Source organism: Capra hircus, chromosome 4, assembly GCF_001704415.2.
Source record: "Capra hircus breed San Clemente chromosome 4, ASM170441v1, whole genome shotgun sequence".
NCBI classification, from domain to species: Eukaryota; Metazoa; Chordata; class Mammalia; order Artiodactyla; family Bovidae; genus Capra; species Capra hircus.
This window is the reverse complement of record NC_030811.1, coordinates 79,182,113-79,470,470: the sequence shown is the minus strand read 5'-3', so window position 1 is coordinate 79,470,470 and position 288,358 is coordinate 79,182,113. Positions and strand designations below refer to the sequence as shown.

General features: G+C 39.1%; 1 protein-coding gene and 1 pseudogene across 1 annotated transcript; one reads left to right on the top strand and one right to left on the bottom strand.

Annotated features, from left to right (window-relative positions):
- On the top strand, positions 37,211 to 39,511 carry LOC102185528 (annotated as a pseudogene).
- Positions 133,025 to 237,711, bottom strand: GNAI1 (G protein subunit alpha i1). The gene is made up of 8 exons (XM_005679090.3): positions 237,254 to 237,711; positions 166,658 to 166,700; positions 166,421 to 166,562; positions 156,601 to 156,758; positions 153,099 to 153,227; positions 145,468 to 145,597; positions 144,257 to 144,410; positions 133,025 to 135,136 (listed from the first exon to the last, which is right to left on the bottom strand). Exons 1-8 carry the CDS (start codon positions 237,369 to 237,371, stop codon positions 134,946 to 134,948), a joined length of 1,065 nt encoding a protein of 354 aa, XP_005679147.2. The 5' UTR covers positions 237,372 to 237,711; the 3' UTR covers positions 133,025 to 134,945.

The following is a 288,358-nucleotide window of genomic DNA, read 5'->3' as shown; positions in this document are numbered from 1 at the left end:
TTCCTTTAAGGCTGAGAACAAGCAATGGGAAAACCTGAAATATGTGCCCTTAGACACCAAATTATCCAAAGTTTAATTATGTTTATTACAGCTGAACCAGCATGAAGAAAGAATAGTTAGGTGTCCTGTTTCTCTCTCTTCAAACTCACAGCAGCCTTAGATATAAATGAGAGTAGCTGAGTGTTAAAAGAGAAGGTCAGGTCATGGAAACTTTAAAATGCCCACTGGAATGTCCCATCTCTACAATCCAAATTTTACCATGCATTACACAGCAAAGATCCCAAAGCCAGAACATGTTGAACAAAATTGCTGAGAAATAAAAGTTTAGATAGCTAAAAAAAAAATGACCTTGAGTAGAAGGTGTGGTGAGTAGGAGTGTTATGAGGGCTCTTCAAAATGTTTAGGAAAACGATAAATTGATAAATAAGGGGTTAAAAGTTAAAACAAAAGACAAATTGATAAAAGGACCATCTTCTATCATATTTGTTTAAATTTTCAGAGATGAAAATGACAATTCCAACCCCCTAGATAATTTAAGCAAGCCAAATCCCAAAGCTGTGAAATAATTTATCCATGTTGATACTGCAGGCATAGCTCATTTCTTTGGACTCTTAGTCCAGTGCTCTTAAACTCATCTTAACCTCATCTCCTGAACTCTTAGTCTAGTGTTCTTTCCATCATCCTCTACTGACAGTAAAGAACAGCACTTTATCATGACTTTTGGAAAAAATCTTATGAAGTTTCCAGTATAGTACCCACAATTTCCATATTAGCCTGTCTTGAGACACAGATCTTATCACAACCAGTGTGTCCTTTCTGAGGGCTCCAAAAGTTCAGAGGGTGAATTTGAAGATGATATACTTCTGAAGATGATATTATCACCAGACAATAACAAAGACATAAGTAGACTTTCCTCACTAGAATTTTGTAAGCTATGACTAAGTGACTAATCTAAGCATGCATAAAACTCTCTGGCAAAAAAGGGTGATACATAATTTGCTAGTGAATGTTCCTTGAGATGAGAAAGGGAAATTAAAAAGAGAATTCAGATAGGTATTTAAGAGAGATGGTTTGATATAAGTGCTGTATTTACATCTTTTAGGAATCCTGTTTTCATATTTCTGTAAAACATGATTGATAATAGAAAAGGAACATTGCAGTGCCTAGTGAATACAGAGCCTGAAAAGAATCACTTGTTTTCTTCAAACTGGATTGGTATCTTTTGTATATCTAATTTGTTCTACTTCATGACTTGGAGCTGGAAGTTCTATTAGTAAGCAAAAACAATTTTTGAATAACTTAAGATGAACCTTTTTTATTTCTCATCAAAGAATTCAGCATGAGAATTAGGCTTAAAACATATTTTTAAAATGTTTTTTAGAATAGATTTGCATTCCATGCATACTACAAATTTCCCACATTTTTCCCTAGTCCCACTTTCATCAAATAGAGAAATGACCCACTTTCCTTCTATAGAAGGTCATTTGTCAGGCTAGGAGATGTGAGAGTGCAAGAATCCTGGGGTCAGCTTCAGTCAACTGTTTACTTGAATTCCCCTGGAGAATGTGAGCTATGATTTGTGGAAATGTAAGGGTCAAAATCAAAATTATATCATTTCAATAATAAATTTGGAGCTGGAAATGAATTTATTGCTTAGCAAGTGTTTGGGAAGAAGTAAAAGGGGAAAAGCAAGATGAGCAGATCAGGTATAATTGCCTCAGCTGGGAGATGATTTGTCTGACAACCATCTTTAATGACTAGTGACTCACCATATATGAATAGCTGAGATTGACTTAATGGTACACCACTCCCTTTTTCCATGTCTCACAACTAGGCACAGTTTTTCCAAGACTTCCATCAGCAACTTCTGAAAATTTACTATATCTTCTAGTGTTTTCTAGAGATAGGAAAGTAGCTCTCACACATTGTGTCTGAATATCTCTTGGCTTTATGAGTACTTTGGGTAGCAATTTTAGCACACTTAATCTGTAAAGTAGGGCTAATAATACCTATTCTACACAGCTGTTTTGAAGATTAATAAGATAATGTACACGCTACTGCTGTAGGGTTTGGCCTTGAGTAAGTCTAGTCAAGGCTATGGTTTTCCCTGTGGTCATGTATGGATGTGAGAGTTGGACTGTGAAGAAGGCTGAGTGCCGAAGAATTGATGCTTTTGAACTGTGGTGTTGGAGAAGACTCTTGAGAGTCCCTTGGACTGCAAGGAGACCCAACCAGTCCATTCTGAAGGAGATCAGCCCTGGGATTTCTTAGGAAGGAATGATGCTAAAGCTGAAACTCCAGTACTTTGGCCACCTCATGCGAAGAGTTGACTCATTGGAAAAGACTCTGATGCTGGGAGGGATTGGGGGCAGGAGGAGAAGGGGATGACAGAGGATGAGATGGCTGGATGGCATCACCGACTCGATGGACATGAGTCTGAGTGAACTCCGGGAGTTGGTGATGGACACGGAGGTCTGGCGTGCTGCGATTCATGGGGTCGCAGAGTCGGATACGACTGAGTGGCTGAACTGAACTGAAGTGGTCAATGAATGATGGATGCTGTTACAAACTACTGCCATTATACTTTTTATACCATTATGCTGAGACTTCAGAATAAAGTATAATGGTAGTAGTTGGTAGTAGCATCTATCATCGACTGAGCACTTATTCAAGGCTACGCCCTTGGTAGTGACCTGTATGTTATCTTAGCCACTGGACCACCAGGGAATTCCTTCATTCTGTATCTTAAAACCTCTCTGGGATTTCTGGTAGAGATGGCAAAGGCATAAAGCAGACGTTATGCTCCCGAGGAATAAGAGGAATTATCAGAAGTCTGAGTTGATGGATGTTCACAATCTCTATGATTTTGAAGGGGGAGATAAAGTGGCTTCCAAGTTATCCAGGGAAATTTTAAATAGTCTGTGGCTGGGAAAAGATCACCCAAACCTTCAAAATTTACAATGTTATATTGTCATCTTATTTCATGCTTACTAGATTCTCTACCAAGAAACTTAACTACTTGACATATGGTAGAGATTCAGGAAATATTTGCTAAAAGGTAGACATTTTCAAAGAAATTAAGTTATATTTATTTGCAGGGAAAGCAAAACCACTATAGTAAGCTGCTGTGTCTACTGTGCTTCCTCTGATGGTCCATTGCTCTCTGTGACCAAACTGACTCATAAAATTATGCTTATCATGTTTAGTTCTGTTTTGAATATTGATTGGTGTTCTAAACGTTTCTGGAGTTGGGTAGGTCTGGTCTCAAAACAGTGCTGTTACTTCTTAGTTGTCTCTAAATAATGTCATTATCAAGAACACGTACACTTCCCTGACCTAATAAATGCACCGAGTGTGTCTTTATTACTATGAAAAGCAAGCAGAGCTGCAGAGTATAGGCATGTATTTTATTAGCCTACTATAGCTTTCATTTGGGGAATTCTTTCATTTGTCTTATCCTTTCAAATGTGTCTCAACGTTTGCTTGAAATTTTGCACAACCACCCTGTCCTTTGACCACGATCACATTTATATTCTGTAGGAATTTTTCTAATAATGCCAAGCATGAAAGTATCTTGAAAAAGTTTGATGCTGTCATGGTCAGAACTTAACACAGTCACCTAAAAAACAGATATCACACTTCCTTTACTAAGTTATAAACTCTTATGAAGCCTGGCTTACTTCACTGTTTGGTTTCTATTGTTAAAAAGCAAAATAACTGAGTAAATTGTAAAGGTCTAATTGGCTTTCCTCAATGATTCATGAATAGAGCAGCATCCCACCTAGGAAATAAAAAGAACTCCAGAGAGCTCTACAAAATGATGGACTTTCATAGGCAGAGGCAGGTGCGACAAGGAAATTGCTAGCAAAGAGTAGATTGTTTCAGGCAAGGTCACTTTCTTTTGGGAGAACAGCAGGGTCTATCAGGCAGATTACTTCACTAGTGTTGATCAGGAAATGTCAGACTGACTGGTTAAGATTTCACTCCTGGGAGAGGCTGACACTGCTGTTACGTTAGATATTAAGCCTGGGTTTGGTGAGGTGAGCTTAGCACAAGTGACACAATTGAGGCCTGTTATCTATTTTTTAATGTTTAAGGAATATATTTATGAAATCATGGCATTTTATTTTGGTTGTTAATGTGTGCCAACCAAAGGTACTTATTTGCTATATTTTCCCTGTGGTACTTGAATATCACTATAGTGTACATGTCTCATTGTCAAATTAAGAAAATTGGCAAGACTATGGGATTTTCATGTTCTTTGTGGTCATGATTGCAAGTATGGAATGCCCTACCTGTTCATGGATAATAGCTGGGTTTCTCTCCAGTTTGGGTTGCATGATGCACTAGAAAAATCATGTCTCAAACACCAAGTATTTGTCTTTATAAAGATCAAATGATTCTGAACCAACATTAATTTTCTAAAGTCAAATTTATTTCAAAGATAAATTAATAGATACAGTAATCAGCATTATAATAAGAAGCAAGTAAGATATATTCTAGCCCTATACAGAAAGATAATATGGCATGATCCCACTTATATGTGGAATATAAAAAATTTGAATTCATATTAATAGAGAATAGAATGATTGTTACCAGGGGAAGGGGGAATAGTGAAGGATAGGGGAAATGAGATGTTGATTAAAGGGTACAGATTTTCAATCTCAGAATAAATTAGTTCTGAAGGCATAATTTATAGCATGGGGACTATGGTTAATAATAATGTACTGTATACTTGATATTTGGTAACAAAGAAGATCCCAGTGTTCTCACCACCCACACACAAAATGGTGACTATGTGCTGTGAGGAGTATGCTGATATCTTGATTGTGGTAATCATTTCACGTTACATACGTTTATCAAAACATCACATTATATACCTTCAGTAAATACAATTATTGTCAGTCATATCTTAATTAAGCTGGGAAAGTGATATACTTATTTCTGCTGAAATTATCCTACTTTGTCCTTCAAAATGCCCAAATAATGATGAATAAATAAAACATATCTACAGTATAAATTTTATATTAGCAAAGACCATATACATAAATTTCTACAAAACAATAACATTATCTACTGTTTCAATATTGGGCTTCCCTGATTTCCCAAATAGTAAAGAATCTGCCTGCAATGCAGGAGACCTGGTTTCAATCTCTGGGTCAGGAAGATCCCCTGGAGAAGGGCATGGCAACCCACTCCAGTATTCTTGCTTACAGAATCCCATGGACAGAGGAGCCTGGCAGGCTACAGTCCATAGGATCGGGACACGACTGAAGCAACTTAGAGTGCACTGAGGCACACACTCATTATGATAAGTATCCCAGAGATATCTCGACAGCTCAGTAGTAAACTCCTTGGCGGCAGCAGCACCTACAAGTTTGAGAGTGATGTATCTGTTGGGCACCTTAGGAGGATCCCAGCTTCCGTTTACTTCAGGTAATATCTAGTTTCCCTTTTTCTCCAAGGCAAGAACTTAATTGGTTTTATCTGGTAGAGATGATAGAGTAAAATGATAGGGGAACGACTGAGAAAAGGGGAGATACAATTATGAAAACTATTTCAGAAAGCTCCTTCGAGAGATCAGGGAAAGACGGAGGGACAGAAGGATGGAAAGAAAGAAGGAAGGAAGCTTCTCACTTGCCACAAGTGAAAAGACCATTGCTATTCCACTTCACATAGATATGAGTAAGGTAAAAAAAAAAAAATCTGTATTTGTCTTTGTTTTCTAGTTTTGTTTGTACAAACTGATGGCACAAACTCATGGGCCCTTTTGCCAATCTTTCAGGGAACCACTTTTTTTGTTTCACAAAAGCATAGTAGTTGATATGCATAAAAAAGAAAAAAAATATTCTCATTTTCTCCTGAGGGCAATCTGCTTGGTTCCTCATGTATGAGCCCTAGGAAAAACAACATTAAGCCCTAGAAAAAGCTTCTAAAACCCAAACTCATTCAAGACTGACTTGTGACTGAAAACTAATTTCACCATTTAAACTAAAATTACATCATTTTAAAGAAAAATTGAACACAGTTGCTCATATGATTTAGTTACACATAACTGTAAAACTTCCAAATTTCTGCTCAAAATTCAATATTACCTCAGGAATAAAGCTTCAGTTAGATGTTAATCTCGCTTGTGATACCTATAATCTAAGCACTTTCTATTGACCACATAAATCAGTTCAATATATCCTGCTACAAGTTGCCCTGCCCCTTCTTTTTAAATTAAATGCCTTATTAATAGTGGTTTGAACATTGTCTCAACTGAAATCTTTGATAGTTGTTGCCATAAGCAGAAAGTCATGGATCAGATATTAATTTTAGAACTGAATATCTTTATATAGGCTTATTAATTTAATAGCCAACATGTGTTTAGTGTGGAAAAGGAAATGGCAACCCACTCCAGTATCCTTGCCTGGAGAATCCTATGGATAGAGGAACCCTGTGGAGTGCAGTCCATGGGGTCGCAAGAGTTGGACACGACTGAGTGACGTTGACTATGTGTTTAATGAACATCTGTCACGTGTGAGAAATTATGTCTGTAAATTATTTTGTCTTACTACCAGTAAGAAAGGTAAAAATTCATATTATTCTAATATTAATTCATATATTGGGCTTACAAAATGGAGGCCACTCCAATGACCTCATGTTTAGCCCATTGTCGGAAATCTGAAACTAAATCAGTCTGCACTGACAGGAAACAGCTGTCAAAGAATCCTAATGGACATCGTTCACCATCCTCCAACTCAGCTAAGGTAGCTCACCTTACCAAGAAAATAGGATGTGCTAGTCTCAAAGGGTGGAGAAGGCAATGGCACCCCACTCCAGCACTCTTGCCTGGAAAATCCCATGGATGGAAGAGCCTGGAAGGCTGCAGTCCATGGGGTCGCTGAGTCAGACACGACTGAGCGACTTCACTTTGACTTCTCACTTTCATACATTGGAGAAGGAAATGGCAACCCACTCCAGCGTTCTTGCCTTGAGAATCCCAGGGATGGGGGAGCTTGGTGGGCTGCCGTCTATGGGGTCGCACAGAGTCAGACACGACTGAAGTGACGTAGTAGTAGTAGTAGTAGTAGTCTTAAAGGGAAATGCCTGAACTCTTGACCAATCATGCCCTTGTCTCCAGTCTGCCTCTTCTGAGGAATTCTTCTGTAGAATTTTCTCTTGCTCAAAATCCCCAGATAAAAGCACTCCACTGTTTGTGAGGCTCTGTAGTCCTCTATCCATGGGCTGTTTTCCACTGAATAAAAGACATCAAACTCATTACTAAATGTGTTAACTTTGTCATTTGACAATCCCAAGTATCATAACTAATAAGATAGTAAATGAAATGATTCATCTATTTCATTTAAGTACCCATTGTGCTTAATACCCAGAGACATCTCAACAGCTCAGTAATAACAGTAAAATTTCCAAATTTCTGCTCAGAATTTCTGAGGAATTCTGTATTACCTCAGGAATAAAGCTTCAGTTAGATGTTAATCTCTTGTGATACCTATCACCTAAGCATTTGACTCTATTTACCACGTAAATCAGTTCAACATATCCTGCTACAATGTGTCCCCTGTCCTAATAAAATAGATAAATTTAAAAATCTTCAAATATTTTTTAAACTGATTGCCAAAGTTTCTATAACTGTTTCTCTTGAGTTTTCCCTTGGCTGACTTGCTAGTATTTGAGCTCTTTGTCTGTTAAGCACCCCTTTCAAGAGAAAGCCTTCCTGCCTTCCTTCCTTCTCCTGATTTATTTTTATTTTTATTTTTTTGCATCGAATGGGTTAAATGTTTTTTTTTCCCTCTATAATTCTTTTTTTTTAATTTTAAAATCTTTAATTCTTACATGCATTCCCATACATGAACCCCCCCTCCCACCTCCCTCCCCATAACATCTCTCTGGGTCATCCCCATGCACCAGCCCCAAGCATGCTGTATCCTGCGTCAGACATAGACTGGCGATTCAATTCTTACATGATAGTATACGTGTTAGAATGCCATTCTCCCAAATCATCCCACCCTCTCCCTCTCCCTCTGAGTCCAAAAGTCTGTTATACACATCTGTGTCTTTTTTCCTGTCTTGCATACAGGGTCGTCATTGCCATCTTCCTAAATTCCATATATATGTGTTAGTATACTGTATTGGTGTTTTTCTTTCTGGCTTACTTCACTCTGTATAATCTCCTGATTTATTGAAGGAACTTTCTGAAACAGTTTTCATGATTGTTTATCCCCTTCCTCCATCATTCTCCTATCATTTCGCTCCACAATCTCTGTCAGATATAACCAACTAAGTTCTTGCTTTGGAGAAAGAGGGAAACTAGGTATTGCCTAAAGTGAGTGGAAGCTGATGTCCTCCTAAGGTGCCCAACAGAGACATCACTGCGAAGCTCGTAGGTTCTGTTGCCAATGAGGTTATTACTGAGCTGTTCAGATGTCTCTGGGAAACTTATCACCATGGATATTTAAATGTAATAGATGAATCATTTCATTTGCTTTCTTAAAAGCATATGAATATTAGGATACCCTAATATTGAAATAGACAATATTGTTATTGTTTTCTAGAAGTTTATATAAATGGTTATGGTCAATATTTTGCTTCTGTATATATTAAATGATAGCAATTTTACTTATGAAATTTTAAGCTAAGAAAACATAGAATCTTGAAACCTGAAATACACTTGCTTTTGAACATTTCCAAAGAATGAATTATCTTATGTCTTTTTAGCACTCTTTTGATGAATATTTATTGTGATTTTAAAAGTAATCATGCTCAGGGTAAACAAAAATAATTGATTAATAATATGAAAAGTAAAAGGCTTCATCTCCATAACTCCTTTGTCTCTAAGAATAGCCAGTGTTGACTGTTCCACGGGTACCCTTAAGAAAATATCAATGAGTTGACAAGCATATACATATGTGTATTGTAGAGGAAGATACACTGTTCAACAGTCATAGGATATCTGGCTGGGTCTGAAAATTAAACTGACACAAACAGATTGACAGCAGAAAAGTATACTAATTTATATATTTTATGTGACATGAGAGCCTGCGTGAGGAAATGAAGTCCCAAAGGAATAGTTATACCTGAGCATTTTCTGCCAGGTTTGGTGAAGTGCAAGGCAGTGGAGGAATCTGATAACTTACAAAATGTGAGGCTATTTCAGTAAATGGGGAAACAACAAGACCTGTTGGTTAGGATTCTTCTCAGCATCTTTGTCTTCAGAGATAAGGATGCTGCTTCCCTCTGGGTATAGGTAGAGTTCCTCACACATGACTGTTTCTTGGCCTGACTCAGGGAAGAACTATGATGGACTGGAGGTCACAATGACTTTCCTACTTCTGTCATTTTGTCAAAGTCCTTCAACTTAAGGTATTTAATATGTCAAAGGGTCATATTTTGGAGCCCCATCAATATATATGTATATGGGCTTATCCATCACAGCCACCTGTCCTTAGTAGCACACAGACAACTACCTCATGAATTGGTCTTCCCTGTAGCTCAAATGGTAAAGAATCTGCCTGCAATGCAGGAGGCCCGGGTTTGATCCCTGGGTCAGGAAGATCCTCTGGAGAAGGGAATGGCAGTCCACTCCAGTACTCTTGCCTGGAGAATCCCATGGACAGAGTAGCCTGGCGGGCTACAGTCTGTGGGATCGCAGGGCGTCGGACACGACTGAGCGACTAACACTACTAACCATTCCTCTACAAGTGAACATTTAGTTTGGTTTCATTGTTTGGCTAGCACCATCAATACTGCAGTAAACCACCTGGTACCATTGAATACTTGTGCAGATTGCTAGTAGTGGATTTTCTGGGCTAAGTTTTATACGCACTTAAAAATTTGATAAGATTATTAAATAAGATCTGAAAGGTTGAAACAATTTACATGTCTACCAGGACTGTCTGAGCATACCTCACCAACACTGGGTATGATCAAGCTAAGTTTTACCTCTGTCGTGAATTAAAAAAAATAAAAAGATTCTGCACTGTTGTGGTGGTCTCTTTTCCTTATATACCACTGTTGAGGAAAGGTTAAGTAGCTAAAATCAATGGTCAAATGTTGGATAAGGAAATTAGAATAGTCCTGATGGTTTTCTGTGTTGTTAATCTGGAAGAGTGAAGTGAACAGAGGAAGGAGAAACACTCAATTACATTTGACTGTGCTAGGTTGGAAAATATTCAAGGCACATAGAATGTGAAGACAAGCTCTAAAAACTAAGCTTGTCTTTTGTTCCACAAATGTACTGTAATATGCACTAGTCAAAATAAAATCTGTCTTGGAGAGCATTGAAATTTTCAGCAGCAATAATTATCTCTGTGTATTTCATTTTCCACTTTAGGAAAAGCTTATGATGCATGCAGAGTGTACATCTGAGTTTCACAGATGTGATCTAAATTACTCAGATGTCAAGCCCTTTTATCTGGCCACTGCTGGGTCAATTGCCAGACAGTAAAGAACAGAGTGACATGAGTTTTCAAAGAGTTTGAAACTGAATTGAGCTTACAGTCTAGCTTTGCCTTTGAAGACACTATGTAATGCAGTGAAACTCTACTCAAAGCGAAAGGGAGAATGTTTATTATTTCCTATTCTGTGTCTTAACCAAAGAAAATAAACAGCAAAAATGCTCTGACAAACATTAGGCTCAATTAACTAATAATCAAAGTAACTGACCTATTGTCATTACTTAAAAAAAAAATAGAAGAATTCTAACACAAAAATATTTGTACCTACATAACTAGAGAACAGCAACAATAAAAGAAACGTAAAAATTCTTCATTGATGTACAATTATTGCCATGTATAGGTACTCTACAAAAGAATACTTGAGTTAAAAGAAACCGTCAGGATTCAGATTTTGTTCAAGTTTTATCAAGTGTAAATGACATATAAAAAATTATATTACTTTGGCCATGTAACTATTACATTAAATTATTTATCAAATAACTATGGATTTCCACATTTTTGCATTCTAAATTTTTTCACTTACATATTATTCTGATTTTGAAAATCCAAAATTCTTGGGATAATTTTGGGGAAAATTATTATTTTTGATAAAATTGAGAAATTCAAGTTACTTTTACCACACTCTGGTAAAAGTAAAAACAGATACCTACTCAAGTACCTGTGTACAATTTAACAAAATTCATACTCAATTTGCTCAAATTATTGGTTAATTAAAGCAAAATTTGGTTGATTTGTTTGAAGGCCCTTTTAGTGAATATAACTGACTAGTTCATCCAAGACTGAAAAATCAACTTAAATTATACCATTCTATAGTCTCCTCCCTATGACTTCCATGACTCCAAACTGGGTCATGAAGTTAGTTGGTTCTTCAGTTTATTGAATATAATTGCAACTTTTGTTCCATTATTATCTCTTCTTTCTGAGTGTGATCTGTCTCGTGTTTAGACTTTCACTGCTTTCCACAATTATCTCCCTGATTCTTAGTCTTACAAATTGTGTACTGCATACTAATGCAAGATTAATATATTTTTTAAAAAGACTGTTTTTCAGAGCAGTTTTAGGTTTACAACAAAATTGAGAAGGTGATATAGAGATTTTACATATACTCCTTGCCCCACACATACACAACCTCCTCTGTTATCAACATCACATTAAAAAATGGTATATTTGCGATCAAGGCTGAACCTGCATTCACACATCACTATCATCCAAGTCCGTTCGGGCTCACTCTTGGTGCTGTACATTCTGAGTCTGAGCAACTGTCTTATGATATACATCCATCATTATGCATATTTTACAGAGTGTTTTCATTGTCCTAAAATCCTCTGTTCTTCCTATTTATCCCTCCCTTCCTTTGTGTCAACCACCAATCTTTATTATCTGCACAGTTTCACCTCTTACAGAATGTTATATGAAATTGTATGGAATTCCATATGGAATCCATACATTGCATATGGAATCCATTCCATATGGAATCACACAATATGTAGCCTTTTCAGATAGGCCTCCTTCACTTAGTCATGCTTAAATGTCTTTTAATTTAATAGCTTGATAGCTCATTTCTTTTTAGCACTGAATAATATTTCATTATCTGGGTATAACACAGCTTATTCATCCATTCACCTACTTAAAGACACTTTGGTATCTTTACTTACAAGTTTTCTGGGCTTCCCAGGTAGTGCACAGTGGTAAAGAATCTGCCTGTCAATGCAGGAGACACAAGAGATGTGGGTTCTATCCCCAAGTTGGGAAGATCCCCTGGAAAAAAAAGGCACCCCACTCCAGCATTTCTTGCCTGGGAAATCCCATGGACAGAGGAGCCTGGCAGGCTACAGTCCATGGGGTCACAAAAGAGTTGGACACAACTTAACGACTAAACGACAACATCTGAGCTCTTTACTCTGTTCTCTTAATCTCTGTTCTTTCATTAATCCATGCTTCTTGAATAGAAATAGCTTTATAGAAAGTTTTAAAGGTGGATAATATCAGTTTTCCAACTTGGTTTTTCTCCTTTAATATTGAATTGGCTATTCTGGGTCTTTGCCTCTCTACATAAATCCTAAAATCAGCTTTTCAATATCTATAAAATAAATCACTGAAATTTTTATTGGATTTGCAACTTGATCTATAGATCAGTTTGGGAAAAGCTGATATCTTGAAAATGAGTCTTATATCCATGAATATTCTCCAATTATTTTTTATTTACCTAATGATTATCCAATTATTTAGTTCTTTGCTGATCTCAAGTTTTTCAGTTTTTCTCATCTTCTTATATAGATTTCCTTATACATATCTTCTCATATAGATCTCATTTCTATTTTGTTAGATATATATCTAATTATTTCAATTTTGAGGTGCTAATGTAAATGACATTGTATTTTTAATTTCAAATTCTATTTGTTTATTATTAGAATATAGGAAAGCAACTGCTGTTTGTGTATTAACCTTGTATCCTACTACCTGGATATAATTGTTTATCTCTTATTGGAGAACTGAGCCCTTTGTCATAAGTAATGTACTTCTTTGTCCCTGATAACTTTTGAAGTTCTGTCTGAAATTAATGTAACTAATTCTGCTTTATGTTCTTTAGGGGTAGTGTGGTATATTTCTCTCCATCTATTTATCTTTAATCCATAATTTCTTTATATCTAAAGTGAGTTACTTGTAGACAACAGGTATTAGAGTTAGTCCACTCTGATTTGAAAAGACCCTGATGCTGGGAAAGATTGAGGGCAGGAGGAGAAGGGGATGACAGAGGATGAGATGGTTGGATGGCATCACCAACTCAGTGGACATGGGTTTGGAGAGACTCTGGCAGTTGGTGATGGACAGGGAGGCCTAGCGTGCTGTGGTTTATGGGATCGCAAAGAGTCAGACATGACTGAGCGACTGAACTAAATTGAACCACTTTGATAAACTGGCTTTTAAATGATACATTTAGAAACTGACATTCTAAGTAATCATTGCTCTAGTTGAATTATAGCTACCATATTTGTTCCCATTTTCCATCTGATGCTCCTGTTTTTTGTCCCTATATGTCTTCCACTCTTTTTCTGCCTTATCGTCTTGCATGCTGCTATGCTATTCATTAGAGTCTTTAGCATATTAATCATAGTTGTTTTAAATTCCCAATCTGATAATTCCAACATCTCTGTCATGTCTGGTCCTGATACTCATTTTGTCTCTTCCACCTTTGGTGTGCCTTTTAATTTTTAATTTTTATTTTTTGATGGGCAGGCCTGGTGTACTGGACAAAAGCCATTTAGGAGGTAGATAGGCCTTTTGTAATGTGATACTGAGATATGAGGAAAAGGGAAGCATTTTATAGTTTTCTGATTAAACTTCAGTCTTTTCAGTGAAAACATGCCTCTACAATGTGAACTTAACAAGTGTTTTTCAGTTTTTTCTCTTCCATCTGTCCTTTAGGAGTAGGACAAAAAGGCTAGAATTGGGTAATTTTCTTCTCCAGGTCCCTATTATCTGGCTGTGAATACCCTAGCAGGTTAGGCTATGGTTACATGGTTTCTCCTGAAGGCAGGCCTTGTTTAGAAGAACAGAGTGCTCTGATATATTTCAAAATGATTACTTTTCACTTCCCCCTTCAGGAAGCAGAAGGGGATTGTTCTCAGATACTTACTGTGGTAACCTAGTCAAGCTCCAGGAGATAAATCTCACAGTACTGTAGCAGCCTCGCATATGCCTCCCCCTGGAGTTAATAGATCTCAGATTTGTCGACACTGACCCTCCAGCAATTCTTCAGTGCCAGTGCAGGTTTTCCTTCTCTGGCTCTGGTTGATGTAGTAGTTTCTGCCCCTGAATCTCTGCTCTGCTAAGCTGGGACTTCTTGTATTCACTTGTCTGCCTTTCCAATCTTGGGGACAGAAATTTTCCACGTGTTTTCCTCTCTCTTATGGTTCCTAGAAGAACTGATTTTTCACTCTACTAAACTTTTTACTTATTGGTAGCATGGAGTGACAATTTCCAAGTTTCTTATATGAGAACAAGGCAAGATTAATATTCCTAAAAGATTATTTTCTTCACTTCATTACGTCCCAAAAACACATTGCGCTAGATTTTTAGTAGCTATGTTCCAGCTGCTTAGGTTAGCATTCAGGGCCCTTCAAAACCTGAAACAAACCTTTTTTTCACGTGTTATTTCTACCTACATGTTGATAGCTTCCTAATATCCATTTTCCCCTTTAACTTTTGTACATCTTGTCCGAGCCCTTTCTCACCTGATATAATTGTTACATCTCCCAGTCACTTCTGTAGCCTGATGTGGCCATGAGACTAAATTTTGTCCTGTCAGTTGTTAGCAGAAGAGTGCCACGGGGTGTCTATGGCAGCTCCTTAAAGAACAGATATATGCAGAAATTAGATCCAATGGATAAATATATCCCTTTTGCTCTCCTGCATTTTCTTCTTCCATCCTTCCTTTCTTCATTCTGTTCTAGGCATTGTTCTGTATGCTAGAGAACAAAATAGTAAAAACTTAGCTCTCACATTCAGCTTATATCCTAGTGCTTTTTAGAATTTAATGTGATGGCTGGAGCTCCAGCAGTCACATGATACCAGAAAGAAAATTTAAGGATAGAAATTATGTGTGCAGAGAAGAAAAAAGGACAGAAATCATGGGCTTTAATGACTTCATGAAACATTAACTGGAACCATAATCCCAACCACATGGGTCACAACTTCTAAACTTCTTTCACCCTAGGCCATAACTCTTCTGTGTTTAAGCCTCTTTGAGTCTTTAAAACTAGTAACCAAAACTCAACTTTCCTGATACTCAGTTTTCAAAGAATACCTCACATTTCCCTCTGCAGTCTTTGCATTATTAGTTACCTTATCATTTGTAAATTTTAGTCCTTTGACTTTATTCTAAATAACTTAAGAAAACGTAAAAGGTTTATTCAGTCTTGGGATTTCTCAAGGCAAAATGTAATAGTACCTTGTAATCAATATTTAATAAGAAAATGAAAGAACACATGGTTTTGCTATATGATTACCCCATAGTAGGTGAATATTGAAATAGGAAGATTTTTCTCTGGGTTTCTGTTTATATTTTACATTAGATGATGTCTAGATAAGAGGGTTCTAATCTAACAGGTGTTCTTTCAGTTCAGTCAAATAAAATGCTAGTGGCTATTTTACAGCAGGCAGGAAATAGAGTAACATAATTTATTCCCTCAATGATCTTACAGATCAAAAGGAGAAATGGATATTTAACAAATAATTATAATAAAGAATAAAAAGTATTACAGTAGATGGAGTAAAGGGTTTAGTGGAACAGAGAACTGGGAAACCATATGTGTTAGGTGAGAAAAGAGCTCTTTGAAGACGTGATAAATAAGCTGAAATCCAACAGTGAGTATTTTTAGTATTTTGATTCAGATCTGACATGCAATAACACCATATGCAACACAGTTCATGTGGCTACAGAAATCCAAGAAATACAAGCATGTCCCCAGGCAAAGCTGATGCTGAGAAAAAAAGTGAAAGAGAAAAAGAAGGAAAGAGGAGGGAAGGAAATGTCACTAAGGATATATAAGAGGTTAAGTTGGAAATGTTTTAGATTAAGAAAGAGAAGATGGGAAAGGAGAGAAGAAGAGGAAAAGAGAAAGATAGGAGAAATAGGAAGAGAAGAAGGGCAGAAGGAGGAGGAAGAAAAGGAGAAAAAGGGAGAAAGAGGAGGAGTAGGAGACCCCTCTGAGAAAGCCTTGATACAAATCAATCTGAGGACAAAGTCCAAACATGAGAGTCTTTAATCTCTTCCAGATCTATGATTGATTGTCTAGATATTTTTACTCACAAAAATATGCTTTTTGAATTAAGAAACATATATTCTTTAAAACTTCATAAGATATAGTTGATATAGTTCACATAAAATAACTTGGATACTTGTACAATTCGATGAGTTTTAACTTGTATATTGATCCATGAAACCATCAACACAACCAAGTGAATGAACGTATGTGACCCTCAAAAGTCTTACCTATGTTCCATTGACGAGTGTCCCACTGCAATCTTTTACCCTGCCGTTCCTTACATCCCTCACCCTTGTCTGCAGTTTCCTTTCTGTACATTCATTTGCGTTTTTCAGAATATTATATAAACAGAATCATACAACATATACTATCATGTTTTTCACTTGAAATAATCATTTGGATTGTTATTTAAGTTGTTGCAGGTATCAATAGAGCATCCCTTTTATTGCTGAGTAGTAATCAGTTGTGTAGATGTATTATACTATGATGTGTTTATGTACTTACCTTTGAAGGCTTCTTGGGTTTTTCCAGTTTACGACTATTAAAAATAAAGCTGCTATAAACATTCTTATACAAGTATTTGTATAGATAGAAGCTTTCATTTCTCTAAGGTTAAATGCCTAGGAATGCAATGACTATATTATATAATAGGTATATGTTAGTAATTTTAAGAAGCTGACAAACAGTTTTGCAAAGTGGTTGTACTGTTTCACATTCCCACTAGCAGTTCACAAGAGTTCCACTTCCTCCACACTCTCCCTAACACTTGATCTTTTAAATTTTAAACATGCTAGTAGATAGCCTAGTGATAATCTCTTTTGGTTTTAGTCGCATTTTCTCAATGGCTGATAATGTTGAGCATATTTTCATGTGCTTCTTTAATGAAGTATCTTTTCAAATATTATGACTATTTCTATTGAACTATTTTTTTCTTATTACTGAGTTTTGAGAGTTCTTTATATATTCCAAATACAAATTGTTGATTCTTAGTAGGGTATATTTCAACAAATATTTGCCTGCCTTAAGTGGAAAGAGAAATATTTAGGAGATTTTGTGTTTATTTAAAATAATGCAAAACAGGAAAGCAACAATAAATTTGAAAAGTGTTTATTAGAAATAATATATAAGTATATCTTTGTCTATGCATACATATATGTATTTGTGCATCTGTGTATACAAACAAACCAAAAGAAAAGTCATTGAGCCAGTAAATTAAGTCTATCATTAAAATAAAAAACACCAGGGGCAAGAAGTGAGAAGCTGCTGCATTAAGAGCTGTCTCATCCTCGTGCTTGCTGCAGCTCTTCTCTCCACTCATTTCTGACTGATCATGGATAGTGGCCCACAGTTTACATCATTAGCTATTAATGACTTGGTTAAAATTTCCGGTTACTCAATCCACACAGCCTTCTAAAGATCCATTTTAAGCTCCTATTAAAGACTGTGCAGGAAGAAGATTTACTATTTATGGAACAACCTTGAACATATTTTCTGGCAGGCATCTTCAGAGGCAAGAGTTGCATCAGCAGCAGTTCCACAATTTCAGTGCTTAATCTTACTAACTATCCTAAATGATAACTCTTCAACAAGCAATTGATAAGCATGCTTTGCTGATGGCTAATCTAATCATTTAATGGGAAAACAGGAAAAAAAAACCTGAGATAGTAGTTTGTTCCCTCCCTAGGGCATAAAACAATATCAATAACATAGTTACAAAGGAAAACATATTCATTCAGATAGTTTTATAAATCATTTCCTTCCTAAGATAAAAATTAAAAGGTCAATAAAAGTTTTTATTACAAAAGAAATTCAATTTGGCATCCTGCTGTACAACACCCTAATAAAATCAGTAAAAGTATGTTAGCATGAGGAAATTTAAAATTTTATAAATTTAACTGAGAAAAATATGTACACTGACAAACTAGTCTGGGGTTCCCATTGTTAAAATTAAAAGGTTCCAAATCTGAACTTCACGATATTATGATTCTAGTTCATATTCCACTTTGCAGGTATGAGCATATATATTCAGAAATCCTTACAGCAAAATTCAGACTTAAATTGAAGAAAGTAGGGAAAACCACTAAACCATTCAGGTATGACCGAAATCAAATCCCTTACTATTATACAGTGGAAGTGACAAATAGATTCAAAGCATTCGATCTGATAGGCAGAGTGCCTGAAGAACTATGAATGAGGTTCGCGACATTGTACAGGAGGCAAGGATCAAGACCATCCCCAAGAAAAAGAAATGTAAAAAGGCAAAATGGTTGTCTGAGGAGGCCTTACAAAGAGCTGAGAGAAGAGAAGCTAAAGGCAAGGAGAAAAGACAGTGCAAGTGAAAGTTGCTCAGTCGTGTTCGGCTCTTTGAGATCCGATAGACTATGCAGTTCAGGGCATTCTCCAGGCCAGAATACCAGAGCAAGCAGCTGTTCGACTCTCCAGGGGATTGTCCCAACCCAGGGATCAAACCCAGGTCTCCTGCATTGCGGGCGGATTCTTTATCAGCTGAGCACCAGGGAAGCCCTGGTGGGAAGCCACCAAAGAAGGCAAAGGAGAAAAGAAAAGATATACCCATTTGAATGCAGAGTTCCAAAGAATAGCAAGGAGAGATAAGAAAGGCTTCCTAGGTAATCAGTACAAAGACATAGAAGGAAAAAAAAAAAATAGAATGGAAAACTAGAGATCTCTTCAAGAAAGTTAGGGATACCAAGGGAATATTTCGTGCAAAGATGGGCACAATAAAGGACAGAAATTGTATGGACCTAACAGAAGCAGAAGATATTAAGAGGTGGCAAGAATACACACAGAAGAACTATACAAAGATCTTCATGACCCAGATAATCACGATGGTGTGATCACTCACCTAGAGCCAGAGATCCTGGAATGTGAAGTCAAGTGGGCCTTAGGAAACCTCATTATGGACAAAGCTAGTGAAAGTGATAGAATTCCAACTGAGCTATTTCAAATCCTGAAAGATGATGCTGTGAAAGTGCTGCACTCAATATGCCAGCAAATTTGGAAACCTCAGCAGTGGCCACAGGACTGGAAAAGGTCAGTTTTCATTTCAATCCCAAAGAAAGGCAATGCCAAAGAATGTTCAAACTACCACCCAACTGCCTTCATCTTACATGCTACCAAAGTAATGCTCAAAATTCTCCAAGCCAGGCTTCAGCAATATGTGAACTGTGAACTTCCAGATGTTCAAGTTGGTTTTAGAAAAGGCAGAGGAACCAGAGACCAAATTGCCAACATCTGCTGGATCATTGAAAAAGCACGAGAGTTCCAGGAAAACATCTACTTCTGCTTTATTGACTATGCCAAAGCATTTGACTGTGTGCATCATAATAAACTATGGAAAAGTCAAAGAGATGGGAATACCAGACCACCTGATCTGCCTCCTGAGAAATCTGTATGCAGGTCAGGAAGCAAGCGTTAGAACCGGACATGGAACAACAAACTGATTCCAAATTGGGAAAGGAGTATGTGAGGCTGTATATTGTCACCCTGCTTATTTAACTTATATGCAGAATACATTATGGAAATGCTGGGCTGGATGAAACACAAGCTGGAATCAAGATTGCTGGGAAAAATATCAATAACCTCAGATACACAGATGACACCACCCTTATGGCACAAAGTGAAGAACTAAAGAGCCTCTTGATGAAAGTGAAAGAGGAGAGTGGAAAACGTTGGCTTAAAACTCAACATTCAGAAAACGAAGATCATGGCATCTGGTTCCATCACTTCATGGCAGACAGCTGGGGAAACAATGAAAACAGTGAGAGACTTTATTTATTTATTTTTATTTTTATTTTTTTGAGCTCTAAAATCACTGTAGGTGGTGACCACTGTCATGACATTAAAAGATGTTTGCTCCTTTGAAGAAAAGCTATTGCCAACCTAGACAGAATATTAAAAAGCAGAGACATGACTTTGCCAACAAAGGTCTATGTAGTCAAAGCTATGATTTTTTTTTTCAGTAGTCATGTATGGATGTGAGAGTTGGACTATAGAGAAAGCTGAGCTCCAAAGAATTGATGTTTTTGAACTGTGGTGTTGGAGAGGACTCTTGAGAGTCCCTTGAACTGCAAGGAGATCAAGCCAATCAATCCTGAAGGAAATCAGTCCTGAATATTCATTGGAAGGACTGGTGTTGAAGCTGAAACTCTAATACTTTGGCCACCTGATGCAAAGAACTGACTCATTGGAAAAGACCCTGAGGCTAGGAAAGATTGAAGACAGGAGGAAAAGTGGATGACTGAGGATGAGATGGTGGGATGGCATCACCGACTTGATGAACATGAGTTTGAGTAAGCTTTGGGAGTTGGGAGTGACAGGAAGCCTGGCGTGCTGCAGTCCATGGGGACACAAAAAGTCGGACATGACTGAGCAATGAACTGATGAAACAAATGAAAGAGACATAGAACATGTCATGGTGCTGTTCACTCCCTCAGTGTAAGTTACTGCTAGTGCGTGATGTGTATGTTTCTGTCTAGCATTTCACTAGCCTAGATTCTGTTTTGTAGTCCTGTTTTTAGTTTTGACCATGTAAACCAAAGAAAAAATGAGCTACCTCCTGAAATATCTTTATTTACTTTTCATTAAAATCTTGATATCACAACTTTTCACAATGTCAGTAAAATATTATTATCATACCAAGTAGATAAGAAGCCAAATGCACTCTTCTAAAAAACATTGCCAAATGCAATAAAGATTAATATCCATAAAAACCTGAAATTGCATTCTTGGAACAACCTTAACAATAGTAATGTCATAATTATCATAACACATTCAGTCACTCCCCAATAACTTTTCAGAAAAGCATAGTATTTGATTTCAGAAAAACACATTTAACCTGTTTATTTTGTTGTTTGAATTTTTAAAAAATTTGTCTCTACTTTGACAACAGAAGCATCAAATGTAAAGGCTGGATGCAAACTAGAGTTCATTAACTAGCTGTTGAATCCAGAACACCAGCATACGGAGTTCATACAAGAAATTAAAACATATAAGATGCAAACTAGAGTTCATTAACTAGCTATTGAATCCAGAACACCAGCATACGGAGTTCAAACAAGAAATTAAAACCTATAGAAGCTAACGAACATTGTTCAATGTTGCAAAATCTTGTTTCTTTACCTTGGAAAAACTAAAGTTAATATGAATCAGTTTTGAAAATCAGAGCATCAGACTTCAGGCACAAATCTCGTCCTCATCTTTATAAATTAGAGTTCTATATAATAAATATCCTTGCTTACTTTTTAAATTAATCCTTTCTGTATTGTGGCCCAAGAATAATTGATCTCATACTAAAAGTTATTTTATGAGAATCATTATGTTCTAGAATGTGTTCAGTGTACTGCTTTTTTTCAATAAAAATCTCCTCTCATCTAGCAATTATCTTTGCAGTTAAAAATTGTTCTGCATACCTATTTATAGAATGTATATCCACAAATTTTAGTATTACCCTAATATAAAAGTTTTACAAGTGTGTTTTATTAAGGGAAGAAGAGCGAGTTTGTTGTTTATACTAACAAGCTGTAAATAGGCTGTAAACATTTGTTGAAAAAATGAGTCACTAAGAAAAAAATTCAAGTAACAAGATGAAATCTAGATGAAAACCTAAATTAAGTTATTTTTAACTTATTTATCTTTAAGTTTTTTATACCAGGATCAAACAAGCACATACTAGAATTAAGTTTGAATGCACTTTGAAGGCCTAGTCATTGGGTAATATACAGTGACTTGAAAAAGTGAATAAATATCACCAAAATAAGTAAGGTCAACTTGGAAATAGGACATGAGGACAGTGACAGGCACCTGGGACACTGGGTTTCTGGCAAAGCAGTTGGGGGAGTTTGCCCCCTGAGTGATCAAGACTTGGCGTATGACCACTACTCCAAATATCTACTGCTTCCTTATAGCACCCATCTTTTGCCCTATCTCCCCAAGAAAATGTATTCATACACTACCTGTGTTGTGTCCAATTTTGTTGTTATGTAAGCATAAAATTTGATAGCTTACTATGTTAAAAGTTAATAAAAATTCACCTTTAATTCAAGCTTTGACCATAAGTAAGAATTGTTTATTTCTTTGGGGTAAGAAAGAACTTTAATTTATGGCCAGACTACTTCCTTGGGCCCCAAACCTCTTCCTTCATTTCTTGAGGAAACCATTTCCTTTTGCCTAAGTAGCATGAACTTGGAATTCCCTGGGCTCTGCCTGCAGAATTACACTGTACTCTCTTTTCCTTTTTCTGACACTATTCCTCAGATTGCCAAGACAGCTTGGACATCTCTCAGACAGCTTCCTTATGTTATTAACTGCTTTATCTCATGTGTGCCCTCATAATTTCTATAAAATCAGTCAGTACTTTTCCCCCAAATCTTCCTTTCCAGGCTCACTAGTCTCCTTAATTGACTTGAATCTCACATGCGTCTGTCACTGTTATTACTAGGCCAACAGAATTACAAATGTGTATATACTCTGCCCATAAAATGTTTGTACTTTGATTTGACCTAGCTTAAGGCAGCTTACTCCCAAAGCTCACAAAATCAGAAAGGTGGCTTTAAAAGAATTTTATTTCTTTATTTGGCTCCACCAGGTCTTAGTTGCAACAAGCAGGATTTTCATTCAGTTTGTGGGTTCTTCAGTTGCAGCATGTGGTTTTTTAGTTACGGCATGAAGGTTCTTTAGTTGCAGAGTGCAAACCCTTAGTTGCGGCATATGGAATCTAGTGTCCTACCCAAGACTGAGCCCGAACCCTGACACTGAAAGTGTAGAGTGTTAGCCATCGGACCATCAGGGGAGTCTCTCGAGGAGCGGCTGTTCTGTTTTGTTTGCACCTCTCTGAAGTTCAGATTCTAACCTAACCCAGCAGTTCTCCAAATGTAGTCTGGGAACATGTCACTGTCTGAAAATTTTAGGGTATCTGCAAGACCAAAATCATACATAGGTAAAAGATCTATTCAGAGTTCTAGATAGAGTAATGGATTTTATGCTGCAGATTAAGAAATGTTTATTGAAATGGTTTCAGATTCCACATTACAACTAATCTTTAAGGAACTAACACTTGTGTTTTTCAAACAGATTTATTCACAGATACAATGCACATACTATAATTCCAATATTAAAAGTGTATATGCCAATGGCTTTTAGTATATTAACAGATATGTGAAACCACCTCTACAGTAAATTTTTAGAATACTTCCAATCATTGCAAGAAGAAACCTCATACCCTTTAGCTAGTACCATGTTTTGTTCCATTCACCCAGACCTAAACAACCACTAATGTGTTTCCTGTCTCAATAGATTTACCTATTGCAGACATTTCATATAAATTTCATATAAATGAAATCATACACGTGACCCTTCATATTTGGCTTTTTTGCACTTAGAACAATATTTTCAAGGTGAATACATGTCATAGCATATATTAATACCCCATTCCCTTTTATGGTCAAATAATATTCCATTGTATGGATATGCCACATTTTATTTATTCATTCATACATCAATGGATGTTTGAGTTATTTATACCTCTTAACGATTATGCTGTTATAAACATTGTTATAAACATTTACATAACTGGATAATGTTGTTATAAACATTTATATACAAGTTTTTGTGTGAACATATGTTTACTTTTGGGTATATCGCTAGGACTGAAATTGCTGGGTCATGTGGTAACTTTAGGCTTACTTATTTGAGGAATTGTCAGACAATTTTCCAAAGTGGCTGTGTCATTTTAGATTTCCATGAGCAGGTTGAGGGTTCCAATTTCTCCACATTTTGTCAGCACTCATTATGTGTCTTTTTGATTATCGCCAGTGGATGTGAAGTAGTATCTCATTGTGATTTTGATTTGCATCTCCCTGATGACAAATAATGTCAAGACTCTCTTCACGTGTTTATAGGCCACTTCTGTATCTTATTTGCAGATATGTCTGTCCAGATCCTTAGTCCATTTTAAAATTATTTCAAATTTCCTTTTATTTAGTTGTAAGAGTGCTTCATATATTCTGGATACCAGGTCTTATCAGATACATGATTTGTAAACATTTTTTCCATTCTGTGGGGTACTTGTCACTTTTTTGATAGTGTCTTTGTTAAAGCTGAAACTCTAGTACTTTGGCCACCTCATGCGAAGAGTTGACTCATTGGAAAAGACTCTAATCCTGGGAGGGATTGGGGGCAGAGGAGAAGGGGACGACCGAGGATGAGATGGCTGGATGGCATCACTGACTCGATGGACGTGAGTCTGAGTGAACTCCAGGAGTTGGTGATGGACAGGGAGGCCTGGCGTGCTGCGATTCATGGGGTCGCAAAGAGTCGGACATGACTGAGTGACTGAACTGAACTGACTGAACTTGAAGCACAAATTTTTATAGTTTTGATGAAATCTGATTTTTCCAGTTTTTCTTGTTACTCACGTTTTGATGTTGCATTATTCATGGCAAACCCAAAGTCATGAGGTTTACCCCTATTTTTTTTCCTAAGAGTTTTATATTTCAGTGCTTACTTTTAGATCTTTGTTCCATTTTGACTTGATTTTCCATATATGGTATGGCAAGAGTCCAATTTCTTTCCTTTTTTTTTTTTTTTTGCATGTGGTTTGTCTCAGTACCATTTGTTGAAAAGGCCATTCTTTCTCTCACTGAATGATCTTGGCACTCTTGTTGAGTGTCAGCTGACCATAACCATATGGATTGACTTCTGGACTGTTGGTTATATTCTGTTGATTTCTAGGTCTACCTTGTGCCAGTATCACTCTGTCTTTATTACTGTTGCTTTGTGGGAAGTATTGAACTCAGGAAGCATTAGTCTTCCAACTTTGTTTTTCAAGATCATTTTAGTTAGTTTGGGGTCCTTTGCAATTCCTTATGAATTTATAATCAGCTTGTCAAGTTTAACAAAGAAATGAGCTGTAGTTTTTATAGGAATTGAGTGGAATCTGTAGATCAATTTGGTAGATATTGCCATCTTGATAGTATTAAGTCCTCCCATCCAATTATTGAGTTTTTTATGTAGTCCCCAAAAAGAATATCTGCAATTATCTGAAGTAGTTATGAAAAGACTAATAAGAGACTCCTTCCTTTTCCAAATATTTATGTTGTGAGGCTGAATTTTCTCCATTAATTTGGCCATAATAAATCAGTGAATTTAGAAACATACATGAGAATCCAGCTGTATTCCCCTGGTTCAGTTCAGTTCAGTCGCTCAGTCATAGCCAACTCTTTGCGACCCCATGAATCGCAGCAAGCCAGGCCTCCCTGTCCATCACCAACTCCTGGAGTTCACTCAGACTCACATCCATCGAGTCGGGGATGACATCCAACCATCTCATTCTCTGTCATCCCCTTCTCCTCCTGCCCCCAATCCTTCCCAGCATCAGAGTCTTTTCCAATGAGTCAACTCTTAGCATGAGGTGGCCAAAGTACTGAAGTTTCAGCTTTAGCATCATTCCTTCCAAAGAAATCCCAGGGATGATCTCCTTCAGAATGGACTGGTTGGATCTCCTTGCAGTCCAAGGGACTCGTAAGAGTCTTCTCCAACACCACAGTTCAAAAGCATCAATTCTTCGGCACTCAGCCTTCTTCACAGTCCAACTCTCACATCCATACATGACCACAGGAAAAACCATAGCCTTGACTAGACGGACCCTAATCAGCAAAGTAATGTGTCTGCTTTTTAATTTGCTATCTAGGTTGGTCATAACTTTTCTTCCAAGGAGTAAGCGTCTTTTAATTTCATGGCTACAGTCACCATCTGCAGTGATTTTGGAGCTCGAAAAATTGAAGTCCAACAGTTTCCACTGTTTCCCCATCTATTTCCCATGAAGTGATGGGACCAGATGCCATGATCTTTGTTTTCTGAATGTTGAGCTTTAAGCCAACTTTTTCACTCTCCTCTTTCACTTTCATCAAGAGGCTTTTTAGTTCCTCTTTACTCTCTGCCATAAGGGTGGTGTCATCTGCATATCTGAGGTTATCGATATTTCTCCTGGCAATCTTGATCCAGCTTGTGTTTCTTCCAGTCCAGCATTTCTCATGATGTACTCTGCATATCAGTTAAATAAGCAGGGTGACAATATACAGCATTGATGTACTCCTTTTCCTATTTGGAACCAGTCTGTTGTTCCATGTCCAGTTTTAACTGTTGCTTCCTGACCTGCATACACATTTCTCAAGAGGCAGGTCAGGGGGTCTGGTATTCCCATCTCTTTCAGAATTTTCCACAAGCTAGACATTAAAGTGAAAGTGAAGTCACTCAGTCATGTCCTACCAGGCTCCTCCATCCATGGGATTTTCCAGGCAAGCCCACCTGATTTTCCAATGGAGTGGGCTGCCATTTTCTTCTCCAGGGTATCTTCCCAACCCAGGGATCAAACCCAGGTCTCCTGTATTTCAGATGCTTTACCGTCTGAGCCACCAGCGAAGCCAAGCTAGACATTAAGGAGATCTGCAAAAGAGTAAAACTTACCCCACAATTTTTTGGGGGGGTAAATATAGTTATTTTTCATTAAATTTGTTTATGTAATATGAAATGGGGTTCTTGTTATTTTCCAATAGATTAACAAACAGTTTTAAAATTCCCTCACTTGAATTCTGATATGAAACTAGCAAAGATATGTAACACATGTGACCAAATGTTCTTTGGAGGCCTCAGTAAAGGGATCCTGAGGCCAAAATGTGAACTGTTGGCTTAATACATGATGTCCTTCATTGACGGGTCTGGTCGATTTTTCTGTCCATATTCTCCTATGCTGACCAAAATGCTTGTCACAATACACTTGTCACATCAGTCATAAAAAATGACTTGCATTTCTTTTGATGTATCATGTTTTTCCAAACTTCTCTGCTTTTTCATTTGTTGATACTTCTGCCTGGAACAAATGGCCCATTGCTGCCCCCTCCTCCCAATTTGTAATATGTCAAAACTTCCAAACTTCACTCAAGCCCCAAATTCTCCAGATCTGAGTTCTTTCCATGTGACCACTCTGCTCTGTTCTTTGGACTTCTGAGTTTTTTGTTTTTTGTTTTTTCCTCTAAACACTGTATATGCTCCTGGAATAGGAGACTCCATCGTATTCACTCCAATACATGTCCTTAGCACACAATAAGTGATCAGTTTATGCTGCAGTGTGCTTAGTCGCTCAGTCGTGTCCAGCTCTTTATGACCCTATGGACTGTAGCACACCAGGTTCCTCTGTCCATGGAGATTGTCCAGGCAAGAATGCTAGAGTGGGTTGCCATGCCATCTACCAAAGGATTTTTCCAATCCAGGGATCAAACCCAGGTCCCCCACATTACAGGCAGATTCTTTACCATCGGAGCCACCAGGGAAGCCCAAGAATACTGGAGTGGGTAGCCTATCCCTTCTCCAGGGGAATTTCCTGACCCAGGAATCAAACTGGGGTTTCCTGCATTGCAGGTGGATTCTCTACTAGCTGAGCTGCCTGGGAAGCTCCAGTGATCAGTTAATATTTGCTGAAAAAGTATATAATCCTATGGTACCATTAGAAAATTGTCAAACCTATTAGAAACTAGCCTCATACTATGTATTGTTGAATGTTTTATTTCCTATAAAGAATAAACACGTAAAGTATAATTATTTAGAATTTATAAAAATTAATGCTTCCAGAATAAAAAGTACTACATGAAAAAATTGTTACAGGATTTTTCAATTCATGAAATATAATCCTTTGATATTCTGTTACCTTCATGATGTTCAGACCCATTATCATTCACATAGGGGCTTCCCAGGTAGTGCAGTGAAAGAATCCACCTGCCAATGCAGTAGACACGAGAGATGCAGGTTCAGTCCCTGGGTTGGGAAGGTCCACTGGAGCAGGAAATGGCAACCCACTTTAGTATTCTTGCCTGGAAAATTCCATGGACAGAAGAGTCTGGTTGGCTATAGTCCATGGATCACAAAGAGCTGGACACGACTGAGCATGCATGCACACATGCATAGATGCAAATAGCTTAGGTAAATAGATTCGCTTAACTAAAATCATTTTTCGGAAAAGTAATTATAAAAGTACTTCAATTTAATGGGCTCTAAATTATTTGCTTAGGATATGGGGATATAGTGAATTGACAGCCACTTCCCCTTTAATAAAACATATATGAATATTTTGTTACAATTTTCCTTAAAAATCATTATATTTCTTTATAGTCATAAATCTTCCTTTTCACATAAAACTTTTCAATTCCCAAATATTCAGTTACAATAAAACTGTAAATTAGCTATATGGCTACAATGTATTTTGTGAGTAAGTTCAATGAAATCAAATAAGCACCAAAGATACTATTTTAACATGACTTGAAATTATATAGATTCAAATATCCTAGATTTCAAATAATAGTTGCAAAACCACAATAGGTAGTGATGTATGTAACACTGCGTTTAGCCTATGATATGGGTGTTATGTCCCTTTTTAGCGTAATAATGAGATGATGTATTTCCTTTATAAATTCCTGAGAAGTCACTAGGTAGAGAACAGTTTGCATTTTGATGGTAAGGAGATAGCTTCAGAATACAAGCTTTGGAAAGTCAAAGTCTTCTGAAGCATCATGTTATGGGGAGACAACTGAGCACGCAGGGTGACAGATGTTAACTAGACTTGCAGTGATCATTTCAGAAGAGAAACAAGTATCGAATCACTGTGTTGTACACCTGAAAGTAAAACAATGTTATAGGTCAATTATACCTCAGTAAAATAATAATAACCATCTGTACTCAAAACTAACTGCAATATAACTTCTGATAAAAATATAATTGCAATGGCATTTAAATAAACCAGATCTTTTAATAAATGGAATGATTCCTAATTTAACTTTACTATAATATCTTAAGATAAAAGCAATACGAACAGGAAAATCTATGAACTAACTTGACTATTGATTAAAGATGCAAACATTGTAAATTTTAATAAATTTAGGGTAAAAGTATTCCATTCACAGTAACAACAAAACTATAATTCATTTTATCTGGTTTACCACTGACCCACCTGGGTTTGGAGACGGTAAAATGTGAAAGTGATGTGCATGGCATCCTAGAATCAGTGAAAGATATAAAAGGACTAGAAATATACCTGACTATGCCTAGTTTTAGAAAAACTTAAATCTTAAATTAAAAAACTATAAAATCTTACTGAGTACTCAAATACATCCTTAGATTTATTTACAACAGATTCTATATTGAAAGGTCCCTGATAGATTCCTGAATACAGCCAAATTGGAAAACTCTTGCATTTAAAGGTAGAAATGAAGGGGGTGAGAGGGGATATAGATTGCTGCTTCTTTATATAAGTTTATATTGAAATATGTCACTTACTAAAGCAAGCATTATTATATTGAATTTGAAAGTAGAATTTTCTTTTTACTTTCCACATTTTACGAAAAGAACGAAACTGGGAGGTATTATTGGATCAGTAATTAGACACTTAAAATACAGATGAAGGGAAAGAGCAAAAAGGCAAATGAAAAATGAAGCTTTAGAGAGGAAAATAGGCTTCTATATCTCAGTTCTCACTCACAGAAAGGGCTTCCTTCCTCTGTACGTTGCTTAATCTGCATGTTAATGAACAATTGTTACTCCAAGTTTTTATTTATAAAATTTGAAGGTATAAGGATGGAGTTGCCCAGAATTTAGGTCTTAACTCTCATTGATAGGGATAAAATATGAATTATAAGATCCTTCTTCAAAAGAGTAAATTGAGGAAATTATATTAAAAACTTGGAGGAAAGGGATTCTAGAAGAATAAACCAGAGATAAGAGAAGAAATTGAGAAAGATGCAAAAAAAGAAAATGTGCCAGTTTTCTCCTTTAGTAATTTGCAGCTTTTAGACTATGAGTTCAATAAAGAAAGAATTCTTAAAAGCAAGCTTGACGTTACACTTAAGCAGGGTAAAGACCAGAGGACAGTCTATACAAAATTAGTTTAGGGAGCTGGGAGATCTCCTCTAAATATTTCCTCTCTATATTTCATATTTGAAATGTTTTTAGTAGGGAAAAAAACACTTCATTTTGTAATTAATTAGAGGCAAATATTATAATGTGTACATCCCTTGGGAAAATTAAATATTGAATAAAATTCATGTTATAATAAAATAAAATAATATCAAATCTTCTGATAATTATAGGAAGATGAAAAGGATATGTTTGTGTGGTGGGGGGCAGGGGGTTCTGTGGTGAAGGATGATCGGAGAGATCACAGTGGAGTATAAGGTCAAAGGAGGAAATTGGTAAAATGGAAAGATCGTGATTTGTCCAGGGCAGGCCCTACCAAATATCTTCAAGTTCAATCTACAATGTTCCAAATGCAACCAAGAAATAAGTCCACAGTCTCTTTGTCTTTTCATTCTCTTGTGCTTGATTGGAGTGTTTGAAAGGAATAGAAAAAATGTTAGGGTTAGTTATGGTAAACAATGTATGGAGGCTCTCGCTATGCTTCATAGTACTCTGACGCACAGAACACACGCAACTACCTACCTTAGCAGAGTGCTGAAAAGGACATAGGGGAAGAAAGCCTGTCAGGTCCCTTATTGCCTGTAGTTTTGTATCCAGATCCGCTCTAGAGATAGCAGTGATACATTTTATCACTGGCTTCCAGGAGGGATACTCCTGGGAAAGGAGCATAAACTATATTCTTCACCTAGCGACTAATCACTTGGCAGAAACTTGCTGGCTGAGATACAGGAAGTATGCTTTAAAGTGGTGTTTATCAGTCCTTTTTATTTACCTTTTTAGCCATTTTTCCCTAACCACTTCCCATGAAATTTTAATGCCACAGATATACTGTGTTTTTATTCTATGTATCATGGTCTGTGCGTGGGTTGGGAAAGGAATTTCCAGACATGAGGCAAAATGAGAGAAGAATGGCGTTTATTAGAGTGGGAGATGCTGTTAGAACAGTGGGTCAGCTCAGAGGAGAACTGAATGCTTTTGCAGGCTTGCAACCAATTTTTGTAGCCTCAAGACAGAAAATTCTTACTGGAATGGTGGCATTAGGTGATTGGTTAGGATGCTATAGGGTGGATAGTAGGGTATATGGGGTCAGGAAACTTGTTGGTTTAGATCCAGAGGCTCATGGCAACTGTTGCTAAGGGGCTTGGTCAGTTCCGAAGATTTTTATCCTGTGACCTTGGTACAGGGCTCCATACCTTTGGTATAGGGCTCCATAGCATGCATGTCTATCATTTATACACAGATATTTTTCCTTCCCCAAGAACTAAGTTATGCTCCATTAAAGGAGATATTGCTTCCATTGAGAATATTTGTCTTAAAGTAGTATCTTTGAATGTTATTATTGCATGAGGCAGCTAGTATTTCCTTTTTCTTAATTTGTGAAACTACAATAGGCCATTAATATTTGTTTTTATCCTTTAGAAAAAGACTCAACACCATCTTCATGAAACTACTGTAGAGAAATCACTTAGATTAAGCAGTTAAGGAGGATGAGTCAATTGGAGTTTTTCTGGCATTAAGTCAATTGCTAAGATACTTTCACATCTTCCCACTACTAGAATTTGAAAGAAAACGTCTCATGCCTTTAGAACTAATCTGCATGTAATTAGTAAGTCATTTATGTTACAAACACTGCATAGTCTTATATACATTGTTTAGAACAAAGAATTGGGATTTTATAGAATCAAATTAAACCAAAGAGGCAATTCTGCCTCCAGGATGGGGTCACATGACATTTACATGTTTAACTGAATGTACTTAAATGTTCTCCATAGTAATATTTACTTCACTACACATTTTGAAAATAATATCAAGAAAAATATATATGCATCTTATTTCTGCACACACATAGACACACAGGTTCTCTCCTCTGTTGCTAAATTATTTTATTCTTCTCTGGCATAACAGCTCTGCCTTCAGTACTCCAGTAATGGACTATGCCCTTTACAAGGCAGAAAGACAAGTTTTATCCAATTTTACTTGGGAAGGGAAGAAGTAGGAACCCTATACCTTCTATCCAGGACTGCTCAGCCTGTTCATTTATGAAGTGTCTTCCACCTGCTGCAAGGTAGAAGCATACAAGATTTATGGAGGGCCTTGAAGGTACTGAAAATAAACTAGGTATCCAGCACCCATACCAATGGAATTGTTTTATTAATGTTTGCATATTAAACATGGCATGTATCTTACAAATTTTTTGAAAAATAAATGTAATTCAAATAATTACAGTGATTGATGGTATATAACTTTAAAAATAAGTTAGATAATGATAGGCAAAGAATATTTGCACAGATTAATAAATAAAAGTCACCAGAAATAGATTTAAAATTATATCACCTTACTGCAAGATAAGGGTAATTCATGTCATTAGGGAAATGACAAACAAGAGCTGATAACGAAAGAGGATCCCTCCCTCCTGCCTTTTTTAAAATGCCAAAGGGATCAAAGATATAAATGTAGGATATGTAATGATAGAAGTTGTAGAAGAAAATATGAAATAACTGGAGACTGGAAAAATGACTGATCAACTCAACTACACAAAAATAAGACATAACTACAGAGCACAAATATCCTGGATATAGTCAGGATAAATTCAAAATTGTAAAAAAATAATAATGATTGTAACAGATGATTATAGAAATAATTAGACTTAAAAGAGCTTCTAAAATTAACAGAAAAAAAATCAATAACCCAATTAAAATAAGGATATTGATAAATCATTCACCAGAAAAGGAAATATAAATGTCTTTTAAATGTGAAAAGATTTCCATCTTCAATAAATTATAGTACATCTATATAATGGTAGCTCTGTATAAACTATGAAACCGTTTCAAAGACGCATTGTTAAATTTTCAAAACAAGGTTAAAAACCAAGAATTTTTAATCTATAGATAAAAATGAATATGTGCTTTAGTGCTTATGTGTGTATATGCTTGTATATGCATAGATTACAGCTAGAGAAAGATATAGGTGTTTGTCTGTCACTCAGTCGTGTCCGGATTGCAACCCCAAAGACTGTAGCCTGCCAGGCTCCTCTGTCCACCAAGTTCTCCACGCAAAAATACTGGAGGGTTGATAGCCTATGCCCTTCTCCAGGAGAAAGAGATATAAGTTATCTATAATCATGGTGTCCCTTGATGGGGGAGGAAATGGGTATTGAGAATGGATGATTACTTTTCACCACAAACCCTTTCATATTTTCTGAATTTTGTGCCTTATGCATTTATTAATTATTTTTACAAGTTGGTTATATAAGTCAATTATTTTCGCCATTACTATGATTTTAGATGATCGTTTACATCATTTTAATAGTTCTTAGAATTCCAGTATAAATGCGCGTGCACACACACACACACACACACACACACAATAGTTTAATCATTTCTCTATTGGTGAACATTTTTTCTTAATTTTTTTTAAAGATTTCACGATTGTATATAGTATTTTTCTCTCTACATAGTCTTTTTCTTTCCATCAATTTCATGTGCCTTCACCAGCTTCTTCTCAAGACTTTTAAATCAAATTCATCTTTAAAACCCTATTTTCTTTTTTCACTCTGGCCCTGATTTTTTTCTTTAATTTTATTCCCTATATATTTATTATCACTCTATACCTATTTTGCTTCATCAATAAAATAGGAATACTAATATCAATCTCTTGGAGAAGGCAATGGCACCCCACTCCAGTACTCTTGCCTGAAAAATTCCATGGATGGAGGAGCCTGGTAGGCTGCAGTCCATGGGGTCGCTAAGAGTCGGACACAACTAAGCGACTTCATTTTCACTTTTCACTTTCATGCATTGGAGAAGGAAATGGCAACCCACTCCAGTGTTCTTGCCTGGAGAATCCCAGGGACGGGGGAGCCTGGTGGGCTGCCGTCTATGGGGTCGCACACAGTCAGGCACGACTGAAGTGACTTAGCAGCAGCAGCAGCAATATCAATCTCAGAGTTTTTGTGAACATTAAATTAATGCAGGAAACATGTATAAGTGATTAAATGCTACAAAAACATAAACGATACCATTCATATTTTGTACTTTATTATAGTTATTTCCTATATTATTTGCACTAGTGTCATTATTATATTATCATCATCTTGGGTACCTCCTGTGTATGTACACACTACTTCTTTTACTAGCTTTGAGTACTTTAAAGAAGGATTTACTGTGCATCTGTGTATCTTCTACCAGCCTATATCATTGGCATTTTTGACTGAGTGGTCCTCAATAATGTTGATAGTACAATAAATGCAATAGACAGAATCCGATTGATTCTTCTATCTGGATTTGGAGTTAACAGTTCCATGATTTTTTTAATTCCACAATTAGAGTATAAATGATAGTCCGTAACTTATAAATCATGCTGCTTTAAGAGAAATGTTCAACCAAAGGGGACACTTTTCTTGCCTTGGTATGTCCCGATCTGCCACCAGCTCGTGTAAGATCACATCTTGAAGGAGGCTATTGAATCTACTATAAAACACAATTCAGATCCCAAATTCTCTAAGGGACCTATGAACCTCTCAGACATAATCACATTCCCTCTGACTTATTACTATGCCACCTATTTTATCTATAGACTTTGCCTTACCTATTGTCCTACACATTATTATTCATTTTCATGAATTTTTCCTCTATCATATGATGACTCTTTGAGCATAGCAACCATGATTTTTCATCCTCATATTCCTAGTCCCTACCACAGTGCCTGGCACATGATATGTCTAGAAATAGTCATTAAATTAGAATTAGGCTAATTTGAGGGAATGAGTCACTTCTATTGCATTATAACTGCAAAAATGACTTTGGAACAGATTTGATCAGATGAAAAATATATGTTTTATGCAATTCTTATCATAATATCTGTGGTAAACTTAGTAGTAATGAGAAAACCCAAAGATGATATATTACAATCAAGCACAGAGTTGAAAAAGAATTGCACAGTGTCACTTAATATAACCCAGTTAACATCTATTTGTGGTGCCATTATTACTACCTACTGGCTAGTGTTCAACAATGATCAGTAAATTAGTAGGTTGTATTCCTGATGATACATCTATTTTCTGCCTAATGGTATATTAACTTAGCTGACCTTGGCTGTCCTGATTAGAAAAAATTCACCCATCAGAACATTGTTTATTGAGCATGTCAAATATTTGCCCTAACTCCTTTGCTTTCCCCTCTTTAAAAAATGATGAGTTAAGGAGGCCTAGTAAGAAATTTAAATGATCCTGTTCAGAGCAAGAGCATCTTCAGTCCCAATCAAATCTGTATATTTATATATAAATATATTCTAACTTATAGATGTTGAAAAATTAGTGAAAATTTTAACTAAGATAAAACATAAGTAGGGCATAGAGATTATACTATAACAGAAACATTTTTGGTTAACATAAGAAGTTGGCCCTCAGTTATAAATTCATAGTCAATTGAACACTGTGTTGTATGCACTAAAGCAGGATGTGGGAAAACTCATCCTTAAAAGTAGTTTGATGTATTGGTTTTTCTCCATTTAACTTTTCCTCTCACCTCTGCTTTAAACTTTTCAATGGGCTGTACTCCTGGCTGCACCTGCTGTCTGGCTTATGATTGAGTCTGGTCCCACAAGGCACTGTCAGGCAATGAGAGAAAGGAGGAGTCTAAAGCATTTATTCCCTTTGCCCCTTTCATCCTGAGATGGTGTTGATTACGCCTGTACTGCTTTTATGGTCGAGGTTCTTTCAGGGAGTCTTACTTCCATGGCTCTATCTTCCGTCGAGTTCTATCAGCACTATGGGACTTCTAGTTTCAAGAAAGTGGACTGAATATTTATGTCAAAATTTCTGGCTCCTCTTCAAAACTGACATTGTAGCGTAAGTTTAATACAGATACTACATAAAGTTTATAAAAGTAAATAAATATTAATATATAATTACCTTGAGAGGGAGATGGGATAAAATATTTTGTTGTCAGTGAAGTAATGGACAAAGGCTGCTGCTACTCCTAGACATAAACCAACGACATCACCAAGAAGGTGACTGCTAGGAAAAGCCATGGTGTCAGCTGGTGGTCATAACTGAGGACATAGAATCAAGACCCACCAAGAATCATCAGGCATCTGAGAAAGGCTACAAATTCTGAGGCAACAAATTCATAAATCAAAGGATTTATATCCAATAACATAGAGATAATATAAAAATATCAAAAGGAATTAGAATACATATAGTTCCTATTCATAAAGAAATAAATAAAAATACACTCATGACACAAAAGTAAATAGCTATAAAATAAAAAGTTACAGTTGTGGAAAAAGAACTTAGAGATCACAGAAATGCCAACTTGTTGGAAATTGGTAAAAAAAAAAAAAAAAAGGAAAGAAAGAAACTCATTATAGTCAGGTTAAATAACAAACTGAACCTAGCTAAACAACAAAGTAGTTCACACATGTAAAATCTGCATCTTTCCCTCTACGAACAGTTGCTCAGTATTGCTAATTCAAGATTCCCAAAGACTTTATACAGTATATTACCAGGAATAACAAGAGTTGGGTGGATGGGCAGGCATGGAGGAGGAGGAAGCGGGATCTTGGTGGCCGGCCAAGCCTGGAGGCTGAGGGACTCCACAGGACCTTGGCAGGATGGGGATTTTACTGGGGCTGGGTGCATTGACCAGGTGGAGATGTCTATCACAGGAGCCACTTAGGCATCTGGGAAATGCAGCTCACATGTATTGATATTTACAATGCAGTGGATTTGTTTATGAAGACAAAAGACAATAGAAACAGAGAGCCCACCTCCAAGCAAGGTGTTTGTGCTTATTCAGTTCAGTGCTGGAATCACTTTGGTGTTTGCTTTACTTGCAGGTTCCCTTCTAGGTTTGTGCTGCGGTGAGATTTCATTCTCTACAATTAAAGAACATCCTTTCTGAGCTGCTGTGAATAAATTTTCAGTGATACTGTGTATCTTCATCTAATGGAGAATTAGCTGTACCTTGAATAAAAACTGTGGACAACTTGATACAATTACTCACAATGTCATCGGACTGGAGCCAGAATCCCAGTGAACTGAATCATGTTGGCATTGACAAGCTCTGGGATAACATCAGAGCGGGAATCCAGCAAGTGTATTCCAGACAAAGTATGGTGAAATCCAGATACATAGAACTCTACACTCTTCTTTATAACCACTGTTTATATGCGTCCCCTCAAGACCAGACTAAATCAAAAAAGGAGCAGAAGCCGAGGGAAGATGAGAATGTTGGCTTTGAATTATACAAACGAATTAAAGAATTTTTGAAGAATCACTTGACAAATCTTCCTAAGGATGGAGAAGATTTGATGGATATAGGAATACTGAAGTTCTATACTCAACAATGGGAAGATTACCGGTTTTCGAGCAAAGTGTTGAATGGGATTTGTGCCCGCCTCAATAAACATTTACTTAATATGACAAATAAAGGACACAAAGTTTGTGAAATATATTCTCTTGCAATGGTGACTTGGAGAGATTGTCTTTTCAGGCCATTGAATAAACAAGTAACAAAGGCTGTTTTAAAACTGATTGAAAAGGAAAGAAATGGTGAATCCATCAATACAAGACTGATAAGTGGGGCTATACAGTCTTACATGGAACTGGGGGTGAATGAAGATGATCAGTTTGAGGAGGGCCCTTTGCTAACAGTGTACAAAGAAGACTTTGAATCTCAGTTTTTGGCTGAAACAGAGAGATACTATACCAGAAAGAGTACTGAATTGTTGCAGCAGAACCCAGTTACCGAATATATGAAAGAGGTGGAGGCTTTTCTGCTGGAGGAGCGGCGGAGGGCCCAGGCCTACCTTCACCAGAGCACCAAGGGCAAGCTAGTCAGGAAATGCAGGCAGGTGCTTGTGGAGAAACACTTAGAGATTTTCCTCACAGAATTTCAGAATTTACTGAACGCCAACAAGTGTGAAGATTTGGGTCGCATGTATAAGCTCACATATAGAATCAAGAATGGCCTGGGAGAATTTAAAAAACTCCTGGAGACACACATTCATAATCAGGGTCTTTTAGCAATTGAGAAGTGTGGAGAAGCTGCTTTAAATGACCCCAGAATGTATGTAGAGATAGTGTTGAATATCCATAAAAAATACAATACCCTGGTGATATCAGCATTCAGGAACCATGCTGACTTCATGGCTGCACTGGACAAGGCTTGCAGTGGCTTCATAAACAACAATGCAGTTACCAAAATGGCTCAGACATCCAGCAAATCCCCCGAGTTGCTGGCTCGATACTGTGACTCCTTGTTGAAGAAGAGTTCCAAGAACCCAGAAGAAGCAGAACTAGAAGACACACTTAACCACGTGATGACAGTCTTCAAGTATATGGACGACAAAGATGTGGTTCAGAAGTTCTACACGAAAATGCTGGCCAAAAGGCTTGTCCGTCAGAACAGTGCAAGTGACGATGCTGAAGCAAGCATGATCTCAAAGTTAAAGCAAGCTTGTGGTTTTGAGTATACCTCCAAACTTCAGCGGATGTTTCAAGACATTGGTGTAAGCAAAGCTTTGAATGCGCAGTTCAAAAAGCACCTGATGGATTCAGAGCCTTTGGACTTAGATTTCAGTATTCACGTTCTGAGTTACGGATGGTGGCCCTTTGAGGAATCTTGTACAGTCCTTTTGCCATCAGAGCTGGAACCATGTTATCAGCGCTTCACAGCATTTTATGCCAGCTATTACAGTGACAGAAAGTTGTCATGGGCATATCAACTGTCTGAAGGAGAATTAGTAACAAACTACTTCAAAAACAACTACACTTTGCATGCATCTACATTCCAGATGGCTGTCCTGCTCCAGTACAACATGGAAGATGCTTACACCGTTCAACAGTTGACAGACAGCACTCAGATCAAAATGGACATTTTGGTACAAGTCTTACAGATTTTATTGAAGTTTAAGTTACTGGTTTTGGAAGACAAAAGTGCAAATGTTGATGAGGTGGAATTGAAGCCAGACACCTTAATAAAATTACATTTTGGTTATAAAAGTAAGAAATTAAGGGTTAATATCAGCTTGCCAATGAAAATTGAACAGAAGCGGGAACAAGAAACCATGTACAAAAACATTGAGGAAGATCGCAAACTGCTGATCCAGGCGGCTATTGTGAGAATAATGAAAATGAGGAAGGTTGTGAAACACCAGCAGTTACTTGGAGAAGTAGTGACTCAGTTGTCCTCAATATTCAAGCCTCAGATCTCAGTGATTAAGAAATGCATTGACATTCTGATCGAGAAAGAATATTTGGAGCGAGTGGGTGATGAAAAGGACACATACAGTTACTTGGCTTAACCCTCCTGGAAGGGTCTGACTGCAGGCACAGCCCCTCGTCCCCTTAGGAAGGAGGGAGACAAGCTCACAGTGGTGGCAGAGTCACTCCGACCTCCTCCTTGGCCCCAGGTCCAGGTACCCATTGCTGACTCCGAGAACTGCTTAGAATAGCCACACCTCACATCTGTAAATATGGACGCTGATGCCATTTAACCTAATTGAATAGACCAGAGGAGGGGGAACTTGCCACCCTGAGGGCTGCATGCTTTTGCATCCAGATCAACCCATTGGCCACATGAATAATAGCTGCTAGCTGGGCAGCCCCTTGGAGGCTGACAGCACCTTGAGAGCAGGTCTGAATGGACCCACTTGTAATCTGTTATGAAAAACCATTTGTCTATGTGCTTCATTTTTTTAAACTGTGGAAATAAAGAAAATTAAAGGGAAAAAAATGAGTTGATTCTAGAAAGTGTCAAAGAATGTTCAGAAGCATGGAGAATAAATCCAGAAGTTCAAATTTTAATTTCAATAGAATTTCAGAGTAAAGTAATAGAGAAAAATCAAAGAAAGTCAATATTTGAAGAAATAATGGGAAATAATTTCTCAGAATTATAGAAATGTATGATTCCACACATTACAAAAGTCCATTTAATGCAAAGCAAATAAAAACAAATTTTAAAAGCAAGAAATAAATGAAACCACACCTGAACATGTGGTAGAGTAGCTTCCACATGTTAAGGATAAAGGGAAACTTTGAAAGTCATCAGAGGGGAAAAGCAATATAATAAAGTGTAAAAATCCATTTTCATGAGCTATTAGACACATGACATGAGGTTTGTTCGATACATGACATCAATAGAGCAATACTTCCAAGTTACTGAGGCAGAGTTATATTTCTGCAATTGCTCACTAATGGTTTCGGACCAACCTTCCCACCAAGGAAAACTTAAAAGTATAGACAGCATTCAAAATGGAAAGAGAAAGCTGAAAATGGCAGTTAAGCGTTAACCAACAGGCTTGGAGTGTTCAAAACTGTCACATTCCAAGGAAAGGATTGGTTCCTGAGTGAAAAGTCTTTAAAATACCCTTTCTGTTAAGAGTGTATGTACATACATGAGGTCTTGGGGGCATGCCAAATAGTTCTGCTAATAATGTGACATGGTGGGGTGCTTGGACCATACTTTCAGTTTGACCTCTGGAGTTGCTGGAAAATAAGTAACCAAAGTCAGCCACTTAGACAATAAACCATGTCTACTTGACCGACTCTTAATAGAAACCTTGACACCAAGACTCCTATGAAATAGGCTGTTTGACAAAAGTTCATACACCTTAACACATAAGTTGCTGGGAAATTAAATGCTATTCAATGACTCTAGGAAAGAGAACAGTTGGAAGCTTGTTCCTAATCTCTTCTTGACCCTGGCCTTTGCACCTTTTGCCTTGACTGAGTTTAATTTGTATCCTTTGGTGTAGGAAACTGTGGCTGAGTAAAACAGCTTTTCCAAGTTCTCTTGAGTCTTTCTAGCAAATCATCAAACCTGTGGATGGTCTTGGGGATATTCAACATAGAAGGATTTTCAAGGCAGTAGAGACAAACAAAATAGAAAATTCTGAAGATCAAGCATAAGTGGGAATTTGACGTGTTTGGAAGTTGTATGACAAATTAGCAGTTGGAATGATTAATTATTATTGGTTCTAGTTCTCCACACGGACAAATATATTTAAATAGAATGCATTTATTTTATTAATTACCTCAAACACAAATTCCAGATGAATAAATCTAAAAAGAGAAACATGACTTTTAATAAAGAAAACAGTCTCTATGATATTGAGCCCTTTAATTAAAATTTTTCCAAGGTAAAATTAGTTTAAGAAAGCTTGAAAAAATGATGTGGCTATCTCAAAAGTGCTAATAATCATTGACAAAAGACAGCACCAACAAAATTAACAGATGGAGAAAAGCTGGAAGAAAAAATTATAAGATATTATAAATATACAAAATATATATTACAAAATAAAGGACTAGTACATAGCATAAAGAACATCTATAAGTCAGTAAGAAAGGTGCAAACAACTAGGATACTGGGAAAGGACAGTTTTTCAAAAAATTAAAACAGTTGACTTTTAAATATATTAAAAAGTATCCAAAGACAGTAATAATTAAATAAATGTGATTTGAAAGAATAGGAGTATATCATTTTTCACTCATGAAATTTACTTTTTCCTAAGTCAACAATGGTTTAAATGTTTGAGTCTTGGAAAACTTTCTCAGAGTACTGATTTTACACTGGGGCAGACAGTTTTCAGGGCAACTTGAGTTTCTTAAAATATGAAAGGTGCACACTGTATAACTTAGTCTTTCTGTTTCTAGGTACCTGCTTTAGGGATGATCTATGCATGCATGTCAAAGTAAACACTTAAAGATTGCTCTTTCTTAATATAACTTGTTTACTGGCTTTCAAGGACATCACACTCTATTTTGTTCTCTTTTGCCACTGTTCGCTCCTAATTCTGCACTGTGGTTTTCTCTTTCCTGGTGGTGTAAGGTTGAAGTAGCCCCAGGCTCAGCCCCTGCTGCTATTTTCTTCTCCAGCTGCACTCACCTTCTTAGTTATCTCAGACGGCTCAAAGCTTTAATCAGCATCTATAGGCGGATAACTCCAACCTATCTATCTCCAGATCAGATCACTCTCCCAAACTAGACTCATATATCCAGTGTCCTACTCATTCACTACTGTATAGTTAGACAAAAATCTTCTGTGTCTCCTCAAAGTCCCTTGGCCACCTTTTCATTTACAAAGATGCCTTCTTCCCTGTGGGTCACACTGCTGCTGCCTTTGCCATTCCCCTTGCCAAGATTTCTCTGCTGGCTGGTGGTCAAGCTGAGGTCCCAGACCGTTACGTCTCTCGTGTCCAACAAACCAATCCCCATCCACTTGCATACTGCAATAAAAAATGGGAGTGTGGGATTTGTCGTCCTTATTATTGACCACCAAGGTGCTGACCAGTAACATCCAGTAAAGCAGGGCATTGCTCTTGACTAATGGGAATCGAGAGATGGGAGGAAACTGAGTAGAAAAATTCTGTCTCTTCTCTCTTCTAAACTATTCTGAGGCGTAGTTTCTTGGGGTTACTAAATTCCAACTGGGAGGAGATGAGAGAAATCCCTGCCCTTAAAAAGTGAAACGCGCCTGTGAGCAAGTCAAAGCAGACCTGTAGTCAGTCACACATTTGTGGCTCCTCCTCCAGCATCAGCCCACACTCATCACTTCCTCCTCCAAAGTCTTAAACTGAGTCTAGCTGTCTTCTTCTCACACATCCCCATGATATCTAGCATCTTGCTGAACACACATTAAAAGCTCTCTAAAATGTCTTCTTAAAAGAAAGACAATGAGAATGGGAGATAGGATATGTGAAAGAGAAAAAAGGAAAGAAAAGAAAAAAAATCAGTTCAGACCAACATATCAGCTATTCTCTCTCTACACAGTTGTGAAGAACTACTACTGTTTTATTCTTTCTCTAAGTAACAAAATCCCAATAATTTATGCAGTTAAGAGAAGTCAGTGTTCTTCTGGCAAAGGACCTCAAACCAATATTAAAGTTTAGATTTATCTGAGTAAAAGCAATTAGCTTCTTGGCAAGTATTGAAACAGTAATTGTGCAACTTAAGTATCCTAACCTCTCTTTCCCCCCATTTGGAATTTGCCCAATTTATAACTGACAGGTTGCACTTCATAAATGTTGCTGTCTTTGGGCCACTTCCCTGTACAAAGACTACATTTGTCCCCAAGAGTTTTTTGTATCAGGTCTATACTCTTATTCCAGGATTTATGATCTACTCTTTAACCTTATCCTAACAATACTCTAACCTTCCTGCAAAGAATTTTATGTTTTATAATTGCCCTAAACAATACCCACTTTGGTCAGAAAGTCTTAACATTCTTCTTTTTATGTCTTTACACTCAAGGTAACGCTGCTTTCTCTCCATAGATTTCTTTTTCCTTCCCACATCTAGTATGTTACCATTATAAGAACTTCCTCTTCTTAGTGACTATAGACCTCGTAGTCATGGAATTAAAAAAAGAAAAGGAAGAGATAGGTCTGGATTCCAGAATTCAATAATTTAATTGATCTCATGTTAACTGTCACCATCAAGAGATGCTGCAATGCAGGTGGTACTATGACCCAACTATACCTCAAACAAGCCTTGATAAGACATATAAGATTACTTTTTTATCATCATCATAGGTGAGCCCTCTGTAACTGCCTCTATAATGTCTCTTCTACTACAAATGTGTCAGCACTAGTCACTCAAAACATTTCTCCATTGGCAGTTTTTATGTCAAATGATATTAAGACACTGAGGATTCATTCATGATCAAGATAAACCTCATCCCTGCCCTCTCAGAACTTCTATTTCAATGAAGAGAATTAATACATAAATGAGATATTTTTAGTGCCATCAAAAAAACTAAGATGATGTGACAGTAAATTGGACAAAGGAGAGACAATTATAGATTGAGTCACCTATCAGAGAAGATTTGCTGATGTTGTGAAATGTTAAATTGAAGCCTCATTAAAAGACGGTATTTCAAGAGACTGGGAAAGAGGATGCCAAGTAGTGGGACTGACAAGAACAAATTTCTTAAGTTTGAAATGATGTTGGTGTACCTGGGCGGTGAGTGTGTTCAGTGTGGTTGCAGTATAGTAAGGAAGAGAGAAAATGGCACATTAAGAAAAGAGGAAACGAGTACAAAGCATTCAGACCTTGTGGACCAAGATATGGAATTTACATTTTATTGAAAATAAAATGAGACGCTGCTAGAGAATTTTGGCAAAGGATTAACATCCAATTTTCATGTCAAAATTGTTCTGCTTCCTCCATGGAGAAGGGAGAAGAGAACACATCAGTTCCACCTTTGTTCCAACTTCAGAGATAGGTTCTCGAAAACATTATCAGTTTTGGAATAAAGTGACTTTTTATATCTGCTGATGATCACCTAAAAGTTTCTAGGTAGACCTTTGTTCTCTTGACGTATTAGCACTAAAGGTATTGTCTGCACATTTAACATCAGTAATCAAATAACAACCAAACATTCGAAAGTGATAAATACAAGCAGATAGAGCTGAAGAAAAATAAGAGAAAGTTCTGATTATTACTGCATAGGCCAGCTTATCAGACAAGGACGTAATAAGGCTGAAACAATGCCTAGTTACAAATGAACTAACCAGGGCAATTTTGTCTTTATGTGGAAAACATGGCTTAACTCTCCAGTTCTTATTGACTGCACTCGATTTCAACTTTCAACAACTAGGCATAACTCATTTTATTCTGCTCTGTTTTATTGGGCTTTGCAGATAATGTGTTTTTTTACAACACAAATTGAGATTGTGACAACCCTGTGTCAAGCAGGTGTATGGGCACCATTTTTTCAAAAGCATTTGCTTACTTGTCCTCACATTTTGTTAGTTCTTGCAACATTTCAAACATTTCCACTATTATTATATTTGTTATGGGCTTCCCTGGTGGCTCAGTGGATAAGGAATCTGCCTGCAATGCAGGAGACACAGGTTTGATCCCTGGGTCAGGAAGATCTTCTGGAGAAGGAAATGGCAACTCACTCCAGTATTCTTGCCTAGGAAATCCCATAAGCAGAGGAGCCTGGCAAGCTACTGTCCATGGGGTTGCAAGAGTTGGACACATCTTAGCAACTAGCGACTAAACCACAATGTTTGTTATAGTGATCAGTGATTGGCAATCTTTGATGTTACTATTGCAAAAGAAAATTCACAGCTGGCTGAAGGCTTAGATAGTGATTAGCATATTGTAGCAATGAAGTATTTTTAAATTTGATACGTATGCTGTTTTATAGACATAATGCCATTGCACACTTATACTAGAGTACAGTATAAACATAACTTGTATGCACTGGGAAGCCAAAAACTTCATGTGACTCACTGTATGCGATAGTTGCTTTATTGTGGTGGTCTGGAACCAAATCCATGATATCTCTGAGGTGTGCTTCCTAGGTGGTTCTAGTGGTAAACAACTTGCCTGCCAATGCAGGAGACATAAGAGACAGAGGTTCAGTCCCTAGGTCTGGAAGATCCCCTGGAGGAGGGCTTGGCAACCCACTCCAGTATTCTTGCCTAGAGAATCCCATGGATAGAGGAGCCTGGTGGGCTACAGTCCATGGGGTTGCAAAGAGTTGGACATGACTGAAGCAACTTAGCATGCACACATGCACACACACACATGTTTTATGTCATGTATGTGCTGAATGTATACTCCTGCTAGAACGACAGCCTTTGCAATGAAGCAAAATAGGGAATTTTGACAATTTACTTTTGGCCAATATCTGTCCTCAGAATGTATTGCTAACAAAACCAGATAGTATTCAATAAAGGAAATGAGCCAGGTTGTATTCAACCTGTTCAAACATGTTCAGAAAATTATATAACCCTAGTAGGTAATAAGTGGGAAATACTGAGTGGTTGTACTGACAAGATACTGAGCACAAGGAAGGAGAAAGTTCTGATTAGAAAAATATGTCAGAGATATATAAGTCCAAAAGTGAATGGGAGCAGGGGTAAACTAGAAAGAGCTGGGGAATGTATGCTCTCTACCATCAGTAGTTATTAAACCTGGCTGAATGGGGTATGCTGCTGCTGCTGCTGCTGCTAAGTCACTTCAGTTGTGTTCAACTCTGTGAGACCCCATAGACAGCAGCCCACCAGGCTCCCCTGTCCCTGGGATTCTCCAGGCAAGAACACTAGAGTGGGTTGCTATTTGCCTCTCCAATGCATGAAAGTGAAAAGTGAAACTGAAGTCGCTCAGTCACATCCGACTTAGCGACCTCATGGACCAGGCTCCTCTGCCCATGGGATTCTCCAGGCAAGAGTGCTGGAGTGGGGTGCCACTGCCTTCTCCTGATAGAGCTCTAGTAGATATTTAATGTTTTTCTTCATGTTGCCTAGCATTTAAGTTTCTACTTCCTGTTAGAATCTTATCTCCCTGTTTTCAATGTCCCCATTTGTGTAGCTTTGATGAAAGATCAGCTCCATAGATACCAAAGGGGGTGATATTTCTCATTCCAGTAGAGCTAAGAGACAGCACGTGATTCAGGAGTGCCCATTTTGACGTCAGTGGCAGTCTGAACCAGTCCCTTACTGCCATATAACCTTGTCATTCTTCCATTAACTAGCTTTTTAGAACCCCTCTGGCCTTTGTTCATTTCCCAAATCAAATCCCCAAGGCCATCAAGAATATTTTGAGCCTCCAATTCCCCTCTTATATATATTTGCTCAGAATAGACAAAATTTAGTTCTAATGCTTGATTAATACTGACTCAGGTAATGTTTAATCATTTTTTCCTGGTGTCCAAACTCCCTCCAAGCTAATGAGGCTCTATCCTACTAACCAGTTCAGTGGAAGTTTCTGCTGTCTTCCCAAGGTGCACAGCACCCCCAGTTTTCTTCCAACTCAGAATCCACCCTTAGGATACAAAAAATTATTAAGAAAAGTTTGAAGCCAAAGCTAGAACAGTTATTCTTAAATTTAGTACTCTTAGAATCTGATATGGTGTTCATTGAAAGTGTAGTTTCAGAGACTACACTAACTCAAAAGTAAAGCATGGGAGAAGCCCAGGGATTTACTGGAGCCAAGGAGCTAGAATTCTGTTTGGTGAGCACATTTGTGTCCATTTGGCCTTGAGGGAGAAGAACCGCATTTGGATGTTCTCCATCCCATCATGTATTTCATATTTCCTTCATATTTACCTCACTGGCTGATTTCCAGAGAAATTTGTGATTTCTTTGGCCTTCATTGTATGATTTGCTCTGATTTGTCTGTGCCTTCTTGGGAATTTCTTGTTACCATTTAAAGTTTATTTATTTATTTTGTTGAAGTGTCTAGTTTCTTATAATCAACTTTAGAGCATTTTGCAAAGGTCAATGTAATCACTGCTCTACTGAAACAACTTAAATTCTGCTCTTCTAAAGAATGTTTCCTCTCAGTTTGGGGATTGTAAACATTTTCATTAGCAACCAGTTGCCAAGGAGTCCTGTTATAAGTTGAGAAATAATATCTACCGCTTCATATCTTCCCTTGTGACTCAGCTGGTAAAGAATCTGCCTGCAATGCGGAAGACCTGGGTTTGATCCCTGGGTTGGGAAGATCCCCTGGAGAAGAGAAAGGGAACACACTCCAGTATTCTGGCCTAGAGAATTCAGTCCATGGAGTTGCAAAGAGTCGGACACGACTGAGTGACTTTTCACTTCATGCCTCAGAGAACACAGAAATGTGTTTCCTTTTACTCCATCAAAACTACTGACTATTGAGAATGAAACATCTTCAGAGTAAATTGCAATTAAATTTTATTCTTTTGAAGATAATTGTACATTTACTGTACTGAGTAGAACTTCCATGAGAAGGAAAAAACTCAAAACATTTTATTCTAAGATTCATATAGTTTTCATATGGCTATATGATAGCAATAATCCTGGCTGGAGGTTGACAATATAAGTTTTAATTATGAATCTAACTATTTTTATTCTTATAATTTAAATATTCATTTTTTTCATCTATTAAATGGGTATAATTCTACCTGGCCTAATTATATAGGACAAGATTAAACTTCATAAACTATAAAAACACTTCACAAATAGAAATTACTGGTAAATATGATGCAAATATGACATTCAATTTAAACAGTGTTAAGAGGTAACAAGAACAACAGCAGTGGTTTATATAGTTTCATATATTTGGCTTTATTTTAAGCTCTATGTGTGTGTGAGTCTAAGGAGAAAAAGCAAGAGAGTGATTGATTTAACACTCAGAAACACCCTATGAAATTGATCTTTCTCAGATGAGAAGCTGAGGCATAGAGAAGTTAAATAACCTTTCAAAGACCCCATAGATTTTTCACAGGTACTTTACAGAAATGCAGCAAGAACAAAAGATTTTTTTAATTTATTTATTTTAATTGGAGGCTAATTACTTTATAATATTGTAGTGGTTTTTGCCATACATTTACATGAATCAGCCATGGGTATACATGTGTCCCCTATCCTGAACCCCCCTACCACCTCCCTCCCCATCCCATCCCTCAGGGTCATCCCAGTGCACTGTCCCTGAGCACCCTGTTTCATGCATCAAACCTGGACTGGCGATCTATTTCACATAAGATAATATACATGTTTCAATGCTATTCTCTCAAATCAGCCCACCCTCACCTTCTCCCACATAGTCCAAAAGTGTGTTCTTTACATCTGTGTCTCTTTTGCTATCTCACATATAGGGTCATCATTACCATCTTTCTCAGTTCCATATATATGTGTTAGTATACTGTATTCGTGGGTTGTTTTTTTTTTCTGACTTACTTCACTCTGTATAATAGGCTCCAGTTTCATCCACCTCATTAGAACTGATTCAAATGCATTATTTTTAAAAGCTGAGTAATATTCTATTGTGTATATGTACTACAGCTTTCTTATCCATTCGTCTGCTGTGATGAACATCTAGGTTGCTTCCATGTCATGGCTATTATAAACAGTGCTGCAATGAACACTGGGGTACACGTTTCTCTTTCAATTCTGGTTTCCTTAGTGTGTATGCCCAGAAGTGGGATTGCTGGGTCATAAGGCAGTTCTATTTCCAGTTTTTTAAGGAATCTCCACACTGTTCTCCATAGTGGCTGTACTAGTTTGCATTCCCACCAACAGTGTAAGAGGGTTCCCTTTTCTCCAGACCCTCTCCAGCATTTATTGCTTATAAACTTTTTGACAGCAGCCATTCTGACCAACGTGAGATGGTACCTCATTGTGGTTTTGATTTGCATTTCTCTGATAATGAGTGATGTTGAGCATCTTTTTATGTGTTTGTTAGCCATCTGTATGTCTTCTTTGGAGAAATGTCTGTTTAGTTCTTTGGCCCAGTTTTTGATTGGGTCATTTATTTTTTCTGGAATTGAGCTGCATGAGCCTCTTATATATTTTTGAGATTAATTCTTTGTCAGTTGCTTCAATTGCTATTATTTTCTCCCATTCTGAAGGCTGTCTTTTCACCTTGCTTATAGTTTCCTTCGTTGTGCAAAAGCTTTTAAGTTTAATTAGGTCTCATTTGTTTATTTTTGCTTTTATTAATGAACATACCAATATTCACAAATGTTTTGGATTGACCCTGCATCTTGATAGTGCCATGACATAAATATACATTTTTCTTTTTATGAAGCTCAAAAAAAGTGCATTTGATTTAGCTAAGTGGAGTTTGTACTATTCTCACTTCCTTTCCAAATCCTATGACTCTAAGATGATTGCCTGCCTTTACGCAAATAGTAAAAATAGACAACTGGAATGCCATGTAATTGCTGGAATTTTAATTGGATGGGAAAGAGGAGCATAAAATAGTATTACAGTCAGAGCCAGCCTAGATTTAAAGACAGTGACTATTGAAGTTTGTGATTTCTGAGGCTTCTTCAGAATCCTCACCAGAGAACTACACCTACACCTTTCCTTACCTAATCTCAAATTCCCACCAACATCATTCTATGTTATATCACTTTTAAATCAAATTTGTTTTGATAAAAGGCATAGAAATTATGCTCATTGTGTAGCATCATAAATTATGATTAATAGTAACCATGAAATTACAGCAATGATTTTGTGCTCACTAGATTATGACATCCTTAACAGGGTTATGGGGATTCCCTTGTGGCTCAGCTGGTAAAGAATCCACCTGCAATGTGGGAGACCTGGGTTTGATCCCTGGGTTGGGAAGATCCCCTGGAGAAGGGAAAGGCTACACACTCCAGTATTCTGGCCTAGAAATATTCTGGCTCCTGTATAGTCCACGGGGTCGCAAAGAGTCAGACATGACTGAGCAACTTTCACTTCACTTTAGCAGGGTCATAAGAGGTTAAAAGTATAAAATTTGATTTATCAGTTTCATCTGCCTCTAGAGTTAGGAAAAAGACTGCCACTACTGGATTAAGTCTAAGAATAGTCAAGTTCAGTAAGAGATCTTTAGAGTTCCCAGGGTGAATGCAGGGAACCTGGAGAATCTGATGGCCCTGTGATCATGATATTCAACCCGTCCGTGCAAAAGGGCAGCAGAACAGGAGCTGAAGGGAGCTGGGCAGTCCCATGAGGGGTTACAAACAAGAGATACCAGCCTCAGCCAGGTATCAATATGAAGGCCCCTGGGCCCTGGTTCAGGGCAGGAAGTAGGGCCACATTCTGGAAAAAGAGCCATGTTGAATGGGATGTGTCAGGAAAGCAAAATCATTGCCGCTTTTTTGAAACAATATAGGAGGCATTTATTTCATGCCAGATTCTTTGTCAAGGATCTCATGCTCCTGAGCTGTCTTTTAGTGAGGAAGTATTTTTAGCTGGAATAGCCCTTCTAGTCTCCTTCTAGTCACTGGACAAGCATGACTTATATAATTAGTGATTTTGTGAGGAGGAGATAGTCATGCTCAGCCCAAAAGATATGCAGTCTCTGTGTCTTGTAGGTCTGCCAACTTTTGGACAGAGCAACTCTGTGACCTCAACTGTGTGATTAGTGTCTGCCCCTACAAAGGGGGTTGGGGGGTGGTGGCGCTCAGGTCATTTTACTGTGTGGATGACTAAAAATATGACTTTATTTCCTGAGTGAAGAATTAGGCCATGGTGAGCACACACTGAGGCCATATCAACCAAGTCAGCCTTTATCAGCAATAACACTAGCTTTTAGTTTTCCACTTGTCTTTTGTGTCTTATTTCTCAGATGCTTCTATATTTGGAGATGAAAGGGATGTGATTTATTGACTCCCTGGAGTCCTAATCCATATGTCAACTCCTTTAACTCTTGCAATATGATTGGTACTCTTGTTAGTTTCCATTGTGGTTATAACAAATAACCACAAACACAGCACTTTTAAACAACACAAATTGATTATCTCATCATTTCTGTAGGTCAGAAGCACAGCACAATGTGGCTGAATTCTCTGCTCAGTGTCTCCGTGATGAAATCAAAGTACTGACTGGAGCTGCAGCCCTCAACCTGGACTCCAGATCCTCTAGAAATAAAGCTGGCCATTGCAGAAACTCTCTCCTTCTCCTGTTTTCCATGGGCCCCTCCATCATCAAACATTTCCAGGCTCCAGATCCCTCTGAATTGCTCTTTCGCCTTTTTTCTTTTTAAGGTTTCATGTGGCCCAACCTAGATGATCCAGGATCATCTCCCAATCTTAAACTTGACATAATAGGCACATTAATTATAGCCACAAAGTCCCTTTTCATCACGTCAGAGGGTGTGACTCCCGGGAACAAAAAATCATGAGGGCTATATTTCTGCTAACCACAGTTAGATAATAACATTCCTATTTTGGAAATAAGAAAGTTGAGACTCAGAAAAGATAAAGAACTTGTCATAAATCACACAGATGGTAAATGGCAAAGCTAGAATCAAAGGGCGAGTGTCTCTGAGTTCAGGTTCAGTACTGCCCTTGATCTCAAATTTCCTACGTTCTTGCCCACTGTTCACCTTGGACAAATGATGCATAATCAAACACAGCATTTTTCTTTATAACAAGGAACAGAAAGACATGTTCATTGTGCTTCCAAACCCCTCTCTTTCCTTCATCTTATTTTTTCTGTTTTCACTCCCATCTGATAAATGTTCCCACTTCCTCACAAATGAGAAATGATTAGGAAGAGAAAAATAAAGGGTTGATAATAAAAAAGGAAATAAGAGAGAGAGGTACAACAGGGGAGAAAAAAAAGGATGGAAGCAAGAAAGAGAGAGAAAGTGAAAAGAAAAAAGTCAAGAAAAGGGAAGGCACAGGTAGAGATGACACTGAAGTGACTCAAATAAATTCACTATATTCCAGGATAATGATTTAGGCACTGAGAGATCAGTTAAAATTTTCCCCACTATTCCGTTTATATTCCCAAGTAAAGCCTGCATATTGCTGGCCCCAAACAAAACACACAATCTGGCATTAAAGAGCTCAAGATTCTTTGGCTGTTGTAATATTTTAATGACTTGAGGCCAGAATTTCAGCTTGAGGCCATGTCAGCCTGCTTTGCTTCTCACCCTTGTCCTAGCGAACTGTCCTCAAGGCCAATCCCTCAGGCCCTCTCTCCTACAGTACACCCATCCCAGTATCCACAACTTACTTTTTTGATTACATCTTTGCCATCTTGTCTCCTGAAACCCCTATTTTACTGGAAATGTACCCTCAACCTTTTTTTTTCCTTTTTAATAAAATGTTCCCTTTGCAGGCAGATCTCCCTAAAGGTCAGTTCCTTTCATCACTTACTATGTGGAAGACACTGTTCTAGTGCTGAGGACAGGAAAACATAAAAAGACATGCTCATTGTCTCTGTAGATTTTACAGCCTGGCAATTAAGTAGGACAGAAAATAAGTAGACAATGTTAATGTTGAAAGGTTAAAGGGAATAATAATTGACACCATGATTTTTCTCTTTTTTTTTTTGCCTTCCATTCCTGTTTCAAACCATCACTCTTCCACTCTCAAGAATCTCTTTCTTTAAGATATTTACTGTGTCAATATATTTTGCCTACCCTCAAGGCTACCCAGGGATACTTCTAAATATCTCCAATCCACTCATTTTTCTTTTCCCTTCAGGGAGCTTCCCAGGTTTTTCTCTTCTTCATGAGTGTCCTCCCTCTACTTCTGTTTATCTCCTCCTCTCAGGTACTTAAACTTCCTCAACCCCAGGTAAAAAAAATTAATAAATAATTCAATTTGTAGACTTCCTTTTTTGATTCCCTCTTAATGGATCAGATCAAGGCTAATTCTTCCTCATGTTCTTTAGATTTATTGCTTTGTGCTTAACAGAAACTATGATTCATCAGTGATCTCTGATTTCCTCTTTGAGCAACATTCAAACACTAACAAGCCCCAGCCTCCTTAAACAAAAAAAGCTTGCCCTATATCCCATCTTAATCCTTAATTAACTGCTTATCTCTCTTCTATATTTTGTTATACACCTTCTTGAAGAAGGAATACTGGCTACTATCATCACTAGCTCAGCTTAAATTTAATCTAGAACCCAAGAAAATGAAACTAATAATATTTCACTGAAATGCTCGGTAGGTGTGACTTCATAGCTAGATACACACACATGGAAAAAAGGTAACATTTCTTATTTTCTATCAGTAAGAGTAATACCTGTCAGAATGGCTCTCATCCAAAAGAACACAAATAAAAAGTGCTGGCAAGGATACAAAGAAAAGGGAATACTTATGTACTGTTGGTTGGAATGTAATGCAGCCACTGTGGAAACCAGTATGAAGATTTCTTACAGAACCAAAAATAGTTTTTAGCAATTCTACTCTTGGGTATATATCAAAAAACAAAAAACACAGATCCATAAAGATACACACATCCCAGTGTCCATAGCAACATTATTTACAGTAGCCAAGACATGGAAGCAACCTAAGTGTCCATCAACAGATAAAGAAGTTGTGGTATAGATACAAATCAAATATTACTCAGCCATTTAAAAGAATGAAATTTTACCATTTGCAGCAGCATAGATGGATTTGGAGGGCATTATGCAAAGTGAAATAAGAGAAAGACAAATACTATATGATATCACTTATATGTATAATCTAAAAAAATACAACAAGCTGGTACATATAACAAAAAAGAAACATATTCATAGATACAGAGAACACAGTAGAGGTTACCAATGGGGAGGGGGAGGAGATGGTACCAATTATTGGGTGTAAGATAGACTCAAGAATGAGTAAATACCCCCAGGATGTCGGGAAATCCAGTCTTTGCTTTCCTAAGGGCTCCCTGCTTCCTAGGGTCACACTGAACTGAAAAGTTTATGCATTATCTGGGAAACAAAGGCTCCATTTGTATAATCATTTCTTCACTACCAGCTGCCAGTCTCGCCTCCCACCCCTTCCTGTTCGCCCTTTTGCAATAGTCTTATCACCTCCTTGCTGTGATGCTCATTACTGAGTCTAATCCTTCACTAATTCTGTTTTCTATACAGGGGTTGTCCTTTTCTTCCTTCCTTGCTTGGATCTCTCCTGTTTATTCTGCAGAACTGAGTTCAAGTTGTCCTTCTTCCTTCTTTGAACACTCCCTGACCCACAGAATGATTTACACACCCTCATTGCCATTGCATTCTGCATAGACTTTGAGTAATTATTCCTAGATTCTTGATTAGGCCAGAGAATATATTAGGCTCCCAAAGAATTTATAATCTGGAGAAGTATCTAAATGGGGAGAAAAGGTGATTGCAATGCTCTCTGTGATGTTTGGCAGGAGTAATTAAAGAACCTAGGAAATTTTTTAAATAGTTAACATATTCAATGTTTTATGTGTCACATATAATCTAAATATTTTATATGTTACCTCATTTAATTCTTACCAAAAACTATGAACAAAAATCTTGTACCCATTTAGTAACTTGTCCAAGGACTCATGGCTAATGCACAGACTAATGGAAGTCTGGCTTCAGGACATACTCTGTTAATCTACATACTACATTATTTCACTATGTTTGATAGCACTGCCTCAACAGTGAGTATTGGCTAGGACATAAGAACTAAGATGAGATTATCTAGTCAAAGGGTAGGTGCAAAGAGAAACTGTGGAAATTGAAGAGTGGTGAGAAATGAGCCTGCAAGGATAAGGAGTGTCTGAATAATAAAGGGACCAGGGAATTCTATAAGAATTTTGCATTCATCATGGCAACAAAGGGAAGTCACTAGGATGTCCTCCCACAAGGATGGATCATAACCAGTAGTCGTTGGACTGGGCTGCCTTGTGCATGGTGGTACCCTGCAGCTGAGGACAGCTGCCTATGGGGATGGTGACTCTTGGCTATGGATGGAGTGACTGGCCTACAGTGGGGACCTGGGTGGAACCACAGTATCTGCCACATCTCAGCTCTGAGGGGCTTACAACCACTTGCTTTCTAGGTGATTTCTCCCCATCAGGGAAAAGCTTAGCTAGGGGTCTGGTTAACCTGATTTCTTGGAAGGAAATTTTGTGAGAGAAGGGTTGGTAGGATGAACTACAGCCCCTATTGCAGAGTTTGATCTCAGAACTAAAACTGATACTCACCATCTCTCTCCTTCACCACCCATTCCAGACTCCTGCTTCCCTTAGCCAACACTTCTTCTGGTCCAGGCAGTTTGCCTGTATGGATGTGAGCTACACCATCATTTCTGAAGTTCTGGAGCCCCTGGTCACTGCGCCATTTCCAGGCTGTGGCTGTTTCTCTACACGCCATTGACACCAGGCATGGCAGTGCCACAGGCATCCCAGTGGATCAGCTAAGGGCCAGACACATTCATCCCTCCTGCCCTGGGTAACAGCTGCCCTGCCTCGCCCTGAAGATGGGATCCGTCACCAGTGCCGGGAGCGTGGCTCCTTTCTTTCCCTGCTGGCCTCATGACAGGAGGATCCTGGACGACTAGGTGGCAGCAAGAGTATAAATGTCAGTGCTGCCGTTCCTGGGAACCAGAGCTTCTAAGTCTGTGGAATCTACACTGTGTGGGTGAAAACACAAATTTCCTCCAGGAAACTAGGCCGACCAGAATCCTGGCAAAGCTTTTCCCTGATGGGGAGAAATTACCTAGAAAGCAAGTGGTTGTGAGCCCCTCAGAAATGGAGTGGATACTGTGGTTCCACCCAGGTCCCTGCTGTAGGGCCAGTCACTCCATCCTCAGCCAAGGGTCACCATCCCTATAGGCAGCTGTCCTCAGTTGCAGGACACCACCCACATAAAGCAGCTCAGCCCAGCAACTGATGTGGGGTTTTAAAGGCCCGGCCTTCTCGTGTGAGTTTGGAAGGATTCAGTGCTCCCCACAGGATCAACTGGGGCCTCAGCAGGAACTATTAATACACTGTGGGTCACTTTCTGCATCTGCTCAATCCTGCCCCTTCACTTCTTTACTAGTGCATCTCCTGAGAGAACATCCTCAAACCCCTTTAGTCCAGAATTCTCTGGTCACAGATTCTGTTTCCAGAGGCCCAGTGTGAGTCCTGAGGTCTAAAGGCAGGCTGCTGCAGGAGGGGGAGCCGGAGGGGAAGAAGCACAGACGGTAACAGTGGCAGCTCTTTCCATCAAGGAAACCAATGCGGCGGTAGCTCCAAGAAGCAGGTGGGGTTGAGAGTTTTTTCTTCTGTTGTTACTGGCTGTTTAAGCCTTAAGTATGCCTCATTTTTGACAGAAAAGAGAGGGAGAAGAGGAACATACCCTAAAGATGATGAAAATGAGCATTGAATTTGTGGAGGTGAAAGGAAGGACGAAAATCAAAGGCTTAAGTAGCGCGAGTTAACCTTGTTTTAGTGCATTGTTGTTCAGTCACTCAGTTGTGTCCGACTCTGTGCAAACCCATGCACTACAGCACACCACTCTTCCCTGTCCTTCACAGTCTCCCTGTGTTTGCTAAATCCATGTCCATTGAGACGATTAGGCCATTCAACCATCTCATCCTCTGTGTCTCCTTCTCTCCCTACCCTCAAACTTTCCCAGGATCAGTCTTTTCCAGTGAGTTGGCTCTTCACATCAGGTGGAGCTTCAGCTTCAGCATCAGTCCTTCCAATGAATATTTAGGCTTGATTTCTTTTAGGACTGTCTGGTTTGATGTAGTGTACTGTATGACTTATGAATCTGACTTAAGTTTTTGCAAATGGTTAGTCACTCATTTCGGCACTAATTTTGACTAGTTCGTTCTTTTCATATTTATATAAATTGCTGCTTTTTTCACAAAATAATCCTCATATAGTCCTGAGCCTGTCTTTAGACTCTTCCATTTCATAACTTTTTCTATTTCTCATCTAATACTAAATTGATACAATTACTACAGTTTATATGACATTTCAATAAATGGGAGGACAAAACCATCTGCCTCAGTGCCCTGAAATATTTTTAAATATTTCAAAATTTGTCATATATATCATGAATTTTACTTTGCTTTTTAGGTTTACCTCCAGGATGTATTATTTTGTTGTTGCAAGACAGAATTTTTACATTGTATTTTCATATTTGTGTTGTTGAGATGAAGAGGGCTATAGATTTTATTGTATTGATCTTTTATTAATCCCTCTATGAAATTTTTACACGTTTTTGCACTTGTTCACTTAGATTTTTTTCAGAGAGCAATTTTCTTTTTTCAACAATTTATATCTAATTTATTTCTTATTAACCTTATTAGCTAAAACCTATTATATTATTCTCTGAGATGGGGCTTCCCCGAGGATCAGCAGTAAAGAATCCACCTGCCAATGCAGGAGGCGCAGTTTTGATCCCTGGATCAGGAAAAGCCCCTAGAGATGGACATGCAACCCACTCCAGTATTCTTGCCTGGAAAATTACATGGACAGAGAATCCTGGTGGACTGCGGTCTATGAGGTCGCAAAAGAGTTGGGGACGACAGAGTGACTAAACAACAATAACATCTTCTGAGATAAAGATTTGAGTGCAAGAGGATTTGGGAGTAGTGCTCTTGGAGTCAATACCTGTTGAAGGGAAGAGAAGGAAATAAGATTGAGCAGAAAGATAAGGTGGATTGCTATGTAGTAAGGATAAAGCAATCACATAAAGTCCTTAGCAACCTACATGGAGCGCTAAAGCTTATAAGATCCTTTCAGAGTTTTGGCAGGGACCTCAGATGTCCAGTCACTGGATTCTGGCTATTCCTGAAGCGGGGCAGAGCCTGAGGCCAGGTGACTCACATCAACTGATGCAATTCCTGGCAGCACTCTCAGCAACAACCCCAGGAGCGAGGAAGTAAGTGTGCCTGTTCTGAGGGCTATCTGGGTAGCATGTTACAGTATTCATAACTTCCACGAAAGATGAGGTAATTTTGTGTTTAAAAAAAAATTATTTATGTGGTTGTGCCAGGTCTTCAGAGAAGGTAATGGCACCCCACTCCAGTACTCTTGCCTGGAAAATCCTATGGATGGAGAAGCCTGGTAGGCTGCAGTCCATGGGGTCGCTGAGGGTCGGACACGACTGAGTGACTTCACTTTGACTTTTCACTTTCGTCCATTGGAAAAGGAAATGGCAACCCACTCCAGTGTTCTTGCCTGGAGAATCCCAGGGATGGGGGAGCCTGGTGGGCTGCCATCTATGGGGTCGCACAGAGTCGGACATTTCTGAAGTGACTTAGGAGTGACTTAGCAGCAACCAGGTCTTAGCTGCAGCTTGCGAGATCTTCTGTCTTCTTTGCTGCATTCCGGATCTTCATTATCACATGCGAACTCAGTTGTGGCATGCGGGTTCTACTTCCCAGACCAGAGACTGAATAGGGCCCCCTGCCCTGGGAGCTGCAGTTTTAGTTATAGGACCACCAAGGAAGTCCCTGTGTCTGTTCCCAACATGATCATGGATTAACTAGTTTATACAATTTGGGGGCAAACTACTACTAAAACGTATCTGCATATTTGCATTATCTTTTGTGTTTGCAATTAGCAGGATTTCCCCTCTCCTGCTTCCCATCCGCAGCTCTTCTCCACTCTGGCCATGCTGCCCCTTCTCCCCCCAGAGGCCTGGGAACTCCATGGGCCAGAATCTCACCCAGGAAGTTTGTGTCCAGGTTTCGGGAATTGGAAACACCTGCTCCAGGCTTGAAAACAGCAGCGGCCACCATTTTCTTGTTCTTCAGGCAGCAGGAGCAGAAGCCCGGGTTTCAGTAGAGAAATTGCAGGGGCTTCTGGGCATTTTCCTGTGAATCTTCTGCCTCGGTTTGCAGAGCACAGTCTAGCCCAGAGGTTCGCAGGGAATCATCATCACCTGGGAGCCTGAAACAGTACAAATTCTCAGACCTACTGAGACCGACCCATCCAGAAGCTCTGGAGGTAAGCGTTTTCCTGAGTTCCCTGGTTGAGAACCGTCGAAACTGGTATTCATACAACAGATCATGACAGAGTTTGCAAACTGGGTTTGGTTAACAGAATTACCAGGAGTTATTCTGAAAATTACACATTCCTGGGTCTCACTACATATCAACCTGGTAAGACTCTCCAGATAAAGGCCCCGTGAATATATACTTGTATATAATTTTGTCTGCACTGCCCGACATATGGGATCTTAGTTTCCCAACCTCCCCAACCAGGGACCCAGGGGGTGCCCCCTGTATAGGCAGCGGAGTCTCAACTACTGGACCGCCAAGAAAGTCCACCGTCAATGTGTATAGTCTTAACAAGCATCCGTGGTGATTCTGCATTTGTGGAAAATTGGTCAAGTATTGCTTTGTGGTCTCTAGAGTTCCTTGTTTAAACACCATTCCCTTTTCCTTATAGTGTCAATGGAAGGGAAAAACAGTTATATTTAATGAAAAAAAGCTGTAACTTGTTTGGAAAACCTGCTTACTCAGCATTAACATCCATTTTAAAAACTTGCAGTTGTAGGTTTTATATTTCTCACTCTTACTCAGACTAACCAAGGATGACTTTATCACAGTCACCGTTAGAATTTCAGACAGCTAGACTCCGTTTAGACTTTATTGAATTGGATCCCTGAGAATGGGGCATGCTCAACAAACACACCAGCACCCCAAAATTTTGAGAGCCACCAAACAATTTCCCCCTAGTTTATAGTAGACCACATTAGACCACATGTATCACCAGATGTGCTAGCTATACTGCAAGCAAACTCGGGCAATGGATACCTACAAAGAGTCCTACTATTAACTCTGGGTTTTAGTTTATTCATTGGTAGATGAGGGTGTGGAACAAGATTATTTCTAATTTCTCTTCCTGTTCTAAAGTGTTTTGATGAAATTGGGTATTTATCAACCTGTACACATAGCTACTTCCAAACTTTTATGGTTTTCCTTGGGCCTTCTGATGACCACATCATTTACTGCATTGGCTAGAGGCAGATATTTCTATTTTAAAATTTGATAAAATTTTATCTCAATTTTGCACCCTTTTGGTGCAAAACAAAGGGGTAAGAGAAAGAGGAGTGCTATAAATACTTCATTCATACTCTGATCCACTTCTTACAAATTTATTACTTTTTTCCTAAATATTTTTAAAATGATGACCACATTCTTGAACAGTCTTACAAGATGACTGATTTAGATTTTGCTTCCAGACGAAAACATTTAAATTTGTACAACATCACCAAGTTAATAATATACAAAAACATTCAGTTTTAATTCAATGTCTGCTTTTAGCTAAGTATTCTTTATTGTAAAAACACAGTCTATATATATCTTTAATGTTATTGAAGTATAGTTGATTTACAATGTGTTGATTTCTGCTGTACAGCAAAGTGATTATTATATATATACACACACACACATTGTTTTTCATATTCCTTTCTATTATGGTTTGTCACAGGACGTTGAATGAGGTTGCCTGTGCTGTACAGTAGGATGTTGCTATTAATCCATCCTATATATCGATGTATCAATAATAGTTTGCATCTGCTAACCCCTAACTCCCAGTCCTTCCCTCTCCCAACTTCCCTTCCCCTTGGCAACCACAAGTCTGTTCTGTATATCTGTCAGTCTGTTTCTTTCTGTTTCATAGATATATTCACTTGTGTCTTATTTTAGATTTCATATACAAGTGATATCATATAATATTTAGCTTTCTCTTTGACTGACTTTGGTTAGTATGATAATCTCTAGGTCCATTCATCTTATTGAAAATGACATTATTTTGTTCTTTTTTGTAGCTGAATAATGTTCCATTGTCTGTATATATCTTTTTTATCCATTCCTCTGCTGATGGTCATTTGGGTTGTTTCCATGTATTTGCTATTGTGAATAATGCTGCTGTGAACATTGGGGTGCACGTGTCTTTTCAGATCATGGTTTTGTCTGGGTATATGCCTGAGAGTGGGATTGCTGGATCATATGGCAACTCTGATTTTTTGAAGCCTTCATACTGTTTTCTGTAGTGGCTGCACTAACTTACATTCCCACCAACAGTGTAGAAAGGCTCCCTTTTCTCCACACCCTCTTTAGCACTTGTTATTTGTAGACATTTTAGTGCTATCCATTCTCACTGGTCTGAGGCGGTGCCTCACTGTAATTTCGATTTGCATTTCTCTAATAATTAGTGATGCTGAAAATCTTTTGGTGTGATTGCAGATCTCTTTTGGAAATGTCTGTTTAGGTCTTCTGCCCATTTCTTGATTGGGTTATTTGTTTCTGTTGTTGTTCAATTGAATGAGCTGTTAAAATACAATCTATATTAATGGTTAACATGAATACATGTTTAACCATTCAGGCTTTTTATTGTTGCTTTGAGTTAAAATGTGTCCTATATTGTACTATGAATAAGTGATGATAATGTATACTCTTGAAGAGAAACTAAACCTGCGTTGAGCAGCATTAATACCATGTCTTGCCTTAGTATTTACTAAATGTTTCTTGAATGGTGATTAGTTCCTTTGCCAATTATTTCTGGCACAAATGATGATTTTTAAAAACCTTTTTGCATGACTTGAATAGTAAATAGTAAATCCTTCTATGGGCTTACAGATGCTTTAGGTCTTTTGTCTATAATTTTAACGTATCTTAAAATAATTTCCCATTATCTGAAATGCTAAAATTGCTCTGGATAAATGAGAGTTTTAAGGACATGAAAGTGGCAACTGCGAGATTACAGCAGAAACCGCATTATTTCTTTTGTGATTTTGATACATGCAAGGACCATGTCATTGAATGCAGGTGATCAATAAAAATTGGGGTAAGGAAAAATCCATTAACCACATAAATTTGATTAAGAGTTCTTACATTGTTTGGTGACTTAATCTTGAATGATGAATAAAAAGTGTTGATTTGCTGACTTTTCCTGTCTGTTTTAAAGATGCTCCCCCAAGCTAACTTAAGAGTTACCTTACTTCTGGAGTATTCCAGTCTGGTAAAATGTTCTGAGTTACTGACAAAGAAAGGGCAGAGCCATGGCAGTGGTCATGGTCCAACAAAGCCAAATCTGTTCCACTTCAGGGTTCAGTTCAGGATCCAATTTGTTTAGCCAGATTTTTTTCCTAATTGAAGTCAGTCATCTCCTTAACTTCAAAATTGCATTATTTAATTTAGATGGTTTTACTCTTATATTCATAATTCTGGTGATGTTTGATTTTGGTACTTTTTTATATTGGTGCTGCTGCTAAGTCACTTCAGTCTTGTCCAATTCTGTGTGACCCCATAGATGGCAGCCCACCAGGCTTCCCCATCCCTGGGATTCTCCAGGCAAGAACAGTGGTGTGGGTTGCCATTTCCTCCTCCAATGCATGAAAGCAAAAAGTGAAAGTGAAGTCGCTCAGTTGTGTCCGACTCTTCCGCGACCCCGTGGACTGCAGCCCACCAGGCTCCTCCAGCCATGGGATTTTCCAGGCAAGAGTACTGGAGTGGGGTGCCATTGCCTTCTCCTTTTATATTGGTACATTTTTATTAATAAAATTCTATGATGATTATTATATTTTTGAACTTTGAGTAGATTTCATTTTGATACTGTTAAAGATAATACTGGTATAATAAAATATATGCTTGTATAAAACATGCCAAACATTTTAAAACATGTAGTTTTTGTAAATTACTCGATATAAAAATTCCTTGCTTTCCAAAAATTTATTCACCAGCTGGCATAAGAAGTAAGAAATGTTCATGTGCTAAGCAGAAAGAATAGTATTAAGACCTTTGACATTGTGGGACCTGAGTGTTTTTTAAAGAATAAAAGTTACTGTATGTAAAAAATTAAATTCCTATGGTAAGTTATGTTTGATATGATTAAACAATGCAAAGTTTGTTTTTTTTTAAGTAGATTTTACTTTTTAACAAGAACTTTGAAATGATTTGTGTGTATTTGAGAAGCACATCAGGCTTGACTATAAAATCAAATTTTCCTTGGTAATATTTTGCTGGAAGAAAAAAGGTATTTTGTAAAGTAACCAATGTTCCTAGAAAATTGAAAGAACAATCATGCCACATAAAGAATAATGAGTCAGGAGGATCAGAGCAAGATGTACTTGATTCTGACTCCGAGTTATGAGATAGCTGACCAGCTCCAGGTCCTGGGCTTGTCATAAGTTACAGATTCATTTCAGACAGAAGCATAGGTCAGTCATGATTACAGAGGATAAGTTTTTTCTAAATCATGAACAATAGCAGACCATCAGATTATTTTGCATTCTCTCATTGTATATGCCTTGTTCTGAAAATATGGTTTTTCTCCCTTATTTGAATCAGAATAAAAATTTTAAAAAGCAGAAAGATCACCACAAAAAGTACTTAGAGGAAATTCTTCAAAAGTTTGTATTTACTTCTCACATATACAATAAAATAAAAGTGTGCCATAGTTTCTTCACCTTTGTTTATTTTTTAGTGTTTTTACATACAAGGTGTGAAACTAAAAAGACCCCACATTCCTTAATTAACTAAAGAATAAGAAAAGTTAGTTTCTCCAGCAAAAATCATTCTTTAAAATTCTGATTTCCTAAATGATTGGTTTAGACTATTGTTTCTCAGAATCTGGTTTCTGGAACAGCAGCAGCACCTTAATACTTAGAAGTACAGATTCTAGAGTAAAGATTCAGTACTTAAAACAGATTCTCCAGTCCCACCCAGACCTACTGAATCAGCAACTCTGAAAGTGGAGCCCATCACGGTCTTGACAAGCTTCCCATGGAATTCTGATGCCTACTAAAGTTTGAGATCAACCACTTTTGACTCTGGAACCTAAATACACAAGCTGAAATAGATAGGCCTGAATTTCTGGGTAGACTCATTGGTCCTTGTTGGATCTCAGTCTTGCCTGCTGATCCCTCTTGGGGATGTTTTCAAGGCCTCAGCTCAGATCAATTAAATCTGAATCTGCCTTAGCATCTGCATTTTAAAAGTCCTCTGGTGGTGCTGATGAGCAGCAGGATGGAAAGATGCTGTTGCAGGTCAGCAACTTAGTGCAGGTTTACCATAGACTAAACTGTGGTTGTTCCTGTGCCTTTCCTGTTGACCCTGCTTTTCTGCTTTACTGCATTGGCTGAAATACATGGGCCAAAGAGGATGTGGATTAACTGCCAGTGTAGCTTAGATAAGACTTATTTCCATGTGGGAACCTTTGTATTCAATTTAAAAATCAACCCACTATCCCTTGGATTATTAAAGACTCCACTACTGATTCCCTTGCTCTTGGACTTAACCTTTTCAATCCACTCTCCACATTATATTCAGTGTTATCTTTCTAAAATGCAAATCTGATCATGTCCAGACTCTTAAGAATGGCTTGCAAGGCTGTGCATAAACTTCTGTTTTGTCTATCCACTATATCCTCCCCAAATTCCTTTTGTGTTTTTGTGTTGTAGCCATTCTAATGTTTAGTTTAGTACGTTAGTTTGACCAAGCTTGTCTTCTCTCTCCTCCTATCATAGAACATGTTATTCTCTTTTCTTGGAACACTGCTCCCTGACAGATGGTCATCTCACCATCACACATTCATCCAAGTCTTTGATATGATTTCTTCCAAGAAAGGAATTATTTGGTGGCTCAGACGGTTAAGCATCTGCCTACAGTGCAAGAGACCTGGGTTCGATCTCTGGGTCTGGAAGATCCTCTGGAAAAGGAAATGGCAACCCACCCCAGTACTCTTGCTTGGAATATCCCATGGACAGAAGAGCATAGTAGGGTACAGTCCATGGGGTCAAAAAGAGTCGGACATGACTGAGCAACTTCACTTTCACTTCCAAGAAAACTGAACTGATTATCCAAGCTTGAGAGAACACTCTTTGAGGAACCTTGAAATCTTTATTTCAATACTGTTATAACTTGCTTATGTCTCTGAAATTCCCAGTAGACTGGAAAACTAAAGAAGTTATTCTTCATATTTTATCACTGAATTTTTATTTCTACATCTAGCCCAGAGCCTATCCATAAAAGTTTTCCATAAATCTTTATAGAGTGAATGAAGGGATTATTTTAAAATAATCTCAACACAGATAACAAAACGAAATAGCTAATTAAAAGTAAACAAATCATGAACAAAAATTTTTCTTTAAAAGGTAATCTATAATCAGGAGTTTTCCAAATGGTTGGCATATTGAATGCAGCACATTCACAGCATCATCTTTTAGGATTTGAAGTAGCTCGACTGGAATTCCATTACTTACACTAGCTTTGTTCGTAGTGATGATTCCTAAGGCCCACTTGACTTTGCATTCCAGCATGTCTGGCTGTAGATGAGTGATCAGACCATCGTGGATATCTGGGTCATGAAGACCTTTTTCTGTATAGTTCTGTATATTCTTGCCACCTCCTCTTAATATCTTCTGCTTGTTAGATCCATACCATTTGTGTAATTTATTGTGGCTATCTTTGAATGAAATGTTCCCTTTGTATCTCTAATTTTCTTGAAGTCTCTAGTTTTTCCCATCCTATTGTTCTCTAGTCTTTCCCATCCTATTGTTTTCCTCTATTTCTTTGCATTGATCACTGAGGAAGGCTTTCTTATCTCTCCTTGCTCTTCTTTGGAACTCTGCATTCAAATGGGTATATATTTCCTTTTCTCCTTTAGCTGCTCTTCTTTGAGAGCTATTTGTAAGGCCTCCTCAGACAACCATTTTGCCTTTTTGCATTTCTTTTTCTTGGGGATGGTCTCGATCCCTGCCTCCTGTACAGTGTCATGAATCTCCATCCATAGTTCTTCAGGCACTCTATCAGATCTAATCTCTTGAATCTGTTTGTCATTTCCAGTGTATAATCACAAGGGATTTGATTTAGGTCATAACTGAATGGGCTAGTGGTTTCCCCTACTTTCTTTAATTTAAGTCTGAATTTGGCAATAAGGAGTTCATGATCTGAGCCACAGTCAGCTCCCAGTCTTATTTTTGCTGACTGTATAGAGCATCTCCATCTTTGGCTGCAAAGAATATAATCAATCTGATTTCTGAAATTGATCATCTGGTGATGTCCATGTGTAGAGTTGTCCCTTGTGTTGTTGGAAGAAGGTGTTTGCTATGACCATTGTGTTCTCTTGGCAAAACTCTGTTAGCGTTTACCTTGCTTCATTTTGTACTAAAAGGCCAAACGTGCATGTTACTCCAAGTATCTCTTGACTTCCTCCTTTTGCATTCCAGGCCCTATAATAAAAAGGACATCTTTTTTGGGTGTTAGTTCTAGAAGGTCTTGTAGGTCTTCATAGAACCATCTAACTTCAGCTTCTTCAGCATTCCTGATTGAGGCATAGACTGGGATTACTGTGATATTGAATTGTTTGCCTTGGAAACCAACAGAGATCATTCTGTCATTTTTGAGATTGTATCCAAGTACTGCATTTCAGACTCTTTTGTTGACAATGAGGGCTACTCCATTTCTTCTAAGGGATTCTTGCTCACAGTAGTAGATATAAAGGTCATCTGTTTCAAATCCTGAAAGATGATGCTGTTAAAGTGCTGCACTCAATATGCCAGCAAATTGGGAAAACTCAGCAGTGGCCACAGGACTGGAAAAGTCAGTTTTCATTCCAATTCCAAAGAAAGGCAATGCAAAAGAATGCTCAAACTACCGCACAATTGCACTCATCTCACATGCTAGTAAAGTAATGCTCAAAATTCTCCAAGCTAGGCTTCAGCAATACATGAACCATGAACTCCCTGTTCAAGCTGGTTTTAGACAAGGCAGAGGAACCAGAGATCAAATTGCCAACATCTGCTGGATCATGGAAAAAGCAAGAGAGTTCCAGAAAAACATTTATTTCTGCTTTATTGACTATGCCAAAGCCTTTGACTGTGTGGATCACAATAACTGTGCAACATTCTGAAAGAGATGGGAATACCAGACCACCTGACCTGCCTCTTGAGAAACCTATATGCAGGTCAGGAAGCAACAGTTAGACCTGGACATGGAACAACAGACTGCTTCCAAATAGGAAAAGGAGTACATCAAGGCTATATATTGTCACCCTGCTTGTTTAACGTATATGCAGAGTACATCATGAGAAACGCTGGACTGGAAGAAACACAAGCTGGAATCAAGATTGCCAGGAGAAATATCAATAACCTCAGATATGCAGATGACACCACCCATATGGCAGAAAGTGAAGAGGAGCTAAAAAGCCTTTTGATGAAAGTGAAAGAGGAGAGTGAAAAAGTTGGCTTAAAGCTCAACATTCAGAAAACGAAGATCATGGCATCCGGTCCCATCACTTCATGGCAGATAGATGGGGAAACAGTGGAAACAGTGTCAGACTTTATTTTTTGGGCTCCAAAATCACTGCAGATGGTGATTGCGGCCATGAAATTAAAAAGACGCTTACTCCTTGGAAGAAAAGTTATGACCAACCTAGATAGCATATTCAAAAGCAGAGACATTATTTTGCACACAAAGTTCTGTCTAGTCAAGGCTATGGTTTTTCCAGTGGTCATATATGGATGTGAGAGTTGGACTGTGAAGAAGGCTGAGTGCTGAAGAATTGATGCTTTTGAACTGTGATGTTGGAAAATACTCTTGAGAGTCCCTTGGACTGCAAGGAGATCCAACCAGTCCATTCTGAAGGAGATCAACCCTGGGATTTCTTTGGAAAGAATGATGCTAAAGCTGAAGCTCCAGTACTTTGGCCACCTCATGCGAAGAGTTGACTCATTGGAAAAGACTCTGATGCTGGGAGGGATTGGGGGCAGGAGGAGAATGGGACGACCAAGGATGAGATGGCTGGATGGCATCACAAACTTGATGGATGTGAGTCTGAGTGAACTCCGGGAGATGGTGATGGACAGGGAGGCCTGGCGTGCTGCGATTCATGGAATCGCAAAGAGTTGGACCTGACTGAGAGACTGAACTGAACTGAACGGAGTCAAATTCACCCATTCCAGTCCATTTTAGTTCACTGATACGTAAAATGTCGATGTTCACTCTTGCCATCTCCTGTTTGACCACTTCCAATGTGCCTTGATTCATAGACCTAACATTCTAGGTTCCTATGCAATATTGTTCTTTACAGCATCAGACTTTAGTTCCATCACAAGTCACAGCCACAGCTGGGTGTTGTTTTTGCTTTGGCTCTGTCTCTTCATTCTGGAGTTATTTCTCCCCTGATCTCCAGTAGTATATTGGGCACCTGCTGACCTGGGGAGTTATTCTTTCAGTGACCTATCTTTTTGCCTTTTCATACTGTTCATGGAGTCCTCAAGGCAAGAATACTGAAGTGGTTTGCCATTCCCTGCTTCAGTGGACCAAATTTTGTCAGAACTCTTCACCATGAGCTGTCCGTCTTTGGCGGCCCAACATGGCATAGCTCATAGTTTCATTGAGTTATGGCTGTGGTCCATGTGATCAGTTTAATTAATTTTCTGTGGTTGTGGTATTCATTCTGTCTATGCTCTGATGGATAAGGATAAGAGGTTTATGGAAGCTTCCTGATGGGAGAGACTGACTGAGGGGAAACTGAGTCTTGTTCTGATGGGTGGGACCATGCTCAGTAAATCTTTAATCCAATTATTTGTTGATGATGCTATTAAAGTGCTGCACTCAGTATGCCAACAAATTTGGAAAACTCAGCAGTGACCACAGGACTGGAAAAGGTCAGTTTTCACTCCAATCCCGAAGAAAGGCAAAGTCAAAGAATGGTTGAACTATCACCCAGTTGCACTCATCTCACATACTAGCAAAGTAATGCTCAAAATTCTCCAAGCCAGGCTTCAACAGTATGTGAACTGTGAAATTCCAGATGTTCAAGCTGGATTTAGAAAAGACAGAGGAACCAGAGATTAAATTGCCAACATTCTTTGGATCACTGAAAAAGCAAAAGAGTTCCAGAAAAACATCTACTTGTGTTTTATTGACTACGTCAAAGCCTTTGATTGTGTGAATGACAACAAACCGTGGAAGATTCTTAAAGAGATGAGAATACCAGACCACCTGACCTGCCTCCTGAGAAATCTGTATGCAAGTCAAGAAGCAACAGTTAGAACTGGACATGAAACAACAGACTGGTTCCAAATAGGAAAAGGAGTAGGTCAAGGCTGTATATTGTCACTCTGCTTATTTAACTTATATGCAGAGTACATCATGAGAAACACTGGGCTGGATGAAGCACAAGCTGGAATCAAGATTGCCTGGAGAAACATCAGTGACCTCAGATGTGCAGATGACACCACCCTTATGGCAGAAAGTGAAGAAGAACTAAAGATCCTCTTGATGAAAATGAAAGAGGAAAGTGAAAAAGTTGGCTAAAAGCTCAACATTCAGAAAACGAAGATCATGGCATCTGGTCCCATCACTTCATGGGAAATAGATGGGGAAACGGTGGAAACAGTGTCAGATTTTATTTTTTTGGCCTCCAAAATCACTGTAGATGGTGACTGCAGCCATGAAATGAAAAGATGTTTGCTCTTTGGAAGAAAAGCTTTTGCCAACCTAGACGGTGTTTTAAAAAGCAGAGACATTACTTTGCCAACAAAGGTCAGTCTAGCCAAAGCTATGGTTTGTCCAGTAGTCACATATGGATGTGAGAGTTGGACTATAAAGAAAGCTGAGCACTGAAGGATTGATTCTTTTCAACTGTGGTGGTGGAGAAGACTCTTGAGAGTCCCTTGGACTGCAAGGAGATCTAACCAGTCAATTGTAAAGGAAATCAGTCCTGAATATTCATTGGAAGGACTGATGCTGAAGCTGAAACTCCAATACTTTGGCCACCTGATGTGAAGAACTGACTCATTTGAAAAGACTCTGATGCTGGGAAAGGTTGAAGGAGGGAGAAGGGGATGACAGAGATTGAGACGGTTGGATGGCATCACCGACTCGATGGACATGAGTTTGAGCAAGCTCCTGGAGTTGGTGATGGACAGGGAAGCCTGGCATGTTGCCGTCCATGGGATCGCAAAGAGTCAGACATGACTAAGTGACTGAACTGAATAATCAGGAGTATTAAACCATGTGTGCGTATGTGTCCTCAGTCCCTTGAGTCATGTCTGACTCTTTTGTGACCCTATGGACTATAGCCTGCCAGGCTCCTCAGTCCATGGGATACTCCAGGGAGGAATACTGGAGTAGGTTGCTGTGTCCTACCTCCAGAGAATCTTGCTAACCCAGGATTGAACCTGCGTCTCTTGAGTCTCCTGCATTGCAGGTAGTTTCCTTACCACTGAGCCACCGGGGAAGCCCCTCTCTTAAACCATCCAGACACTTTAATCTTTTATTTTGCATCTTGTGGAAAGTAAGTGTTTTCTGACAGAACATTTCAGAGATGCTGTTGTGTTATTAAAGAGATGTCCACACCCCTTAGTTTTTTGTATAGAATTATTCTGTAGTCGAATGAGTTTGGGAGGTATAAAGTTAAGCAGCTTTCTTTAGTGCAACTCATTCAGGATCTTTATTATGCTAATATGCTTTGTAAATCTCTAAAAGAAAAAAATAATATTTCTTTGAAATATTTTGAGGGACATGTTCAGAATTAATTGTTAATTTATTGAAGTACTTTGAGAAACTACTTAGCTTAAAACTATCAGTAAATGTTTTACTTCAAGAAAGTTAAAGGAAAACAGGAATGGGGGTGTTAATAATTTTCTCCATTTCTTCAGGAAGCTAATCGATCAGAATTATTTTCTGAACTCTGTAAACTTAATGAACTCCAAAAAGGGGAAAAAAAATGTATACATGTGTGTGACCAATTTAAAAAGTGACCAATATATATATATATATATATATATTTAAGACTATTTGAAAGTATACATTATTGTGTACAGAACACAACATGGTAAGTATTAGATACTGATTTTTCTTGGTATGTTCAGCTGTGATATTCTTGTTGATCATACAATTCACTGTGGTACTTATGTTTTTTAATTGTGAATTTTATAAATAAACAGTAGCTTAGAGAAAAAGTGTGGCAATGTCAGCTGAAAGAGAAAAGGAAAACAAAGATAAAGGAGGAAACTAAGTGGGCCCTGAAAGAAGATAATGTGGGATGTTTCTGGAATCTTGGAGTCAGGGGGGTCAGATATGTTGAACAGTAGAATGAGGCATCCTTTGTTTCCAAAGTTAGTCTTTGAATTTACTGTATGCCGCTCCCTCTTGAATGCATTTAGACCTAGGAGCTTCTGGGAGAAATGGTACTGACACCTTGATGGCTGTGATTTAAAGGTGTAAAAGTGTATCTGATTGATTAAAGTGGAACTGGCTGAGTGAAGCTTGCCGTTTTCAAGCCTGAGTTCCTCAAAAAGAGATTCTGTGCAGCAGAAGCTGGGCCAGTGGACAATACTGAATGCCAAAGTCTAAGTAATGTGAGGGAAGTGAATTTCAGCCCCACTGTGCACTGAATTCCAGAACCTCTCTAGCTGCCACTCTGGCTGAGAGGACATCGGGAGACTGTCGAGTGCTGTAACAGAGAGCCACTGAAGAGCTCCCCTACATGGGGCCATGGGGCCTGTTGGTGTAGCGCCCCCACATGGGGCCGTGGGGCCTGTTGGTGTAGTGCCCCCACATGGGGCCGTGGGACTTGTTGGTGTAGTGCCCCTAACTGGGACTGGCTTAGAGGGGCCTAGTAGAAGTTTGGTGTGTGTGTGCATGAACCTACGTGGGCATGTGTGCACATGTATTCATGCTTCATCACTGCTGTTTCCACTGGGAACTGTTCCCCTTCCATTCCATGTGGTTCTGAGAGGGTCTATCAATCTCGTAGTCCGCCGTTGCCTAGCAACAAGGCTGGGCTCAGTTTTAGCCTAGCTCATCAGGATAGTCTACCTGCCTAGTCAACAGGGGTAATAGTTCAGGGGTGGATGTGCAACCCAAGCAGGATCTACCTGAGTGCTTCATGAGTTGAATACACTCATGAAACAGTGGAAAGAAACATTTGCTTACTTACAAATACCAGCATGAATTTGTGTTTGGTTTCCCTTTTATTGTTTAAATTGTTATGTTATATTGGAGTGTAGTTGATTAACAATGTTGTGTTAGTTTCAGGCATACAGCTGCTGCTGCTGCTAAGTCACTTCAGTCACGTCCAACTCTGTGCAACCCCATTAGATGGCAGCCCACCAGGTCCTCTGTCCACAGGATTCTCTAGGCAAGAATACTGGAGTGGGTTGCCATTTCCTTCTCCCAATTTTTTTTAGTGGCTGAGTAATACTCCATTGTGCATATGTACTTCACCTTCTCTATGCATCCCTTCATTCCTTCTATATGGACATTTAGGTTGCTGCCATGTCTTGGCTATTGTAAACATTACTACAATGAACATTGGGGTGCATATGTCCTTAAGAATCATGGTTGTCTGTGGATATATGTCCAGGAGTGGGATTGCTGGATTATATGGTAGCTCAACTGTTAGTTTAAGGAACCTCCATACTATTCTCCGTAGTGACTGTACCAGTTTTACTTTCCCACCAACAGTGAATAAGGATTCTTTTTTTCCCCACCCTCTCCAGCATTTATTATTTGTGTACTTTTTGATAATGACCATTCTGACTGGTGTGGAGTGATATCTCATTGTAGTTTTGATTTGCATTTCTCTAATGATTAGCAATGTTGAGCATATTTTCATGGGCCTCTTGGCCATCTGTTTGGAGAAATGTCTATGTAGGTCTTCTGCTCATTTTTTGATTGGGTTGTTTGTTTTCTAGATACTGAGTTATATGAGCTGCTTGTAAATTTTGGAGGTTAATCCCTTGTCAGTCACATTGTTTGCAAGTATTCTTGCAAAAAAAAAAAAAAAAAAACCCCACTCAGTGGGGATTTTTTGCTTTGTTTTGTTTTTTGTTTCCTTTGTTATGCAAAAGCTTTTGAGTTTAATTAGGTCTCGTTTGCTTTATTTTTGTTTTTATTTCCGTTACTCTGGGAGACAGATCAAAAAAGATATTGGTGCAGTTTATGTCAAAGGATGTTCTGCCTATATTTTCCTCAAAGAGTTTTATAGTGTCCAATCTTACATTTAGATCTTGAATCCATTTTGAGTTTATTTTTGTGGTGGCTCACATGGTAAAGAATCTGCTTGCAATGCAGGAGACCTGGGTTCAATCCCTGGGTCAGGAAGACCCCCTGGAGATGGGAATGACAACCCACTCCAGTATTCTTGCCTGGAGAATTCCATGGGCAGAGAAACCTGGCAGGATATAGTCCATGGGATCGCAAAGAGTTGGATATGACTGAGCAACTAACCCTTTCACTTTCATATGATGTTAAAGACTGTATTTGTTTCATTCTTTTACATGGAGCTGTCCAGTTTTCCTAGCATCACTTACTAAAGAAACTATCTTTCCTCCATTATGTAGTCTTACCTCCTTTGTCATAGATTAATTGACCATAGGTGCGTGGGTTTATTTCTGGGTTTCTATCCTGTCCCATTGATCTGTTTCCAATTTTGTGTTAGTACCATGCTGTTTTGATGACTGTCTTTGTAGTACAATCTATAGTCAGAGAGCCTGATTGCTCTAGCTCCATTTTTCTTAAGATTGCTTTGGCTATTTGGGGGTCTTTTGTGTCTCTATAAATTTAAACAGTTTTTGTTCTAGTTCTGTGAAAAACATCATTGGTAATTTAATAGGGATTGCATTGAATCTGTAGATTGCCTTGAGTAGTACAGTCATTTTGACAGTATTGATTCTTTTAATCAAAGCTCATGGTACATCTTTCTGTTTGTGTCAACTTTAGTTTCTTTCATCAGTGTCTTATAGCTTTCTGAGTACAGGTCTTTTGTCTCCTTAGGTATTTTATTCTTTTTGATAACAATGGTAAATGGGATTGTTTCCTTAATTTCTCATTCTAATTTTTCATTGTTAGTATATAGGAATACAAGAGATATCTGTGCATTAATTTTGTATACTACAGTTTTACCAAATTTACTGGTAACCTCTAGTAGTTTTCTGGTAAAGCAGCTTTAGAATTTTCTTTGTATGGTATCATGTCATCTGCAAACAGCGACCATTTTACTTCTTTTCTAATTTGTATTCCTTTAACTTCCTTTTCTTCTGTGATTGCTGTGGCCAGGACTCCCAAAGCTATGTTGAATTAAAGTGGTAGGTGAGAATTGACATCCTTGTCTGGTTCCTGATCTCAGAGGAAATACTTTCAGTTTTTCACCCCTGAGTATGTTAATTGTAGGTTTGCCATATATGGCCTTTATTATCTTGAGGTATGTTCCTTCTGTACCCACCTGCTGGAGAATTTTTATCATAAGTTGGTATTTAATTTTGTCAGAAGCTTTTTCTGCATCTATTGAGATTATATAGTTTTTATCCTTCAGTTTGTTGTAGTGTATGAAACTGGCTGATTTGCAGATATTGAAAAATCCTTGCATCCCTGGAATAAATCACACTTAATCATTGTATCTGCCTGCAATGCAGGAGACCTGGGTTCAATCCCTGGGTCAGAAAGATCCCCTGAAGAAGGAAATGGCAACCCACCGCAGTATTCTTGCCTGGAGAACCCCATGGTCAGAGAAGCCTAGTAGGCTAGAGTCCACGGGGTTGCAAAGAGACATGACTGAGTGATTTCACTTCTTCACTTCAATCATGGTATATGATCCTTTTGGGACTTCCTAGGTAGTGCTGCTAGTGGTAAAGATCCTACCTGCTAGTTCAGGAGACATAAGAAATGTGGGTTCGATCCCTGGGTCAGGAAGATCCCCTGGAGGGAGGGCCTGGCAACCCACTCCAGTTTCTTGCCTGAAGAATCCCATGGGCAGAGAAGCCTGGTGGACTGTGGCCATAAGGTTACAAAGAGTTAGAGTGAATTGCCTTAGCACACACAGCACAGCAAGATCCTTTTAATGTTAGATTTGGGTTGCTAGTCCTTTGTTGAGAATTTTTCCGTCTACGTTTATCAGTGATATTGACCTATAATTTTCTTTTTTGTGTCATCTTTGGTTTTGGTATCATAGAATGAATCATAGACTAGAATGATTCTATAGAATAGAATGATTCATTCACTCGTAGAATGAATTTGGGGTTTTTCCTTCCTCTGCAATTTTTTTAGAACAGTTTCAGAAGGATGGGTGATGACTTTTCTCTAAATGTTTGATAGAATTTACCTGTAAAGCCATCTCATCCAGGACTTTAGATGGTTGGGAGTTTTAAAATCACAGTTTCAATGTCAGTATTTGTGGTTGGTCTGTTAATATTTTCTCTTTCTGGTCCAGTCTTGGGAGATTGTACCTTTCTAGGAATTTGTCCATTTCTTCTAAGTTATCCATTTTATTGGCATATAGCTGCTTGTAGTAGTCTCTTAAGATCCTTTGTATTTTCATGGTGTTCACTGTAACTTCTTTTTGTGTAAACAGTTTTTTGATAACTGTATTTATTTTTGGCTGTCTTGGGTCTTTGTTGCTGTGCGGGCGTTTCTTTAGCTGTGGTGAGTGGTTGCTACTTTCTAGTTGTGGTGTGTAGGCTTCTCACTGTGGTGGCTTCCCTTGTTGCTCAGCAGTCTCTAAAGCATGCAGACTTCAGTTGTTGTGGCTCCTGGGCTCTAGAGCACAGGCTTGATGGTTGTGTTGCACAGGCTTGGTTGCTGTGCGGATTGTGGGATCTTCCCAGATCAGGAATTGAACCTGAGTCTCCCTCATTGGCAAGAGGATTCTTTACCACTGAGCCAGTTCTTGTTTGTATTCTTGTCATCTCTTCTTAATATCTTCATCTTCCGTTAGGTCCCTACTATTTCTGTCCTTTATTGAGCCCATCTTTGCATGAAATGTTCCCTTGGTATCTCTAATTTTCTGGAAGAGATCTCTAGTCTTTCCCATTCTACTGTTTTCCTCTACATCTTTGCATTGATCGCTGAAGAAGGCTTTCTTATCTCTCCTTGCTATTCTTTGGAACTCTGCATTTAAATGTGTATATCTTTGCAAGCAAATGTTGGAAATTTCTATAAAAGTGATTGTCTTACAAATACTGAAATTTCTATGAGCACGAGCAGTGGGTAGTACTGCTATTATGATTTAAGATACAGTTTTAAGTGTAATTTCAGACTACTTAAATTGAGAAATAAGTGTGAGGAAAGGCAATTCCAGGAAGAGGAAAATATTGCCAGTGAAACTTTGGTGTATTCATAAGGTTTGAGAATATCAAGCTGATTACACAAGGCGAAACTTTGGACAAGGTTGTGAGAAATAAGGCTGGCTAATTACAAGAAGACTAGGTTATGAAGTACAGCTTGTCAGAGAAGTTTACATTTGGTTTAGTATGAAATAAGAGGTAACTGGAGGGGTTTTTATACTTATTCAACTTATTTTCAATCTAGGTAAAATCATACTTCTTATTTTCCAGTTAGTCATTTGAGTTTTCACATTTCCTTATATAGCATAAGGTCCTCTATTTCTTTTTTTTTTAAGATATCCCCCTACATTCCTGCCCCAACCACTCACTAATTTGTCTGAGAAGCAAGGGACTTACCCAATACAAAGTAGATTAGTTCTGCTTCCAGACACCAGACAAGAAGAGAGGACTATACAGTCCTCTGAAAAATACTGAGTTTGAATTATGACCAAGAATGTTCTCACAGAAAAGGAGTTAAACATATGTTTTCTGCATCCACCATTGGTTTGGTCACAGACATTTCACCCAGACAAATGATGTTTCTCCCCTCCTGTAGGGGTGCCCTTGTTAGTCCTGATATCTGATCAGAATAGAGGTGGGATTATCTTTGAGAATCAAGGATACAAATCTTAGATAAATATTTTGTCAGACATTGTTTCCTAAAACAGGACACTCTACCACAGTGGCTGGGTCTGAATTCATGCTGACTCACAAGGGAGCAAGAGTGCAGAGATGTTCTTAGTGGGAGTACTCAAAATTCCACAAGCTCCACCTCCCAGCAGCTGATCATGAAATAAACTTTGCTGCCCTGCTGCAAATTAGTTTCAAGTTTAACAATACCCAGTGTTTCTGAGGATGTGAATAATCTGTTAGCTTTATAGAATTCTGGTAGGAGTACAAATTGCTACACCCACCTTGCAAAACAGTTTCATGTCTAGCAAAGTTCAGGAATTTGCTTGTACTCAAATTCCATTTTCTAAGTATATACTCAAGAAGAGCATGTTCATGACAGTGTTGGCAAAAGCAGGCAAAATGGTCGAGATGTACAGTAATGGAGCATGACTACATAAATTGTAATATGGTCACAGAGTGGATTAAAATTCAGCAGTGAAAATAAATGAACAAGAGCTGCACAAGTCAACACGGATAAATCTCACAGATGATGTTGAACAATTACAAAGGCAAGTCATAGAAGAACACATGCAGTTTGAGGCCATATACATCATTTCAAAAATATGAAAAACCAAGCAACATGCAGTTAAAGGATATGTACATTTGCAGTAACTTCATAAACACAAGGGAATAATAAACACAAACTTCAGAATCCTAGTTCACACTTGAGGGAATGGAGAATGCTGTGACCGAAGACAGGCATATGGGAAGCTCCAAATATATTTTGACTTTATACAGTATAGTAAGAGGCTTACCCATCAGCTCTGTATTTGTTGAACATTTGTACTCTTCCAGCTTTTATCTTTCTCTCTTCCTTTTTTCACCTATTTCCTTTTTTTTTTTTTTAACTTTTCATTCTCTATTTGCCACATCTCAAAGCTCAAAGTAATAGAGAAAGGTCAAGTACAAAGGAAGAGAAAAAGAGAAGGAAATAATTTTTTTTTTAAGTTCTAAATGTACTCATACTGTCTTTTCAGGCATTTGCTTAACTTCCCTTAATAAAGTATAACAGTTATTATGAAAAAGTGTTTTGTTTTCTAGCAGGATTTATCAGAGTTCTTGACACTCTTAAGAGGAAGATTATAGTATATTGTTTATTTCCAAATTTGCTTGATAGGAAATTTCCCTGTAAATGTCTGTCTTGGATAATGCTATATTCAGTGGAAAAATTATGGAAAATACTGAGTTTGAATTATGACCAAGAATTTCTCACAGAAAAGGAGTTAAACATATGTTTTCTGCATTACACATTAGTCTTAAATATTTGAATTGGATTGTCCTACTTTCTACAATGGATTCTTTGTCGATATGGATAACACAAATTCTTTATGGCAAATTCTGCAATTTAGTGAAGTACATAATCCCCTTTTTAAAATGTTATATCATGCTTTCTCCTCCAATACTGAATGAGTTCCTACTCTGAATCTAAGTGCTAGGGACACAGTAGTAAACTTTTACTTAGATATAATTAGCAATCTTATGGAAAATATTTGTAAGAAAAATTATTATAAATTAATCATCCCTCTATTAAATGTACTTAATATAATAATAAAATAAGAAGCAAAAGTTTCAAAGGCAACCTGAATGTGATTTTTAATCCCAGGTATATTTTTCAAAATTATTGCAACTTTATGCAGGTAAAGCCTGGGTGTTCATTATGTATTTGAGTTCCCCTTAGTAAAATATTGCTTAGGGAAGGAAAAGTTATCATATGATGAAAATTTCATTTAGAACTTTTGATGCAGTTAGTCTCTGCCCAAATATTCCTTCTTCTCTTAATAGGACTACATTGATCACCAATGACAGCAATATCCTTACCCATTCAAGCTTTTAATTTCACATTTGTATTTTATGATCTGATGTTCTATGCAATATGATTCAAACTGTGAAATAAAAATACCAATGTCATTTAGTCTGAGACTTAATGTAATTGATGAAAGTAATGTTGGAAAAATACTGTAAACAAATCCTTGTAAAAAAAATGAAAATCTGGCAGAAAAGAATTGTTCGCAAATAAAGGAAAATATGAGTAACAAAATAGATTATTCAGGCATGAATTATTAAGAGAGATGCTTGAAAATTTCAGTATACTGTCAAATATGTTTTTAAAAAGGATTCTTTAAGATTATCCACAAAAGCCATATAGAAAGGCAGTCATACTCTAACTCTCTAACGCATTTTTTGCAAAATATGCTATATCAGGAGTCAACTCTTTTGCTTTACTCTTTGTTCAACAAACTAGAACACAATTGAAGTATAATCTAAATTTTGTTAAACATGTATAGTTTTAGAATTTTCCATTTCATCTGTCAAGAAAACATCCAGCCAGCCTTATTTATCACTATTTATTATGAGGAAAATTCATAATCTTACAAAAACAATATCTTAAAGGCTTTTACTTTAATATAATGGTCAGTTATACTCAGATAATGAAGATTTCCTACACTGGTGTTCTCTTAGTCAAAGCATACATCTCAAAGTCACACTGAAGTCTGGAGCCCTGTTTTCTCAAATGAGTTCCTGATTCTGGTTTTGAAAATTAGAGTTAGTAGACTTAGCCATGTGCCTGAGATTGTTAAAACAGTTAATCTTTCATCTTTAATAGAATTATATTTATTTCCAAGTACTATGCTCTTGAGGGGCTTCCCCGGTGGCTCAGAAGGTAAAGAATCCACCTGCAATGCAGGAGATCCAGTTTCAATCCCCAGGTCGGGAAGATCCTTTGGAAAAGGAAATGGCTACCCACTCCAGTACTCTTGCCTGGGAAATCTCATGGACAGAGGGGCCTGACAGGCTATAGTCCATGGGGTAACAAGAGTTGAACATGACTTAGCAACTAAATCACAACCACTCACTATGCTCTTGGCACCAAAGCAGTGAAAACAGCAAATGATGATGGCTCCTGTGTTCTCATCCTTGGAGCCAACATTTTATTTTACATGATAAAAATAACTTGCAGATGTAATTACATTAGGGATCCTAAAATGTGGGAGAGGATCCAGTATTAACCAGATAGGGCCCCATGTAATCACAAAGGTCCTTAAAAGAGAGAAGCAGGAGGGTCAGAACATCTATATTTAGAAAATGTAAGGATGGAAACTGAATTCAGAGAGAAGAGATTAGGCTGCAGGTCTTGAAGTTAGAGGAAGGGGCCATGGGGCAAGAAATGCAGGCAACCTCTAGAAGCTGGAAAAGGCAAGGAAACAGTCTCCTCAGAGCCTTCTGATGATATGTAATCCTGTGGATCCAATTTAGACTTCTGATGTCCTGAATTTTAAGAGTATATATTTGTGTTGCTTGAAGGCACTAATTTGGTAATGATTTGCTACAGCAGCAAGATGAAACCAATACAGTTTCATCTGGAGTTTTTAAAAATTTTTATTGGCTACAATTGATTTACAATGTTGTATTAGTTTCAGGTATACAGCAAAGTGAATCAGCTATATATATATATCTATTCTTTATTTAGATTCTTTTCCCATATGGGCCATTATAGAGTATTGAATAGAGTTCCCTGGACTATAACAGAAGTTTCTTGTTAGTTATGTGTTTTATATATATGTATGTATATATGTGTGTGTGTGTGTGTGCGTGTGTGTGTGTGTGTGTGCAAAGAAATAGAGGAAAACAACAGAATGGGAAAGACTACAGATCACTTTAAGTAAATTAAAGATACCAAGGGAACATTTCATGCAAAGATGGGCTCAATAAAGGACAGAAATGGTATGGACTTAACAGAAGCAGAAGATATTAAGAAGAGGTGGCAAGAATACACGGAAGAACTGTACAAAAAAGATCTTCACCACCCAGATAATCATGATGATGTGATCACTAATCTAGAGCCAGACATCTGGAATGTGAAGTCAAGTGGGCCTTAGAAAGCATCACTACAAACAAAGCTAGTGGAGGTGATGGAATTCCAGTTGAGCTGTTTCAAATCCTGAAAGATGATGTTGTGAAAATGCTGCACTCAATATGCCAGCAAATTTGGAAAAGTAAGCAGTGGCCACAGGATTGGAAAAGGTCAATTTTCATTCCAATGCCAAAGAAAGGCAATGCAAAAGAATGCTCAAACTACTGCACAATTGCACTCATCCCACATGCTAGTAAAGTAATGCTCAAAATTCTTCAAGCCAGGCTTCAGCAGTACATGAACCATGAACTTCCAGATGTTCAAGCTGGTTCTCGAAAAGACAGAGGAACCAGAGATCAAATTGCCAACATCCACTGGATCATCGAAAAGGCAAGAGAGTTCCAGAAAAACATCTATTTCTGCTTTATTGACTATGCCAAAGCCTTTGACTGTGTGGATCACAATAAACTGTGGAACATTCTGAAAGAGATGGGAATACCAGACCACCTAACCTGCCTCTGGAGAAATCTGTATGCAGGTCAGGAAGCAACAGTTGGAACTGGGCATGGAACAATAGACTGGTTCCAAATAGGAAAAGGAGTACATCAATGCTGTATATTGTCACCCTGCTTATTTAACTTATATGCAGAGTACATCATGAGAAATGCTGGACTGGAAGAAGGACAAGCTGGAATAAAGATTGCCGGGAGAAATATCAATAACCTCATATATGCAGATGAGACCACCCTTATGGCAGAAAGTGAAGAGGAGCTAAAAAGCCTCTTGATGAAAGTGAAAGAAGAAAAAGTCGGCTTAAAGCTCAACATTCAGAAAACGAAGATCATGGCATCTGGTCCCATCACTTCTGGGAAATAGATGGGGAAACAGTGGAAACAGTGTCAGACTTTATTTTTTGGAGCTCCAAAATCACTGCAATTGGTGATTGCAGCCATGAAATTAAAAGACGCTTACTCCTTGGAAGAAAAGTGATGACCAATCTAGATAGTATATTCAAAAGCAGAGACATTACTTTGCCAACCAAGGTCCGTCCAGTCAAGGCTATGGTTTTTCCTGTGGTCATGTATGGATGTGAGAGTTGGACTGTGAAGAAGGCTGAGCGCCAAAGAATTGATGCTTTTGAACTGTGGTGTTGGAGAAGACTCTTGAGAGTCCCTTGGACTGCAAGGAGATCCAACCAGTCCATTCTGAAGGAGATCAACCCTGGGATTTCTTTGGAAGGAATGATGCTAAAGCTGAAGCTCCAGTACTTTGGCTACCTCATGCGAAGAGTTGACTCATTGGAAAAGACTCTGATGCTGGGAGGGATTGGGGGCAGGAGGAGAAGGGGACGACAGAGGATGGGATGGCTGGATGGCATCACAGACTCGATGGACAGGAGTCTGAGTGAACTCCGGGAGATGGTGATGGACAGGGAAGCCTGGCGTGCTGCGATTCATGGGGTCGCAAAGAGTCGGACATGACTGAGCAAGTGAACTGAACTGAACTGTGTGTGTGTGTGTGTGTGTACATATACATATAGTAGTGTATATATGGCAATCCCAGTCTCCCAATTTGCCCCCGCCTTGTATCCTTTATCTAGATTCCACATATAAGTGATATCATATGATATTTGTTTTTCTTTGTCTGAATTCACTCAGTATGGCAGTATGTAGGTCCATCCATGTTGCAGCAAATGGCATTATTTCATTCTCTTTATGTCTGTTAATATTCCATTTTATACACCCCCCCCCCCCCGCAACATCTTCTTTATCCGTTCCTCTGTGGATGGACAATTTGGTTGCTTCCATGTCCTAGATATTGTAAATAGTGCTGCAGTGAACATTTGGGTGCATGTATCTTTTTGAATTATGGTTTTCTCTGCGTATATGCCTGGGAGTGGTATTACTGGATCATATGGTAGCTTTGTTGTTTAGTCACCAAGTTGTGTCCGACTTTGCGACCCCATGCACTGTAGCCCGCCAGGCTCCTCTGTCCATGGGATTTCCCAGGCAAGAATATTGGAGTGGGTTGTCATTTCCTTCTCCAGGGGATCTTTCTGACCCAGTGACTAAACCCACATCCCCTGCACTGGCAGGCTAATTCTTTTCCACTGAGCCATGTGGGAAGCCCTATGGCAGCTCCACTCAGTGTTTTAAGGAACCTCCATACTGTTCTCCATAGTGTTTGTACCAAATTACTTTCCCACCAACAATATGGGAGGGTTCCCTTTTTCTCCACACCCTTTCCAGCATTTATTGTTTGTAGACTGATTAATGATGGCCATTCTGACAGGTGTGAAGTGATACCTTATTGTAGTTTTGATTTCTATTTCTCTAATAATTAGTGATGTTGAGCATCTTTTCATGTGTTTTGTTTGTTTGTTTGTTTTCAGGCAAGGCCCCTGCTACAGCAGAGGGAGGGCAAGAACTAACGCAGTCCCTGGTTGACTCACTCCCTGAGAGGTGGACGAACTTGTTCCTTATATGGGGTGAACGTAGGAGTCTTCCCAGGGGGCGGGCTGGAGGGTTGGCCTAGTTGTTTGCCCGCTCCTTGTGGAATTGTGTGTAGTGGGCATCCCCAGGACCCTGATTTTACTCCTGACTCCCTGCTTTTGCTCTGGGCTTTTCAAAAGTGGCAGTTGGATTTTTGGCTTCTTTGTATCTTTTGACCAGAATTTGCCTCAACTTCTCATGCATGCAGTTTCTTTGTATTTTGTTGCTTGAGGAGAGTTGTGTCCAGGTGCAAGCATTGCCACACTTGCAACAAAGGGTCCTACATCCCATCCTGTTTCATCCCCACCCCCACCCCCCCACCCCCCCGCCCCGAGAAACTCTGCACTTTTATTCTTAAGGGGTAAGGGGCCAAAGGCCTCTTCTTCTGAAACTTCTTCCTACTGGACAGGGGCCATAGACCCTAGCCCACTCTAGAGGTGTAAAAGTCCCTTGCTGATTGTTTGAGGACCTATAGAGACCTGGGCCACTTTCCACTATAATGGGCTGAATTCCTTGAGCCATTATGAGCCTTACTTCAAACTGTTGAAGCCTAAAAAACACAAACTTAACCAAAAGGTTAAACAAGAGCAAAAAAGGAGAGGAGCAACAATAGCCCTTAAAAGGCCTAGAAAGGGAAGGAACTAGGTTAACTTTGGCTCCTTTAACTGTTGACTGGACAAGGGAGGGAGGCAATATCAACCCTGCCAAAATTATCAAGCCACTCTTTCTGGGTCTGTATTTCCTTAATAATAATTTTAACATGTCCTGTCACATTGATCCAGGTGCAGCAGGAAGCGTTAGTTGTCCCACAAACTCTACCTTGTTCTGCCAGAAGGAACTCAAGGGTCAGATGGTTGTCAAGAGACACATCAGCCAAAGATACAAGAATGGTTCCAAGTCTCATTAAGATTTCAGATAATCCTTCCCCAACCCACCATATAATTTTACTTACCTGTTCATGGTGCCATCTTTTGAATAGGTATCTCATGTTTTGTTCTTTTGTTGTGACCTATGAGGTTTCTAGAGTAAAAGCTTTAGTCTGGGCAAATGTTACTGTTCAGTTGCTCAGTCATATCCAGCTCTTTGCAACCCCATGGACTGCAGCACACCAGGTTTCCTATCCATCATCTCCTGGAACTTGCTCAAACTCATGTCCTTTGAGATGATGATGCCAGCAACCATCTTGTCCTCTGTTGTCACCTTCTCCTCTGCCTTCAGTCTTTCCCAGCATCAGGGTATTTTCCAATGAGCCAGCTCTTCACATTAGGTGGCCAAAGTATTGGAGCTTCAGATCAGTCCTTCCAGTGAATATTCAGGATTGATAGACTTAAGGATTTACTGGTTTGATCTCCTTGCAGTCCAAGGGTCTCTCAAGAGTCTTCTCCAACACCACAGTTCTAAATCATCAACTCTTTAGCACTCAGCCTTCTTTATGATCCAACTCTCAGGAGTACATGTCTCCTGGAAAAATCATGTGTGTGCTCAGTCACTTCAGTTGTGACCACTGCTGTGTGACCCTATGGACTTTAGCCTGCCAGGCTCCTCTGTCTGTGGGATTCTCTAGGCAAGAATACTGGAGTGGATTGCCATGCCCTCTCCCAGGGGATCTTCCTGACCCAGGGATTGAACCTGTGTCTCTTAAATCTCCTGCATTGTAGGTGGATTCTTTACCACTGAGCCACCAGGGAAGCCTAGCTTTAACTATATGGACCATTGTCAGCAAAGTAATGCCTTTGCTTTTTAATCCTCTGTCTAGGTTTGTCATAACTTCTTCCAAGGAGCAAGCGTCTTTTAATTTCATGGCTGCAGTCATTGTCCACAGCAATTTTGGAGCCCAAGAAAGTAAAGTCTGTCACTGTTTCCATTGTTTCCCCACTATTTGCTTTGAAGTGATGGAGCTGGCTGCCATGATTTTCATTTTTTGAATGTTGAGTTTTAAGCCAGTTTTGTCACTCCTCTTTCACCTTCATCAAGAGGCTCTTTAGTTCCTTTTTTGCTTTCTGATATAAAGGTGGTGTCATCTGCATATCTGAGGTTATTGATGTTTCTCCCTGTACTCTTGATTCCAGCTTGTGTTTCATCCAGCCCAGCATTTCACATGATGTACTCTCAAGTTAAATAAGCAGGGTGACAATATATAGCCTTGACATACTCCTTTTCCAATTTTGAACCAGTCCATTGTTCCATATCCAGTTCTTTTTTGTTTGTTTGTTTCATTTTTAATTTTTTTAATTTTTTTATTTTAATTGGAGGTTAATTACTTCACAATATTGTATTGGTTTTGCCATACATCAACATTAATCTGCCACGGGTATACACGTGTTCCCCATCCTGAACCCCCCTCCCACTGCCCTCCTCGTACCATCCCTCTGGGTCATCCCAGTGCACCAGCCCCAAGCATCCTGTATCATGCATCACACCTGGACTGGTGATTCATTTCATATATGATATTATACATGTTTCAATGCCATTCTCCCAAATCAACCCACCCTCTCCCTCTCCCACAGAGTCCAAAAGACTGTTCTATACATCTGTGTCTCTTTTGCTGTCTCACATACAGGGTTATCATTACCATCTTTCTAAATTCCATATATATGCGTTAGTATACTGTATTAGTGTTTTTCTTTCTGGCTTACTTCACTCTGTATAATAGGCTCCAGTTTCATCCACCTCATTAGAACTGATTCAAATATGTTCTTTTTCATGGCTGAGTAATACTCCATTGTGTATATGTACCACAGCTTTCTTATCCATTCATCTGCTGATGGACATCTAGGTTGCTTCCATGTCCTGGCTATTATAAACAGTGCTGCAATGAACATTGGGGTACATGTGCCTCTTTCAATTCTGGTTTCATCAGTGTGAATGCCCAGCAGTGGGATTGCTGGGTCATATAGCAGTTCTATTTCCAGTTTTTTAAGGACTCTCCACACTGTTCTCCATAGTGGCTGTACTAGTTTGCATTCCCACCAACAGTGTAAGAGGGTTCCCTTTTCTCCACACCCTCTCCAGCATTTATTGCTTGTAGACTTGTGGATAGCAGCCATTCTGACTGGCGTGAAATGGTACCTCATAGTGGTTTTGATTTGCATTTCTCTGATAATGAGTGATGTTGAGCATCTTTTCATGTGTTTGTTAGCCATCTGCACGTCTTCTTTGGAGAAATGTCTGTTTAGTTCTTTGGCCCATTTTTTAATTGGGTCGTTTATTTTTCTGGAATTTGGCTTCAGGAGTTGCTTGTATATTTTTGAGATTAATTCTTTGTCAGTTGCTTCATTTGCTATTATTTTCTTCCATTCTGAAGGCTGTCTTTTCCCTTTGCTTATAGTTTCCTTTGTTGTGCAGAACCTTTTAATTTTAATTAAGTCCCATTTGAATTTTTTGCTTTTATTTCCAATATTCTGGGAGATGGGTCATAGAGGATCCTGCTGATTTATGTTGGAGAGTGTTTTGCCTATGTTCTCCTCTAGGAGTTTTATAGTTTCTGGTCTTATGTTTAGATCCTTAATCCATTTTTAGTTTATTTTTGTGCATGGTGTTAGAAAGTGTTCTAGTTTCATTCTTTTACAAGTGGTTGACCAGTTTTCCTAGCACCACTTGTTAAAGAGATTGTCTTTTCTCCATTGTATATTCTTGCCTCTTTTGTCAAAGATAAGGTATCTGTAGCTCCATGGATTTATCTCTGGACTTTCTATTTTGTTCCATTGGTCTATATTTCTGTCTTTGTGCCAGTACCATACTGTTTTGATGACTGTGGCTTTGTAGTAGAGCCTGAAGTCAGGCAGGTTTATTCCTCCAGTTCCATTCTTCTTTCTCAATATTGCTTTGGCTATCCGAGGTTTTTTGTATTTCCAATTGTGAAATTATTTGTTCTAGCTCTGTGAAAAATACCGTTGGTAGCTTGATAGAGATTGCATTGAATCTATAGATTGCTTTGGGTAGTATACTCATTTTCACTATATTGATTCTTCCAATCCATGAACATGGTATATTTCTCCACTGTTAGTGTCCTCTTTGATTTCTTTCACCAGTGTTTTATAGTTTTCTATATATAGGTCTTTAGTTTCTTTAGGTAGATATATTCCTAAGTATTTTATTCTTTTCGTTGCAATGGTGAATGGAATTATTTCCTTAATTTCTCTTTCTATTTTCTCATTATTAATGTATAGGAATGCCAGGGATTTCTGTGTGTTGGTTTTATATCCTGCAACTTTACTATATTCATTGATTAACTCTAGTAATTTCCTAGTGGAGTCTTTAGGGTTTTCTATGTAGAGGATCATGTATCTACAAACAGTGAGAGTTTTACTTCTTTTCCAAATTTGATTCCTTTTATTTCTCTTTCTGTTCTGATTGCTGTGGCCAAAACTTCCAGAATTACGTTGAATAATAGTAGTGAGAGTGGTCACCCTTGTCTTGTTCCTGACTTTATGGGAAATGCTTTCAATTTTTCACCATTGAGGATATGTTTGCTGTGGGTTTGTCATACATAGCTTTTATTGTGTTGAGGTATGTTTCTTCTATTCCTGCTTTCTGGAGAGTTTTTATAATAAATCGATGTTAAATTTTGTCAAAGGCCTTCTCTGCATCTATTGCGATAATCGTATGGCTTTTATTTTTCAATTTGTTAATGTGGTATATTACATTGATTTGTGGATATTGAAGAATCCTTGCATCCCTGGGATAAAGCCCACTTGGTCATGGTGTATGATCTTTTTAATGTGTTGTTGGATTCTGATTGCTAGAATTTTGTTGAGGATTTTTGCATCTATGTTCATCAGTGATATTGGCCTGTAGTTTTCTTTTTTGTGTGGCATCTTTGTCAGGTTTTGGTATTAGGGTGATGGTGGTCTCATAGAATGAGTTTGGAAGTTTACCTTCCTCTGAAATTTTCTGGAAGAGTTTGAGTAGGATAGGTGTTAGCTCTTCTCAAAATTTTTGGTAGAATTCAGCTGTGAAGCCATCTGGACCTGGGCTTTTGTTTGCTGGAAGATTTCTGACTACAGTTTCAATTTCCGTACTTCTGATGGGTCTGTTAAGATTCTCTATTTTTTCCTGGTTCAGTTTTGGAAAGTTTTACTTTTCTAAGAATTTGTCCATTTCTTCCAAGTTGTCCCTGTTATTGGCATATAATTGCTGATAGTAGTCTCTTATGATCCTTTGTATTTCTGTGTTGTCTGTTGTGGTCTCTCCATTTTCATTTCTTTTTTTTTTTTTATGCCACTGTCTATTAGAAGGGACACTTTGTATCACAAATCTCATAAAGTTACTGTCATTCCAAGGTTAATCATGCAATCAGAAAGGAAGTTACCTCACAATTTAACAAGGTAAAAAGGAACATTTTTACCATTATCACGTGTTCTATAATTGGCTCGAGAGAACAGTTCTCCCCTTTGATTATGGAAAGTGGGCCTCAGCTGTCTCACATTTGGAAATTTCCAAGGCAGGGTCAGCCTTTGAATCCTCTGTGCTGATGGCTGTCTCACGCCATAGGCCTTCACCTCCTGGTCTGGTTCTGGAGATTTGATGGTGATGGCTGTACCCCTTTTTTGTTCCATTTTCATTTCTAATTTTATTGATTTGATTTTTCTCCCTTTGTTTCTTGATGAGTCTGGCTAATGGTTTGTCAATTTTATTTATCCTTTCAAAGAACCAGCTTTTGGCTTTGTTTGTTTTTGCTATGGTCTCTTGTGGTTTTTTTTGCATTTATTTCTGCCCTAATTTTTAAGATTTCTTTCCTTCTAACCCTGGGGTTCTCCATTTCTTCCTTTTCTAGTTGCTTTACATGTAGAGTTAGGTTGTTTATTTGACTTTTTTCTTGTTTCTTGAGGTATGCCTGTATTGCTATGAACCTTCCCCTTAGCACTGCTTTTATAGTGTCCCATAGGTTTTGGGTTGTGTTTTCATTTTCAATCATTTCTATGCGTATTTTGATTTCTTTTTTTAATTTCTTCTGTGATTTGTTGGTTATTCAGAAACGTGTTGTTCAGCCTCCATATGTTGGAATTTTTAATAGTTTTTCTCCTGTAGTTGAGATCTAATCTTACTGCATTGTGGTCAGAAAAGATGCTTGGAATGATTTCAACTTTTTTGAATTTACCAAGACTAGATTTATGGCCCAGGATGTGATCTGTCCTGGAGAAGGTTCCATGTGCACTTAAGAAAAAGGTGAAATTCATTGTTTTGGGGTGAAATGTCCTATAGATATCAATTAGGTCTAACTGGTCTATTGTATCATTTAAAGTTTGTGTTTCTTTGTTAATTTTCTGTTTAGTTGATCTGTCCATAGATGTGAGTGGGGTATTAGAGTCTCCCACTATTATTGTGTTATTGTTAATTTCCCCTTTCATACTTGTTAGCATTTGTCTTACATATTGCAGTGCTCCTATGTTGGGTGCATATATATTTATAATTGTTATATCTTCTTCTTGTATTGATCCTTTGATCATTATGTAGTGATCTTCTTTGTCTCTTTTCACAGCCTTTGTCTTAAAGTCTATTTTATCTGATATGAGTATTGCTACTCCTGCTTTCTTTTGGTCTCTATTTACATGGAATAACTTTTTCCAGCCTTACACTTTCAGTCTGTATGTGTCCCCTGTTTTGAGATGGGTCTCTTGTAGACAACATATATAGGGGTCTTGTTTTTGTATCCAATCAGCCAGTCTTTGTCTTTTGGTTCGGGCATTCAACCCTTTTACATTTAAGGTAATTATTGATAAGTATGATCCTGTTGCCATTTACTTTATTGTTTTGGGTTCAAGTTTATACACCCTTTTTGTGTTTCCTGTCTAGAGAATATCCTTTAGCATTTGTTGGAGAGCTGGTTTGGTGGTGCTGAATTCTCTCAGCTTTTGCTTGTCTGTAAAGCTTTCGATTTCTCCTTCATATTTGAAAGAGATCCTTGCTGGGTACAGTAATCTGGGCTGTAGGTTATTTTCTTTCATCACTTTAAGTATGTCCTGCCATTCCCTCCTGGCCTGAAGAGTTTCTATTGAAAGATCTGCAGTTATCCTTATGGGAATCCCCTTGTGTGTTAATTTGTTTTTCCCTTGCTGCTTTTAATATTTGTTCTTTGTGTTTGATCTTTGCTAATTTGATTAATATTTGTCTTGGGGTGTTTCACCTTGGATATATCCTGTTTGGGACTCTCTGGGTTTCTTGGACTTGGGTGATTATTTCATTCCCCATTTTAGGGAAGTTTTCAACTATTATCTCCTCAAGTATTTTCTCATGGTCTTTCTTTTTGTCTTCTTCTGGGACTCCTATGATTTGAATGTTCAGGCATTTAACATGGTCCTGGAGGTCTCTGAGATTGTCCTCATTTCTTTTAATTCATTTTTCCTTATTCCTGATTCATTTATTTCTACTATTCTATCTTCTACTTCACTAATCCTATCTCCTGCCTCCGTTATTCTACTATTTGTTGCCTCCAGAGTGTTTTTGATCTCATTTATTGCATTATTCATTATATATTGACCCTTTTTTATTTCTTCTAGGTCCTTGTTAAAACTTTCTTGCATCTTCTCAATCCTTGTCTCCAGGCTGTTTATCTGTGATTCCATTTTTATTTCAAGATTTTGGATCATTTTCACTATCATTATTCAGAATTCTTATCAGGTAGATTCTCTATCTCTTCCTCTTTTGTTTGGTATGGTGGGCATTTCTCCTGTTCCTTTACCTGCTGGGTATTCCTCTGTCTCTCCATCCTGTTTATATTGCTGTGTTTGGGGTGGCCTTTCTGTATTCTGGCAGTTTGTGGAGTTCTCTTTATTGTGGAGTTTCCTCGCTGTGGGTGGGGTTGTACAGGTGGCTTGTCAAGGTTTTCTAATTAGGGAAGCTTGTGTCGATGTTCTGGTGGGTGGACCTGGATTTCTTCTCTCTGGAGTGCAATGAAGTGTCCAGTAATGAGTTATGAGATGTCAGTGGGTTTGGAGTGACTTTGGGCAGCCTGTATATTGAAGCTCAGGGCTGTGTTCCTGTGTTGCTGGAGAATTTGTGTGGTATGTCTTACTCTGGAACTTGTTGGCCCTTGGGTGGTGCTTGGTTTCAGTATAGGTATGGAGGTGTTTGATGAGCTCCTGTAGATTAATGTTCCCTTGAGTCGGGAGTTCTCTGGTGTTCTCAGGATTTGGACTTAAGCCTCCTGCTTCTAGTTTTCAGTCTTATTTTTACAGTAGCCTCAAGACTTCTCCATCAATACAGCAGCATTGATAAAACCTCTAGGTTAAAGATGAAAAGTTTCTCCACAGTGAGGGATACCCAAAGAGGTTCACAGAGTTACATGGAGAAGAGAAGAGGGAGGAGGGAGTTAGAGGTGACCCAAATGAGATGAGGTGGAGTCAAAAGAGGAGAGAGCAAGCTAGCCAGTAATCACTTCCTTATGTGCGCTCCACAGTCTGGACTACTCAGAGATGTTCATGGAATTATACAGAGAAGAGAAGACGGAGGAAGGAGACAGAGGTGGCCAGGAGGATAAAGAGGAGGGGGATCAAAAGGAGAGAGACAGATCCAGCCTGTAATCAATACCCTAAGTGTTTTCCACTGTCTGGAACATACAAAGAGATTCACAGAATTGGGTAGAGAAGAGAAGGGGGAAAGAGGAGATAGAGGTGACCTGGTGGAGAAAAAGGAAAGTCCAAAGGGGGAGAGAGCAGTCAAGCCAATAATCTTGCTCCCAAGTAAAAATGGACATTGAAGATTGGGTTCTTAGAGGTACAAAATTGATAACAAATACCAAAAAGGAAAGATTAAAAATCTAGAGAAGAGGTTGGATTTTCAAAAATACAATATTAAAGAACAGAAACAAGAAAAAAGTCACAAAAATTATAAAATATATATGAAATTTGCTTTAAAAAATAGGGTCTCTTTTTTTGCAGAGTAATAGTAGGTTATAAAAATGAAAATTAAAGGAGTAATAGAGGACTTAAAATTTTAAAAAATTTAAAAAATGATAGTAAAAATAGTGAAAATATATCTAGGACTATCTCTGGTGTTGTTGTGGGCAGTGTCGGGTCAGTTCATTTTCAGCTAGTCCCTTGGTCTGGCTTCTATTTCTCAAGATCTATAGACCCCATCCTATGTAGTTGGTACTAAATACTTGGTTTTAATCTATTGCACTTGTCACTTCCAAGATGGTTCCCTCTGTTTTAGCTTCTTCTGTTTGCTGGTCTCTTCAGTATCTGATTTCCACCCTGATGCAAGGGGGTGGTGGTGGGCACTTTTTTAGGCTCACTTGTTCAGTCGTGCTGTGGGTAGGGAGGGACACTGCAAACAAATAACACTGGTGCGTGCTCGCTGTGTCTCAGCCACACTGGGCCTGCCCCTGCTCACGGCACGTGTGCCCTCCCTGCCCACACTGCTCAGGCTCTAGGTTGCTCCGCCGGGAACCGTCCGAGGCCAGCCCTGGGCTGCATGCACCTCCCCAGGTCAAAGCCGCTCAGGTTCAGGCACTCGGGTAGTTCTCAGAGGCACAGACTCGGATGGGCCTGCATTTTGTGCCCTTCCCAGGTCCGAGCAGCTCAGGTGATGAGGTGTTTGGCGAGTGCGGTTGCTGCGACTTATCACCTCCCCCGTCCCTGCCACTTGGTTTTCTGGGTGTACAACTGGGGTGCCTTCTCTGGCAGATGTTGACCATCCAGAACCCCAAGAAGTCTTAGTTAGCAAAGAAGCCTGCTTGCAATTTGTAGATAATGCCTCTCTGGGGCTGTGATTGCCCCCTTCTGGCTCTGGCTGCCTGTCACCGGAGGGGAATGGTCTGCAGTGGCTATCTCTTTTCAGTCCTTTGTACTGTGAGCAGACCTGACTGCGTCTTAGGTTAGGGCTTTTCCTGTGGTAGCTATTCCACAGTCTGGTTTGCTAGCCCAAGTTAGTTTCCTCTGATTGCCCTCGGGGCATTCAGCCCTGGTTCTTACTCTAAGCAAAGCAGCCCGCGCCTCCCTGCCCAGCCCCCACTTGCTGGTGGCGGGTACAGGCATCTGTGCTGCTTCTCTGCTGAGGGGAGTTACCATTAGACACATAATCTGTGGGATTTAATTATTTATTTACTCTTCCTCCCAGTTATGTTGCCCTCTGAGGTTCCGAGGCTCGCCACAGACTTGGCAGTGAGAGTGTTTCCTGGTGTTTGGAAACTTCTCTCTTTTTAAGACTCCCTTCCTGGAACGGAGCTCTGTCCCTATCTCTCTTGTCTTTTGTATTTTTTCCTACCTCTTTTTGAAGACAATGGGCTGCTTTTCTGGGTGCCTGATGACCTCTGCCAGCATTAAGAAGTTGTTTTTTGGAATTTATTCAGCGTTTAAATGTTCTTTTGATGAATTTGTTGGGGAGAAAGTGCTTTCTCCGTCCTATTCCTCCACCATCTTAGGACCGCCTCCCCATGTCCAGTTCTAACTATCGCTTCTTGACCTGCATATAGGTTTCTCAGGAGGCAGAAAAGGTGGTCTGGTATTCCGATCTCTTTAAGAACTTTCCACAATTTGTTGTGATCCACATAGTCTAAGTGTTTCCTGTATGTAGTCAATGAAGCAGAAGTAGATGTTTTTCTGGAATTCTTTTGCTTTTTCTATGATCCAACGGATGTTGGCAATTTGATCTCTGGTTCCCCTGTTTTTTCTAAATCTAACTTGTACATCTGGAAGTTCTCAGTTTGCATACTGTTGAAGCCTATCTTGGAGGATTTTGAGCATTGCCTTGCTAGCATATGAAATGAGTGCAATTTTGCAGTAATTTGAACATTCTTTGGCATCACCCTTCTTTGAGATTGGGATGAAAACTGACCTTTTCCAGTTCTGTGGCCACTGCTGTTTTCCAAATTTGGCATATTGAGTGCAGCACTTTCACAGCACCATCTTTTAGCACTTAAAATAGCTCAGCTGGAATTCCATCACCTCCACTAGCTTTGTTCATAGTGATGCTTCCTAAGGCCCACTTGACTTCTCACTCCAGGATGTCTGGCTTGAGGTGAGTGATCACATCATCATGGTTATCTGGGTCATGAAGATCTTTTTTGTATAGTTCTGTGTGTTCTTGCCACCTCTTCTTAATATCTTCTGCTTCTGTTAGGTCCATACCGTTTCTGTCCTTCATTGTGCCATTTTTGCATGAAATATTCCCTTGGTTTTTCTAATTTTCTTGAAGAGATCTCTAGTCTTTCCCATTCATATTGTTCTCCTCTATTCTTTGCATTGCTCACTTAGGAAGGCTTTCTTATTTCTCCTGCTGTTTTGGGGGACTCTGCATACAGATGGGTGTATCTTTTGTTTTCTCCTTTGCCTTCCACTTCTCTTCTTTCCTCAGCTATTTGCAAGGCCTCCTCAGACAACCATTTTGCCTTTTTACATTTCTGTTTCTTGAGGATGATTTTTATCACTGCTTCCTGTATAGTATTATGAACCTCTGTCCATAGTTCTTCAGGCACTCTGTCTATCAGATCTAATCCCTTGAATCTATTTGTCACTTCCACTGTATAATCATCAGGGATTTGATTTAGGTCATACCTGAATGGTCTAGTGGTTCTCCCTACTTTCTTCAATTTAAGTCTAAATTTTGCAATAAGGAGTTCATGATCTGAGCCACAGTCAGCTTCAGGGCTTATTTTTACTGACTATATAGAGCTTCTCCATCTTCAGCTGCAGAGAATGTAATCAGTCTGGTTTCAGTATTGACCATCTGGTCATGTCCATGTGTAGAGTTGTCCCTTGAGTTGTTGGAAGAGGGCATTTGCTATGACCATTGTGTCCTCTTGACAAAACTCTATTAGCATTTTCCCTGCTTCATTTTGTACTCCAATGCCAAATTTTCCTGTTACTCCAGATGCTTCTTGACTTCCTACTTTTGCATTCCAGTCCCCTGTGATGAAAAGGACATCTTTTTGGTTGTTAGTTCCAGAAGGTTTTGTAGATCTTCATAGAAATGTTCAACTTTAAGCTTCTTTGTCTTTAGTGGAGGGACAAACAGACTTGGAGTACTATGATATTGAATGGTTTGCCTTGGAAATGAACAGAGCTCATTCTTTGGTTTTTGAGATTGCATCCAAATACTGCATTTTGAACTCTTTTGTTGACTATGAGGATTATTCCATTTCTTCTAAGGGATATTTGCCCACTGTAGTATATATAATGGTCATCTGAATTATTTGCCCACTCCCATCCATTTTAGTTCCCTGATTTCTAGAATGCTGGTGTTCAGTCTTGCCATCTCCTATTTGACCACTTCCAATTTGCCTTGATTCATGGACCTAACATTCCCGGTTCCTATTCAATATTGTTCTTTACAGCATTGGACTTTACATTCACCACCACAACTTAGCATTGTTTCCTCTTTGGCTCAGCCTCTTCATTCCTTCTGGAGCTATTTCTCCATTTCTCCACTCTTCTCCAGCATATTGAGCACCTTCCAACCTGAGGAGTTCATCTTTCAGTGTCATATCTTTTTGCCTTTTCATACTGCTCATGGGATTCTCAGAGCAAGAATGCTGAAGTGCTTTGGCATTCCCTTCTCCAGTGGACCACGTTTTGTCAGAACTCTCCACCATGACCCGTCTGTCTTGGGTGGCCCTTCATGACATGGCTCATAGTTTAATTGAATTTGACAAGTCTGTGATCCATGTGATCTGTTTGAGTAGTGTTCTGTGATTTTGGTTTTCATTCTGTCTGCCCTGTGATGGATAAGGATAAGAGACTGATGAAAGCTTCCTGATGGGAGGGACTGGCTGTGGAGAAAACTGGGTCTTGCTCTGATGGGCAAGACCATCCTCAGTAAATTTTTAATCCAATTTTCTGCTGATGTGTGGGGCTGTGTTCCTTCCCATTTGTGTGCCAGAGGTGAAACTATTGTAGGGGTAATGGTGACCTCCTCCAAAAGGCCTTATGCAGCATGCCATACCTCCTAGGACTGTTGCAGTCAGTGTCCCTGACTCCGAGGCAGGCCAGTGTCTACCCAGGTCTCACTGAAGACTCCTGAACACTCACAGGCAAGTCTGCTCCGTCTCTTCTGGGTCACTGTTCCTTTCTCTGGGTCCTGGTGCACACAAGATTTTGTTTGTGCCCTCCAAGAGTCTCTGTTTCCCGAGTCCTGTGGAAGTTCTGTAATCAAGTCCCACTGGTGTTCAAAGTCAAATTCCCTTGGGGTTCTCGGTCCCTTTGCCAGATCTCCAGGTTGGTAAATCTATTGTGGGACCTAGAACTTTTGCAACAGTGTAAGAACTTCTTTGTTATAATTGTTCTCCAGTTTGTGGGTTGCTTGCTCTGCAGCTCTATAATGGAGCTAATGGCAACCTCTTCCAAGAGGACGTATGCCACACCACATTTCCCAGGTCTGCTGCAGCGAGAGCCTCTGTCCCTGTGGCTGATCACTACTGACCTGTGCCTCCACAGGAGACACTGAGACACTCAAACGAGGTCTGGCTCAGTCTCTTGTGGAGGTCACTGCTCCTTTCCCTGGGTCCTGGTGTGCACAAGGTTTTGTTTGCACCCTCTAAATGTCTCTGGCGGCTGTGAGGTTTGATATTAAATGCTATTGCACCCCTCCTGCTGTCTTGTTGTGGCTCCCCTTTTCCCTTGGGCATCGGGTATCTTTGTTTGGTGGGATCCAGCAGTCTCCCGTCATTGGTTGTTCAGCAGCTAGTTGCAATTCTGGTGTTCTCAGAAGGTAAGAGGAACGCACGTCCTTCTACCCCGCCATCTTGCCTGTTAGGACAAATGTACCCAACTAGATATTCCTAACAGCTTGACAGCAGTGGAGTTGGTTAAAATCACTTTATAGGGACCCTTCTCTTTGGCAATAATTGATCTTTGGGGATCCCCTCTTTCCAGCTTTTAAGAAGAACTTTGTCCTCAGGGTTTATTTGTGAAGGAACTGTTCCTTCCTCTAGTTTTTAGTGGGAATTGGCAGTGCCTTGTGGGCTGAGACCTGGATTGCGTTCTGAACTTGTCCTAGGTTAATATGTCTCAGGGCCTGGCTCACTTCCTTATCCTGTAGAATGTCAATAGTAAGAGAAGGCCTCCCATAGGTCATTTCAAGTGGGCTAAGTCTCAGACCACTCCTGGGGGCTACACAGACCCTCTGGAGTACCAGAAGAAACAAGCTGGCCCAGGTTCATGAGTTTCTTGGCAGAGCTTTGCTGAAGTTTTCTTTAAAGTATGGCTCATTTTGTCTACCTTCCCTGAAGACAGGTGGTGCCAAGAGACTTGTCACTTGTAGTCTATCCCTAGGGCCGCTGTAAGCCCTTGCCTGATTTTGGCTATCAAAGAGGGCCCATTAGTGCTCTGGATGAACATTGGAAGTCCAAACCAAGGAATTACTTTTAAAAGGGACTTACAGACGTCCGTAGCTGTTTCAGAACAGGTAGGGAAGATTTCACCCCATCTTGTGAAAGTATTTACAAATACCAGAAGATATTTACATTCTGATTGTGGAGGCATTTGAGTGAAACCTGACCATCTTCCCCCGAATATGTCCCTTGGCATTGAATTGACCTGAGTAATGAAGGGGAAATTAGATGAGTCTGTGGTTTACTATAGGCACGGAAACCACAGGCGTGTGTTACTTGTTTTACTGTTCTTTTAAGCCCCTTCCCTGGGGGGGAGAAATGGCCTTTTGCATCGAGTACCACAGTGCATCCCTCCCATAGCAGGCAGCATCATGTAAGCTCTCAGTGAGTTTCCACTGTTGGGACTCAGGGGTTAGAACATTATCCTCCTTTTTATACCAGCCTGTGCTTCCCTTCTCATAGCCCCATTTTCAGCATTTTGTTGTTCCTGTGGGGAATACTGGGGAAGACTAGGGGGTTTAGGGAGGCCAATCACTAGAGCTATAACTTGTTTAGGCTCCTGCAGTCAAGCTGCTTGTTTTGCGGTTTAATCAGTTTTCCTGATCCCTTGGCTCACAAAAGATCCCTCCCTCTCTGGCCTCTACAGTGGATTACTGCTCCCTGGTGGGAGGCTGTACTACTTCTAAAAGAGCCAGAATCAAATCTTTATATTTCAGGAGGGAATTTCTAGCAGTTCACATTTGTCTATCTTTCCATATGGCAACGTGAGCATGTAACACTAGAACCCACATTTAGTCAGCAAAAATATTTAATTTCCTATCCTTCCCTAATTGCAAAACTCTCATTAATACCATTAGTTCAGGCTTCTGGGCCAATGTCTGGGGTGGCAGGGCCTTGGCTTCTAGACTTCGTCTAGACTAACTATGGCATACCCTGCCTTTCGGGTTCCCATTTCTACAAAACTGCTCCCATCAGTGAACCATTCCATCTCAGGACTGTCAGGAGGTTCATCTGGAAGAGTAAGTTTGTTCTGTGGTCTCTATATACTGATGCGGTAAGTCTCCACCCTTGACCACTGGAAAGAGGGTTGCTGGGTTTGGCACACCTTTAAGGTAATATCAGGAGTGTCCATTAGGAGCACCTGCTAGCTCATTATCCTTCCTCCAGTCAACCAATGATGCCCTTTGACTTCCAGCACAGACTGTACCTGATGAAGGTTTCATACACCTAAGTGTTGTCCCAGGGTCAGTTTGGAAGCCTCATTACCATCAGGGCTGTGGCTGTGACTGCCTATGGCAGCTTGGCCATCTGGGCCACTAAGTTCAGTTGTTTTGAAAAGTAAGCCAACTTTTGGGTCAGGACTCCTAGTGCTGTTCCTGATTGCTCGTGAATGTATAGGGAAAAGGTTTTGTCCAAATTTGGAAGCCCCAGTGCTGGTGTCTGCTCAATTCAGTCGTTAGAGTCTTGAAGTCCCATGGGTGTCCCTATTCCATTGACAGGATTCTTTTTCTCCTCTCTTTAGAGCCTCATAGAGGGTTTTGCTGTAAGGCTGTGATTTGGAATCTAGATGTGACAGAACCCAGCCATCCCAAGATACCCAAGAAAGTCTTGGAGCTGCCTCTTTGTGGTTGGAGTTGGTAATACACTAACTACTGTTTTTCTATCTATGGCCAAGGCTCATACCCCTAGGGGTCAAAACAAATCCTAAATATTGAATCCATTGCTGTGAGGGCTGAGCCTTGGTTGGAGAGACTTTATATCCCTTTTGTCCAGAAAATCTAGGACTGTAGCAGTATTTTGATCTGAATCTTAGTTGGTCTTACTACTTATCAATAAACTATCAACATATTGTAGCAGAGATCCATTCTCCAGGCTCGGTTCCCTCAGTTCCCTTGTTAATGCATTTCCAGAAAAGTGGGTGCTATCCTGAAAATCCTGTGAAAGCACTGTCCTGGTATATATTGGGGAGCCTCCAGGCTGTCAGGGTCTCTCCACTCAAAGGCCAAAAGCTATTGAGAGCCTGGGTGTAGGGGAATACAGAAAAATGCATCTCTGAGGTCCAAAACAGAAATACTGGACACTTCCTGGCACTTGGGTGAGGAGAGTATATGGGTTTGGCACAAGTGGGTGAATAGGGGTGACTGCCTCATTCATGGCTCCTAAGTCTTGCACAAACTGATTCTCCCCACTAGGCTTCGCACAGGAAGAATTGGGGTGTTGCAAGGGAATTGGCAGGGCCTAATGAGTCCGTGTTTCTGAAATTTGCTGAGCCATGGTTCGATACCCCTCAGGGCTTCAGACTTTAAAGGATATCATCTTTTCCAAGGGCATTTCCCCAGGCCTTGACTGTATTTTTATTAGGGAAGGATGTTTTGCCCTTCCTGCACCAAGGTGTCCAAAACTGTAGGAGCTACCTGTTCTCTAATTTCTTGGAGAGTATCTTAGGGATATCTTCCCTAAGGGCTCAGATGGTAAAGAATCTACCTGTAATTTGATCAGCCTGTAGGTTCAATCCCTGGGTTGGGAGATCCCCAAGAGGAGCGTGGTATGCTCTAGTCCATGGGGTCGCAAAGAGTTGAACATGACTGAGTGACTAACACTTTCACTTTCATCTTAGGGAATATTTTGATGGCCAACCAGTGGATCTTTTAGATTACAATAGACACAATAGGTACAATAGATACAATAGGTACAATAGATACATATACAGACAGATACATCTGTCTGTTCAGATTCTTTACTTCCTTGGATTGCACCCTGTCCTAAGAGTATACTGGTTTCTAACTTGTTTAGCAAATATCTTCCAAGGAGGGGAACAGAGCATTCTGGTATACACAAAAAGGAGTGAGTAATAATGATGGACCTAATTCTGCAAGCAAGGGGAGATCTAAATCACTTTACCTTTGACTGTTCATCAACTCTTGTCACAATACAGTCACAGTTGGAAAAGGGAGCTAGTTGGCTAAGCCAGAACAGAGCAGGTGGCTCCAAGGTATACAAGAAATTCAGTTTTTCTGCTTGCTCCATCTAGGGTGACCTGAGGCTCCACTGGAGTAATGATGATGGATCTGGAGCTGGGCAGGACCCTGTCAGTCAAAGGAATCCCTCATCCGAGAGATTTGCAAGGAACTAGGGCGTGTTGGAGTTCTCTCTTGGGCATCCCACAGGAGGGTGCTCAGGGGATTCCCCCTGCCAGTGCTCCTCCCTCTGACAGAAGGCTCACTGGTTAGGGCCCAGGTGGCTTCTTGGTAGACTGTCCTGCCTCGGCACTCCAAGGTTTCCTTAAGGTGGTGCATGAATCAGAGCAGCCAAAGGCTGCATTCTCTTCACTAGCCTCCTATCCTCATTGGTCTCTGCCACTAAATCTTGGTTGTTAGAGACCTTGAAGGCCTCCTCTACCAAGGTTGACTGTGGGATTTGGGGTCCAGCCTCAAGCTTTTGAAATTTTCTCCAGATATCAGGAGTAGTCTGGGTGATAAAATGCATGGCCAGTAGTGCCCTCCCTCCTGTGGACTCAGGATGTATATCAGTGTCCTTCCGGAATGTCTCTGTCACCCAGCTCAGGAAGACTGCTAGGTTTTCATGTTTTTCCTGTGTAACCTCACAAATCTAATCATAATTTATAGGCTTCATCATATGCCTTTTCATTCCTTCTGATGACAAGTAATATCATATCTCATCCTAACTGGCTTACTCGATCTTCATAGTTCCAGTGGAGGTCACGTTCTGGCATTGCACCTCCACCCAGCTGATAAATGTGGTGTGGACTGGTGGCCAGGAGGCCATCTGTTTGCTCCCTACCCTTTCTCAGTATACCTTCCTTTTCATCTGGGGTGCAACAGAGGGCCAGAGTAACCATGACATAAAGATCACTAAAAGACATAGGAACTCACACAATCTGCCACCAAAAGCAGCATTCCAGGAAAACTTGTTCTCTTACAAGAGAGAAATCAAATCCAGTCTTGCATCATCCTACTCTTAATAAAATCTGTTTACCTACTTAAATTTAATCTAACCATAGAAAATACTGGCACATACAAAATTCTTTCCTCAATGTTTGTCTTCTATAAAACTTCTGCAACTTCCTATAGCTGTATTTTGTCCCTTATTCTTTCCACATTCAGAAATAGCCAGCACTGAGACTAAATCACCCCTATTCCTTTCAACAAACTGTATTTCTACTCTTCATACCTTCTTTTCTGAAAACATGCATCCCACTTTCCATGAACTGCTTTCCACATTAACATTCTGTAAACTGGTAAGAGAACACCTCAAGGCAGCACCGAACAGCTTTATTTCTCTCTCCCACGAAGACAAAAGTAAGTAAATTGAGACCTGTTTAGCAATTAATATTCCAATATTCTATCAAGCCTTCCTACTTGAATTCAAAATGGCCTTCTTTCTTATTTTTCCTCAGTCTGGGGGACTGGAGATGAATCAGGCAGTCCTAAGAGCCCAGGCAGAATAGTCTCACTGCAAGAGCAGAGGAGGGAAATGTTCAAGCTCCTGCCTTTTCTTTAAAATCCCATTCCACTCAGTGACCCAAGGCTGGAGTCTCAGGCAGCGTGGGCTGTGTATTTCAAGGCTGAAGTGCTCTATCGTGCCCACAGTGTTGGCAGAGACTTGCAGGAGCAGTTGGACACACAAAACTGCAACACAAAGATGCCAACCACAAAACTTGAAGACCCAGACAAATTTTCAAGGTAAACGGGGCAGGAGTGCAGGAATGAGGACCAGGGGAGAGGTAAAAAGAGGAGGGACACAAAAGAGACAAAAAAGAGAAAGAAAGAGATCGCTGTTTCAGACCGCCCTGCTGTGGGTCTCTATTCAGGCACCACCCGTGTGCTTCCAGAAGACACTAGTGAATCACAGGAGTGATCAAGCCTGGAAACCAGGCAGTTGTATGTTTTCTGTGGGTCCCCTACCCACAGGTGGGACTCTCACCCACGTGAACACCAGTATATAGAATCTGCCACTTCAGCCCATTCTCAGTAGGATTTTTCTTACTGGCAGAGAAAATAACGGTGAGAATACTGAGATGATCTTACTTCCAGCCACGACACTATATGAGGTTTTGTTAGCAGAAGAGACTCTGCAAAGCCCTTCTTTCCTGGTCCTCAGTTCTTGGTGAGAACGCAGAGATGAATCTGAGGTCTTACCTATTGTGAGACAGTTTATTGACAATAAGGACAGACAGAGAGAGCACCTCAGAAGAGATGTGGGCCTGGCCAAGGAGTGCAATGGCACTAAAGGACAGGGGTGTAGAATTTTTAAGGTAAAGTTTTTCCATTATCCAGGAGGCTGTTGTTTGACAGTCTTAATTGACAGCTACAGGTTGTATAACGAGACTGGTGTGCATGTCTTACCCATAATTCAGTCTGTTATAATTGGATGTACTCACAGAATATTTATGAACATTTAATGAGCCCAGTGGCCACCAAAGGATATCTAAGGACACAATAGCATGAAGTGTGTGCATGTACCAGAGTGGGGAAAGTCCTTCCAATTGGCCAGTGGGGAATTTTCCTGGGCCCCTGACCATTTTAGAATACTGATGGGGGCATGTTTGGGACAGGGTTGGCGAATAGCTTGGCAAAATTGGGCAGCTATTGGACATTCAATCAATAGGGCCGCCTTTCGTTGCTCATGGCTAACGTTCTGCCTAATAGTTTGAACCTCTATCATTCTCACAGATGTTTGGCCAGGGAGAGCTTGCTGGACCAAGGTATGCCATGGTGTGAGGCAAGCCTCCCCCACCTGTCCTGTCACCTGTCAGCATGAGCCATTGCTGGCCAGAGGGAGCAGGTGTCACAGGCTGAGAGAAATGAGGCTGCAGCTGCCCCGTGGCCACTCCCTCAGGACAGGACAGAAGGGGAAGAGGACAGAGAGCGGAGAAGTAGAGATTTTAGGAGAGGGAAGGAGGCAAAGGGGCAAGAGAAAGTGGTGAGAGAAGATGGACAGAGGGAGAGTGAAAGAAAGCAGTGCCTGAAGCAGGGTTCTCAGTCCCCAGGGGCCAGGAAGGCAGACTTACCTTGTGACTCGGAAACAAGAGGCTCAGGTGGCTGTTTGTCACCCACGGGGAAGCTATGTTCAGTGGTTCTAGAGGTGTCCAGATCCTTTCTCTAAACTGACAAGGCCTGCATCAGGCACCACTAAGTTTGTTACCAACCAGGGCTCTTGTTCCTCCTTCATCAGTAAAAAGTGATCAGAGGCCAGAGAGGAAATTCAGGCAAGGTTTTATGGGGCCCCTGCTGCCGGGGCCCCATATCGGGGAAGCAAGAGCGAACAACAGGTTCCCTTGCTGGCTCACTCCTCCTGTGCTTCTGAGCCATCTGTATGTCTTTTTTGGTAAAACGTCTATCAGAACTTTGCCCATTTTTGGATTTGGTTGTTTCCTTTCTGATCCTCAGGTACATGAGCTGTTTGTATTTTGGAGATTAATCCCTTGTCGGTTGCTTCGTTTGCAAATAGTTTCTGCCATTCTGAGGGTTGTCTTTTTATTTTGTTTATGGTTTCCTTTGCTGAGCAAAATCTGTAAGTTTAATTATGTCCCAATTGTTTGTTTGTGTTTTTATTTTTACTACTCTAGGAGGTGGATTTAAAAAAAGATCTTACAGAATTTTTATCCTTTGTGCTTTGCTGAAAACTCAAGGAAAAGTTAGTCCTCCCCTGCCCATTTCCATTTCACAAAAATGGCTTTCCTTTCCTAACCATTCCTTTTATGGGTCAGGTCAGAAGTCTTTTCCTCTTTTGAGTCCTGAGGTCTATCTCCTAGCCTCTCATAGCAGCTTGTCTTTATTTACAGTGACCATAGATCAATTCTGAAGGTGAAGTGGAATGAAGTTAACAATTATGCCACAACAGAGACAAACTGGAATACCGCTGGGGTAGATGGTCCCCCTACTTACATATCTACTACAGTACCCATTTTGTTTTTGAATTATGAATAAATACTTGTCCTTTTCCCCATCTCCTTCCTTCTTCCGCTAGAGGTAAGGGAAGCTTTCCTCTTTAGCTCTTTTCTCTGTAATACATCTAATGTCATCATTGCCAGCAGCAGCAGCATCACCGCCAGCAGCAGCAGCAGCACCACCATCGCTATCCTCACATTACAATAGCTGAATCTTCCGTTACATTTACTACGTGTCAGGTACATAGTCACATTATGTATAATGACTCACTGAATCCTTGCAACAGTTATAGGAAGGTGACATTATGTTATCCTTGTTTTAGAGAGAAATTATTTGAAGCTTAGAGAGGCTCACATGCTCAGGGCCACATAGTAGGGAGCAGTGGGGTCAGGATTCAGTTTCAGACAGTTTGACTTCTTTATTACCATTGCCCTCAAATAGGACTTTACACAGAGAACATGTAAAATAGTCATTTGAAAAGTAAGGGATCCCTGGATTCACATGCTTCCACCCCTAATTCTAAATTTTAATAGAGGAAAGGGTTTAGGAAATAAACAATTTCACTTATAATAATAATCTGTCTTATGTCTATTACAGATATTAAAAAAACAAAACAGGTTTCCACACAGAATGTTGCCTCTGGTCTTCTGATAAATTAAACTTGTTAGAATTAATTCAGGGAAATAAGAGTTATTGGAGGGAACAAATGCATTTTTATTTATTTTACAGTTTTGTTGAGGTATATATAATTGATATACAGTTCTGAGTTTAAGGTATACAGAATAATGATTTGACTTACATATATTGTGAAATGATCACTACAATAAGTTTAGATAACATCCATCTTCTCATATTGAAACAACAACAAAAAAAGATGTTTTGCTTCTGATGAGAACTTTTAGAATCTACTCTCTTAGCAACTATCAAATATACTCCACAGCAGTGCTGATTGCAGTTACCAAGTTGTGCATAGTGATTTTTATTTATTCATCTTTTAACTGCAAGTTTATACCTGTTGATCACCTCTATCTACCCTGTTTCCCCCATTTCTGATAACTGTAAATCTGATCTCTTTTTCCATGAGTTTGGTTAGGGTTTGTGGGTTTTTAGTTTCTCCAAATAACTAAGATTATATAAAATTGGTCTTCCTCTGTTTAACTTACTTATCCTAATTAACCTCAAAGGCTTCAGATTTTAGGATTGCCTTCTTTTATGGCCGACTAATATCTATCTTGTGTTTATGTATCTCATTTTCTTTATCCATTTAGCCATCAATGGACAAGTTAGGTTACTTCCTTCCAACCCGTGGTAAATAATGCTTGCTATGAACTTGAGAGTGCAAGTGATATCTCTTCCACATAGTGTTTTCATTTCCTTAAAATATGTTCGTACAAGTGGAATTGGTCCTCTGGAGAAGGGAATGGCTACTCATTCCAGTATTCTTACCTGGAGAATCCTATAGACTGAGAAGCTTGGTGAGCTAGCATCCATGGGATCTCAAAGAATCGGACTTGACTGAAGTGACATGGCATGGCATGGCATGGCATGGTAGTTAAATTTTTAATTTTTTGAGGAACATCCATACTGTTTTCCATACTGGCTGCGCCAATTTATAATCCCACCATCAGTACATAGGACTCTTCTCCACATCTTCTCTAGCATTTATCTCTTGTCTTTTTGATGCTAGCCATTGTAACAATCTTTAGATGTTATCTCATTGAGATTTTTGATTTGCATTTCCCTGCTGATTAGTGATGTAAGCACCTTTTCGTATTCATACATCTTATTTGGGAAAATGTCTATTCAGCTTCTTTGTCCATTTTTGAATTGAATTGTTTGATTTTTTGCTATTGAATTGTATGAATTCTTTACATGTTTTTGTTACTAGCTTCTTTGTTATATGGCTTACAAATAGTTTTTTCCCATTCTGTAGGTTGTCTTCATTTTGTTGACTGCTTTGCGGTGCAGAAGCTTTTCAGTTTGTTGTAACCCTACTTGTTTATTTGTGATTTTGTTGCTGTGCTTTAGGTATCATTTATATGTGTGTGTATATATATATATGTGTGTGTGTATATATATGTATAAAATCAGTGCTAAGGCTGATTCCCCTTGCCTATATTTTCTTCTAGGAGTTTTGTTCTGTCCAGTCATACATTTAAGTCTGTAATGCATTTTGAGTTAGTTTTTGTGAGTGCTGTAAGATAGGCAATCTATCAGTAGTTTCATTGTTTTACATGTGAATATTCGGTTTTCTAAGCTCTGTTTACTGAAGAGACTGTCTTTGTGGAGTCTCTTTGGCACCCTTGTCAAATGTTGGTTTACTGTATAAAAGTGAAAGTATTAGGTGCTCAGTCATGTCCTACTCTCTGCAACCCCATGGTCTACTGTAGTCCACCAGGCTCCTCTGTCCATGGAATTCTTCAGGCAAGAATACTGGAGTGGGCAGCCATTTCCTTCTCAAAGGGAGCTTTCCAACCCAGGGATCAAACCTGGGTTTCCTGGATTGCAGGTGGGAATGCAATTCCCACAGGTGGTGGTAATTTCTTTACCAATTGGGAAACCCAGTTTACTGTATATGCATGGGTTTATCCTGCTCCACTGACCTGTATGTCTATTTTTATGCCAGTACCATATTTTTTACTTTATATTGAAGTATAGCTGATTAACAATGTTGTGTTAGTTTCAGGTGTACAGCAAAGTGATTCAGTTATACACACACTTGAATCTATTCATCTTCAAATTCCTTTCCCATCTAGGTTGTTACATAACATTGAACAGAGTTCTCTTTGCTGTACAGTAGCCAGTTCTGGTTAGCCAGTACCTTATTTTGATTACTATAGCTTTATAGTATAGCTTGAAACCAGGAAGTGTGATGTCTCCCACTCTGTTCTTTCTCAGGACTGATTTGGCTATTTGGGTTCTTTTGTGGTTCCATATAAATATTAGAATTGGTTTTTATACTTCTGTTTAAAAAATGCTATTGGAGTCTTGATAGGAATTGCATTGAATTTATGGATGACAAAGAGCTGATTCATTGGAAAAGACCCTGATGCTGGGAAAGATTGAAGGCAGAAGGAGATGGGGAGGCAGATGAGATGGTTGGATGGCACCACCAATTTAATGAACATGAATTTGAGCAAATTCCAAGAGATGGTGAAGGATAGCAGAACCTGACATGCTGCAGTCCATGGGGTCACAAAGAGTCAGACACGACTTAGGGACTCAATAACAACAACAAATAGATGGCTTTCAGTAGTATGAACATTTTAACAGTATTTTTCCCATCAGTGAAAACATTGAAAATATTTTTCTATTTATTTGTGTCTTTAATTTCTTTCACTAATGTCTTGCAGTTTTCAGTATAGAAATCTTTACCTTCCTTGGTTAAATTTATTCCTAAGTATTTTATTGATTAATGCTATTGTAATGTGATCATTTTATTTCTTTTTTGAGATAATTCATGTTACTGCATAGAAATGCTCCTAATTTATGTATGCTTATTTTTTATTCTGCAACATTAGTGAATTTGTTGGTTCTAAGTATTTTATTGACTTATGTTACTGTAAATGTGATCATTTTATTTCTTTTTCAAATAATTCATTGTTACTGCGTAGAAATGCTCCTAATTTTTGGATGCTTATTTTATGTATTTTGCAGCTTCACTGAATTAGTTGGTTAGCTCTAACAGGGTTTATTTTTTAGCACTGACTTTAGGATTTTCTATATATAAAACCATGTCATCTGTAAATAGAGACAATTTTACTTGTTCCTTTGCATTTCTTTTTTTTTTAATTGGAGTATAAATTGCTTTACAATGTTGTGTTAGTTTCTACTATACAACAATGTGAATCAGCTATGCATGTTTGCTAAGTTGCTTCCGTCGTGTCTGACTCTTTGCGACCCTAAGGATTGTAGCCCGCCAGGCTCCCCTGTCCATGAGATTCTCTAGGCAGGAATACTGGAGTGGGTTGCCATGCCCTCCTTCAGGGGATCTTTGTGACCCAGGGACTGAACCCACATCTCTTATGTCTCCAGCATTGGCAAGCAGGTTCTTTACCACTAGCGCCATCTGGGAAACACTGAAATCTCCTATCTATAGGTGTATACGCCCTCTCTCTTGTGTCTCCTTCCCACCCACCAGCCCACCCCTTGAGGTCACCACAGCACACCTGGCTGGGTTGCCTGTGCCATACAGCAGCTTCTCACCAGCTACTGATTTTATGCATGATAGTGTCTGTGTCAATGCTACTGTCTCAATTTGTCCTGTCCTCTTCTTCTTTGCCATGAAGTGACGGGATCAGATGCCATGATCCTAGTTTATTGAATGTTGAATTTTAAACCAGCTTTTTCACTCTCCTCTTTCACTTTCATCAAGAGGCTCTTTAGTTCTTCGCTTTCTGCCATAAGGATGGTATCATCTACATATCTGAGGTTGTTCATATCTTTCCCAGAAATCTTGATTCCAGCTTGTGATTCATCCAGCCCAGGATTTTACATGATGTACTCTGCATAGAAGTTAAATAAGCAGGGTGACAATATACAGCCTTGATATACTCCTTTCCCAATTTTGAACCAGTCAGTTTTTCCATTTCTGGTTCTAACTGTTGCTTCTTATCCTGCATATAGGTTTCTTAGGACAGGTAAGGTGGCCTGGTATACTCATCTCTTTAAGAATTTTCCAGTTTTTTGTGATGCATACAGTCAAAGACTTTAGCATCAATGAAGTCAATGAAGCAGAAGTAAGTAAATGGGTTTTTCTTTTTTTTTTTTAATTCTTTTGCTTTCTCTATGATCCAACAAATGTTGGCAATTCGATCTCTGGTTTCTCTGCCTTTTCTACACCCAGATTGTACATTTGGAAGTTCACATAGTGCTAAGTCTAGTTTGAAGGATTTTGAGTGTTACCTTGCTAGCATGTGAAATGAGCCTAATTATACATTAGTTTGAACATTCTTTGGCATTACCTTTCTTTGGGATTGGAATGAAAACTGACCTTTTCCAGTCCTATGGTCACTGCTGAGTTTTCCAAATTTGCTGAAATATTGACTGTAGCACTTTAACAGCATCATATATTAGGATTTGGAATAACACCGCTGGAATCCCATCACTTCCACTAGCTTTGTTTGTAGTGATGCTTTCTAAGGCCCACTTGACTTCACACTCCAGGATGTCTGGCTCTAGATGAGTGACCACACCATTGTAGTTATCTGGGTCATGAAGACCTTTTTTTGCACAGTTCTTCTGTGTATTCTTGCTACCTCTTCTTAATCTCTTCTGCTTCTGTTAGGTCCTTACCATTTCTGTCCTTTATCATGCCATCTTTGCATGTAATGTTCCTTTGATATCTCCAGTTTGCTTGACGAGATCTCTAGTCTTTCCCATTCTCTTGTTCTCCTAATTGTTTGCATTGTTCACTTAAGAAGGCTTTCTCATCTCTCTTTGCTATTCTTTGGAGTCCTCTGTACTGTTCACCATAGTGATAGTATCAATGTACCTTTCCACCAACATTGTAAGAGAGTTCCCTTTTCTCCATACCCTTTTCAGCACTTACTGTTTGTAGATTTTTTGATGATGGCCATTCTGACCTATGTGAGATAATATCTCATTGTAGCTTTTTTCTAATAATTGTAGTGGTTTTCTAATAATGAATGATATTGAGCATCTTTTCATGTGTTTGTTGGCTATTTGCGTGTCTTCTTTGGAGAAACGTCTGTTTAGATAGTCTGCCCATTTTTGGATTGAGTTGTTTGTTTTTTATGTTGAGCTGCATGAGCTGTTTGTATATTTTGGAAATTAATTCTTTATCAGTTGTCTCATTTGCAGATATTTTCTCCAATTCTGAGTTGTCTTTTCGTCTTATTTATGGTTTCCTTTGCTGTGCAAAAGCTCTTAAGTTTAATTAGGTACCATTTGTTTATTCCTGTTACTTTATTTCATTACTTTAGGAGGTGAGTCAAAAAGGATCTTGCTGTGGTTTATGTGAAAGAATGTTCTGCCTGTGTTTCCCTGTAAGAGTTTATAGTGTTTGGCCTTACATTTAGGCCTTGAATCCATTTTGAGTTTATTTTTGTATATGGTGTTAGGAATTATTCTAATATCATTCTTTTACATGTAGCTGTCCAGTTTTCCCAGCACCACTTATTGAAAAGACTGTCTTTTCTCCATTGTATATTCTTGCCTCCTTTGTCTTTGACTTTAGGTGTGTGGGTTTATCTGGGTTTTCTCTCTGTTCCATTAATCTGTGTTCTGTTTTGTGCTAGTATGCTGTCCCATACTCTCTTTGATTGCTGTAGCTCTGTGTTATAGTCTGAAATCAGGGAGGCTGATTCCTGACTGTTTTTCTTTCTCAAGATTGCTTTAGCAATTTAGAGTCTTTTGTATTTCCATAGAAATTGTGAAATTTTTTGTTTTAGTTCTGTGAAAAGTACTGTTGGTAGTTTGATAAGTATTGCATAGAATCCGTAGATTGCTTTGGATAGTATAGTCATTTTCACAGTGTTGATTCTTCCAGTCCAAGAACATGTTATATCTCTCTGTGTATGTCATCTTTGATTTCTTTCATCAATGTCTTATAGTTTTCTGCATATGGGTCTTTTTGTCACTTTAGGTAGGTTTATTCCTGGGTATTTTATTCTTTTTGTAGCTATGGTGAATGGAATTGTTTCTTTAATTTCTCCTTTGATTTTTCATTGTTAATGTATAAGAGATTTATGTATACTCATTTTGTATACTGTGACTTTACTAAATTCATTGATTAGCTCTAGTAGTTTTCTGGTGGCATCTTTAGGATTTTTTATGTACAGTATCATGTCATCTGCAAACAGTAGCAGTTTTACCCCTTTTTCAATCTGGATTCCTTTTATTTCTTCTCTGATTGCTGTGACTAAGACTTCTAAAACTATGTTGAATGATAGTGGCAGGAGTGAGCACCCTTCTCTTGTTCCTGATATTAAGGAAATGCTGTCAGTTTTTCACCATGTTTGAGAATGTTTGCTGTGGGATTGTCATATATGGCCTTTATTATGTTGTGGTAGGTTCCCTCTATGCCCACTTTCTGGAGAGTTTTTTTTTTTTTCCATAAATGGGTTTTGAATTTTGTCAAATGCTTTTCCTGCATCTATTGAGATTATCATGATTTTTATCTTTCAGTTTGTTAATATTGTATATCACATTGGTCAATTTGCATATATCAAAGAATACTTGCATCCCTGAGATAAACCCCACTTGATCATGGTGTATGACTCTTTTGATGTGTTGTTCGATTCTGTGCTAGTATTTTGTTGAGGATTTTTGCATCTGTGTTGATCAGTGATACTGGCCTGTGATTGTCTGTTTCTCCCTCAGCAATTTTTGGGAAGAGTTTTAAAAGAATAGATGTTACCTGTTCCCTAAACATCTGATAAAATTTGCCTGTGATGCCATCTGGCCCTGGGCTTTTGTTTATTGGACGATTTTTAAAAGATAGTTTTATTTGTTTTTGGCTATGCTGGGTTTTCATTGCTGTGTGCAAGCTTTCTCTAGCTGTGGCTAGTGGGGGCTACTCTCTAATTGTGTTGCACAGACTTCTCTTGTTGCAGAGCACAGGCTCTTACCTGCACGGGATCAATAGTTGTGTTTTGTAGGCTGTAGAGTGGGCCCAGTAGTTGTGATGGGCTTAATTGCTCTGTGGCCTGTGGAATGTTCCCAGAGCAGGGATTGAATCCGTGTCTCCTCCACTGGCAAGTGTATTCTTAACCACTGGACCACCAGAGAAGTCCAAAGAACCAACTCTTAGTTTTGATCTTTTTATGCTGTTTTCCTATTCTTGATTTCACTTATTTCTGTGCAGATTTTTAATTTTCTTCCTTCTGGTGACTTTGGGTCTTTTATTTTTTTCCTAGTTCTTTGAGACATACGGTTATGTTGTTTATTTTGGATCTTTCTTTTTTCTTAATGTAAGTGATTATTGCTACGAGCTTCCCTCTTAGAACTGCTTTTTCTGCATCCCATAAGTTTTGGTATGTTGTGTTTTCAATTTCATTTATCTCAAGATGCTTTGTAATTTCCTTTTTAATTTCTTCTTTAATTGGTTGCTCAGGAGAGTGTTATTTAATTTCCATGTATTTGTGAGTTGTGAAAGTTTTCCTCCTGTTACTGAATTCTAATTTCATCCCATGGTAGTCAAAGAAGATATTTGGTGTGACTTCAGTCTTCTTGAATTTACTAAGACTTGTTTTGTGACCTAACATTGTGATCTGTAATACATAATGCTCCATGTGCGCTTAAGTATAATGTATATTCCGCTGTTGTTGAGTAGAATATATATGTCTATTAGATCCATTTCATCTATAGTGTTGTTCAAATCTGTTATTTCTCTATTGATTCTGTCTGAATGATCTATTCATTGCTGAGAATTGGGTATCTAAGTCCCCAACTATTATTGTATTTGTGTTTATTTCTCCTTTAGCTCTGTTCATTTTTGCTTTATTTAGGTGCTCCAATGTTGGGTAAATAAATATTTAAAGTTGTTAAATTTTCTTGATTGTCCCCTTTATCATTATATAATTATCTTCTTTGTATCTTTTTACCATTTTCAGTTTAAAGTCTATCTTTTCTGACATAACCTTCATGCTGGTGGCTCGGATGGTAAAGTGTCTGCCTACAATGTGGGAGACCTGGGTTTAATCCCTGGGTTGGGAAGATCTCCTGGAGAAGGAAATGGCAATCCACTCCAGTATTCTTGCCTGGAAAATCTCATGGACGGAAGAGCCTGGTAGGCTACACTCTCCATGGGGTCGCAAAGAGTCAGACATGACTGAGTGACTTCACTTTCACTTTCACTTTTCTGACCTAAGTATAGCAACTACTGCTTTTGGAGGGGATGGTTTCTGTTTGCTTGAAATATCTTTTTTTATCCCTTCATTCTCAATCTGTCTGTGTCTTATCTTTAAGTCTAAAGTGAGTCTTTTGTAGGCAGCATATGGTTGAATCTTGTTTTTTTTTTTTTTAATCCATTCAAAAGTTCCATGTACCTTTAAAGTAATCATTAATAAGTGAGGACTTATTCAGCTTCCCAGGTGGCGCTAGTGGTAAAGAACCCACCAAGGACTTACTATTGTAGTTTTGTTACATTTTTTCAGAATGTTTTATAGATTCATTTTTCGTGTTTCTTATCCTGCTGTCTGTTTTTGTATTTCACGTCTTTCAGTATCAGTATGCTTTGACGACTTTAGCATGTTCTTTTATGTAATTACTACAGATATTTTTCCCTTGTGGTTACCATGGAGCTTACATAAATATTTTGGAGATACAGCACCCAATTTTAAGCAGTTAACAACTTAACTTTGATGACATTCCTAAGCTTTATACTTTTATTTCTCCCCCTCCCCTCACATTTTATGTTATTGATGTTACAATTTACATATTTTAATATTGTTTATCCAGATATAGATTATTATAATTATAGTTATTTTGCTACATTTGTTTTTTAACTTTGAGTTGTAAATGAATTATGCACCACCACTTACATATTTCTTCTTCATGGAAAGTCTGCTTTTGAAACTCTATTCAGTTCTTCAGATCAGTCATTGTATTTTTCAGCTCTCGGATCTCTGGTCAGATTTTGGATGGTTTCTATTTATTTTGAGGGCAAGAAGAGAAGGAGGCACAGAGGATAAGATGGTTGGATGGCATTATCAACTCAATAGACATGAATTTGAGCAAACTCTGGGAGATAGTGAAAGAGAGGGAAGCCTGGTATGCTCCACTCTATGGGGTTCCAAAGAGTCAGACATGACTGAGCAATTGAGCAACAACAATATTTATTCGTTGGACTTCTTTTGTTCATGCATTTTTTCCCCTTAATTTTGGTTAGTTGTGTGTGTGTTCTTGTAGGTCACTAAACTTCTTTAGGAGAAATATTCTGAATTTTTCATGTTACAGTTCATAGGCCTCTATTTTTTGGAGTTGGTTCTTGGAGCTTTGTTAGTTTCCTCTGGTGTCATGTTTACCTGATTTTTTGTGATCCTTGGTTACTTATGTTGGTGTGAGCACATTTGAGTAAGTATTCTCTTCTTCCAGATTCTTTACAGCTTCACTTTGGCAGAGATAGTTCTTCACCAGTCAGCTCAGCTTGAGCTTTTGATTGTGTCCACTTGTAACATCCTTGGGCAGATGCAGCTTGCTGTTAGGGTCTGTTTTGGGGTGAGGCCACTGCCTAAGCTATGAGGTTGGGAGTAGTGCTATTGGCTGAGAAGAGTCGGTTTTCTGATTAACGGCTGACTTGGTTCCCTGTCCAAGCAAGGCTGTACGATGGGTTCTGCAGTGGTGAGGGTTCTCTGGTCAGGCTTACTAGATGGTTGGGACTGGGTACTACACTCAGTAGAAGGTAGGAGTATGAATAAGCTTCCCTGCCCTGGTGGGATAGCAGAAGGGGCCATGAGCCTGTGTGGCTCATTGTTTGGGGAGCTGAGTCAAGCAAGACTATGCATTGAGTTCCCTGGCCTGATGAAATTGGCTGTTTCTCTCTGCAAAGGGAGAAAGCCCTGGGCTGAGCGCTCTGTTCAGGCACCGCTGTAAACAAGGATGTTGGATGGGCTGTGCAGTGTTTCATGTGCTCTAGTTAAGCCTGATGATCAGATGGGCTGAAAGCTATCTTCAGCAATGGGTGAGGCCATGATTTAGTTTCCCTTCCCAGCTTGAGTGGGAAAATAGGCTCCAAGGCTGGAGCTCTTTGTTTGTGGTCTTGACTCAAGCTGACCCATGTACCAGGTTTTCTGCCCAAACCAGGCCACTGGCTTTGCTTTGTGAACGGTTGGCTCTGCCTGCCAGACTCTCTCAAGTGTTGCTGCGCTGTACAAATTACCATATCTAGGCTTTCTGGGCAGGCAAGATTGGGAGTTATATTTAGTAGTTCATTGGGCTAGGACTCAAACCTCCATTCCCCATTGCCAACCTGGATAGATACAAACCAGGATCAAGAGCCAGCAAGGTCCTTATTTGAACACCCAAATCAGGCAGACCTGCAAGCCCACCAAGTTCCCTGGAGTGACTGCACCACCATCTTGGTTCTTTAGATGAGCAAAGCTCCTGGTTGGGTCTTCTCCTTGCGTGTTGGATATAGGGAGTCAGCCTATCAAGACCTGAGTGCTGCCTTGTTGCAAACCCCTCCTTCCTTCTCCATGACAGTCAGATTCCAACTGGTCAAGCCCCGAAGGTCCCCCAGGCTACTTCTGTGGGGTGAGACTAGAGTTGGAATTCCCAGGAAATAACCCACAATTTTGGAGGACATCCATCCTGGGCTCTTTTCCTCTGGGGAAGAACCATAGAGTCAGGGAGCTGGCCAGCCTAGGGGAGGGGTGGTGCAGTCAGCTTGTAGTGGCTCCTCTTACCCTTCGAATGCAAGCTGTCCTGGTCTCTGTGATGCAAGAAGGGTGTGCTTCAGTCTCACTCCTGCATTGTAGGATCTTCCTAGTCATGTCTTGTCCATGAACAGTTGTCAGTTTTCCTCCCGTTGGGGAGCAAAATCAGGATCAGGTATGTTGACATCTTGGTGACAGCACTCCTGCATTTCGAATTGCTTTCTGATTAGCAAATAACCATAGTGTCTATAAATTAATCTGGTTTAACAGGTCAAATGCTTCTCACCTGCCCTTCACAATCACTAAAAAGAAAGAATATTTTTGCCAAAGGCTCAAGGAAAAGAGGTAACATTTAGTTAGAAAATATGGAACTTGTATATGGCTTATATGAGCCAAATTTCAGGTGAGTCATATTGAGAAAGAGCTCTCAACTGTAACTGCCAGCCAAGTGTGTGAAGTCTTCTACTGGTTAATAAACAGAATAACCATTGATTTTGATTATCCACATACTAATGCCAAGAAAAATCACAGGCCTAAAAAATAAAGTTGTACTCTTTAAAATTCAGTAGAGGATTTATGCTGCTTTTTAGGGAAAATACTGCTTCCAGTGTGAATCATGACGTATTTAAGTAAAGATAAATGCAATCTACTGATTTAGTAATATGAAGAGTGGAAACAGAATTACCAGAATGAAGATAGGACTTATGTGTGAGCATGAATTGATTTTCTAAAGATGGATTCTTTGATTCAAACATTAGATTGTTTGATATAAAAAAGGAATATAAGTTTACTTGAATGTTAATGCCTTTAATAAATATATTATCATTTAACTCTATGATAATTAAGTGTATATGAAACCTATTCTTTTTATTCTTACAATTATTAGAGAAACTTAAATCAGCTTTAATCATTTTGTGTGCTCAGTCGCTCAGACTTGTCTGACTTTTTGAGGCCCCATAGACTGACTGTAGGCTGCCGGGCTCTTCTGCCCATGGAATTTTCCAATCAAGAATACTGGAGTGGGTTGCCATTTCCTACTCTAAGACCGGGGAATCTTCCTGACCTGGGGATCAAACCTGCATCTCCTGCATTGGCAAGTGAATTCTTTACCACTAAGCCACCAGGGAAGCTGTTTAATCATTTAGGCTATTCCAAACTTTTAAAAGCCCCAAATTAGACATATTTGTGAAATATGTCTTGATAATTTCAACTATTTACAAGTAAAATTCTTCACATATCCCAATATAGTTTTATTTGGTACGCATTATACTGAGAAAACATATTTCTCATGGAATGATTTTTGTAGTATATTCTAATTGAAAGCATAGCAAAAATATGCATATATGTAAAATAACCTTTCTCAGACTGCTACTGTTAAACTAATGAACTCAAATCCTGAGGGAACTTTAAGAATCTAGAAAGTTTCACTTATGCAGATAAACAGATGTGATTTTATTGCTGTCTTCTGTTTTTATGAAAAGAAAAGTGTGCATCTAAGGCCTTGGAATATGTGATATCCTATCCTGGTTTAAGCCCTTTAGAATATCAGATTCCTGTCCTCCTCCACACCTCCGGGGAGCTACTGTTTCTGAAAAAAAGTTCAGAAGCTTTTATAAAGCATGACTGTGCTCAGCCCAGGCCTGTGGGAGGTATGGAGGAAGAAAGGAATTTGGCCAGGGGAATTGAAACATATTAAAAAACAAAACACAACACAATAACAATGTTAAAAAAATAACCACTAATGTTGTGATTTGGCTTAAGAACGCTATTAAGACATGGGTTTGTAAACCAGGATTTAGTAATTTTCCAGTGCCCGGATGGGTCTATTCCTGTTCCATGTATTGGAACTAAAGATATAGCTATTTGAAAAAAATCCATTTCTAGAGTATGGATTTAAAATGTGTATTGCTCTCTTTTATTAGAGCTGACAACGTAGAAGTGACAATGAGAGAGCTACTCCTCCCCCAACAGTAAAGGCCATATTGTGTCAAACCAAACCTTTGTATTTTATAACTGGAATAGTCTTCAGGTCTTAGCTTTTTATCCATGGTATGTGGTTCTCCTAAGCTTGAAAACTGTTCCATGGAATGCAGATGGAGGTGTGTGGAAGGAAAATAAACAGTGTTTCACTTTCCAAGTAGAAAGACAATGCAAGATGCTTGAATTGTTTATATTTCCCACCAGGCAGGTAAACCATGTAAGAAGGAATAGGTGGAATTTTAAAGATATATCTCATTTAACCCAGCATATCCAAAATACTCATTTACCATGTACATTCTTAGAACCCACTGTGTCTTTTTCCCTCATGTCACACCTCAGTTTGGACCAGCTACATTTCTGGGCTCCTAGAAGGAAATGGCAACCCACTCCAGTGTTCTTGCCTGGAGAATCCCAGGGACGGGGGAGCCTGGTGGGCTGCCGTCTCTGGGATCGCACAGAGTCGGACACGACTGAAGTGACTTAGCAGCAGCAGCAGTAGCAGAGTAGTATATCAGTGGTGGCTGCTGTGTTAACACAGCTCTAGGCTTGTAAAACAGCAGGTTAGCACACACGGGAGCTTCTTTATTGCAGGACTTTTCAAGGCCATCGACAGGCTGTGTACACCAGACACACTTCACATCTGCTTTGTTGTTGATGTTCAGTCGCTCAGTGGTGTCAAACTCTTTGTGACCCCATGGGCTGAGCACAGCAGGCTTCCCTGTCCTTCACTGTCTCCTGGTGCTTGCTCATGCTCATGTCCATTGAACTGCTAATGCCATCCAGTGTTGTCCCCTTCTCCTGCCTTCAATCTTTCCCAGCATCAGGTCTTTTCCAATGAGTTGGCTCTTCACAACAGGTGCTGTGGTATTGGAACTTCAGCTTCAGCATCAGTCCTTCCAGTGAATATTCAGGATTGATCTTCTTTAGCATTGACTGGTTTGCTCTCCTTGCCGTCCAAGGGACTCTCAAGAGTCTTCTCCAACACCATGGTTCAAAAGCATCAATTCTTTGGTGCTCAGCCTTGGTTATGGTCCAACTCTCACATCCAAACATGATTCCTGGAAAAACCAAAGCTTTGTCTATACAGATCATTGTTGGCAAAGTGATCTCTCTGCTTTTTAATACACTGTCTAGGTTTGTCATAACTTTTCTTCCAAGCAGCAAGTGTCTTTTAATTTTATGGCTGCAGTCACCATCTGCAGTGATATTGGAGCCTAAGAAAATAAAGGCGGCCACTGTTTCCATTATTTCTCCATCTATTTGCCATGAAGTGATGGGATTGGATGCCATGATCTTAGTTTTCTTTATTCTAGAGTTTTAAGCCAGCTTTTCCACTCTCCTCTTTCACCTTCATCAAGAGGCTCTTTAGTTCCTCTTTGCTTTCTACAGTAAGGATGGTGCCATCTACATATCTGAAGTTGCTGATATTTCTCCTGGCAATCCTGATTCCAGATTGTGCTTCATTCAGCCCAGCATTTCACATGATACACTGTGCATGTAAGTTAAATAAGCAAGGTGACAATATACAGCCTTGACATACCTCTTTCCCAATTTGGAACCAGTCCATTGTTCCATGTCCAGTTTTAACTGTTGCTTTTTGACCTACACACAAGTTTCTCAGGAGGCAGGTAAGGTAGTCTGGTATTCCCATCTCTTTAAGAATTTTCCACAGTTTGTTGTGATCCACACAGTCAAAGGCTTTATCATAGTCAATAAGCAGAAGTAGATGTTTTTCTGGAATCCTCTTGCTTTTGATCTCTGGTCAAAAGAGCTTGGCAATTTGATCTCTGGTTCCTCTGTCTTTTCTAAATCCAGTTTGTACTTCTGGAAGTTCTCTGTTCACGTACTGTTGAAGCCTAGCTTGGATGATTTTGAGCATTACATTGCTAGCATGTGGAATGAGTGCAATTGTGCTGTAGTTTGAACCTTCTTTGGCTTTGCCCTTTTTGGGGATTGGAATGAAAACTGACCTTTTCCAGTTCTGTGGCCACTGCTGAGTTTTCCAAATTAGCTGGCATATTGAGTGCAGAACTTTCACAGCATCGTCTTTTAGGATTTGAAATAGTTCAGCTGGAATCCATCACCTCCACTAGCTTTGTTTGTAGTGATGCTTCTTAAGACCCACTTGACCTCAAAATCCAAGCTGTCTGGCTCTAGTTGAGTGATCACACCATTGTGGTTATTTGCGTCAGGAAGATCACATCTGTTTCAGTTCAGTTCAGCTCAGTCACTCAGTCGTGTGTGACTCTTTGCAACCCCATGAACCGCAGCACGCCAGGCCTCTCTGTCTATCACCAACTCCTGGAGTTCACTCACACCCACGTCCATCGAGTCAGTGATGCCATCCAGCCATCTCATCCTCTGTCGTCCCCTTTTCCTCCTGCCCCCAATCCCTCCCAGCATCAGGGTCTTTTCCAATGAATCAACTCTTCGCATGAGGTGGCCAAAGTATTGGAGTTTCAGCCTCAGCATCAGTCCTTCCAATGAACACCCAGGACTGGTCTGCTTTAGGATGGACTGGTTGGATCTCCTTGCAGTCCAAGGGACTCCAACACCACAGTTCAAAAGCATCAGTTCTTCGGTGTTCAGCTTTCTTCACAGTCCAACTCTCACAGCCATACACGACCACAGGAAAAACCATAGCCTTGACTAGATGGACCTTTGTTGGCAAAGTAATGTCTCTGCTTTTTAATGTGCTATCTAGGTCAGTCATAACTTTCCTTCAAACGAGTAAGCATTTTTTAACTTCATGGCTGCAGTCACCATCTGCCGTGATCTTGGAGCCCAAAAAAGAGTGTGACACTGTTTCCACTGTTTCTCCATCTATTTCCCATGAAGTGATGGGACTGGATGCCATGATCTTAGTTTTCTGAATGTTGAGCTGTAAGCCAACTTTTTCACTCTCCTTTTTCACTTTCATCAAGAAGCTCTTTAGTTCTTCTTCACTTTCTGCCATAAGGGTGGTTGTCATCTGCATATCTGAGGTAATTGATATTTCTCCTGGCAATCTTGATTCCAGCTTGTGCTTCTTCCAGCCCAGCGTTCCTCATGATGTACTCTGCATAGAAGTTAAATCAGCAGGGTGACAATGTACAGCCTTGACATATTCCTGTTCCTATTTGGAATCAGTCTGTTGTTCCATGTCCAGTTCTAACTGTTGCTTCCTGACCTCATATAGGTTTCTCAAGAGGCAGGTCAGGTGGTCTGGTATTCCCATCTCTTTCAGAATTTTCCACAGTTTATTGTGATCCACACAGTCAAAGGCTTTGGCATAGTCAATAAGGCAGAAATAGATGTTTTTTCTGGAACTCTCTTGCTTTTTCCATGATCCAGTGGATGTTGGCAATTTGATCTCTGGTTCCCCTGCCTTTTCTAAAACCAGCTTGAACATCTGGAAATTCATGGTTAATGTATTGCTGAATATGTTCAGCACATCTGCTTAGGCAACTCCATTTGGGACACACTGCCTGATATTCTGCAGCACTCTGAGGGAATAACCTTTGATGTGACTGGATTCTGAAGACATGGCTAACAAATGACTCAGTCCTGGGTTGTGCTCACTCCCACTCTGCTGGTGACCAGGGGTTCAGCATTATACCAGACACTGAACCATTCTTAATTGGTCGCCATATCTGAAAAGTGAAACTGACCAGTGGCATTGAAGGGCTGCTCTGATGACTAACTGGGAATTAGTAAATCACTGAGAGAAGTTCTGGCACATAGTAGATACCTAGGAAATGTGGTACATATGCATTTTCTATGTATAGTTGTGCTATTAGAAGGGACAGATTATCTGAAATATATTTGAACATTATCCTGAGCTTATGGTGTTGAATGAATCCTGTTAGTAAAATTTTTCGAAGGACTCAATTTAGAACTATGTTGATTTTCCTTATATATAAATATATATATGCATATTTTTGAAGTATAATTGATTTACAATGTGTTACTTTTAAGTGTACCACAAAGTGATTCAGTTATACACACACACATCTATTTACCCAGCTTGCTATATTCTTTTTCAATTCTTTTCCATTCTAAGTTTTTACAAGATACTGAATATAGTTCCCTGCCTGTTATAAATAAAATAGACAAAAAGCTATGTTATTTTAAATCTGCACTTAGAAGCTTTAGGTGCAAGAGATCAGAGGTGGAGTCTCAGAGAGAAGAAAGGGTGACTTATACTGCTTCCATGCTTTCTTTCCTCTCTACCTTCAGCCAGAAGAACTCTTTAATCATTAGACATTAGGATGAGTTTCTTTCTGAAGAAACACATACACAGTTAAAACTAGTTGGTAATCTAAAATAGGGAATTTAGGAACGGAGCAAAATGTATATCCAAGCCTGCAAGAGATCCTCTTATTTAAAGTTAATTGCCTTGAAGTGAAGTAGGTTGCTATGCGAAATGGTCACTTGTAACAACAAATTACTTATGTTTAAAAAGAGAAACATTATATTCTATTGGCATGAGGCACAATGTGCAGCACAATTTCACTAGAAGAATTTGGTGCTGGGATGGTCCACATTCCACAAGGTACAGAATTGACAATTCAGTATTTTTTTTTCCTTGGGTACATTTTTATTCAAAGACAAATAGAATTTTAAAGCTGGAAAGATGTCACACATCTATTCCTTATTCTATTTATTTTTTATTGAGATATAATTGACATATTTCAGGAGCACAACTTAATGATTTGGCATTTGTGTACATTATAAAATGATCACCTCAGTAAGCCTAGTTAAGGTCCATCACCACACATAGCTACAAACATTCTTTTGTAATGCCAACTTTTAAAATTTATTTTCTTAGCACCTTTCGAATATACAACACAGTGCTATTGACTATAGTTACATGCTGTACATTAAATTATCCTCATGACCTTTCTTGTAACTGGCAGTTTGTACCTGTTGACTACCTTCCCATGTTTCCCCCACCTTCCCACTCCCCAGCCCCTGGCAAGCGCCAGTCTGTTGTCTGTACCGATGAGCTGGGTTTTTGTTGTTGTTTTTATGTTCTGTATATAGTGGGATCATACGGTCGTTGTTTTGTCTGACATATTTCACTATTATAATATCCTTAAGGTCCATCCATGTTGCAAATGGCAGGATTTCTTTTATTTGGCTAGATAATTTTCCATTGTGTGTGTATGTGATGTTTCATATATATATATATGTTAAAATGACATCTCATATTGATATACAAATGTATACATGACATGATACACATGCATGCATATGATGCCGCCTCTTCCATATCCATTTTCCCATCAGCAGACGCTTAGGTTGCTTTCATGTCTTGGCTGTTGTAATAAGGCTGCTGTGAATATGAAGGCACAGATAACTCTTCCACACAGTGCTTTTGTTTTCTTAGGATATATTCCTGGGAGTGGAATTTCTAGGTCATTTGGTGTTTACTTCTTGAAAAACCTCCATACTATTTCCCATGGTGGCTGTACTTATTTGTATTTCTGTCAATAGTGCACAAGGATTCCCTTTTCTCCGTGTCCTTACCAGTGCTCGTGATTTCTTGTCTTTTTTATAAAATCCATTCTAACAGGTATGAGATGATAGCTCATTCTGTTCTTTATTTTCATTTCCCTGATAGTGACCTTGATGGACCTGTTTTTCATCTATATGTCTTCTGAAAAATGTCTGTTCAGATCCTCTGTCCATCTTTAACTCAGACTGTATTTTTTGCTAATGTGTTGTAATGAATTCTTTATACGTTTGGTCTTTACATATTTAGGTATTAACCTCTCCCCTTATCAGATATATGGCTTGAAAAATTGTTCTCTGTTTCCAAAGGTTGCCTTTTCAGGTTGTTGCAGGTTTATTTTGCCTTACAGAATCTTTTTTTAGCTTAGTGTAGTTCCACTTGTCTCTTTGTGTTTTGTGTTTGGTATCGAGTCTAAAAATCATCACCAAGACAGATGTCAAGTGGCTTACTGCCTGTTTTCCTCTTCTAAGAGTTTTATGGCCTCAGTATTAAATTCAAGTCTTGAATCAGTCTGTATTTAAGTCTTTTTTTGTGGTGTAAGACAGCAGTCCAGTTTCATTCTTTTGCATGTGGCTGTCCAGTTTTCTCAACACTGTATGTTCTGGGATCCTCTGTGGTAAATTAATTGACCATGCCTATGTGGATTTATTTCTGGACTCTATTATTCCTCAGATATATATGTCTGTTTTTATGCCACTATCATAACTTTTTTGATTACTATGACTTTGTGATAAAGTTTGAAATCAGGGAGCGTGCCTTTAGGTTTGTTCTTGCTCAATATAGCTTTAGCTTTCAGAGGTTTTTGTGGTTCCACATAAAATTTAGGATTGTTTGTTCTATTTCTATGAAAAATGTCATTGGAATTTTGATAGGGATTGTATTGAATCTTTAGATTGACTTGTATGGATATTTTAACAATATTAATTCTAATTCATGAGCACGGAATATCTTTCCATTTATTTGTGTGTTCTTCAGTGTCTTTTATCAGTGTCTTATAGTTTTTAGTGTATACCTTTTTGGGTTAAATTGATTCCTAGGCAGTTTTATTCATTTTGATGCATTTGTAATGGATTGTTAATTTCTGATTGTTTGTTATTAGTGATAGGCACCAGATTTTTGTATATTGACAATTATATCCTGCAATTTTACTGAATTTGCTTATTAGTTCTAGTAGCCCACAGCTTTTAAAGTATAAAAATACATATAGTCCCATGGGATCACAAGCATAAATCCTATTGGCATCGGAGCCAGGTGATCTGGAGGCATCTTCTAGGCAGTGGTTGCAAACATTAGGGCATCAGATGAGCGCCTGAGCCCCTTCCCAGAACGTACTAGCAACCTGGAGCAAGGAACGGGGAGCACACAGATGGTGTCCCCCTGGCCACACTCCCCAGAGAAGAGCTCAGTTGACCTCTAGACCTGTTTCATGTCAGAAGCCCACCCCTTAGGCTGCAGTTCCAGGACAAGGAAATAGGCCTCTACATACAGACTGGGGTGTATGTACTTCAGTCTACCATCTGCACTGTTTCCCAGGGGCGGTAAGCAGCTCAGAACTGTCTCTCCATTTGCTACAGTCCCATAACACTCATCAGTGAAAGCTCCACTGGCCACCAGGGACAGGAGATGAAGGGATATCCTCTGGTTGACAGAGAAAAACTGAGCCACGAGACATAGGTACAGAGCTCCCGTCTGGCGGGTACTGTCACTCAAGAGCACAGCAGAGGGAGAATGAGAAGATAGTGTCAGCCTCTGACGTCCCTGGAGAGAACTGGGGTGGCCCTTCGATGTGTGTTTAATAAGCAGCCTGCCCCTCAGGCTGCAGCTGTGAAGATGAGCTGATGCATCGCTTTCACAGAAAGACCGGGCACCACAGCCTCCTGTCTCTCACTGAGCCCTGGGGCTAGAGTTTGTTAAGAACTCTTTCTGTTGGTGACAGTCCCAGGGGGACTGTGAGTTTCAGCCCCACTGGCACCAGAGCCAGGACTTCTAGAGGTGTCCTTGGGCAGCAGCTGCAAAAGTTGGGGCACCAGATGAGAGTGAAAGTCCTTTCCAGGAGATACATGTGACCTGGAGCAAGGTGGAGGGGCCTGCTGTCCTCCGTCCCTGGAGAGTTTTCAGCAGGCCCTCAGTTCAGTTCAGTTCAGTCGCTCAGTTGTGTCTGACTCTTTGCGACCCCATGAATCGCAGCACGCCAGGCCTCCCTGTCCATCACGAACTCCCGGAGTTCACTCAGACTCACATCCATCGAGTCAGTGATGCCATCCAGCCATCTCATCCTCGGTCGTTCCCTTCTCCTCCTGCCCCCAATCCCTCGATGTGTTATATTAGATGCCCGCCTCTCGGGCCCATGCTGTGGGATAGACAGGTAAGCCTCTTTCACAGAGCTGTGTGCTTTTCAGTTGGCTGCCTCTTTGCTGGTCCCTGGCCTGGCTGGCTCCATTCCTCTGAGAAGTGGCTCTGTTTGCTGTAATCTTGAGAGTCTCATGGATGTGAGCCTGCTAGCTTTCAAAGCCAAATGTTTGGGGTGCTCATCCCTTAGGTGCAGGCCGTAAGAGCTGGGGTGTCCAAGGTGGGGTTCAAACTCTTTCCTCCCCAAGGAGAAGTGGGAGTTTTGAGTTCTCTCCTGATTTTGAGTTGCTGTGCCAGCGGTGGGTTTTATGATGAGATTGTGTTGTCTTTTACCTGCTTCGATGTGGCTTTTCTCGTTTGCCCAGTGCAGAGGAGTCGCTCAGCTAGTTTTGGGTCTTTCTTCAGAAAGAGTTGTTTCACCTGTAGCTGTAAATGCAGTGTGTCTGGGAGGAGGTGAGTTTAGGGTCTTTTTCTATACCACCCTTTTGAAATACAACCCACTGATTTCATTTCATGAAAATTAAAGACAGAATTGTTTAGAAGTAGCTTTGACCTTACTCATTTTTTATTTTTAAAAGTAAGGAAAGGATCAAAGCTGAAATTATTTTCAAAGAAAATAATGAAAATTCAAGAAGACATAACAGAAAATTCCAGGTAATATCCAATCTTCACAATGGCTTATTTGTAAGACTAGCTTTACAAAGAAACTGTACAAATATATCAATTAAGTTAAAAATGCAAAATTGTACATCTCTCTTGGAAAAAGAATTTCTTTGTTTGGGTTCTTAGGTTCTCAAGAGGCCTACTCCATGTGTTTTCGGTGAGGCACTGTGCAATTCAGGGTATGGTATCTTCTTTTGCTAAAAGTGGCACTCGCTTTCTAAAGTAGTATTTGGTAGTTAAAACCTGCTTTATCATCTCTGCATGGTTTGCTAATACTAGTGTCTAGTTTGTAATCATTTACAATGCATTCTTACTTTGAACAACTATCCTTTGGCAACGGCAATGTTTCCATTCAGTATGGAACCCCAGGAAGATGGCCAGTAAATCAAAGTCAGAGATATTTGAACTTGTATATGGTGCTCGAGAGTTATAATGTGGTAGGAAGGGATAGGATATCCACTCCAGTATTCTCAGGCTTCCCTAGTGACATAGGTGGTAAAGAATTTGCATGCAACATGGGAGACCTGGTTTCGATCCCTGGTTTGGGAAGATTCCCTGGAGGGATGGCATGGCAACTCACTCCAGTACTCTTGCCTGGAGAATCCCCATGGACAGAGGAGCCTGGTGGGCTGCAGTCCATGGGGTCGCAAAGAGGCAGACACGACTGAGCGACTAAGCGCACACAGCAGAGAACTGTCCTGGGTCAGGCCTCCTCAGCCCTGGCCTGCATGATTACAACAGATCCCTGCCTGTGCACATTTGGGTGTTTCTGGACTTGACGAAATGCGTTTCATAATTTTTAAAGTAACTGAAAAATACAAGTAAATAATAGAACACATCACAACAGACACCAAAGCAAAGCAGCTATTGGTTAAGGGAGAAATGCCCAGGAAACAGGCCAATGGAGTAGTAAAACATAAAACTCTTGATACAAAGACATTTTAATTATTAAGATGTAGGTTTCCAGAAGCAATTACAAGAGAAAATTTCCCAAACTTTAAAATTAGATAAATGTCCGTATTTTTGGTTACATTAAATAATGTAATAATAAATAAAAATAACAAGTGTCCTGAAAATGAAGAAATGCATATTTTTTCTTCTGACATTTTCCAATATCATCATCAATGTGAGACATTCAGAAGTTTCATCTATAAAGATGAACTATGATACTTGTTTTGAGACATTTTATTCAAAGATAGTATCAACAACTATTATTTAAGCACTGATTAGGGTTTTAAAGGCACCCCCAAATTAAAGTCTTTATAGTCAAGTAGCAGTACAACTTATCAAGTGCTTACCACATGCCAGACTCACTTCTAAGTGTGTAACATGCATTGTGAATTTAATGGCCTGATTTTTTAATCCCTATTTTTTTTCCCAGATAAAAAGGAGACCGAGTACAATTAAATAACTTGCCCCAGTTTACCCAATCAATAAGAACTAGAGCCAGGATTTAAACTCACATAACACCAGTGCCTAGGCCACCCCCACCACTTTCAACTTTTCTCTAAAATAACACACTGAGCAATGACAATGCTAACATCTATAATGCAGATTACATTATTAAATCCCTTCACACAAGGCACCATGGGCGAGTCTGCTAACAATAAATGACGTAAAAGTGTCTGTAACTGATTGTGTCCTTAAGAATCTTCACATCTAATGGGTGTTATCATAAATAGCTTTGATACAAGATATAAGTGTACGTATTTTTAAGCTTTTATGCATTTTTGAGATATATTTGACATATAACATTTCGTGTGTACACTAATGAGTTTATGCTACTGCTAAGTCACTTCAGTCATGTCCAACTCTGTGTGACCCCATAGACGGCAGCCCACCAGGCTCCCCCGTCCCTTGGATTCTCCAGGCAAGAACACTGGAGTGGGTTGCCATTTCCTTCTCCAATGCATGAAAGTGAAAAGTGAAAGTGAAGTTGCTCAGTCGTGTCCGACCCTCAACGACTCCATGGACTGCAGCCTTCCAGTCTCCTCCATCTATGGGATTTTCCAGGCAAGAGTACTGGAGCGGGGTGCCACTGCCTTCTCCGAATGAGTTTATATATATGGCAAAATAGTCAAAGTAAGTCTAGTTAACATCCATCACCACACAGTTACATTTTTTCTTGCAATGAGAACTTTAAAAACTTACTCTTTGTAACTCCCAAACATGCTACACTGTTATTAACTGTACTCAGCATGGTATACTTTATATCCCCATGACTTATTTCATAGCTGGAGTTTCTTTATTATTGACTCTCTCCACCCATTTCATCCACACCCACACACCACCTCTGGCAACCACCGATCTGTTCTTTGCATCTATGAGCTGAATTTTCTTGATTGTACATATAGGTGATACCCCCTATTTGGCAGTCTCAGACTTACTTCATCTAGCATAATGTCCTCCTCAGGGCCCATCCATGCTGTTAAAAATGGCAAGATCTTGTTTGTTTTATGGCTGGTGATCATGCATGCGTGTCTGGGTGTGTTGCATTTTCTTTATCATCTGTGCATAGACACTTAGGTTGTTTCCCTATCTTGGCTACTGTAAATAGTGCTGCCGTGAAAATGAGGGTGCATGTCTTTTTGAGTCAGTGTTTTCACTCTCTTTTTGGATAAATACCCAAAGTAGAATTTCTGAATCATATAGTCATTCTACTTTTAACATCCTGGGGAACCTTCATCCATAGTGACAGCCCCAGTGTACATTCTGACCAATGGGGTAAAAGGGTTCCTGGTTCAGCACATCCTTACAACGTTTGTTATTTCTTTTGGTAATAGTCATCCTAACAGAAGTGAAGTGATAGCTCACTGTGATTTTGATTATGTAATTCCCTGATACTTAATAATGCTAGGCAACTTACTGTGAACCTATTGGCTATCCATGTCTTTTTTGGGGAAAAAAAAAAAATATGTTCTCAGGCCATTTTAAAATCAGGGTTTTTTTTTTTTTTTTTTTTGAGTTGTATATTTTGGATGTTAACTATTGGATTATAAGATATGATTTGCAGTTTTTTCTCCCGTCCCACAGGTTGCTGTTTCAGTTTGTTGATGGATTCCTTTGCTGTGCAGAAGTAGCTTCTTAGTTTGAATGTAGTCCCACTTTTTCTGTCAAATCTCAAAGATTATCACCAAGACCAGTGCAGAGGAGCTTATTACTGCCTCTGTCTTCTGGGAGTTTCATGGTTTCAGGTCCCTAATCCATTCAGGTCCTTAATCCATTTTGGGTTTATTTTTGTGTGGTATAAGATAATGATCCAGTTCCATTCTCTTGCATAGTGTCCAGTTCTCTCAACATCATTTATTGAAGACACTGTTCTTCCCCTGTTGTATATACTTGGCTCTGTCTCATAGATTGACCATATATGTCTGGGTTTATTTTTAGGCTCTCTATTCTTTTTCTCAGATCTATGTGCACGTTTTTATGCCGATAGAACACTGCTCTACTACAGCTTTCTAGTATAGTTAGTACAAAGCAGGACACATCATGCTCCATAATTTCTATCTTATGTATTTTTAGTCTAAAAAATATGATTCAGATAAACTCAGAAGGTGACAATGGGGGTGCTTAAAAGAATACTTAAGGTATTTTCTGGAAATAAGGTAGCATTAAACCGATGTGAAGTCAGAAGTCACAGGTTTGAAATGTAATGTTGATCTTGGTTGTTGATTAACCTCTCTGAGACATTTTTAATCTATCTCACAGTTACTGCTGGCATTTAGTAAGAACTTGTGCATTTTAGTCAGCTTTTTTTTTTTTTTTAAAGTCTGAACCTAGGTTGTTTCCATGTCCTGGCTATTATAAACAGTGCTGCGATGAACATTGGGGTACATGTGTCTCTTTCAATTCTGGTTTCCTTGGTGTGTATGCCCAGAAGTGGGATTGCTGGGTCATAAGGTAGTTCTATTTGCAATTTTTTAAGGAATCTCCACACTGTTCTCCATAGTGGCTGTACTAGTTTGCATTCCCACCAACAGTGTAGGAGGGTTCCCTTTTCTCCACACCCTCTCCAGCATTTATTGCTTGCAGATTTTTGGATCGCAGCCATTCTGACTGGTGTGAAGTGGTACCTCATTGTGGTTTTGATTTGCATTTCTCTAATAATGAGTGATGTTGACCATCTTTTCATGTGTTTGTTAGCCATCCGTATGTCTTCTTTGGAGAAATGTCTATCTAGTTCTTTGGCCCATTTTTTGATTGGGTCATTTATTTTTCTGGAATTGAGCTGCAGAAGTTGCTTGTATATTTTTGAGATTAGTTGTTTGTCAGTTGCTTCATTTGCTATTATTTTCTCCCATTCAGAAGGCTGTCTTTTCACCTTGCTTATATTTTCCTTTGTTGTACAGAAGCTTTTAATTTTAATTAGATCCCATTTGTTTATTTTTGCTTTTATTTCCAGAATTCTGGGAGGTGGATCATAGAGGATCCTGCTGTGATTTATGTCTGAGAGTGTTTTGCCTATGTTCTCCTCTAGGAGTTTTATAGTTTCTGATCTTACATTTAGATCTTTAATCCATTTTGAGTTTATTTTTGTGTACGGTGATAGAAAGTGATCTAGTTTCATTCTTTTACAAGTGGTTGACCAGTTTTCCCAGCACCACTTGTTAAAGAGATTGTCTTTACTCCATTGTATATTCTTGCCTCCTTTGTCAAAGATAAGGTGTCCATATGTGTGTGGATTTATCTCTGGGCTTTCTATTTTGTTCCATTGATCTATATGTCTGTCTTTGTGCCAGTACCATACTGTCTTGATGACTGTGGCTTTGTAGTAGAGCCTGAAGTCAGGCAAGTTGATTCCTCCAGTTCCATTCTTCTTTCTCAAGATTGCTTTGGCTATTCGAGGTTTTTTGTATTTCCATACAAATCTTGAAATTATTTGTTCTAGTTCTGTGAAAAATGGAAACCAGAATTGAAAGAGACACATGTACCCCAATGTTCATCGCAGCACTGTTTATAATAGCCAGGACATGGAAACAACCTAGATGTCCATCAGCAGATGAATGGATAAGAAAGCTGTGGTACATATACACAATGGAGTATTACTCAGCCATTAAAAAGAATTCATTTGAATCAGTTCTGATGAGATGGGTGAAACTGGAGCCAATTATACAGAGTGAAGTAAGCCAGAAAGAAAAACACCAATACAGTATACTAACACATATATATGGAATTTAGGAAGATGGCAATGACGACCCTGTATGCAAGACAGGAAAAAAGACACAGATGTGTATACCAGACTTTTGGACTCAGAGGGAGAGGGAGAGGGTGGGATGATTTGGGAGAATGGGAATTCTAACATGTATACTGTCATGTAAGAATTGAATCGCCAGTCCATGTCTGACGTAGGGTGCAGCTTGCTTGGGGCTGGTGCATGGGGATGACCCAGAGAGATGTTGTGGGGAGGGAGGTGGGAGGGGGGTTCATGTTTGGGAACGCATGTAAGAATTAAAGATTTTAAAATTTAAAAAAAATAAAGAAAGAAAGAAAGAAAGAAAAAAAAGAAAAAAAAAAGTCTGAACCTGAATGAATGACACAAAGTGTTATTTTTTAAAAGGATACTGAAATAAATGAAATGAAGGGACTTTAGCAGCCAGAAGAGCTTTAGGAAATTGAGAAATGAGAACTGGCTCTATGACTGGCTCAGCTGAGCTGCTTCCCAGTGAGGGGGATGAGGGCTGATCAGACTGAGCCTCTGGCCAGGGAGGTGAGAACTGTGATTGGCAGCCCTATGAGAACCATGCAGTTTCATGTAGGGCAGATGGAAGACAAGATGCCAGTTGATCTAAAAAAAGAAACCACCAAAAACAGTGCTAATAAATAACAATAACATTAATAGACATAAAGGAACACTTCCTGTGTCCCAGGCATTGTTTTAAGCATTTGCAGGCAGTATGTAGCATAGTGCTTGAAGGAAAGCCCGGGCTATGCACAAAGCGCTGTTAGAATGTGTGGAAGGTGGCAGGGGGAGGGGACGTAGTGAAGTGGGCTCATATGATGAAGAGCATGAATGGAAGGCTAAGTAGATTTCATTTTACTGACAAGTCAGAGCAAATGCACAGAAAGGAACACAGGCGCAGTTCTAGATTAGGATAAGTAACCTGCACTGAAGAAAGGAGAAACTGGAAGCAAGTGGGGAATTTAATTAATAATCCACTTTAATTGGAAGTTAAACAAAGACCTGAATTCAGCAGATGGTAGTGGGAATGGGAAAGAGAAATAAGACAAAAACCACATGTAAGGCACTGGGAAGGAGACCTGTATGCAAATAGCGGCTTATCAGAGATGGAGATGAGGGCTAAGGGCTTACGTGAATGGCCGTTCAGTGGCCTAGACAGAGGGTGAGAACTGGTTGACGGGGAAAATGATGATGAATTTGGTTTGGGCGTACTGAGTTGGAGCAGGAAATTCCAAATGTGGCACCACATCGTGTGAGAAAACTTAGGGCAGGAAAAAGTCAAGCTTTGGGGACAGATGAAATTGCAAACACAAAGGTAAAGAAGAAATGAACTATAGACTGATAAGTGCTAATACAAAAACATGTATTTAGCCAAGAGGTTTGTAAAATTTTAAAAATTCGAATTTATTAGATTTTATTAGTAACACAATTACACAGAATAAAGTTCAGGAATTCATCAATGGTGGTCACCAATATGTGCTTCTTTGTGGCTTTTTAAACTGTTATTTCTCATGATTCAAATCGATTCACAGGACAGTTGAATTTCACACATAGCTTCATAAGATGAATACAACAGGTCTTCCATCCATAAAATTAATGAAAACATATCTTTCATGAAAGGCACATAAAGAATCTAAACTAACACATTTATTTAAAGAATTTTGATAACTTTGAACTTCTTTACATTACAAAAAAGAAAAATCCCCAAATGAAACAGATGTAAATGTAGTTTCTGGTTACACACACACACACAAACACACACACACTGCAACAAATAGACCTCAACAAAATGATAACACACAGCTAAATTTAGAAACTACTTACCCACAAAGCTTATTGAAACACTACATAAATGTTTTTAAGACGAGTAAAAAAAGAGAAGTAGGGTATGGAATGCTGTTCACTTTGCTGAAAACAAGGTCATAGAGAGATACTGTGAATAATTAAAACAACAGTGACTATCAAAAGTTTAATATCTAGCGAAAATGTAATACTTACTTGAGAATACATACAATTGCTGACTTAATTAAATACGATTACTCATTTTCCTACGTGTAACTGCCCATTTCATTCTCAGAGATAATAGCACAGTTTAAAGAAATAATACAAACTCAAGCAAGTGGAGGAAATTTGAATAATCTCAGGGAAAAAAGTAATTTTAATATAATGTGATAATTAAATTTGAAACTAGTTACTTACATATGTGAATTTAAAGCTTGCATTTTATCAGCAGCAGAATCTTCAGAGGTCTTTCCTGTTACCTTCTGAACAAGGAGCGGTCATGTATGGTACGTACAAAGGATTTCCCAAAGGAAATACACAAATGAATGTCTCAAAATTCATTATGCTGACTTATTTTTTACCCACAAAAATGCTCTTGCACCCACCTAAACTGAGTTATAAATAAAAACGTAGTTATTTGAAGTTTATAAAAATTAACTTGGCATCACCTTTAAGGCAATGCATGAATACCATCCAAATATTAAAATTCAAAGTGAAAACAAACCAACTGAATAAAAATTAACTGTTTATAAGTCTATATGTATACCCTCAGAAACCTGCAATTTTACAGTTTTTAAACCAAATCTAACATAGAACCAGATTAGCATGCACCCTTAAAAGAAAAACTGAAACGCATACAATGTTTAACTGATCCAAAGGCAGGTATAGTCATCTTCAAGAACATTTCAAAAAAACACATAAATTTAAAGAAGGAATCATGTTATTAAAATAGTCTGTGCAATGTTTGTACAAATAACATTTATGATTACAAGTATACTACATATAATCAAGACAAGAGCTGCAATGTGTCCTAATATTAATCATCGTACTTAAAAGTTTATAGGACAGGAACATAAATAAAGCTGTTTAGAACTGGCAAACATGACAATAGTCTGTCATTCAGTACAAAGTACTTAATATTTCTGTTATTTCCAAAGCCATCACGCTAAAATTATAAGTTGCCACTTACTAAATACCTAAAAGTAATGTGGAAAACTAAAGTCATAAATACATGTATACATACATTTGCATATTTACACGTATGTAGAAGTCATCAGTACACTAGAGCCCAGCTTTAACACTGCCCTTAGTTTCACACTGCAGGACCACCTCTCACATTTAAGAAAGGTCCTTCCATTACTTTCAGTTTAAAAAAACAAATAGAACAGCTTTGGTCAGGTCCCAGATGCACTTGCCATATACTACATTCTGGTGTTGCTGCAAGACTCTAGTCTAGAGAGATCCACATGTAAGTACTCATTTGGTTTGAAAATGCATTTTACCATTTACTGCCAAAACTCAGAAGAGACCACAATCTTTTAGATTGTTTTTTATGATGACATCTGTTACGGCATCAAAGACAAACTGCACGTTCTTGGTATCTGTGGCACATGTGAAGTGGGTGTATATTTCCTTTGTGTCCTTTCTCTTATTGAGGTCTTCAAACTGACACTGAATATATGCAGCTGCCTCTTCATATGTGTTTGAGCCTGAGAAGGGAAATGGAAAGAAACGTAAGCAACATGGACCTTAAAATACAGAAATAGGCTTCATAGGTATAAAATATGTAGATTCCATCATAATTGTCTTTGCCATTTGAGAATAAGATAAACTTTAAGTGAAAAATACTCACTGTTAATCACCCTTTAATGACTATAAGTTACCCTTAAAGAAAAAAAAAACAAAACCAAAAGCATGGTATTCCATGTACCCCATGATCTTTGTTCCTGCCTCAATCTCCAAGTGTCAGAGCCTCTTTTTGCTTTTACCCCTTACACTCTACATCCTAACATGGCAACAACTTACACAAATGTCTGATGTGGCTTCCTATAACACTTCTAGCCTATAGTGGCTGATCAAGAAATGCTGACTGAGTACTGACTGGTATATTTTTATTCAAAGTGTTGTGTTAGTTGCTCAGTCTTGTCCGACTCCTTGCGACTCCATGGACTGTAGCCTGCCAGGCTCCTCTCTGTTCATGGAATTCTCCAGGCAAAAATACTGGAGTGGGTTGCCATTTTCTTCTCTAGGGGATTTTCCCATCCCAGGGATCGAACCCAGGTTTCCCACATTGCAGGCGGATTCTTTACTGTCTGAGCCACAAAGGAAGCCATTTTTATTCAACTTCCTATATACATTCAATACATTAACTAGCATTTATCTCTCAGTTTTTTATTCAAAAACTGTATAGTGGTCTACAATGTGGTATATGGCTATGAGGTTACAAAAAAGTGAATGACAGAATGACCGCCACTTTCATCAGATGACCGAAGACTGTCACGTCCACTGGCCTTGTTCACAGTGATGCCTTTGTTCATGTGACTTCACATTCCAGGATGTCTGGCTCTAGGTGAGTGACCACACCATCGTGATTGTCTGGGTCATGAAGATCTTTTTTGTACAGTTCTTTTGTGTACTTTTGCCATCCCTTCTTAATATCTTCTGCTTCTGTTAGGTCCATACCACTTCTGTCCTTTATAGAAATGAGCACACTGCACTACAGAAATGGCTGTGCGGCGCTGGAGTGGCGAGAGGCTGTGAGGATATACCACGACCAAGGGCAAAGTAGAAGACCCAGCAAGATGGTAGGAGGAGTGAATTCGCATTTAGAATTAAACCCCATTCCCACCGGAGATGCTAAGAGGGCTCAAACAAACCGTGTGGACACCAGGACCCAAGGACCCCACAGAGACTGAAACAGAACTGTGTTCGAGCATCTCCCGTGGAGGTACAGTCAGCAGTGGACTGTCACAGGGGCAGGGGCTCTGGGTGCAGCAGACTTGGGTTGGCATAAGTCCTCCTGGAGGAGGTCACCAATAACCGCACCATAGAGCTGCCAGAGCTTACACAGGACTGGGAGACAGACTCTTGGGAGGGCACAAACAGAACCTTGTGCACCAGCACCCAGGAGAAAGGAGCAGTGACCCCACAGGAGACTGACCCAGGCTTGCCTGTGAGTGTCCAGGAGTCTCCAGCAGAGGCGTGGGTTGGTGGTGGCCTGCTGCAGGGCTGGGGGCACTGAGTGCAGCAGTGCAGGCATGGGACCTTTTGAAGGAGGTCGCCATTATCTTCATTACCTCCACCATAGTTTGGCCCCAGGTAAATAGCAGGGAGGGAACACAGTACCAGGCATCAATAGAAAATTGGATTAAAGATTTACTGAGCATGGCCCCGCCCACCAGAACAAGACCCAGTTTCCCCCTCAGTCAGTCTCTCCCATCATGAAGCTTCCATAAGCCTCTTATCCATCTCCATCAGAGGACAGACAGACTGAAAACCACAATCACAGAAAATTAACCACTCTAATCAAATGGACCAGAGCCTTGTCTAACTCAATGAAACTATGAGCCATGCCGTGTAGGGCCACCCGAGACAGACAGGTCATGGTGGAGAGGTCTGACAGAATGTGGTCCACTGGAGAAGGGAATGGCAAACCACTTCAGCATTCTTGCCTTGAGAACCCCATGAACAGTATGAAAAGGCAGAAAGATAGGACACTGAAAGATGAACTCCCCAGGTCGGTAGGTGCCCAATATACTACTGGAGATCAGCGGAGTAATAACTCCAGAAAGAATGAAGACAACAGAGTCAAAGCAAAAACAACACTCAGTTGTACTTTGGCTGGTGATGTAAGCAAGATTAATGCTGTAAAGAGCAATACTGCATAGGAACGTGGAATGTCAGGTCCATAAATCAAGGCAAATTGGAAGTGGTCAAATAGGAAATGGCACAACTAAACGTCAACATTTTAGGAATCAGTGAACTAAAATGGACTGTAATGGGTGAATTTAACTCAGATGACCACTATATCTACTACTGTGGGCAAGAATCCCTTAGAAGAAATGGAGTAGCCATCATAGTTAACAAAAGAGTCCGAAATGCAGTACTTGGATGCAATCTCAAAAATGACAGAATGATCTCTGTTCGTTTCCAAGGCAAACCGTTCAATATCATAGTAATGCAATATGCCCCGACCAGTAATGCTGAAGAAGCTGAACAGTTCTATGAAGATCTACAAGACCTTTTAGAACTAACACCCAAAGATGTCCTTTTCATTATAGGGGACTGGAATGCAAAAGTAGGAAGTCAAGAAACACCTGGAGTAACAGGCAAATTTGGCCTTAGAATGCGGAATGAAGCAGGGCAAAGACTAACAGAGTTTTGCCAAGAAAATTCACTGGTCATAGCAAACACCCTCTTCCAACAACACAAGAGAAGACTACTCATGGACATCACCAGATGGTCAACACCGAAATCAGACTGATTATATTCTTTGCAGCCAAAGATAGAGAAACTCTATACAGTCAGCAAAAACAAGACCAGGAGCTAACTGTGGTTCAGATCATGAACTCCTTATTGCCACATTCAGACTTAAACTGAAGAAAGTAGGGAAACCACTAGAACATTCAGGTATGACCTAAATCAAATCCCTTACGATTATACAGTGAATGTGAGAGAGAGATTTAAGGGACTAGATCTGATAGACAGAGTGCCTGATTAAGTATGGACAGAGGTTCGTGATAATGTACAGGAGTCAGTGATCAAAACCACCCCCATGAAAAACAAATGCAAAAAAGAAAAATGGCTGTCTGAGAAGGCCTTACAAATAGCTGTGAAAAGAAGAGAAGTGAAAAGCAAAGGAGAAAAGGAAAGATATACCATTTGAATGCAGAGTTCCAAAGAACAGCAAGGAGAGATAAGAAAGCCCTCCTCAGTGATCAGTGCAAAGAAACAGAGGAAAACAACAGGATGGGAAAGACTAGAGATCTCTTCAAGAAAATTAGAGATACCAAAGGACTATTTCATGCAAAGATGGGCTCAATAAAGGATATTTTGAATGTTAACCCCTAAGCAGATAAATGGTTTGCAAATATTTTCTCCCATTCCTTTGGCTGCAGTTTTATTTTGTTAATGATATCCTTTGCCATGCAGAAGCTTTTTAGTTTGATGTAGTCCCACTTGTCTATTTTTGCTTTTGGTGTCAAACCTAAAAGTTTACAGTCAAGACTGATGTCCAGCTTACTGCCTATGTTTTCTTCTAGGAGTTCTATCATTTCTTACACTCAGATCTTTATTTGGGTTTATTTTTGTGGATGGTAGAGAGAGCAGTCCAGTTTCATTCTTAGCATGTGGCTGTCCAGTTTTCCTAACATTTATTAAAGAGACTGCTCTTTCCCCATTGTGTATTCTTGAGTCCTCTGTCATAAATTACTTGATCATGTATGCATGGTTTACTTCTGGGCTCTCTATTCTGTTCCTCAGTTCTGTTTTTAATGCCAACACCACACTTGTTTTGATTACTCTAGCTGTTGGAAACCAGGGAGCACGGTGCTTCCACCTTTGTTGTTCCTTTTAAAGACTGCTTTAGTTTTTGGAATCTTTTATGACTTAAAACTATTAGGATTATTTATTCTTCCTGTGAAAACTGCAATTAGAATTTTGATATGGATTACACTGAGTCTTTTAGACAACTGTAGGTAGCATGGACCGTTCTAACAATATTCTTCTAATCGGGCATGGAATACCAGACCACCTGACCTACCTCATGAGAAATCTGTATGCAGGTCAGGAAGCAACAGTTAGAACTGGACATGAAACAACAGACTGGTTCCAAATAGGAAAAGGACTAAGTCAAGGCTGTATACTGTCACCCTGCTTATTGAAGTTATATGCAGAGTACATCATGAGAAACGCTGGGCTGGAAGAATCACAAGCTGGAATCAAGATTGCTGGGAGAAATAACAATAACCTCAGATGTGCAGATGACACCACCCTTATGGCAGAAAGTAAAGAAGAACTAAAGAGCCTCTTGATGAAAGTGAAAGAGGAAAGTGAAAAAGTTGGCTTAAAGTTCAACATTCAAAAAACAAAGATTATGGCATCCGGTCCCATCACTTCATGGCAAATAGATGGGAGAAACAGTGGAAACAGTGCCTGACTTTATTTTTGGGGGCTCGAAAATCACTGCAGATGGTGACTGCAGCCATGAAATTAAAAGACGCTTAATCCTTGGAAGGAAAGTTATGACCAACCTAGACAGCATGTTAAAAAGCAGAGACATTACTTTGTCAACAAAGGTCCAGCTAGTCAAGGCTATGGTTTTTCCAGTAGTCATGTATGGATGTGAGAGTTGGATTGTAAAGAAAACTGAGCACTGAAGAATTGATGCTTTTGAACTGTGGTGTTGGAGAAGACTCTTGAGAGTCCCTTGGACTGCAAGGAGATCCAAACAGTCCATCCTAAAGGAGACCAGTCCTGGGTGTTCATTGGAAGGACTGATGTTGAAGCTGAAGCTCCAATACCTTGGCCACCTGATGTGAAGAGCTGACTCCTTGGAAAAGGCCCTGATATAACTGGGAGAGATTGAAGGCAGGAGGAGAAGGGGATGACATGGTTGGATAGCATCACTCAATGGAGGTGAGTCTGAGCAGAGTCCGGGAGTTGGTGATGGACAAGGATGCCTGGCGTGCTGTGGTACATGGGGTCGCGAAGAGTCGGACATGACTGAGCGACTGAACTGAATTTTCTTGTGACATATTTGCCTGGTTTAGGTGACAGGTAATGCTGGCCTGGTAAAATCAGTGATGGAAGAGTTAGAGAAGAATTACTAGCAGTGCTTCTCAGAGTGTTTGGCAGAATTCACCAGGAAGGCCATCAGGTTATGAACTTTCATTTACTGGGAGGTTTTTGATTACTGATTGAACTCTTTACTAATCAGTCTATTCAGATTTTCTATTTCTTAATGATTCAAACTTGGTTGATTGTTTCTAGGAAATTTTCTCTAGGTTGTCAAAATAAGTTTATGTTTTATCTCAAGTCAATAGCAGATAGCCATATACTCTACAAATTAAATTTTAGTTTATTAAATCATAATCAGGTTGGTACACTGAAATATAAAGGAATAAATAATGTCCTGTTGACTCACAGAAGCTAATGCAACCTCTAATTTAAAAATATGTTTTGAGAAAACAGCTTGCCCTGTGTGTATTCCTCAATCTGCTGCATATATTCCAGGTAACTAGTTACATTACTTAATCTCCAGAACTACAAGATACATGAATGAACTAGTAAGTACAGTATTAAACCTCATTTTAAGTTTTGGTAAAGAATGACTGACTGAGGGAAGGAGTGGTGGAAGATGACATTAGTTTCTAACGTAATAGAACTGTCTTGACTAAAGGTTTATTACAGATGATATAGCCTGGCTCAAGACTGGAGAATGGGAGGCTGGTGATACAATTCAAAAGGAGATAAAGGTGATTTGGAAAAAAAAAATAAAAATAGCGTGAGTTCAATTTGAGTCTCAGGTGCTAAAAAACACAGATATGCTCAGCAAGCAGTTGGAAATGCAAGCCTGAGTCTCCACAGAGAAATTAGAGTTGACAACAGAATGTATCATGCTGAGAATAAATATGCCTATGAAAGAATAGAATGCTGGAAGATTATAAGACTGCAGACAGAATTTGGTGAAATGCCAACATACAGATAAAAAGAGAAGACAGGAGCAGAGGGAGGTAGGAGATAAACCAAGTGAGGAGCTTGCAGGCTACATGTCATCGTCTATAGCAAACAGTATAGAACAGGAATTAAGAATTGAAGGTGCATCAGAGAATCTGAATCAGGTGAATCAAGAATTCTATAATACTCTTTGCTAAAAGAATCTTAGATCAGTGATTATTACTAACTTTAAAAAAATGTATACCTGGCCTGGCCAAAAAAAAAAAAAAAAAAGAGCTCACAAGTATGTTCTTGGTGGCTCTGAAATCTCTGCAGGTATGTAATATTTGAGGAGTGATCTGGGTTCTCTGGGACTTTCCCTGGTAGCTAAGACAGTAAAGAATCTGCCTGTGATGCAGGAGACCTGGTTCAACCTCTGGGTCAGGAAGCTGTCCAGTATTCTTGTCTGGAGAATCCCATGGACAGAGAAGCCTGGTGGGCTATAGTCCATGGGATCGCAAAAGAGACACAGCTGAGTGACTAACACTTGTACTTTTTTACTTGGGTCCTCTGACAAAAGGGCTACTTTACAATGTTGTTGTTGTTTAGTCCGTAAGTTGTGTCTGACTCTCCCAACCCCATGGACTGTATTCTGCCAGCTCCTCTGTCCATGGGATTTCCCAGGCGAGAATACTGGAGTGGGTTGCCACTTTTTTCTCCAGGTGATCTTCCCAACCCAGGGATCAAACCCACATCTCCTGGATTTGCACGCAGATTCTTTACTGCTGAGCCAGCAGGGAAGCCTTTACTTCACTACAGAAAATGAATATGACCTTAAAGTAAAGGCAAAACTGAATTGCCTTGATTCTAGATATCTTCAATCTTGGAATCAGAACTATTAATGATTCTATCCCCAATAAAGCACGAAAAATATTTGAGTAAGGTGACTTAGGATACTAAGACTTTCAAAAATTAAACTAAAAACAAGTTAACTCTGTGAAATTAGTTTGAATTGAAGTATAACTGTGGGCTTTCTTTGTGGCTTAGCTGGTAAAGAATTCACCTGCAATGTGGGAATCCTGGGGTTCAATCCCTGGGTTGGGAAGATTCCCTGGAGAAGGGAAAGGCTACCCTGCCTCTTGAGAAATCTGTATGCAGGTCAGGAAGCAACAGTTAGAACTGGACATGGAACAACAGACTGGTTCCAAATAGGAAAAGGACTAAGTCAAGGCTATATAGTGTCACCCTGCTTATTTAACTTATATGCAGAGTACATCATGAGAAACACTGAGCTGGAAAAAGCACAAGCTGGAATCAAGATTGCCGGGAGAAATATCAATAACCTCAGATATGCAGATGATACCACCCTTATGGCAGAAAGTGAAGAACTAAAGAGCCTCTTGATGAAAGTGAAAAAGGAGAGTGAAAAAGTTGGCTTAAAGCTCTACATTCAGAAAACTAAGATCATTGCATTTGGTCCCATCACTTCATGGCAAATACATGGGGAAACAGTGGCTGACTTTATTTTTTCTGGCTCCAAAATCACTGCAGATGGTGACTACAACCATGAAATTAAAAGACGCTTACTCATTGGAAGAAAAGCTATGACCAAAGGTCCATCTAGTCAAGGCTGTGGTTTTTCCAGTAGTCGTGTATGGATGTGAGAGTTGGATTGTAAAGAAAGCTGAGTGCCGAAGAATTGATGCTTTTGAACTATGGTGTTGGAGAAGACTCTTTAGAGTTCCCTGGACTACAAGAAGATCCAACTAAGTCCATCCTAAAGGAAATCAGTCCTGAATATGCACTGGAAGGACTGATGTTGAAGCTGAAGCTCCCATACTTTGGCCACCTGATGCAAAGAACTGACTCATTTGAAAAGACCCTAATGATGGTTGGATGCCTTCACCAACTCAATGGACATGAGTTTGAGTAAAATCCAGGAGTTGGTGATGGACAGGGAGGCTTGGCACGCTGCAGTCCATGGGTGCAGAGTCGGACGTGACTGAGCGACTGAACTGAACTGATACCTCTGTGATTTACACAGAGGGCTGTAGTAAAGAGCAGTAGGGTCACACTGATTGAAGAACCCTCTGCTTTGCCTCCAGTGAGAATGTAATTAAATGTATTCTGACTGTTCATGTTCTGGACGCAGCAGGTGCAGCAGACTTGGATCTGGTTTGGGACTCTCTTGCTTCATTCCTCCCAGTGCTCTCACCTGCGTTAGTGGGATACAAAAGCATCCATAGCACACAGTTGTTTTAACACTGCCCATGGAAAGGCAGTAAATATTTGCATAATTTACTCAATACAAAACTAAAATTTTGTTTATAAGAAAAAAATTCTTAAAATAATTAGGATGGAGCAAGGGTTGTTTTTTTCTATCACGTTCGACTCTTTGTGGAGGGGACCTGGGGGGCGAGGGGTGGAATATCTGTGTTCCTTGTGCCCACTTCCAGTAGTAGCCAGGGAAGTGTTCCAAAGACCTAAAGCAGTGTTCTTGCCTAACTTTTGATTTCACAGATGGAGTACTGAGACAGGGAAATTAACTGCCTCATTCAAGATCAAAGAGCAAATTATGGGAAAGCCAGGACTGCAACTCAGCTTTCCTCTTCTCAAAGCAGACCGTTTTCCACAGCAGTAAAATTGAAGTAGCTTTAAGGTCTCATTACCAAAGCCTGGATTTCTTGTGAACCCTTCCCCCATTCCCCTGAGCAGTTAGCTACCTCAGACTCCTTTCTCATCTTTCCCCCCTTACAATTACTGTTCATTTTCCTCTGTAGCCACATGCTACACTGTTGTTGTATTATCTGTTTCCTTAGGAGTATCTCTGTCTTAGAGATTAGTCAGTGAATAGAGACACGTCTTATTTATTGTGCATCACACAACACCTAAGATCTGTTAACTGCATGAACAAATCAGTATCTTATGTTTGCAAAGACTCAGGGTCACCATAGAAAATTATCTAACAGCTTTTCCATAAAACGAATGTTATTTTTAATCCTCCACACCTCAAGGAGCTAGCCCAAGCAAGCTGGCCTTGAATGCAGTTTGCTAAATAATTTTGCTTAGAGGTTAAGAACTACGAAGCCAAGAGATTCAAATCAACAACTGAAATCTTGGCTTAGGGGAACTTTCACTTAGAAATCTACGAGTTGACAGAGAAAGTAAAATACCTGCATATTCTGGATAGCATATAGTGAGAGGGCTCTTCTTGATTTTTTCTTCAAAGAGATCCTTCTTGTTCAGAAAAAGTATAATAGATGTATCTGTAAACCATTTGTTGTTACATATGCTGTCGAATAACTTCATGCTTTCATGCATTCGGTTCTGTAATAGAAAACAGCCTGTGTCATAAGGGCAAAGATTCTGAGAAATATTACTTTTAAAAAATAATGAGTGTCTGGTAAAAAAAGTGTGGCAGTACAATAGAGCTTAGTCAGCCGAAAAATAGATAACCTATCACAAAAATGCACTTCTGCCATTTAAGAACAAGCACACGTGACGATTTTAGGCGAGACGAATATCTGCATCACTCATCACGCTTTTGCATCCATCCAGCACTCGCTGAGTGCCCGCGGTGTGTCACTGTACTGCAGGAGCTTGTGATCTAGAAATGGCAAGTGCAGACATCTCGGAGGAGACCTCATCATTACAGAGTGAACTGAAGTTTCCATTAAAAGGTAAGTAGAGGTTTTTAAAGATTAATAAACTGAAAAAGCTGAATACAATTAGACCAATACCCTATATAATAGTGTATGAAGGAAGGAAACCTCCAATTCCTGTTTCCTGCCCTTCTGGTATTTGTGGTTTCAAAAAGGGCACTGATATATTATAGAGCACCAGAAGGACAGAAATGAATGCTGTATGTTACACCTACTGAACGGTAACTGTATATACCTTATCTTAAAAAAAAAAAAAAAGAAAGAAACATTTATAGCTCTTATATTTAAAAATATTTCCCCCAGATTAATGGTACATTGAAACACATGTGCCAATTACATGACAGCCGCGAAGTATAATATAGTATAATATAGCCCAGGGATTACTAAGCTGGAAGAAGAAAGAAATATAAGCCTTGGACTATAATGGAGCTAACTTTATTTTTATTCAGTATGTAGATACCAGATCTCAGAAATGCCTAGTTAAGCATCGAGGGTTGAACTCTTTGTCTTCTCCTTTTTATGAGGATCAATCATAAAAAGTATGCTTCTTTGCATACTAAGAGGGAAATGTACTAAATAGAAAAGTTAGAGAAAAGTGCCTGAACTTTCACATTATTCAGGCATTAGCAAGAATTTCTCAAGACGTTTTCTTAGAAAAATTCTTGGCAACAACTCCAACTCTTCCTATTCCATGTTCAATCTTTAAAAGAGGTTCTACTTGCCATTTCTTCATCTTCAGCTAGAACCAGGTCGTAGTCACTCAGCGCCACACAGAAGATGATGGCAGTCACTCCTTCGAAGCAATGAATCCATTTCTTCCGCTCAGATCTCTGTCCTCCCACATCAAACATTCTGTAAGAGGAAAAATGAGTTTGACATCACCCTGAATGCTCAGACACACCAAGGAATTCTATGAAAAAAACAACAAAAAAGCTCTAAATCGCATGGAGAATGTGGGATGGAAGGTAAGGAGAAAAGGACTTTAAGGGAGAAAAAGTCTACTAGAAGGGAAGGTCTCTCACAATAAAACACAAAAAACCCAAAATACCTTAAAAAAAAAAAAAACACACCTAAATTCATTAACATATGAGACCACATTAGAACAAGAACATTACACATAGTTCAGCCCCTTCATTTGTGTGTTTTAAACAGAGAAGTCACAGGAAACATCTAGAGAATGCAGAGATAATAGAATATATTCAATTCACCAGAGTCACAGAACATTAGAGGCAGAGAACATGGTCCCCTTGTCCAACTACAAAATGTTTTTTCTCTGAAGCAATATAGCAGGACTTAAATGTAAAGGAGAAACCATTAGAGGTAAGAAAGGTGTCATATTTAAATAGGGGCAAACAGGCTGCCTAAATCAAAAAATAAAACCAAGGTACAGAAAAAAAGAGAGGAGATAAATGGGTGGCCTACTGAATAGTGTGAATACTAGGAGTTTTTAAATGATATGCAGTAGGAGACCATTCTATTCTAAGTTGCTATACAAGGCAGTAACACAAACAATATAAAGATAATGATGTTTTCTGCTTTCTCCTCTAAGAGTATAAGTTAAGCAAAAGTTGAAATTCACATAAATTGTTATGTAATCTAGAAATAGCCGCTTACATAATAGAAACACTATGCAAACTGGTACATTTTAAAAGACTCCATTTATCTAGATACTGCACTAATTAAAATAGTCCCTATTTAATTCTCAGGCAAAACGAATTTTCCCAGTAGAGTAGGACTGGCCTATAAACCAAATCCAAGTGCATCAGATTTGTACTCAATATAAAAGTAACAATACTAGTTAGTTTTATCATCATTTAAGTGGTATTCTATTAGTCTACCTGGTAAATTGTTCATTAAGTTTAAGTATGCTATATAACAAAATGATTCTACTACACACTAAATTAAAATGGGTAAGATGCAAAAAGGACAGCTGGTAACGAAGATCAAACAAAAAAAAAATTAAAATGATTACCCATCTGTTAAACTGCCAAGGAACACAATTTGAAGACTACATTACAAAAAAAATAATATATTTTAGCTAACTTCTCTGATCATATGTCATATACCACTCCATGTAAAATAACAACAGAACCCTCCCTCTCCCACATTTTCCCTCTGTTGATGGTTGGTTTATGTATCAATTTGGCTAGGCTAGCATATGCAGTTACTTAATCAAGCACTAATTTGGGTGCTGCTGTGAAGGTATTTTATTGTTATGCTTAGTATCTACAATCAGTTGATTTTCACTAAAGGAGTTTATCCTTGATAATGTGGGCAGACCTCATCTATTGAGTTGAAAGGCCTTAAGGGCAAAAGCTGAAGTTTCATAGAAGAAAAAAATTCTGCCTCAATACTGCAAAATTAATATCTACCTAAGCCTGCTGTCCTGCACTGCAAACCAACACCCACTGTCAGGTAAGCCAGGTTCTTGATAGCAAGGAGAGATAAGAAAGCCTTCCTCAGCCATCAATGCAAAGAAATAGAGGAAAACAATAGAATGGGAAACACTAGAGATCTCTTCAAGAAAATTAGAGATACCAAGGGAACATTTCATGCAAAGATGAGCTCAATAAAGGACAGAAATGGTAGGGACCTAAGAGAAGCAGAAGATATTAAGAAGAGGTGGCAAGAACACACAGAAGAACTGTACAAAAAGATCTTCACGACCCAGATAATCACGATGGTGGGATCACTCATCTAGAGCCAGACATCCTGGAATGTGAAGTCAAGTGGGCCTTAGGAAGCATCACTATGAACAAAGCTAGTAGAGGTGATGGAATTCCAGTTGAGCTATTTCTATCCTGAAAGATGATGCTGTGAAAGTGCTGCACTCAATATATCAGCAAATATGGAAAACTCAGCACTGGCCACAGGACTGGAGAAGGTCAGTTTTCAGTCCAATCCCAAAGAAAGGCAATGCCAAAGAATGCTCAAACTACCACACAGTTGTACTCATCTCACATGCTAGTAAAGTAATGCTCAAAATTCTCCAAGCTAGGCTTCAGCAATACGTGAACCGTGAACTTCCTGATGTTCAAGCTGGGTTTAGAAAAGGCAGAGGAACCAGAGATCAAATTGCCAACATCCGCTGGATCATGGAAAAAGCAGTAGAGTTCCAGAAAAACATCTATTTCTGCTTTATTGACTATGCCAAAGCCTTTGACTGTGTGGATCACAATAAACTGTGGAACATTCTGAAAGAGATGGGAATACCAGACCACCTGACCTGCCTCTTGAGAAATCTGTATGCAGGTCAGGAAGCAACAGTTAGAACTGGACATGGAATAGACTGGTTCCAATAGGAAAAGGACTAAGTCAAGGCTGTATATTGTTACCCTGCTTATTTAACTTCTATGCAGAGTACATCATGAGAAATGCTGGGCTGGAAGAAGCACAAGCTGGAATCAAGATTGCCGGGAGAAATATCAATCACCTCAGATATGCAGATGACACCACCCTTATGGCAGAAAGTGAAGAAGAACTAAAGAGCTTCTTGATGAAAGTGAAAAAGGAGAGTGAAAAAGTTGGCTTAAAGCTCAACATTCAGAAAATTAAGATCATGGCATCCAGTCCCATCACTTCATGGCAGATAGATGGGGAAACAGTGGCTGACTATTTTTCTGGGCTCCAAAATCACTGCAGATGGTGAGTGCAGCCATGAAATTAAAAGACGCTTACTCCTTAGAAGGAAAGTTATGACTAACCTAGACAACATATTAAAAAGCAGAGACATTACTTTGCCAAAAAAGGTCCGTCTAGTCAAGGCTATGGTTCTTCCAGTGGTTATGTATGGATGTGAGAGTTGGACTGTGAAGAAAGCTGAGTGTCGAAGAATTGATGCTTTTGAACTGTGGTGTTGGAGAAGACTCTTGAGAGTCCCTTGGACTGCAAGGAGATCCAAACAGTCCATCCTAAAGGAGACCAGTCCTGGGTGTTCACTGGAAGGACTGATGTTGAAGCTGAAGCTCCAATACTTTGGCCAACTGATGTGAAGAGCTGACTCATTGGAAAAGACCCTGATGCTGGGAAAGATTGAGGGTGGAAGCAGAAGGGGACGACAGAGGATGAGATGGTTGGATGGCATCACTGACTCAATGGACATGGGTTTGGGTGGACTCTGGGAGTTGGTGATGGACAGGGAGGCCTGGCGTGCTGCGGTTCATGGGGTTGCAAAGAGTCAGACACGGCTGAGCTGAACTAAACTGAACAGGCTGTTTCATCGAGAACCCTAAGTGACACATGTTTAGTACCCAGATTTGGGTAATCCAGTAAATCAAATACTCCTGTGGATGTGGCTTTGGATGTGGGTAGTAGAGAAAGGTTGGAAGAATTTTGAATAATTTGATAGAAAAAGTCCAAAATACCTTGAAATATGGTTGGTTAGAAATACAGATATTAAAAGTGATTTTGATGAGAATTAGATTTTTTTTTTTTTTAGCCTTCAGGAAGTGCATAATCCTGCTAACAAACTAATTTCTCGCTTCAAGTACTATCACAGAATAAATTTCTGTTGTTTTATGCCACAAATTTGTGGTAATTTGTTACAGAAGCTTTAGGGAGCTAGCTAGTATATGCCATCTTGCTTTTCTCATCATAGCAGTTACCACCCTCTGAATACTAAACATGTATTTCATTTCCTCTCATCCCACAACCCTACAATGATGTAAAGACAAAGACTTTGTTTTGGCCTCCACTGGACGAACAAATGTAATGCATAAGTATTTCTTGAATGAAACAATGAACTGTGTCTACAGAGTATTTTAAAACACTTTTAAGCAGTAATAGACTAGTGCTTACCAATGCTATTTTTCACAAAACTAGAGCTAAAAAACTTTAAAATTTATATGGAAACACAAAAGATCCCAAATAGCCAAAGTAATCTTGAGAAAGAAAAATGAGGCTGGAGGAGTCAGACTCCCTGACTTCAGACTATACTACAAAGCTTCAGTATTCAAAATACCATGATAGCATGATACTGGGACAAGAACGGAAATACAGATCAAGGGACTAGGTCAGAAAGCCCAGCAATAAACTCACACACCTACAGTCAGTTAATCTAAGATAAGGGAGGCAAGAAAATACAATGGAGAAAGTGGTGCTGGGAAAACTGGACAGCTACATGTAAAAAGAGTGAAATTAGAGCATTCTCTAATATTATATATGGATCAATAACAGACTAATTTTAACATGTTAAAGATACAGACCTTCCAGTTATGCTCTGGGAATGTTAAATATAAAAGAGCTTTAAGTTGATAAGTAGTATGAATACAGAAACAATCTCTTCAATTTAATTTATGAATGAAAGAGGGTCATTCATTATTGATCATAAGTGAACCTATGGAGTATAGCCTGTCAAGCTTCTCTGTCCATGGGAATTCTCCAGGCAAGGATACTGAAGTGGGTAGACGTTCTGTTCCCCAGAGGATCTTCCCAACCCAGGGATCAAACCTGGATCCCCTGCATTGCAGGTGGATTCTTTACCATCTGAGCCACCAGCAAAGCCTAATATAAACAAAGACTCTTTAAGCCAGTGCTTCTCAAATGTTGTGTGTGATGTTGATGCTGCTGATTTGCAGACTGGACTTTGAGAATCACTGCCCTAACTCGAGCAAAAATGACTAAGAACTAATACAAAGAAGGATCAGACTGTGCACAGAGCATTATTCATTGTTTCACACATGTATTAAAATTATCTTCAAATGCTGAATTTCTATTTAACCCAAAACAAAAAATGATTATAATATGTTCTCCTTCATATGAAGAGACTATTGACTAGTATTAAACAGGGAGTGAAATTGAGCTTTCTTAGATTTCTTTCTTTAGGGAAGCAGGGGGAGGGAGGGAAGATGGAAGGGAATGTACTGAAGATCCTGAACTGTGCTGACTTACTCTCAAGACTGTTACTTGCTATCACTGTGACCAAGACTGGGGCAATGCTAATTGACTATACATGAACACTACCCCCTAAATGACTTTCCACCCCAAAACCAACTGCACATTTACATGACTATAGAAAAGGAACAGAAACATATTACAATGATAAAGTATCCCTTCTATTAGAAAATTCTATTTTCAACAAAAATGTAACAAAATACCAAAAAAACTGTTGATTCTTTAAAGGAAAATAATCCTCATAGACACTGTCCATAAATGCCTAGTCACAGAGGTGATAGTATATATTCCTAAGTATAATGCTTTGTTGCCTCATTTTAAATTTGTTAATTCCCATACCACAAACCAAGTGAAACTAAAATTCTGTATCAGCAGTTAAAAAATTGGACAATGAATTTATACCACACAACCCACAAAAGAATAAAACACAGGAGTTTCCAGTAGAATTGTTCTAAGCGCATTTTTGTCTTCATTTTTCTGAGACTCTTAAAATATATAAAAAGCATACTTGGAACCATATGTTAGCAATGATAGTAATTTAACAATTCAAATCCAAAATAAGACAAAGTTTATTTGAAGTTCCTGACAGACCTACGTTTAAGTCAGCAAGTGAAAACAGTGACTAAAAACATCCTGTGAAACTTTACGTCACCCAAGAAGACTAAACAGAGCAAGGTTCCTGGAAGGATCATGAGAATAGACAACCTACCTGATGCTGAAATGACAACTTCGGGAAATCGAGGCTGGAAGTGATGAGTATGGTCTGGAAGTATTTATAGTGCATCTACCCAAGAACATGACTGAATCTAACACAGATTGCCTGAAGCACCAAATAACTGATGTAATATTTACCTTTGCCATTTCCCATCATTTACAGAGCTGTCACCTCCATGTTTTTCTTTCACAGATAATAACCCATTTTATGTATAAACCTCTGACACTGGACAAGATTGGAACAATCTATTAAGAATCTTAAACACGTTTGCCTTTACCTAGGAAGGGCAAGTCCAGAATCCTTATTTGGTAACCTTAACCCCAGTTACTTTTTCCTCAGATTTCACGGTTAGAATAAAGTGATGATCTGAACATAATTTAAGATTGCTACCAAATACGGTCGTAAAGCAAGGTTAAAAAGAAATTTTTTTTTTAAATCAGAATTTAAGGTGTACTAGGATTTTTAAAAAATGCAATAAATCTTACAAGTCAAACACTGAACTTCCTTATACTTAAAATCATTTCATAATTTTAAAATAAATCCAGCAGTAGTAATCAAGACAAATCAGATGATTTAAAATAATGCTATTTTAATGTTCCTGAGTTTGGCTATGTAATATTCTACAAATAGTAAGCAAACTAAAATAAGGCAAATGATTTCAGTAAATAAAAGATAATACCAGCAGGGAGAGGAGAAAAAAATTACAAGCAAATACAAAACAGTACCATATTATAGTACCAAAAGTTACATGCTCAGATAAACTAATTATAATGTGTATCTCTGTTTAAGAAAGCAAGGTAGTGTTTGCTTCTGAGAGAGAAACTGCCATGGAAAACTGAAATTAAATTTTAATTTCCTGGAAAACTCAATTACATGAATCACTGAATGTGGGATAATGTAGTGATGAATGCTGGTAACAGATGTATTATATTTAAAATACTTACGGAGAGACTCAGAGGTATAGTTGCATGTTTAGCTGTGCTCCCCATGGTGTGTAATATTGAGCTTCTTTGAGGTGAGCTGACGAATATTTCTTTTTAATCTCTGACTAGAAACCTCTTTTTAAGATAGTTTCAGAAATTCTGATTTGTTATCATACTGTTTCAGAGCACTGGAATTAACTGGAGCAAAATTCAGCACTTTTTCTCACAGTTTGTTTTTCTTTTTTCAATAAGTAACAATCTTCAATGTTTAACTGAACTCCCCTGAACTTGGTTCATTGTAAAATGAGCAAACAAGACAAAATGAATTTCAGGGTCCCTTTCATTCTACAGGCTACCATTCAATGCTTCTCTGTTCAGACCTCAATAAGTTACAGTACACTGTAAGTTAAACGAACATTTTTCATCACGCAATAGTAGAAATGTAAGTGTGCGTAAAAATCTTTGCGAAAAAATTTTAAAAGGTAGCTTTTAAAAACATTTCCATAAATCAGCATATGTTCTATCAGTAAAACCTAAAAATAGATGGCAACACTTTTCCAAAATATACAGTATTAGAAAAGTAGTTGATATTTAAAAATAAAAACCAAAATCTATTTTTATTTAAGCCACTGTGAATAACACAGGCAAAAGAAATCTGCATGGTTACTTTTTCTTAAATAAAAATATCCCTCTTTGGACCTGAAAAACATTTTTTGTAATTTCCAACTCTAAATTTTAAACTTTTTTATACCTTTTTCCCTTAAACATTGTATTTCGTATTCTATATCTCAATTCATATATTATATGCTTTGAAGCTACTCACTTAAAATGAAGATCTTTGAAAGTAAAATGGGTCTCAACAATTCCTGTGGTTTTCACTCGAGTTCTGAGAACATCTTGTTGAGTTGGAATATAATTTGGTTGTGCAATTCTGTCCAAATCATTCAAATAGCTGAAAAATAAACAATATGCTAATGGTTAACATTATCAATAAAGATCATCTAAATCAAAGAGCAAAATTTGATGCATAAAGTATTACAGATCAGTGCAAGTTTTCTGTGTAATGATGTAATTTGACCAATTTAAATCTGTCTCTTACACAACTCTCTCTGAAATGAAAATGTTTATACTTCTCCAGGCCCAAAACTCCATAAGCACCCGAACTCACTGCAAGCCATGAATTTGTCTCTAAAAACTCTTTATTACATTTTTTTGATGTACCACTGTGTTTATTTTCTAAACATTTTTTTGCTGAGGAGTTATTGTAGAAAGCCTTCCTTTTTGAGAAAGTAGTGAGGAAACCCTTGGCCAAAGGCTGAATTCAGTATTGTTCCTTTTCAACTAGCCATAAGTTTTACACAGAAAAACACTACACATGCTCCTGTACTCTACATTTTACTGGCTCTATGAATCAACCTTCATATTTTATTTCTGGTTTCAGCCACTCATTCAACTCACTCTGCCAATAATGCAGAATATGTCGTGCTATAAAAATGTAGTGGTATCATACTATGCAATTCTTTTGTGTCCAATTATGCAGTAGAATCAATAATGTTACACACAGTACAGGTATAGAGAGATTAAGGTGAACCTGAGTGGTTAAGAAGAGGGCTTATTGGAGAGTGAGGTGAGGAGTGTAACAGAAATCTGAAAGGTACATGGATAAAAGGGAAAGTTATTCACATCAGAAAAAGCGTAGTAAGGAGGTAGGAACAGTTACATCTTGTATCTTGGAACGTAAGTCCACTACTAGGCTATGCATGGAATTAACCCTAAGGTCACCTGAATGTGGGGAGCATGACTGCAGTGTTTTCTAATACTAGAATGGAACAGTTCAAGATAATTTAGCAAACACCTCAGGGTTCATTACAGAAGCACCAACTTTTGCAACTTTAATTGATGCTGCCCTCTCAAAGTGTTCTTTAGCCATTCAGAATGGGGACTTATCCACAAAAGGAGCTCAATAAATATGATTTGTGGAGATGGAATTGGAAAGCTATCTGCTGAATTAGTAATCAAAATGTTATAGACAAGTATATGTATGTGATGTTGATACTAGAATACACAGAGATGATAGTTTATCTGTATTTTAAAATAATGTATTACCGCATTGTTGACAATCTCCTATTTTATCTGTTTTTAGTTCCACATATATTAAAGCTCACTTTACTGTAATAAAATCTGACTTACAACAGGCCATGACAAGAGTTTCTAACTGTCCCTTTGAAATAATGAGCTGTTCTTATTTACACTATGTTCTGATTACTCATATAAACATTTATTTGCTTAACACTGCTATAGTTCTACTAGCCTCTAGAAATAATGCACATTTATATTTCAACAAGACAAACAAGAAAAGTGGGCACTGTGAAAAACTCCAGTTGTTTTAAAAGATCACAAATTTTTCATAGATGGATGCTTAGGTGGTCTTACTGGGCAACTTGGCAGCACCCTCTATCTCCAGTCAAGAATTCAGAAATCAAGATGCCTTATAACTACCAAGGAGAATAATGAGTTTCATGACTGCCTTCATTCTTGAAAAATGGCTCCATCTTGGCCATCTTAAGATCAGAACTATTAGTAATGAAATAGCGGACAGCCAAAGTGACTCCAAGCACTGTGCACAGCACAGGGGGTCTGGGCAAATATACTTGGCAGGAAGTGGGACATCCATCCAGGAAGATAGGGGGAAGTGAACTTTAATCTACTGTCCCTGAGAAGCATCCCTTAATTATTCAAATAGCTCCTCTTGCTGGGCTCAGCTCAGAGCAAGTTACTCACCATAAGTAATTTCCGCTTTGATCTTTCTGTAGGTTCTGGTGGTGCCAAAGCAAGTACTGTGGACCAAGAGTAGTGTTTGGCACTAAGAAAATTTTTTTCTAATTTTTTCCTCTAGCTTCTGGAAAGTTTGGTTTATTAATATAAGGGCATACTGTGTGATGACTATGTATCAGGTAATGGAGATAGAATACTGGGCAAACAGACCTTACTGAGTTTACAGTTTAGTGGCACAGATTTAAAAAAGAAAATCAAATAGTCCTCAATGTTAAGTATAAATAATATTACCTCAAAATACGTGTAAATCTGTGAGAGCTAGGGAAAAATAATACCGCAGATCATGAGTACACAGCATGGAGACAAAGGCCTACCCACTGAGTCAAAGAATATTTCCTTGTAAAAAGTCAGGACACCAGATGGAGAGATGAACTACATGTCAATAAGATGTTATACCCATGTAATAATACATATGGCTTATACACTTGTAAAACACTAAAAATACATGTTAAAAAATATAGCGCTATAAAAATTATGACAGATTACACAATATCTTGTATTACTTCTTCACTCACACTAAATCATTAACGTAATGCTGAGTATACTGACGTGCAACACATGACGATACTATAATTAGGTTCTCAGCAGACACACCCATTTGCTTTTCACTGTGGCAAAGTGAAAAGCAAAATTAGACCTTCTAATACTTGGCATCTTCTACCCTGAGAGCCAAGACCTCTGTCAAGAAAACTAACTTTGGAAAATAAATAAGCATAAGGCACTTGTTTCTATTTAGAGTATCATCTTTGACATTGCTGAGTATGTGTGCCAAATAATGGAAATAAATTCTTGATTTTTTTTTTTTCCCTATGCAGATCACCAAACAGAAAACTCCCTGACTAGGTTTTATCAAAACTTACTTTATAGACTTTCTGAGGCCACCACCTAGAAAATTGGGGCAAATTTTTCTTCTAAAAACTGCAGTTTGATATCTATTAATATAAACAATGTCTAATGCAACACAGCACATATACTTGACAATTGTCAAGTTTACAGCTCCTTTATTTTCATCAATAAGAATATCTTGATGCTATCACTGTATACCCCTTCAAACAGGCTGCCTGTGACTCAAGGTGCCTGTCACTGGACAAGTGACTTCCCAGGCATGTTAGTAAATGAAGAGCACTCACATTAGTTACCCTTCCCTTTGGCTGGTCCCAGGCAAACTAGAGGTCTACCCAAATTCAGAGTAAACTTTGGGAAATCCCAAATACTTTCTTGGAAGTATACTGGAAACAGTTCCATGCCGCATGATTCGAGTTAGTTACATAAGCATGAGTCCCCTGAGACAATTTTTGAACACAAAAGAAATATGAGCCTTGCTACCTGCAAACACACACACACAGAGACAGAAAAAGTGTTCAAATATTGTCATCTTGAATACCGTGAATTGTACAAGAACGTGTCAGACAATTTTGCATTAAAACTGACTTGGAGGTATATTTGACTTGCAAGTAACTATTCATGATCATGAAGTTATGATTACTTACTATGCTGCAGAATCATTAAGCTGGTACTCTCGGGATCTGTTGAAGCAGGCTTGTACACCACTGTCTTTCCACAGTCTCTTTATAACTCCAGCAAGTTCTGCAGTCATAAAACCTTCCTCGGCAGCACCAGCAAGCACAAAGAGTTGGCGGGCATCATCCTGAACATTCAAAGGCCATTTTTATTTAAAAAGTAAAAAGACACTACAGATAAAATACATTGTTGATTACAAAAGGTACAATCATGAATTTCCTTTATGCTGTCTGTTGGTGTCATAACTTGGATTTCCCTAAAATACCACTTTAAAAATTGGCTTAATCAAAAAAGCACAATCTTAAGTCATGTGTCCATGTTTTGTGATATTAGTAACAGCTATCAAGGCACCAGAAAGCTCAAACAATGACGAGACAGCTCATGAGGGAATATATTAACCAACTACCCACTGACAGTGGGCCGTGCATGGAAGATGATCACTTGTGACCAAACAGAAGATTGTATTCTTTGCCTCCCATCACCAAAATGTTTTCTAATCTAAAAAACACATGACACCATTAGAAGTTATTTTCAGAATTGAATTGTCAGCTCTGTGATATACTTTGTAGAGGCATAATAAACTCAGATAAGGAAGAAGTAATGTGGAATAAAGCAAGAATAGTTCGACAGAATGGTCTGAGATTTCAGAATACCTTCAAGTGTGTATACATTAACATCAGTGGGTCCAGAAGTGGGGATAGGTGTTTGCTAATCCAAACAAACACAGCTCTGAAGTAGAAATAACTCATGATGCATACAGAAGATAGCATGCAAAAGTTTTTAAAAGGAGGAATACTGAACATAAAATTAAATTCTACTTAAGTGCTGAGCCTACAACGCATGTGTGCTAAGTCGCCTCAGTAGTGTCCAACTCTGCGAACCCATGGACCGTAGCCCATAAGGCTCCTCTGTCAATGAGATTCTCCAGGCAAGAATACTGGAGTGGGTCGCCATGCCCTCCTCCAGGGGATCTTCCCAACCCAGGGATCAAACCCCCATCTCTTATCTGTTCTACATTGACAGGCAGGTTCTCTACCACTAGCGCCACCTGGGAAGCCCAGAGTCTACAACAGTTACAGTTATTCTGATCTATAGGTAATAAAACCCACTAAGTCAGGATTGTCCAAGAGATTTAAGCCACTGATGGAATTCTAAATTTTCTAACAGCACATTTTAAAAAGTGTAAAAAAAAAAAGTAAAATTCATTTCCACAATACTTTATATCACCTGTATATAAAATATATTTCAACATTTAACCAATATAAACTTAGATATTTACTCTTTGAAACTTGGTATTTCTTTTATACAGACAGCACATCCCAATTCCGATCAGGCACATTTCACACACTCAATAGCCACAAACAGGTAGTGGTAACAGTGCTCTACAACACAATTCTAGTCTTCGGGTAATCACATGGTTAACACAAAATAAGGGAGATGTGAGGATACCATCGTCACAAAGATTGTTGGGCTGGGATTTGCAGCTTATGTTAGCTGGGTAGACCATTCCTACCTCTTCTCTAGGGGCATCTTTCCAGCCTGGTGTAGTAGCTCTTTACAAAGTGATGGCACATCTCAGGATACGGTGTACAGAAGGGAAGCATTTGGTGACACAGGCTAGCAGCGGGTACCAACTGACAATATAAATTCATTCTACTGCCAATTTGAGAAACATTTTCTTTTCAGATGGAACCCATCATGAGAAATAATTAAGTCACTCAGCATGGGAACATATTATTCAAGCATATGTTTCCCTTTTTAGTAAATCACAGGAGAAATGCATGCAAGCAAGTAACACGTGTACAAGATCCTTAATAAACTCCAACAAAACACGATTTCAAGTCGTTCTTAGCACCATTTACCTTATTCCAGTAAATAGTTACTCAGTTTTCCAAATAATGACTTACATATAAGAAATTTCTAAATTTGGTCATTTTTATTTTTAACCAAGTGACATCAAACATACTTTTCTCTATCCATTTTAGAAAAGTGCTTTTCACTTAAATGATCTTTCATTATGATGTATTTATTCAATTTCCATAAAATTTTTTGATAGAAAAGACTAATGCCCACTGGTAGGGGTCATAAGATCACATTCTCTTCAAACCTACCAGGCATGAAGCCTGAAGAAAAGACTTGGGAAACTGTGGAAACTCTATTTATAAACTGTATTCTCTCTGTAGTATTCAAAAATGTCTCCTCTTCACAAAAATGTTAAGAAGTCTCTTTTCCTTAATAAATAAACTGGAATACTCCCACGCCATTAGCAGGATATTCAGATGTCTATAGATGAGCTTTAAGGAATAAATATAAGCTGGAAGATACTTTTAAAATTATTCTTACTTTAGGTTTTATATAAAAAGAATCCGATGCACAGAAAGACTGCGCAATTTATCTGGAGTTCCACAGGTAATTAGTCACCTCACCCAATCACACATATTAGTCAATAGTTACTAAGTAGCCACCGCCTAAGATAAGACACATTTGAAAATTGCAGAATGGTGACGAGTCCTATCTTATCATCAACTGAAGTCTTTTCAAGATTCACGTAGAAAAAAAAAGAAGATTCACGTAGAATGTTATTTAAGAACATTTAGGGCTTCCCTGTAGCTCAGATGGTAAAGAATCTGCCTGCAATGTAGGAGACCAGGTTAGAGCCCCAGGTAGGGAACATCCCCTGGAGAAAGGCATGGCAACCCACTCCAGCATTCTTGCCTGGAGAATTCCACGGACATAGGAGCCTGGTGGGCTACAGTCCACAGTGTTGCAAAGAGTCGGACACGACTAAGGTAGTGACATTACTAAGAACATTTAAGAAAGAAAAACTCAAGTGCACCAAAACAGTGTGATGCAGAGTAGAAAACTGATAGGTATTACTGAAGGGCTACAGGTAAGTAAAACAGCTTGTAAGGACTCTTGTTTGTGAAGTTAAGAAGAAATTTATTTATCAGGCAATTACTTGCAAGTATCAAGAAAAAAATCTGTGAATGTAGCCAAGTTAGTATGTTTTTAAATGACTAAGAACTAAATGCAAATAAGATGGTTTGAAGAATGGAAGTTCTAGTTCATACAAACTGGGCATTTGGGGAACTCAGAAAAGAGATAAGAAATGCTATCTGCTATCATGTCAAGAGACGCATAATAGCCTCTTTTCCCACACTGACGATGAGCGAGCACCTGTTACTCAGCGACAATACATACGGCTGTTTTCTGATTTCTGATATATCAAGGTTCATTAAAGGGAAGAAGTAGACTTTGTGCTTAGACACAGAGCAGAAAAAGAATTCTTAGGGCAAAGGAGAGCAGATTTCAATTCAATAAAAGCACTTTTTAACAACCAAAGCCACCTAAAAAACAAGAAATAGAGGGAGAGGGAAAGACTGAAATTTTAAGCAAAGGCTACATGATTGCTTATTGTGATCTAGCAGACAGAATTTATCAATCAGAAGGAGAGTTTAAACAGAAATCATCAGAAAGCCCTTTACGATAGAAGCTAAATAATATGCTCAAGGAGTGTTAAAAAACTGTGACACCTTCAAAATTTTGGCTGCAGGGAAAATATCAATATATTGATGTCATGATGGATATACACATAGAAATCCTTTGTTTCAATGGTTTTGAATAATTATTTTCATTAATAATATTAGTTAACAACACTGAACACCACATACAATGAGAAATGCTCCTATATTTAATCTACCACATTTCTATAGCATAAATCACTCCTATAAATTTAAAACGACTATACAGCTTTTACCAAAGTTAGTGTACTCAATAGGAAATACTGAGAATAGTGAAATCACCTCTCCACAGCTCCTGGTGCTAATCCCAGACAGTAAAGAATTGCTTTGATTAAAAAATAAACATAAAACTTTTTTTTTCCCCTCTAAAAACAGAACTGTAACTAAAGTAAAAATGACTGAGACAAGGAAATGGGGGGAGGGTGTGCTAAAAATAAAATAATCTAATTTTAAATTGCAGATGCCAAAACTTGACTAAATTGCAGTAAGCATGAGCTTCATTAAGTCAAAAAAAGAAATTACAATATATTACACAAATATAACATGTATTTATTAATTTTACAAATGTATGTATCTTAAAATATCAAATCAATAAAATAAATACTTAAGTGTTCTTTGTATGGACAATAGAACCTATTGTCAAAAGACAGTTAAATATGTAATGAATGATACATGAATTGAGTAAAGTAGAAAAATACTGTGCTGGAGGGACATAATATATTTCAAATTAAGGTAAGTATCACTTTCCACATATATAAATCATTATTTCTCAGACTCAAAAACAATATAACTTCTTCATCATCCTGGTTCTCAAATATAAACCAGACTACTACTATAAATAACTCAAATACTGATCTGGGAAAATAACAAGCAGAAATACCTAGAAACATTTTGAAAAAGAATACTGGGGACAGAGGGCTGAAATGATCAGATATTAAAAGTCTACAGTATGTAGAACATCTGGTATTAAGATCAATAGGGGTGGGGAGTCCCAAATCTGAACTCATATGGTAAAGTTGGCAAGATAAATCAGGAAAGAATGCAATTACTTAAAAAACACTTGTGAATATTTAGATAGCCATCTGAAGAGGAAAAAAAAATAGTGTAGATCCTTATTCCATGCATACAGCAAAGTTTCAGAGGGATTTGAGGATCTAGCATAGAAACAATGCTGAAATCTACTCCCTAAAAAAACTCTTAAAATATCATAAATATTCAGTAAACCTTTGGTTGAGAGAAGACTATCTAAATTTAAACATAATGGAATAAATAATAGGGGATTTTTTTTAAAATGAAAACCTAAGATGAAAGGCAGTAAGCCAAAAGTGAGAGAAGTATGCATGAGTGGACCAAGAGTTACTATATATGTACATTTGTTGTTGTTTACTGGCTAAGTTGTGTCCATTCTTTGTGACCTCATGGACTGTAGCCCGCCAGGCCCCTCTGTTCATGGGATTTCCCAGGCAAGAATACTGGAGTAGGTTGCCATTTCCTTCTCCATGGAACCTTCCAGACCCAGGGTCTGAACCCACATCTTCTGCTTGGCAGGGCAGAGTCTTTACCAATGAGCCACCTGGGAATCCCATATATATACAAACAAGCAAAGAGATAAATCAAAACACCAATACTCTAATCAATAAATGAATACAGGATAAAATAGGTGACAAATATAGAGAAAAAGAGTCAATGAAGATATGGAAAAATGCATAGTTGTATTAAAAATTGAAAAGGCAAATTAAATTGAAGTAAGACTTAAATTAACCAATATTTTTAAAATTTAAGACTGCAAGATTTTGGCTACTGAGGCTGCTAAGAAACAGCGCTGCTGCTAGAAAAGTACATTGATATAGCCTCTCTCAAAAGCAATCTGGCAAATTTGGCAGACAGATATAATGTAACTAACTAATGAAATAAATTTAAAAATCAGAGGAAGAAGAAAGTGGCCATAGTGCAGGAGCCCACTCCAGTATTCTTGCCTGGAGAACCCCAGGGACAGAGAAGCCTGCTATTGTCTATGGGGTTGCGCAGAGTTGGACACGACTGAAGCGACTTAGCAGCAGCAGCAGCAGTGCAGGAGCATGCTGAGGCCTGGGGGAGAAAGGGAGCTTAAGTCAATTCAAGGCAAGGATTTCTGTTCCTTATAGCCCAGCTTATTCTAAGGAAGTACTTCTCAAGCTTTCTTGGATGAAAGATCAGCCCTGTGTTTTATCTTCTTTTGTTTCTAACATTTTAATACTAATTCTACTGGAAATTAATTAAATGACATAATACATTTTTATTAACTTGTCAATTGCTGCAAGTCTGTCTAATTACTTCCCCTTCCTCTGTGCTCACTTGTGTACATGCTTGTGTGCAGTGCCTAAGACATGTTTACAGGCCCCTATTCAAGGCTTCCCTAACTGCACATTATTAAAAACAAAATAATCTAATTTATCAGTATTGTCATCCACAGATTAACTACACTCATTATGAGAGTTCTGAAAGTATATTAGGTACAAAATTTGATTGCTCTATGCCAGCCTTGAAAACAATTTTGTTTCCTCTCATTTTAAATAACTAATGTGTAATCTGCTTTGCAAATTCACTAGCTGCCAAATATGAAGCAAACCACAGCAAATGAGTCACCATCTCTTAAAATTTAAAATACATTTTGTCATCAGTTCTCACTCACCCAGTTACCCTACATATTAAAATATAATTCCAGTTAAGACACTGATAGGCTTTTTCATTTCAATAGGGATGTGGGGAATTACAATGATTCCTGAGTTCATCTGGAAGAGAAATGGATAGTAGCCTTGATATTTTGGTTAAAAAATAGTGGAATGGATGCACTCACCCTAGCAAATACCCATGTCCTATAAATCAAGAGAAACTAAATGTTACTCTGACAAAAATTATAATAGTAGTATAGTCATTATAAATGACAGTAGCAGTAATAAACATTTATTGAAATCTCTTATGACCAAGGCATGTGGTAAAGTCTTGTCATTATTCCTCACAACCCTCAAAGGTAGATGTTATTATTATTTCCATCTTATGATGAAAATGTGACTGAGCTGGGGAAAAAAGAATATATCAGTGAGAAAAAAAAAAAAACGGAGTCTAAAAACACTCAACAGAATGCTAAGGGTAGCATTTTCAAGTCACTCAGGAACAGACTACTTAATACATGGTTTGTAAGGCAAGAGATGATCAAATTATAAAACATACTTAGATTCCACCTAGCAGGAGACACAAATTACATTTCCAGATGAGTGGACATGTTATTCTAGAAAAAGAAGATATGTTTTTAAAAATAATTTTAAGATGATGAACATCTAAAGGCACAAAACACAGAAGTCAGAATCGCCTGACGGAAACGACTTCTAACGTAAGAAAAATACTGTTTTAAAACAATAAAAGAAATATCCTGAATAATATTCTAAGAGACTTAACGTGAAAAAGGACAAGGCATTAAACAGAACTGAGTAAAGACTACTAAGACGAGTCCAAATACCAAGTTCAATACTAAGAGATACAAAAAGAAAGATTCTCAACCTCAGTAAAAATCAAGAAAATAAAAGCCAGTAAAGAAAAAAAGAGAGTAATTTTTCACTAAGATATTAACAAATTCGGAACAATCCCTGGTGGTCAGTCCAGTGGCTAAGATTCTTTGGCTCCTAAAGCAGGGGGCTGCGTTTGATCCCTAGTCAGGGAGCTAGATCCCACACACTACAACTAAAAACCCAGTAAAGCCAAATAAACTTACCAAAAAAGATACTAAATAATTCAAATGTTGACATATCTAAGTTAATGAGACTGAGTTGACACTGATGCACAGTTGCTAGAAGAGATTATTCACTTTGTGTTTTTTCTGAGAACAGAAAACACTATAGTACCTTCACACTTAAATATCTGGTTATCCTTCAACTTAAGGCTAACACTAGAATTGATACCTTAGAAAAAGAAACATATGCAGCCTTTCACTATACAGTTTCTTCTTTCTAGAATGCTTTTTTCCCTTGTTTTGGTCTAGAAAACTCTTAACACATGCTCCAATTATCAAGCTCAAAGTCCAAGCTGTCTTTAATTCATCTTTGTATTCCTGAGCACAATTTCCAGAGCCTCACAGTATTTTAAAACTTGCATAGAGGCAAGGCTGCAAAGACATGGAGGAGACCACTCAAAACCAATGAGACAGCCTGAAGACATTTGTGCGAAAGACTGACAGTGGCTAACATTAGCAGAGGTAACAGGCAGAAGGAAGGAAGAAAATAAGTTACTAGGATACAGCTAGAGAGTCTAGAAAGAGTGGGTGAAACAGAACTGACCACTGCAGGCCCTCATGTAGATTCCAAAGCATCAGAAAACCAGTTAAAAAAAAAAACACCTTGTGTGAAGGAGCAGTTATTCCCAGTCAGTCCTGAAACAAAGTCTCTGAAAGTTGCTCAGCCGTGTCCAACTCTTTGCCATCCCATGGACTATATATACAGTCCATTGAATTGTCCAGGCCAGAGTACTGGAGAGGGTAGCCCTTCCCAGATCTTCCCAACCCAGGGATCAAACCCAGGTCTCCTGCCCTACAGGCCGATTTTTTATCAGCTGAGTCACCAGGGAAGCCCAGTCAGTCCTGAAATTAAGCCCAAATCTCCCCCCAGAGGACAGAAAATGAAAATATTTCTTGAGAAAAATATGAAAATAAAAAGACCTCATAAAAAAGCAGCTTGCATTGACCCTTCATTACCTCACACAATGGAGGCTACAAAACCTTTCTCTTTAATAATCACATGTAAGATCTGAATGCATAATACTGTGCATGTGAATTGGAATTAATGTAAAGTACAATTTATTCAATTCCTTATCTTAGGGTAGCTCTCTTGTGTATGACTAAGAGCTCAAAAACATTTCCTGAATGAATAACGATAAATGAGTAAGTTACAGCCTGAATGGATAGGAGATAAGGCAAAAATTGTCTGGATATGATCAAACGCTGTTTCAGAAAAGATAAGTTAGAAGAATGCTATGAATTATTATTAAAAATGATCTTGAAGTCTTTGAAAATATTCCTTATTTAAAAAGAAAAGCTTAGTAAATTAATATGGCCCGCAACTTATAAAGAAATTTTAGTGACTTATTATACAAAATAAATTTTTACAGATTTCCCCGATATATGTTTTCTAATGATGCTTTCATTCATTTTTTTTTCCTATTAAGTACAAATTGAGCCTGTATATAAAATTAAAAACCTGGCAGATGTGAGAAGATAAAAAGTTATGGTCTCCATACAAAAAAGTCTTTATAGTATTATTAGGGAGATAACACACATATTGAACACATAAAAATAAAAAGGAACTATAAAACAGGGTAGTAGTAGTAACAGTAGTAATAATATACATCTACTTTGTACCAAAATATTAAAAACTAATCTAGAGACTTACTTAAAGGTTTCTAGAAACATCAAGTTTTACCATGTTATTTTAAAAAAAAGAATGAGTGAAGAATAAACCATACACAAATTAAAAAAACTTAAAACAGATTAAGCAAGCTACCCAGGACTGGGGAGAAAAGAGGAAAACGTAATAGATGGGCCAGGCTGGGGCTGTTTCCAATCAAACTGCAAACAAGTTACATACTGGGTCACATAAGGAAGCACAGGCACACTGCCTTGCTCACCACCCTGGGGCAATCTTTCCTATCATGGGATGTCCTGGTTTCCAGTTCCTTTACTGCCAAAACGAAGTGATGGAACTAGCCTGTCTCCTAAGGTCCTTGTCCTTCTAGCTCTGAAATTCTGAAAGATGTTTTCTAATAGCAAGTATTTTCTGATTCCAAAGATAAGCAAACTTTATTTATACTGTTTTCATCATCTGAGACTAGACTGCTTTTTAGTCTGGGCATGAACACAAATATTTAGATCATTTCAGCATTCCAAATCACATAAACAAATTCTGAAGAATGCCAGTGTAGGCAGTTTACTGAACTCGGTAGTAACTACTCAAAACCATGATGGAGATTCAGAGGTAGTCAGTATACTGTGTTATACAGAAAACACGGTAATGGTTACTGAGTGGTCCAAACCATCTGACGGATAAGGAATGCATTCTGGCTACATGGGAAGATTATGAAATCTGTGTATTCTTACTCTACTCACTTCTAAAGCTTCTGACCTACTTCATTCACTACTATTCTTCTGGTCCTGAGACAGCTGATAAATACAGTATGGTGTTATCATGTAAGCTTTCTTTTTTTTTTACTCTTCTGGTCTGCTGCAAGGACTTTAGTAACTTACCGCCCGAGCCGAGTCACCGAAGTCAATCTTCAATCTCCCCATGGCCCTAATGATAGCGATAATTGACTGGATGGTGTTACTGTAGACCACTGCTTTGTACTGCTTACATTCCTCTTCTGAATAACCAGCTTCGTGGATAATTCTAAGGAGACAAAAGGAAAAAAAAGAATACTTACTTCCTTTGAGGGAATGGTATACTTAAATAACATTAAAAAAAAATGTTTTAAATCTACTTACTTCATTTGCTTCACAATTGTACTTTTCCCAGATTCACCAGCACCTAAAAAATGTGAAATAAAATAATTAAGGGATTTCTAGTTTTATCACTTATGTATATCCAACTCCCAAACACACACATTCTCACAGTTGAATTTTTTTAAAACATTTTTTTAAATTGGAGTTATAGTTCAAACTACAGCACAATTGCACTCATATCACATGCTAGTAAACTAATGCTCAAAATCTCCAAGCTAGGCTTCAGCAATACGTGAACCATGACTTCCAGATGTTCAAGCTGGTTTTAGAAAAGGCAGAGGAACCAGAGATCAAATTGCCAACATCCGCTGGATCATGGAAAAAGCAAGAGAGTTCCAGAAAAAACATCTATTTCTGCTTTATTGACTATGCCAAAGCCTTTAACTGTGTGGATCACAACAAACTGTGGAACATTCTGAAAGAGATGGGAATACCAGACCACCTGACCTGCCTCTTGAGAAACCTGTAAGCAGGTCAGGAAGCAACAGTTAGAACTGGACATGGAACAACAGACTGGTTCCAAATACGAAAAGGAGTACGTCAAAGCTGTATATTGCTACCCTGCTTATTTAACTTCTATGCAGAGTACATCATGAGAAATGCTGGGCTGGAAGAAGCACAAGCTGGCATCAAGATTGCCGGGAGAAATATCAGTAACCCCAGATATGCAGATGACACCACCCTTATGGCAGAAAATGGAGAAGAACTAAAGAGCCTTTTGATGAAAGTGAAAGAAGAGAGTGAAAAAGTGAGCTTAAACCTCAAGTGTCAGAGTTTGTTTTTTTGAGCTCTGAAATCACTGCAGATGGTGACTGCAGCCATGAAATTAAAAGATGCTTACTCCTTGGAAGAAAAGTTATGACCAACCTAGACAGCATATTAAAAAGCAGAGATACTACTTTGCCAACAACGGTCCATCTAGTCAAGGCTATGGTTTTTCCAGTGGTCATGTATGGATGTGAGAGCTGGACTGTGAAGAAAGCTGAGCGCCGAAGAATTGATGTTTTTGAACTGTGGTGTTGGAGAAGACTCTTGCGAGTCCCTTGGACTGCAGGGAGATCCAACCAGTCTATCCTAAAGGAGACCAGTCCTGGGTGTTCACTGGAAGGACTGATGCTGAGGCTTAAACTCCAATACTTTGGCCACCTCATGCGAAGAGTTGACTCACTGGAAAAGACCCTGATGCTGGGAAAGATTGAAGGCAGGAAAAGGGGACGACAGAGGATGAGATGGCTGGATGGCATCACTGACTCGATGGATGTGAGTCTGAGTGAACTCCGGGAGTTGGTGATGGACAGGGAGGCCTGGCGTGCTGTGATTCATGGGGTCACAAAGAGTTGGACACGACTGAGCGACTGAACTGAACTGAACTTATAGTTCATTTACATTGCTGTATTACTTTCTGCTGTATAGCAAAGTAAATCAGTTATATACACACATATATGAAAAATATATTTTCCCATATAGGATCATTACAGAGTATTGAGTATAGTTTCCTGTGCTATATAGTAGGCCCTTATCAGTTATCAATTATATATATAGTAGTGTGCATATATATACACACACATATATATCAATCCCAGTCTACCCCTTTTACCCTGGCAACCATTTTTTTTAACATCTGTGACTAAATTTTATATCAAAATGGTCTTTACTGGTTTCCAAAATACCGAAAATTTCTTAAAAATAAGTCCAAATATTTATTACACCATAATACTTAAAACTCAACTGAAAAAAAAAATGCTTTCATTGTTGTTTTTATGTATTCCCTAAAGCACTTAAAAAAAATTCTTCTTCTATGACTTACACTGAAGCAGTATAAATTAATTTTATTCAAGATTTTGCCCCTCACTGGAAGACATTGAACTGTTTGGCCAATTATCATAATTTTAACCTTTGCCTCTCGTGAAACAGAAAGCCAGCAGTACCAAGAAACCATGAAAATTATTTTTAAATATTATGTTAAAATAACAATGTCTCATGCATTATATATAGTCAACTACCATTATTAAACAAATGACAGAGAGCCAACACACTTTGCCAGAAGTAAGGATGCAAAGGTATGCAGGAAGAAATATCTCTGTCCATGTTTTTCCATATTCCCTATCACCTGAGTCATAAACCCAGTCTCAAAACTATCCCTAAAAAAAAAAACAAAAACCTCTCCCTGACCCTCTATACTCATGCACGATCTCCTCACCATTTGAGTCTCTAGAATTATGCCATCACAACACGAAAATATTAATCACAAAACAGCCCTTTATAAAATTAGAGCCCTCTAGATACTGAGAACATCTGAGCATAGCACACAGAACAAGGTAGGTGTGACAGTTTCATGCTGTCTTCGGCCAGAGCTACACATCATGGAGCGATCACGCCTGTTAGGGAGACGGGGTTCAGGATTTTCATCATCTGGGCCTCATATTCCCATTTTCCCAGGGCCATTCCTACAGCGCTTTATGCTCCAGTATCACTGAACTTTCAGTTCCCAGAACGCCTACTGCTGATGACGCCACAAGTCTTCAAACACACTGTTTCTCCTGCCAAGTGTTCCTCGTGCCACACCAGTGATGCTTTATCAGCCATCGAGCCTACCTCCTTCAGCAGCCTTTCCCGACCCACTCCCGCTGTGATCCCTGCTGCCTGTCCCTTTCCACACTTTCCACTTGAAAGCTCAGCAGCTAACCTGTGCTAGACACACCATCAACCAGAAATGTACCTGAGTTTATTTAAGCTATCTGTGATGGATGTGGTAGATGGCAAACTTCTGGGCCTCGTTCCCTTGCCCTTCTCCCTCAGCCACATGTACACAACCAGATCATCAGAGCATCTGAGAATAAGTCACAGTTAAATGGCCTATTTGGAAATCTGGGGGAAAAAACTGCTTACATTTTACTTGTGATTTGATATTCAAGAAATTTCTCCAAGATAGCTGCATATTAAATAGAAAAGCAGGCACTGAATAAACAATGAGGTCATTATTCGTTTACAGACAGCCTTTGAATTTTAGAGGGCATCTGCCAATACAAACAACTCCAAGATAAACAAACCATTATTCATTAATCAGCAACAGTATACTTGGCTCTATGAAAAGCACAATTGTGGGCATCATGGCTCACACATTTCTGTAATTCAGGAGAGGTCTGCCCAAGTCACACACCATCAAAAGTTTCCAGCAGAGCTATCTCCAAGGGACCTCTGAGCTTCCAGGGCCCTGCACGTTGACTCAGCAGCAGGCGAGCTGTGGAGACACCCCCACTCTGTTAGTGAAACAACTAAGAGGCTCAGAGAAAGGCTTACGTGACACAAGTCCATGAGGTCTGAGAACCACACAAAGTGAAAAAAATCAGAAACAGTAAGCATAAGATGAAACAGTAAAGAACAGAAAAGTTACTAGCTAAACTACGTGTATAGAGATGAAAATTTTAAAATCTTAATGAGAAAAAAGTAAGTTTTCCTAATGCTGGACATTATTTTTACATTCAAATTCACTTCCCATGTCATCAATTATTGTATGAGCAATAGAGAATCTAGTCAATGCTTTGCAGTTCAAAAAAATCCTGAAATATGTTAAACATTTAAGAGTGAGGGGTGGCAGTGTTATTGGTTGAATGTTTAATGATTTTTTTGCTAGATACAATGTACCCTCTGTGGAATAGATACCCCAGAGGCAGAAACACTTGGGGGCGAGGGATCTTTCAAAATTTAAAGATTTATGTAATTATTTTTCAATTCCTAGTTCCACACAGACTCTTAATAGGAAAATTAAAAATGGTGCCTGGTTACGGTTCCAAAATTCTAAACACTGCTATTCTTTCCATACAGCATATAGGAGACTCACTTCAGTTCAGTCACTCAGCTGTGTCCGACTCTTCGTGACCCCATGAATTGCAGCATGCCAGGCTTCCCTGTCCATCACCAACACCTGGAGTTCACCCAAACTCACATCCATCGAGTTTTTGATGCCATCCAACCATCTCATCCTCGGTCATCCCTTTCTCCTCCTGTCCCCAATTGCTCCCAGCATCAGAGGCTTTTCCAGTGAGTCAACTCTTTGCATGAGGTGGCCAAAGTACTGGAGTTTCAGCTTCAGCATCATTCCCTCAAAAGAACACCCAGGGCTGATCTCCTTCAGAATGGACTGGTTGGAATTCCTTGCAGTCCAAGGGACTCTCAAGAGTCTTCTCCAACACCACAGTTCAAAAGCATCAATTCTTCTGTGCTGAGCTTTCTTCACAGTCCAACTTTCACATCCATACATGACCACAGGAAAAACCATAGCCTTGACTAGACGGACCTTTGTTGGCAAAGTAATGTCTCTGCTCTTGAATATGCTATCTAGGTTCATCATAACTTTTATTCCAAAGAGTAAGCGTCTTTTAATTTCATGGCTGCAGTCATCATCTGCAGTGATTTTGGAGCCCCCCAAAATAAAGTCTGACACTGTTTCCACTGTTTCTCCATTTATTTCCCATGAAGTGATGGGACCAGATGCCATGATCTTAGTTTTCTGAATGTTGAACTTTAAGCCAACTTTTTCACTCTCTACTTTCACATTCATCAAGAGGCTTTTTAGCTCCTCTTCACTTTCTGCCATAAGGGTGGTATCATCTGCATATCTGAGGTTATTGATACTTCTCCCAGCAGTCTTGATTCCAGCTTGTGCTTCTTCCAGCCCAGCGTTTCTCATGATGTACTCTGCATAGAAGTTAAATAAGCAGGGTGACAATGTATAGCCTTGACATACTCCTTTTCCTATTTGGAACCCAGTCTGTTGTTCCATGTCCAGTTCTAACTATTGCTTCCTGACCTCCATATAGGTTTCTCAAGACGCAGGTCAGGTGGTCTGGAATTCCCATCTATTTCAGAATGTTCCACAGTTTATTGTGATCCACACAGTCAAAGGCTTTGGCATAGTCAATAAAGCAGAAATAGATGTGTTTCTAGAATTCTCTTGCTTTTTCCATGATCCAGTGGATGTTGGCAATTTGATCTCTGGTTCCTCTGCCTTTCTGAAACCAGCTTGAACATCTGGAAGTTCACGGTTCACATATTGCTGAAGCCTGGCTTGGAGAATTTTGAGCATTACTTTACTACCGTGTGATATGAGTGCAATTGTGTGGTAGTTTGAGCATTCTTTGGCATTGTCTTTCTTTGGGATTGGAATGAAAACTGACCTATTCCAGTCCTGTGGCCACTGCTGCGTTTTCCAAATTTGCTGGCATATTCAATACAGCACTTTCACAGCATCATCTTTCAGGATTTGAAATAGCTCAACTGGATTTCCATCACCTGCACTAGCTTTGTTTGTAGTGATGCTTTCTAAGGCCCACTTGACTTTGCATGCCAGGATGTCTGGCTCTAGGTAAGTGATCACACCATCGTGATTATCTTGGTCATGAAGATCTTTTTTGTACAGTTCTTCTGTGTATTCTTGCCACCTCTTCTTAATATCTTTTGCTTCTGTTAGGTTCCTACCATTTCTGTCCTTTATCGAGCCCATCTTTGCATGAAATGTTTCCTTGGTATCTCTTATTTTCTTGAAGAGATCTCTAGTCTTTCCCATCCTGTTGTTTTCCTCTGTTTCTTTGCATTGATCGCTAAGGAAGGCTTTCTTATCTCTTCTTGCTATTCTTTGGAACTCTGCATTCAGATGCTGATATCTTTCCTTTTCTCCTTTGCTTTTCGCTTCTCTTCTTTTCACAGCTATTTGGAAGGCCTCCGCTGAAAGCCATCTTGTGTTTTTGAATTTCTTTCCCATGGGGATGGTCTTGATCCTTGTCTCCTGTACAATGTCAGGAACCTCCATCCATAGTTCATCAGGTACTCTGTCAGTCCGATCTAGCCCCTTAAATCTATTTCTCAATCCACTGTATAATCCTAAGAGATTTGATTTAGGTCATACCTGAATGTTCTAGTGGTTTCCCTACTTTCTTCAGTTTAAGTCTGAATTTGGCAATAAGGAGCTCATGTTCTGAGCCACAGTCAGCTCCTGGTCTTGTTTTTGCTGACTGTATAGAGCTTCTCCATCTTTGGCTGCAAAGAATATAATCAATCTGATCTCAGTGTTGACCATCTGGTGATGTCCATGTGTAGAGTCTTCTCTTGTGTTGTTGGAAGAGGGTGTTTGCTATGAACAGTGCGTTCTCTTGGCAAAATTCTATTAGCCTTTGCCCTGCTTCATTCCATATTCCAAGGCCAAATTTGCCTGTTACTCCAGGTGTTTCTTGACTTTGTACTTTTGCATTCCAGTCCCCTATAATGAAAAAGATGTCGTTTTTGGGTGTTAGTTCTAAAAGGTCTTGTAGGTCTTCACAGAACCATTCAACTTCAGCTTCTTTAGCATTACTGGTTGGGGCATAGACTTGGATTACTGTGATACTGAGTGGTTTGCCTTGGAAATGAACAGAGATCATTCTGTCATTTTTGAGATTGCATCCAAGTACTGCATTTTGGACACTTTTATGACCATGATGGCTACTGCATTTCTTCTAAGGGATTCCTGCCCGACTAGTTCTCTACAAATCTCAGCACAGTCTTGTCTGAGAGATGGACAGGAAGCAATTGTTTATATATTAAAAAATAAAAACAAACAAAAACAAACCTCAGAGGTCATGGAGGCAGGATAAAGGAGAAAAGGGTAAATTTTCCTAGCAGGACTCTGCTAGGCAGCTATCACTTTTCAATTCTATCCATAGGTGAGATTAGAGTGAGAGAACTCTTCTTTCAAGAAGACACAAGGAATATGTAACACCTATCTTCAGGAGAGATCCTAGTCACAGACTCCTGCAGTCACAAAGCTGACCCAGTCAAGGTGATTAGGTGGCCTCTAAAGTAACTCTCGACAAGCTGGTCGGTGTGAAATGAGAGACTTCAGGGTAGTGGTCAAAAATTTGTGCAATGTGCCACAGGAACCATAAGGCCACTGAGGGGGATCCCCCAGGCCTCTCTTTAAAAAGGAAGTGGCAGATGGAAAACTGCAAGTCTGTGAGCAACACTGCACCCAGCAGTTGTGTGAAGTGGAGCTCGGCATCTGGTAACACACCACACAGATGATGGGAGAGTAAGGGCACACCACCACAGTGACGTGGACAGGGACTCACCTGCAGGCACGGCCACGTGTGCAGGCCTGCTCATTAACAGCACATCAAGTGCTGACAAGGAGAAACAAGAGGAGGGAAAACACTAAAATCATATAAAGGTCTAAGTCAAGTCACCAAGGCTAGATTCTAAGGTCATGAATAGAATTATGTAAGTTACAGTTCTAAAAGTGATAAGCATATAGTACTTACTCCCGATGTTTGTTGAGAGGCTGTCTAGGGAAGTTAGGAATTTTAACTGTAGTGAAGTGTAAAAGAAAAGACCTCCAACCTCAGAACACAAACTTGTCTTTTCCCCAATATTCTTTGTCCAGGACATCCCTGGTGCCTGAATGGTAAAGAACTGCCTGCCCATGAAAAGATGCAGGTCCTGTCCCTGGGTTGGGAAGATCCTCTGGAAAGGAATGGCAAGGCACTCCATATTTTTGCCTAGGAAATCCCATGGACAGAGGATCCTGACAGGCTACAGTCCATGAATCGCAAAAGAAGCAATAGACTTAGCAACTAACCAACAGTTCTTTGTCCGATTCTCTGCTTAGGTGCATATTTATATAACTTACCAGCATCACAGGCTGTTCAACATGAAAATAGTGATTTAGCCAAAGTCATCTTATGCTGAGCTCCTGAAAAACTCAGTTCAGTTCAGTCACTCAGTCATGTCCAACTCTGCGACCCCATGGACTGCAGCACGCCAGGCCTCCCTGTCCATCGCCAACTCCCAAAGTTGCCGCAAACTCATGTCCATTGAGTCGGTGATGTCATCCAATCCTCTCATACTCTGTCGTTCCCTTCTCCTCCTGCCTTCAATCTCTCCCAGCATCAGGGTCTTTTCAAATGAGTCAGTTCCTCCTATCAGGTGGCCAAAGGATTGGAGTTTCAACTTTAGCATCATTCCTTCCAATGAATATTCAGGAATGATTTCCTTTAGGATGGACTGGTTGAATTTCCTTGCAGTCCAAGGGACTCTCAAGAGTCTTCTCCAACACCACAGTTCAAAAGCATCAATTTTTCAGCACTCAGCTTTCTTTAGAGTCCAACTTTCACATCCATACATGACTACCGGAAAAACTATAGCTTTGACTAGACGGACCTTTGTTGATAAAGTAATGTCTCTGCTTTTTAATATGCTCTCTACATTGGTCATAACTTTCCTTCCAAGGAGTAAGCGTCTTTTAGTTACATGGCAGCAGTCACCATCTGCAGTGATTTTGGAGCCCCCAAAATAAAGTCTGTCACTGTTTCCACTGTTCCCCCATCTATTTGCTATGAAGTGATGGGACCAGATGCCATGATCTTAGTTTTGTGAATGTTGAGTTTTAAGTCAACTTTTTCACTTTCTTGTTTCACTTTCATCAAGAGGCTCTTTAGTTCTTTTTTGCTTTTTGCCATAATGGTGGTGTCATTTGCCTATCTGAGGTTATTGATATTTCTCCCAGCAATCTTGATTCTAGCTGTGTGTCATCCAGCCCAGTGTTTCTCATGACGTACTCTGCACAGAAGTTAAATAAGCAGGGTGACAATATACAGCCTTGATCTGTCGTTCCATGTCCTGTTCTAACTGCTGCTTCCTGACCTGCCTATGGATTTCTCAAGAGGCAGGTCAGGTGGTCTGGTATTTCCATCTCTTTCAGAATTTTCCAGTTTGTTGTGGTCCACACAGTCAAAGGCTTTGGCATAGTCAAGAAAGCAGAAGTAGCAGTTTTTCTGGAACTCTCTTGCTTTTTTGATGATGCAACGGATGTTGGCAATTTGATCTCTGCTTTCTCTACCTTTTCTAAATCCAGCTTGAACATCTGGAAGTCCACAGTTCACATACTGTTGAAGGATGGCTTAGAGAATTTTGAGCATTACTATGGTAGTGTGTGAGATGAATGCAAGTGGGTGGGTAGTTTCAGCATTCCTCGGCATTGCCTTTCTTTGGGATTGGAATGAAAACTGACCTTTTCCTGTCCTGTGGCCACTGCTGAGTTGTCCAAATTTGCTGGTATATTGAGTGCAACACTTTCACAGCATCATCTTTCAGGATTCGAAATAGCTCAACTGAAATTCCATCACCTCCACTAGCTTTGTTCGTCGTGATGATGCTTTCTAAGGCCCACTTGACTTTGCATTCCAGGATGTCTGGCTCTAGGTGAGTGATCACACCATCATGATTATCTGGGTAATGAAGATCTTTTCTGTGTAGTTCTTCTGTGTATTTTTGCCACTTCTTAATATCTTCTGCTTCTTTTAGGTCCATACCATTTCTGTCCTTTATTGTGCCCATCTTTGCATCAAATGTTCCCTTGGTATCTCTGATTTTCTTGAAGAGATCTCTAGTCTTTCCGTTTCTATTGTTTTGCTCTATTTCTTTGCACTGATCACTGAGGAAGGCTTTCTTATCTCTCCTTACCATTCTTTGGAATTCTGCATTCAAATGGGTGTTATCTTTCCTTTTCTCCTTTGCCTTTTGCTTCTCTTCTATTCACAGCTATCTGTAAGGCCTCCTCAGACAACCATTTTGCCTTTTTGCTTTTCTTTTTCTTGGGGATGGTCTTGATCCCTGCCGCCTGTAGAATGTCACGAACCTCCGTCCATAATTCTTCAGGCACTCTGTCTAACAGATCTAATCCCTTGAATCTATTCCTCACTTTCACTGTATAATTGTAAGGCATTTGATTTAGGTCATACCTGAGTGGTCTAGTGGTTTTCCCTACTTTCTTTAATTTAAGTCTGAATTTGGCAATAAGGAGTTTATGTTGTGCCACAGTCAGCTCCTGGTCCTTTTTCTGCTGACTGTATAGACCTTTCCATCTTTGGCTGCCAGGAATATAATCAATCTGATTTCAGTACTGACCATCTGGTGATGTCCATGTGTAGTCTTGTCTTCTGTTGTTGGAAAAGGGTGTTTGCTATGACCAGTGTGTTCTCTTGGTAAAACTCTATTAGCCTTTGCCATGCTTCATTCTGTACTCCAAGGCCAAATCTGCCTGTTACTCCAGGTATTTCTTGACTTCCTACATTTGCATTCCACTCCCCTAAAATGAAAAGGACATCTTTTGGGGGTATTAGTTGTAGAAGGTCTTGTAGGTTTTCATGGAACCATTCAACTTCAGCTTCTTCAGTATTACTGGTTGGGGCATAGACTTGGATTACTGTGATATTGAATGGTTTGCCTTTGAAATGAACAGAGATCATTCTGTCGTTTTTGAGATTGCATCCAATTACTGCATTTTGGACTGTTTTGTTGACTATGAAAACACCACCACTCCACTTAAAAAAGTCCCAATTAAACCATTTTTATACTGAATAAGACTAAATAATAATTTAAACTGTAATAAAACCAAATTTATAAGTGCATTTAAAGTCACTTCTGTTTAATCAAAAAGCTACTATAAGATTAAGAAAATCAAGGTCCTTATTTTTAAGACAGAAGCAAAGAAGATGCAAGGGCAAATATGACAAATCTCGACAGTGTATTAAAAAGCAGACAGTACTTTGCCAACAAAGGTCCATACAGTTAAAGCTATGGTTTTTCCAGTAGTCATGTATGGATGTGAGAGTTGGACCAAAACGAAGACTGAGCGCTGAAGAATGGATGCTTTCGAACTGTGGTGTTTGAGAAGACTCTTCAGAGTCTCTTGGACTGCAAGGAGATCAAACCAGTCAATCCTAAAGCAAATCAACCCAGTATATTCACTGGAAGGACTGATGCGGAAGCTGAAGCTCCAATACTTTGGCCACCTGATGCGAAGAGCTGACTCACTGGAAAAGACCCTGATGCCTGGAAAGACTGAAGGCAGGAGAAGGGAGTGACAACAGATGAGAGGGTGGATGAGATCACTGACTCAGTGGACATGAATTTGTGCAAATTCTGGGAGATCATGAAGGACAGGGAAGCCTGCCACACTGCAGTCCATAGGTTTGCAAAGAGTTGGATATGACTTAGCAACTGAACAACAGCAAAGGGCAAATACATATTAAAGAGGCTTAAATTATCCCTGATGGAAATAAAGTAAAATTTCTTTCCCTTCTTCTTAGGACATTTACTTATAATACTTTTAAATGTAAGTAAAATTTCCCCTCTCTTTGAAATGTATGTACAGTTGACCCTCAAACAACCTGGGTTTGAATTGAATGGGTTCACTTACACATGGAATTTTTTTTTCTTTTTCGAGTAAATTCACACAGTACTACACAAAGACTCTCAGGTTGGTTGAATCTGTGGCAGGTCCTGGAACCAATCACCTTCAGATACCCAAGAACAACTGTATTCCCTTTGGAAAACTAAATAGGCCTTTTTTGTCAGCTTTATGATGGAGAATGTCTTTTCTCAAGGACCTGAAAATCATCTCTTTGAAAGGTAACCAGCAGGGAGATAGCACCCCTAACTGCCCGTTTCTGCAGGCGGGCAGAAGTCTAACTTGGTTGAATATCTTGCTCCAAGTTGCAAAACTACCTCATCACAAGATAAGCTTGTTTCTCTTCTAGACAAGGCCAATTAGCTAAATGATGATTATTGCAATTACCCAGTAAAGTTATGATGAACTGTGTATTACATAAGGTGTTGTAAAGCCTGTCATTTAGAAACTAGTTGTTTATCTTGAAAACATGTGTGTAATAGGTTGTATCAGCTTGGCTACGTAAGTCGGTGAGACACCTTTCTGTCTCTGCAGTCTCTTAATAGAATGCCTGTGATGCAATCCATTCAATCAAAAAAGAAAAAGTTTTCTTTCTCCACTACTGTCGTGAAGATGATTTCTGCGTTGAGAGAAGACTTTGTTTTTAATTATAAGTCCCCAACATAGGTAATAATCTAGAAACTTTTCTTATGTAGCAGTAAGCTGGACTTACATTTATATGAATACATACATTTTATGAGATTACCTGATATTCTGAGATATAAAAATAGTGACTGTAAACACCAGAATCTATAGATTGCCCCCAGGTAATCCTCTTTCTCTAAATATTAGTTCCCCATAAAATCACTCCCCAAGCCATTCATGTCTGAAATAGGGCTCACACTGTAACACTAAGCAAGAATGATTACACATGCAAGGACAGCACAGAAAGGGAGGACAAAAGAAAGGAGAACTGTGGGCAACACAGGAAACTTTTTCCTGGCAGGCTAGTCAAAGAGACCACAAAGTAGCTAACTGAACTGAGGGATCAATGTTTGTTTCAAATAGTCAAGTCTGCAGAATCCAAGGTGAGGCTGAGGAAGGATAAAGGACTGGTGCTACAAGCAAACTCCTGAGAGTTTACAAGTTTTCTGCAAGAATTAATTCAGTGTTTTGTTTTGTATTTGTGTAACAAGAATATTTTAAGAAATCCTGAGTCATCTGAATGCCTCTATATGGATGAATTTCAGGATCTGTATTTGAGCTTGTGTTTACAGGTCCAGGCTTCTCCGTCCATGGGATTCTCCAGGCAAGAATACTGGAGTGGGTTACCATTTCCTTCTCAAGGGAATCTTCCTGACCCAGGGATTGAACCCAGGTCTCGTGCATTGGAGGCAGACGCTTTAACCTCTGAGCCATGAGGGAAGCCCTAAGATACTCAAGCAAGTGCCAAACATTGTACCTTGCTTGAGAAGGTGTCTAAGCATGACTCTATCCAGTTTGGCTGTCAATCACTAGAACCCCTTATCCAAAGAAAGGACGATGTGTTTCCAGCAGGCTAATCACAGTTGTGTCTGAGAATAATACTCCCTATTCTTATAGATCATTTACAAACCATCAAAAAAGTTTTAGAAACATACGTAAATATATCCATATAGGATATACATAATATATACTAAAAGCTTAACAAAAAATCAGTTTGGATGCAGTGATTTCCCCCCCGCCTCCAAGGAAGGAATGAGATCTAGGTGCCGGAGATCTTCCCTGGTCTTTTATGTGAAAGTTAAAGAAAGAAATCACAGGAAATGATAATGTGAAATCTGGTCCATAGAAGTCATTTTCCATGATCAGATCATGGAAAACACTATGAAAGGATGGGGTCAGAACAGAGGGAAGCAGCACTAAGAGAGAGCTAGGATGAGAAAAGCCTGAAGCATCCCTGAGCCTTTAGTCACATTTAGGGAATCACATTACAAATGACCTTAGGAAGTGGGGCACTGCTGAGAGTTAAAGGGGGCAGAAGCACAAACCAGGACTGACCTGGGAGAAGGAGAAAAGACACCACTCTAGTCAGAACTGAAGGCAATTTCAACTCCGTTTCCAAGCTATGAGTCAGTTATGAGTTTGCGTTCTGTCACAAGGACCTGAAAAGAGTTTTGGACTAACCCTGTGCCAAACGTTATTACTTTAATTATCTTTAGCTAATGAGGGGAAAACAAAGGAGGTTAATGATGCATTTGCAGCAAGTAAAGGTCAAGTGATAATTACTGGATCCTTTAAAAAAGAAAAGTTAAAGAAGTTTAGAGAGAGAAAAAGATGTGGGAAAATTAGTCATCATATAGCCCACTGTAGAAGAGGTATGCCTTAATCCAAGAGTCATACTGTAAGTGCCATCTACTGTGACTAATGCATCACTATTGGTCTAACTAAATTCATATTTACCTTTTAAATGTTCATTTCATAAAACTGTTTGATTTTATAGTTCATAGAAGACCTGTAAAGCATGAGAACTTTGTTCCCAATGACAGTTACACACATTTGTGAAAATGATTTGGTACCACACAGAAGGGGAAGATTTCCTTTATTAGGGAGTCAGACATCGCATTTTCTAAAACTCAAGTCTAACTGCTCTCAGGTTTTGCTTAGCTGTTTACTAGTAGGACCACTGAGTAATATAATACACAAACTTGCAACTCCTCCTATGTTGCTGTGCAACTCTCCATGGGTCTCTCTCACATTTCTGAACGTACATGAGCCTTTGTACGTTCATGGGGTCTCAACCATCTTTTCAAGGATGTTTATGTAGAGAACAGTCTTTCAAGTCAGAGATAAGGCTCTCCTCTGGAACCAAGAGCAAGTCTCTTTGCTGTCCAGTATAATAAAGATAACATATCCTCTGGGACAAATTCCCAGGCACTGCACATTATGAAAAAAATACTGAGGATCCCTAACTTCAGGGCTCCTCTACTGCAACATAACTAACAGACTGTGTAAGAGAGAGCCATGGCTTTCTTCTTGCTGCCTTAGGGCATCAGGGCTTGGTAAATTGCCATAAAGGCAACTCCAATTGCTGTAATATAGTCATTTTTGTCTCTGAACCAAGATTCTTAAGTCTTTGGCCAGTAACCATGAAGCTGAGGTGGGAATTTTCTGGTGGTCCAGTGGTTAGGGCTGCCAAGAGCCTGTACCCTCCTTGGTGGGGGAACTAAGATCCTACAAGCATCAAGGCTTGGCAAAAAAAAAAACAAAAACCACACACACAAAGAAAAACAAAACTGGGGCAAGCTAACTCGTTATATTAGCATGTTAGCAGGGTAAAGTCTCAGGTACTGAATCATTCTGGACATGCTCTTCTGCTTAATTTTTAGTTAATTCCCAAATTTCTGACAGAGATCCAACCAGTCCATTCTGAAGGAGATCAGCCCTGGGTGTCCTTTGGAAGGAATGATGCTAAAGCTGAAACTCCAGTACTTTGGCCACCTTATGAAAAGAGTTGACTTACTGGAAAAGACGCTGATGCTGGGAGGGATTGGGGGCAGGAGGAGAAGAGGACGACAAAGGATGAAATGGCTGGATGGCATCACTGACTCGATGGACGTGAGTCTGAGCGAACTCTGGGAGTTGGTGATGGACAGGGAGGCCTGGCGTGCTGCAATTCATGGGGTCACAAAGAGTCAGACATGACTGAGCGACTGAACTAAGGACACTTCCAGCCATTATCTTTACACCTGTACCACTTATCTTATTTTTTCCTTTCCTCAAATGGCAGCTCAATCAGCTTGTCCAATAAAGAGCTAGAATAGTGGTTCTAAAACTACAATCTAAAGACCAGCAGTATCAGCAACACTTAGGAAATATGCATTCTCTGCTTACAATAGCCAAGACATGGAAGCAACCTAAATGTCCGCCGACAGGAATGTCCTGTGGTAGCCTGGGTAGGAGGGGAGTTTAGGAGAGAATGGATACTTCGGTTATGTATTGCTGAGTCCTTCTGCTGTCCACCTGAAACTATCACAACATTTTTAATCAGCTATACTGCAATGTAAAGTAAAAAGTTAAAAAAAAGAAAGAAGTGTGCATTCTCAAGTCCTACCCAGAACTTAGTGATTCAAACTATGGGAGTGGGGCCCAGGAATCTATGTTTTAACAACCCCTCCAAGTGATTCTAATAGAAGCTAGGGACTGAGAACCAGTTAGGTAGAAAGCTCACCTCTTTTTTCTTGTGATCAGAGTAATTACAGTGATTAAGTTGCTGATCAGTTATAAAAAGCTTATTATTTTTATGAAATATTTCTATTTCCCTCCTCCTCCTATAACTGAAACAAGTAATATTCTTTTACTTTTCTGCAAATACTAGATTCTCATATCTATGTCTGCATTTAATGTGATATAATATATTACTTTGCTTGAGTGAAGAAAATCCATTTTCACATAATAATGAAGTTAGAAAATGAAAGAGCATTTAAATAACATTTGCAGACAACTGTGGATAGTTTTCATTGATTCTATAGCAAAATTTGAAAAGAGTAGCTTAAAGTTTGATTATAATGCATTTCTTTGGACTTTTTATACTTAGGTAGCTTAAAATCCATTGGTCTATCTTGTACTTGGAACGGATCTTCTATCTATGTCTGATGTGGAAATTAGTTCACTAACTTACAGAGAACTGAATGTCAACTTATTTTCAATTTTTTAAAAAAGCATTTATGTTTACATTGCCTTTACTGTAATATTACACATAATTTCACCAGGAAAAGCTTTAGGTGAAATGGTATCAAGCTCCCAGTGGTAGGGACAAGGTTATAAAATTTCAATTTATTTATTTATTTATTTTTGTTTGAAAGCTCACATTTTATTATTGCCAACAAATACTGTTTGCTGTTTTCCTAGAAGTGACAACTGACTAACTGCCAAATCCCAAGTTGGATTAACCATAATTTTTCTGTCTTTCAAGTGAAAATGGAATGGTATTCCAGGAGAACAGTATCTAGCTCAATTCACAACCCAAGCAATCACACAACTGCTCTTTCTCAAGACACCACGTGCAACAGCAGTCTGGAAGTACTTTCCATTTGGTCACATAGAATATTAAAGAGGTATTTACTCAATGGTCAAGATTTAATAAAAATAATGTTTATGACTTCAACATTTTTAAATCAGAAGTGCATAGTAGTGAAGAATACAATGACCATTGGTACAACCCAGTGCTACTGACGTGATTCAGCAGTTTGACCGATTATTACTTTGGTACCATCAGACCAAATGACACAACAGAAAAGGCAAATAATAACTTGGTATTATGAAAATGGTCTCGGGGTCTCCAGAGTCCACTGATCCCTCCTAAAACCACAGATTTAATGTCTTTCTCACCCGCTGGACTGTGAGCTATGAGGGAAGAGAGCACTTGGTTTTTGTCATCATGACATCCCTAATAACAGGAACACATTTATTCACTGGCTGGATGGCAGAAAGGGAGGGAGTAGAAGGGAAGAAGAATACACAACATGAAGAAAGCATAAGAAAATGTAACTGAGTATTTATATGAACCATGGAAAGGGAGAACAGAATTCTGCTGGAAGACAAAATAAAGAAATGAGTGGAAGCCTGTGACTGACCATTAATAACAGGTTCATAAAGAAAGAAAAAGCAGGTTCTCTTCTTCTTCTATTACAGGAAGAGCAGTGGCTGAGAGCACGGCAGCAGGAGACCACCTTGCTCATCTTTACTTGCTGCTGGGTGTAGCCATTTCCCCACATTTCTCATCAAGTCAATATGCATATAAAAGGAAAATGCAGGCTTGGACTCTATCATTCAGACTCCTACGTATAAGCCAGAAAATAGGTTTCCCTGTGGTCTTCTTCCAACTGGGTGAATGAAGACAATGTCCAAGGATGGTAGGGCAGTAAGAAGGCAGGAATGTGGGTAATGAACCGTCATGCGAGGCAGAGCACCCCAGCACTACTTAACCTTAAATCCCATTATACGAGAGAGCTAAACACCTATCTTCTTTAGGCCACGGTCAGGTTAGGTTTCTCTGATTCTGAAACAGCCTTTTATACTAATTCTTAAAAGCTGTCTGCTGCTGTGGCTGCTAAGTCACTTCAGTCGTATCTGACTCTGTGCGACCCCATAGACAGCAGCCGGCCAGGCTCCTCCATCCCTGGATTCTCCAGGTAAGAACACTGGAGTGGGCTGCCATTTCCTTTCCCAATGCATGAAAGTGAAAAGTGAAAGTGAAGTCACTCAATTGTGTCTGACCCTTTGTGACCCCATGGACTACAGCCTGCCAAGCTGCTCAATCCATGGAATGTTCCAGGCAAAAATACTACAGTGGGTTGCCACTGTCTTCTCCTAAAAGCTATCTAGGTATAAATATACAAGCAAATATATATATATACACACACATTTTTTTAAAATATATAAATAAAAAAAACTAAAAAGTCCCAAAATCTATAAATGTTTTAAAAAATTACCATCAGTTCAGTCAGTCAGTCGCTCAGTCATGTCCGACTCTTTGCAACGCCATGAATCACAGCATGCCAGGCCTCCGTGTCCATCACCAACTCCCGGAATTCACCCAAACTCATGTGCATTGAGTTGGTGATGCCATCCAGCCATCTCATCCTCGGTTGTCCCCTTCTCCTCCTGAACCCAATCTCTCCCAGCATCAGGGTCTTTTCCAATGAGTCAACTCTTCACATAAGGTGGCCAAAGTACTGGAGTTTCAGCTTCAGCATCAGTCCTTCCAATGAACACCCAGGACTGGTCTCCTTTAGGATGGATAGGCTGGTTGGATCTCCTTGCAGTGGAAGGGACTCTCAAGAGTCTTCTCCAGCACCACAGTTCAAAAGCATCAATTCTTTGGCACTCAGCTTTCTTCACAGTCCAACTCTCACATCCATACATGACCACTGGAAAACCATAGCCTTGACTAGATGGACCATTGTTGGCTAAGTAACACCTCTGCTTTTTAATATGCTATCTAGGTTGGTCATAACTTTCCTTCCAAGCAGTAAGCGTCTTTTAATTTCATGGCTGCAATCACCATCTGCAGTGATTTTGGAGCTCAAAAAAACAAAGTCTGACACTGTTTCCACTGTTTCCCCATCTATTTCCTATGAAGTGATAGGACCAGATGACATGATCTTAGTTTTCTGAATGTTGAGCTTTAAGCCAACTTTTTCACTCTCCTCTTTCATCAAGAGGCTTTTTAGATCCTCTTCACTTCTGCCATAGGGTGGTGTCATCTGCATATCTGAGGTTATTGATACTTCTCCCAGCAATCTTGATTCCAGCTTGTGCTTCTTCCAGCCCAACGTTTCTCATGATGTACTCTGCATATAACTTCAATAAGCAGGGTGACAATATCCAGCCTTGACGTACTTCTTTTCCTATTTGGAACCAGTCTGTTGTTTCATGTCCAGTTCTAACTGCTGCCTCTTGACCTGCATATAGGTTTCTCAAGAGGCAGGTCAGGTGGTCTGGTATTCCTATCTCTTTCAGAATTCTCCAGTTTATTGTGATCCACATAGTCAAAGGGTTTGGTATAGTCAATAAAGCAGAAATAGATGTTTTTCTGGAACTCTCTTGCTTTTTTGATGATCCAGCAGATGTTGGCAATTTGATCTCTGATTCTTCTGCCTTTTCTAAAACCAGCTTGAACATCTGGAAGTTCACAGTTCAAGTATTGCTGAAGCCTGGCTTAGAGAATTTTGAGCCTTACTTTACTAGCGTGTGAGATGAGTGCAACTGTGCAGTAGTTTGAGCATTCTTTGGCATTGCTTTTCTTAAATTACCATAAATTAAGTCAAAAGGCAAACTATAGAATAGGGAAAACTATCAGTAATTACTGAATATCAAATGTAGATTTATTTCTTTTTCCCCCAGATACACAGCAAAATGACTCAGTTACACAAACACACATACAAAATTTTTTAATTGAACTTTTTTTGACCACATCATTTGGCATACTGGATCTTAGTCCCCAGTCAAGGATTGAACCCACATCCCCTGCATTGAGGGCTTGGAGTCTTAATCAATGGACCACAAGGGAAGTCCCAACACATATTCTTTTCCAGAGTCTTTTCCATTACAGGTTATTACAGATACTGAATATAGTTCCCTATGCTATACAATAAGTAGGTCCTTGTTGTTTATCTGTTATCTATATAGTAGTTTGTATATGTTAACCCCAACTACTAATTTGGCTCCTTCTCTCCCTCTCCCCACACTATTCCCCCTTTGGTTATTTTCTGGTAAGCGTAAGTTTGTTTTCTATATCTGAGTCTATTACTATTTTGCTAATAAGTTCAAATATATTATTTTAGATTTCACATATAAGTGATATCATATGATATCTGTATTCCTCTGACTTACTTCACTTAACATGAAAATCTCTGGGCCCATCCATTCTGCTGCAAATGGCATCATTTCATTCTTTTTTATGATTGAGTAATAACACCATATATTTTATTCATCTATCAATGGACATTTACATTGCTTTCATTTTTTGGCTATTACACAGTGTTACTATGAACATTGGGGTACATGTATCCTTTTGAATTCTGTTTTCCATAGTGGTTATACCAATTTACATTCCTACCAACAGTGTGGGAGAGTTCCTTTCCCTCCACACCTTCTCAAGCCTTTACTGTTTGTAGACTGATGCCCATTATGACTAGCGTGTAACTTGTCCAGCACAACTTACTGAGAAGACTCTCTTTCCTCCACTGTGTTGATAAATTCTTGCCTAATTTATCACAGATTAATTGATCATAAATGCATGGGTTTATTTCTGGGCTTTCTATCCTATTTCACTGATCTATATATCTGTTTTTGTGCCAGTACCACACTGCTTTAATTACTGTAACTTTGTAGTACAACCTGATACAAAAAAACAGGACCTGTATACCTGCTGCCTATAAGCAACCCACTTCAGATCTAGAGACACATGCAAACTGAAATTGGAGATGGAAAAAGGTATTCCACACACATGAAAATCAAAAGAAAGTCAGAGTAGCAATATTTAATATCAGACAAAACAGACTTTAAAAGACTGTCAAAAGAAACAAAGAAAGTTATAATACATATACATGATGGAACATTACTCAGCTATTTAAAAGAATGCATTTGAATCAGTTCTAATGAGGTGGATGAAACTGGAGCCTATTATACAGAGTGAAGTAAGTCAGAAAGAAAAAACACCAACATAGTATATTAACACATATACATGGAATTTAGAAAGATGGTAATGATGACCCTATATGCGAGACAGCAAAAGAGACACAGATATAAAGAACAGACTTTTGGACTCTGTGGGAGAAGGCGAGGGTGGCATGATTTGAGAGAACAGCATTGAAACATGTATATTACCATATGTGAAATAGATCGCCAGTCCAAGTTTGATGCATGAAACAGGGCACTCAAAGCTGGTGCGCTGGAAGAACCCAGAGAGATGGGGTAGGGAGGGAGGCGGCAGGGGGTTCAGGATGGGGGACACATGTACACCTGTGGCTGATTCATGTCAATGTATGGCAAAACCACCACAATACTGTAAAGTAATTAGCCTCCATTAAAATAAATTAATTTTTAAAAAAGAGACAAAGAAGGACACTACTTAATAATCAAAGGATCAAACAAAAAGCAGATATAACAATTGTGTGTTTGTGTGTGAATCTCCAATCCAACAAAGGAGAAACCTCAATATATAAGGTAAATGTTAACAGACATAAAATGAGAAATTAACAGTAACAAAATAATAGCAGGGGTCTTCAACACTCTCCACTTACATCAATGGACAGATCACCCAGATAGAAAATCAATAAGGAAAAACACATACCTTAAATGACAAATTTACATCAGATGGACTTAATTGATATTTATAGAGCATCTCATTAAAAGCAGCAGAATCCACGTCCCTTTCACACGCACATGGAACATTCTGCAGGACAGACCATATGCTGGCCCACAAAGCAAACCTTGGTAAATACTGGGTTGGCCCAAGAGTTCATCTGGGAAACATTTAACAAAAAAACCTGAACAAATTTTTTGGCCAACCCAATATAAGAATACTGGAATCATATGAAGTATCTTTTCTGAGCATAATACTAGGAGGCTAAAAACCAACTACAAGGAAAAAAAAACTGCAAAAGTACAAACACGTAAAGATTAAACAATATGTTATTAAACAAGCAATGAACCACTGAATAACTCAAAGAGAAAACCAAAAAATATCTACAGACAAATGAAAATGAAATCACAATAATCCAAAACCTATAGGATGCAGGAAAAGCAGTTCTAAGAAGAAATTTACACCATACAAAACTTGCCCTCAGAGAACAAGAAAAATCTCAAATAAGCAACCTAACCTTACACCTAAAGCTACCAAGGAAAGAATTACAAACAAAAATCCAAAGTTAACTGGAGAGAAATCATAAAGATCAGAACAAAAATAAATGAAACAGAGACCATAAAAACAGGAGAAAAAGTCAATGAAGCTAACAGTTGGTTCTTTGAAAAAATTAACAAAATCAATAAACCTTTAGCTAGCATCATCAAGATAAAAGAGAAAGGGCCCAAATGAAATAAGAAATGAAAAAGAAACAGTTACAAATGACACACAGAAGTAAGAGACTACTTCACTGTAGCTCATACAGTAAAGAATCTGCCTGCAATGCAGGAGACCTAGGTTCAATCCCTGGAACATCTTCTGGAGACGGGAATGGAAACCCACTCAGGTATTCTTGCCTGGAGAATCCCATGGACAGAGGAGCCTGGTGGGCTACAATCTGTGGGGTCGCAGAGAGTTGGACACAACTTAGTGACTAATACCACCATGTGGGCAACTATAGGCTAATAAGTTGGACAACCCAGAAGAAATGGGCAAATTCTTAGAAAGGTTCAATTTCTCTGAAATTGAAAACTGAACCAGGAAGAAACAGACAATATGAACAGGACAACTACCATAACTGAAATTGAATCAGTAATTTTAAAACTCCCTATAAGCAAAAATCCAGGACCAGATGGCTTAACAGGTGAATTCTACCAAATATTTAGTGAAGAGTTAACAGCTATCCTTCTGAAACTATTCCAAAAATTGCAGATGAAGGAGCATTTCCGAACTCATTCTATGAGGTCACTATCACCCTGATAGCAAAACCAGACAAAGACATCAGAGAAAAAGAAACTGTATGTTTTTAAAATTCATAATAGATTAAACATTAAATGACAAGAAAAATACCAATATTCTAAAAACAAAGGATACAAACACAACTTACAGAGAAAAATCAAACATATGTAGTAGTTTTAAACTCTAGATATACATATATTCATACCAAACAAGGAAAAGGCAATGCACTTCAGTATTCTTTCCTGGAAAATTTCACTGATAGAGAAGCCTGGTGGGCTACAGTCCATGGGGTTGCAAAGAGTCAGACACAACTGAGCATGCACACCAAAAAAAAAGTACCTTAAAAGAAATATACTGAGAAGTGTTTGTATCTGAATAATGCAATTTTATGTCTCAAATATCAGTGTAATTCCAAATTTTTTACACTGTAGGAATGAATCAAAATGATGCAATTTATTTAGAAAAATTTGGTCATATCTCTATGATTAAAGCTGAATAACATCATGTTCTTTAATCTCCTTTGCTTCAACCCACGTTCCAATCTCATCACTCATGCACATAAATCTCACATTCTAATCACACCAAATCACTTTTACTTCCAAAAGTTTCATGATCATGCCTGCTCCATTCCTCCCCCAGACTTTTTCCCAAGTGGAGCCCCTTATTAACATCGGCAATAAAAAGGACCACGCCATATTTAGGCAGGGAGCAACTGGGGTTGAACTTTTCCAACCAAAACACAGCTAATTCCCAGGGAGTGTGAAACTGAGCAGAGATATGCCAGGCCTGCTCCATGGCCCAATATGGCAGGCAAGAAAATCACTAAGACCACGGCTCTACAAAGACCCAGGAGAGAGACTCAGGGCTGCACTAAGAGGCATCTAGAGCAGCCAGGCTCTAAGCAGGCTGAGTTATAGCACCAGAGACTTCAATTATGATGCCAGGAGCACCAAGGTGAAAACTATCACCTCCATGACCAGAGGAAGCAGAGCTGAGCATATTAAATCTAAGGGACCAGAAGGAAGTCACTCTTCCCTCCCAGCCCACTCACTGCCCCCCTACCAATTAGGGAGAACAGCAGGGAAGAAGGATGGCAAAGGATGAAACATTTTTATCTGAACACTACATAAATGATTGTTCAAATAATCAGATTGGACTAAAGCTTAAGCAACATTGAACATTTTATTATATTCTCTACTAATCAGCAGGAAGTAAGTTGATTTTAGATTAAATAAAATACTGTGGATTTTGTTACTCAATTTATAGGCAATAATCTTTAAGCATATTTTTTAAAAGACATGGATATTATACTTTCCCCTATCAAACATCCCAAATTTTATACAGTATCTTCACAGCCTGTTCAGAGGAATCATAAATCTGACTAGGATGACATGTCTCACATCTGATGTGAACTGACTCCATCCTTTCACCACTTCAAACACTTCCCTTTAGTACATAATGCAATGCACATACTACCTTTTCTACTTTTATCGACTCAGATAAATCAATTCCGTGGGGCACCAAGCTTTTGGCATGTACACATGTACCTTAAAGTTCTAACGAGGATTCTGGTTCAGGAAATGGAAGTGGTTTAAACAAGACAGAAAGAATTCCATCATTCTTCCACTCCGCAGTCCATATGTGAGTCATCCAGGGCCTGCACTGAGAGGCCCGAGCACCTTCTACGTTATTGCTCTGCCACCTTCATGACAAGGCTTCCTACTCAGGTATAGGTATCTGTTCAGGAACTCACTGGTACAAGAACTTGCAGTCACTGGAGGTAACAACAAGTAGAGGAAGTGGAGGGAATGTGCTTTCCCTTTAAGGGGACAACCCCAAAGCTGTATCTTATTTCCCTTCATATCCCCATGAGCAGAATTTATCTTTCTAGTTTCATGCTAGTCGAGCTGGGAAATATAATCATCACTATCTGTGTGGCAATGTGTCCTATCAAGGGATAGCGGCTAATGGAGAATAACCAGACATTTTTGCTTATCCCATAGGCCTATTCTTTTCTTTCCTGTCCTGTCTGTTTCATATTTGAATTAAAAAATTTTTTTTAATGAAACATTATGCCAGTCAATATATTAATATATAAAATAAACGGGTTGTGTTTTGTTTTTTATCTGCTTTGGTTTCCTTCTAAAAACTAAGTTGGATGCCTTGGAAAAACGCAATAAAGCAAGCTGCTAAAAATGGCCACTGAATTAGATCAATGTGAGAAACTCTTCAACAGAGAGGAGGAAAAAAAAAATCTAAGAGGATTCTTCACTCAGATTCCTTTGCAAGTATCTTTAGTTGAAAAAAAAGGAAAGAAACTGGAAATAAGGGGATCATTTTAACTATGCAAAACAGACAACTATGAACTATATCATCAGTGAATCATATTCCCCTAAAAAAGGGATCAAAATTGTACATCAAAAGATTGCTGAACAGAATTATACTTATGTTTTCAACTAAAAAAGAATATTTAAGTTATTTTACAAGAGTATATATATTTTTTTACCCATAAGACCAGTAAATTCTGATCCTATCAATACAGAGAAATTCTACAAAGGAAACTTTCCCCTGCGTGTCAACAAATTCAGAACTTAATTACCTTTATCTTCTAATTTTTATAATCCTCCCACAAACATTCTTTTAAAATGTTTACACATGTATCAGTTCTTTAACACAAACTTCTGAGCATGACATTCCAAGGATGCTGGAATTTGGACCCACAGGTATTCCAGCCTCACCTCTTTCATATACCTCCAAGCATTCTCTAGCCATGGAAGTCTTCAAAATAATCTATCAAATCTACTCAGCCAGAATTCCAGCATCTGTGTGTCAAGGATCACACTACACAACCAAGTCAACGTTGAATAAATCACAGGTCCTGACTCTATAAAAGTTGTATCTAGAATCAAAGGAGACAGTCAAGAAAATGAACAATTTCAACATATTTTCTTTCATTCAAAAAGTATGAAGTACTTGCTGTCTGGCAGGTACAACTCTGGGTATTGAGAACAGAATGATTGGGAATAAGAGTTGCGTGTCCTCATCTCATGAGGGGGAGGAACAGGTGGCAGGAAACACTTCAGATCGTGTGGGGAGGAAGGGCTACTTAGAGGGGTGATTAATAAATACATGCAGATGGTTTACTTAAAATATAACTGCTACTAATGGATCTTAACAAGCTAATGTACTTAGTACGTCAGTGGAAGAACTAAATTAATGAGAGGAAGAAAATGATAGTAGAAAGTTACTATAAAACAAAACATCTACAAGTATATAATTCCTAAGAACTACAACCCTAATATATTTTTCACTGGTCCAATAATGTCTAAAATGTCCTCTAGCCACAGTTCTAGGAAGAATGCAGATAAAACAGAATTATGTTCAGAGAGGAGGTACAGAGGACTCTAAACTACTTCATTTGAGGAAAGGCTGAGGGAGGGAGGAATGTTTAGAAAAAAGACTAGGAGAAGGCAGGGTGTATGCTAAACAGCTTGAGACCTTACATGGGAAGGGAAGCTGCACTGTGTGACACTCAAGAAGGCTGAATTAGGATCAATAACAAATTACACAGAAGCAAACCTCAGTACAAGGAATAAGCTATTAACAAACTGATGCCAGAATCTGTGAATAAGACTGTTATTCTCCTCAGTTCTTTACGCTATGGTTAGTCACTAGGTCGTGTCTGACTCTTGCAACCCCATGGATTGTAGCCCTCCAGGCTCCTCTCTTTATGGGATTTTCCAGGCAAGGATACTGGAGTGGGTTGCCATTTCCTTCTCCAGGGGATCTTCCTGACCCAGAGATCCAACCTGCGTCTCCTGCACTACAGGCAGATTTTTTATCGACTGAGGGAGTTCATTTTAGTAGGAGTCATATATATAGTTTTGTTAGACGTCATTTTACATCATTAAGATACGTTAAAAAGAAATGAGGCAACCTTCTGATTTTCCATGGTTAACAAAACTGTACACTTGACATTTTGTTAAGACAGCAGATCTCATGTTAGGTATTTTTACCACAATAAAAGGGGTGGTGGAAGGAATGGGGCAGTACAGAACTCTAGACAATACTACCAGAAATCATCAAAACTACTTGTACTACCTTGCTTTATACAGTCATGTTAAACTGTAGGTTTCATACAAACAATAATAAAAAAAAGACTATGCTGAATTCATACATTCTGGCCATAGCCAGTTTCTGTAGTGGGTCAAAGTCCTATAGGGATCAATAAAACACAAGCCTTTGCTTTTTCTTATCAGCTCTCTTCACCAAACAAAAGTGAGTCTAAAACTGATCAGTGATGAAACAGCTTTAACTAAATTCCTGTACTCCATGTAAACTGAAATACAGAACACTTAAATTTATAAGTAATAAACAAAATTCTTCAGTAAATAGCCAATAATTTTATAAGGAAATAAGGAAAACAACCTATTAAAAATAAGGATATATACTGCATCAAATCCCTCATGATTGGTGGGGACATGATAAAATAGGTTGGCAAGTATCAGTGAGCTAACCAGAAAAGAATTGTGGAGGCAAAGAGACCTCACATCCCAAGTTACTTAAAAATTTAGTCCGGTGATCTGTAAGAGAAGGAATTATTAGTACTAAGTCCTAATCTGAGAACCCTTTAATTTTTAGATGAATCAGTTGCTCTAGGACTATGGTACCAGAAGCCTCAGTAAACTTCTTAAATGCCAACTGGGCTTTCTTTTTCAAGTTGTCTTTACTATAAACCAGATTATACTTATTTTAAGATGTACATGTGCTGATTTCAGTATGTTAAATGTGAAAAATGTGTGAAGTGAAAGTCGCTCAGTCATGTCCAGCTCTTTGCGACCCCATGAACTATACAGTCCATGGAATTCTCCAGGCCAGAATACTGGAGTGGGTAGCCTTTCCCTTCTCCAGGGGATCTCCGCAACACAGGGATTGAACCCAGGTCTCCCACATTGCAGGCAGATTCTTTACCAGCTGAGCCACATGGGAAACCCAAGAATACTGGAGTGTGTAGCCTCTCCCTTCTCCAGCAATCTTCCAAAATATGTGTATCAGATAATTAATGAAATACATGTCTTGATTCATTCTCTCTAATGGAGTAAATGCCAGATTAGAGTTTCCATTAGGGATTTAGTATACTTAAACTTTAAAAGTTAAATAGGAGTTAGTAAACATGTAAAGATACTCAACATCAGTAGTCATCTGGGAAATGCAAATCAAAACCGTAAGATGATACTACTTCACATATACCAGGAGGGCTAGAACCAAAAGGTGAGACAGTAACAAGTGTTGCTAAGTGTGTGAATAAATTGGAATCCTCAGAAGTTCAAAAAGTTAAGTGGAAGTTACCATTTGAGTCAATATTTCTACTCCTAAGTATTTAACCAAGAGAAATGAAACATGTCCTGCAAAAAGTTGTAATCAGTGGTCAAAGCAGTATTATTCATAATAGCCCCCAAATGGAAACAACCCAAGTATCCATCAACTACTGAAGAGATCAACACAATGTGGCAAATCAATACAATGGAATATTATTTGGCCATTTAAGCAATGAAGTACTGACAGAAGCTACAAACGTCATGAGAAGCGAGAGAGGTCAACAGAAAGACCACACAGCGTTTGATTCTATTCACAGTAAAGGCCCAGAAAGGTCAAATCCATAGAGAGAGAAGCAGATTAGTGGTTGTTTAAGGCCAGGGATGGGGATGTGGGGTTTAGAGGAAATAGGAGGCAACTGGTCAAGGATACAGGAGTGTTTTTTGGGAGGTTATAAAAATGTTCTAAAATTCATTACAGTAATGGCTGCACTACAATGTGACTATACTAAAAAACACTGAATTGTACCCTTTAAGGGCAAAGTGTTTGGTGGGGGAATTATATCTCAATAAAGATGTTTCAAAAGTTAGTGAAAATTTGATAGACTATAATTAAAAAATCATTTTAAGAATATTTTAGTAGCAACTTATGGCTACTCAGGGAAAAGCAAGGAAGGAGGTAAACTGGGAGACTGATTGACATACACAATACTATGAAACAGAGACCTAATAAGGACCTACTGTATCGCACAGGGAACTCTCCTCAATACTCTGTAATGGTCTATATGGGAAAGAATCTAAAAAAGAGTGAATGCATGTATATATATAACTGACTGTGCTAGTTACTGCACAGCAGTAACTAACAACGCTGTAAGTAAACTGTGGTTTAATAACAAGTTTTTTAAACAGATTATTTAAAAAGATTACAAACATTCCATTTACCTCCTTCCTATGAAACTGTCTTGAACCTCGACTAATGCTTGTTTCTTTGCTCCCAGAAGACCAAACTTTTTCTAAATGGCATCTTTGTTATATCTCCTCTTCTGTCATGTAGACTTTCTGACTACACAATTTGCTGAAAGACTAGTGATTTTACCTAAAGGAGAAGTCCAAAGATTTCATACCTAGCAGACTAGTGGTGTTTGTTATGAGAGAATGATGTATTTCTGCAACTTTAGTCTGAATGCAGAACTAGCAAAATATTCCCTGAGGAAGAAATTTTAACCTTTAAGTCTCCAGATTTGCAAAAGTTAAAAGCTTTTAGGCCACTCAGTCATTTTAGAACTTCATTAAGGAGAGCTCTTCAGAAAGCTCCTACAGGAGCAAGGGGATGGGAAAGGCCACCCCTAGTGCCAGATGTAGGGCAGGATGTGGAATTGCCCTAAAATTACCACTGTTAAGTCATGATTCTTGCTCCTCCTCTTAAATCCAGGAATACTTAAAAAGAGGAAAATCATAATTTTAAAAATTCCGACAGACAACAACATAGTCAAAACTAAAAGAACCAGGAAAATAACTACGGAAAAAGGGTAATGAGAAAACTACTATTTAAAATTCTTAAACTAGACAAGATGAAACCAATAAACTAATACAAAGTAAGCAACAATAAAGAAATAAAAAATGAAGCACAGGAACTGGCAACAGAGGAAATATATAAGCCCTATAAACATAAAAAGACAGCCAACCTCACTGATCACTAAAAAGAAAAGTAATGAAATATTTTTAGCTCAATCAATATGGTATAAGAAATGGTGTGCAAGTGAGTATACTGTCATACTATTCCTGAAAGTACAATGGTTACCACCTTTCGGAGGACAACAGATAATACATTTCAAAAGCCTTAATACGTACCCTAGTCCAAACCATACAATCCTTTTTAGAGATCTGTCCTAAGCATATTTATACATTTTTTAACAATATGAAGAGTATAGTCAACCTAAGCGACCAGTAGTAGGAAGCTGATTTAATACATCATGATAGACATACAAAAGTGTTTTTATAAAAGCATTAAAATGTGATAGCTTTATATGAGTCAACATAGAAAAATGTTCAGGATATGTTATGTGGGAAAAAACAGGCTACAAGAGTATATGAACAGATTAAATATGTGTGTTGGAATATACACATATACAATCAGTATCTAGAAGAATATACATGAAATTTTATTACCTCTTGAGGCAAGGATAATGAAATGCTTTTTCATTTTATAATTTATATATGCTAATAAATTATTTTCTAATAATCAAATATCACTTTATAATAAAAATGGAAAAATAGCACTCAAACCAAATAAATAATGTATCAAGCAGGCAAGTGCAAAAAGAGATTAAGGCATATCCGGGTTAAAAATAATAAAGACTGAAAAGAGGACAAAGCTAAATAATTGCAAAAACTGAAGAAACAAAACATGCTCATATTTAAGAATAAAAATAACAGTATAACATAAATTAGAAAATAAACAGATTGTTTTAAAAAATGCAAAAAAAGTTTTATGTGAAAGAAGATCAAGACTGTATAATGTAAGACAGCTAAAATTATAAACAACAATTTTGAAAGTAAAAAGTTGAAAACCTAGTAAAGTAGATATCCACACGTAAAAGAATGAAGTTGGATCCTTACCCTGCACCATACAAAAAAAATTAAGTCAAAATGGATAAAAGGTCTAAACATAAGGGATAAAACCATAAAACTCTTAGAAGAAAACATAGGAGAAAATTTCATGATATTGGATTTGACAATGATTTCTTGGATATGATACCAAAAGTTCAAATAACAAAAGAAGAAACAGCTAAATGGGACTTCATCAAACTTTAAAATTTGTGCATTTAAAGACTAAAAAGAAAATGAAAAGGCAACTCAAAGAATAGGAGAAAAAATATTTTCAGATTAAATATCTGATAAAAGGTGAACATCCAGAATACATACAGAAAACTCCTACGACTTCACAAGATATTTATCTTGTTAATAACCCAATTATAAACTGAAAAAAAGGACTTGAATAGACTTTTCTCCAAAGAAGATATACAAATGGCCAAAAGGCACATGAAAACACACTCAACCTCACTAATTTTTAGGAAAAGGCAAATCAAAACAGCTATAAGATACCAACCATTAGGAGACTACTTGTCAAAAAACAAACAAAAACCTATAGATAACAAGTTTGGGGTAGGATGTGGGGAAATCAGAACCCTTGAACACATTCGATGGTAATGTGAAATGGTGTAGCCACTATGGAAAATGGTATGGCAGTTGAAAATTTAAAAACAGAAATGTTAATTCTAAAAAATGAAAATTAAAAAAACAGAATTACCATATGATCCAGCAATTCCACTTCTGAGTATATACCCAAAAGAACTGTAAGCAGCAACTCAAAGTGATATTTATACAGCCATGTTCACAGCAGTATTATTTACAGTAGTTAAAAGGCATCAACAGCTGAAATGTATATTAATGAATGAATAAACTGTAGTATATACAAACAATGGAATACTATTCAGTCTTAAAAAGGAAGGAAATTTTGTGCGGGGAACAAAGCAGGTAGACCTTGAAGACATTATGCTAAGCCAGAAATAAGCCAGAGAGAGAATACAAGTATTCTGTCATTCCATTATACAAGGTATACAGAATAGTCAAAACTCATAGAGATAGAAAGCAGAACAATTATTGCTAAGGTCTAAGAATGTGGAGCTATTGTTTAATAAGCACAGAGTATCAGCTTGGGATGATATAAAAAAAGAAAAGAAGGCTAAGAGCTGAAGAATTGATGCTTTTGAAATCTGGTGTTGGAGAAGACTCTTGAGAGTCCCTTGGATAGCAAGGAGATATAACCAGTCCATCCTAAAGGAAATCAGTCCTGAATATTCACTGGAATGACTGATGTTGAAGCTGAAACTCCAATCCTTTGGCCATCTGATGCTAAGAGCTGACTCACTGGAAAAGACCCTGATGCTGGGAAAGATTGAAAGCAGGAGAAGGGGACTACAGAGGATGAGACAGTTGGATGGCATCACCGACTCAATGGACATGAGTTTGGGTGGACTCTGGGAGCTGGTGATGGACAGGGAGGCCTGGCATGCTGCAGTCCATGGGGTTGCAAAGAGCTGGACACGACTGAGCGACTGAACTGAACTGATGATGTTCTAGGTATGGCTTTAGTATGCATGGGGTGGGGGGGCTTGTTTATAATAAATTTCACAGTAATTTAAAAATAAAATCTAGCAAGTTATGACTAAAGATTTCTACCAAGACATTTCACAGGCACAGGTTTATATAAATTTTTGACCTAAGGAAGTTCCCTGGGCTTCAAGGTGCTGGTAAAGTTCTACTGGAATCAACACAGGGCAGTGATTTTCAAGACAGATGGTACAGCCTCATGAGCAGTGTAAAGGAAATTTATGAGAGCATTTTTGGTTGTTGGGGTGGTTGGGTGGTTTACTGCAATATACAAAACAATCCTATCAATGAGGCACTGGTCTTGTGTGCTGTACAATTTTCAAATGATCCTTTGGAGATCCCTATCATTCAAAAAAAAAAAAAGTTCATGATCTAAGTCTAGAAACTAACCCCATTTCTCATATAAACACAAAGGCCTTTTTGCAGTTTTAGTATATGCTGGATTTTTCCGGGAATGCAACTGCTGCAAAAATGGGGTAAATATGTTCTTATCATTTAGACATTTTAAGAAAACTGAGTTCCATTTCTGATAATCACATTCTCAGTAGAACACATGCTGTAGTCTGCATGTGTAGCAAACTACACAGATTCCATACACAGAACAAGCATCTGAGTTTTATAATGACCTATAGTTGTGGTTGAGTCATAAATGGAAAAACACAAATTGCTTTATTTCTCATAATACCTTGTAGTTAAACTGTTATAGTGTGAGAGTCACTCAGTCATGCCTGACTTATGGACTATACAGTCCATGGAATTCTCCAGGCCAGAATACTGGAGTGGGTAGCCTTTCCCTTCTCCAGGGGATCTTCCCAACCAGGGATGGAACCCAGGTCTCCTGCACTGCAGGTGGATTCTTTACCAGCTGAATCACAAGGGAAGCCCAAAGTGTTACACTGATTGCTTTTTAATATGTCTATAATTATAGGTTATTTTTATCTACCAATCTTGTTTTGAAATATTAGAGGGCACGTTAAAATTTTTTCTTCTACAAAAGGGGGCACTGGGCCTGATAAGGATGAGAAGCGTTGATCTAGAACAAGTAAAATATGGACCACTTTTCCTTTCTCAGACACTTTCCCTTCAGTTCAGAACACTAACCTCCATTCTGAAGTACAGAAAAGAAAAGCTAAGTCCACATGACTCTTGCCGTCCATTGTTGATATTGTAAATGTCTGTTTTCCCCAGAACACCAAGCACTGCAAGAAAGACCTTCTTCTTTTGTTTCCACCCATCCAGGAGCAGTGCTCAAAGGCAGGATGCCCATCAGTCAGGGATGCAGAATGATACAGGTCATTCTTACACTAGCTGAAGGCTGGACAAGAGTTAACCCCAAGTTTCTTTCTAACTTCAAAAAGTCTATGAAACTAGCAATAGTTCTAAGGTGAGTTTAAGTTACCAAACCCCAGGAAACAGCAACTCGTTAACCCACTCATTCTCAATGGTTGTTGTTTATAATGATGTTAACCAACCACCTCGTCAAGGTCTCAGGACTAGCAGACATCTGGTCCTGTCTAAAATGTCCATGAGACATTTTATCCACACCAAAACGTTCTTGATATTTGGTCCTGTCCAAAACTACTTGGCATGGGCCCGATACGCTCACGGATGTTTTAAATAGGACCAAATGTCCTAGAAAGGCTTTCACAGGCAACATAATGCCCCAGGTGATAGACCTCAATGATGACAACTGTACCAAGTCACTTTTAAAAACCACAGGTATATATTTTACAGAGCACTATGTGTAGAAGAAGATCCATTTCTATCCCCAAACACTGACATTAAAAATAGGGGGAACAAAAATGAGACTGAAAATAATTTTATAAATATATATATATATATAATTGCTCAAAACTCCTGTATAGTTTGAAAAGACTAAAACTAAATTATTATAGTTAAAGCAACAATATTAAAATGGGCACTCAATCAGAGTAATCATAAAGTCAACACAGAACACTAAACTAATATCAATATGCAAATATTCACAATAGAATTAACTGTGAGACTTTACTTCCTCCAACAGTGCTCTACAAGCAGTCACTTAGAGTCAAGCAAATGCCAAATGTATTACTACTAACTTTATGATTATTTACAACAGCAATGTATTGATGTTATTTTGCACACAGGAAAATGATCTAAATAGCACCCTTTAAAAAAATATTTTTATTCTTATCTGTTCAGCACCCAGCATAATGCCTAGTGAACAGCAGTAAGCAAACTGCATTTGTTTCTGTTAATGTATGAAAATAGCTACCTTTATAATTGTTACTATGTGATAAGCACTATACTAAGCATTTTGCATTATTTTTTTCTGTCTTAATAAGCATGACCATTACTATATTATATAATAAATACTAAAACTGAAGCTTAACCTGGATTACACTAATTGCCCAAGGTCACACCCCTTGCAAGTAGAGATCCAAAAGTCAAAGATTCTATGTTAATCTACCTTCTCTGCTATGATAAACCAAGACAGCATATTAAAAAGCAGAGACATCACTCTGCTGACAAAGGTCTATATGGTCAAAGCTATGGTTTTTCCAGTAGTCATGCGGAGGTGAGAGTTGGACCATAAAGAAGGTTGAGCACTAAAGAATTGATGCTTTCAAACTGGTCGGAAAAGACTCTTGAGGGTCCCTTGGACAGCAAGATCAAACCAGTTCATCCTAAAGGAAATCAACCCTGAATATTCACTGGAAGGACTGATGCTGAAGTTGAAGCTCCCATACTTGGGCCAACTGATGCGAAGAACTGACTCACTGGAAAAAACCCTGAGGCTGGGAAAGACTGAAGGTGGGAGGAGAAGGGGACGACAGAGGATGAGATGGTTGGACAGCATCACCGACTCAATGGACACTGAGCCTGAGCAAGCTCCAGGAGATGGTGAAGGACAGGGAAGCCTGGCATGCTGCAGTTCATGGGGTCACAAAGGCTCCGACATGACTGAGCGACTGAACAACCACCTTCTCTGCCTCTAATTCTCAATGAAGGACAAAGTAACGAAGGGCAAACAGGATGGCATCTCCTGTAAAAAGGATGCAATAACTGTTATGGAAATAACTTACAGATTGAACTTTGTTATTTTGATTATATCTGTAATTAACTTTATTTCCAAAACAGAGAAAATTAAGAACTGATGTTCCCAAACAGCATTTGTTCTTCTGAGATAGATAACATGACCAGCTTAAGAGTAATCTAGTTTCTAAGAAGTACTACAGTGAAAAACACCCCCAGTTATAAAATAGTTTAGCTAGAAGAACTACCTAGTAATGAAATATCTGAAATATCAAGTAAAAATAAATGCTAGCATATTCAGTTTCACAATAGACAGAAAAAATCTTCAGCCAAAACTCTTAGGGTGAACTGAAAAGCAAAGACCATCATTAAAAACAATTAATCATATCACCTGCCATTTAAATTACCAAAACATTATAGGAAGCATTTATATTTTACATAAACATATTGAGTTTTATTTTTATACAGAACAGCACACTAAACTGCCTAGTCACTTTTCCATTAGCAGCTTCATGAAGGAATGTTCACAGCATTTTAAATGACAGAAAGAGAAAGAACTGGAGTGACTCTAAGGCATCAGATCTGTAGATGTGAGGTGAGATTTGTGAAAAGACAGAATCACTGGACCAGAAAGGATTTGTAAAGGTCACCTAGTATCTCTGTTAGCCTTGGGGAGCACTACAAGGCTACACTATTACTGAGAGATGAAAATCTGTTATTTTTAGACATTAGAAGGGAGGGAAAATATCCTACTTCCTTTAAAAAGTCACCCCAGAGATGAACAATATTTAGAGTCAAACCTCTATTTATACTCAATATAAATCCTTGAATAATCCTGCTTAAGTCCATTTCCTTTTGTATGGTCTTCATGGAATGTGCAAAACAGCTGGCCATCACACTACATTTAAAGTCTTTAGCTTTCTTTTTTGGGGTGGGGGGGACACAGATATGCCATCTTTAGCTTTTTCTCATTAGGGTTTATTTTCTAATCTGTTATAAATCCTTCTCTCTGATCTCTCTCCATTCCTCATAAAAGGCCAAGGGGAGGAAGTGGGTGGTTTCTCATGCTCTCAAATGTCAACCCACTGTTAGTAAGCCATCACTCTTGCTTCTCCAATTGCTGGTATCTTTGTAAAGTCATCAAATGAAAGTTGAGACATCGTGAAGGCTAGAGAAGAAAAGAAATAAGAAATCAGGTAAGCCTGGAATAAACTGCTGACAACTTTGAAGACAACTTACAAAAAGTAAATTGTAAGCATTTAGAACACAAATCCCTGGCATGAGGAAGTAGCTACAGGTTCACTAAAAAAGGTCAGTACTATTTTGATGAGATTATTAGACAGAGAAAAAGGCATGACTACACATGAGCCCAAAAGTAGCTTAGTTTCAGAAAGGCTTTAACAGATATCCCATAATATCCTTGTGCTCAATACAAGAAAACAATGCTAAGCTCTAGTTTAGGTGGGTGTGTATCTGGTATCTATTTAAATAATGGGTTTAATGAATTACTATCTGTGAATAATTAGTTATAAAACTTATTCTTTTATCATGAGATAGGAGGAAAAAAATAGAAGGAATACCAGCATCTCTTAGTATCTCAAAATTCAGTAATAAAGGGCAAGGACAAATTGTTTCCACATATGTTAAAATGGATGTAGGAAACAGAACGTAGACTCAAAATTTCAATTTTTCAAATGTATGTTACCGGTTTGAGTTAAGTAGTTATGTAATGAATTTCAGTGGGATATAATTAACATGCCAAGAGTAAAGAGAAGTTTGCTGAACACCAAACAGTGACAGAGAATCTACTCTAAACAACATACTACTAGAGGACGTGCAGAGATCAAGCAGTTTCTAAGTCCTTGCCGTTGTATAAATGTATGTGGAGTTTGCAAACAGGTGTGGGCCTGCCTACAGCAGGGCTACTGATGCTAAGGTGTCTGAGAATAATGCTCACAGAAGGATTATAGAGCTTAAATTATTTAACTTATACAAAAGAGTGGGAGGCTTCGGGGAAGGGGCCATTCTCTCCTTTAATCATCTAAAACCCTTTCAGATGCTACATAAAAGAGAAGTGACACGTATACTGCCAGAGGGAAATATATACAGGGACCACAGACAAGCCTGGAACTTAGGGGTGTCAGCCTCCCTTGGGTCATCTCAGCAAGCCAGCTCTGAGTCTCCCCACGAAACTGCAGTTAGTACTTGGACTAAAAAACAAACCCAGGTCCACATGTTATTTTTAACATCTGCTGATTCTGCTTGGGTATCAAAAAAACCAATTCCAGAAGAGGTAGCAGAGTTCTTTTCCTGTCTTTGGTATTAACCTTGGTATCCAGGTGTGTCGTCTCAGTTTGAGATGCATGAGAAGAGTAAAATGTGTATAATAATACAAATTTTCAGTCAGCTGCTGTAAAATTTAATAAAATAACTCAAAAAACCAAGCAAAGTACCTGGCATATTAGCAGACACTCGATAACAATTAATGAAATAAGCTGATATTTATGGGTCCCTTGGAACACTGTCTGGAAAATGCTAAGCAATATATAAGCACCTGCTAATAAATAAAACTGAGCATCTTTCCAGTGATTATCAATCGTGCTATATGATTCCATGATCCAGAAGGAATGGTGCAGGGATCATTTCAGCTTTTAGAAGAGAAGGATGGACTAAGGGACACAGAAAATCTCTTTCAACACAACTTCCTATCAGTCTATGATCCAATGGTTTTGACTGTGGGGCTCCCACTTTAGAAACAAACACAGGCAGCCTTAGCAAACAATAGCATTAGAGATTAACACGTACTTTAAATTTTAAGTTAATAAGAATCCAAGGAGTTTATATTACAGAGCCACCGCTGCTGTTCAGTTGCTCAGTTGTATCTGACGCTTTGTGATCACATGGTCTGCAGCACGCCAGGCTTTCCTGACCTTCACCATCTCCCAGAGTTTGCCCAAGTTCACACCCATTGAATTGGTGATGCCATCCAACCATCTCATCCTCTGCCATCCCCTTCTCCTCTTGCCTTTAATCTTTTCCAGCATCAGGGATAATGTACTTTTAAAAACGTACAACACTGAAAGAAATTCTTTCTTATTGACACAAACATAATTAAGGAGTGGAAAATTTCACTCGCACGCCCAGTGGTAAATAGTTGACATTCTTAAACTCTCATTCCCTAAATCAATGTCTTCTAATATATTTCCCTTTAATCACCAAAGCTGTACTGAATTAACTTCGCAAATACTTCTTAAAACAACACACCATCGCTGGGTTAAGATCAAATTTCCTTCTCAATATAAAATCTCCAGCTAAGTAAACATGCGCCTTTGTAATATAGCCATAGTTTCTCCAATACTCATACATCTGACTAGTAAAACAATACCTAACAGAGTCATGAAAATCAAAGGAGGTAATCATGAACAGTACTTCATAAACTGCTAAGAATTATACAAGACTGAGTTTCTCACAAACTATCCTTGGAACACTAATATGAAGAATGCCAATAGGCGTTCTGTGAATACCAAGCTGTATAGTATAATAAGGTGCTTACCATACCTACTTTAAGGATATACACAATGAACATAAGCATATTAAAGACTAACTCAGTACTTCTTAGAGGTAATGAGAACTAAGAAACCATTCTACTTGATTTATGGAAATTCAGAAAACTATTGCAAAATAAACCATAAAATATCAACTATGATGTCAGCTATCAAATTTTTTTTCCTGAAAAACAGTATTACTAAATGGAAGGAGATAGGAACTTGAGCGAACTCCGGGAGATGGTGAGGGGCAGGGAAGCCTGGTGTGCTGTAGTCCATGGGTGGCAAAGAGCTGGACATGACTTGGCGACTAAACAATCACAAAATGGAAGGAATATAAAAAATATTAATTACTGCCTTCTTTAGAAAACACTCAAATTGTTTTATCAAAATATCCTCTTTAACAGATTTTCACATTGCTCTCAAGAATATAATATGCTATAACAATTCAAGGTAATATTCTTCCTTAACTGGTAAAATCACTACAAATAATACATTGGCAAATAACTTGAAATTAATTCTCTGATTTGCAAATGGATATCATAAGTACTATCTATTTTTAAAACTTAATGAAAATCATCAAAGGCCACAACCAAAAGGGCTGGAAGCTGTTGGATCTATTTCCAAACTCTGACTTGTATTAGGTTTATCCTGGATATCTACTTATTCCAGGATAGGAATATCAGAATACATCGTACTTATGTGGAAACCTCTAGCCTAAAATACAAAGTTGAGCATAACAGAGCTTGTCTTAGACAGTAACAGATTGTTTTAACATGGAGAAGCTCTTCAAAGATCACCTGGTTGCTTCCTCCCATCTGTAAAAATAACCAGACTGTGGTCCAGAGAACTGCAGAAACGCCGGGCTCTGTGAGCTGTTGCGTTTTAATCTAGACTCTGCTGACTGTCATATGCTTACATCATGTGCAAACAGTCCCAATGTTTCCCCTCACATTTTAAAGGAAAACTGTCTGCAGTGAGCTACCAATAAACAACATATAAGTCACTTTTGGGGTGATTGGTGAGATCATTTAAAAAGAAGCAGTCATTTTCCAGAGAAGCTGCAGAGAACTGATTTGCAGTAGAGCTGCCTGTTAAGCACAGATCTATGAAGCAAAGTAACAGGAAAGATTCATTTATTTACTGATGGTTAATGAATGATCCAACCAAGCCAGGAAGGTCAACATTACCTACCACATAATAAGCATTCAGCATGTGCACAGCCCCTGATATATATCTAAACTTCACAACAAACCCTGTAAGACAGATATTTTCTTACAAATTCACAGATGAGGAGATTAAGCTTCCCAGAAATGTAGAAATGCATCATAGTCACTCCAACAGTTAAAGTGCTGATGTTAAGATGGAAACTGAATTCTGCCTGCTTGAAAACTAGGATCTTTCATCATAGAAAAGTGAAGTGGAAAAAATCGACCTGGAGACAACTACGGCTAAAGATTCTCTGCCACCCAAATGGGAAGCAAAGCGTAATTCAAAATGTGAAAACAGTTTGCTGAAAAAGAAGACAGTAAATAGAAACGTCTCAAATGTCTGCTAAGAACCACCCACCGAGTATATTTCTTGAACTTGAGCTGTGGTCACCTAGGATTTAAGGCTTTTCTAAACACTAGAAGACACTATATCGAAAGAAATTGGGGGCTGGGGGTGGTGAGCAGTCAATCCACACAGACTGGCTCAAGAACAAAGAACGATGGCGCCTCAGAGCTACGGTTCTTAGCATGATGTCAGACAGCTATGCCTGTACAAGGGCACTGCAATCAACAAGCCAGTCAAACCTAAACAGAAGTGTTTCACAAAACTCTCCATGGGACTGTGCGAGCACAAGGCTCTGGAACCTGTGCCAGCAGCTGGGGCCAAGGACAGTGCTCTCAACCTGACACAGGAACCACGACAAGAGACTTGGAGAGACTACGAGACAGACAAGCAAGCTCAAGCCAGGGCACCAAGAGTCCCAGTGTGTCTGTGTGAGCAATGAGACACGGCAAAAGCTAGGATATCTCTGATCTCAACAGCCTTAGAAGACATCACCACTGTGAGCTGTAGCCAGAACACTGGAAAACAACAGAGTTCATGCAGAAGCCAAGAAAAGAGACACGAGGGATTTGAGTCTCCCTCACAAATCTCATGGAGAAGGCAGTGGCGCCCCACTCCAGTGCTCTTGCCTGGAAAATCCCATGGACGGAGGAGCCTGGTGGGCTGCAGTCCATGGGGTCGGTAAGAGTTGGAGACGACTGAGCGACTTCACTTTCCCTTCTCACTTTCATGCACTGGAGAAGGAAATGGCAACCCACTCCAGTGTTTTTGCCTGGAGAATCCCAGGGACGGCGGAGCCTGGTGGGCTGCCGTCTATGGGGTTGCACAGAGTCGGACACGACGGAAGTGACTTAGCAGCAGCAGCACAAATCTCAGGGTGGACTTGGAGGAATTTGAAAAGGATGGATATCCTTAGGCTGGCAAGAGCAGCTTGGAACCTCCTGAGAATACAGTGCTTTGCCCTTTTCACTGTGACTTTTTATCTGAAGGTCGCTCTTTGGGAAAGAAAAGTTTAATGAAATGTCTAGAAACACTGTTAAGTATTAGTATGCTTATTCAGCACGTGAACCTCATTAAAAGCTTTGCCATTTGAAAAAAATGATTTCATTTCTGTACTCAAAAGCCCTCCTTTTAAAAAAGTATACTTATACTTGGGGGTTTGTTTCACCTAAAAGAGCATCTTAACTCTCTCACCTCTAGATCCAGTCTTAAACCTCTTAGCACTAGATCCAGGGTACAAGAGCCTTCTCTTGCCTTATTTTCTTTTACTGCTTCCAACATGCCTCCAAGAGGATGCATGGCATACGATAAGCCCACAGTAAGTGCTTAGTGAACACAGCATATTTAAGACAGGGGGAAAGTGTTCCGAAGAATTATGCAAAGAAGCATGGTGCCCTCCACAACTCAGGCCTGCTCCAACAGCTCTGATCTTAATGTCATCTGGAAGACAGGCAAACTTGCCTGCTCATCTGTACATTCACTTTCTAATAGTCTGCTCAGTGACACACTGGATTTCATTCTCTTAAACATCTAGCTGAATAACTCTGTTATCATTCTTTCTGGAATGCCATTGCTACTTAAAATTTCAAAACCTCAATTATAATCACTGATCTTTAATAATAAAGACACCAGCCTACTCGCTGACTTTGACACCTTAATGACTAAGAGTGCAAAGTCTTGAACACCAGACTACATAAAATATATTTAAGGAATGTAAGCACATATGAGTTTTTGTTTAACCTTGACAAAATCATTTTATTTCAGAACAAAAAAAAACACACACCAAAAAATACATTCTGAAATCAATGAAGTCTAACTATTATAGATCTGGTATATACCAAAAGAACATCATTCTTATGCTATATACAGGTATTATCTGATAGAAATATAGAATTAGAAATTATCTGAAATTCATAATACTAGCAAAGAAAATTTTATTTCCTTTTTTATGCAGGAAAAAGCAATTCAATTATGATTAAAATATTAAAAACACAAAACAACCCATGTATTCATTTAATATCAACTCTCAGAATCATTTGTCCTTATTCAAGTTAATGAGATTCTATTAAAAACATTAAACTTTTCCTTTTACTAAGAAAAGCTCAATAAAACAAATGTTGTATAATCCCACTAAGTCAGTAATTTTAAAAAATCTCTACACTTTAGTTAGAAATACAACATTTATAGACGATGCACTTAAAAATGAATTCAAAGGTAGGCTAAGACAAAATAAAGAATAACTGGCATGTTATTTAATTTTCCCCATAATATATAATAGGTATTTCTTCTACAGCAGTATATCTAATTAAAGATGAAACAATATTTTATAAAAATAATCTACTTTAAAAATACTATATCTATAACCTAATAAACAAGTCCAAATCTTTCACAATTAGACTCCACCTATAATTTTGGAACGCAGCCCAGAAAGCTATTCCGGAAGCCAAAGTTCTAGTTACAATAATTGAAATCTTTGTAAATTCTTCCAACTTGCAGAAAACACCATTATCAAGAGATATTTTATAGTTTTCTCTTAAATATAAAATGCACCAACGATTTGCTTTACTATAACAAAGAAAATAACCTTAAAAATTATATAACTGAAATGTGTTGTCAACCATGAAAGTGCTGCACTCAATCTGCCAGCAAATTTGGAAAACTCAGCAGTGGCCACAGGACTGGAAAAGGTCAGTTTTCATTCCAATCCCAAAGAAAGGCAATGCCAAAGAATGCTCAAACTACCACGCAATTGCGCTCATCTCACACGCTAGTAAGGTAATGCTTAAAATTCTCCAAGCCAGGCTTCAACAATACGTGAACCGTGAACTTCCAGATGTTCAAGCTGGTTTTAGAAAAGGCAGAGGAACCAGAAATCAAACTGCCAACATTCGCTGGATCATCAAAAAGCAAGAGAGTTCCAGAAAAACATCTATTTCTGCTTTATTGACTATGCCAAAGCCTTTGACTATGTGGATCACAATAAACTGTGGAAAATTCTGAAAGAGATGGGAATACCAGACCACCTGACCTGCCTCTTGAGAAGTCTGTATGCAGGTCAGGAAGCAACAGTTAGAAATGGACATGGAACAACAGACTGATTCCAAATAGGAAAAGGAGGACGTCAAGGCTGTATATTGTCACCCTGCTTATTTAACTTCTATGCAGAGTACATCATGAGCAATGCTGGGCTGGAAGAAGCACAAGCTGGAATCAAGATTGCTGGGACAAATATCAATCACCTCAGATATGCAGATGACATCACCCTTATGGCAGAAAAGTGAAGAGGAACTAAAAAACCTCTTGATGAAAGTGAAAGAGGAGAGTGAAAAAGTTGGCTTAAAGCTCAACATTCAGAAAACGAAGATGATGGCATCGGGTCCCATCACTTCTTGGGAAATAGATGGGGGAACAATGGAAACAGTGGATGACTTTATTTTGGGGGGCTCCAAAATCACTGCAGATGGTGACTGCAGCCAAGAAATTAAAAGACACTCCTTGGAAGGAAAGTTATATCCAATCTAGATAGCATATTAAAAAGCAGAGACATCACTTTGCCAACAAAGGTCCATCTAGTCAAGGCTAATGTTTTTCCTATGGTCATGTATGGATGTGAGAGTTGGACTATAAAGGAAGCTGAGCGCCAAAGAATTGATGCTTTTGAACTGTGGTGTTGGAGAAGACTCTTGAGAGTCCCTTGGACTGCAAGGAGATCCAACCAGTCCATTCTGAAGGTGATCAGTCCTGGGTGTTCATTGGAAAGACTGATGTTGAAGCTGAAACTCCAATCCTCTGGCCACCTGATGTGAAGAGCTGACTCATTGGAAAAGACCCTGATGCTGGGAATGCTTGCAGACAGGAGGAGAAGGGGATGACAGAGGATGAGATGGCTGGATGGCATCACCGACTCAATGGACATGAGTTTGGGTAAACTCTGGGAGTTGGTGACGGACAGGAAGGCCTGGCATGCTGTGGTTCATGGGGTGGTAAAGAGTCAGACACAACTGAGCAACTGAACTGAACTGAGCTGAGTAAAGTATCTATGGCCGTATTTCAGACAATTAAAATGACCCCTCAGATAAGCTCACCAGAAACACTTCTTTATACATTTACAGTATTTTAGCATTCCTGAAGGAATAAGCATCCTATCTTATTAATAGGATAACTTTCTAATCTCTCACTTAAAACTTCACATTTTTCCTATGGCGAATCAGAGCAAAAGCACCTGTAGAAATGGAAATGTTTTAATTCCAATTTGATAATTAGACATACCACTGTTCAAATATACTTACAAAGTTAGAAAAATATAAGCATTAATTATGCTTACCAATTTTAAGACATACATTTTACAATCAAACCCTTAAACCAAAAATATAAAACTGTCTTATTATGCCTATGTCAAAGAAAAAAGAATTCAAAGTTAAAGAAAATATTTTGATTTTTCATAAAGTGTATATTAGACCTGACAAGCTTGATTAATTTAATCTGTCCTCAGTTTCCATCATTATCAGTTTGTCATTGAGAGGGTTATTTTTACATTGTGGCATTATCTTTAAAATTTAGTATTTTAGTTACTTTGGTTAATGGGAAAGTCACTGATATAGAAAACAGCTGTTCTAAAATCAAATAGTTCATAATTTTTTCCTATGGTAAATATAGCGTAAAGTGAAGTTGCTTAGTCGTGTCCGACTCTTTGCGACCCCATGGCCTGTAGCCTACCAGGCTCCTCCATCCATGGGATTTTCCAGGCAAGAATACTGGAGGGGTTGCCATTTCCTTCTCCAGGGGATCTCCCCAACCCAGGAATCGAACCCAGGTCTCCCACATTGTGGGCAGATGCTTTACCATCTGAGCCACACTGAGGGCCAAATATAGTATAGTGATTATAAATTACAGGCTTCCCTGGTGGCTCAGATGGTAAAGTGCCTGCCTGCAATGCGGGAGACCCAGGTTCAATTCCTGGGTCGGGAAGATCCCCTGGAGAAGGAAATGGCACTCTTGCCTGGAAAATCCCAAGGACAGAGGAGCCTGATAGGCTACAGTCCATGGGGTCACAAAGAGTCAGACACGACTGAGCGCCTTCACTTTCACTTTCAGGTATAATTAACTCTTTCTTCAAAGATTCAGGATATTCAATTTTACTATTTTTTTAAACAATAAATTTCATGTCTCATTTGAAATACTTCAGCCCTAGATCTGGAGATGGAAGAGACGGTATTAAATCTACACTAACCTCAGATTAGATTCTGAAGTTGATTTCTCAGACCTAACATTGAACGATTTTAACGTATCATTCAGTTTCCCTTTAAAAAACATCTAGCTAAAACATCTCATTATGCATCAGCTAATATTGGTGTTTTAAATTATTGCTCTTTCAACATAAGACACAACTGTTAATTTATTCAAGCAATATTTAGAAAATGCCTATTCTGTACCAAGCCCTTTCACCCTAATACACCCTTTAATTTCACAGATGCAAAAAAAAAACCTACATGAAACAACAGAAAAGTAGATTACTCCAGATTTAAGCTTAAGAAAGTACTGACCAGGCAGTATACCAAGAGAGTTAAGAACCTGGAATTTAATCAAGAGATGTATATAAAAGGCCCAGCCTGGCCACTCAGCAGCTGTCTATCCTTGGGCAAATTACACACAACTCTAAGCCTCTATTTCCTACTTTGTAACATGGCATTATCATCACCTTCCTTAGTTCTAGAAAACTGAAGGGAATAGGTCTGTGAAAAAGAAGAGAGGCAATGGAAGTACATTTCATGTAAAAAAAAAAAAAGTTCCTGTGAAAGATTTAATATTTAAATTTTAGATACTCTTAAACCTTCCAATGGGAGACGGAAATGGCAACCCACTCCAGTATTCTTGCCAGGAGAATCCTGTGGACAGAGGAGCCTGGAGGGCTGCTGTCCAGACAGTCGCAGAGTCGGACATAACTGAAGCAACTTAGCATGCATGCATTGAAGAAGGAAATGGCAACCCACTCCGGTATTCTTGCCTGGAAAATCCCAGGGACAGAGGAGCCTGGTGGGCTGCCGTCTATGGGGTCCGCAGAGAGTCAGACACGACTGAAGCAACTTAGCAGCAGCAGCAATGGAAGCAGAATGAAGAAAATAAATATGGAACTAGAGAAATCAATTCAAAATGAAACACACTGACCTAATTTTTTTTTGCTTGTATCCGTTAATAGCTTAAGGACTGAACAGTGACCAGCTCTGAATTTGAAATCCTGGTGCCTCCCTGTATATGCTCAAATACCACCTCCAGCATTTTTTCTTCTGTAATGTTTCCTTTTGCTTTATGTTACCACTAAACTCCTTGAGTTTTGATGCTTTTGAAATGTGGTGTTGGAGAAGACTATTGGAGAGTCCCTTGCACAGCAAGGAGATCAAACCAGTCAAATCAGTCCTGAATATTCACTGGAAGGAATGATGCTGAAGCTCCAATACTTTGGCCACCTGATGTGAAGAACTGAGTCACTGGAAAAGACCCTGATGCTGGGAAAGATCGAAGGCAGGAAGAGAAGTGGGCAACAAAGGATGAGATGGGTGGATGGCATCATCGACTCAATGGACATGAGTTTGGGTGAGATCTGGGAATTAGTGATGGACAGGGAAGCCTGCCATGCTGCAGTCCATCAGGATGCAAAGAGTCAGACATGACTGAGCAACTGAATTCAAACTCCTTGACAGTAAGACCATGTTTGATGTGTGTGGCATCTGCTATGGCAGTCACTTTACTATTTATTAGTGAATCTGCATTTATCTCCAAATATACCTTGTTTCCCCCATGCACAAAATCAGGTTACTTGGTGGGTGTAGCACTGAGCCTTATGATTCATGCTATCACAGATGATGCCTCAGTGGGCATTTATTCCAATGACAGTGACACCATAGGAATGAGGGGTTTGAATAACTCAATTAGAGAAAGGGAAGGAGAGAATTGGGGCATTTTGCCTATTAGTACAGGCATGCCAAAAGCAAAAGCAATGTATACCTGACTCATAACACAACCAGCACAGAATAAATGTTAGTGGGAATTGTATAAGTAGTTTCGTAATTTTTTTGGCTTTGTAGCTAATTAGGAGTAAGAAATATATGACTTTTTTAAACCTAATTACATGTTTGCACAACTATATATAATCAAGTGATATTGCAATACATTTAAAACAGTACTAGGAATCTGTAAGAATTGTTTTCTCTTTATTAAGGATCCAGATATTTCAATTTGGATGAAGGTTGTTCCAAACTCTCTCTACTCATGAACATTCTTGGGCAGGACTGGAAATCGGGAAGGATGGAAGGGTGTTCCTAGAAAGAGGAACCGCATGAGGAAGGGTATCCATGGGGAAAGCACGTGCAGTGTTCAGAGAGAGACAAGGGATCATCATGGGAAATATGGAAAGGCAGGGCAGACGCCAAACCACAGAGGTTCTTGATTACAAAAGTCATATACATGGTAATTTTCTGTAAGTAATCACAACTACTACATACTTCTGAGTAGTTACTGCTAGGATCAAGGCTGTCACTCAGAAGCATTAATTTAGAATGAAGGGCAGAAAGTGTGTAGGTAAGAAGTTCTGGTAGGAAGAAATTACTACAGTTCAACCTAACATGAAAATGCAAAAAAAAAAAAAAAAAAGATGATGAACAAGACAATGGACATTATTAGCAAACAAGGCTTGGGAAGTAACAGATGTGAAACACACCCAAAAATGAGGATGCCAAAACTGACAAGAATTAGTGAAGAGTAACAATACTTCAGTGTTCTTATGTAATATTTCAGTCAAACAAATATCTGGAAAATAAGAGAATCAACACCTGTGTGGTGTATCCAGTACACTGCTTGAGACATAAAGCACTACAGCACCCTGGATAGCCCTCCCTCATTCATTCCCTCTCTCTCTTCTCAGGAATCACCAGCACTTTGAATTTGATGTTTATCCTCTCCATGCATTTCTTTATACTTTTGCTATATACATTTGTACCTATAAACATATGGTATAGTTCTTAAGATTTTTTTTAACTTTACTTGATTGTGCCATAGACTAGAAAGTTGCTGAGTCGTGTCTGACTCTTGCAACTCCATGGACTATAGAGTCCACAGAACCCTCCAGGCCAAAATACTGGAGTGGGTAGCCGTTCCATTCTCCAGGGGATCTTCCCAACCCAGGGATCAAACCCAGGTCTCCTGCATTGCAGGTGGATTCTTTGCTAGCTGAGCAATCAGAGAAGCCCTGAGTGTGCCATAGAGCATATCATTTACAAACTGCATATGTAACTTAACATTGGCACTGAGATTTATCATATATCCACTTTCTCTTTGAGTATTTCATTTGTAGAGTTGTTTATAGTACTTCATTTTTAATATAAACTCTTATTACTTTATTCCTGCTCATTTACTCCTGCTGCTGCTGCTACTGCTAAGTCGCTTCAGTCATGTCTGATCTGTGCGACCCCAAAGATGGCAGCCCACCAGGCTCCCCCGTCCCTGGGATTCTCCAGGCAAGAACACTGGAGTGGGTTGCCATTTCCTTCTCCAATGCATGAAAGTGAAAAGTGAAAGTGAAGTTGCTCTGTCGTGTCCGACTCTTAGCGACCCCATGGACTGCAGTCCACCAGGCTCCTCTGTCCATGGGATTTTCCAGGCAAAAGTACTGGAGTGGGGTGCCACATGAATACGAATAATTCCATTATTTCCAAATGTTGCTTTTACTAGTAACAATATTACAGGAAATATTTTTCTTGATATAAGTGTTAACACTTTCTCTGGAGTCCATACTTAGGAGTGGGATTGCTTGGTCTGAGGGATGTATATCTTTACTAGATATGGACAAAACATTACCCCAAATGGTTCTGCCTTGATGCTCCCACCGACAGTGTATGAAAGTTGTCCAGCTCAGTATCTGGTGTTGCCTGATTCTAATAAGTGTGAGATGGTGTCTCGTTTTAATTTGCACTTCCACAAAACATATGCTATGTTTTCTCCCCACTGTGTTTAGAGTGCATATGTCATCAATGTTAATATGAATGAATTAATCAATCTTGCCCACTACAATTTGCAATGTTTTTTCTTCTTGTATAAGAAAGTCTTCTCTACTTCTGTTAAAAGTTCTCAAGCTGTGTATCCTGAAGGCACATATAACTAAGTGAATATAAAATATGAAGTCACAGTTTACACGGTCTAACAATTTATAAACAATTCTAAACCATAAAGAAGGCTGAAAGCAACAGCGGCTCAGTTGTGTCCAACTCTTAGAGAACCCATGGACTATACAGTCCATGGAATTCTCCAGGCCACAATACTGCAGTGCATGCCCTTTCCCTTCTCCAGGGGATCTTCTCAACCCAGGGATCGAACCCAGGTCTCCCAGACTACAGGAGGATTCTTTACCAGCTGAGTCACAAGGGAAGAGCAAGTTCTGACAGATGGTGCAGGACAGGGAGGCCTGGCGTGTGCAGTTCATGGGGGTGGCAATGAGTCGGACACGAGTTGGACAAGACTGAGTGACTAAACTGAACTGTATCAATCTCAAGACTGAACAGTTCAGAACACAGGAGACAATGAATAGGACTGATAGAAAGCTTAACAGAAAGCAGTTTTGTTGTCTGAAATGCATAAATAATTTTCTTATACTGGATATATATAAAGGATTCAGAAGCAATGTCATATATTTCTTCAACAGTCTGACAGCCCTCCTCTTGGCTTTACCGAGAAACAGGCTCAGTGACCTTGCACTCCTCTCAGACCACAGTTGCCTGGACCTGAAAAGAGTAAGCACTGGACCAACAGGAGGCCCAATCTTCACCCACCAAAGACCTGTGAATCCAGAGCCTGAGGCAAAAGCTGTGACAGGCAGATCAGATCTGTCTAATTTTCGAAAACTAATTAAGGGTTTGACAGAATGTGGTTCACTGGAGAAGGGAATGGCAAACCACTCAGTATTCTTGCCTTGAGAACCCCATGAACAGTATGAAAAGGCAAAAAGATAGGATACTGAAAGAGGAACTCCCCAGGTTGGTAAGTGCCCAATATGCTACTGGAGATCAGTGGATAAATATCCCCAGAAAGAATGAAGAGATGGAGCCAAAGCAAAAACAATACCCAGTTGTGGATGTGACTGGTGATAGAAGCAAGGTCCGATGCAGTAAAGAGCAATATTGCATTGGAACCTGGAATGTTAGGTCCATGAATCAAGACAAATTGGAAGTGGTCAAACAAGAGATGGCAAGAGTGAACGTCGACATTTTAGGAATTAGCGAACTAAGATGGACTGGAATGGGTTTTTAACTCAGATGACCATTATATCTACGACTGCAGGCAGGAATCCCTTAGAAATGGAGTAGCCATCATCGTCAACAAGAGTACGAAATGCAGTATTTGGATGCAATCTCAAAACGACAGAATGATCTCTATTCATTTCCAAGGCAAACCATTCAATATCACGGTAATCCAAGCCTATGCCCCAACCAGTAATGCTGAAGAAGCAGAAGTTGAACAGTTCTATGAAGACCTACAAGACCTTTTAGAACTAACATCCAAAAAAGATGTCCTTTTCATTATAGGAGACTGGAATGCAAAAGCAGGAAGTCAAGAAACTCCTGGGGTAACAGGTAAATTTGTCCTTGGAGTACGAAATGAAGCAGGGCAAAGGTTAATAGAGTTTTGCCAAGAGAACACACTGGTCATAGTGAACACCTTCTTCCAACAACGCAAGAGAAGACTCTACACATGGACATCACCAGATGGTCAGTACTGAACTCAGATTGATTATCTTCTTTCCAGCCAAAGTTGGAGAAGCTCTATACAGTCAGTAAAAACAAGACCAGGAGCTGACTGTGGCTCAGATCATGAGCTCCTTATTGCCAAATTCAGACTTAAATTGAAGACAGTAGGGAAACCACTAGACCATTCAGGTAAGACCTAAATCAAATCCCTTATGATTATACAATGGAAGTGAGAAACAGATTTAAGGGACTAGATCGGACTGACAGAGTGCCTGATGAACTATGGACGGAGGTTCGAGACACTGTACAGGAGACAGGGATCAAGGCCATGCCCATGGAGAAGAAATGCAAAAAAGCAAAATGGCTGTCTGGGGAGGCCTTACAAATGGTGTGAAAAGAAGAGAGGCAAAAAGCAAAGGAGAAAAGGAAAGATATAAGCATCTGAATGCAGAGTTCCAGAGAATGGCAAGAAGAGATAAGAAAGCCTTCCTCAGCGATCAATGCAAAGAAATAGAGGAAAAGAACAGAATGGGAAAGACTAGAGATCTCTTCAGGAAAATTAGAGATACCAAGGGAACATTTCATGCAAAGATGGGCTTGACAAAGGACAGAAATGGTATGGACCTATCAGAAGCAGAAGATATTAAGAAGAGGTGGCAAGAATACACAGAAGAACTGTACAAAAAAGATCTTCACGACCCAGATAATAAAGATGGTGTGATCCCTCACCTAGAGCCAGACATCCTGGAATGTGAAGCCAAGTGGGCCTTAGAAAGCATCACTACGAACAAAGCTTATGGGGGTGATGGAATTCCAGTTAAGCTATTTCAATCCTGAAAGATGATGCTGTGAAAGTGCTGCACTCAATATGTCAGCAAATTTGGAAAACTCAGCAGTGGCCACAGGACTGGAAAAGGTCAGTTTTCATTCCAATCCCAAAGAAAGGCAATGCCAAAGAATGCTCCAACTACTGCACAACTGCACTCATCTCACATGCTAGTAAACTAATGCTCAAATTCTTCAAGCCATGCTTCCACAATACGTGAACCGTGAACTTCCAGTTGTTCAAGCTGGTTTTAGAAAAGGCAGAGGAACCAGAGACCAAATTGCCAACATCCACTGGATCATGGAAAAAGCAAGAGAGTTCCAGAAAAACATCTATTTCTGCTTTATTGACTATGTGAAAGCCTTTGACTGTGTGGATCACAATAAACTGTGGAAAATTCTGAAAGAGATGGGAATACCAGACCACCTGACCTGCCTCTTGAGAAACCTATATGTAGTTCAGGAAGCAATAGTTAGAACTGGACATGGAACAACAGACTAGTTCCAAATAGGAAAAGGAGTACGTCAAGGCTGTATATTGTCACCCTGCTTATTTAACTTCTATGCAGAGTACATCATGAGAAACGCTGGGCTGGAAGAAGCACAAGCTGGAATCAAGATTGCTGGGACAAATATCAATAACCTCAGATACGCAGATGACACCACCCTTATGGCAAAAAGTCAAGAGGAACTAAGAAGCCTCTTGATGAAAGTGAAGTGGAGAGTGAAAAAGTTGGCTTAAATTTCTACATTCAGAAAACGAAGATGATGGCATCTGGTCCCATTACTTCATGGCAAATAGATGGGGAAACAGTGGAAACAGTGGCAGACTTTATTTTTGGGAGCTCCAAAATCACTGCAGATGGTGACTGCAGCCATAAAATTAAAAGACACTTACTCCTTGGAAGGAAAGTTACGACCAATCTTGATAGCATATTCAAAAGCAGAGACATTACTTTGCCGACTAAGGTCCATCTAGTCAAGGCTACGGTTTTCCAGTGGTCATGTATGATGTGAGAGTTAAGACTGTGAGGAAGGTTAGTGCTGAAGAATTGATGCTTTTGAACTGTGGTGTTAGAGAAGACTCTTGAAAGTCCCTTGGACTGCAAGAAGATCCAACCGGTCCATTCTAAAGATCAGTTCCGGGTGTTCTTTGGAAGGAATGATGCTAAAGCTGAAACTCCAATACTTTGGCCACCTCATGCGAAGAGTTGACTCATTGGAAAAGTCCCTGATGCTGGGAGGGATTGGGGGTGGGAGGAGAAGGAGACGACCGAGGATGAGATGGCTGGATGGCATCACTAACTCGATGGACGTGAGTCTGAGTGAATTCAGGAGTTGGTGATGGACAGGGAGGGCTGGCGTGCTGTAATTTTGGGGGTTGCAAAGAGTTGGACACAACTGAGTGACTGAACTGAACTGTACTGAATTAAGGGTTTGAGGCTGTGAGTGGTGCAATGTGAACTTTAAGTTCATGGCTGTGGAAACCAGAGGCTGGATGGAAATCATGGAGGCAATGCTATACACAAGCCAGAACCAAAGGTTCCAGCCCTGATTCCCCACCTGCCATTTTAAAGAGTTTCAGCCTTGGGCTTCCTCTGAGCCTCTTGTAATAATGATGCCCTTTTTGTCAGAGCCAGCTTGAGGAGTATCTCTTCCTAGCCAATAAAGAGCCCCACCTAGCAACAGAAATGTTCTTCAAATACTTATCATGTCAGATATTTACCGTATCTATCAGCACAGATGCCAGTTTACATTTAAGAGAATGAGATATATCATTAAATATAAAATTAAGAGAAACAGAGAGCTAGAAAGGAAGAAAAAACTCTGTGAATGTTATGTCCAAGAAAGTTGAAGAATGTGTCTTTTATGAAGTCTCTTTACTGAAGCTGTAACAGCAGACTCTATTGAAGTATGAAACCACCATGGATCTATATCATATAATCCATTATTAATAGAAGAAATGTATTCAAAAGACTAATACCACAAATGCTCTGGCTAAATGCTTCCTTAAGGCCACACATCAAGTTTTAGAAACTTAATTATAGTAAACTAAAGCTTGAAATCACAACAAATGTAAATGAACAGTATAAAAAGGATACCTATACACAATTAAAAACCAACTTCTCTTCAATCATACTATCTATATGGAAAACACATGACAACTAATTACACCCCTATATTTGAACTTGAAATATTCTAGCAAATAAGCTGATTTAACTTGACTGGAAACTTACCCACATAGTATTTAATAGTTAGAAATATCAAAAAATCTAAACATCTAATCTTAACTTAGATGTCTTCCCAGGTGGCTCAGCCGGTGAAGAGTCTGCCTGCAATGTGGGAGACCTGTGTTCAAATCCTGGGTCGGGAAGATTACTCTAGAGAAGGAAATGGCAATCCAATCCAGTATTCTTGCCTGGAGAATACCATAGACAGAGGAGCCTGGTGGGCTACAGTCGATGGAGTTACAAGAGTCCGACACAACTGAGTGACTAACACACACACAGAAAATCTTAACTTTCAGAATCCAGACAAAATCATTACGCCAAATTATTTTTTTAGAATATTATGATTCTTAAATTAATAAAGTTCAACTCTCAACTTATTCCCCCATGTATAGGAACCCATTTTAGAAATTCTTCATGGCTATGTTTATGCAGAAAAAATAAACTGCATACCTGACAGACTCATTCTGATGAATTTTCTAACACTTTTGTTTTTTAAAATAACATTTGTCCACTAATGAACAAAAACATCCAACACACCCAAATGTAATTCAAACTCTACACAAGTCTATGAATCACACAAAGCTTAAGTTCTGCTGACTGACTGTCAAAAGCTAGCCACTATGAAGAGTCTATTAAGAGTTTCGTATTTTTCAGAATCATTCTTTATATACTGCTTACTTCTTAGATTAGAGCTTCAGTTACTTTGGATGTGACTGTAAGAACTACAATGGGCTACATCTGCAGACTGACAACTTCTCTGGGAATTAGTTCTGAAATACCATGGGTACAGTATAAGTCACTGTGGAGCTCATTACATATTTTCTGCTCTGAAAGTTTTTGAACAGCTTTTGGCAAAAAGCAGTAAAATCCAACTTGACGTATAAAATGCAATCATCCAGAGCAAAGTTAAAATGATCTCTACTACAAAGGGTAAGACAAATGTCAGAGTGGAAAAAACCCAGAACCCAGTTTTTAATACTTAAACTTATAACAAGCCAAAAATAACCATATTGTTCTTATCTAATGGTAAAATGCTTAAAGAATGCTTTCTCTACTGTAATTAATACCAGCTTCCCAAAGATTTTTCCATTCCCAGATACCTCAATGCAGGCCATAGGGTTGGCATTCTATAAATATTCGTTGAATGAATTTACATATGTTTCATAAGAACCAGATGTCATAGCTAACTTAAAGTAAGCCCAGCCAGCTAACGATACTATAATGAAAACAGAAGTCATTGAACATTTATGCTATATTTAATCACATTTTGTAAGTGCAAGTCAGTAAACATTAATGTGACAGATAAGTTTTCTAAGACCAGAACTCCCTTTAAGGGCAGGGGAAAATGCATTGTATGTGCACATAGATTAGGAAAGCTGAGGTTATAAAAGTGGCAATGGCTATAAACTTCCTCAGACTTTATAACTGTCTTTTATTTACTTCTAACAAAGGAATTTCATCATGAACTTTACCAGATGAAAATGTTCATAAAAAATTATAAGGTCACATTCAACCTGACCTGAACAATTATATCATCAAAAGAAGAAATCCACTGTAAAAATTCTTGCTAAACACACAGAAGATTCATTATCATTAATTATAGTTTTTGATCACTTTCCAGGAAGTGCATGCTTCCATGCAAGATAGTATCAAGTAGTTTTTTTTCAAAATGCATTACTAAAACAAGACTCCAGATTAACATTAAAAGTTGACAATAAAATGATAAGTGGTAAGAATTATACAGGACTCCCTTAGTGGCTCACAGATAAAGAATTCACCTGTCAATGCAGGAGACACAAGAGACGTGGGTTCGATCCCTGGGTCGGAAAGATTCCCTGAAGAAGGAAACGGCAACCCAGTCCAGTGTTCATGCCTGGGAAGTGCCATGGATAGAGGAGCCTAGTGGGCTACAGTCCATGAGGTTGCAAAAGAGTCAGACACGATTTAGCGATAAAACAACAACAAGCATTTTACATGTATGTACATATATGTGACTGCATAAAACATACTGAGTGCTTACTTTGAGCGAAGTGCTGTTTTAAATACTTTATTGAGAAGGTTATGGGAGGCTTCAAGAATGTGGCAAAGACAGGATAAGTCTTGCAAAATGTGTACAAATGGATAAATGGGAACAACCCAGGAGGATCACCTACTCAAGGAATTTGCTTCTCAAGTGTGGCCTGGGCTGTGGATCAGCAGCCAAGGGATCCCCTCTGAGCTTGTGAGAAATGCAGAAACTCAGATCCCATCCCAGACCTACTGAATTAGAACCTACATTTTAAAAGATTCCGACTTACCTTTTTGTGCTTAAGAAGAGCTGCTTTAGGAAAATAAAGGTGAGCACACATGGAGCAGCAAGAACTCACAATTAGGACAGTAGCGGAAAAAAACCAGCTTCAGAGCAGGAAGGTAAAGGACAACAGAGAATGTAATGTGAGAAATATTTTTAAATTTTTTGTGTTTTTTTTTCTCTTTCACATTTACATGAGTAATGGGAAAGAGGTAGAAAAGGGTTCATTAGTGTCATCAAGACAGAAATGGGTGAATACACATGGCATACTTTCTAGGTATCACACAGCAGAGACTGCAACCCTGGCAGCCACAAGGCACTCAGTGGTCTGGGAGCAACTGCAAAAGGCACATGTGGACAAGGGAGGTATGCAGTCATCTCTATGCTGATCTTCTGTTTGAGCCCACATTTCAGGCGTGAATGGGACGTCAGAGAAGAGACTGCTAAAGGCAGTCTATTTGGGATCATGGGAGAAGAAAGTCGCCTAAGGCAGCAACACATCCAGGCAGCCTGGTGGTGTGACTCTGCAGAGAGAACACGCAAGTTCATCTCCCTCCAGCACCTTGGCATCTCCGCAGCATCGATGCCACACAGAACCTTCCACCTGCTTGAAGTGACTAGAGAAGGCAGAGCTCTCAGGGGGCTCACAGCTTGGCTACCACATTCTGGCTCTGCAACAAAGGGCTGTCTGGAAAGGGGGAGACCAGGAGACCCAGAGCACCACTAGAGACAGAGGACAGCCACGGCAGTGAGACAGATGGTCCTGGCTGTGATTAAATGAGACATAATGGACCAGCACGGACACCCCCACTTCAGCAGTGGGTGCCAGTAGACAGGAAACAAGCTGTCTGCCAGGGTCACGGGCACAGTGGAAGTGAATGAGGATCCCCAGAAGACCCTCCCCACTGGGCTCACACAGACAGGCGCGCATGAACGAACACACACACACACACACACCTCTCACACACACAGGCGCACATGAATGAACACACACACACACCTCTCAACCTAACCAGAGACCGCGTAAGGGAAGGGTCAATTCAGTTCAGTCGCTCAGTCATGTCCGACTCTTTGCGACCCCATGAATCGCAGCACGCCAGGCCTCGCTGTCCATCACCAACTCCCGAGTTCACTCAGACTCACGTCCATCGAGTTAGTGATGCCATCCAGCCATCTCATCCTCTGTCGTCCCCTTCTCCTCCTGCCCCCAACCCCTCCCAGCATCAGAGTCTTTTCCAGTGAGTCAACTCAAGTGGAGGGTAGAGGGAAGCAAAAAAAAAAAAAAAGAGAGAGAGAGCACATGAGTGAAAGGAACCATAAATATTCAAATTCAAGGTTGCTGGATCATAAAAAAAAGGCAGGAAAATACTTAGAAAATAAAGTCAATCGTGATTTTCACTAATTAGGTGTGAGAATAAATAAAAAGTGAAGGATTGGTGGTGACAGGAAGTAAGAAGGAAACAGGAAGAAGAAGAAAGTGGTTTAGTGAGTGGAGGAGAGATGATGCTTTCAGTTTTAGAACACCATGTTAGGTAAACGAGAAATAAACCTGTCCTCTGCCCTCAGTTCGCAAAACAGAGGAAAACTGCAGCCAATACAGGGTGCCCAGAATTCACACAGGCCATGTATTGGTTCATATACACTCAGACAAAAAAATTACAAGAGAGTACAATCTACTTACCATGAGATACAATCAAGACACTACAAGTAGCTGCAAAGAGACTATGAAGTTAGTATTAATAAAAGCGATTTAAGACAAAAAAAAATAGAGTAATAAACTATTAAAAAAGATTAGAAACAGTTTCTAGAAACAAAATTGTCACCATGAGAAGTAAAAAAAAACCACTTATGTTAGAAGGCACATTAATTTATTACTGAATTGAGAAAGTAAACTAGATTATCTAAGTAGCATACAAAAACGGATGAAAAAAAAAAAAAACAGGAGAGAGGTTAAGAGATGTGGAAGTTAGAATGAGAAACCCATACTAATTATAAAAGAAACTTCAGTGAACAGAGCAAAGTCACAAGACATTATCTCTTTTAAAAAGATATTGGTGTGCATTCCATGAGCGTTTGCATAGTTTCCAATAATTCTGTATCATTAGAAAAGTCCACAATTTTAAAACATAAAGCAGCTTAACTACTGAATTAAAAATGAAAATGATGGGAATATAGCCTAGTATTTTGAAAAGCTTAGATGACAAAATATGGGATGAAACATTTTTAAAGGAGTGTATGATTTTATCACTTTAAATTTTTGTCCGGATTCTATTACTTTTAATGCCAGGCATGACTTGATAATATTTATGGAACAGGACACAGGAGACTTTAGGGAAGTGTGAAGAGGATGGGAACGTCCTGTGTGCCCAGAGAGGATGAAGGCATTGAAGCCAGCGCAGTGCACTGGCGTTGAGCTGGGAGAGCCCCATCTCCTCACTTCCAGCAACTCCAGGGACCGGCATCACCACTTTACTGTCACAAAGCATCCCTGGCAGGTATGCCTTGATCTGGTTGTTAGGGACACTGACGTGCTCAGTTTGTAAAAATTCAGTGGGTCAAATTTTTAAATTGCATAGAAATATGTTATTCTTCAGAAGATTAACTTCAACACTACTAATCAGAGACAGTTTTCTTCTCCTACTACATTATATTGATCTTGTATGGTTTACTTACAGGTTCCATGCTTCTGAAATAAATTAAAGACATGTGCCCAAACAAGAAAAAATATATTGTAGATTAGATAAGTATATTACCCGGATTAAAAAAAAATCTGGTACAAACCTTAAATAGGTTAAATAGGCATGGTAAACAGAACAATTCCAGGTAATTCAAGGTTAAGTCTTAAGGGACGTCTTTGAAAAATTATTAAAATAAGTACTATAACAAATTCAAAGCTTCATTGTTTTTATTTCAAGGTTATGACCACTTTTCAAGAGATGCTGCTTCTCTCGTAAAAGTAAATTCATTTTAATTCTGGAGTTTTGTTAGGAATCTATTTGAGTTAGCAATACAGGAAGTTTCAGAAAAGTTCTAAAATTTGTGGGAAATAATCATAAACTTCAGTGATAAATGGCATATTCATTTGAATCAACTCAAATTATGTTTCATAATTTATATTAACAGCTATGTTTTATTTTTAAGAAAGACAAAAGGAAAGTTTGCAGGAAATTGCTGCATTTATTCTATGAACGGGTAATAAAATGGAGAGAAAATTACCTCTAAATCATTTGTAAAGTTTTCTATTTACTCAAAATTCACTCTCTACAGAATTCTTAACCTAGCACAGGTATTTAGCTGGTCTATTCCCAGTGGGGAGTCTGTTAACAGAAATCCAAGTCCCAGAACAAAGCTGAGGTGGGATTGGAAACTAGTAATTACGACTGATTTTATACTTCTTCAGCTATGTACACACCCTTTGCTAAGAAGAGTCAACAAAAAGATTTAATATTTGTGACCATAAATGGATCAAACTGCAAGGAGGCAGGGAGCGAGGGCTGACTCCATGGAGTCTCTGAAGTATTTATAATAACAGCTTATATCAATACTTATTAAGATGTGTGTGCCATGAACAACTGCTCTACGTACTGTAGATACATTACTTTACTTTGTCTCCCAGCCCTATAGGATAGCAATGCTTATCGTCTGGAATTTATAGAAAACTGAGGCTTACAGAACTGGATAACCTGCCCAAGGTCTTAAAGAAAACATTTTACTGCCCAAGTTCTGGGTCAACCACCTTTCCCAAGTGGAGAGTCTTCCTACAGACCAACAACAACAAACCCTTGGAGGAATAAAAGTCCTTATACATGGAAAAAGTAAGAAAGTAAACTACAGATGGCAAAGTCTCTTCTAGATTGTAGGTTCAGGTACAATACCACGCTTACAGCTGACAGAATCCAACAGTCCCTCAGAACTACATGAAGGCAATGGGCAGATCTGTGACCACTTGATTTCTGAGATGCATGCCGCATCCACTCTCATCTCACAAGATCAACAAAGCAGTCCCCTCCCCCGGTGTCTCTTATACCACTTTTCTTTCCCTAAGGAGACTGTAAATTCTCCCAAGGAGTTAGCAAACCTAAGGAAAAATACCAAAAATATGAACCACATTTACAAATGCCACCAATAACAATTCTCACCAGACGAAGGCCAGCGAGACATAAAGAACTGATGAGCTTCTGAGCAGCCCTGCTGGCTCCTGCAAGCCAAAGTTACCCACCGGGGCATCATCCTGTAGGCCAGATACGGTTGTGAGAGTATATTTAATGTCTTGTTGCATTACTGTATGCATTTTAAGAAAGCATTCAAAACAAAGCATTCAAATAGTATGTGAAGTAGCAGTGTAACAATCTTGTTAAAAACAATGTGTTCACAACAAGGACCTACTGTGTAGCACAGGGAACTCTGCTCATTGTCATGTGGCAGCCTGGATGTGAGGGGACTTTGGGGGAGAATGGATACATGTATATGTATGGCTGAGTCCCTATGTTGCCCACCTAAAACTATCACAACACTGTAAATTGGTTATACTTCAGTATAAAACAGTTTAAAAAATGTATTCAGAATATACAAATAAACAATCACATTTTACTCCACCACTTACCAAGAGTCAAAATATTTTTCTGATCATGTAACAAGAATTTGGTCCTCTATGTTATTTTTTAGAACTCTGTTAGAAATAACATAGTAGGTTCTATCTAGTTACTCTTAACTAGCAAGGTATTAAACATAAATAGGGATACAATGGGCCAAAATTCACTAATTTACCCAAAGCACAAGGATAATATATTGACTTTTTCCCTTTTAAAGACTATTACTCAAAATGAATCATTTAACTAGTTACTCATTTAATTAATGCTTATGAAAAGACAGTATGTGTCTCCTCAGTAGGTGCTAAGTCGTACAGGGTTCGCGCTCCGATGAAACCAATCTGCGTGTAGAGATGCGAGAAACACAAAAGTAAATGGACAAGATGATTTCAAAATGGTGAAACTTGCATGTACCCCAATGTTCATCGCAGCACTGTTTATAATAGCCAGGACATGGAAACAACCTAGATGTCCATCAGCAGATGAATGGATAAGAAAGCTGTGGTACATATACACAATGGAGTATTACTCAGCTGTTAAAAAGAATTCATTTGAATCAGTTCTGATGAGATGGATGAAACTGGAGCCAATTATACAGAGTGAAGTAAGCCAGAAAGAAAAACACCAATACAGTATACTAACACATATATATGGAATTTAGGAAGATGGCAATGACGACCCTGTATGCAAGACAGGAAAAAGGACACAGATGTGTATAACGGACTTTTGGACTCAGAGGGAGAGGGAGAGGGTGGGATGATTTGGGAGAATGGCATTCTAACATGTATACTATCATGTAAGAATTGAATCGCCAGTCTATGTCTGACGCAGGATACAGCATGCTTGGGGCTGGTGCATGGGGATGACCCAGAGAGATGTTGTGGGGAGGGAGGTGGGAGGGGGGTTCATGTTTGGGAACGCATGTAAGAATTAAAGATTTTAAAATTTAAAAAATAAAAAAAATAAAAAATAAATAAATAAAAAACAAACAAAAAAAACAAATTAAAAAAAAAAACAAAAAACAAAAAAAAACACACAAAATGGTGTAACTTGGAAGGGAGAGGAAAGAAGACTAATTTAGACTGAACGGTCCAGAAAAGCTTCACTGAAGAGGAGGCAAACAAAGGAAAAGTCATTCATTCACACTATGTCTCCAGTGAAATACTGCAAGTTCAATATGAAGCACCAGAAACTGGTGGTTTCGCTGTTAGTCTAACAGTTCAGTAAATTACAAGGGACCAAAGGATATAAAATTACTAACATTATGCATCCCTAAAGTTAAACATGAGATATCAGTGAGGGTATCTGGAAGTAGAGTGTTGTTACAACAAATACTAAAAATGCGGAAATGGCTTTAGAATGAAGCAATGGGTAGAAGCTGAAAGAATTTTCAGGAGCAGGGGAAAAAAAAGCCAAGATTTGCCTGGACATGCTTTTTAAAATATAGATATTAATGGCTCCCCTGGTGAGACTCAGAAGAAAGTGAGGAAGATGGTAGAGAAAACTGAATACCATCACGAACAGACTGTCAATAAACAGGCGAACATAACATGTGCTGCTGCTAAGGATGTGGATGGAAAGGAGGAACGTATTATTAGAAACTAGAGGAAAGGGAACCCTTGTTATGTCATGGCAAAGCATCAGTGAATTATGTCCTGCAGTTGTGTGGAAAGCAGAGCTTCTGAACTATAAACTTGCATATTTAGACAAGGAGGTTGGCAAGCAAACTGCTGAAGGTGCAACCTGTTTTTCTCTTACTGGTTATTGGAAAATGGGAGAGGAAAAAAGTACAAAATGAAAGAATGCTGTCAGATCACCATCATACAGACAAGAAACAGGCTGATAAAACGGTGCTGCCTTTCCTTGAAAAGAAAAGATGAAAATTGAAGGGCGGAGTCCAGAGGCCAGAAAGTGAAGCAGAGTCACCAAGAGTGTTCGTAGGCTTGAAACCCAAAGTAGTTTGCAAAGTGTATGAGACTGAATACACAGGTCTTTTTCTTTCCACTTTAACCCTTTTTGAATGAGAATGACTGGTATCCTGATACTTTTGAACTGTGGTGTTGGAGAAGACTCTTGAGAGTCCCTTGGACTGCAGAGGATCAAACCAGTCAATCCTAAAGCAGGTCAGTCCTGAATATTCACTGAAAGGACTGATGTTGAAGCTGAAGCTCCAATACTTTGGCCACCTGATGCGAAGAACTGACTCACTGGAAAAGACCCTGATGCTGGGAAAGACTGAGGGCAGGAGGAGAAGGGGACGACAGAGGATGAGATAGTTTGATGGCATCACCTACTCGATGCACATGAGTTTGAGCAAGCTCTGGGAGTTGGTGACGGAAAGGGAAGCCTACCGTGCTGTAGTTGATGGGGCTGCAGAGAGTCAGACACGACTGAGTGACTGAACTGAACTGATGCCTATTTCACAAGCTGTGCATTCTTACTATATTCTTGGAGCAGATAACGTGTTTTCTAGTTTCACAGGTTCACAGATAAAAAGAAATTTGGTTCCAGTATGAATTATATGAAGATTCTCCCCCTTACCAGAAGTAGATTCTGAGATCTGGATGAGATTTCGGGTGTTGAGTTGATGCCGTAAGGGGCTGAGACTTTAAGGAGATCAAACCAGTCAATCCTAAAGGAAATCAAACCTGAATATTCACTGGAAGGACTGATGCTGAAGCTGAAGCTCCAACACTTTGGTCACCTGATGTGAAGAGCCGACTCATTGGAAAAGACCTTCCTTTATGCTGGGAAAGATTGAGGGCAAGAGAAGAGTGTGACAGAGGATAAGATGGTTGGATGGCATCACCACCTCAGTGGACATGAATTTGAGCAAACTCGAGGAGACAGTGGAGGACTCCAAAGTCTGGCGTGTTGCAGCTCATGAGGGTGCAGAGTCAAACAAAACTTGGTGACTGAATAGCAACAACTGTTTTTGCACGTGGAACAGACATGAATCTTTGGGAGCCAGAGGGCAGATTATAGCAGACAGAATAACAGTCCCCAAAGATGCCCACGCCTCCAGCCCCTGGAATCTATTAGCATGCTATCCTACAAAACAAGAAACTTTGCAGATGTGATTCAAGATTCAGCTTGAGATAAGCCTGTTATCCTGGATTATCTGGGTGGGCCCAAAGTGATCACAAAGGTCCTTATAGGTGAAGGAGGGAGACAAGAGAGTGATGCTACATGAGAAAGTCTCCACTCGCCACTGCTGGCTTTGAAGATGAAGACGAGGCTAGGAGCCAATGAAAGCAGGTAGTCTCTAGACAGAGGTTGGATTCTCTTCCACAACCTCCAGAAGAAAAGTAGCCCTAACAACATCTTGATCTGAGTTTGGCATAAGGCTCTGACCTACAGAAAGTAAAGGTAATAAACTGTGCATTGTTTCAAGCCACTGAGTTTATGGTAATGAACGTTCCTTTTAAAATTGTTTCGTCCCATTTCTGTTAAGATTTTTAGCCCCGCTTCTGTTACAGGTTTTAATTAGTATTTAACAAATTATAACAGAATACAGCCTAAGCATTACAAAACCAGGTGCCGCTGACTTTAGTTTATTCAACTCAGATGCCATCTGGGGTCCAGCGTCACACTCTGGGATGCCAGACATTGGGTCACTACAAGCCAGAACATGTGACCAAAAAATACAACTTAGAAATATGACAAATACATCAGGTCCTCCGATGTAAATCTGTGGTATACTGAATTTTCCAAGGTAGAAAGAAGTGCATAACAAAATACAAATCAAGACTGTGGTTGGACACTCAATTGTTGTCTTAAAAATCCTAGCACTCTTTTCAAGGTTTAAATAATATCTTCCACCACATCCTATAATATGGGTATCATATTTGAATGCAGCGTTCCAAAGAATAGCAATGAGAGATAAGAAAGCCTTCCTCAGTGATCAATGCAAAGAAACAGAGGAAAACAACAGAATGGGAAAGACTACAGATATCTCTTGAAGAAAATTAGAGATACCAAGGGAACTTTTCATGCAAAGATGGCACAATAAAGGACAGAAATGGTATGGACCTAACAAAAGCAGAAGATATTAAGAAGAGGTGGCAAAAATACATAGAAGGACTATACAAAAAAGATCTTCATGACCCAGATAACCACGATGGTGTAATCACTCACCTAGAGCCAGACATCCTAGAATGCAAAGACAATACGAACAAAGCTAGCGGAGGTGATGGAATTCCAGTTGAGCTATTTAAAATTCTGAAAGATGATGTTTTGAAAAGGCTGCACTCAATATGCCAGCAAATTTGGCAAACTCAGCAGTGGCCACAGGACTAGAAAAGGTCAGTTTTCATTCCAATGCCAAAGAAAGGCAATGCCAAATAATGTTCAAACTACTGCACAACTGTACTCATCTCACATGTTAGCAAACTAATCCTCACAATTCTAGCTGGGCTTCAACAGTATGTGAACTGTGAATGTCCAGATGTTCAAGCTGGATTTAGAAAAGGTAGAGGAATAAGAAATTGCCAACATCTGTTGGATCATCAAAAAAGCAAGAGAGTTCCAGAAAAACATCTACTTCTGCTTTATTGACTATGCTAAAGCCTTTGACGGTGTGGATCACAACAAACTGTGAAAAATTCTTCTAACAATGGGAATACCAGACCTGCCTCCTGAGAAATGTGTATGTAGGTCAAGAAGCAACAGTTAGAACTGGACATGGAACAACAGACTGGTTCCAAATAGGGAGAGGAGGGTGTCAAGGCTGTATACTCTCACCCTACTTATTCAACTTACGTGCAGACTACACCATGCAAAATGTCAGGTTGGATGAAACACAAGCTGGAATCAAGATTGCCGGGAGAAATATCAATAACCTCAGATATGCAGATGACACCACCCTTATGACAGACAAAAAGCAAACAGGAACTAAACAGCCTCATGATGAAAAGTGAAAGAGGAGAATGAAATAGTTGGTTTAAAACTCAACATTCAGAAAATTAAGATCATGGCATCTGGTCCCATCACTTCATGGCAAATAGATGGGGAGACAATGGAAACAGTGACAGACTTCATTTTGGGGGGGCTCCAAAATCACTGCAGATGGTGACTGCAGCCATGAAATTAAAAGACGCTTGCACCTTGGAAGCAAAGCTATGACCAACCTAGACAGCATATTAAAAAGCAGAGACATTACTTTGCCAACAAAGGTCTGTCTAGTCAAAGTTATGGTTTTTCCAGTAGTTATGTACGGATGTGAGACTTGGACTATAAAGAAAGCTGAGCACCAAAGAATTGATCCTTCTGAACTGTAGTGTTGAAGAAGACCCTTGAGAGTCCCTTGGACTGCATGGAGATCCAAGCAGTCAATCCTCAGGCAAATCAGTCCTGAATATTCACTGGAAGGACTGACGCTGAAGCTCCAAAACTTTGGCCACCTGATGCAAAGAACTGACTCATCTGAAAAGACCCTGATGCTGAGAAAGATTGAGGGCAGGAGAAGAAAGGGATGACAGAGGATGAGATGGTTGGATCGTATTGTGGACTTGATGGACATGAGTTTGAGGAGGCTCCGGGAGTTGGTGATCGACAGGGAGGCCTGGCGTGCTGCAGTCCATGGGGTTGCAGCGTCAGACAGGACTGAGTGATTGAACTGAACTGACTTACTATCATTGACAAATTAATTTCATGTTCTTTATAACTAACAGTGTAAAAATAAAGAGTAAAAAAATGAGATCTAGGCTTAATACAAAAAAATAATTTTAAGGAATAATACTACAGTATAATAACATAAAAGACCCTCCTCAGATATCCATTGTCATTTTCTTGAATTTACCTAATGTGTCAAGTAAACATAATGACTGTGCAATCAACTTGCTTTTAGATACCATGCACTTATTGGTTGTCATTTACTTTTACTGTTTCCTTTCTGTTTACATTCCCATCAATACTGAAAATGGCAAAGTATAAGGTTTATATTGCAGGTGAATTCTAGTCCTACAGAAGATATTAACATAATTAAGAACTAAATATGGACTTGACAAAATAAAAGGTTTGTCAGGACAACTTACAAAGATTCTGTTCCTGAAGTTTCACAATAGTTTGGGAAGCGGATAGGGCATAAGGCGAAATCACTCTGGAAGCCAGAGTGCAAATATGCTTCACCATATGCCAAGCATTCCTGTTTGGAGAAGAATGGTGCCCTGAGGAAAAGAGCACGAGGACAGAGGGAAGCTAGGTCTACAAGAAAGCTTTTCTTCTACAGGAAAGGAGAAGTCAAGAATGGTTTTCTGGAGTTAGCATGATATCTACTGCAGGCTAGAGGTGAATGAAAAGCAAAGGCAGGAAAGCCTACTGCAACTGGGCTGCCAGAGGCAGAGTAGAACCTGAACTACAAAAAATGAGAACGAAAAAGGGAAGATACAGAAACATCAGCACTTTCAAAACATAAATCCCCACCACCTGTGGCTTCTATTACAGTAACTGCTAATACAAAGCAGGTGAGGAAGAGAGACACAACCTCTGTTGAAATACCAGATCCACTCACTCACTCAAGGAACTTTCTGACATCTAAGATCCTGAGCCAACTCTAAGCAAATAGCTAAAGCAATGCAAAATCAAAAGTTCTGCAATGCCATAATTTCTCAACTAGGGGAGTCACGGGAAAAGCTTAAAGAAAGCAAAGCGATGAACGGTATAGTTTCTCAAATAGCTCGTCAGTGGCAGGAATGGAAAAATATTCACCAAGTAGAAGAGATCCAGTTCCTCACATCATTTTAAGAAGCTAAAGAAGAAGATAAAAGGTGTGGATTTGTATTTGTTTGTTTGTGGAGATGACTCTGGTGGAGGGAAGGATAATGGGTGGAGTGAGAGAGAATAACAGCTCAAAGTTTCAGAATCAAATAATTTAAAAACAATTTGTAAAAATTTTATTGGCATATTTTCTACCCTCATATATCATTGAAAATTATCATAAAATATGTAATAAGTATCCATATGTACAATATAGTCTCACTGAAACAGGTTTAATGATGACGGTAAGTTGTAACATCCTCAAAGATATAACAATAAGATTTTCCCTTGAGAAAGTCACATATAATGTAAAGAAAACTTTCATTATTAAAATAAGTTTCTTTCTTTAGGATTATCACTCTAATACTAAAGCCTGAAAGCTAAATCTAAAAGGTCGAACCACTTAAACCCTGACCTAATTTTCTTTAGGTCAATTAGACTAGGTCCTCTGTTTTGTAAGGCCTAATTCACTGCTCCTAATAAGGATAGTGAAATACCTCTGAGTTTAAAATATATATATTTGTTCCCAATAACACAGACATCCAGTACCAAAAACTTTTTACTCCTGTGTGTCTTATACCTGAATCTCTCAACCATAATGTCTAAAATATAATTCTTGCCTTAATAAAAAATGAAATATAATGGACTATTTACTACACCATCTTAAAGGTACCTTAGGTACCTTAGGTGCTTTACGCCTTAAATTAAAAAAAATCATTTGATGAGGAAAAAAAAAGATAAACAGAAAACGAGATGTAAATGGAATTGACATTGGTTATAGGTTACCTAGACACCATTTTATATTTCTACATGATTCAGTTGCTGCGTTTTACATGGAATGATTTAATTGAGCTCTTTACACACTAAGAACTAAAAAAAAAAAAAAAAATCCCCAAAAGAACCAAAGGTCAACACTTCACTGCTAAAGTCAAACTAGGAAAAAGAAATATTTTTTCAAACATTCCAAGAATAAGCCAACATTCTGTTTAAAGGAACTAGAATGTTGGAACTCTGGGCAAAAGGGTAGAGGGTAGGATGGGAGTAAGACAGACGAGGAGGTCCTCTGTTTTGTAAGGCCTAATTCACTGGGCCAATAATATGATGCTGTGATGGGACTTCTACAGAGAAAAGGTGTGGGTACAGCACAAGACTAAAGCTAGAAAAGAGAGCTGAAAAAAATTAGCTACCTAAAGATTTTAAGTCATTTTGAAAGCCTTCTAATGTTATTGGTATGGAGAAACAAAACTCCTTAATTTCTTCTGAAAATCGTAGCTCTGCTACACCTCCCTCAGAGTTCTCACTACAGTTCATGGTAGAGATCCAAACTCAGCTTCTACCCTACATATTCAGTATATATTTTTCACTCTAGAAGAGCTACTCTCAGCTGAGATTAAACTTGCCCCTAGGGCATGTTTGAGACATTAGTTGGAGGCCAAAGATTCTGCTAAGCTTCCTATAAGGCACAACACAGCTTTCACAACAAAGAGATATTCCATCCAAAATGCCAGTAGTGCTAAGTTTGAGAAATACTGATCTCTTCTGAATATAAGCAAACACTAACTCCTTGGACCCTTATCCTTGTCTATTTCTAATAGACGTCTATGTAAAGCATATTACCATACCAGAGGACTCATTTTTCAAGGCTTTAAACAAACATGGTGGATAGCTGGCTCAAAATGAGCGTCACACAATACACTGAAATAATACATCAGAGCAGGAGTGCACAAACTGCTGAAGAGAACTTTTCAATCCTTTCTCCATTTTTGTCTCAAGCACATTCCATTTGAAAGAGGAGCACCTATATGTTCCCATACCAAGGTATGTCCCTTCTGTGTTCAAGATACTAAAAATATATTGCCTTCCTCAAAAGACTATTTCTTATTAATGTAAAAACTTAGGTAAACAGTATGAACTGAGAAAGATTTACTTTGGGTAGGGGGAGGTGTGGAAAAACCACCAGGTCTCTAAAATGCAAAGTTATTTCACAGTTTACTTGTAGAATGACTCAGATCATTATTACTTTTAGTCATGCCAAGTTTGCAGCTTCTAAGCCTACTAGTAATGGAGAAAAAAAACCACCATTTTTCCTGCACTCATTAAACCAATGAAACAGAAGCTTACTGAAAATAGGCTTGTGCAATAGTATTTATTTTATTATAACTGTTACAAAAACAAAAGCAGTCGCTGCAGTGCAAATAAAGATTCTGAGAAATCTTTCACCTACTTTGCTACCTATAGGTAGGGTGTGTGGTGTGTTTGCGGGGGTGGGGGGGCGGGGCAAACAAAAGAAAATCCTAACTCACAGATCAAAAATCTTAAACTGTGAATATTTTCCAAATGTATCCCTCAATCAAAATCCTGGATTACTCTTTTCACGTTCCCTTCCTTCAAACAGCTGGAAAAGACCTCCGCAGAGCGTTTTACCACCAGAACAATACTAAGAACAAATAAAAGCCTTGCGTCGACCTGGCAAATCTCGTTCACCAGAAGCCCTGGCAGCAGAGGAGAATCCTGTTGTCCCGTGTGACCCATTCACACCTTTCACATCGGTTTTACTGAAGCCAGTTACCCAACTTTGGTGGTTCTCATATCCCCACAGTTATTTTAAAAAATCCAGCATAGCCTACTTCCCCTACGCAAGGTAAATGTAATCAGTGCTCCTTTAACACTTACTGAGTCGCCATAGGAAGTTCACCAGAAAGACACAATTCAACCCTAAGGAGGCCCCACAAAAGGTGTACTGATTTCACAAAACGTGGCACTCTTGACATCCTCGAGGAAACCACAACCGCGATACGATGCCTTGTACGCAGGGTTTTAGCGCGGGGGGTGCTTTTCTTTCCTTTTCGCCAATGCCCTTTCATTTTCATAAAGCTGAGCTAACTTAAAAGAAGGGGGCTTCCTTGCGAACCGCTCCTGGGCTCCTGGTGAAATTTCACACCAGGCACGCGAGTGAAGTCTTGCCGCGCCACCGGCGAGTTCTCCGCGGCCAAGGGAGCAAAGAGAAGGGGACCGAGGAGAGGGGCCCCCGCCTCAGCTCTGCGCTGCACAAGCTCGCGCTCCGAAACCATCCTCGGACGCTACACGATGCGCCCTCCGCCGCTTTGGCACGTCCCCTCCGGGTTTCCCAACGCCAAAGAGCCCAGCACAGCCGCGCCGGCTCTGCCGCCCGAACCCCGGGTTCCAGGCCCACCAGGCGCCCAACCCGGCCCGGCCGCCCTTACCGAGCAGCAGCAGCTTGACCTCGCGCGCCGCCTTCTCGCCATCCTCGCGGAGGTTCCGGTCGATCATCTTACTCCGCTCCACCGCCGCCTTGTCCTCGGCGCTCAGCGTACAGCCCATTGTGCCAGGAGCGAAAGCTGGCTGCCGCTCCCTCCAAGTCCGGCGCGCTGCCTCGAAACACAGGTGAATTCTTTCTTTCTGGATGCAGGCGTTCGAATTCCTCCTGACGCCGGCCACGCCACCCCTACCTCCTTCCGAAACTGAGCGAGGGCAGCGCTCTCTGCCGAAGGGCGAGCAGCACCGCGCAGCTCTTTTCTACAGTCAGGCTCTACTCCTCGCCTCCCTAGGCGCCCCCTAAGACCAGGTTCCTAGGCTCTGGGAGCAGCTGCCAGCGGCCTCCTACTGGTGGCCGCGCTGCAGCCTCTAAGAAGCCCAGCTCGCCGAGGCGTCCGCGCGCCGCCGCGTCCCCGCCCCTGCCGCCCCGCCCGCCGCCCCGCGACCACTCCCAGAGCGCGCGCCCGCGCACGAGCCCTCGGACCTCGCCCCCTCGGATGGGCGCGCGCACCCGCGCTGCCGCGAACCCCGGCGCCGCACAGCCCGCGAGGGCCGGCCACCCGCGCGCGCCCGTGGGAAGCGCCCCTGGGAAGCGGCCAAGGAGCCCCAAACCTCTCGGGGAATTCCTCTACCTGGCTTCCTCCTCGAGAGTGTGATAATTTCTTCCCATTTACTCACACCCAGGGATGTGTGCGGACCTGCCCCTTGGGGTGCGGGTGGGAGAGCTGCCAAAGTTGGAAACCGAAAAAAAACCAGTCCTGGGCGTTTGAGCATGCCCAGCTCGGGCGGGCGCGCGAGGGTTTTCAAAATGCAAACCCGTGTCAGCGGGCCTTCATGGCGGTGGGAGATACAGAGAGCTGGTTTGCGAATGGAGCCATGGAGAAAGCCGAGCAGGTGAAGTGCGGAACAGAAAGTCCCGGGAGGACAAGAGGTCAACTTTCTTCCTTTTTTTTTTTTTTTTCCTTCTCTCCTCCCTCCTACCATCCATTTTCACGTTCCTTTCCACAAGCAGAAAACATTTTGAAGGATTTCCTCAAACCTGAGAAAATATGAGACAAAGAATCAAAGAGTATATTTTTAAAATAAGAGCCAACACACCCACACAAACAAACCCGCTCCTCACCGTAACTGACCTCCTCTGGGGCGACATAGAAGCTTCCAAGCCAAGTTCTGCACCAATATTCATGACCATGTTAGTAAATCAGAAGCCACTGGGCATGTCATTCTTTATTGCAGGCTTTGGCTTCCTGAACCATAAAATGAGATGGAACTGATCCACACTATCCTCCATCCTTCCAGCTTTACCTGGTCTGGGAGAAATCACTTCTGTGGGCGTTGGAGGCATCTCACCCAGCGTGTCATCAATGAGCATAGGCTTAAGATCTGTTCTCTGTCAGTTGCTCTACTACACTTTTCCTTACAGATATCACAGGAAATGTTGGTTGATTATAAGATTGGGTTGGTAGCAAAGAAAAACGTCTTCTTTGATGTGTTATATTAGGTAATTGCTCTAACAGAAACCAAAGAGCAACCATTTATGTCTTATTTTCTAAAAATAAAAATAAAAAGTTTGTTTAAAAAAACTGGGCTTGAGTTTTCCAAGAAGGTAAGGCTGAGCTGATGCTACAGGAAGGATAGCCTTAGAGTGGGTCTCCTAAGGAAGGCCTGCGGCCTGGGAGAGATTGCCAGTTTCCTCCTAATTGGACATGCCCTTTCCTGTTCTGCAGTAGTCAAACATGCTGGGCTCAAGAACTGCCATTTCAAGAACTGCCTCAGCTTTTCCTATGGTCTTTTGCAAGATATCAGCAAAAAGGAGCAAGCTTTGAATTATAATGAATCACCTTTACCCTCTTTGTATTTCTTGGCAGTATAAATGATGTTCATCAGAAACTATGGAATTAAAGTTGACAGAGTGAGCTTTCAACATAGTGTTTGCATATTACAATTTTGTATTATCTGTGAGTCTTTTGATTGAAGCATCTTAGCACACATCAGTGTGTGCTAACAATAGGAATTTATTTCTCACAGCTCTGGAGGCTGGGAAGTCCAGGATCAAAGTACCAGCCAATTTAGTTTCCTGTTGAGGACTCTGCTCCTGGCTTTCAGATGGCTACCTTCTTGCTGTGCTCTCACCTATAGACAGAAAGAGCTCTAATCTCTCTAACTCTTCTTATAAGGACATTAATCCCATCATGGGACACCCCCTCCCCACCATAACCTGCCAAAGGCCCCAACTCCAAATTCCATCATACTGGAGTGAGGGCTTCAGCATATGAATGGCAGGGGCAGGGACACAAACTTTCACTTCATAACAGGGTATGTTTTGTTTAAGAGGAATAACCAGTTAAAAGAGTTAAGTGCAAAGTATATGATGGAAATAAAGGATTTTACTTAACAAAACAAATGATGTTACCAGCAAGAGGATTTTGTTAGTAGTGCAGATATAAGGTGATAAAAATCATTCAAATTAATAATTTACATAATTATGACATTGAAAAACATGATTCAACAACCTCATCAAGCAGGTGGAACAGATAGTATCAACTCATTTATTTTATAGAGAGTGAAACTGAAATACAGAGGTTAAAGCAATCTACTTCAGAGTACTGTTTTACCTTCTGGCCATCATCTGTTTTAAACAACTATACTGAGATATAATTCACATTGCATTTATTTTATCCACTAAAAAAGTATATAACTCAATGGCTTCTAGTATTCTTGCAGAGTTGAGTGGCCATCACAACAATTAACTCTAATAGAACATTTTCATAACCCCCAAAAGAAACCCCATACCCTAAAGCCATTATTCCCCTAATCTTTCCACTGTCCCTCCTACCCCCAATCCTAGGCAACCAATAATCTACTTTCTGTCTCTATGGATTTACCCATTCTGGACATTTTATATAAAAGGAATCATATACGTGGTCTTTTGCCACTGCCTTCTTTCACTTAGCATAAAATTTTCAAGGTTCATCCATGTTGTAGCATATTTCATACTTCATACTTTTTTTTTTTACTGCTGAATAATACTCATCATCACATGTTAAGAGAATCAGAGGCAATGTTAAAAGATGAATTGGGATACATTCAGCTGAGAGCATCTGGGTCTTAAAGTAACTCCAAACTGTGTCATAAGGAATAATCAAAGAAACTGGGGATATTTAATGCAGCAATGAGAAGATATAAAATGGCATGACAGCTCTTTATGAATGACTGAAGAAATATCATAAACCAGAGGCAACAGACATTTTCTGTCTGGATTCAAGGTGGTAGATTTAAGAACTATTGGAAGAAAGCCAATAAATTGTACCTTGAAGTGGGGAAAAAAAAAAAGTGGATAATTTCCCCAAAAGGAAATAAGGAACCTCAGAAACTCATTTATACTCAGCTAGGATGTAAAAATCTAGACTGGGTGATCATATACTGGGGAAGATCTAGAGAGTGATGCTTTTGAAATCCCTTGCAGCCTTGAGATTACGTATCATTCAGAAGTTAAATGGAATTAGTGTGAGAACTGATATTAAAATTCAGAAATTCCTTCTGGCCTCACTTCGTTTCCTACTCATCCTGCCATCAATACACAAGCAAAAGTGGGAAAGGAGAGTTTATGTGAGACATGTTGGCTTAGTGTGTGGACAGATTAGTGTGGGGATATGGAGGAACCAAAGGAGAGAGTCAGGACAACCTGATGTGTATACACACACACACACATACACACACTCACACATGGCACCAGGGTAAGAGGAGACAAAAAGACACAATAGAAAAGGCAGTGTGTATCTTTGTCTAGCTGAGCTGGAAGCAGAAGTGACATGTGGACACATTTCCATTGTTTACATTGAGAGTTCTGCTAAGAAGAAGAGAGTCTGGTTTGGAGACAGGTTATACACACAGAATAGAGGGGTTAGCATGGCATCCATACCTGTCTATAGTTAGAGATAGAAAAACACCCAAAACAAAACCATTTTTATTAGAGATGTGAGAATCTGGGCAAATATTGAAATATGAGAGCTCATGGAATAATTACTGAAAGACTCTAAAAGACAATCAGCACCCTTTGGTTTGCAACTTACAGTACCGTGGGGCAGAGAAAATGATAACGTAAGGCCGTCGTCTCTGCATAGAACATACCACCGCTCAGGCACCAGCGAGTTGATGAACTGAAAGCGTATAGAGACAGCACTTGGGTGTGGATGTTCACATGCTGCCAATGGGCACTGCACCACTGGCAACGCTCAAGTCTCCCCTGCTTAGCTTCACAGACAGTGGCCGTGATAGAAAGGAACGGGAAAAGAAGAGGGAAAACATGAGAGAAAAGAGGCAGTGATTTCAACCAGCAGACTCATTTGTGAGCATGTATGAACATGATGCCAATTAGGACACTTAATTTCTTACTGAAGAGGGTACATCTTGAGTCATTGTCCATGAGGCCAAGGGCATTGAGGAATATAACAGTACATAAGCAAAGGTGGAAGATGTTTAAGAAAAAAGAGAGAGGTAATAGAGTATTTCAAAGGCATCAAAAATACTCCCAGGGATAAGAATAAAGAAAAGAGTATTGGAAATAGTATTATGGTAGAAGAAGCTCTAAGCAGGTAATCAAATAACCTTGGAGCAATTCAAAGCTCTATTATCAACTGCGTATCTGTCTTTGAAAGTCCCTTAACTAATATCCTTTAAAATATCCCTACCTAGAAAAGTGAGTATGTTGAATCTGATCATCAGCAAGATACCAATAATCCTGGGTTCCTATGAGCCTACCATTTCAACAAGAGATGAGTTGGCAAATAAACTAAAGCATTTTGATGGACTGCAGTGAGGAAGCCATACCATGTAAAATCAAGAAGGAGGTAAGTACTGAAAATGCAGAGATTAATGAGGACATTTTCCAGAATGTTTAACCACGAAGAATGGTAGACACATGGGATGGTAGACGGAGAGGTAGGTTTGGGATATGCTATTGTTTCCTTTAAGCCATGACTCTTCTTCCCAAATATTAGGCAGGGGTAGAAAAGGAAATTGTTACCACCCCAAGGAAGGAACGTGGCTGTCCCAATTTCTGATCTCTACCTCTGATTTTTCCATTTTATGCTGTCTGAAATCTCATCACCATCAATTCTTCAATCCACCCACCTTGCATCCATTGCCCTTATGCCTCTTCCCTGTCCCTTATGTCTTGATCATGTCTCTCCTTAGGCAACTTATGCAACTTGTACCAGGATAATCATTGCTTTGCAGATAACCTCCCAGAAAACCACACCATTGGATTCAACAGAAAACCCTCAAATCTGGTTAAATCAACTCCTAGCCTATCTGTGTCTGTACCTGCACAGCAGCTTGACTGGAGGAAAACAGAGTGATCAGCAATTCTGCCCTTCCATTTGCTCAGGCCACAAAGCTGGCACCATCTTTGATTCCTCCCTTCCTCTCAGCCCCCTGAGGAAATCCTGTATACTCTGCCTTCATATACATTCGGAATTTGGCCAAATATCACCATCCACTGATATATCCCAGTTTGAGAGATTGATGCAATTTCACAATAGCCTGTTTTCTTGTCCCTCTCTCTCTGCCCCTTATCCCTGCCTATTTTCTCCCCAGCAAACAGTCATCCTTCAGAATGGTCATTCTTTACATGGAACTAGCCATCCATTCACTTTCCACCTTACTTAGAGAAAACTCCCACCTCAAGTTCTTATGACGACGAAGATTTGCTGGTTTATCAGGCTCACTTTTTTACGCTCAATATTACTTCCTACCACTCTCCTTGCCTTCAGTGATTCAGCCTCGCTAACATGAAGGCTACTCTTTGAACTTGCCAAACACACTTGTCATGGGACTTTTGTACTTCTGTTCACCCTGCCTGGAACACTCTTCCTCTACTTATCTGCTTGGCTCATACATCAGTCCAGTCTCAGTTAAATGGCATCTTAAGAGGGAGATATATTGCTTAACCACCCACCTGTCACTCCATTCCTTGACTAGGCACTGCCATTTCTTTATAACTTATCCCATCACACGCATATTTTTGTGACTTATTTACTCCCTGTCTTCTCTCACTAGAACATAAATTCAAAAGAGCAGAGAATTTATCTCTTTTGTTTACTGTTTTATCTCCAATCACTAGCACATAAATGCCCATAGTAAACAAATGAAGACCTGGATTTAGAGTATGAATCTAACCTTCTGAACCATTGATTCTTTCACTCAACTATGAAAGACCTGTCATGAACCAGATAATGCTCTTAGCACTGGGAATGAAATGGTAAATAAGATTTACTATGTTGGGTTAGGGGCAGTGGTAGAAGAGAGATGTTAAATAATTAGGTAAGTGGAGCAATTAAACATGATACAATTAAAAATACTTGTAAGTGCTCTGAAGATAAAGAAACAAAGTGTTTTACTAGAGAATACACCAGTTCAGGTCTTCTGAGAAGCAAACTCCAAAACAGGGTTAGGCACAAGAGATTTATTGGGGGAAATGCCTCTGAAGGGTAAAGGTGAGATGGGAACAGAAAGAGATGGGGCAAACTTTCAAAGGGGATGCAGCTCTGACACCTGGGGAAGGAGAGAGAGAAGAATTGCGCAGGAAGAGTCTCAGACTAGGTATGACTCTGAGAAAGTCTTGCCCAGGCCTACGGGGCCCCCTTTCCCTACTCCCGGCTCCCTTTCCCTACTCCCCAGTAAGTACTGCTCCCCAGTAAGTAGGGGCTCCCTTTCCCTACTCCCCAGTAAGTACTGCTCACTAGACAGACCCTGCCTTGGGCAGAAACAGCCAGGGTCTAGGACCCCCACCTTGCTCTGTCATGGACTTTGGGCAGCCTCAGACGGGATCACTGCAGTGGACCTAAAGATGGGGCAGTTGGAGGTGGTCAGCCAACTACGCTCCCCTAAAGTGGGATCCGAGTGTAACGCTCTCGTGGCCATAATAGGGAGTTACTCTGACTATTGTAACTAGCAAGCAGAAAGTAATTGTTCTTCCAACCAAGGGTTCAGGGGGAATTACTTTCAACTGAGGGTTCAGGGATATCAGTCTGAGGAGGTGACCCTTTTGAACGGAGAACTGGAGGAGAAGAGGGGACCTGATTTGGGGGAAGAGGATTCCAGTGTCATTGTAAAGTGCCAGTACTAAATCCCCAGGATAGAACTGAGGTTGGCCTAATCAAGGAACCCAAACACTGGTTTGACTGAACCGTAAGAGTGAAGGTGAGAAGGGTAGGGGTGAGAGAGATGGGGGCTGAGAAGGAGATGGAGTCAGATCCTGCACAGTGGGGCAGACCATGCTCAGGTGGTCAGAATTTACTCTAACTTTATTCTAAACTGGAATTTGTGAGCCTCTGCTAAACTGGATATATCAGCAGATGTGTTTTGATGATTAAATAACATCAAGGATAACACAGTTCCTGGCACGTCATATGCTCCTAATTATTGTACTTTTTCTTTCTGCTTTGTCAGACCCAAGAGTTTAAGTATTTCACTGTTATATGAAACAGAAAATTAGGTGGAGAGAACAATTGAGGATGCTGAGGGCCAAGATGAGGGTCTGGGTAAGATCTGAGTAAGATCTAGAGAGAAGAAACTACAGAATAGTAAAATTCATGATATGGTGTCTATTTGTATTTTGGTGGACAATGCTAAATGATTTGGTTTTTGTGCTTCCTATTTGCCTTGTCTTTTCCTGCTTCTTAAATTTCATGCTTCTCTTCGTGAGAGTAAGCCTAAGAATGAGGTCATGTCTTTTTTTGTTTTTTCCCCTCACATTTATTTGTTTAACCTGACCAAAATTTCAACATGCTATTCTAAAAAAGGATTGAGCAAACCTTGGGCCAAGCTTGAAGCATAAGCGAGCTTCTTCCAGAAAGCTACCTGGCTTTATTAAAGCCTACGTGTTTATTTACTACATTGGATTAAAAAAAAAACAGTTGTATTGACACCTCCCCTGCAGTGTTTGCTTCCTGCTGGCTCAGCTGTTTTTCTTCCCGGTAGCTCTCTCTTTAAACTGTGAAACCCGCATGTGTGTCTCTTATTCAGCTCAGCAGGAACTGCAACAGAAGGGTTGATCAGGACTGGAATTAGGAGCCAGGCCAAGGGGATTCAGGGAAGCACTGAGTGTTTTTCTGTCCCAATTACTGGTAACAGCAATATTACGTCAAATCACGGTAATAAAGAAGTTAGCAAAATACCAACACGTTATTAGGCTATGTATGGATTAGGGGCTAAAAAGCACAAAATATGATTTATATTAACATATTAAGAACTGAGTTCTTTGTAAGAGTTCAGGGTCACTGAATGGGGGGAAAAAAAGCATATTTGAGGAACTTTAAGGCATGAAATTTTGAAGGTTTTCCATACACACAACCACAGTAAAACAGAGTCAATTAGTCAGTGCTAAAGATCAGACTTTGTCTCCTGTGAGAATAGTGACTGGGATAAAATATATGTATTGGCAGAAAATCTCTGGCCACTGCTCCCTGGGCCTGGCCTATCCTTATCCCCTTTATTCCCAGCTTACTGTTACTATACCCCAAAAACCCAGGAAGATAAATTCAGTCACTCAGGAACAGCATGAGGGCTGGTACACTGGTTTCCTCCTAGGGATCCATGCTACCCTTGCATGTCCTGGGGTGGGCAGATGCAGTCTTGGCCTCAGCAAAGCTTTTCTCTGTCTTTTGATGCACTCTGGGTGGGTACGTGGGCTCAAGGTCTGCCTGGGGTACACTGTTTTGCCCAAGCAAGCTAAGTGTGTTGGCCCACAAATATTTAATATCTGTTGACTGAAAAGTGCTGCTTAGCTCTCAGGCTTCCACCACAAGTTCACCCTCATCCTTTAACCAAGTTCTCCTTGCACAGCTGCTTGCAGAGTGGCGCTTTGATTCACAAAACGCTTGTGTTCTTTTCCTAAACAGCTCCTTCTAAACACCTGGCTGAGGAAGAGTGTTTATGTTGGTGGAGCACCTTCAAAGCATTTCTTAGTCCTTGAAAGTAAAATTCAAAACTTCTTTTTCAGGGCTTTCCTGGTGGTCCAATGGTTAAGACTCTGCCTTGCAATGCTGGGGACACCGGTTGGATCCCTGGTCTGGGAGGATCTCACATGATGCGGAGCAGCTAAGTTCGTGCACCACAACGATGAAGCCTGTGCTCTAGAGCCCATGAGCTGCGACTGCAGCGAGAGAAGCCACCACAATGAGAAGCCTGCACAAGGCAAGAGGGCAGCTCCCACTCACTGCAACTAGAGAAAGCCTGCATGAAGCAACAAAGACCACTACAACCAAAAGCTTCTGCACAACAAAGGAAACTATAGGCAAGGTGAAAAGACAGCCTTCAGGATGGGAGAAAATAATAGCAAACGAAGCAACGGACAAAGAATTAATCTCAAAAATAACAAGCAACTCCTGCAGCTCAATTCCAGAAAAATAAAAGACCCAATCAAAAAGTGGGCCAAAGAACTAAATAGACATTTCTCCAAAGAAGACATACAGATGGCTAACAAACACATGAAAAGATGCTCAACATCACTCATTATCAGAGAAATGCAAATCAAAACCACAATGAGGTACCATTTCACACCAGTGAGAATGGCTGCGATCCAAAAGGCTACAAGCAATAAATGCTGGAGAGGGTGTGGAGAAAAGGGAACCCTCTTACGCTGTTGGTGGGAATGCAAACTAGTACAGTGGCTCAGACGGTAAAGTGTCTGCCTGCAATGCGGGAGACCCGGCTTCAATCCCTGGGTTGGGAAGATCCCCTGGAGAAGGAAATGGCAATCCACTCCACCACGCTTGCCTGGAAAATCCCATAGATGGAGGAGCCTGATAGGCTACAGTCCATGAGGTCGCAGAGTCGGACACGACTGAGCGACTTCACTTCACTTCACAGCCACTATGGAGAACAGTGTGGAGACTCTTAAAAAACTGGAAATAGAACTGCCTTATGACCCAGCAATCCCACTGCTGGGCATACACACTGAGGAAACCAGAACTGAAAGAGACACGTGTACCCCAATGTTCATCGCAGCATTGTTTATAATAGCCAGGTCATGGAAGCAACCTAGATGCCCATCAGCAGATGAATGGATAAGCTGTGGTACATATACACAATGGAGTATTACTCAGCCATTAAAAATAATGCATTTGAATCAGTTCTAATGAGGTAGATGAAACCAGAGCCTATTATACAGAGTGAAGTAAGCCAGAAAGAAAAACACCAATACAGTATACTAACATATAGATATGGAATTTAGAAAGAAGGTAATGATAACGCTGTATGTGAGACAGCAAAAGAGACACAGATTTATAGAACAGTCTTTTGGACTCTGTGGGAGAGGGTGAGGGCAGGATGATATGGGAGAATGGCATTGAAACATGTAAAACATCATATGTGAAACAAATCGCCAGTCCAGGTTTGATGCAGGATACAAGATGCTCAGGGCTTGTGCACGGGGATGACCCAGAGGGATGGTATGGGGAGGGAGGAGGGAGGGGGGTTCAGGATGGGGAACATATGTACACCCATGGCAGATTCAAGTCAATGTAGGGCAAAACCATTACAATATTGTAAAGTAAAATTAATTAAAAAAATAAAAATATATATAATAAATCTTAACAAAAAACTTTTTCAGAAGTTCATCAGATTATTAAGACTCCTTTTTAACATAAAGTAGCTGACAGGAGATTTTGGAGAGCATAGGAAAACACGGAGGAGGAAAAGGCAGTAATGGAAGCAGTGACTTCAGTGGAGTTAGTGTTCATTTATTATCACATTATTTATGCACAAGAAAAACATCTATTTCTGCTTTATTGACTATGCCAAAGCCTTTGACTCTGTGGATCACAATAAGCTGTGCAGAATTCTGAAAGAGATGGGAATACCAGACCACCTGACCTGCCTCTTGAGAAACCTGTATGCAGGTCAGGAAGCAACAGTTAGAACTGGACATGGAACAACAGACTGCTTCCAAATAGGAAAAGGAGGACATCAAGGCTGTATATTGTCACCCTGCTTATTTAACTTCTATGCAGAGTACATCATGAGAAACGCTGGACTGGAAGAAGCACAAGCTGTAATCAAGATTGCCGGGAGAAATATCAATAACCTCAGATATGCAGATGACACCACCCTTACTTATGGCAGAAAGTGAAGAGGAACACAAAAGCCTCTTGATGAATGTGAAAGAGGAGAGTGAAAAAGTTGGCTTAAAGCTCAACATTCAGAAAACGAAGATCATGGCATCTGGTCCCATCACTTCATGGCAAATAGATGGGGAAACAGTGGAAACAGTGGCAGAATTTTTTGGGGGGGGCTCCAAAATCACTGCAGATGGTGATTGCAGCCATGAAATTAAAAGACACTTACTCCTTAGAAGGAAAGTTATGACCAACCTAGACAGCATATTCAAAAGCTGAGACATTACTTTGGCAACATAGGTCCATCTAGTCAAGGCTATTGTTTTTCCAGTGTTCATGTATGAATGTGAGAGTTGGACTGTGAAGAAAGCTGAGTGCCGAAGAATTGATGCTTTTGAACTGTGGTGTTGGAGAAGACTCTTGAGAGTCCCTTGGACTGCAAGGAGATCCAACCAATCCACTCTAAATGAGATCAGCCCTGGGTGTTCTTTGGAAGGAATGATGCTAAAGCTGAAACTCCAGTAATCTGGCTACCTCATGTGAAGAGCTGACTCACTGGAAAAGACTCTGATGATGGGAGGGATTGGGGGCAGGAGGAGAAGGGGACAACAGAGGATGAGATGGCTGGATGGCATCACCGACTCGATGGACCTGAGTTTGAGTGAACTCCAGGAGCTGGTGATGGACAGGGAAGCCTGGTGTGCTGCGATTCATGGGGTCGCAAAGAGTCAGACACGACTGAGCGACTGAACTGAACTGAACTGAGAAATGTGATGTGATTGGTTTTCTTTTTTAATTGGGATCTAATCTACATATAAAAATCACCATTTTAAAGTGTACCATTCAATAGTTTTTAATTTATAAAATTGTACAACCATTACCACTAATTTCAATACACTTTTATGATGCCAAAAAAAGAGTCCTCACACCCGTTAGCAGTCATTCCCAGTTCCGTACCCACCCCAGCCCTTATTGTTGTTATTTAGCCATTAAGTTGTGTCTGACTCTTTTGCCACTCCATGGACTCTAGGCCACCAGGCTCCTCTGTCCATGGGATTTTCCAGGTGAGAATACTGGAGGGTGTTGCCATGCAGTCCTCTAATCTTCTCGAACCAGGGATCTAACCCTTATCTCCTGTGTCTCCTCCATTGGAAAGTGGATTCTTTACCACTGAGCCACCAGGGAAACCCCAGCTCTTGGCAACTACTAATCTAATTTCTGACTCTGTATTTGCCTATTTTAGACATTTCATAAAAATGGAATCATACAACATATGATCCTTTGGGATGGTTTTTTTATTTAGCATAATGTTTTTAAGTTTCATCCATGGTGTAGCCTGTATTAATCTTCATTTCCTTTCTTGTTGATAATATTGTTCCATTGTATGGGTATGTCATGTTTAGTTTCCATTCATCAGTTTTCATCAGTCATCAGTTGGTAGGCATTTGGGTTGTTTCCACTTTGGGGTTATTATGAATATTGTTGCTATGAATATTTGTTCATAAGTATTTGTTTGAATACATGTTTTCATCTATCGTCAGCATAGCATACCTTCAGCATTTCACTTCACCTAGGAGTGGAATTGCTGGGTCATATGATAACTCTGGACTTCCCTGGTGGCTCAGACAGTAAAGAATCTGCCTGCAATACAGGAAACCTGTCCGATCTCTGGGTCAGGAAGATCCCTGGAGAAGGGAAAGGCTACCCACTCCAGTATTCTTGCCTGGAGAATTCCATGGATAGAGGAGCCTGATGGGCTACAGTCCATGGGGTTGCAAAGAGTCAGATATGACTGAGCAGCTAACACTTCATATGATAATTCTATGTTTAACTTGTTGAGCACCAGCCAAGCTGTTTTCCAGAGGGCCTGTACCATTACATTCCTGCCAGCAGTGTGTGATGGTTGATGTGGTTAGTTTTGAAATTTTAACTATTCAGTTCTGCTGCTGACACCAAATCAGGCTTTGTGTGACACTGCAATTTCAAAGAGGACTTTAAAAAAAGTGGGGGGAAAGAAATTGAGAACATTGTGAACTGCATGGTCTTCCATTACTATTTAGTCTTTTCCTTTCATAATTTTAAGATTCACTTTGTCAAACTATTCTTACTTATAGACAAAGGGCCATCCTATCACCTACTTTAGTGCTGGTCACAGATTAGGAATTCAACCAGTATATATAAACGAGTAGACAAATGAATAAGTGGTAATCTTGGTGATTTCATTAAAAGCATTAAAAAGCATGAAAAGCAGTGTCTTCTTGATTCTTGCCACTAAGGTATGCTCACCCCTGTTCTGTTGGTGTCATAACAGTTAAGTTCAGTGCAGTAAGATGAGCTTAGGAAAACATACCGGCTTCAATCCTGCCTTGAGACTAATTTGCTATAAGACACTGGATAAATGATTTTTAGCTTCCTCATCTATTACAGTAATGATATGTTTTAATCACTCAACAAGTTGTTGGGCAGGTCATAGGAAATAAGACATTTATAACCCTGACTCACTGCTGCCTCCCTGCTCTGGAGGCCCGAGGCGGTGTGTGCTCTGCCTCTGCTTCTGCATACATTTCTTCTGATCCTTACTGATGCCATCCAGACATATTTAATTTACACCCCCCCACACCACACACACACATACACACACATACACACACTCTTACCTCATTTACATAATGTCTACAGAGCAGACATAGAAACCAAATTACAAAGAGCCAATTAAAAATCACATTAGGTTTTTTTTTTTTTTTTTTCTTAAAGGACTTTTTTGGGTTAGATGGAGGCTGAGGCTTATCCTACCACCCAGGAGATTGTACAAGTTCTTTACTCCATGCAGCTCTGACACACAGCATGTCTTGGTCTCTTGGCCTCCCTGTCTCCTCTCGTCTTTCTCTGCCCTAGTCTCTGAGGAGCCAAATCCGACACCTTTCATTTTCTGGAACAGAGTTCCCTCAAGCACTCCTTTGTTCTTGGGACTCAGGAGGCACCCACGCCCTCAAGATATCACATCTCTTTCAAATAGTTTTCCAAAGTATTTTTTCTCCTCAACAAAAACAGTTTCATCCCTCAGAGAAATTCTATCTGTTGTGTATTATCTTAATACATTTTTTCACCTTGCTCACATGTGAAAATGCTTTGGAAAGTTAAGGGGATTCGTGGCTACCAAGGGATCTGTCTGACCACCCCTTTCCTTGGGAAGGAAAAAGCGTTTCTCTTTCCAGTCTAGTGAGAACGATTCACCCAATAGCCATTTTGTCTATCTTGTTCTTCATCATTCATGGAAATATAGGCATGGGTGGGCACGTCATCCAAGCATAACCAGATTCCCTGTGAATTTATAGTTGGATATGAAAGAGAGACCAGTGTCTTCAGGTGGCTGGATCTGTAAAATATATACTCTGGATCTGTGGGTAGTCACATTTTCATTCATGGGAAAGCAGAAGAAATCTATCTTTAGATTAAAATTTTTTAAAAAAAGCTTCAGGCCAACAGAGAAGAGGGAAGTTAACTGGCTTCTGTTTTTCTCCTAAGATCTTGATATGCTCCTGGTTTGATATACCAAGAGATGATTTTGCATTCTTATAATACAATCCTTTCTCCATGTTTTGCCCCCTACTTAAGCTTCTTTGAGTTGATTTTTATTGCTTGCAATCAAAAGATTCCTAATAAAAGAAATATTTACAAAATGAGGACTTGTTACTATTGAAATTTTTCTAAGTTTCCAGGAATAATCTCTCTTTTTGTTTTCAAAGTGTTATTTGTATGTTTTGCCTCATTTGATTCCTATGATAATCCTATGAAGCAGGTAGCACAAGATTTACTGTCCTCATATCACATACGAGGAAGTTAACTTTCAGAGTTTAACTTACATACCCTTGTAAAATAATCAGTAAGTGACAGAGATGACAGACCTCCTGGTGTTTCTGTGACACTGTAGAAATGAGACAGACAGGAGGGGCTTCTAATTGAATTACAGTGTGTTTATATAAAAGTTGTAACTGTTGGAAATTTATCAATGCCTGAGCTGTGCTCAGTCACTTCAGTGGTTTCCAACTCTTTGCGACCCTATGGACTGTAGCCCGCTAGGCTGCTCTGTCCATGGGATGCTCCAGGCAAGAATACTGGAGTGGGATGCCATGCTGTCCTCCAGGGCATCTTCCCGGCTCAGGGATCGAACCCACGTCTCCTGTGTCTTCTGTGTCTCCTGCATTGCAGGCGGATTCTTTACCCACTGAGCCACCTGGGAACCCAGTAACAATGCCAGATACCACTTATTATCTATTTAAGTCAAGTGAGATTGTAATAAAATTCCAATGTGGGACACAGGACACAAAACCCTTCCTGAAATAAGCTGATTGAAAAAATGTAACTGTACTGCTCTTAACCAAGAAAGTCTTATGTTTTTATTTATGGAGTAAGTAGCATAACTAATTCAAACTTTAAAAGACTTTTTCTAGCAATGCTAAATATGGTATTAAAATTTATTCCCATATAATACCATAAAAGTCTACAATTTTCTCTACATTAGGTTTTAATCTTTTGTTGTCTAGGAACCTGTCAGTGGCCTGAGAGCTCTGGAATTTGTAATTCATACAATACTGAATCACTGAACATATATATGGGTTGAGTGGACTCAAACCTCTTGGAAAGCAAGACAGTCCTACTCCATTTGTCTCCTCTAATGTGAAATGTATTAGAAGTTCTCTAGAGACAATGTTGTTACTGATTCTGGATACCTAGAGCAGATCTAACAAGTTGGAGCACAAAGGATACAGACCTCCTTGAACTGGTCTGAGAACCATTCCATTCCACATCCTTCCCTGGGCAAACCCCTGAGGCTGCCTTAGGTGGGTAAATTCTGATGTGTTATCAGAAAAGAGATAACACACACTTTCTCCAGAGGGCTGGTTCAGTATACCTGTCCATACAGGCTCTTTGTCTTCTGACGTGCTCATAGCATTTTCTAGAGTGAGGCAAAAATGACATATGTAGCCCACAGCTTTTAGCCTCTTAAATCCATGAGCTTGTATTCTATTTTTTAAAATAGAAGGGCTTTCCTGGAGGTTCACCAGTTAAAGACTTCAAGCTTCCAATGTAGGTGGCCCGGGTTCAATCCCTGGTCAGGGAACTAGATTCCACATGCCATAACTAAAGATTTGGCATGCAACTAAAAAGACCCCACATGCTACAACCAAGACCCAGTGTAGCCAAAATAAATTAAAAATAAATATTAGAAAAAGAATTACCATTACTTGAAAAAATAAATAAAAAGACAGTGCTTCATTTATCTAAAATTATTTTTAAAGTGTTCTCAGAGAGATGAAATCATCATATAACATATTTTTCCAGAAAATTAGAAGCATCTTAAATAGAATTTTAAAACATAATTTATTATTGATATAAATCTTCACAATATGTTATTTACTTTCTGCCTTAATGAACAGAAGGAATGAAACTTAAACTCTCTTTTATTCTTCTTAGGAGCGTCTTCTATTAGAACAATATCTGTAGGAATTGGGTAAGGTCATTTAGACCGAATGTCTTCAGACAGCTCTGATGCCCCAGCTTCTAGTCACTTCTGTCTTGTCTTTGTTCCTGTTCTCATTGTCATGAAAACACTTCTTGTCACTACTTGTGTTCCTCCTGGAACTCCTTGTGACTGATTCTCAATTCTTTCACCCTTCGGTATAATAATCCACTATTGCTTTTGCTCTCTGTTATTTTCATTACTTCAGTGATTTTTCTAAAAATTTCTCCTTGCTTTCTTTAATTGCTTTAAAATTTAGCACTGATGGTGTTTGGTCTTTATAACCATGCCTCATGCATGAACATTACTTAAATTATGCCCCTAGCATTGTATATAAGAGTGAAAATATAGAAATCATCTAAATGTTTAGTAATAAAAAATATATCTAATATTCCACAGTGAAATACTAAGCACTCAGTCAAATAAACAAAATATAGATCTATATTCATTGACTTCAGAGGATGTTTGTACAATATCACTAATTCAAGGAAGTAGTTTTTAGAAGAAGATGTTTTATAAAACCCTATATATATCTATGTATTCAGTTCAGTTCAGTAGCTCAGTCGTGTCTGACTCGTTGGGACCCCATGAATTGCAGCACGCCAGGCCTCCTCCCTGTCCATCACCAACTCTCAGAGTTCACCCAAACTCAGGTCCACCGAGTTGATGATGCCATCCAGCCATCTCAACCTCTGTTTTCCCCTTCTCCTCCTGCCCCCAGTCCATCCCAGCATCAGAGTCCTTTCCAATGAGTCAACTCTTTGCATGAGGTGGCCAAAGTACTGGAGTTTCCAGCTTTAGCATCATTCCTTCGAAAGAACACCCAGGGCTGATCTCCTTTAGAATGGACTGACTGGATCTCCTTGCAGTCTAAGGGACTCTCAAGAGTCTTCTCCAACACCACAGTTCAAAAGCATCATTTCTTCGGCACTCAGCTTTCTTCACAGTCCAACTCTCACATTCATACATGACTACTGGAAAAACCATAGCCTTGACTAGGCGGACCTTTGTTGGCAAAGTAATGTCTCTGCTTTTGAATATGCTGTCTAGGTTGGTCATAACTTTCCTTCCAAGGAGTAAGTGTCTTTTAATTTCATGACTGTATTCACCATCTGCAGTGATTTTGGAGCCCAGAAAAATAAAGTCTGCCACTGTTTCCACTGTTTCCCCATCTATTTGCCATGAAGTGATGGGATCAGATGCCATGATCTTCGTTTTCTGAATGTTGAGCTTTAAGCCAACTTTTTCACTCTCCTCTTTCACTGTCATCAAGGGGCTTTTGAGTTCCTCTTCACTTTCTGCCATAAGTAAGGGTGGTGTCATCTGCATACCTGAGGTTATTGATATTTCTCCCGGCAATCTTGATTACAGCTTGTGCTTCTTCCAGCCCAGAGTTTCTCATGATGTACTCTCCATATAAGTTTAATAAGCAGGGTGACAATATACAGCCTTGACGTACGCCTTTTCCTATTTGGAACCAGTCTGTTGTTTCATGTCCAGTTCTAACTGTTGCTTCCTGACCTGCATATAGGTTTCTCAGGAGGCAGGTCAGGTGGTCTGGTAGTCCCATCTCTTTCAGAATTCTCCACAGTTTATTGTGATTCACACAGTCAAAGGCTTTGGCATAGTCAATAAAGCAGAAATAGATGTTTTTCTGGAATTCTCTTGCTTTTTTAATGATCCAGCACATGTTGGCAATTTGATCTCTGGTTCCTCTGCCTTTTCTAAAACCAGCTTGAACATCTGCTGAAGCCTGGCTTGGAGAATTTTACACATTACTTTACTAGCGTGTGAGATGAGTGCAATTGTGCAGTAGTTTGAGCATTCTTTGGCATTGCTTTTCTTTGGGATTGGACTGAAAACTGACCTTTTCCAGTCCTGTGGCCACTGCTGTTTTCCAAATTTGCTGGCATACTGAGTGCAGCACTTTCACAACATCATCTTTTAGCACTTGAAATAGCTCAGCTGGAATTCCATCACCTCCACTAGCTTTTATCGTAGTGATGTCCTCTAAGGCCCACTTGACTTCACATTCCAGGATGTCTGGCTCTAGGTGACTGATCACACCATTGTGATTATCCTGGTCATGAAGATCTTTTTTGTACAGTTATTCTGTGTATTCTTGCCACCTCTTTTTAATATCTTCTGCTTCTGTTGTCCATACCATTTTTGTCCTTTATTGAGCCCTATATATATAAATATAGATTTATGTGTATAAAGTAATATTAAATAGAAGTAATAATATAAGCCATGAATGTAACTGAAATTTTGTGGTAGCCAATTTAAGAAATAAAAATATCCAAAAAATAAAAGTAGATTAGATGAAAATATTCTACTTAATCTTGTAGATCCAAAATACTAATATTTTTAACATATAATCTGTAAGAGTTATTACTAGATGATTTTGAATTTTTTGTGTTGGCTTTAAAAATATAGCATATATTTTACATTTATAGCACATCTCAATTCAGACACTGTATTTTCAATCAAGCAAAACACAGTCACACCAAACAATAAAGTGGTTTTTAAGAAAAAAAAAATTTTATGCTGCCTCAATTTTAAGCTGAAGCTCTAATACTTTGGCTACCTGATGTGAAGAGCCAACCCATTGGAAAAGACCCTGATGCCAGGAAAGATTGAGGGAAGGAGGAGAAGGGGCGACAGAGGATGAAATGGTTGGATGGCATCACCAATTCAATGGACTTGAGTCTGAGAAAATTCCAGGAGATCCTGAAGGGCACGGAAGCCTGGCATGCTGCATGCAGTTCATGGGGTTGCAAAGATTCAGACATGACTGAGCAACTAAACAACAACACAAATAAATAAGTAAACTAAAAGTTCAGTTCCTCATTTGCACTAACCATGTTTCAAGTGCTCAATGACCATATGTAGATATCCTGGGAAAAATATGGAAGTTATTTAATAAAATATTAGTTGAGGTTTTGACATGTTGATGGGGTGACAGGTATACTTACATTATTTTTCCTTATATATTTTTCTAAATTTCTACAATTACATATACATTTCTTTGTAAGTTTTCAAAAGAGAAAAAATGTGTCTCTCTAAACTTAGTATATTTGTTTTGTTTTTATTCTCTCAGCTGTGCTGTTGCTCCAGATATTCTTGGATTATTTATATTTTTTGAATTTTCTAGACAATTGAGTTTGGGTTAGATTGTCAAGTCATCCAATTTCACACTCTGACCTTTTTAATATAACAAACATACTTTATAAATAATCTATTCATTTAATCCTACATTTACTCACCAGTTAGCTATCAATTGCTATAGAGGGCAGACACTGACCTAGGCTTAAAAAAAAAAGAAAAAAAGAAACTGATCCAGAGTGTCAGTGTTCCTGTTCTCCAGGAGCTTCCATTCAAATGAATATTCAAATGGATAAAGAGTGAAGAAGAAACCAGATCAGGGCACTTGTCTGCTGGTCCAGTGGTTAAGGAAGACTTCATGTTCCTAACACAAGGTATATGGGTTCTGTCCTTGGTTGGGAGAACTAAGATCCCACATGCCAAAAACAGAGGAAGGAAACCAAATTGGATGTTTTCAGGTGGTGATAGACAGGTGTAGGGCTAAATAAGCAGAGTGAGAAAATAAAGAGTGGTGGGCAGAGGCTACCGTAAATGGTTTTGGGGAGGAGAGGACTCTGCAAAACAGACGATATTTGAGCTGAAATATGAAGGATGAGAATAAGCCAATGGAAGGCTAGGAGTGGAAGGAAGGTCATTTCCTTCCATAGAAAGCCAACGTGGATACTGGAAGAGCAGCTGACTGAAGAACAGGCTGTTAACTGAGAAGTAATACAGGGGATCTGTATTTGCAGAGGTAAATAGGAGCTTGATTGTATTTGGAAAGATGCTATGGGGAACAATTGGAGGAGAATAAACCAGGCAAGAATAATGGAGTGGTTTGCCATTTCCTTTTCCAGGGATCAAACCCACATCTCCTATGTCTCCCGAATTGACAGGCAGGTTCTTCACCACTAGTGCCACCTGGGAAGCAAACAGAGCTCAGAGGTAAAGAATCTGCCTGTCAATGCAGGAGATGCAGGTTCAATCCTGGGTCAGGAAGATCCCCTGGAGAAGGAAATGGCAAACCACTCCAGTATTTTTGCCTGGAAAACCCCATGGACAGGGGAGCCTGGTGGGCTATCGTCTTTAAGAGTCAGACACAACTTAGAGACTGAACAACAACAAAACAGAGAAGAGCAGGGATTGTAATTAAGAAGTTTTTGTGATATTTTACACAACACAATGAAGATGATTTAGGACTGGTGAAGTTCAGAAAGACAACTGACATCTTTTAGATAAATTCAAGACATATTTTACAATTAATTAGACCAACAGGACTTGGTGATCAATTGTATTTATGGATGATGGTATGGAACAGAAAGGAATCAACTATGATTTTTAGTTTTAGGGTTTTTTTTTTTTTCTTGACTTGAATAACTGGCAGAGTCATTGCATAAAGTAGGAGTATAAAATGATACAGCCTCTGTGGAAAACAAAGTGGCAGTTCCTCAAAAAATTAAAAAATGGAACTACTATGAATAGAGGAAGAAGTAGGTTAGTGGAGAGAATCATTAGCTCCCTTTTGAACATTTCCTACCAGTTAGGTATCTAGGAGATGTCAGGTAGGCAGGTGAATACATGAGTCTAGACTTCAAGAGCCAGGATTCAGACCTAGAAGACATATCTGACATGGAGAAATAGACCTGCAATGTGGGAGAGCAGGAATACTATTTAAAGCTATGAGGAAAAAAAAAAAGTCAACCTGAGATGAAGATGTAGATAGTAAAGAGTAAGAGACACACCAGGACGGCATTTAGTCAGATCTACATCAGAAGCAGACCTTGGGGAGATAGTGACGCATGAGGAAAAACTGAAACTACTAGGTCAAGGAGTCCAGGAGGGAAGGCTTCCAGAAGAACAGTATTCCTGTCATGTTGAATATACTGTCAAGGGGCCATGTAGGTTAAATACAGAGAAATTTCTGTTGGAATTGGCAACTGTGAGGTAGCTGGTGACCTTCAAAAGAAGAGTCCGTGGAAGGGAGAATAAAGCCAGATATGTGTAGTTTGATGGATGGATTGGAGAAATGAAGTTGGAGAGAGTACATAAAGCCACTATCATTTTCTGGGAAGAGGAGTAGAAAAACAGGACAGCAACTGGGGGAAACGATGAGGTTAGGGAAGGAATTTAAAAATGGAAATAGCAGGGAATTCCCTGGCATTGCAGTGGTTAGGGCTCCACGATTTCACTGCTGAGGGCATGGATCCAATCCCTGGTCAGGGAGCTAGGATCCTGCAAACCTCATGACGCAGCCTTTTTATTTTTAAGGAACTAGTAGAGAATATCCGTATGCTAATGGAATTATGCCAGTACAGTGGAAGAGACTGATGACAGATGAACAGATTGAGGAAGTGGTAGGGAGGAGGCACAGCTGAGGAACTGAAGTCCTTGATAAGCCAAGAGGGGAAGGAGGCTGGTGCCTGCAAGAATAGACTTGATTGGACACTCCATTCCTACTCCAAGTAGGAGTTCAGAGAAAATGAATAGACTATCTGCTGGGAATATGAGGGAGCCACCCTGCAGTAACTTTTTTCAGTGAGCAATAAGGTGCAGTGTACCTCAGTGGAGAGTTAAAGACTGTGGGAGAGGGAGGGCAAGTATCACGTGAATGGATGATATGAGCAACAGTGAACTAACTGGGGGTGAACAGGGAACTAATTGGGGAGGGACATTCTCACTAGGAGAAGGAGGGGATGTTTCACAACAGATGCACAACCTCTGTTGTGTTTTGATGTCATTCATAATGAATGGGTTATGTTTCAAGACATGAGGATGAGAGTATCAAGTAATATGACTCACATATTTTTAAAGGTTCAGGAAAACAAGGTCCTATGATCAGTCCTGGGTGTTCATTGGAAGGACTGATGTTGAAGCTGAAATTCCAATACTTTGGCCACCTGATGTGAAATTCCAATACTTTGGTCACCTGATGTGAAGAGCTGATTCATCTGAAAGACCCTGATGCTGGGAAAGATTGAGGGCGGGAGAACAGGACAACAGAGGATGAGATGGTTGGATGGCATCACTGACACAATGGACATGGGTTTGGGTGGACTCTGGGAGTTGGTGATGGACGGGGAGGCCTGGCGTACTGCAGTTCATGGGGTTGCAAAGAGTCAGACACAACTAAGTGACTGAACAGAACTGAACATAAACTTTAGAATTAGCTTTCTAACTATTTGTTAGAATCTAACTGATTCTGTTTTCATTTCATTCACCGAGTTTCTGTTTCATTTTTAGTGATCTGGAAAGCACTTGATTATCTACATTTGCTGACACCTGGCCAGACTAAATGTCTTCAACAGAGTGATGTTTAAATAGAGTTCCTAAGATAGAATGTCTTAAAACTACCATTTACTGTAGTATTAATGGTAGATTCTATACCATATTTTATAATATTGAAGGGTTCTACATCATATTTTCCATAGGATTTCCTAAAATATATACATATGCATGTACATGAAAATTTATTTTAAAATATTCAAATAAGTAAATAAGATAAACTATAAAATAATCTGTTCACGGGGTTCTCAAGGCAAGAATACTGAAGTGGTTTGCCATTCCCTTCTCCAGTGGACCACACTGTGTCAGACCTCTCCACCATGACCCGCCTGTCTTGGGTGACCCCACAGGGCATGGCTTAGTTTCATTGAGTTAGACAAGGCTGTGGTCCTAGTGTGATTAGATCGACTAGTTTTCTGTGAGTATGGTTTCAGTGTGTCTGCCCTCTGATGCCCTCTTGCAACACCTACCGTCTTACTTGGGTTTCTCTTACCTTGGGTATGGGGTATCTCTTCACGGCTGCTCCAGCAAAGTACAGCCGCTGCTCCTTACTTAGGATGAGGGGTATCTTCTCACCCCTGCCCCTCCTGACCTTGAATGTGGAGTAGCTTCTCTCCGCCCTCCTGTGCCCCCACAGCCACCGCTCCTTGGACGTGGGGTTGCTCCTCTTGGCCGCTGCCCCTGACCTCGGGCGTGGGGTTGCTCCTCCCAGTCGCCACCCCTGACCTTGAACGTGGGGTAGCTCCTCTCGGCTGCTCCTGCACTGTGGCAGCCTGGCATTCTAGGCCACCACCCCTGACCTCGGATGTGGGGTAATTCCCCTAGGCCATGGCCCCTGACCTCAGATGCAGGATAGCTCCTCTCGGCCGCTGCCCCTGACCTCGGACGTGGGGTAGCTCCTCTCAGCTGCCGCCCCTGACCTCAGACATGGGGTTGCTCCTCTTGGCTGCTGCCCCTCGGGCATGGAGTCCTCCCGGCTTCTGCCCCTGACCTCGGATGTGGGGTAGCTCCTCTTGGTCGCGCTTGTGTTATTGAGCAATATCAATAACCTCAGATATGCAGATGACACCACCCTTACTTATGGCAGAAAGTGAAGTGGAACTCAAAAGCCTCTTGATGAAAGTAAAAGAGGAGAGTGAAAAAGTTGGCTTAAAGCTCAACATTCAGAAAACAAAGATCATGGCATCCCATCACTTCATGGGAAATAGATGGGGAAACAGTGGAAACAGTTGTTTCCTGTATGTTGTACCTGTACATTATCAACTAGTTCAGTAAATGGGCTGTGATTTCAGTATATGATTGTGTGTCCACTTGTATATAACAAAACTATTTTTTAAAGAGTAATCAAATAAATCAATAGAGAATGCAAATATATTAATTTTTAATTTCCTTAGTATACTGAATTTCAATAGATTTATTTTTAGTTGAATTATGCATTATGTTTACTGGGTAAATGAAAATATGTAATTACCTTTCCCTATCTTACTGCACTCTTAATTGATTTGACTAGGTCTCACACAAAATTAATATATATCAACAGTATTATTTTTATTGTGTTAGTCTGTCATACCAACATAAATACATAAAATGTATTATTTATTCTAATACTGTTTCAAAACACATAACTACATTCAAAGGCTTCAAATGAACAAAACTCAGTACATTTGTTAGGACACATGACTTTGATATGATCACTTAGCAATAATGTTGTCCCTTCAATGTATCAAAACCTCATCTCTGAGGCCTCAGCCAACCACCAAGACTCACTATCTCTTGATCCTCCTCGTTGGAAACAGTTTCCTATCAAACTGTATTTCTGTCTTTTCTTTTTTAACATCATGTAGGCCAGCACCACTAATAAGTGACTTCCACTAATCAACGAACTATACTAAGTCCACTAATCAAAATATAAAATCTAGATATGTCTATTTCACCTCCAATTAATTTTAATTAAATATAATTAAACTCTATCCACATTTCTGTCTGACAACTAGCATCTGCTCAGTTCAGACTATCATGTCAGGCCTATACTACTAAAATGTAGGTTTGACCATTTATTTTAAATTTCAGTTTTGTATAATTTAAACTCAATTTGGAGAATGAAAGAATCAAATTAAATTACACAGTTTTAAAATGAAAGGACAACCCAACGAATGGAGGAAAATATTTGCAAATGAAGCAACTAACAAAGGATTGATCTCCAAAATATATAAATAGCTCATACAGCTCTATGTCAAAAAACCAAATAATCCAACCAAAAAATGGGCAGAAGGTAAGACATTTCTTCAAAGAAGACATACAGATGGCCAAAGAGCACATGAAAAGATGCTCAACATCCCTAATTATCAAATAAATGCAAATCAAAACTATAATGAGGTGCTACCTCACACTGGACAGAATGGCCATCATCAAAACGTGTACAAACAATAAGTGCTGGAGAGGCTGTGGAGAAAAGAGAACCCTCCTACACTGTTGGGGGAAATGTAAACTGGTATAGTCACTATGGAAAACAGTATCAGTTCAGTTCAGTTCAGTCACTAAGTCGTGTCTGACTCTTTGTGACCCCATGAATCGCAGCACGCCAGGCCTCCCTGTCTATCACCAACTCCTGGAGTTCACTCAGACTCACGTCCATCGAGTCAGTGATGCCATCCAGCCATCTCATCCTCAGTCATCCCCTTCTCCTCCTGCCCTCAATCCCTCCCAGCATCAGAGTCTTTTCCAATGAGTCAACTCTTCGCATCAGGTGGCCAAAGTACTGGAGTTTCAGCTTTAGCATCATTCCTTCCAAAGAAATCCCAGGGTTGATCTCCCTCAGAATGGACTGGTTGGATCTCCTTGTAGTCCAAGGGACTCTCAAGGGTTTCTCCAACACTACAGTTCAAAAGCATCAGTTCTTCAGCGCTCAGCCTTCTTCACAGTCCAACTCTCACATCCATACATGACCGCAGGAAAAACCATAGCCTTGACTAGACGGACCTTAATCGGCAAAGTAATGTCTCTGCTTTTGAATATGCTATCTAGGTTGGTCATAACTTTCCTTCCAAGAAGTAAGCGTCTTTTAATTTCATGGCTGCAGTCACCATCTGCAGTGATTTTGGAGCCCAAAAAATAGCACTAAGAATATAGGTACCGTATAATCCAACAATCTCACCTCTAGGCGCTTATCCGGGAGAAAACCATAATCCAAAAAATACATGCACTTCAATGTTTATAGCAGCACTATTTACAACAGGCAGGATATGGAGCAACCTACATGTCCATGGACAGAGGAATGGGTAAAGGAGGTGTGGTACATATGTATGATGGAATATTACTCAGCCATTACAAAGAATGAAATAATGCCTTTGCAGCAACATGGATGGACCTAGAGATGATCATACTAGGTGAAGTAAGTCAGAGAGAAAGACAAATATCCTATGATATCACTCATATGTGAATCTAATTTTTTTAAATGATACAAATGAACTTATTCACAAAACAGAAACAGACTCACAGATATAAAAAACAAACTTATGGTTACCAAATGGAAAACGTGGCAGGGAGGAATAAATCAGGAGTTTGGGATTAACATACAATGTACTACTATATATAAAAAATATATAGTATATACTTCCCTGGTGGCTCAGAGGTTAAAGCGTCTGCCTGGAATGCAGGAGACCCGGCTTCGATCCCTGGGTCAGGAAGATCCCCTGGAGAAGGAAATGGCAACCCACTCCAGTACTCTTGCCTGGAGAATCCCATGGAGGGAGGAGCCAGGTAGGCTACAGTCCATAGGGTCGCAAAGAGTCGGACACGACTGAGCGACTTCACTTTCACTTAGTATAGTATATATATAATATAGTATATAGTATAAAGCCAACAAGGACATAATGTAGAGTACAGGAATCTCTACTTAGTATACTGTACGGGAAAAAATTTGAAAGAGATTTAATATATACGTGTGTGTATGTATGTGCATGTGTATTTATAAAACTGAATCACTTTGCTTTACACCTGAAACTAATGCAGCAATGTAAATCAATTATACTTCAATAAAAATTTTTTATTTAATTTAAATTTAAATTTATAAATTTTTTAATTAATTTATTTTAAGGATATAAAAATTGCATAGTTTTAAAAAATGTTTATCTCTTTATTCCCAAAATTATTTGTTATAATGCTGAAACTATAAAAGATTTCAAAAGTAAATATAGTGTAATTGTTAAAGCAAAAATTTCAACAATTATGTACATTGATTATATAAACATTAAAAATTATAAGCATAAAATTAATCTTGCCACATATTCATGTTCTTTAATCAGTTGTTGCATATAATACTATTTTGTATTATATGTTTGTTACATATTACTATTATATAGTATTTTTAAGAGTATATTTTTTCAGCAGATTTTCTTAAAAAAGTCTTAATTATTTGTTTTTATACAGTTACCTACAATATTCTTCAAGGTTGTATTCTATGTTTACCAAACTTGAGATTGTTGGTAATTTATAGCAATATTTCTTTGTGGACCACTGTATTTTTAATTAAACATATAATCTCTTACAGACATTAAGATGCCTGGTAAGATCTGAACAAATTTTGCTAACTGGAGGATATTGCCAGTTCTTCTTTTTTACTTTTGCCATTCAAATATGCAAGTATTTGACCTAAATATTTTGACAGGTTTTCTTTTTGTTTCCATTCAGAAAATCTTTCTTTAATGTACATTTTATAAGAAAAAACTTGTCAGTTACTTCTGTTATTATTGTCTTGATATTTCAACATAGTGTAGGTCTTTTTTACAATTTTTAGAGAAATTTATAAATTTATTAAGAATAAGGTCTCTGTCAAAAGGTTCACCTCCAATTGAGATATTCCAAAGTGCAATCTTACACTTCAAAAATTAAATTGTGTTCTATGTTTGAGCTCTCAACCTTAATTAATTCAGTTTCTCCTTTGCTTTTCAGTTCAGTTCAGTTCAGTCGCTCAGTCGTGTCCGACTCTTTGCGACCCCATGAATCGCAGCACGCCAGGCCTCCCTGTCCATTACCAACTCCTGGAGTTCACTCAGACTCACGTCCATCGAGTCCGTGATGCCATCCAGCCATCTCATCCTCTGTTGTCCCCTTCTCCTCCTGCCCTCAATCTCTCCCAGCATCAGAGTCTTTTCCAATGAGTCAACTCTTCGCATGAGGTGGCCAAAGTACTGGAGTTTCAGCTTTAGCATCATTTCTGCAGCAAAAGATGGAGAAGCTCTATACAGTCAACAAAAACAAGACCAGGAGCTGACTGTGGCTCAGATCATGAACTCCTTGTTACCAAATTCAGGCTTAAATTGAAGAAAGCAGGGAAAACCACTAGACCATTCAGGTATGACCTAAATCAAATCCCTTATGATTATACAGTGGAAGTGAGAAATAGATTTAAGGGACTAGATCTGATAGATAGAGTGACTGATAAACTATGGAATGAGGTTCGTGACATTGTACAGGAGACAGGGATCAAGACCATCCCCATGGAAAAGAAATGCAAAAAAGCAAAATGGCTGTCTGAGGAAGCCTTACAAATAGCTGTGAAAAGAAGAGAAGCGAAAAGCAAAGGACGAAAGGAAAGATATAAGCATCTGAATGCAGAATTCCAGAGAACAGCAAGAAGAGATAAGAAAGCATTCTTCCACGATCAATGCAAAGAAATAGAGGAAAACAACAGAATGGGAAAGACTAGAGATCTCTTCAAGAAAATTAGAGATACCAAGGGAACATTTCATGCAAAGATGGGCTCAATCAAGGACAGAAATGGACCTAACAGAAGCAGAAGATATTAAGAAGAGATGGCAAGAATACACAGAAGAACTGTACAAAAAGATCTTCACGACCCAGATAATCACGATGGTGTGATCACTCATCTAGAGCCAGACATCTAGGAATGTGAAGTCAAGTGGGCCTTAGAAAGCATCACTACGAACAAAGCTAGTAGAGGTGATGGAATTCCAGTTGAGCTATTTCAAATCCTGAAAGATGATGCTGTGAAAGTGCTGCACTCAATATGCCAGCAAATTTGGAAAACTTAGCAGTGGCCACAGGACTGGAAAAGGTCAGTTTTCATTCCAATCCCAAAGAAAGGCAATGCCAAAGAATGCTCAAACTACCACACAATTGCACTCATATCACACGGTAGTAAAGTAATGCTCAAAATTCTCCAAGCCAGGCTTCAGCAATACGTGAACTGTGAACTTCCTGGTGTTCAAGCTGGTTTTAGAAAAGGCAGAGGAACCAGAGATCAAATTGCCAACATCCACTAGATCATGGAAAAAGCAAGAGAGTTCCAGAAAAACATCTATTTCTGCTTTATTGACTATGCCAAAGCCTTTGACTGTGTGGATCACAATGAACTGTGGAACATTCTGAAAGAGATGGGAATACCAGACCACCTTTGCTTTTAAACAAATATATTCTAATGTCTTCTGGATTTTAGCATTGTTTTAAATACTTTTTCTTTCCTAAAAGGTAATTTTTTATTGTTTTGTTTGGAGAATATTTTGGTTAAATATTTCAACTTTAATTTTGAACAAAATGCAACCCAAACTCAGAAACTTTTAGTTTTTTTAAAGAAGTTCAATTCCACTGTAGGCCTTCTAGGTTGTTTTACAAATTATGTCTCCCAAGTCTCAGATATTTTTAAAAATCAAATTGATGAAGAGCAGCAAAGAGAAAAACCACATACTTCAATGCTGAAGTGCCTTTATGTTTATTTAACATTAGCTTTATTCCCCCAAATTTTGTAGTTTAATTCTCGGTGAAAATACTAAAAAGCATAAATTTTGACATCTACATCCTCTGTTTTAACTATGGAGCACTGTACCTTATGTGATGCAGTCAATTATGTATGACCACAGCAATTCCAAATTTATTTGTTTACATATTTATTGCTTTCAGAAGGGTTTGGAGGGACTTCCCTGGTGGTCTGGTGGTTAAGATTCCATGCTCCCAAAGCAGGGAACACGGGTTCAATCCTTGAGGGGAACTAAGATTCTGCATGCCACAGGGCATGGCTTAAAAACAAAAAAAGGGTTTGTAGATTGAAAGACGGGCCCAAAGCTTTTTTTCATCCATAGGCTTGTCATCCTGAGCAGAATCTACTTCCCCAGCCCTTGGCTTATTTTGGCCAGTGGCATATGGATAGATTGGATAGTGTGTTAGTTCTGACCTTAGGCTTTAAGGAGTCTGCAGCATTTCTGCTTGCTCTCCAGAACCTTTCCCATAACCATGGGAAGAACAGGTCCTTGTCTATTCTACTGGGTCCACAGGAAGGATGAGAGAGAGATGTAATAAAGTAGCAACCTAACATAGCCCAAGTCATTGACGCAAAGCTGATCATGTATAACATTTAAATTCAGTCACTTCTTACCTCTCCCTGAGTCCTCACTCCTATCATCCTAGCTTGAGCCACTGTCATCTCACTCTTGGTCACTGCACTCATCCATTATCTGACCTTCTTACTGCCAACTAATCACATATTCACACAAATAAGTAATTTTTTAAGCCACTGAATTTGGGGATGATTTATTAAGCAGCATTAATGTGACAATAGCTAATTGATAAAATAGGTTTCTTAAATTAGCCACAACAGTGTTTCTACCATAAAGCTTGCCCAAACAAAATTTGCATTCATTTTATCAGTGTAAAAATAACTGTATCTTACATGGTGAACCTTTCAATTGAATTTACAACTTTTATGTAATGTTGTAAATGTCAGATGTATCACCTCCAAAATTTTACTTTGCTTCCTTGAGCTGGTAGAAAAAAAACCTGAAGTATTATTGGAATTAATTCAAATGAAATCTTATTCAAAGCATCTAAAGACACATATAAAACTGACATCAGAGATACTGGTTCACTTTCCATATGTGCCCAAGAAAAATTGGGATTGAAAATAAATACAGCTATTTAGAAAGACATTCATTTTATCTAAATGAAAACTCAGGCTTCTCAGAACAAAGTGTATTAACTGCATGTACTACTAGTTGTCATTGGGAACATTCTTCTTAAGATAAGTATTAACTTTTCAAGTAGACAATGTTTTTTCAGAGAATGTGTTTTCTCCCTTAGTATTAGCTTTACTCTGGCTCCTGTGGTGAATGGTATCCATTGATAAGCTTTCTGTGCAAGTTCACATTATATCCACTTGTTTGAAATGTAGATGTTTAATACTAAAGTTTTCATTAAATGGGCTTTTCATTATTTTGAGTTCACTAAGGCCCAGAACCTGAAAATGTTAGTCACTCAGTTGAGTCTGACTCTTTGCAACTGAATGGACTAAAGCCCACCAGGCTTCTATGTCCATGGAATTCTCCAGACAAGAATATTGGAGTGGGTTGCCATTTCCTTCTCTAGGGATCTTCCCAACCCAGGGATCGAACCCAGGTCTCCTGCATTGCAGGCAGATGCTTTACCATCTTAGCCACCAGGGAAGCCCCAGGAAAAGGTCAGTGGTTATTAAAGGTTATTTTAAAAGATACAACCATGTTCCTGACAGATGATGTCAGACCTGTGAATACAAAGAGTAGATCTAATAACTCAGCATGCTAAATCGCTTCAGCTGTGTTCGACTCTTTGTGATCCTATGGACTATAGCCGACCAGGTTCCTCTGTTCATGGGATTCTCCAGGCAAGAATACTGGCGTGGGTTGCCATGCCCTCCTCCAGTGGATCTTCCCGGCCTAGGGATCAAACCCACATTTCTTATGTCTCCTGCACTGGCAGGCGGGTTCTTTACCACTACTGCCACCTGCAAAGCCCATATAAATACTGATTCTTTAATAAAAATAAAAAATCGTGGACAAATGTTCAGTTTCAGTTCCGTTCAATCACTTAGTCGTGTATGGCTCTTTGCGACCCCATGGATGGCAGCATGCCAGGCCTCCCTGTCCATCACCAACTCCGGAAGTTTACTCAACTCATGTCCAACAAGTCGGTGACGCCATCCAACCATCTCAGCATCTGTTGTCCCCTTCTCCTCCTGCCCTTAATTTTTGCCAGCATCAGGGTCTTTTCCAATGAGTCAGTTCTTCACATCAGGCGGCCAAAGTATTGGAGTTTCAGCTTCAGAATCAGTCCTTCCAGTGAATATTCAGGACTGATTTCCTTTAGCATTGACTGGTTGGATCTCCTTGTTGTCCAATGGACTCTCAAGGGGTCTTCTCCAACACCACAGTTCAAAAGCATCAGTTCTTTCGTGCTCAGCTCTCTTTATAGTCCAACTCTCACATCCATACATTACTACTGGAAAAACCTTAGCTTTGACTAGATGGACCATTGTTGGCAAAGTAATGTCTCTACTTTTTAATATGTCTAGGTTGGTCATAGCTTTGCTTCCAAGGAGCAAGTGTCTTTTGATTTCATGGCTGAAATCACCATCTGCAGTGATTTTGGAGCCCAGAAAAATAAAGTCTGACACTGTTTCCACTGTTTCCCCATCTATTTGCCATGAAGTGATGGGACCAGGTGCCATGATCTTAGTTTTCTGAATGTTGAGTTTTAAGCCAACTTTTTCACTCTTCCCCTTTCACTTTCATCAAGAGGCTCTTTAGTTCTTTTTCACTTTCTGCCATAAGGGTGGTGTCATCTGCATATCTGAGGTTATTGATATTTTTCCCGGCAATCCTGATTCCAGCTTGTGCTTCATCCAGCCTGGCATTTCGCATGATATTCTCCGCATATAAGTTAAATAAGTAGGGTGACAATATGTTAAACAGGTGTAAATGAGACCTGTTCCAGCTAAACTGGGACACAGATAAACATGTACACATATAAGCACACACACAGTAGAATAACAGGCTCCTAACTGTATTGGCTTCCCTCAATCCATTCTTTCTGCCATCCTAAGCATTTTTCCAAAAGAAAGAAAATGAAAAGGAAGAATATGTAGAGGAAATAGTAATAAAATGTCTCTTGTACTAATCAGACAAAGATTTACCCTGAACCCAGTAAATCACATATCCATTCTACGGATTTAATATGCTGGAGGAGTCTGGTGTGCTGCAGTCCATGGGATTGCAAAGTTAGACAGGACTTAGTGACTGAACAATGGTAAAAAACTATGTATCAGTTTTTCAGGCTTGATGGCAATAGCATTTATAATCACCCATCAAATGTCTTTGACTCACAGTAACTGTCTGATTATAATATTGCTTCCCACCCATAGTTGTACCAGAAAGAGAAAGTGCTGATCAGCAAACATGAGTATTCTTTCCTCTTGATAACATAATTCTTATCTTTAAATAATAAATTGTCTTTCTGGTTTTATAAATAATCAAACAAAAACACTAAATGTATCTTCCTTTTGGATATTGCCCTATATCTTTTCCTGGTACAACAGATTCTTGAAAGAACAGTCTTTGTCTCCAATTCAACAACAATTCATTCCCTCAATAAATGTTTGTAGAGGACTCAACGTGAAGGGAGAAAACCTCCCCGCATACACATTCAATGAATTGCCAAAATAGGACCAACTCATGTGCGCTTTCCCTATTGTAGCTTCTTTAGATTTGGAAATCTTTTCAAGTCATGCAAAGAAAGTGAATAGAATACTCAATCACTTGAATATTTAAGGATTTTTATATTTAGTTCAGGGCCATATTATTATTGAAGTTATGATTTAAAATAATGAGGAAATTAACCAGAAAAATATATCACTAATAATTACTTGATATACTTTTTTTATTTTAAAAAAGTTTCCAAGTTAGAGTACTATGCAAATAAAATCTTTTATTTCTACTCAATTCTGAATTATCCCCATTCATTTAAACTGACTCACTTAAATGATCTACTTAAAATTTACAGATTCTAAAGAAAACCCAAGATGTGAAAAAGTAAAGGTGAATATAATTTGAGCTATATTTCTTTGGAATGAATTTTCTTTCCACACCACCTGGGACCTTTAAACCTTCTAGCATACTAGGTTTTTACTCCCTCAAGCATTTCTGCTCAAATTCTAATGTGCAAGCAGAACATATGAGAGTCTTGTTAAATTAAAATTCTACTTCAGCAGGTCAGCAGTAGAGCCTGAGATTCTACAATTCTGACAAGCCTCCAGATGTAGATACCACATTTGAATAATACGGCCCTAAAAGACAGACCAGGATACAAATAACTCAGAGTGTTTTATAAAGAAAACACAGTTCTTACAAATAAGAACATATACAAATTGCAATAAACAAACAGTGATATTGATGGGTCCTGAGGGTCTAAGCATTAGGCCCAACAATATCCAGAGAAGCAGAACCATGGAAATCAGACTTTTGTTTTAAAGACTGAGACTTTACCCAAATTACTGCAAATCACTATGTTAATCATTCTATGTATTATCAGATATTTAGGTATGTACAATTTAGGTTAATATTTAGTTATGTACTGATTTAGGTTAATCAGTAAAACTGACAATTTCATAGCTTATCTCGATTTCTTAATTGCAAATGCAAAACTCAGTTTGCATACCATGCTTGTGGAAACTTTTTAAAATATAAAAAATAATCAAGAATTTGAGAACAATAGCATTATTCACATCCTATGTATCTGCTATTATTCTATTACAAACTATTTCACATATTTTTATTAACATCTGTTACTTTTCCCCTAGTTGAATTATTCTATATTTACAATAAAATTTCTATTGTATAACATAAATGTGTTTTTAAAATAAGTTTCATCCTTTCATAGGAAAATAAAAGTATAAAAGTGCCAAATGTAAAATTTCATGAATGTAATGCTTTATCAATTAATTATATGTCAAATGAAGTATATAAGATCTTTCCAACCACAAAGTGTTTCTTCTACCTCTCAATAAACCTCAAAATGGCTTGTTATATTAAGAAAAGAAGCATTAAACAAACTCAGTTATTCTATTTCTGTGGTAGTAAGACCCCTCATTTTCTGATTTTTGAGTTAAAGCAGTCTCATTTACATGAGTACAATAAATGTTTTTAAGTGTGGCTAGGATCATTTCCATATTTTTTCTCTTTCCTTAGTCTTCTTGAACCTGACAATGTCCTACTATTTGCAAAACTAAAATCCATTCTGAAGGAGAAATCTTTGATAGAAAAGGAAAAAACCGAGAAACAGGCACCACATTCAAAGCTGCTCTGCTCTTTCATCATTAACCCAGCATGCAGGAAGAAAAGTATCACAAAGTAGTTCACAATAAAGGCAGTGTTGAATAATTTGTTAGAAATAGAGATCATTTTCATACAAGTTAGGATTGGCTCCTATCAAATGCTGTGTGATTTCACTTGGAAATGGATTCAGCTACAAGTAACCATGTGCCCAAGCTGAACACAGAAAGTCTACCTGCACCATTACTCTCCTTTTTGGTCTAGATTACTTCCATAAACATAAATGATAAGAGCAAAGAGAAACGGCATGGATACGAACAGCAATACTAAGATACAATTTTTCCTTGAGCTGTGTGCCTCACAAATATCTCTGTACAACTTTTTTCAAACAAGAGTCTTTTTCTGGGTGCCTCTTGGCATTCTAGCAAACATTTGTGTCATGTTTAATTATGAACGTGTTCATTTAATTGAGAAGACTGAATAAATTATATGCTTAGCTGATGAAAGTGCTTTCTTTTTTAAATAAGCAGATTGACATAAAGTACTTCAGTCAGTCACTTATCTATATTTGACTGATTTTGAAATTTGTGTCAGGAACTTACAGTTTATCTATAGGAACTAAACATTTAATTAACAGTTTTCTTCTTTTTTTTTTTTTCCTGAAATAAGGCAGTGTTACCAGATGAAGTCAAGTACAATTTCCATGCAGCTTTTCCTTACACCCTGTGAAGAGAGCACTTAGGCAAATAAAGTAAAAGTATGTTTCATAAAACCACATCCTCCTTCTAGAGGAAGCATTTTTTTTTTTTCTTCAATCGAAACAGGATACTTAGAGCCTTCAGAGATAAAACAGCAGAACCTACCAGTCTCTTAGCATCTGAAACCACAGTCTGTACCTGTCATTTATTGTTTTGTAAATGAGCTAAATATACAAGGTTGACGGGCTGTGTGAAATCTATAATTTCTGTTAATGGCCTAAGAAGCCCTGTGTTTAGGACACTTGATGTTACTCAGTGATCCTCCTCTGTTGTTTTAAAGAGAGTTTTCAAAACACTTGTGTAGTCATTCTTTTTTTTTTTTCTTTTTACCATTTTGACTTTGAAATAAAAGAATAATTTTAGTTTATTCAATTTAGTTTCTTTCTATAAATATATGATTTTGCTTTCTAACTTCATAGAAAATCAAGAGTTGTTAATTTCTTGTCCCCTCCATACTTAACTCCTTAAAATCACATTAGTCATTTTTCTATGTTCAAAGCTAGAGCTAATATATGCCATTGTTTGGATATTAGTGTCCCCTTCGCTCAAGAAAACATCACTACTATTTATCTTCTCCCCTGCCTCTCATCATACCTCGCTGTCTCCCTGTTTCTCTCTCTCCTCCCTCCCCAACCTTTCCCTCCTTATTCCTATCTCACCTCCATTTTTCCTTCTGTCTTGTATTCCAACTTCAGTTCCACCTGGTTTTCCTTTCAAACTCCTTCCCTTTTAAACATAAACACTTGGAATCTCTTATTCTAAAATTAACATCCTGTAACTGCCCCTCTTTTTCCTTCCTTGCAAACCAAACTTCTCCATAGAAAAGAGCACTCCCTACTCCATTTCTTCACCTCTGGTTCAATCACAGTCTTATTGGAATTTAGTCTCTGCTTGAGAACCCCTCTAGGCACCAAAAATGTCAGTAACTTCCCCCATGCTGGAGTCTGTGGCATCTGATAGAACTGACTCTTCTCTTCCTTAACACATACCTTTCTTGGCTTGTACTTTTTGTTTATACATTTCCCTCTATCTCTCATTAGTCTTGAACTAAAATATATTTAAATAAAACTATGCATAGAACTGAAGAAATTCTTGGGTATAAACCTATAATTTTACCTGCAGTTAGCACGGGAAAAACTGTTTTATTCTAGGCACTTATCACTGGGTGCTTGAATTGACCTGACCAGGAGAAACCACTAAGAAGGAAAAGACAACACTAATTCTTTCAACATTGTATGATTATAGGGAAGAGGTTTAGATTTTTACCTGTCTGCATTTTGTATTTCTCAAAAAGGAAGGTTAGAATGAACTAGTCTGAGACAAGGTTTTCAAAAGTAACTTAGTCTTTCTGTTTTTGCTAAAATATAAATCCATCTTAATGGGGAAAGATGTATTAGTTTCCTAGGGCTGCTATAACAAAGTACTGGGTGACTTAAAACAACAGAAATTTATTCTTTCATGATTTTGAAAGCTAGTGGTTCAAAATTAAGGGGTCAGCAAGCCATACTCCCTCTGAAGACTCCAGGGTAGAATCCTTTCTTATCTCTTCCAGCTTCTTATCTCTGCTGGTGATCCTTGGTGGCCTCTGGCTTGTACACGTATCACTCTAACATCTGCCTCTGTCTTCAGGTCCCTTCTCCCCTGCGTGAGCCTCTGTGGCCAAAGTTTTCTCTTTCACATATAGACATCAGATATATTGGATTTAGAACACATCCTACACAGTATGACCTCATCTTCGGCTGATTACATCTGCAAAGATCTATTTCCAAATAAGGCCGCATTCACTGGTTCAGCACTTGTTTTGGAGAGACTATTCAACTCAGTACAAATAGAAAACCCAAAATCAGTATTCTGGAAAATTAAAAAGGGATGTCTTTCTCTAATCAAATTATTTATCACATGTTATTTTTCTTCCTTTTCAAACCTTACTAAAACAATAGTAAAGGAATGAATAAAGCAATAAAAAAAACCCATACCACACCAGAAAAAAACCACTGAAAATAGAGATACCATATGGGATAATATTTTTCAATGTGAAAATATTCTAATATTGTCCAATAGATATACAAATAGGATGCTATGAAAAGAAAAACAACTGGAGGACAAAAATGATAGAAATAAATAGCATTATAAAAACAATTGAAAGATAAATCCAAGGACCCAAAGTAAAACAAAACACGAAGAGGGGGGAAAAACAGGAAGTATAGAAAATAAAATTAGTAGATAAGTCTATGAGGATTCCGAGTCCACCTACTAAAGCATTTTGGAGCAATGTCTTCAAAAGTTTTACAAAAGTGATATTTAGTGAATAATTTTATATTCAAGACAAGCTAATGTTTAAGAATGAGAGTAAATTGTGGTCCAGTGGCTAGTACTCTGCACTCTCACTGCCAAGGGCCTGGGTTTAAGCCCTGGTTGGAGCACTAAGATCCTGCAAGCCATATGGTACGACAAAAAAAAAAAAAAAAGAGAGAAAGAGAAAGAGTAAAATGAGGACATTTTTAGGTATGTAAGGATATATCTATGTACACACACACACATATACACACACTGTTCAGTCACTCATTAATGGAAGCAACTACTAGAGCATATCTTTGAACAAAGATGAATGCAAATTAAGAAAAGAGACAGATATAGTATACAGTAAACTGTGGATCAGCTCTTGAGAAATGACAGAATTTTTGAGGATGACAATGAAGGGAAGCACCAGTAGCCGTGCAGCCAGCCCGGAGGGCAGCCCATCCACACTGGACGAAGAGAAAGGACAGTTACTATCAGGGGTTCCTGGTTCAAAGGAGAAGTCAGAACAGCATGAATTATTATGGAAAAGAGGAATATTCAGATGAATTGCAAATGGAAACAAAATTGGTTTTTCATGGACAGGAGGAAGTCAATTAAACCACTGTCAGAATTATTTCTCTCTTAGTTATCTACCACCTATAAGGTTACAAATGAGCTCAAAGAAAAGTAACAGGGCTAGAATATGATAACCAAGAAGGTTACACCTTTCCATTTTGTGGAAACTCACAAAAATATTATATAATGCATATAAAATAAAATATGAAACAATATATAAGGTAACTGTGAGGAAAGTGTTCTTTGTAGAGGAAGAAATTGAGCTTACAAATTCTTTATATAATTTATATTCCCATAGTCAGCAACAGCATAATTAAAACTATAAATTATATTTGTATGTGTGTGTTTTCAAGAATCACCCTTGATACAGACAATCATGTTTTTTCTTTTTTTAATTAAAAAAAAAATTATGAAGGGACTTCCCTGGTGGTCCAGCGGTTAAGAATATGCCTTGCAATGCAGGGGGTGCAGGGTTTGATCCCTGGTCAAGGTGCTAAGATCCCATATGCTGCAACTAAGGCCCACCATAACCAAATAAATAAATAATAAGCAAATAAACACATTTTTAAAACGAAGATAATTACATCAGTTTACCAGTGGCATCTTTAATTTTCAAAGCTGATACTGCCAGTTTCCCACCTGGGACCCAGTCAAATTAAAGTACTTTTACTTTTGAGGGTCTTTGCCTGCAGTGAGTAGTGGTACAATCTTTTTCTAGCTGCTTCTATGAAGAGAAGGCAACTTCAGGATGGCTGGAGAAGGGGCATTTGCCTCTGTCAGTCCATGAAGCGGCTGTAAAATGACACAAATATTCCTCCCCCTCCCTGGAGAGGCAGGAACACACAGGGACTTTCTCCAGGGACAGAAAGGTTAGTGGGCATTATTTTTGGAGCCTTCCTTTTAGCCTGGTAGCACCAGTGGGCATTCTCTGCACACCACCCACCCCACACAGCTGCCGAGAACCCGCTCTTTAAAGGGCTCAACCACAGACTGACTTGACCTGAGATCCATCAAAAAGCAAGAGCTTGAAAAACACCCAGACAGTACATGAGGGAAATCCAGTTACTAATCCTAAAGTGGCTGACAGAGGAGAGGGAGAATACTGAAATGACTTTCTCCAGGGATGAAAAAGCTGATGGGCACCATTTTTGCATTCTCATTCTAACTTGCAGTTGACAGAGATGGTGGGAGCCATTTTTGGTGCCTCCCTCTAGCCTGCTAGCGTGGTATATGTGCCCCAGGCCCCACCCACCCCACACAGCAGCTCTGCCACGACCAAAGTTCTGGCAAGTGCACTGAGCCCTGCCTTCCCCACACACTAGCACAGCTGGGCAAGCTCCCTGCATCCAGCCCACCCTGCATCAGCAGCTGCACCATCTGGAGACCAGGTGTATGGCCTGTACGCTTAACTTCCCTGTGCCACAGCCAGGCCACATTTGCACAGGGGCACTGCATCACACCCCAACTCCCTGTGCAGGAACTGAGGTTCCACTATCGCCAACGGGGACCTGCAGACCGCACAAGGGATGACCTTTGAGCACCTGGCTCTAGGGGGTGGGAAGGACAGTACTCTAGACCCCATGGTTCATCTTCTGCACTCCTACCCTTCAAGACCACTTCTTCAAGACTGCCAAAGGCCGACGTTTTATCTAATACATATAGACAAAATCACAGAGTCAGACAAAATGAGGAGATGGAGGGATATGACAAATCCCAGAGAAAAGGCCTTGATGATATGGAGAAACAACCCACCTGATAAAGAGCTCAGAGTATGCCATAAAGATGCTCAGCAATCACAGGAGAAGAACGGATGAATAAGACCTTCAACAAAGAGACAGAAAATATGATAAAGCACCAAGAAACGAACATAACTGAACTGAAAAATGCATGAAGTAGGAAGACAAACCAGCAAACTGGAAGACAAAGAAATAGACCTCACCCAGTCAGAGAGAGGAAGACAAATACCATATGATTCCACTCATACGTGGAATCGAACAAAACAAAGGAACGGATAATATAAAACGAACTCATAGATACAGAGAATAGGTTAGTAGTTACCAGAGGGGAAGAGGGTTAAAGGTGAGCAAAATGGATAAAGGTTGATGCCGTGGTGATGGACGTAACCAGACTTGTGGTGCCGATCACTCTGTAGTGTATACAGATGTTGATTTGCAATGCTATACCTGAAGCTGATGCACACACACACAAGTATGGCAGCCCTCTGTGTGTGTATGTTTCTCCTGTGTGTGCAACATAGCTTATTCACATTCCCCCACTCCTTTTTAAAAATTTGTCTTTGTAAATTCTGTCTCCTCCACTGCATTTTACCCCACTGACTTTGATATCCTTTAGGCCTAGGCCTACACCTTTTCTTAGGAGACCACAGAACTGCGCTTATACCTCCCATATTCATACCGTGTACTACAGGGGCTAATGGGAAAACTAGATGTTTAATGTTGAGATATCCTCTAAAACCATAGCAACTCTTAAATAAACAAAAAGCATCGCGGATGTTCTAAAAGGATGTTAAAGGTCCTTTAAGAGATAAGGAAGCGGGGTATGTACAGTCAAATTGGTCCTCAGGTTTGCATGTTTAGTCAGTCCTTCCATAGAGCTGTGTGCATGCTAAGCCACTTCAGTAGTGCCTGACTCTTTGCAACCATGTAGACTGTAGCCCTCCAGGCTCCTCTGTCCATGGGATTCTCCAGGCAAGAATACTGGAGTGGGTTGCTGTGCCCTCCTCCAGGGGATCTTCCTGATCCAGGGACTGAAGCCGTGTCTCGTATGTCTCCTACATTGGCAGGTGGGTTCTTTACTACTAATGCTACCTGGGAAGCCCTCCACAAAGCTATTATATCTAATATATGTCAAAGTCATAATTTTATCAGGTTACTCAGAGATTATGAGGATCTTTGGAAATTATTTCATATGGATAACTAGAGATGAATAAAATAAAAGTTTTCATAGGCACTTTCTAGAAATATGATCTGCTTCCATCCAGGTCACAGCTTAGGAAGGAAGGCACCCACCCAAATGGTGAAAAACATTCCAATCAATGGAGTAAATCAACAAAAGATAACACAGCCAGATCTCCCTGACATTCTAGTCTACTAAGAAATAAAGCTGATCAACACTCATTTTAAGAGCTCTTGTCAGGAATTATAACATTATTCAGAAAAAGGCATATATTTGAATAGGCTTGAAATAGATCATCACTTTGCCAAGATTATTATTTGCATGTAATAAAGAGTCATGGTAGGGAAAGAATTCATCAATCTATTATATCCTAAGTCACTTATTTACTCCTTTTAGTAAAGGAAACTACCTAGATAGTATAAAGATATGACAGAATCCACTCACTGTTTCTGTTTTCAGACTCCATGAAATCAGTATCTTTGTACTATTACCAACATTACTTTGAATATTCAAAAATTAAACTAGTTGTCTAATAATCAGATGATAGCTTAATAGTCATCGCATTTTAATCACTTTAAGAGACACAATACATATCCTAGACTGGACTACAGAGTTATTTGGAAAATATAAAAACTCATCTACTTGTAACTTTCTACTAGACTTCCATAGACATCAAAATACCATGTTTTATGCCATAGCAAAAGGGTAGCAACTCTACCTGACACTAAGGGATCGCAATAGTGATTTTATTTAGGTTTATTTTGGGGACCAAATAGAGTCAGCCCTTATAATTTAGCATATTTATAATAAAAGAGTCTTCCATGTTTGACTATCCATGAGTTGATTACTTCTGAAGTTAATTTCAATCACTTTAGTTTTGATGTGGGCCTATTTATATTCAATTTTAGGTCAATACCAATTAATAGATTAAGGAGAATTGCTTTAAAGATAATTTTCTTACATTAACTTATATGTGATCCCATTTTTTAATTTTCTAAAAGCAATCATGCAGGAAAAGAAAATATTTTGGAACCAAGCCATATACCACAGTTTAAAAATGCTTATGCAGCTATCTTACTACATATACCCAAATTATGTAAGTTTTCAGTTTATAAGTCCTTTGATTATTGATCAATGATGATTCAGCTCTAACAGTCAAAGATTTATATTGATAATGGTAATTGTTTTGCTTTATTGCTTCTTTCAAATATTGCATTATTTATTTTGGTGTGAGATTAAGTAATCCAAGACAAGGAATAAACTCATTTTAGAACTATGAGATGCCAATATCCCAATTCAATGTAAGACTTAAAAAAGAGAAAGAAATAAACTGGAGATCAGTTATATCTTTTAATGTTTTTCACAAAACAGTGGCATGTAGTGCCTTCACAAATGCTCCTCACAGCTGTTTCTAACCTGGTTTTGCTCTTAGTTTACATCTGGCACTAGCTGCCTAGAGCTGGTTCACTTGTCATTGAGGTTTACTGATATTACCTGCTTTACGGATTCAAACTTTAGCAATATTAAATGAATCTTTTATTTTCCAACTGAGTGCTTGCCTAATGTCTACAGTGCTATTTTCCTTACTAAAGAAGTTATTCTAATGTAGAACCTTATATGTAGATGGTGGTAATGATTTACTGCTACTGAAATAGATAAATTATTTTTGAAACATCTAAAAGCCCCAAATTAGAACAAAGACCTACAAAAAGTGGTTCACCTTTGGAAGTTATAAATTATGCCTTTTTATTTGTATAGGAGGAAAGAGTAATGTAAGCTGTTTTATTACTTTATATTAATTGTATAACAAAAAATTTTTTTTTACACATTATTGCCTAGCAGTCTGTAAACCTGACCACAACATGTCTGTGTTTTGAACTTTCTTAAATTTCAATATCAGAAGAAAGATGCTGATATTATCTTTTATTTATTATGACCAAGTAAAGTATATACCAGGGCTTTTCTGGTGGCTCAGACAGTAAAGAATCTGTCTGAAATTCTGGAGACCCAGCTTCGATCTCTGAGTCGGGAAGATCCCCTGGAGATGGGAATGGCAGTCCACTCCACTGTTCTTGCCTGGAGAATTCCATGGACAGAGGAGCCTGGCAGGCTGCAGTCATGGGGTCACAAAGAGTCAGACACTACTGAGCAACGAATACACATAATGTACACAAAGTTTGTTTAGAAAAGACAAATAAAATACTATCTTCTTTACATAAATAAATTGGTGACTAACAATAGAATATGTTTTTCTATCAAAGTCTCTCACACACACACACATACACATGCTTTCAAACACAGCGGTTTTATTTTCATTTGAGAACATCTGTTCACACATATGACCATTACATGTGGAACTCAGATTTCACTGCCACTGTGCTCTAACTATGAAAATGATTTTAAATTATCCTGACTGGAAATAAACTCAGAGCTGTGTTGGATGTCAATATAAGCAAATCCATATTTGCACCTAGGTTCATGTTTACTTAGAAAAAAACAAAACACAGAGACCCTTTAATAGCCTTTTTCATGATCTGAAGACTAGTTACACTTGGTATAAATTCACTGAGCTCCACACTTATGATTTGTATATGAAGACATGTATATGTATAACATGTATTGCTGTCGTTGTTCAGCCACCCAGTCTTTGCCACCCCAAGGAATGCAGCACGCCAGGCCTCCCTGTCCCTCACCATCTCCCAGAGTTTGCCCAAGTTCATGTTCACTGCATCCGTGATGCCATCCAGCCATCTCACCTTCTGATGCCCTCTTCTCCTTCTGTCCTCTATCTTCCCCAGCATCAGGGACTTTTCCAATGAGTTGTCCACATCAGTCAGTCAGTCAGTTCAGTTGTTGTGTCTGACTCTTTGCACCCCCATGGACTGCAGTACACCAGGCCTCCCTGTCCATCACCAAATCTTGGAGTATATTCAAACTCATGTCCATTGAGTTGGGGATGCCATCCAGCCATCTCATCCTCTGTCGACCCCTTCTCCTCCTGCCTGCAATTCCTCCCAGCATCAGAGTCTTTTCCAATGAGTCAACTCTTCACGTGAGGTAGCCAAAGTATTGGAGTTTCAGCTTTAGCATCAGTCCTTCCAATGAACACCCAGGACTGATCTCCTTTAGGATGGACTGGTTGGATCTCCTTGCAGTCCAAGGGACTCTCAAGAGTCTTCTCCAACACCACAGTTCAAAAGCATCAATTCTTCGGTGCTCAGCTTTTGTTATAGTCCAACTCTCACATCCATACATACCAAAATACTAGAGTTTCAGCTTCAGCATCAGTCCTTCCAGTGAATATTCAGAGTTGATCTCCGTTAAGATTGACTGGTTTGATCTCCTTGCTGTCCAAGGGATGTTCAGGAGTCTTCTCCAGAACCACAGTTCGAAGGCATCAATTCTTTGGCATTTTGCCTTCTCTATGGTCCAGCTCTCAAAACTGTGTATGACCACTGGGAAGGCTGTGGTCTTCATTGGCAGAGTAATGTCTCTGCTTTTCAACACACTCTCTAGTTTTTTTTTAATGTAAAATTTATACATTAATACATAAATAAAATTTACATTAAAAAACCCAGGGGAGGTGAATATTAATCATTTTTTTAAAGAAAGTTCTTGACTGTGTAAGCACTATCTGAAACTTGCAGGCCTAAAGTAGGTCTATGTTTTTAATTGAAAGAATTATTACATGAGACTTCCCTGGTGGTCCAGTAATTAAGACACCATGCTTTCACTGCAGAGGACATGGGTCTGATCCCTGATCAGGGAGCTATGATCCCACGTGATGTGTGACATGACAAGGGGGAAAAAGGAGGGAAAAAAAATTGGGGTTGGTGTCTGTGAATTTAAAGTGACACAGGTAAGTATGACTACATATTTTTCTCTAGTTATGGTCAGCTATGGAGTTACACGCAGTAGACTTTAACTAAGGGTATGGATTAGATCATGGCAGCCAGTCCCATCACTTCATGGCAAATAGATGGGGAAAAAGCAGACACAGTGACAGATTTCATTTTCTTAGCTTCCAAAATCATTGAATGGTGACTGCAGCCATGAAATTAAAAGATGCTTGCTCCTTGAAAGGAAAGCTTTGACAAACCTAGACAGTGTATTAAAAAGCAGAGACATCCGTTTGCCAACAAAGGCCTGTACAGTCAAACCTATGGTTTCTCCAGTAGTCATGCATACATGTGACAGCAGGACCATAAGGACGGCTGAGCACTGAAGAACTGATGCTTTCAAATTGTGGTGCTAGAGAAAACTCTTGAGGGTCCCTTGGACAGCAAGGAAATCAAACCAGTCAATCTTAAAGGAAATCAACCATGAATATTCATTGGAGGGACCAATTCTGAAGCTGAAGCTCCAATATTTTGGCCACTTGACGCAAAGAGCTGACTCGTTGGAAAAGACCTTGATTCTGGGAAAGATTGAGGGCAGCAGAAGTGGGTGACAGAATATGAGATGGTTGGATAGCATCACCAACTCAATAAACAGGAGTTTGAGCCAACTCTGGGAGATAGTGAAGGACAAGGAAGCCTGGAGTGCTGCAGTCCATGAGGTCGCAAAGAGTCAGACACAAACAACAACCTGTTGTTTAGCGACTAAACAACAACATGTACTAGTCATGCAAACAAAACAAATGGGAAAGGGATACAGAATGAATATAGTCAAGGCAGTAATTACAGGGGCCAAACGTAAAATTTAAGCTAGGTTGGTGGTGGTTTAGTTACCAAGTTGCGTCCGACTCTTTGCAACCGCATGGACTGTAGCCTGCCAGCCTCCTCTGTTCATGGGATTCTCCAGGCAAGAATACTGGAGTGGGTTGCCATTCCATCCTCCAGGGATCTTTCCAACCCACGGACTGAACTCATGTCTCTTATGTCTTTTGTGCTGGCAGGCAGCTTCTTCACCACTAGTGCCACCGTAGGATTCCCACTGTGTACTATTTAGCTACTGTATGCTATTTAAGACTGCTTTAAATAACTAGAGTGTCATCATTTTAAAATGCCCATAAATTAATAGATGTAGGCACTGATCATCAATGGCTGACAATATCAGAAAAAGAGACAATACAATTTTATGTACCATGTGAGAGCAGCACATCATACCAGCCATGAGATACTGCTGCCAAAACACGGAAACTGGATCTGAACAAACCTTAGATCTAAGTACTTACTTACAGTTGATAAAGTGAAAGTGAAAGTGAAGTCGCTCAGTGTCCAACTCTTTGCGACCCCATGGACTGTAACCTACCAGGCTCCTCCGTCCATGGGATTCGCCAGACAAGAATAGTAGAGCGGGTTGCCATTTCCTTCTCCAGGGGATCTTCCCGACCCAAGGATTGAACCCGTGTCTTCCGCCTTGCAGGCAGACGCTTTAACCTCTGAGCCACCAGGAAGGCACATGTTAAGTGTTACCATGATAATGTAATCAGCAAAATCCAAGACACGAGAAATACTATAGATCCATTCACTTATTTTTAATTTGCTTTTTTTCCTTCAACAAATAAATTGCAAGAGAATAAGAAGAGAAATGGAGAGGAATCTGCTGATTAAAAGAGACTTGCTGATTATTTGCTGTGTATGGAACTTATTTAGATGTTGATGTGAACAATTTGGAGAGAGGGAAAGAAGGTGAAGGAGAGGAGAGGGGGGCAGGATCAGAAAAGGCAGTGAGGGAGAATATCAAGGATACTTGAACATTACTTGGATATTTGATATTTGATGATATGAAAGGATTACTTTAAATTTTTTGAGGTGTGATAATACTATTGTGTTAATGCTTCAAAAAGAAAAAGGGTCCTATCCTTTAAAGATAGACTGGGGAATGAATGAGGCTATAGATGAAATAAAACTGACCATGAGCTGATAATTACTGAAGGTGGGTCACGGGTACATGGTTCATTACATCAATAGTGCTAAAAAATAACAAACAACCCCAAATGTTTAACAATGTGGCTTTGATAAAATAATGTATAGTATTTCCATGAGATAAATAATATGCACCCATTAAAATATTCTCTACATTATATATTATGTAGAATGCTTAAGAATATTCAGATATTAAGAATGTTCATAAATGAATAAATGCAAAAAGGTTACAAAGCAGCATGGAGAGAATTATCTCATTCAAATGTATAGAATGGAAATAAGGTCCCCTCCTCCCAAATTAGGAGTAATTATCACTGACAAAAAAAAAAAAAAGCTTGATTTTGAAGGGAAATATAAGCTTGGGTACATTTTATGTGTTTAGATCAAGAGAATTGGGAATATTATTTCAATTGTAATTTTTATAAAAAATGTACTACTTATCAGACATTGTGCCAACACTTCACAAACAATGAGATAACTGTCTTTGTTATTGAGAGAAGCCACGGAAAGTACAGAAAGTTTAAGACACTTGCTTAAATTAAGTAGAAAAAGTTAGAACTGGATTCAAACCCAGGCATTTTGACTCAGAACCTTCATGTTAAGCCTTTAACTCTTGAGGAAGTCAGGAGAGGCAGAGTCTGAAAGTTCTAGGGGAAGAAAATAAAATGGAAAGAGTAAAAACCCTGAGTGTGTGGAGAGGGAGAGCCTGACCCAGGGCAGAAAAAAGTCATTTCTGCAGTCAAAGAAGTACAATACATTGGCAGATCAGAAGTGTGTTGAGTGGGGATTCCTATCCAATTAGAAAAAAAAATATTTTTTTAAGCACAAAAATGTTTAATGTAAATATTCAGATAGTTTACATTCGTCTCAGTTTTATTTATCTTATAACCTGTTTCATTCATAGAAAGCATATTTTCTGTATATTAAATACTGAAGAATATGACAGGAATTCTGCATTTGCTATTCTGTTCAATTGATCCATCTTCTTATATATAATATCACATACTCTACTTAAGAGTTATGGTAGCTTTATTCTGCAGTTTGATACTCATCCATAAAACAAATGTCATTGCTGTTCAGTCGCTCAGTCGGGTCCAACTCTGCCACCCCATGAACTGCAGTACAACAGGCTTCCCTGTCCTTCATCATCTCCTGAAATTTGCTCAGACTTACTTCCATTGAGTCGGTGATGCCATCCAGCCATCTCATCCTCTGTCGTCCCCTTCTTCTCCTGCTTTCAATCTTTCCCAGCATCAGGGTCTTTTCCAACGAGTCAGCTCTTCACATCAGGTGGTCAAAGTATTGGAGCTTTAGCTTCAGCATCAGTCCTTCCAGTGAATATTCAGGGTTGATTTCCTTTAGGACAGACTGGTTTATCTCCTTGCTGTCTAAGGGACACTCAAGAGTCTTCTCCAGCACCACAGTTGGAAGGCATCAATTATTTGGCACTCTGCCTTTTTTATTGTCAGCTGTCACATCCATGTATGACTACTAGAAGAATCATAGCTTTGGCTATATGGACCTTTGTAGGCAAAGTATCGTTTCCGCTTTTTAATACCCTGTCTAGGTTTGTCATTGCTTTTCTTCCAAGGAGCAAGGTCTTTTAATTTCAGGGCCTCTTACAAGGGTACTAATCCCCTTCAGAAGGGCTCCCCTCTCATGACCTAATCAACTCCAAAGGTCCCACCTCCAAATACTCTCATACTGAGGATTAGATTTCAAGGTACAAATTTTGGGGATGACACAAACACTCAGTTTGTAGTAAATGGTATATATTATGAAAGAAGGAAATACATGAAGAACAGGAAGTAAAGAAGCAAGATCAGGAAAGGAAAGAGAGTCTGGGAGAGGAATCAATTTCTCTGGTCAACATTACAAAGAGAACATTATTGATAAATTGTGTCTCCTTTAAAAAAAAAAAGTTGACCTAAATACTCACGGCCTCATCCTTACTGTGAGGCAAAGCAAGTGTTCTTCAGGCAAAAGTTCACAGGGGAAGTAACAATCTAATTAAAGAGTCTATTCTCAGAATGTTTACATTCTTATTTGTTAAACATAGTTGGTTTTCAGAAAGCAGCTAGTTGAGATAAACATTCAAATTCAGAATGTTTACTCATGCCAGATATTTAAAGTCACACCCATTATAAGTGTTTCCTGGTGATTTTTAAGACCAATATTTCTCTCCACCTGCTCTCTCCTCTCTGCCTGCAAGATCAAATATCTCCTTGGTAAAGTTTTCCTCTTATCCCCTCAGACAGGTTTAGTACTGTCTTCAGTGCTTTCATACGACACTGCATACGCACACTCAGAAATAGATTGGCTGCGACGAGAATGATGCTTAAGTTGCTTAAGCCATAGGGAGGATACTACCACATGTCCACATGTTAAATGTTTCTGTGAAACTGGCAAACATAAGATTTAGTTGCATAAGTCATATTTCTCTCCTCTTCACTTTCAACTTTGTAATTTTCCAGTGTCTACGGTCTGGGGGAAGTTGCAGGCATTTCTAGAATCTGGCTAAGGGGATACAGCGAGAGCATTAGTGGCCTGTATTTACATGTTTCAGAGTCACTTCCAAGTGCAGCTGTGCTGCTGTTCACTACCAGTTTCGTGTAGAAGTGGCTTCCAGCTACCTCCTATGCGGACTCACCCAGCCTTGGAAAACACCCCAGAAAAGCAGATCAAAAGTTGTATGGTGACATGTAGATGCCTTTGGGTCAAGTCTATGCATGTGGAAGAAGGATTGATGCAGGGTCTGCCTTAGTGGCAAAGAGTCTCCTTGGTGGACACCCTCAGGACAGCCTGCACCCAGTGACCGAAGCCCAGGAGGTAGGTGGCCTCCGCAGGGCTCTATAAAGGGCGACGTAATAAAGCAGAGGCAATCAGGCTTGCTCTGCAGTTCTACTTGTTCTTTGGCCCCATTCTACTTCCTTTCTTTCCCTTTCAGTGATTAATCTCTAACAAACATCTAATACCCCCGTCTTTGCCTCAGCATTGGCTTGTGTCAACTTGAGGCATTCAGCTTGGTTTGAAAAACTCTGTCAAAAGATTATTTCCAGAAAATGGTAAAATTATGACCCTGATATAGATGTAAAAGTGATTTTATATTAAAGGACCTGTTTTACTTATGATATGAGGCAGAGGCTACAACTGATTCCTGATTCAAAGTAGAAGTCAAGACGGTACAAAACAATGCGGGAAAAAGGTATGTCGATAAATTGCAAATGGAGAGAAAACCAGCTTTTCCACATGGTGGAAGGAATCAATTAAATCACTCCTGGAGAAGATAGCACATATACTTGTCAGCTACACAATTTATAAAGAATTGAAAAATATCTCAAAGATAACGAACAGAGGTGGAATCTAACAGCTTGGGAGAATATACTGCAGAAGATACATAGTTTGCCACTGAAACACACCTTTTTGGAGTACATGTCTTATTTGCAAAAGTGCTTTCTGTGGACTTTCCTGGTGGCAGAGTGGATATGAATCTGCCTGCCAATGCCGGGGATATGAGTTTGATTCCTGGTCTTAGAAGATTCAACATGTTGTGG

Excerpts from the sequence above, each read along its gene's own strand:
- GNAI1 (XM_005679090.3), bottom strand. The coding sequence starts at position 237,371 with ATGGGCTGTACGCTGAGCGCCGAGGACAAGGCGGCGGTGGAGCGGAGT. Across the intron at positions 166,701-237,253 it reads GGTCAAGCTGCTGCTGCTCG|GTGCTGGTGAATCTGGGAAA; the intron begins GTAAGGGCGGCC and ends CACATTTTTTAG. Across the intron at positions 153,228-156,600 it reads CTTAATGATTCTGCAGCATA|CTATTTGAATGATTTGGACA; the intron begins GTAAGTAATCAT and ends TTTATTTTTCAG.